Source organism: Chiloscyllium plagiosum, unplaced genomic scaffold, assembly GCF_037043375.1.
Source record: "Chiloscyllium plagiosum isolate Xiang-an unplaced genomic scaffold, Cpla_swu_hap1 HiC_scaffold_2, whole genome shotgun sequence".
Lineage (NCBI taxonomy): Eukaryota > Metazoa > Chordata > Chondrichthyes > Orectolobiformes > Hemiscylliidae > Chiloscyllium > Chiloscyllium plagiosum.
This window is the reverse complement of record NW_028270140.1, coordinates 118935138-119223495: the sequence shown is the minus strand read 5'-3', so window position 1 is coordinate 119223495 and position 288358 is coordinate 118935138. Positions and strand designations below refer to the sequence as shown.

At 41.8% G+C, this 288358-nt stretch overlaps 1 long non-coding RNA gene across 1 annotated transcript; it reads left to right on the top strand.

Annotated features, from left to right (window-relative positions):
• The first annotated feature begins 148026 nt into the window (after positions 1–148026).
• On the top strand, positions 148027–286608 carry LOC148151974 (uncharacterized). The gene is made up of 3 exons (XR_015761281.1): positions 148027–148369; positions 183596–183698; positions 286022–286608. It is a non-coding gene; the product is annotated as an uncharacterized LOC148151974 (long non-coding RNA).
• Positions 286609–288358: the final 1750 nt, after the last annotated feature.

Below are 288358 nucleotides of genomic sequence, written 5' to 3'. Positions count from 1 at the left end.
TTCGTATAAAATTCAGGGATCTCTGTCAAGCCTGCAACAAACACAGATTTGGTGATTGTCTCCCAAGGATATGAAGCCAAACCTTTATGCTAATATATGTTTCCCTGTCATTTTTAACACAGAGAAGCTTTTACATCTTAAAAGACAGTCATTTCCAGACCTAACAGTGCTGCCAGTACTCTCAAAAAAATAAAGTTAAAAATCACACAACACCAGGTTATAGTCCAACAGGTTTAATTGGAAGCACACTAGCTAGTGTGCTTCCAATTAAACCTGTTGACTATAACCTGGTGTTGTGTGATTTTTAACTTTGTACACCCCAGTCCAACACCGGCATCTCCAAATCATCTCAAAAAATAAGGTAGGGCAGGTGACTTAGGTGTCAGTGGAGGAGCACTTTGGGGCCAGCACCATAATTCTATTAGTTTTAAAATTGTTATGGAAAATGATAGACCAGATCTCAAAGTTGAAGTTCTAAATTGGAGAAAGGCCAATTTTGACAGTATTAGTCAAGAACTTTCAAAAGCTGATTGGGCAGGAATGTTCACAGGTAAAGACACGGCTGAAAAATGGGAAGCCTTCAGAAATGAGATAACAAGAGTCCAGGAATATACTGTTGGGGTGAAAGGGAAGGCTGATAGGTATAGGGAATGCTGGATGACTAAAGAAATTGAAGTTTTGGTTAAGAAAAAGAAGGATGCATATGTCAGGTTTAGATAGGACAGATCGAGTGAATCCTTAGAAGAGTGATCCTGACATCAAAGATGGGCAAGTTGTTGGAGGGAATCCTGAGGAACAGGATGTACATGTATTTGGAAAAGCAAGGACTGATTAGGGATAGTCAACATGGCTTCATGCGTGGAAAATCATGTCTCACAAACTTGAATGAGTTTTTTGAAGAAGTAACAAAGAGGATTGATGAGGGCAGAGCGGTAGATGTGATCTATATGGACTTCAGTAAGGCGTTCGACAAAGTTCCCCATGGGAGACTGGTTAGCAAGGTTAGATCTCGGAATATAGGGAGAACTAGCCATTTGGATACAGAACTGGTAGAAGACAGAGGGTGGTGGTGGAAGGTTGTTTTTCAGTCTGGAGGCCTGTGACCAGTGGAGCGCCACAAGGATCAGTACTGGGTCCACTACTTTTCATCATTTATATAAATGATTTGGATATGAGCATAAGAGGTATAGTTTGCAGATGACACCAAACGTGGAAGTGTAGTAGACAGCAAATAAGGTTACCACAGATTACAACGGGATCTTGGTCAGATGGGCCAATGGGCTGAGGAGTGGCAGATGAAGCTTAATTTAGATAAATGTGAGGTGCTGCATGTTGGGAAAGCAAATCTTAACAGGACTTATACACTTAATGGTAAGGTCCACGGGAGTGTTGCTGAACAAAGAGACCTTGGAGTGCAGGTTCATAGCTCGCTAAAAGTGGAGTTGCAAGGAGATAGGATAGTGAAGAAGGCATTTGGTATGCTTTCCTTTATTGGTCAGAGTATTGAGTACAGAAGTTAGGAGGTCATGTTGCGACTGTACATGACATTGGTTAGGCCACTGTTGGAATATTGCATGCAATTCTGGTCTTCTTCCTATCAGAAAGATATTGTGAAACTTGAAAGGGTTCATAAAAGATTTACAAGGATGTTGCCAGAGTTGGAGGATTGAGCTAGAGGGAGAGGCTAAACAGGCTGGGGCTGTTTTCCCTGAAGTGTTGAAGGGGTGACCTTATAGTAGTTTACAAAATCATGAGGGGTACGGATAGGATAAATAGGCAAAGTCTTTTCCCTGGGGTGGGGGAGTCCAGAACAAGAGGGCATAGGTTTAGGGTGAGGGGAGAAAGATATAAAAGAGACCTAAGGGGCAACATTTTCACACAGAGGGTGGTACGTGAATGGAATAACCTGCCAGAGGAAGTGGTGCGGACTGGTAAAATTGTAATATTTAAAAGGCATTTGGATGGGTATATGAATAGGAAGGGTTTGGAGGGATATGGGCCGGGTGCTAGCAGGTGGGACTAGATTGGGTTGGGATATCTAGTCTGCATGGACGGGTTGGACAGAAGGGTCTGTTCTCATGCTGTACATCTCTATGACTCTTATGATTCTAAATACTCCAGATTGTTAGGCTATACCTTTGGTTTCTTCTGATGATCTGCATTATATTGTTGGAATAAGTTACAAAGGCTTTACAAATTGTGTAAACTGCTGCTTGCACTGGTTTTCTGGTGTTTCACAGGTTATTCCATGGGGTAATTGTTAGCGCATCTTGCAGAATTTCGCCCCCGATGGCTGCAGGTTTTCGAATGAGGCTTGAAACTAGGATTTCTGATCCATTGGCAGGATGCCAGCAGTTTAATTAAATTTACAGTCACCATTAAGAATGCTAACTTTGGGCTGTGAGCCAGATTTTCCATATGTCCCATTGGGCCTCCTGCCACCTCACGACAAGGTGATATCCTTACTGAGCATTCTGTCTGGTTATTGAAACAAAACTTACTGAACAGAGGTTTGGCAGATTTGCAGTCGCCTGAATATATGAACTCACAAACTTTGGTCAGGAGTTAATTATTGTCATTTGGACTGCCAGATACATAATCAACACTTTATGTAAATAGATGCAATCACAGCCATTTTCCATGTGCTGAGGTTGATTATTTATAAACATTAGCATTAAATTATGTCCACTTTGTTCATTTTCACAGACAAGTACAATATTTTAATATGTAATGAATGATTATTAGTACATATGAAAAAGATATGATCTTGATTGCTTTGTGATTTATCTTTGTTCATTTGTGTATGATTTCCCCAAGTCAATGTTTTTTTCCCTGAAAGCTGACATGCCTTCCTATTGTGTGATAATTCAGTCGGGCAAAGAGCTTGACACAAGGCCTGACACTGCTATAAGTGATTGCCTCTCAGTCTGCAGAGCTCAGTGATGAAAGTTGTCATCTGCTTGTTAACCTCCTGCTGGCAGAATCTGTCTGTCCATTTGTTAGGGTTTTAACCCCCTCCTTAGGCTTTTTCCTGAGGAAAAATGAAGAGTTTTCATGAGAATGAAAAGATTTTCCAGCAAACAATGATCAGTATAACAATGAGTTGAACGACAGGCTTCGTCTGTCGTTAGGCCGAATAAGCAGCTGGAGAAGGGAATGCTCATGTGTCTAAATAGAAACCATTGTGGATAGTATTTGTAGAGTTGGTTATTCATTAGCTTGGCTTTCATTGCATTAACAAACTGATTGTGTTTTTGTCAGGTGAGTGAACAGACTCTGCATTAATGCAGCCTCATCTTCTTCCCCTGGAGAACATAAACTACCAAAGCAAGGTTTGTAGGGCCTGCTGCCACTATTCTAAGTGATGTTTATGCAACATGGTTGATGTTGTTTTAGTTGGCAGTGTCACACAATTGAATGTTTTCTCAAAAACAGAGAAAGGGAATGCTTGTTTTTGAATCCTGAAAACAACATAGCACATCTGTATGAGCCCTAGACCTTGACAAGTATAATTATCTGCTATCCATCCTTCAGTCAATGGAATTCTTTTCAAAATGACGAGTGGATTTTCCATGTTGTTTCACGTGGTGAATGGTGGATGTGGAGGCTAAGTTGGGAAGTTCTTGAAAATAGACATGGTGGATTATGATGTGCCATTAAGTCCTGATCATTCAATATGATATATGCAGCATCTTGCATCTTGCTCACTGAATGATTGTTCCATGTCATTGGCGTCAGCTTCTCTGTTAATGAGTAAGTGGGGGTTGGGGAGGAGCAGAGGAGAACAAAATTGTAACTCATTAGCACAATTTTAAACTAGGTTACACTGCCTAAATAAAGCCCTCCTGCACCTCTTAAAGGGAGGTGCACTATGACGAGAATAAGTTCTGGCAGTCCTTCAGGAAATGAATCTGACCCAGCAAATAGTGAAGGATGGAACAACATAAGTGAGAACAGGCTGCAAGGTTTTCAGATGTTGCACTGGGGGTCTTGGCAAGGAAAAAAAGTGATCTGATATTTTCAGGGAGGAGAAAGTGAGGACTGCAGATGCTGGAGCTCAGAGTCAAAAAGTGTGGTGCTGTAAAAGCACAGCTGGTCAGGCAGTATCCGAGGAGCAGGAGAGTCAATGTTTCAACATAAGCTTTCACCCCCTTGTCCATGAGGGTAGCATTGGGCACATCTCAGCCCCACCACCTATATCATTGTGGAATATCTCAGACTCACTTCATCATACAGTCTTCTACTTAAATGTTGCACTTTGGATTACGCCAACATCTTTCATTATATGCTCTATGTACAGGACCATTTACTCAACTCTTGGATTTGACCAGAATGCATCTCAGCGCTCCTCAATTGCCCTCTTAGTGCTCACTCAATTTGCGTCAGTTTTGATGATCACAGTATCTCCACTGTGAAATGTCCTTACCTTATATTTTGCTCTCTCAACAAGAGCTTAAAGATGCACAATCCTTCAGTGAGATATTTAGTTGAGACACAAAGGCAATAAGCTTGTCAGGATTGCCAGCTGTGATCAGTCAATGAAGCATCATGTTGCTGTTCAACACCATGCTCTTTCAATCCCACGTATCATCCGCCGTCATTTCCGTCACCTCCAAACGGACCCCACCACCAGTGATATATTTCCCTCCCCTCCCCTATCAGTGTTCCGAAAAGACCACTCCCTCCGTGACTCCCTCGTCAGGTCCACACCCTCCACCAACCCAACCTCCACTCCCGGCACCTTCCCCTGCAACCGCAAGAAATGCAAAACTTGCGCCCACACCTCCCCCCTTACTTCCCTCCAAGGCCCCAAGGGACACTTCCATATCCACCACAAATTCACCTGCACCTCCACACACATTATCTATTGCATCCGCTGCACCCGATGTGGCCTCCTCTATATTGGGGAGACAGGCCGCCTACTTGCGGAACGTTTCAGAGAACACCTCTGGGACACCCGGACCAACCAACCCAACCACCCCGTAGCCCAACACTTTAACTCCCCCTCCCACTCCACCAAGGACATGCAGGTCCTTGGACTCCTCCATTGCCAGACCATGGCAACACAATGGTTGGAGGAAGAGCGCCTCAACTTCTGCCTGGGAACCCTCCAACCACAAGGGATGAACTCAGACTTCTCCAGTTTCCTCATTTCCCCTCCCCCCACCTTGTCTCAGTCAAATCCCTCGAACTCAGCACTGCCTTCCTAACCTGCAATCATCTTCCTGACCTCTCCGCCCCCACCCCACTCCGGCCTATCACCCTCACCTTGACCTCCCTCCACCTATTGCATTACCAAAGCCCCTCCCCCAAGTCCCTCCTCCCTACCTTTTATCTTAGCCTGCTGGACACACTTTCCTCATTCCTGAAGAAGGGCTTATGCCCGAAACGTCGATTCTCCTGTTCCTTGGATGCTGCCTGACCTGCTGCACTTTTCCAGCAACACATTTTCAGCTCTTTCAATCCCAACACTGTATCATGTGTTAGCAGCTTAAATGGCAAACACACTGCATAGGCTTCAAGCAAATTGTCTGTCTCAAAGTCTCTGGCGACTGGTCCTCAGCCCAAGTCAAGGGAGACAGCTTTCAGTCAAAGGTTCCTCTGACAGTAAGTCAAGGGCAACATTCGATTCCAGTCCAGGGTCTTGGACACTAGTTTAAGGCCATAGTCTCCATATTACTGCAATCCAGCAAGCGGGCCATCGTCAGTCTTCTAGGTCTAATAAAACCAATCTGGGGATTTATGGTGAGTCAGTCAGGGAGATACACAGAGGTCGGTCAGTGTTCTGGTAACTCATCAGAGGCTGTCCTTCTAAAGTGGCCAGGGTCTGGGCTAGAGTCAACTCAATGAAAACCAAGGGCATTTATCAGAGGTTACTGTTGTGGCAGTTGGACAAATGAATTCTGGGAATTGGAGGCAGCATGCTGGGATGAAGATGGGATAACTCATGTCGCAGGGGGCAAATCTCAACATCTAACGGGGACAATGATAGTGCATTAGTGAACATAGGTTACTGGGGAGTTTGGGTGCTGTTGTCACAACCACCCTGGCTTCAACAATGGGAACAGTGATGGTTGGCATGTAGGGCCAGTTGGGCTGGGGATTGGGAGTAATTCAAAGAGGTGTGTGAAAGCTCAGTGCTGATCATGAAAGGAACATGGACATTTCGGGGCTCCCCTTGATTACCAGACTGAGGCTGCAACTCATTGTGCCAAGTGTACCCTTTTTTGCCTTCCTTACTCATATGAATTGTAAATGTGCAATAGAAATGCAAAATGGCTGTGACCAGACCGTGAATAGGTGGGGGTAAGTGTTTCTTTTTCTAACTGACTGTGCAAACTGTACTTGTGAGCAATGTGAAGCCCTTCACAGGGTAACTGCATGTATCAGGCTGAAGATTTGTATGATCATAGTACCCGCTACATGAAACACACGCAGTGTCCAACTGTGTGGGTCATAAGCAATCATGACCATGTCATTGGTTATTACAGATTGATCACAGTTATTTCTGTGAAGTAGACATCATCACAGTTGAACCTGAAAGTGGCATCTGTGGGTTACAAAACCAATCCCAGTTCTCATAGACTGCATAAAGACACAGAGCTGTGTCCTTACTTTAAACGAAGTTCTTGACAACGTGCTCTTATATGCAATGCTGTCTTTCTTGGGTAATGTAGGCGATGGGGTGGGGTTTGAGGATGATGATGGGATTTGAGGATGAGTAATCCTACCACTTATATGATTTCTTATCGTATTTACATGGTATGGCTATGTTAGAATCACTCAGTTCTGAAGAAGGGTCACTGATTCCATAACGTTAACATTGTTTTCTCTCCACAGATGCTGCCAAACCTGCTGAGGTTGTTTCTGCAATTTCTGTTTTTGTTTCAAATTTCCAGCATCCACACTTGTTTGATTGCTCCTGGTGGATATTCATGTTAATGTCTATGACTACCTGGTGACTGCCACAAATCACCCCCAAGTGTACACAGGTGCTGAAGATGTTGTTTTGGAACTTTAAATAAGTGTTAATGACCTTGATTTATTGCCAATGCAGTTTGATCATTAATGAACTGGTCTACTACTTAACCTCTAGGGCTACCAATGTGGGGTGCTCAAGTTAGAGGATTCCAAGTCTTACCAGATCCATCTCTGGAAAAATTATTTAAAAATGTGTGATTTCTGTTCAGTGGCTGGTGGGGAAGGAGGAGATGAAAGGCAGTGGATGCAGATGTGGAATACGGGTGGGCCCCATTAATTATGGTAGCAGAGCAGAGAGAGTATGTGTGGGGGTGAGTGCTGAGGTGGGCTGGTTAAGACCATGAGACATAAGTGCAAAACTAACCCATTCAGTCTACCAAGTCTGTTGTCCTGTTCAGAAATCATGGCTGATCTGCTAACTCTCAATTCCATTTCTCTACCTTTATCCTGAAACCCTTGATTCTCTTATTGATTAAAAATTTGTCTATCACAGCAATGAATATTCTTAATAACCCAGTCTCAACTGCCCCTTGTGATAAAGTATTCTACGGGTTCACTCGCCTTAGAGAAGAAAGTCTGCATGTGGAGAACGAACATCTATTCAGACCTCGCAAAGGTAGTGAATCCCATAATAGCTCCTTTAAGCTCTCAATCTGTGAACTCAGAACATCCTACTGAGATAATTGTAGCTTTTGATTCTCAGTCAAGCATTCATAATGAAAATGCTTGCCCTCTGAAATATCAACGAGCATCCTTGAAACTGCGCAATGCGATTTTTATGCTTTCTTCCAACCTAAACCTAGCAATTAAAACCATCCAAGACAATTTTATTCTTAAAATACTCTCATTGTTTGCCTGTGTGTTTTTAACACTTTAAGGACTGGTATAGTTAAAGTATTTACATTTTTGGCACGCGTATTGATCCTATCCACCCTTTAAGAGTACTTATGTTTACTCCATTAATTTACAACTTCCAATTTATGGGTAAAGCCTCTTGCAACAGCTCAGACATGGATCTGGGCCTTGAGAAGGTTAAATGTATAGGGAGAGGTGAGGCCATGAAGGGTTTTGAAAACAAGGATGGGAAGTCCCACTTCTTTTACCTTCAAATAAAAATTGAATGTATCAGAAATGATAGGGAGGGATTTCCATAGTTTGGTCCTGTCTACTACCTTTAAAGGTCTGTGAAGACTTCCCAACTCCAAGAGAAATTGGCCCTAATACATCGAACAACTGAAAAAAAAGGCATCACCTCCCAGACTCCTAAAACATCTGAACTACCAAAAATAATGAATGTGTAGATAATCACTGTCTAGGCACCCTCCTTATCACCTCCTTCAACCCTGAGTGCCTGATGGTTTCTCCTCTGCAAATATTTCCCGTGCAGCACTTAGATGAGATTAAGGATTTGTTTCCGACGGTAACTGTGAGAAATCTTTGTGATGGAACTGAAACAACTCAGTGAAATATTCTTCAGCTACAAAAGGGGAATGAATGTGAGGATTTTTTTTGACTGCAACTTTGCTTTTTGAATCACCTGCGTTGGATCTCCCTGTTATTGGAAGGCCAGCTAATATCACACTGGAGCAATTGAATACGGAAAACACTGAAACCAAAAGAGAAAATGCTGGAAAATCTCAGCAGGTCTGGCAGCATCTGTAAGGAGAGAAAAGGGCTGACGTTTCGAGTCTAACTGACCCTTTGTCAAATCTAGCATTTTCTTAAACTAATTGATAACATCACCTCATGCACAATATTTTACACACAGTCTGTTCTGATAAAGTTCAATAGTTCCATTCCTGTGCGACCCCACGTTATAAGAAAATCACATAATATCAGCACCATTTAAACCAGGGACTGGAATCGTGTTATAGCTGGTACAGGTAAGGAAAGTTCATGTTCTACAAATAATGGTTTAAATTCTTCAGTCGTATTATAGCCAATTTGTGAACGGACGGTACTAATAGCATTTGCTTCTACTGTTCTTAAATCATGAACAACTATAATTTTCTGTCCTTAATGACCTTGTTTCCATGTGAATTTAGAATTCTGAACAGACATTGCTGGAGACTTACCGCAGAACCTATAGTCTCAATAAATTTTAAATGAACAACATTGAAGCATCTGAACTGTGCAGAAATTCATTTGTAGCTAAAATGTCCTGAATACATTCAGATTTCTGCAAAAGAGAAGAATTTACTTCTTGTAAATTGTCCAAAGGATGGCAAAATGCATGCTTTTAGTGTTAAACGTCACAATTTTAATGCTATTTTAAATACTGCAAAGCCAATGTTCTAGATTCTGAAGTAAAACAGTGACTGGCTTCTGCTGGTACAGGAAATACTTTAGTGCTCACTTTCCCAGGATGAATTTCTGATGGATAAATACCAGTAGTGATGTGGATAGATTTGATTCCTTCTGTACTGCAGCTTTCTAAAGGGATTTGTTCAGACCTTCATCTTGTTCCAAATTATCCGGTGAGCAGTAATATTTTTGATCTTTGCTCTTCCGGTTGCCAGAAGCAATGGTGTGTAACTACATGCCAATATTATACAGAAACAACTGCACCTTTGAAGTTAATCATTCTAGGGAATGCTGGCATTTAAGTTATGGATAGTTTGAGGTAACAATGAAGACAGGTAATGTTATGAAGGTTGACGCAGGTCTTTGTGATGATAAGGATGCTGGAATTTTATGGCTCCCTCACCAAACTAAACTTGCAGGTTGAGTCGGTAGTTAGGAAGGCAAATACAATGTTGGCATTTATTTCGAGAGGACTAGAAGAAACAAGCAGGGATGTACTTTTAAGGTTTGTAAGGCTCTGGTCAGACCACGATTAGAGTATTATAAGCAATACCTCAGGAAAGATGGGCTGACCCTGGAGCGGGTCCAGAGGAAGTTCATGAGAATGAAAGGCTTAATGCATGAGGAATGTTTGAGGATTCTGGGTCTACACTCGATGGAGTTTAGAAGAATGAGAGGGAATCTAATTGAAACTTACAGAATACTGAATGGCCTGAACAGAGTGGACGTTGGGAAAATGTTTCCATTAGCAGGAGAGACTATGATCCGAGGGCAGAGACTTAGAGTAAAGAGAAAACCCTTTAGAACAGAGATGAGGAGAAACTTCTTCCGCCAGAGAGTGGTGAATCTATAGAATACATTGCCACAGAAAACTGTGGAGGCCAGGTCATTGAGTATATTTAAGGCAGAAATAGATACATTCTTGATTGTCAAGGCGATCAAAGGATACAGGTAGAATGTGTTTGAGAAATGTATCACTGTATTTGAATGGCGGAGCAGACTCGATGGCCTGAATGGCCTAATTTCTGATCCTAAATCTTATGTCTTATGGCAGGGAGAGGGAGGATACAGTGGCAGGGGACTTTCATATCCCTCAGGTGATCTATCCATCTTCTGGACCAGTGGTGCTGGAAGAGCACAGCAATTCAGGCAGCATCCGACGAGCAGCAAAATCGACGTTTCGGGCAAAAGCCCTTCATCAGGAATAAAGGCAGAGAGCCTGAAGCGTGGAGAGATAAGCTAGAGGAAGGTGGGGGTGGGGAGAAAGTAGCATAGAGTACAATAGGTGAGTGGGGGAGGAGATGAAGGTGATAGGTCAGCGAGGAGAGGGTGGAGTGGATAGGTGGAAAAGGAGCTGGGCAGGTCGGACAAGTCCGGACAAGTCAAGGGGACAGTGCGGAGCTAGAAGTTTGAAACTAGTATGAGGTGGGGGAAGGGGAAATGAGGAAGCTGTTGAAGTCCACATTGATGCCCTGGAGTTGATGTGTTCCGAGGCGGAAGATGAGGCGTTCTTCCTCCAGGCGTCTGGTGGTGAGGGAGCGGCAGTGAAGGAGGCCCAGGACCTCCATGTCCTCGGCAGAGTGGGAGTGGGAGTTGAAATGTTGGGCCACGGGACAGTTTGGTTGATTGGTGCGGGTGTCTCGGAGATGTTCCCTAAAGCACTCTGCTAGGAGGCGCCCAGTCTCCCCAATGTAGAGGAGACCGCATCGGGAGTAACGGATACAATAAATGATATTAGTGGATGTGCAGGTAAAACGTTGATGGATGTGGAAGGCTCCTTTAGGGCCTTGGATGGAGGTGAGGGAGGAGGTGTGGGCACAGGTTTTACAGTTCCTGCGGTGGCAGGGGAAAGTGCCAGGATGGGAGGGTGGGTCGTAGGGGGGCATGGATCTGACCAGGTAGTCACGGAGGGAATGATCTTTGCGGAAGGTGGAAAGTGGTGGGGAGGGAAATATATCCCTGGTGGTGGGGTCTTTTTGGAGGTGGCGGAAATGTCGGCGGATGATTTGGTTTATGCGGAGGTTTGTAGGGTGGAAGGTGAGAACCATGGGCGTTCTGTCCTTGTTACGGTTGGAGGGGTGGGGTCTGAGGGTGGAGGTGCGGGATGTGGACGAGATGCGTTGGAGGGCATCTTTAACCACGTGGGAAGGGAAATTGCGGTCTCTAAAGAAGGAGGCCATCTGGTGTGTTCTATGGTGGAACTGAGGCGGAGGAATTGGGAATACGGGATGGCATTTTTGCAAGAGATAGGGTGGGAAGAGGTGTAATCCAGGTAGCTGTGGGAGTCGGTGGGTTTGTAAAAAATGTCAGTGTCAAGTCGGTCGTCACTAATGGAGATGGAGAGGTTCAGGAAGGGGAGGGAGGTGTCAGAGATGGTCCAGGTAAATTTAAGGTCAGGGTGGAATGTGTTGGTGAAGTTGATTAATTGCTCAACCTCCTCGTGGGAGCACAAAGTGGCGCCAATGCAGTCATCAATGTAGTGGAGGAAGAGGTGGGGAGTGGTGCCGGTGTAATTACGGAAGATCAACTGTTCTACGTAGCCAACAAAGAGACAGGCATAGCTGGGGCCCATACGTGTGCCCATGGCTACCCCTTTGGTCTGGAGGAAGTGGGAGGATTCGAAGGAGAAATTGTTAAGGGTGAGGACCAGTTCGGGCAAACGAATGAGTGTGTCGGTGGAAGGGTACTATTGGGGACGTCTGGAGAGGAAAAAACGGAGGGCTTGGAGGCCCTGGTCCTGGCGGATGGAGGTGTAGAGGGATTAGATATCCATGGTGAAGATGAGGCGTTAGGGGCTTGGGAAACGGAAGTCTTGGAGGAGGTGGAGGGCGTGGGTGGTGTCTCGAACGTATGTGGGGAGTTCCTGGACTAGGGGGGATAGGACAGTGTCGAGGTAGGTAGAGATGAGTTCAGTGGGGCAGGAGCATGCTGAGACAATGGGTCGGCCAGGGTGGTCAGGCTTGTGGATCTTGGGAAGGAGGTAGAACCGGGCAGTGCGGGGTTCCTGGACTATGAGGTTGGAAGCTGTGGGTGGGAGATCTCCTGAGGTGATGAGGTTGTGTATGGTCTGGGAGATGATGGTTTGGTGATGGGTGGGTGGGGTCATGGTCGAGAGGACAGTAGGAAGAGGTGTCCTCGAGTTGGCGTTTGGCTTCAGCGGTGTAGAGGTCAGTGTGCCAGACTACCACTGCGCCCCCTTTATCCGCTGGCTTAATGGTGAGGTTGGGATTAGAGCAGAGGGATTGGAGGGCTGCGCGTTGTGAGGGTGAGAGGTAGGAGTGGGGGAGGGGGGTCGACAGGTTGAGGCGGTTAATGTCCCGGCAGCAGTTGGAAATGAAGAGGTCGCGGGCAGGTAATAGGCCAGCGCGGGGTGTCCAGGTGGATGCAGTGTGTTGGAGGTGGGTGAAGGGGTCCTCGGAAGGTGGGCGGGAGTTCTGATTGTGAAAGTAAGCTCGGAGGCGGAGACGACGGAAGAAATGTTCGATGTTACGGTGTGTATTAAATTCATTGATGCGTGGACAGAGGGGGATGAAGGTGAGTCCTTTGCTGAGGGCTGATCGTTCGTCCTCAGTGAGTGGGAGGTCTGGAGGGATGGTGAAAACTCGGCAGGGCTGGGAGCTGGGAGCTGGTGTGGGTGTAGAGCTGGGAGTGGGGTCGGAGCCAGTACCTGGAGTGGGTGTGATGGTGGGGGGAATGGGGGTAGAGTCATGAGCAGGGGTAGTGTTCCCCTCAGGGTTCTGGGGGGTGGGGATAGTGACAATGGGGTCTGTGGGGGGCGTGTCAGCAGAATACAGGTGAGTGGCGCTGGTGGGGGCGGAAGTGGTGGCAGACACGGCAGTAGGGGTGGCGGAAGTCACTGAGCGTGTGGCATCGGCGATGATGTGAGGGCCGGAAGTGGCTGTGGGAGTGGCCATGATGGGGGCAGAAGTGACATCATCAATCAGCGAGGGGGTGGTAGCTGCATCAGCCGCATGGCTAATGGTGTTTCCGAGGCCAGGGGAATCTTCTGGGATGTTTGAGGAGCGCTGGTTATGGAGGTGGGTAGATAAAAGTTTGTTGTACTTACAGTTTTTGATGTTTGAGATGGAGTTGAAATACTGTTTGTTGAGAGTATGAATTCTCCTGAGGATGTAGTACAGAGTGGGTCCTTTGCAATTCTGAGAGAGTGTGGCCCTCAGCTGAGGCAGGGCAGACTGTAGAGAGGTTAGGTGCCAGCGCATTGCTGCAAGCGTGGAGCGGAGGATCTTGAAGGAGAACTGTTGCTGGTGTTTTTGAATCTGTAGTCTGTACTGTTTGTCCTGTTCGGGTCCGAACTCTGCTGGTTTAAAGGTGGTCCGGAGTCCGTGTGGGATGGGACCACTCACCACCTCTTCCACCGCTACATTGATGACTGCATTGGCACCATCTCGTGCTCCTGCGAGGAGGTTGAGCAATTCATAAACTTCACCAACACATTCCACCCTGACCTTAAATTTACCTGGACCATCTCTGACACCTCCCTCCCCTTCCTGGACCTCTCCATCTCCATTAGTGACGACCGACTTGACACTGACATTTTTTACAAACCCACCGACTCCCACAGCTACCTGGATTACACCTCTTCCCACCCTATCTCTTGCAAAAATGCCATCCCGTATTCCCAATTCCTCCGCCTCAGTTCCACCATAGAACACACCAGATGGCCTCCTTCTTTAGAGACCGCAATTTCCCTTCCCACGTGGTTAAAGATGCCCTCCAACGCATCTCGTCCACATCCCGCACCTCCACCCTCAGACCCCACCCCTCCAAACATAACAAGGACAGAACGCCCATGGTTCTCACCTTCCACCCTACAAACCTCCGCATAAACCAAATCATCCGCCGACATTTCCGCCACCTCCAAAAAGACCCCACCACCAGGGATATATTTCCCTCCCCACCCCTTTCCGCCTTCCGCAAAGACCTTTCCCTCCGTGACTACCTGGTCAGGTCCACGCCTGCCCTATGACCCACCCTCCCATCCTGGCACTTTCCCCTGCCACCGCAGGAACTGTAAAACCTGCGCCCACACCTCCTCCCTCACCTCTATCCAAGGCCCTAAAGGAGCCTTCCACATCCATCAACGTTTTACCTGCACATCCACTAATATCATTTATTGTATCCGTTACTCCCGATGCGGTCTCCTCTACATTGGGGAGACTGGGCGCCTCCTAGCAGAGTGCTTTAGGGAACATCTCCGAGACACCCGCACCAATCAACCAAACTGTCCCGTGGCCCAACATTTCAACTCCCACTCCCACTCTGCCGAGGACATGGAGGTCCTGGGCCTCCTTCACTGCCGCTCCCTCACCACCAGACGCCTGGAGGAAGAACGCCTCATCTTCCGCCTCGGAACACATCAACTCCAGGGCATCAATGTGGACTTCAACAGCTTCCTCATTTCCCCTTCCCCCACCTCATACTAGTTTCAAACTTCTAGCTCCGCACTGTCCCCTTGACTTGTCCGGACTTGTCCGACCTGCCCAGCTCCTTTTCCACCTATCCACTCCACCCTCTCCTCGCTGACCTATCACCTTCATCTCCTCCCCCACTCACCTATTGTACTCTATGCTACTTTCTCCCCACCCCCACCTTCCTCTAGCTTATCTCTCCACGCTTCAGGCTCTCTGCCTTTATTCCTGATGAAGGGCTTTTGCCCGAAACGTCGATTTTGCTGCTCGTCGGATGCTGCCTGAATTGCTGTGCTCTTCCAGCACCACTGATCCACAATCTGGTTTCCAGCATCTGCAGTCATTGTTTTTACCTGATTTATCCATCTGCCTTGTGCCCACTTGCAAACAATTTTACAAGAAGGAAGCATATGTCAGGTATAGACAGGATAGATCGAGTGAATCCTTAGAAGAGTATAAAGAAAGTAGGTGTATACTTAAGAGGGAAATCAGGAATCCAAAACGGGGACATTAGATAGCTTTGGCAAATAGAATTAAGGACAATCCAAAGGGATTTTACAAAAATATTAAGGATAAAAGGGTAACTGGGGAGAGAATAGGGCCCCTCAAAGATCAGCAAGGCAGCCTTTGTGTGGAGCCACAGAAAATGGGGGAGATACTAAATGAATATTTTGCATCAGTATTTACTGTGGAAAGGATATGGAAGATATAGACTGTAGGGAAATAGATGGTGACATCTTGCAAAATGTCCAGATTACAGAAGAGGAAGTGCTGGATGTCTTGAAACGGTTAAAAGTGGATAAATCCCCAGGACCTGATCAGGTGTACCCGAGAACTCTGTGGGAAGCTAGAGAAATGATTGCTGGGCCTCTTGCTGAGATATTTGTATCATCGATAGTCACAGGTGAAGTGCCGGAAGACTGGAGGTTGGCAAACGTGGTGCCACTGTTTAAGAAGGGTGGTAAGGACAAGCCAGGGAACTATAGACCAGTGAGCCTGACCTCGGTGGTGGACAAGTTGTTGGAGGGAATCCTGAGGGACAGGATGTACATGTATTTGAAAAGGCAAGGACTGATTAGGGATAGTCAACATGGCTTTGTGCGTGGCAAATCATGTCTCACAAACTTGATTGAGTTTTTTGAAGAAATAACAAAGAAGATTGATGAGGGCAGAGCAGTAGACGTGATCTGTATGGACTTCAATAAGGCGTTCGACAAGGTTTCCCCTTGGGAGATTGATTAGCAAGCTTAGATCTCATGGAATACAAGGAGAACTAGCCATTTGGATACCGAACTGGCTCAAAGGTAGAAGACAGAGGGTGGTGGTGGAGGGTTGTTTTTCAGACTGGAGGCCTGTGACCAGTGGAGTGCCACAAGGATTGGTGCTGGGCCCTTTACTTTTTGTCATTTACAAAAATGATTTGGATGTGAGCATAAGAGGTACAAGTTAGTAGGTTTGCAGATGACACCAAAATTGGAGGTGTAGTAGACAGTGAAGAGTGTTACCTCAGATTGCAATAGGATCTGGACCAGATGGGCCAATGGGCTGAGAAGTGGCAGATGGAGTTTAATTCAGATAAATGCGCGGTGCTGCATATTGGGAAAGCAAATCTTAGCAGAACTTATACACTTAATGGTAAGGTCCTAGGGAGTGTTGCTGAACAAAGAGACCTTGGAGTGCAGGTTCATAGCTCCTTGAAAGTGGAGTTGCAGGTAGATAGGATAGTGAAGGAGGGGTTTGGTATACTTTCCTTTATTGGTCAGAGTATTGAGTACAGGAGTTGGGAGGTCATGTTGCGACTGTACATGACATTGGAATATTGCGTGCAGTTCTGGTCTCCTTCCTATCGGAAAGATGTTGTGAAACTTGGAAGGGTTCAGAAAAGATGTACAAGGATGTTGCCAGGGTTGAAGGATCTGAGCTACAGGGAGAGGCTGAACAGCCTGTGGCTGTTTTCTCTGGAGCGTCGGAGGGTGAGGGGTGACCTTATAGAGGTTTACAAAATCATGAGGGGCATGGATAGGATAAATAGACAAAGTCTTTTCCCTGGGAGTCCAGAACTAGAGGGCATAGGTTTAGGGTGAGAGGGGAAAGATATAAAACAGACCTAAGGGGCAACATTTTCATGCAGAAGGTGGTATGCATATGGAATGAGCTGCCAGAGGATGTGGTGGAGACTGATACAATTGCAACATTTAAGAGGCATTTGGATGGGTATATGAATAGGAAGGGTTTGGAGGGATATGGGCCGGGTACTGGCAGGTGGGACTAGATTGGTTTGGGATATCTGGTCGGCATGGGTGGGTTGGACCGAAGTTCATTCCTAAAAGGAAGAAAGATCCCAGGAGGAGGCATGGGCGGCCGTGGCTGACGAGGGAAGTAAAGAAACATATAAAGTTAAAAGAGAAAAAGTATAACATAGGTAAGATAAGTGGGAAAACTGAGGACTGGGAAGCTTTTAAAGAACAACAGAGGATTACTAAGAAGGAAATACGCAGAGGAAAAATGAGGTACGAAGGTAAACTGGCCAAGAATATTAAGGAGGACAGTAAAAGCTTTTTTAGGTATGTGCAAGGCAAAAAAAAAGGTTAGGACAAAAATTGGGCCCTTGAAGACAGAAACAGGGGAATATATTACTAGGAACAAAGAAATGGCAGAGGAATTAAATGGGTACTTCAGATCTGTGTTCACTTGGGAAGACACAAGCAATCTCCTTGAGGTAACAGTGGCTGAAGGACCTGAACTTAAGGGAATTTATATTTGCCAGGATTTGGTGTTGGAGAAGCTGTTAGGTCTGAAGGTTGATAAGTCTCCGGGGCCTGATGGTCTACATCCCAGGGTACTGAAGGAGGTGGCTTGGGAAATCGTGGATGCGTTGGTGATTATTTTCCAGAGTTCAATAGATTCGGGGTCGGTTCCTGAGGATTGGAGGGTGGCTAATGTTATACCACTTTTTAAGAAAGGTGGGCGAGAGAAAGCAGGTAATTATAGACCAGTTAGTCTGACCTCAGTGGTGGGAAAGATGCTGGAGTCTATTATAAAGGATGAAATTACCATACATCTGGATAGTAGTAACAGGATAGGACAGAGTCAGCATGGATTTATGAAGGGGAAATCATGCTTGACTAATCTTCTTGAATTTTTTGAGGATGTAACTATGAAGTTGGACGAGGGAAATCCAGTAGATGTAGTGTACCTGGACTTTCAGAAAGCTTTTGATAAAGTCCCACACAGGAGGTTAGTGAGTAAAATTAGGGTGCATGTATTGGGGGCAAAGTACTAGATTGGATTGAAAATTGGTTGGCTAATAGGAAACAAAGGGTAGTGATAAACGGCTCCATTTCGGAATGACCAGTGGGGTACTGCAGGGATCCGTGCTGGGACCACAGCTTTTTACAATATATGTTAATGATATAGAAGATGGTATCAGCAATAACATTAGCAAATTTGCTGATGATACAAAGCTGGGTGGCAGGGTGAAAAGTGATGAGGATGTTAGGAGATTACAGGGTGACCTGGACAAGTTAGGTGAGTGGGCAGATGCATGGCAGATGCAGTTTAATGTGGATAAATGTATGGTTATCCACTTTGGTGGCAAGAACAGGAAGGCAGACTACTACCTCAATGGAATCAATTTATGTAAAGGGGCAGTACAGAGAGATCTGGGTGTTCTTGTACACCAGTCAATGAAGGCAAGCATGCAGGTACAGCAGGTAGTGAAGAAGGCTAATAGCATGCTGGCCTTCATAACAAGAGGAATTGAGTATAGAAGCAAAGAGGTTCTTCTGCAGCTGTACAGGGCCCTGGTGAGACCACACCTGGAGTACTGTGTGCAGTTCTGGTCTCCAAATTTGAGAAAAGACATTCTGGCTATTGAGGGAGTGCAGCGTAGGTTCACGAGGTCAATTCCTGGAATGGCAGGATTACCTTACACTGAAAGACTGAAGCGACTGGGCTTGTATACCCTTGAGTTTCGAAGATTGAGAGGGGATCTGATTGAGACGTATAAGATTATGAAAGGATTGGACACTCTGGCAGTAGGAAACATATTTCCACTGATGGGTGAGTGCCGAACCAGAGGACACAGCTTAAAAATACGGGGTAGACCATTTAGGACAGAGCTCAGGAGAAACTTCTTCACCCAGAGAGTGGTGGCTGTGTGGAATGCTCTGCCACAGGGGGCAGTGGAGGCCCACTCTCTGGATTCATTTAAGAAGGAGTTGGATAGAGCTCTCAAAGATAGTGAAATCAAGGGTTATGGAGATAAGGCAGGAACAGGATACTTATTAGGAATGATCAGCCATGATTATATTGAATGGCGGTGCAGGCTCGAAGGGCTGAATAGCCTACTCCTGCACCTATTGTCTATTGTCCATGCGAAACATCTCTATGACTCTATGACATCTCTATGAAGGACTGATGAAGCCAATTAATAAAAGGTCACATCCAAGACTGGAGGGAGGGAGTTTGGTGAATGGGAAGGGAAGATGTGCAAAGCCTAGCGGATCACCCTGGTTGGGCCTTGGGTAAGACATTGGATAACACCTCCCTTAAGAGCTCTCCTTCCACTCAGACACTACCCCACCAAGTCCCTCATTCCTCCCTCTCCATCAAGACTTCATACCAATTCCACCCATACTTCAAGCTCAACGCCTCCTCTCCCCACAAAGAGACCCCTGCATTTTGCTGGTCCTGCCCTCCTCTGGTGAATATTTAGAGTTGTAGTCCTTGCTGCTGATTGGCTGTCAGCTTGGAGGTGGGACTGCTGCTTGAAAGACATGCTGTTAAATGGCTGTCAGCTGCTTGAATGCAACCCTGGGAGCCTTCAAGTGTCGGGGGCAGTGTATACTGCCATTGAAAGAATCTTGCCTCATGGTGAATATGTGATGCAGAGCTGAGTCGGATGCAGAGGTTATGAGCAATTTGATTCAGCTTGGGTGGATGCATCTGGAAGCTGGTCTCATTCCTGTGTGTCAAGCTGCTGAAGGACACAAAGGACACAAGTGACAAATATCAAGGAGCCAATAATTGGTCTTTGGGACATACTGTGTTACAGTGAGGCATGGCGAGAGAAGTAATTGCTGAAACAGCTCTGGCTACCAATAAGCAACAACAACATGATGGCGATCCCACTGTATTGGGCAAATGAGGAGGGGAGGGGTTGTGGGGCTCTTGTGGTGCAATGGTAGTGCCCACCAGTTCTGAACTAGGAGCCCTAGTCATAACATCTCTGATGAAGCTGTTTGGGAAAATATCTGTAAGTTCCCAAACAAATATTATGGACTGAATAAAGATGGGGAGAGGGGAGCTTTTGTGATGCAATGGTAGTACCTCTGACCCCAAAGGGCTGCTAAAGTCTCACCTGCTCTTGAGAAGTGTAATAAAATCCCTCACCAAGGCCCTGTACAACTGCAGCAAGAAATCCCTATTCCTGTATTCAAATCCTCTCACTATGAAGGCCAGCATGCCATTCGCTTTCCTCACTGCCTGCTGCAACTCCTTGCCAACCATCAGCGAATATTCCACTATGACACCCAGGTCCTGTTGCACCTCACCTTTTCCTAAACTGCCACCATTCTGTGACCAAAGTGGATAACCTCACATATACACACATTATATTACATTTGCTGAGTAATTGCCCACTCAGATAGCCTGTCCAATTCACCCTGCAGCCTCTTAATGTTCTCCTCACAGCACACACTGCCACCCAAAATAGTGTCCTCTGCAGATTTGGAGATACTTATCCAAATCATTAATATATATTGTGAATAGTTGAGGTCCCAGCACTGAACCCTATGGTACCCCACTCATCAGTGCCTGTCACTCTGAAAATGATCAGTTTATTCCAACTCTCTGCTTCCTGTCTGTCAACCAGTTCTCTACCCACATCAGTACATTACCTTTGATGCCATGAGCTTTAATTTTCCTTACTAATCTCTTGTGTGGGACCTTGTCAAAAGCCTTTTGAAAGTCCAGATGCATAACATCCACTGATTCATCCTTGTTGACTCTCGTGGTCGCATCCTCAAAAAGATTCCAGAAGATTGATCAAGCATAATTTCCCTTTACTGAAGCCATGTTGACTTGGACCGATCCTGTCAGCCCTTTTCAAATGCTCTTTTATTACATCCTTACTAATTGACTCCAGCATTTGCCACATCACTGATTTCAGGCTAACCGGTCGATAATTCCTTGTTTTCCCTCTCTCTTCTTTTTCAAAAAGTGTCCTACCTGCTATATCACCACATATCTGAATAGGTTGGTTAGAAAATATGAATAAAAGTAAAGAGGTAACAGGTGGGACTGACATATTGAAGGAGCTTTATGATTGATCAGTCAATAAACTCTACGTATATAGAAAGGCATCTTGCTTTCTATCTCATGGCATGGTTTGAATCAGTTCTGACATTTGGGTGTAGAGATTAATTGCCTAAGAGTGATGACTGGAAATGGAGTTCCTTTCAGACAGAAGGTTATAAGTTAATTTTCTTTTTCAGAAGATTGGTTAAAACCAAGTGCAAAGAACTGGTATACAATTCCCACTGATGGTCTGTGATCAATAGAAGGGTGAACACCGGCTTACAAAAGGAAAAAAAGGTGTGGCCTTGGGACTGACAGCTCCTACTAGGAGCAGATTCAGATATAAAGTACTCACCAAGCTAGAGGCTTAAAGGTTGGACACTGAAGAAGGCTTGGATAATCTATTAACTTTATGGGCAAAAGTTATAAAGAAAGATGAACCATTAATTGCGTGCAAGATTTGGTCAGATCTTTGATTAAATTTAGAAAGCCGGGATGGTTATTCCATGAAAAACTAATTGCACTTAACTGACTAGATTCAAAATGGGAAAGTAGTACTATTTGGAGGCTTCTGTTTGCTGTTAAATTGTCAGACTGTACAAAAGTGTCAGACGTGGTTACACTCCTAGTATTAACTGGAGGTAGATTTTCACAAAGAAGTACATTTTTTTTGGATCAGATATTCAAAGCCTTAAAAAAAAATTTTCTTCAGAAAATGTTAATTCCCAGCAGCTTTCATGGCTCAGATGGGAAGTAACACAAGACTCACGAGGAACTCTCTGCTGAGCTAAAGTTCAGTTCTTCAGTAATGTCAAAAAGAGCAATTGAAAGGACATTCAGCTGTTTATAACCACATGATTATTCACTGTGCTGCTCTATACTTCTGCAACATTCCAATTTCCTCTTGTAAATTTAACAGGAGATGGACAGGACATCAAGTGAAATGGTGTCAGTGGCCATTTTTCCATCACATGTTGGAAGGTTCCAACAATCTCCCATTAAGATAATGTCTGGAGATTGGGACAGTGAATACCTGCGAAAGTTCAGGATCAAGGCCTCCAAGTACTCAGCACCAAGCAGCATGCAAGGAATGTATAACATCCAACAAGGCAATGCTTGGACCACTAATGAATATCCTTGGCCAGGTAATGTGAATCAAGCACAATTAAGAGGAAATTTTAATCTTTTCCAGTTTTCACACTTCTATCTACATTCCTGTAACAGTAACAGTAACAAAATCTTTCTATATGTTGCTTGGCAGACCCACAGGAAGGAATCAGGAGTATCTCCTGTTTCCATCTGGTAAGTTAAATGACCATAAAGCCATCAGTCATAAATTAGCAACAAAAAGGTTTTTTTTAAAGAATAAAAGACACACTTCCACGCGCAAATAGCCATCACACTGAACACACCTTCCAAAGACTGTTAAGGTCTAGCTAATGTATTTTCATTGCATCTGCACAAAGCTGGAAGATTTTAAGTTTTTTGTTACTGTTTTTACAGGATCACAAATCTCAATCTCAGATTTAAATTTATCAGTTGACACAGTGATCATTATAATAGCAAATTTTTCTCCCTTGAGTATATACAGCCTTAATTCAGAGATTTCACATTCATTTGCAAGTAATTCATTACCTCAGTGATTTCAGGCTTTCCTGTACTACAGTGACCTGAATGTTACATTTGTTGACAAGTTCAAACTGTTCCCTCAACTTTGCAGGTTCTCCCAGGCTCCTTTCAGCCTGTCTATCTCCTTCCAGCTCTTGTTTCCTCCCCTCAACCTTATTGCACCCAAACCCAGTTCCTTTGCAGCCTCCCTGCCTCAGCCAGTCTCCTTGCTCCCTCCCACTTCTCTCTAAACTCATTCTAGTCACCCAGTCACCCCAAAGTCTCGAATCCTTGCAAACTCCTCAGCACCACTAAATTTCCTGTATCTCTCAATTCCATTGTACCTTCTTGTTCCTCCACCATCCCCTCCAGACCATTTACAACCTCTATAGATATCCTCCAGTCTCCTTGTCTACTCATAGCCCACATTCAGCATCCTTGTCTCGCCCACAACCACCTTGCAACCACTTTAGCTCCTTCAATTCTCCCTTACAGCTTCCCTTTCTCTCAGCCCTTGCAGTCATCTTCTTCTATTAAATCCCTCTTGTAATATTTTTCTCTTCCATCCAGGCCTCTTACAGCCTCCTTTTCCACTTTCCTGCCTCAATGAAGCAAACCTCTCATCACCAGCCCAGACAGAGAGAATACCAACATTGGCAAAAGAGAACTCTCTTCCAGCACCACTTTTGATGCTGAGTTTGGCAAAAAAGCTCCTGGTTATAGTTAGGTCTGGCCCCTTGGTGACTTCCTCATTCTTGACTCTTTTTTTCCTGCTTGATGTTCCTCCAATTAGAGACAAAGAAAACAGCAGATGCTGGAATCCAAGGTAGACAGGCAGGAGGCTGGAAGAACACAGCAAGCCAGGCAGCATCAGGAGGTAGAGAAGTGAAGAAGGGTTACACTTAAAACATTGACTCCTCCACCTCCTGATGCTGCCTGGCTTGCTGTGTTCTTCCAGCATCCTGTTTGTTTCTCCAATTAGACGCTGCTTCTCTCCTACAGTTACAACTGATAGGTTCACTAGTGAACCTATCAGCAGCAAGCATAGGAGAATACCAGCCTGTGATTGGTGGAGCAGTCTCTCACTGATTATTAATAGGGCTGGGAGGTGATATTTTGCCATGAGTCACCTCTGGGCTTCAGTTTTATTGGGGAGGTGATATTGCTTCTTGGTATTGCTAGTATTTTTAACAAATTGATTCAGAGACCCAGATAATGTTCTCGGTTTCCAGGTTCAAATCTCATCATGCCTGATGGTGGAATTTGAATGCAGTAAAAATCTGGAATCAAGTCTCTAATGACAACTGTGAAATTGTTGTCAATTAGCTGATCAATCCGTCTGGTTCACTTATGTCCTTGAAAGAAGGAAACTACCATCCATGGTGTACATGTGACTCCAGACCCTTAGAGATATGATTAACTCTTAACTGCTCTCTGTGCAGCAAATGCTGGTCTAATCTGTAATACTCACATCCCAAGTATAAATTAAACAAATGCTTTCTGAGATCTTGTTTTTTTGGAGAGGCATGCTTGCCTGAAAAGGAATGCAGCCAGGTCTGAGCTATGTCATCCAAATTGCATCCTGGCTGTCGAAGCCAATAGCCTCAGGGACTTGGCCTCTGGTTAGTCGGATATTGGATGCTGAGGTTTCATCCCAGAGATGACTGTCCACCATATGATTGTTTCTGAGCATGTTGAGATCATTGAGAGAGGACTGGTGCTGCCCAAAGGCATGGGCCCTAGTGATTAGTGCCATATGCATCCCTATCTCCCAGGCACTGTTGCTAGGTTGAACATTATCCCAGTATTTCACTTTTCCGTCTGTCTGATCTGGTCTTGGTTAGTTCTTAATTATAATCAAATTGTCATCAGAAATATACCATTTTGGTTGAAGGTTATAAATGAACAATGGAGGAATTGTAAGTAGCCCCAGACTACCATCAATCCAAAGCATCAGAATGAAGTGTTTCAGAGAAATGACTAAAGTCTGCACACTAGGTTCACTTTGTGCTAAATGTACAAGACAAATGGAGATGGTACAGCCTCAGAATGAATAAAGCTGGAGTCAATGTAATGTAAATGCAGTGCTAATGGTTCCAGACTGCCATTAATCGTAAAGGAAGGTACAAATAGGCACTGACCCTCTGCCATTAGACTTCTGGTAGATAGATGGATGACAGTTTATTGATGTCAGGTCTTTGAACTTCAGCTGCAGCATCGTGCAGCTGCCTATTCTGCTGCACGTGTTGTCTGTGTGACTTGGTTCTTTGTGCTGAAGTTCAGCTACAATGTAAACACAGCAGAGCCATGGCCTGAGGTAAATCCAAGTGGAGGTTCGACATCAAACACCTCCTTTGAAAGGTGATCAAAATCTCTTTGCCAAATAGGGACAAAATAGGTGTGTGATTAGACTAATGAGAAACCAGTCAAGCCTTTCATCTTTTGGGCATCTGAGATGTTGCTAATGATTTCTTGCGGCCTTTTTACCCATAGTGGGGAGAAGGCCTAAATGCTCTCTCATGTTCATGCAGGCTGAAATATTAGTAGTATGTCTTACCTTACTGCACTGCTTTAAGGGGTGCCTATTGCAAAAAAAAGCACGGTGCTAACAGTGTAGGTGCTTACATGAAAAGAGCTTCGTTTTCATGAGAAATGGAAATCAATCCATCAGAATCTAATCCTAAATCATTTGCTAATTTTAATCAGAATCGTATTGAAATAATAAGGGACTCTGCACGTGCAGTTTAATCCACCGTGTAATGCTGTAAACTACTCATTAAGAAAGGTTAGTAATAGTAGGTAGAAAGCCTCGCATGTATTGTCCCTGCTATTGTGAACTGTACTGCAAAAATGAGCTTTATCCATCTAATTACATTGCTTAACAGAGATTACTGGTCCCTGAATTTTAATTCCCTGCAGTAACCATTATTTTCATACAGATGCTAATAAAATATGAACCTCATCAGTGTTAATGCTTGCAGTCGATCTTATTTTGTTGAAGTTATAATTTTCATAATGGTGATTGCATCCTTTCTGTGCTATGCAATTCTTTGTGTTTGGTGTAAAGTGACAAGCAAAATTTGTTTAACAGGGACAAAAAATTTTAAGCCAATCCAAGTTAATGATCTTATAATTGGCTTTAATTTTTGATAAATTACCCAGTGACCCAACCTATCTAATTTAAATAAAATATGTCTCATTGATATCCAGAAAAGCTTTGGGATTAAAAGAGAATCTCATGGGACAATAAGAAGCAGATGGTCAAAGGTTCATAAAAAAGTGACATTCACAGCTGTTAGTGAACAAGAATTTTACTCAATATCAACATTTCAGTTAATTCAAGGCAGCTCCGTTACATTAACACAATGGATTTGATTTTCCTTTTGTGTTAATTACATTTACTGTTTGCCACCGATAAAACCGCCATTGACGGTTTACTGCCATCACCTGACATTCTAGCTTCATGTATCACGCCGAGGGAAAAAGAGTGAATGGGTTGCTTTCAGACCCTTCGTGTAGATTTGATTCTCTATAGTATGGAAACAGGTCCTTCAGCCCAACAAGTCCACACCAACCCTCTGAAGAGTAACCCACCCAGACCCATTCCCCTATCCTATATTTACTCCTGACTAATGCACCGAGCACTATGGGCAATTTAGTATGGCCAATTCACCTGACCTGCACATCTTTGGACTGTGGAAGGAAACCGGATCACCCAAAGGAAACCCATGCAGACACCGGGAGAATGTGCAAACTCCACACAGACAGTCATCCAAGGCTGGAATTGAACCCGGGTCCCTGGTGCTGTGAGGCCGCAGTGCTAACCACTGAGTCACCATGCCGCTTTAATATAGCAAAAGCTACAAATTTGGATATTCTCGTATGTTTTGGGCAAAGAGCCAAATGTTTTGGCCTCTGGATTGTCCGAGACCAGAAATTCAAATAAACATGTGTGTTGGTATCCTGTAGCAGTGCTCACACATGGATCCTTGAAGCCAGGAAAATCTAAATTTACGGTGGGAAATTTGGCTGCTCCTTGGGGATCTTCACAAAGTTGCCAATACTTACTGGAATAGTTACTTTGGAAACGTCATGTCAGGTCAAAACCTAGTCTAATCTTTGGTTAACTCCACAACTGATCCCAGTTGTGGAGTTAACCAAAGATTAGACTAGGTTTTGACCTGACATCACTTCTCAATCTCATCCTAATGTGACACAACTACCCTCCCCCAACAACTTCAACCACCTACTCACCTCAGCCACACACCCACCTACTCACCTCAGCCACTCACGCACCCACTCACCTCACCCATTCACCCACCCACTCATCCACCCACTCACCTCAGCCATTCACCCACCCACTCACCTCACCCACACACTCACCTCACCCACTCACCCACCCACTCACCTCACCCATTCACCCAACTCATCCATTCATCCAAGCTCCCACTCATTTATTCACCAGCTTATCCATTCTCTGATATTTCAAGAGTAGACCTTTTAACTTAGAATCATAGAATCCCTACATTGTGGAAGCATTCCATTTAGCCCTTTGAGTCCACACCAAACCTCCAAAGAAACATCCTGCCCAGACCAACACTCCAGCCCATCCCATAACCTCACATTTTCCATAGCCAATCCACCTTGCCTGCACATCTTTGGACTGTGGGAGGAAACCAGAGCGTTTGGAGGAAACCCATGATGACCCTTATCGCAATTCATGCTGTCAAAGGAGTGTGGTCTTTTCTGCACTGATCCACTTTGGTGGTCTCTGCACACATCTGGAGTAGTTGGGAATTGAATGCAGGTCTCCAGGTTCAGAGGTAGGGTCACTGCCACTGCACCACAAGAATCCTTAACCACGTTACGTGTAAAGATCAGCATTAGATGAAACAATTCTGATATGGGTTGAAAGTTCTGGCCCAGATATAAAGGAAATTTGCATTTCTAATACAACATTTCATAGAATTCCAGCATGAGATAGAAACTGACCATTCAGACCAGCATGCCTGAAACAGCTTTGAGTTATCAATACACAGCAACCACACTCCCTGCTCTTCGTACCGTTGTAAATATTATCCTTATGTTTCAATCCATTCTCTGTTGAGTGCGACAAATGAATCTGCTTCCATCACTCTTTCAGGCAGTGCGTTCCAGCTCGCAATTACTCAATGTGTGACAAAGAAATCTTCACATTGCCTTTCATTCTTCATCTTTTATTTATCACCCTCAACCTGTGCCGTCTGATTATTAACTTTTCTGTCAATGGAAATATCTTCCTGTGTGAAATAAAAACAAAAAAATGTTGGTAAGTTCAGTAGGAAGCATCTCTAGAATTTTTTATTTCAGTTTTCCAGCATCTGCAATATATTGCTTTCTTTGCCTTTGTTAAGGAACAAAATGCAATATTTACAGTCTCATTGTTGATGGCTTTTCAGGCAAAGAGTCTATAAAATTCTCCGTTTGTCCTTTCCACTGCCCTCCTGGCTGCCCGACCAGTCTTTTGAGTGGGCTTACCCAGGCCTGGGTGGTCCATCCACCAGACCCTAACAGAGGACTTGCAAGTTTTATGTAGTCTGCCTTTCCACTCAGCCTCCCATAAGGTGCCTCCTCTTCTCATTCAGGCTTTTCCTTGTCCATGGCCTCTCATCCCTTTTTTCCCCACATTTCACCTCACCTCATATCACCTCACCTCACTTCCCTGCCATAGAATCCCTACACCTGTCCCCATCTCTCTCTCACACACACACAGACAGACATACACAATCACTGACTCTCATACACATTCACTCTCACATTCCCACTCACTTTCACTCTCATTTGCTCATTTTCACACTCACACTCTTTCACACGCACACTAACTCTCACACTCACTCATCTTTCTATCACACTCAATCTCATACTGACTCCTACACACTCCCATTCACACTGTCACACCTAATCACTTTCACACTCTCACTCTTTCTCATTCTCCATAGAACCACTGGCCAGTTCAGTCAGATTGACTCCCTGAAGCCTGTGTGTCGAATGGGACTCTCTGTTCCAACCAATAACACTTCATGACCAATAAGCTGCCATGAGAATTGGGGATGCAGCTCCTGCTGACTCAGGTGGCAGGCAGGATATACTGTCATGTGAAAAATCATGACCACAGATTTCAATGTTCAGAGAAGGTGTTGAAGACTTAGATCATGATTAGGATGCATGTAACCAGACTTATCAGCATGAGCAGAGGGTGCTGATGGCTTGGGCCACCATTGTTCTGAAGAATGGCCATTGGATCTGAAATGTTAACTCTGCTTTCTCTCCACAGATGCTGCCAGACTTGCTGAGTTTTTCCAGTCATTTCTGTTTTTGTTCCATCATCTGCAGTTCTTTGTTAAAACACCATTCAATACTTCTGCCATTTTGTCATTTTCCATTATTAATTCTCCCGTCTTACTTTATTAACTCATCTTCTTTAAATATTTATTGAAACTGTTACTATGTTCCTGGCTAGCTTTTCGTCACTCTCTAATGTTTCTCTCCTTATTTACTTTCTAGTTATAGAGTCATAGAGATGTACAGCATGGAAACAGACCCTTCGGTCCAACCCGTCCATGCTGACTAGGTATCCCAACCCAATTGAGTCCCACTTGCCAGCACCCAGCCCATATCCCTCCAAACCCTTCCTATTGATTCTTTTTGTTTTTAATATATTCTATTCAACCTTCTGACTTGCCAGCTGGCTTTGCATAATTACATGTTTTTTCTTTAAAATTGATACTAACTTTAACATTTCTATTTCAGCAAGGATGCTGGGTCTGTTCCTTGGAATTTTTCTTACTCGTTGGAATGTAACTACTCTATGTATTCTGAAAGATCCTCTTAAATATTTGCCACTACATCTTTATTGTCAGATCTAACCTAATTTACCAATTCACTTTAGCCAGCTCTGCTTTTATGCCCCTTATTTAAATTTTACAACAGCCTCAAAAACATTTTGCTCACCGACAAATTGAACGTAAAATTCAATCATGTTGTGGTCGCTCCTACCTAGGGGCACTTTCATGAATTTATCCTATTCATTGCACAGTAGCTTGTTCTCTAGTCATATCAAAATACAAACAAGGGGCAAGAGTAGAATATTTGATCCCTCAAGCCTGCTCCGTCATTCAAGATCATGGCTGATCGGATGTCAATCTCAGCTCTTCATTCCTGAATAAACCTGATCATCTTTGATCATCTTGGTCCACTCTAGAATATGCTGTTTCAATAAACTATCCTGAAAACATTCTTCTCATCTGACTTTATGGTCTATAGTTACAAAAGAGATAGACACATGATTTTTTAAAATTCACTCATCAGGTGTGCTCATCACTGGCATTTTGTCCATCCCAGTTGCCCTTGTCCATATATATTTACATTGGGAGAGTGACACAGATGGCTTCTGATTTTAGAATTAAGCAAAAACCTTCTCATTACTATCCAAATGTATTTGTGCATAGATGTGGATGTTTTTGGCAGGGTCAGTATTTATTGCTCATCCCTATTGCCCATGAGTAACAAGCTGCCTGTTTGAACTGGTGTAGGCACATCTAGAGTTGTTAGGGAGGAAATGCCAAGATTTTGACCCATCAATAATTAAAAACAGCAACCACTCCCATTAGGATGGTGTGTGATGGTGGTCCCATGTGACGACCATTGTTATCCTTCTAGGTAGTGGAAGGGGGGGTTTGAAATGTGTAGTTGAAGAATCATTGATGCTTTGTTGCAGTGCATCTTGTAGATTCTTTAAAATGCAAATGTGATGCAACAGTGGAGAGAGTGGAGTCACAGGTAGATAGGATAGTGAAGAAGACGTTTAGTACAGGACATTGGTTAGGCCACTGTTGGAATATTGCGTGCAAATCTGGTCTCCTTCCTATCGGAAAGATGTTATGAAACTTGAAAGGGTTCACAAAAGATTTACAAGGATGTTGCCAGGGTTGGAGGATTTGAGCTAAAGGGAGATGCTGAACAGGCTGGGGCTGTTTTCACTGGAGTGTCGGGGGTTAAGGGGTGACCATATAGAGGTTAACAAAATCATGAGGGGCATGGATAGGATAAATAGACAAAGTATTTTCCTTGGGGTTGGGGAGTCCAGAACTCGAGGGCATAGGTTTAGGGTGAGAGGGGAAAAATATAAAAGAGACCTAAGGGGCAACTTTTTCATACAGATGGTGGTATGTGTATGGAATGAGCTGCCAGAGGATGTGGTGGAGGCTGGTACAATTGCAACATTTATAAGGCATTTGGATGGGTATATGAGTAGGAAGGGTTTGGAGGGATATGGGCTGGGTGCTGGCAGGTGGGACTAGATTGGGTTGGGATATCTGGTCGGCATGGATGGGTTGGATAGAAGGGTCTGTTTCCATGCTGTACATCTCTATGACTCTGTGACTCTGTAGTTAACCATGGATGGTATCCTTGCCTCCCTCAAACATTTCTGCAGCTGATGTTCAACAAAGATAAGCACTGACTTGTCAGTTGAGGGGCAACTTGGTATCCAGCAAGAGGTTTCCTTGACCTTGTTTGACCTGAGGCCATGGGAATTTATGGGATTAGGAGTTAATGTTAACAACTCCCAGCTGCATTCCCATTTGACTGTTTTATATTTTGTATTATTATACAAGGACAAACTGCACTGATTGAAGTAAATGCGTCTGACCATAACTGTATGTTTGCTTGCTATAAAATAAAACAGCTTAATGATTCATATTTGTCCTCACCTTGACAACTGTTTTATCTACCTTTAAAAATTTGGAGAGACATGTAAGGTTAAGTACAAAAGCCATTCCTGGCAGTTTCAGATCTCAACTAAATATTATTGTTGCAACAATAATTCTTGTGCTACAATATTCTATAGGTTGATATATCGAAAGCTCAGGACCCTTGCTGAAATTACTATGGACAGAAAGAATGAGGAAGTCAATTCTATACAGAAAGTAAAATAAAGTGTGTACGCGGCATACAAAGTGAATGACACCGAATTTCAGAAACAGAAGAAAAGGACTTACTGCGGAGATAGCGACACACAGAGAAAAGATTTGAGAACTAAAGAAATGGAATAAAACAGAGGAAGGCAAAAAGAAACAAATGTAAACTACAGTCAAAGATAGAGGTGTAGGGGAATCGAGGGAAAGTGTGTGAAACAGGGCTGAAATATGAAATGGTAAGGACCTAAACTATGTCAAGTTTGAGAGGCCACATGTGTTTACCAAAACAAAATGTTATCCTAACAGAAAGGACAATGAAAAATAGAGGTAATAAAACTTTATTTTTACATATATACATCAGCAAATGTGCAACAAAAAGCTAACCCAACTAAAACATTTATTTAGCAATAAGCCTATTTACATTATGCCATACTTTCAAATAAAATTATTTTATTGTTTCTTAATTAGCATGTACAAAAACATTTAAGTTACAGCAACACAACAGCATTGCACAAATCAACTCTTACTAAATGGAAACATCAATACAACCTGTATACAACTTAAACATTTATTTTCCAGGTGTCAAGGAGAGAAGCATGTGTTGTTTTGTGCATTATTAGGCTTGAGAAAATAAACATAGGTTTTAGAAAGAACACATTTTAATAATCAAAAGATACTTTTTTGTATGGATTATTACACTGAAAAGCCATACCAGGCAACTTTTAATAAATGAACCAAGTGTCTAAATGGATCATGTGACTGTTGGAAGTCAAAGGAAAAGGATGGCACTGTGGAGGTGGTTTTGACTGGTGTTATTGCACTGCAATTCATGGGTGTGAGGTACCAGACCCTGGGAGTCCAAGTGTAGCATTTCTTGAACAGAGACTGGGAGTATATCATGTCATTTTTATCATGTTCATTATCAAAGCAGGACCACTTTATATCATAATTGTGTAGCCATGCTAGCATGTTTCTGTCATATCAGAATGAAAATATCCATTTTGAAGAGGCTTGTCTCTCTGTTTCCTTTATTTCTCAATGTATAATATAAACCTTGAAATTTAGACATCTTTTATTCATAATTGGAGGTCCCTCATAATGGCACTGGTGCAAGAAATCTGAATGCTGAGGGGGAAGAAAGCATTAAGAAGTGCAAAACAAGAGGAAGACAGTTTTGTGGGGGTGGGGTAGTCTGGATTTGAAGAAAATCACAGGAAATGATCTAGTATAGTGACTATTAAAATGCTTTGTGTACAATATTCCTCCCCCATCTCTGCTCAGAATAGGCTTTGTTGTCTGATAAATATAATGAATGTCCCTTAGGGAAATGAAATGTGTGACATTTTAATGCAGACAAAAGATAATAAGCAAATGAAATGAAGCCAAGAATACTCCTTTATTTCACAATGATGACAGACGCTCCCTAGTAAAAACCAAACCATGATTAGTTTTTCAAATGGTGCGAAAATGGTCTCTGCAGAACTTAATTGTCCTGAAATTAATAATCAGCTGTGTAATGGAGATTATTCTGTGGGAGTGACTGATGTTTTCATTTTCCTGTGGAGTGCTAAATGACTGCACCATACTGCAGGTTTACAATCAATTGTTGGATTATATCAGTCTAAGTGCCGGTCATTTGTGTGAAATCTCTCTGTCATCTGTATTAATTCAACACTGGTTCGGACCAAAAGCCTCTCAACAGCTTTTGTTCAATGATGTATTCTGCTCTCCTTGATGAGAGAGTTCTGAAAACAGAAAATGCTAGAAACATTTAACAGGTCAGGCAGCATCTGCAGAGAGAGAGAGAGAGACGCAGCGTTAATAGGCATCATTTAAGAGGCATTTGGATGGGTATATGTATAGGAAGGTTTTGAGGGATATGGGCCGGATGCTGGCAGGTGGGACTAGATTGGGTTAGGATATCTGGGCAGCATGGACGGGTTGGACCGAAGGGTCTGTTTCCATGCGGTACATCTCTATGACTCTGTGACTCTAAGATTGATCAAGGTGAGGGGCAGGCGTGCGGTGTCTTGCCTGCCAACTGGAGACCCAGCAACTGCCCAGCATCATCTCTTTTTGGAAAGGTTTGCATATTAAATGGCACTCAGGAACTTAACCAGACAGTGATGGGACTTCCACAGGAACAAGAACCCCCAAGGTAGAAATCCCTTGTGTCAATTGAACAGAGGCATGCAGCTCTGTTGAATGACAGCGGAGTATGGGGTTAAATGTCAGTGCAACCTCCATACCAATCCTGCGTCACTCAATCAGATACTGAGTGCCTTTGAATGAGAAGGCCTCTACCCAGGATCCTGTAAGCAACTATACAAAGCAGACCCTTGCCAAATTATAGGTGAATACCAGTGGCACCACAATGAGGTCCCATTAATTATCCTCTTGAGAGCATCAATCAGTGATGGGGCTAGATGGCCAGCCATAGAATCACAGAATTATAGAATGGTTCCAGTACAGAATGATGCCATTCAACTTGTTGAGTCTCTGAAGGCTCTCCGTTGGAGCAATTAACTCTCCCTTCTTTTTCCTGTAGCCCTGTACATTCCTTGTTGCCAGATAATTGAATTCCCTCTTGAATATCTCAATTGAACCTGCCTCCACCATTTCCTCTGTTATCCAAGATCTTAAGCGTCGCTGAGTGAAAAAGTATTCCCTCATGTTTCTTCTATTGTCAATTGCCTTAAGTTAGTGCCCCCTTGTTTTCAGATTTTCCTCATCAATCCTGTCCAGACACTTCATGAATTTGAATCAAATCTATGCTCTGACTTCTTTTCGTGAAAGAAGCCACCAAATTTCTCCACTGTACCTGTAACTGAAGTTTCTCATCCATGGGACAAGTCAAATGAATCATTCCTATACTTTCTCTCCAGTTTCTACACACTGTTCCTAAAGTGTGGCACCTAGAACTGGATATAAAACTCCTTTTGAGGCTCTATCATGTTCTATACAAGTTTAACATAACCTTCTTGCTGTTATACTCTATGGTCCTAATAATGAAGTCTAGAATGCTGTGTGCCTTATCAATCATTCTGTCAACCACTCCTGTTGCCTTCAACAGTTAATGATAAAAATACACTTTAAAATTGTTCCTTTAGTTTATATTGTCTTTATTTCACTGGTCAATGGATGGGGATGTTGCCAGATAGACTTAGTTGCTCTGAGGAAGGTGTTGGTTGTGTAGGTAAACCCAAAGTGCTGTTAAGGATAAAGTTCCAGGATTTCACCCAGCACTTGTGAAGGAACAGTGATATTGTTCCAAGTTGGGATGGTGTGTGGCTTGAAAGGGAGCGTGCATGTGGCAGTACATCCGCTGCCATTGTCCATCCAGGTGGTAGCAGTTCCGGGTGCGAAACTATTGTCTTTGATTAGTTGTTGCAGTGTGTCTTTAGGAAATACACTCTGCTTATTACTCTGTGCTGGTGGTAGAGAGAGTGATTATTTGTAGATATGGTGCCAGTTACGTTGGTTAACTTGTTCTGAGTGGCCTTGAGCTTCTTGAGTATTGTTGCAGCAGCTTCTATCCAGACAAATGGAGAGTATTTTGTCGCACATCTGACTGGTGGCTTGTAGATGGTGGACCGACTTTGGCAAGTCAGGAGGTGAGTTTCATCACAGAATTCCCAACCAATGACCTGCTCTTGTAATTACATTATTTATCCACTTCAGTTTCTGGTCAATGTAAGCCCCGAAGACACTGATGGTGGGGGACTTATTGCACTTGCACAAATAAATCAAAAACTGCGCAGCTTCCTTCGAAAGCAAGAACATATCAATACAAGAAGCTGAAATTCTAAGTCAACAACTTGTTCAAAACCCAATCATCCATGGCATTCTGTCCTGTTTGAACATGATCTGAGCAGTTACCTGTGCACCCCATTGGAGCCTCACAAAACTCCTTAGATAATCAACATGGTCCTGTTCACTTTGAAGGATGAACAAAAGAAGATATTCATGAGGGAGTAGCTACAATTCTCTGGGGCAGAGAACACTAAAGATTCACAGCCCTTTGAGTGTAAGCAAGAACAGAAATTGCTGGAGAATCTCAGCAGTTCTGGCAGCATCTGTAGAGAGAAGACAAAGTTAGCGTTTTGGGTCCAGTGGCCCTTCTTCAGAACTGGTAGTGACTAGAAAAAGGTTAACAAAAATTCTAAAGCAGGAGTGGGCGTGGGGGGGTGGGTGAGAGGTGGTGAGTGGAGTAATCAATAAGAGGAGAAGGAGCCCAGAAAGACAGAGGAAGACAAGCAGAGAGAGAGAGAGAGAGAAAGAAAAACACAGAGAGATAAATAGTTGGGCAGACAAAGGAATGGGTAAAGGTAAGCCTGGGAGAACTTATAGCTGTTCATGGGGATTATTAACAGCTGACAATGGGTGGTGTGCGGTAGCAGCCCATGTGATGACAAGGCCTGGTGTGTGGTTGGGTAAGGACATGGGTGAAGGTGCTCAAACCCTAAACTTGTTGAGTCTAAAAGGCTACGGGTTTCCCAAGTGGAAAATGAGCTCCTGTCCTTCCAGCTTGTTCTGTATTTTGCTGGAGCACTGCAGTAAGCCTGAGACAGAGATGATGGCCAGGGAACAGCGTGGTGTGTTGAAGTTGCAGGCAACAGGAAACTCAGCATCATTTCTGCTGACAGAACATAGGTGTTCTGTGAAGCAGTCACCCAGTTAGTTCTTCGTCTCTCCAATCTGGAGGAGACCACATTGTGAGCAGCGAATACAGTGGACTAGATTGAGTGAAATGCAGGTAAAGCACTGGGCTTGGATTGGCTGAGGGAGGAAGTAGACACGCAGGCGTGAAACCTTCTGCTGCAGGAGAAGATGCCATGTGGGGTAGTATTGGGAGCGAAGGAAGGGTGTCCTGGAAGGAATGGTCCCTGTGAAAGGCTGACAAGGAAGGGAAGGGGAATATGTGTCTGCTAGTGGTATCCCACTGGAGGTGGTGGAAATGGCGGCTAATGATCCTTTGGAGGTGATGCTGGTGGGATGGTAAGTGAGGACAAGGCAGACCGTATTGCTGTTGCAGGAGGGAAGAGAGGGGGTGAGGGTTGAAGTGTGGGTGATGGGTCCAACATGGCTGGCATCATCTCAACAGATGTGACGGAGGTGGAGGAGCTGGGAGAATGGAATAAAGCCTTAAAAGGAAGCTGGGTGTGAGGATGTATGGCCAAGGTAATTTTGAGAGTCGGTGGTTTTGTAGTGGATATTGATGTCCAGTCTATCCCCAGAAATGGAAACAGAGATATCGAGGAAGGGAAAGGAGGGGTCAGAGATGGACCAGGTGAGGGTGAAAGGGAATGGAAATTGGAAGCAAAATTGATAAACTTTTCCAGTTCCAGATGGGAGAGGGAAGCAGCACCAATGATGTAATTAATGTACGTTGAAAAAAAGTTGTATTGGGGGGCCTGCGTAAGTACCCATGCCCCCCCCCCCACAATTGATCTGAAGAAAGTGATAGGAGTTAAAGGAGATCTTCAAAATTAGGATGAGTTCAACCAGGTGGACGAGGGTGGAGGAGGATGGGGACGGTTCAGTCCTATTTTCCCAGAAGGACTCTTCTTAATCTGTTTTTGCCTTTCAGATTTCCAGCATTTTGATTTATTTTATCCCATGAGGAAAGAAATTGCTCCTCATCTTTGTCCTAAAGTTTCTAAATTCCTCATACTCAACAGCTATATTTGAACAATTTGTAGGATGAATTACAATGGGTGGAAGGTAAAGCAGGCAATTTGTTGGTTCCTATCCACTGATATCCCAAATGGTCAATTTTGGATTTTTTTTTCCTTGAACACTGATTAAAAAATGCTTTTGATGAAAGTCAAAGGCTGAAGAGACTCAGGAGGAAAGTAGAAGCTGTGTTTGAGTTTGTAAACGAGAGATTTTTACCTCCTAAGGGAGTTGTGAATATATGGAAAGTGTATTACTCAAAGATTTATTGCTTAAATTTTAACCTTTTCCAGCTGTTGAAAATTAACACATCCACAGATATTAAGTAGCCAGATGTTTGTTCTGACATTAAAGCTGCAGAAAGCAATGGAAAACTGGAGCACTGAGAACCTTTGCTACCTCCTTATCCAGACCTGGCCTTTTTTTCTCTTTTCCCCCCAAACTCCCCCAACTCACAAGGAACATTACTGCCTGCCACAAAATGGAAATACCAGCTCATGTTTGAACATGCCCAGAAGGAAAAAAAATTATAAAACTTACAGATACTGGTCTGATTGGTCTTCTATATGTCAAAAAGAAGCTCCAGTATGTCTAGGACGCTCACTTCCAAATGCTAATGGGTCCCTCTGGATGGGTCCACAGCAAGCATTCCTTCCATCTACCCTTCTTACTGAAAGCCCTCATGACCCCTGTGAAAGTGGCCGTAACATTGAGTTACAACATAATGGTGCGGAAATCTCCAGTTGAGGTCCTTGTGGAAGCTTTTGTGCTTTGTCTCTCTGAGACTCAGCACCTAATTTTGTAGGCCTTGGACCCAGCTGTGACTGATAAAACTGGCAGTAATTTTGTTCTCTCTGCATGAAGGCTTTTGCTCTTTTAAATGGTTCTGTGGAGATCCTCCAATACTGAGCAGACAGCAGACTGGCCCCACGTGGAGGTCAGACAGCACCCAAGGAGGAGGAGAATCAACATTTCGGGCTGGAGCCCTTACTGGCCCGAAGCGTCGATTCTCCTGCTCCTCAGATGCTGTCTACCCTGCTGTGCTTTTCCAGCAACACACTCTCAACTCTGATCTCCAGCATCTGCTGACCTCACTGTCTCCTGGCCCCACATGGAGACTACCCAACAAGCGTTTAAGTGGGTGCAATTGAGGAAACTGTTTTGGGGTCACAGTTAGGTTCAGCGGGCCCAGAAAAAGTTCCAAAGGAGACTTCCCTACTGGAAAGAAGGAAATCCAGCCTGAGGTGTCAATTGTTTGTATAATTGTTTTGGCTCATAAGACAAATTATCTCAGAGTGAATCGATACGCAAAGACAAACTTTCTGCAAGATAGAAAAGCCCAAGATATTCAGCACAAATGAAATTTAGAGTTTCTGGTGAGTGGGAGCCCAGCAGGTGAAGTAAAAGTTGATTTAGTGAAATTTAGAAGGGACCAGCATTGAGAGAGATGGTAGGATTACTGGGACAAATTGTGTCTTATCTCACATATATGATGTGATACATTCAGAATCTGTATATATCCAGAAGAGTCTGCTTCCTTCAAACAGCAGAACTTTGTGACTCTCTAACACCATATTGCTGAACTTGATGTTTAAGGATGCTGGAACTTTTTGGAATGCATGGTTTGATGGGGGCTGAAGACTCATCGACTGCAATCAAGTGTTCACAGGTCTCTCCGAGCACAACATATGCAAAATCATCTCTGCTTGAATGTTTATATTTTAATTCAAGGATGACTGCAGGGGAATGTTTGCATTTAATTAACATAATGATAGATGATAGCATATACACAAGTAAGTCTCCACAATAACATTAATTCAACTTTAATGAAAGCTGTGAATGTTATCTCCACAGCTTATTTCCAAAAGGAAGGCAAAGAATTTCATTTAGAGTTTTAATATCAAATTGCCAGTATCTAGAAACTAGAAGATTTCCAAATCTATATTCATTGTGGTAGAAGCTTAAATTCTGAAAACATATTTAATATATTAGCTACCACTAATGGATCTACAAAGTAATGGGGTGTGAAGAATGTGGGCATTGGTGGGATGTGTGGCAGAATCAGGCAATAAGACTGATGAAGCCTTATCACAAACGAGCTCACCTCACTCCATCTTTCTTGCTTCTGGAGCATGGTGAGATTCTCATCTGGCAGCAGCAAGATGTCAACTGATGGTCTTATTGCTTGTCAAATGCCTTATTAGATTAGATTCCCTACAGTGTGGAAACAGGCCCTTCAGCCCAACCAGTCCACACTGACCCTCTGAAGAATAACCCAACCAGACCCATTTCACTCTGACTAATGCACATAACACTATGGGCAATTTAGCATGGCCAATTCACCTGACCTGCACATCTTTGGACTGTGGGAGGAAACCAGATCACCCGGAGGAAACCCACGCAGACACGGAGAGAACGTGCAAACTCCACACAGACAGTTATCCGGGGCTGGAATCGAACCTGGGACCCTGGTGCTGTGAGTCAGTAGTGCTAACCACTGAGCAACTGTGCCGCCCCTTAACGGCCAACTTGCCTCATTAATATTCAGACTCTTTCCAAATTTGCCAGGCAAGCTCAATATCGGGAAAACTTGAAAGGAAAACCGGAGTGTGTACTTAACGGATTCAGCTCGTTGTTTGCTCTGAACAATCTCCATGCAGAACATTGGGCTTCAGGGTGTCAGGGCATGATCTATGGCACTAACTGTACCCTTTGTCTACCAGACATTGGCATCTGACATCTGCTAAGCCATCGTGACCACCGTGACATGACTGACACAGTAGCAGGATACTAACAAGGCACAAAGTTACACTTCAGGGTGCAGCAACCAATACTGAAAATACTGCAGTAGGAACACTTTATGCACAAGGCCAGGTTCCAGCTTTAGGACTGGGTCAGGTTGCAACTCACTACTGCCATTTTAAGGGGCTATTTAGTGCAAACACACAAAGAGGCAGCCTTTTAGGATTGAATGATCTGGGGATGGTGCACAGTGGTGAACATCTTGCTGCATGGTATACCAAGACGATAATGTAATACCTACAGATGGTGCCAACACCTGTGCACATTCATCTAATCAAATTTGGGAACTGGCGGCAAACAATTTAGTAGTCCGGTAGATTTGTGGATTGTTATTAAGGGAACTGCCAACATAATGGTCAGGAGAGTGGTCAGTCATGTCCAGGGGCTTCAAAGTCAGTCAAAGATCTGGGGCAAATACAAACATTGATATCCATCTGCCAATCTTTATGGAAGGTTCAGAGGTGATGGCCTGTAGGGACATCAGGGCGATAAGTGACAGAAGGAGTCTGGGTTGGGGGGGCGGTGAAGCAGAGGCCTTTATGGTGATGGATGTAAGGACTGTGAAAGAGGGAAACTCAAATTCAATGGAAGAATTCAGAATTGCATAACAGAGTATGGTACACTGTGGGAGGGAGGTTATTTACTGTGACCACCACTGAGACATCCACAGGGTCCAGTGCCAATGTTCAGGAGACAGGGAGGAAAATGTAGATGAAGTTCAATGAGATGGGTCTCCACAGTCGGGGAAAATGGGTTGTTGGGGTAGGACAAGGTAATAGGGGACCTGCAGCCTCTGGAGGGGGTATATTGGTTTAGCAACCGTTCTGAAGAGTGGTAGCGCTAATGGTACAGCACTTGCTTCTACACTGGAGTGTCACCATAGGTTTTGTATTCAACTCCCTGGCGTCACTTGATCTGATGACATAACAGCCAATGGTATCATGTGATGTATTCATTCAGATTGTTTTGAGGCAATTTGCCAAATAATGGCCCCAGCATTCCCTGTTTCGGGGGGAGCATTTGGCAATAGTTTTTGATTTGGATTGTTTTCCAAAGACTTTTGCTGGAACTGTGTTTACCAGCATTTAATAGGAATAATATTGAGCTTCATTGAGATACTCACAGTCAAGGGTCTTATAAAAATGATCATGCATTTTGAGATAATAGTGTACACAACCTAAAAAAAATCATTGCTTCCAAAGGAGAAAAATTAGAAGAGAATGAAAACCTGTTTCCTCTAGAATAGTAATGTGCTTTTGTATCCATGGACTTCATTGTGCAATGAGTCAGTGTAGTGAGTTTGACCGCAAAAGATAAACGTTTTGGTATGTCAAAGTGTCACATGAGAGTGAAACCTCCTTATTTGATTGTTACTATGGAAATGTGAGATAGTCCTTGACAAGATAGGTTAAAAAATTGAATCTGTTGCATTGAAATCCTGCGTACAAAAGGAGGCTGTGATCAATTTGCAAATTATCTCAGTGTGTAAAAAATTGCAGACAAAAGAATTTTGACTATGGGGAGAAAATTCAGTTTGCATACATAAGGCAGAAGTATATTTTTCATAAGTGGTATCTTTGCTCTGTTTCATAGGGAAAATAAATGAGTTCAAACATATAATATTGACTGACTTTTGAATGAAATATGAAACTAGAACTTTGTCCACTTCTTTGGATGAATACAAAAGATCCTGTGGGACTAAGCAGAAAAGAGCTGGGATTTCTCCCAGCATCCTGGTTAGTTTTATTCTTTATACCTATCAATTATCAATTTGCTGTTTGAGGGACTTTTTCATATGCAGACTGGGTGTTTTCTGTCGTTATATAAGCGAACATATTTCCAGAACTAGGTCACTAGTGAAGACTTTTGACTGTGTGAAAGGGCTGTATGCATGGATGCAGATTTTTCTTCAATTGCAAATATTTCAAAAGGGAAAGTGATAGCATAGTGATATTATCACTGGACTATTAAATCAGAGATCCAGGTAATGTTCCAGCAGCCTGGGTTCAAACCTCACCATGGTAGATGTTGAAATTTGAATTCAATTAAAACAAATTTGAGTTGAAGAGCCTACTGATGGCCATCAAATATTACTGCTTATCAGAAAAGTATATTTGGTTTATTAATGTCCTCTAGGGTATGGAAATTGCTGTTTTTACCTGGTCTGGCCTACATGTGATTCTAGATTACAGACAACAATCTACCTAAATCTCACCATATTGCACTCTGGACAGTTAGGAATGGGCAATAAATCTGGTCTAATGGGTGACAGGGCAATCAGCCCACATGGACCCTCCAACGAGTATCCCATCCAGAATCCCCCACCCCACTACCCTTTAATCCACCTAGCCTGCACATCCTTGGATGCTATAAGCAATTTAGTATTGCCAATCCATCTAACCTAAGCAACTTTGGACTGTGGGAGGAAATCCATACAGACATGGGGAGAATTTGCAATCTCCATGAAGAAAGTCACCCAAGGTTGGAATTAAACCTTTGTCCCTGGTGCTGTGAGGCAGCAGTTCTAACCACTGAGTCATCATGCTGTCCCAATAGCTCCATAGCAGTATACAGTATTAACCAGCAAATACTGCAAGCTTATAAGTAAGGTATGGCAATGATTATGGGTGATTTTAATAGAAATATAGTCTTGATTAATGAAATTGGCAAATGTTAAATATATTAGAAATTGTTTATTTGAATTATGTATTGTGGAACCAACCAGGTAGCAGGGAACTCTGGATTTAGAATTGTATAATGAGATGGGATTAATTATTGATCTCAAATGATAAAAGGTCCTCTAGGCAAGAGTAATCATAGCAATTGAAAGAATTGCAATTTCAGTTTCAGGGTGAGAAACCTGAATCTCACTTTAGTATGAGGACAGATCTGGCCTGTGTGGACTGGGCAGGAAGACTAAAAGCTAAGACAGTTGATGAGCAGTCGCAGATGTTTAATGTGATATTCAATTCTTCCCAAATAAAGTATGTTCCAGAAAGGAAGAAAGGTTGTAAAAGGGTGGAAAACATACATGGCTAAGCAAAAACGTTAGGTATAACAGAAAGGCAAAAAGTTAAGGCATATCCTATTGCTAAGGCCTGTAGTAGGCTGGAAGATTTAGAAGATTTTAAAGATCAATAAAGGTTTATCAGAAAAGTCATAAAAAAAGCAAAGGTAAATTATTTAAAAAAAGGCTAGTATAAAATATAAAACAGATAGAAAAAGCTTATATAAGTATGTAAAAGGGAAGAGAGTAGCTGAAGTGAATGTTAGTCCCTTGGACAATGAGATTGGGGAGTTAATAGTAGGAAAAATAGAAATGGCAGAGACATTAGTACCATCCCCATAGTAACAGGTAATACAGATGTTATTGGAAAAGGAGGAACTTAAAACAAATGTCATTATTAGGGACAAAAGTACAGAGCAAATTATTGAGATTGAAGGCAACCGAGACCCCAAGGCCTGATAGCCAACATCCGAGTGTATTAAAGGAAGTGACAACCAAGATAGTGGACCCATTAGTTATAATATTCCAAACTTTCCTCAATGTTGGAAAGGATCCAATAGATTGGGAATGCAAATATAACACCTTATTCAAAAGGGAGGGAGGCAGACTGCGCACAACTATAGACCAGTTAGTTTAACGTCATTTTGGGAAATTATTAAAAATCTATTTTTAAGGAAGTAGTAACATTTGGGAATCCATCAGAGTCAGTATAGTTTTATAAAAGGTAAATCATGTTTGACTATTTTGCAGAGCTCTTCCAAGATGTAACTAGCAAAGTGGATAGTGGGTTCCTGTAGATGTATTTTATCTGGACTTCCAGAAGCATTTCATAAGGATCTGCACAAAAGGTTAATGCACAAGGAAGGTAACATCGGATTAGGAGTAATATATTAGCTTAGATAGAGGATGGGCTAGTCAACAAAAAGCAGAGATTTGGGATAAATGGGTCTTTTTCTGATTGTATGTATCTAATAGGGTGCCACGAAGTTTGATCCTTGGGCCCCATATTTACAATTTATATTAATGACTTGGATGCAAAGACAGAAGGAGTTACAGCCAAACTTGCAGATGACACTAAAGTAGGTGGGAAGGTAAATTGCAATGTAGAAATGAAATACTTACAAATAAATATGAATAGGTCAGGCGAATGGGCCAATTTTGATAGATGAAGGATAAGTGTGAGGGTTTCCATTTTGGTCAGAAGAAAGACATGGAAGTTATTAATTAAATGGAGAGAAATTCCAGAGTGCTTTGATGCAGAGGGATCTGGGTATCTTCGTGTATGAATTGCTGGTGTGCAAATAGATCGGGCAAGAAGGAGGGGAATAGATGGTTTTCATTTATTGCTAAAGGATTAAAGTATAATAGTTGGGGAGTGTTGTTGTAACTGTACAAGACATTAATGACACTACGAGAAAGTGAAGACTGCAGATGCTGGAGGCCAGAGTTGAAAAATGTGGTGCTGGAAAAACACAGCAGGCCGGGCAGCATCCGAGGAGTAGAAGAATCGACGTTTCGGGCATAAGCCCTTCTTCAGGCTTTTTTCACATTGTGTTTTCCTCTATTTAATCTAAACAGCCACGAGAAGAGCAGGCAGAAAGCGCAAAGAAATTGATCTTGCATCTTAACATTAAGGAACCAGAAAGCCACAATTAATGACACTACACCTGGAGTATTGTGTACAGTTCGGTGCCCATATTTGAGGAGTAAGGCAGTTCAGAGGAGGTTCATTAGATTAATACTAGAGGTGAGGGGTTTGTCTTACGAAGGTAGATTGAGCAGTTTAGGCCTTTGTCTCTACAGTTTAGAAGAATGAGAGGAAATCTGATTGAAGGAGGGGAAGTAGAAATTAAAATCAACAAAAACATTTATGAGATTTCATATGTTTCTCATTACTTTTACATCAAAATGAAAATTCTAGATTGCAAACATCTTATAATTAGTGGAGAGTTTATCCAATAAACTTTGTTTTCTTTTGCTCATTCAGTGGAATTGGCCATTTTTGGCTAGGCCAGCATTTATTACTCATCCCTAATTGCCCTTAAAAAAGTGGTGGAGAGTGATCTTCATGAAACATTCTAGTCCATTTGGTGTATGTACACTCACTATGCTGTTGGGTTGGGAGTTTCAGGATTTCTATGGTAAATGAAATGTTAGGAACAGCTTTTAAGAAGAGTTCTTCCCACAGATTTGGTCACAGCCAATAATTCAGTCAAACCAGTCCATTGATCTTACCAATTGGCTATCCTTCATAGGAGAGCCAGTGAACTGTTCAACCATGAAGGATATTGTGTCTGAACTAAATCTTTGCCTGTCTGATGTTAAAGCCTCATTTAGCACATGAAATGCAACCCTAACTGTTGCACTGACCACAAAAAAACAATCATTAATCAGTTACAAAGTGAAATAAAGTAGTTTAAGCATTAGGCAGGTAATCATCAGATCCAATATTTGTCAGACTGATTCCTGGGATGGCAGGAATGATGTATGAAGAGAGACTGGAACAGTTATCACTATATTCACTGGAGTTTAGAAGGATGAGGAATGATCTTATGAAAATCTATAAAATTCTAGCAGGACTAGAGAGGATAAATGCAGGAAAGATGTCCTTGATGACTGGGGAGTCCAGAACCAGGCGTCACACTCTAAGGATACAGTATAGGCCATTTCAGACTGAGATGAGAAATTTCTTCACATAGAAAGTAGTGTGCTTGTGAAACGTTTGACACAGAAAGCAGCTGAGGCCAAAATATTGAATTAGGGATCAGTGTGGGCCCACATTTATGCATCACATATATTAGTGGAAGTTGAATGTACTATAGACAAGTTTGTTGATGATATAAAAATAGGTGGGAAGGCAATTGGTGAGGATGACTTAGAATCTGCAGAAAGATATAGACTGGCCAAACAAGTGGGCAAAAACTTGGCAGCTGGAATATAATTGAGGTTATGGACTTTGGAAGGAAGAATAGAGGAGCAGAATAATACTTAAATGGGGAAAGACTGTAGAAAACTATGGACTACAGAGATTTGGAAATCCTGTGCATAAATCACCGAAAGGTAGTATTCAATTCAACAGTTAATAGGGAAGGAAAATGGAATGTTGGTCTTTATTTCAAAGGAACGAGAGCATAAAAATCAGAATATCTTGCTCCAACAATGCAAGGAATTAGACCACAGTTGGAATACACTGAATAGTTCTGGTCCCCTTATCAAGGACACATACACTGTCATACAAGAATGCTCACTTGGTTGATTCGAGGCATGGAAGGACTGTCTGATGAGGAGAGGTTGAGTAGATTGCAACTCATTCGACGGGAAGTCACTTTATTGAAACATACGAGACTTTTAGGGGACTTGACAGGGTGGATGAAAAAAGGTTGTTTCCCCTTGCGGCAGAATCTAGGACCAGAAAGCATAATTTCAGAAAGAAGGATCACCATTTAAGACACAGATGAGAAAGGAATTTCTTCACTCAAAGGATAATGAATCTGCGGAATCCTTTACTCCTCCTTTTGAACTCAAGCACTGCATCAGGATACCTGGGAACCCTCTTTCTCAGGAGAAAGTGAGGACTGCAGATGCTGGAGATCAGAGCTGAAAATGTGTTGCTGGAAAAGCGCAGCAGGTCAGGCAGCATCCAAGGAGCAGGAGAATCAACGTTTCGGGCATGAGCCCTTCCTCATGCTGCCTGACCTGCTGCGCTTTTCCAGCAACACATTTTCAACCCTCTCTCTCACCTAGAACAGGAGATGCTAGAAGCTGCAAAGATGAGTTTCCAAGATAAGATCCAATGTTTGCAGACCAATGTAAAGACAATTCAACACGTCGTACCAGATCTTAAAGTTCATGCAAAATTCGGAAACAACATTAATCTTGAAGCTGATGACACCTGAACTGTTTATTCTCACCAGTCACATTTTACTCGTTGAATGATTTAACATTTGCAAAAAGGAAGTCATCAGTTTGTTGAGGAGTTTTGAATGGAAATTTTGTCCTACAACTCCACTTTTTTGATGAAAACATTATTTCTAGCATTCTCATATTTAAGGACCCATTGTGGGAGTAGCTATCATAATACGGTAGGTCTTCAAATTCCGTTTGAGGGTGAGAAATTCAGGTCTCAACTCAGTATCTTCAACTTAATTAAGGCATGAAGCAATAGTTGTCTTAAGTAGGCTGTGAAAAGAGACTAAGAAGAAAGTTGATGGATGAGCTGTAACAAACATTTAAGCATATATTTTATAACACTGAAAAAATTATTCTGGTGAAAAAGGAGGATTCAATGAGAAGGATGAACCATCTGTAATTAATAAAGTGATCAAGGAGTGTATGCAATCAAACACTAAGGCATACAAAGTCATACCATTCAGTGGTGTGGGGGAGGGGGGGAGTGAGTGGAGGCGAAGAGGATTGGAATTCTTTAGGAACCAGCCACAGATGACTAAAAAGCTAATAAAGAAGGGAGAATTAGTAACATGGAAAATGGAAACTGCAAGTAATTTAAACAAGTACTTTGCATTGGTGTTCACAGTGGAGTACACTATAAACATTCCAAAGATAGTAGAGAAACAAACTGCAAATGGGAGGAAAGACCTTGTAAGTCTTTATCATGACTAATGACAGACAAGTCTCTAGGATTTGATGGCCTACATCCCGGAGATTTAAAGGAAGTGGCTGCAGAGATAATGGAGGCAAAGATTACAATATTCCAGAAATTATTTGATTCTGGGAGGATTTCAGCAGATTGGAAAACTGTTAGAGTGACACTCCTATGCAAGAAGGGAGGGAGACAGAAACCAATAAATTATAGGCTGGTTGGCATAATATTTGTCATTGGGAAAATGGTTGAATCTATCATTAAGGCAAAAATAGCAGGACATTTAGAAATTATAATGTAATCAAACAGATTAAACATGGTTTTGTGAAAGGGCAATCATGTTTGACAAATTTGATAGAGTCATTTGACAACATAACAAGCTGGGGTGATAAAGTGTTATCAGTCAATGTAGTATATTTGAATTTTCAGAAGGCTTTTTTTAATGTGTTACATCAAATTTATTATACAAGAAAGAAGGTATTGGGGATTCAATTATTTATCATCCTATATTAATGACTTGGAGGCAGAGTGTAATGTATTCAAATCTGCCAATGATACAAAAAGTAGGTGGGCGGACGTGTTATGATGAGGACATAAGGAATCTGCAAAGGGAGAAATAGTTAGGCCATTGAGTGAACAAGACTTGGCAGATAGAGTTTAATGAAGGAAAATGTGAGGTCATGCACCTTGTTGGGATGAATCAAAAGGCAAGCTAATATTTAGAAGGAGAGAGAGAGACTCCAAAGAAGTGTGGTTTAAGAGAATTTGGGTGTTCTTGTGCATGGAACACAAGAGGTTTTGATGCAGATGCAGCAAGTACTTAAGAAGACAAATAAATCTTGGCCTTTATTGTGAGGGTATTGGAGTTTAAAAGTAGGGATGGTTTTGCTACAACTGTACAGGGTGTTGGTGAGGTTGCACCAAACACATCATGTCCAAATTTGGTCACTGTATTTAAAAAAGGACATACTGGCATTGGAGGTGGTTAAAAGAGATTCACTCCACTGATTCCTAGAATGAAAGAGTTAATTTATCCAGAACGGCTAAACAGGTTAGGCCTTTAAAAGAATAAGAGGTGATCTTCAAAAAATATACAAAAGTCAGAGGGAGTGTGATAGATGTTGAGAAACTGGGCGAATCTTAAAGCAGACGACATAATGTAGGAAGAAGGGGACAAACATTTAAAACAGATGCGAGAAAAATTCTCCTCCCAGAAGGGAGTGTATGTCTGAGGTGTACATTGTGGAGGGTAGAATAGTGGAAGCTTTAAAGAGGATATAGATAGATTTTTGACTTAAATTTTGACTCGTAATTCATCTACATTGGCTTAATTGCAGCAAGTTCACATTTGTCATACATATTCTTTTGTCTGAAAAGTTAAGGAAAAAATGTAATGAAACTGTTATTGGCTTATAATGTCAACATTGTAAAAATGATTTATCTACTCTTTGTTGATTATTTTTGTGAATACTGTACAGAACAACCTCGTTTATTCAAATGAGATGGGTGGGGAGTATTTTGTTCAGTCAATTGATTGTTTGGATAATGGATAATCTTTTTTATTGGACTTGAGATCTTGTTTGGATAATTCGAAATTTGAATAATTGATGTTCGGATAACCGAGGTTGTTCTGTTATGGAAAAGTAAGTCACCAAGGCTTTTATTTAAATTATTCTTTCTTACAGGGTGAAGCAAGTTAAGCCAGTTAGAGTATCAGGAGACTAATCTCAGGAGCAAATCGCAATGGTCAAATAAAATATTTAAAGTGTGTGTGAGAGGCAAGCTTAAAAAGATTTAGGAGATTGGGGGAGTGGGATTGCATTGAAAATATGGGTAAACAGGATGGCCTATTGAAATGCAATCTGGACAATAAAAGAAAATTTGAAAATAAAAGTAAGTAAGTGAGAACATCACATTCTCTTTTGTCATGTTCGTGGTCAACATGGTATTAAAAAATAAGTAGAATCAGTTAAAATATTGTGGCATCAGAGAAAGGCTTCACTCATCATATTTGAATATTCTTCTCATCAGTATTCATAGGGAAAAACAAAGCAATGCTGCAGAGCCAATAATCAGGTTCTCGTGGGTACCCACAATGTATTTAACAGGATCAGATTAGCCAGGAAGTAGTTATTTGGAGACTGGGGACTCTGAAGGCTAATAGTGTAGCAGGTCCCAATGGATTATATTCAACAATATTAAAAGAAGGTAATAGAAGAGTACTGGGCAGAGATTTCCCAGTACATTGGAAACTGAGGAGTATCAAATGATTGAAAAATAACAAATGTTTTTGATTTTAAAAGAGAAAACATGCAGTTAACCTGAAAACTATACAACAGTTAGATGCATGGCAACTAAAGGGAGAATTCTCAAAAAACACGGGATAGATATCTTTAGGTCAAATTTCATGAACAAGGGGAGGAAATATTTTACAAAATTATTAACCTGTTCTGTTATAAAATTCTACTTCAGAAAACCATAGTCTCAGTTGTTGAGATCAATGTCATTTTGCATCTTGGAATCATACATTTGATTTCCAGAGTATGGCTCTGGAATTTAGGTTCAAATTTACATCTGTCAGACTATTGGAAGGAATAGGATTGGTACAAATGGACATTTTTCACAATGAAAAACAAAACTGATTTGAATATCAAATATTTAACTTTGTGCTTTAGTCTTTCACAATTAAGTTTGTAATTTCCCTCCAAGATAGAAATGCAAGGGATCAATGTGAATAGTATTTTGCAATATGAGGATCTACACTGGAAGCACACGAATGGCAAATTACCTCCATAATTGCTCATGCCTCAGTAAATAATAGCTAAAATTGAAAAGTTCATGTTTTCCTTTTACTAAAAGTGAATCAGCTAACATGTGTTAATGTGCAAGCCATTATAACCTTAAACAGCTCTTCAGACAAATGGAACTTGTGTTGTGTGGTATTCTCGCACTAATTAAATACTGAGCCTATAAATGCTCTTTGTGCCTAGAAGGTTTGTGGGTTATGCAATCAACACTAACCCTGACCGAGAGGCAGTTATGGACCAAATGCACCATACAACATAAGGAATGTTAGTTAATCCCAAAATAGCTCTTATAAGCTTTGAGAAAATAAGTTCTGTAGTCATTGCCCCTCAGTGATTTACTTTTAAGAAATGTACTACACCCAGTCAAACATCCAATAAGTGAGGCTACCAGTCGGGTTCTCAACTATTTATAGTAAGTATTTAATTCCCTTAGTCCTGAAGAAGTATCACCGAACTCAAAATGTTAACTCTGCATTCTCTCCACAGAGGCTGCTAGACCTGTTGAGTCTGTCCAGCAATTTCTGTGCTTGTCTTTAGTTCCCTTATGTTGTTTCAGCCATTTACTGAAGTTTCACTATGTCACACAGTATCTTCTCTATTAATTGTATGCACCATTTAACATCTGTAAGTTGTGCAAAATGAAGGCAGAGAAAATTCAACTCATAGCTAATTATTCATCCAGCCTAAGGCTGATGTTAGACCTCCTGACTTTCATATCTTGATTTATGGCTCTGAATATCAGGATGCTATAGTAAGCAGGGTGTTTACTAAGTGTCTGAAATGTACATTAAGGTCTTTTCATGTGCAAATTGGAATCTCAAAAGTATACGTTCCTAAATGCAGCGTTCAGGTGCAAATGTATAATCCTCATGCTTTGATTGCTCCATTTAGTTGTGCCAAGTATTTACTAATTATTCTTAGAGGCCCTCCTCCTGGATCCACTTAATAAAAACCTCATTGCCCTTGTTGATGTATTCAAGATCCCTTCACCTCAAGGATTACTTAATTGTCCCTCACCATCTCTCACTCCAGAATTGGGCAATCCCTGTGGAATTTCAAGTTCACCTGTATTTCACCTGCTCATTCACATTCCTGGTACATTCCTTCTTGACTGTGATTTAATCGTAAGGAAGGGTATTGGAAACTGCAACAATGTTATAGCTCAAGCTAATATTGTTGCTTTAATTACAGTCAATTGATAAACTAATGTTCATACAAATCTGAAGGATTAAATAAGAGAACCTTCCTGAATTGCATAATTCCACTGGGACATTCACTGCTTGACTTTGCTATGGAATACTCAAGGTATGCAATTGGCATACTTAACAATTAATAGTTCAAGAGCTCAAAAGGAAAACTAGGAGAGTAATTTTTTTATGAGTAGATAGTAATAAATAGTCATTGTAGTATGGAAGTAGAGTATTGCCCACAAAGACACGTACTATCAAAACATTTGTTTTGTATTCATCAGCACAATTCACAAGAAATGCTAAAGTACAAGCAAAATGCCATTGATTCTGCATGAGAGGAGAAAATTGATTATTGTTGACAAGCGCACTAATTGGAAAAGGCAACGGAAAGTACACAAGTTTATGATGACTACAGTTAACTGCTAAGCTTTGTTTACAGTTCAAACCAGACAGGTTGCCTCTGATTTGATCAAGGTATCGACCTACTAATGAACCAGAGAATGATTGTTACTTACTTTGTTGACATGAAACAAGTGCAGAGTGGGTACATGTTCTTTCTCCCTGCAAACAGCAGGGGCCTACATATTGAGATATGTAGCTCCTTTTATATACAAGTGTACCACATTGTGAGCTCAATTGATAATCTTAAATTCTTTGCCAGCATAATTCTATACATGGAATTATTTAGCAAATGCTGCCCAATTTTGAAGTTACAATGTTTTGTTTATTCACTCATTGGATATACACACCATTGGCTGAGCCAACATTTATTGCCCATTCCTAGTTGCCCTTGTGAAGATGGTGGAGAACTGCCTTTTTGAACTGCTGCAGCACATAGGCTGAAGGTAGACCCACAATGCTGCTAGGAAGAATAATCCAGGATTTTGATCCAGTGATACTGAAGGAATGGTGCAAAATTTCCAAGTCTGGATAGTGAGTGCTTGGAGGGGAACTCTCAGGTGGTAGTGTTTTCATGTATCTGTTACCCTTTTTTTTCTAGATGAAGAAGGTAGTCAGACAGCACATTATGAATATTGCAAGCGCAGACAGCTCCCTCTAATTCTCTTTCCAGCTGCATGGGTCTCCGAGGTCCTTAAGTGACAGCAATATCTGAAACTGGAAGTTAATGCACATGGTCAACACTGACTGCTATGCACGGACTGTTGGAGCAACTGTAGAGCTGAGAGGGAACATTGGTTGGATATGGTCAGAACCTCATTTGTTACAAACACCTGAAGGAACATGATGTTTGATATGATCTGTCAGTCTCTTTGACAAATAGCTTATGTACCTAGCATCACAAAGTTGATATGCTGCATTATTCATTTATTTGCTTGGGAGACTAGGCAGCATTGCCATGCCAGTTAGCATATTGGGGCTTCAGTCAGAGCTAAAGGCTATCAGTAGATGATAGACTTTTAATCAGGAAATGAATTAAAAGTTATGTGGAAAAGGCAGGAAGGTGGAGTAGTGGACTATCAGATCAGCCATGATCTCATTGAATGACAAAGCAGATTCAATGGGCTGAATGGCCTACTTCTACTCCTTTGTTCTATGGTCTTATGGTCTATGCCACCTGAGTGAAAAAAATGGTGTTACAAAAGCCAAAATGTAATGCTGTATACAGTTTCAAACTGGTTGCCGACTGGAGTTTCACTTGATTGTGTTTGAAGATTGAGATGATATTTCATAGATTTTGCCCTCTTGTAAGTTCTTTCTTCAAAGAGGATACTCAAAAGTGCCAAGGTAGGTAGGTGGACTTAGAATCTCAACGAATGGCAGAATAACTCAGGCGTTTCAATATTCCTCTGTCTCTCCTAAACATACCTCATTAGCTACCTACTCTGCCCCTCTTGGCTGGGTCGAGACCCATTCTACCACTCACCATTTCCAGAACATCTTGCCACTGTCAAGATGTCCTGGAATGGATCGCCAATCTTAACACCATCGTTAAAAGAAGGTTTTGTACCTGGATAAGCCTGCATGGTTGTTGACATTTATCCCCGACATAGCAGCAAAGGGCAAACTGGATCCTTGCTTGCCGGGCAGGGACCTGGAGGTCCGGGTGGATGGGGTGGGCCAGAGGCTTCTTCCCCTAGCACTGGCAGTGGAGGCCTTGACACCAGATCTAAGTAGCCTGGTCTGGGGCTTCCATCTGAGTTAGAACAATCTCAGCTGTCTGCTGGATGTATAGCGCTATTGGAAGAAGGTCAATGACATTCTCCACTCTGCCAGAGTGAGATCTGTTCCCATTCCTCATGAAGGGCTTTTGCTGCTCCTCAGATGCTGCCGGACCTGCTGTGCTTTTCCAGCACCACTCTAATTTTGACTGTGATTTCCAGCATCTGCAGTCCTCACTTTCACCAGAGTGAGGTCTCCCTTCTCCTCTTTGATACACTTCCCATGTGTATCAAAATTAGCAGCTGGTCAATGTACTTCCATCTCCTTTAAAAACTGCTTCTCTTGCATTCCGGGAGGAAAACAACCCACAGCAGGGCAGAAAGTCTCAAGACGGGAGATGGGCTGCCAAGATCCTCAAACAGCACCTTCCAAATCTATGACCTCTTCTATCTAGAAAGGCAAAGGCAGCAGATACACCGCCACCTTCAAGTTCAATTCCAAGCCACTCACCATCCTGACTTCGAGATATATCACCATACCTTCGCTGTCACTGGATCAAAATCCTGGAATTCTCTCACTAATAGCAATGTGGGTCAACCCACAGCAAGTGGATGACAGCCATTCAAGAAAGCAGCTCCACCTCCTTCTCAAGGGCAACTAGGCACAACTAATAAATGTTGGCCAGCCAGCAACGCCCATATCCCACAAACAAATTTTTAAAAATTAACTACATACAAGCCCCTGGACTAATATCAGAGGCTGACTTACTGTGCCAGGTGCTCCTGACAAAAATCTATCATTCTTGACTTTCCTGAAATCTGTTGACAAACAGGACAAGCTTTCTCACTTTGTGTCTGCACTAAGCAGTATAGCAATACTATTTGCACTGCACCACTGTATTGTGTTCCTGGTATCTCTAACTGAGGAGAAAGATACAAAAATACAAGGCAAGCCAAGTGTGGGCAGGGATGCTATGAGCATCTAGGTAGACTCAGAGTGAATGGATGTTTCTGCCTCAGCAGCGTTTCTGTCACAGAAGAATGTCTGCTTTGTGGCTGTCTGTTATTCTGTTTTATTCCTGATTGCTCACTGTAAGGAGGATCAAAAATCTTCCAACACATTGGTGAAAGATTAAGGAGACAGAATTGCTATTACTTGCAGTCCATTAAACAAATTCAAAGTTAACTTATGTCCAAGCCATTTCTTTGACATCCAGGCATATGCTATGTTTTTGAAACACAACATTCGAAACATAGCTTTTTTCAAATTCTGTTAAAATTTGGTCAATAAATCTGGAAGAATTAAAGAGGAATATTTTGAGGTGGACAGGTTGAATTTTGGGATAATGGTATGCAGTGATGTGGTTACCTCTTTATGGCTTATTATATAACCAAGGTAATATTCTTTGTCTCAGTTATATGTGAATCCATGTAAGGCATGGATCTGGTTGTACTGTTGTTGGCAAGCACCAGCGTAACATTTTCTTCTGGAAGAAAATGAAGAGGAAAAGCACTCACTCCATGAGCCAACAGTTTTGAATCAGTAATACCCTTTTATCTGTTTAAATGAAAGTTAAAAAACACAGCGGATGTTAGTAATCAGAAATAAAAAAAACTTTCTGTTTTTAATCCTTTCCATTTGTCATGTGGAGGCAGGAATACTCTTGCCTTCTATTAATATTCACTTTGTATGTAGCTGTTCAACAGAAAGAAAGAGCAGAATCACAGGATTCTGACTTATGCAGCTAACAAGTGTTTTTCTGGTTTTCATTGTGTAAGGATTCCTATCTTATGCTTTTCCTTTTATACTGTCCTGTTTTGGCAATTCTGAATGACTTAAAATATCCAAGATAGGGAAGAAAGTATCTTGTAACGAAGACATAAGGAGGTTGCAGATCGATACGGATAGGTTGAATGAGCACAATTCTAGCAGATAGAATAAAATATGAAAAAAATGTAAAATTGTTCACGTTGGCAGGAAGAATAAAAAAAAGACTGTTACTTAAACTAGGAATGAGTACAGTATTCCAAGGTGCAGGGCCATTTAATTGTTCTGGTACATGAATCGCAAAACGTTAATATGTAGTTAATAATCAAGAAGGCAAATGGGTTGCTATTTTGTCTTATTCTCATGCAATCATCAGAACAACAAGAATCTATTCACCTCTTCCTTAAAAATATTCAATGACCACACCTCTCTCACTTTCCAAAATTGCACAACATGACAGAAACTGGATCTAAAGGTAAGTATGTTTGTATACTGTGCAGTGTGGTCTCCTTGTTTAAGGCTGAATGTAAATGCATTGGGGGTGGTTCATAGAAGGTTTACTAGATTGATACCTGGAGTGATCAGGTTGTCTTGTGAGGATAGGTTGAACATACTGGACATGTTTCCACTAGAGTTCAGTAGAATGAGTGATGATGAGATCGAAGTGTATAAGACCCTGAATGGTCTTGACAAAGTCGGTGTGTAAAGGATGTTTCCTATCATGGCTCAATCCAGAACTATGGGGCTCTGTATTAAAATTAGAGGTTGCTCTTTTAGGGCAGAGATGAGGAGAATCTTTTTCTCTCAGTGGGTTGTGCAACTTTGGAAGGTGATGGAGGTGCAGTCATTGAATATTTTTAAGAAAGAACACAATAGATTCATGTTTGTTCTGTTGAATATATGACAAAAAGCTTTGACAAAATATGCCTTTTTTTCAGCAATACTCAAGCTCTGTACTACCAACCATCTTTTGCTGATGTAATTTGGAATAGTACCTCAGACATGTTCATTTCAGTGTAAAACACGAAATGTTAAAAATAAATTATGCAACAATCTTTGTTTTTTTTTCTAAGTGAAGGCAATGATTTTTTAGCTGATTAAATAAGCTGTAATATCTGGAGATGCCCTGAGTATAGTAATGCAGTGAATTGTGTCCAGTGAAAATTTGCTGTTCTATGCTTTGGATTTGGGTTAGTACAGGAAAATAAATTTCTAACAGCTGTGAAAGCTATAATTTTTAAAATGTCCACTTGGAATAAAAGCTAGAAACACATTTAACAACTTCATAAAATGAAAAAAAAAGCTATTATGGAGAAGGAAAGTGTGGAAAAAGCCTTTCCTTTTACACGACACCAACTTAAATGATTTGCAATACATCAAACTCCAAAGGGACATGTGCCAACTCTTCCAATTTTCACACATAAGCAAGTGGAAGCTAGTTCTTCTGCATAAATGTTGAAAGATTACTACTGGGGAATAAAAGCCATTCATTTTCAAATAATATTGCTTCCTAGTTCATAGATTAACATCAAAATTCCTTCAAAGAAATACCTTCAAAGTTCAGAACATTGGATGGACTGGATGCAGAAGGAATATTCCCATGAGCAACCAGACCTTGGGATGCAGGTGCATAGTTCCTTGAATGTGGAGTTTCAGGTAGGCAGGGTGGTGAAGAAGGCATTTGGCATGCATGCCTTCATTGGTCAGAACACTGAATATAGGAGTTGAAATGTTATGTTATGGCTGTGCAGGACATTGGTTTGGCCATTTTTAGAATGCAGTGTTTAATTCTGATCTCCCTGCTACAGAAAAGATGTCGCCAATCTTCAAAGAGTTCAGAAACAATTTACAAGGATGGTGCTAAGATTGGAAGGTTTGAACTATAGGGAAAGGCTGAATAAGCTGGGGCAGTTTTCCCTGGAGTTTCGGAGGCTGAGGGGTGACCTTATGGAGGTTTATAAAATCATGAGGGGCATAGGTAAGGTGAATACACATGGCATTTTTCCCAGGGTAGGGGAGTCCAAAAAACAGAGGGCAAAGGTTTAAGGTGAGAGGGGAAAGATTTAAAATATGGCATTGAGATCAAGGATCAGTCATAATCATATTGAATGCCAGAGCAAGATCAAAGGCTTGAATGGACTACCTCTGCACTTTGTTTCTATGTTTCACAGTAAACAAACAATGAAGAAGAATTTTTGAAAAGTGCAACATTTTCACATAGGAAGATGGTGTGTATATGGAACAAGCTTCCAGAGGAGGTGGTGGTAGCAGGTACAGCTACAACATTTAAAAGGTATGTAATAGGAAAGATTCAAAGGGATATGGGCCAAATACTGGAAAATGGGACTAAATCTGTTTCAGGTATCTTGTTGGCGTGGACAAGTTGGACTGAAGGGTCTGTTTCCGTGCTACATAACTTTGTGACAGTGCAATGTTATAGGTGGTACTTGACTAAGTGAAAATATTTGAAAATATTCTTTTCAAAAATTCTTCTTCATTGTTTGTTTACCGTGAAACATAGAAACAAAGTGCAGAAGTAGTCCATTCAATCCTTTGATCTTGCTCTGGCACTCAATATGATTATGACTGATCCTTGATCTCAATGCCATATTTCCACTTTCCCTCCATACTCCTTGATGCCTTTAATATCTAAAGAATTATCAATCTTTTTCTTGAATAGACTCAGTGACCTGGTCGCCACAACTTTCAATGCTACCTACAATTCCACAATGGTTCCTCATCCCAGTGTAAAATGGCCTACCCTGGAAGTAAGTTATAACAATGTTAGATCAAACCCCTCACTAATATTATTTGGTCTGCACTGTCTAAACCATCTAGATGAAACATAACAAAACTCTTATTTCAATGTCAAATCACATTCTGTATTTTTGGGAATCAATTTATTGGCTCGCCTGCAGAATGTTTGAAAAAAAAAATACACCACGGTCAAACTGCTGTGACATGCTGAATTTTCACCAGATGAATACTGTGCACAAGCACATGACCAGATGCCAAAGTCAATTGGATTCATGCCAAATTACACAGATCAGAGATATTTCAACATCAGAGGGTAAGGTGATTAATACGTTTCAAACTGGGAGAGCCACCAACATTCCCCGAAACCTGAAACCTTGACCTGCAACTGTTTGGATTTTAATTTACTGTTTTAAATTGTGCTTTTTTTCAAAAAGCAAAACATCAGAAGAACACGACAGAGCTATGAAGTTTGACCTGTTTTTGTTTGTAAAGGCTTTGGTTATCACTGTTGACAACCTACAGCTTTACCCATAGGTACATGGTTATTGGTACAGAAAAAGGCAGGTAGTTGCTGCATTTCTGCAGCTTGGTTCAGAGATTCCCAGGCACAGTTTCTGCAGACACGAGATAGTAAGCTAGTCCCAGAAAAGAAAATGCATCGGTACATATTGAAAGTATTGAATCACCTGCATGAATAGAATTTTGAATCTTTGTTTCTTTTGTGAAAAAAATCATGAAATTTTCAACTTTTCTTCCCCCAAGCAAGATTTTGGCCGATTTAGAAAACACAAATTTTTGCAACGTTTCATTTTATAAAATGATGGTGGAAATGCTAAAACAAAAGACTTCTGTAGAAGATGGAATGAAAATGCAAATATCAGGGAAGCCACAGCTGTGACTGGAAGGGTGCCATTTCAGATTGGATACCTGCAAGAACAGCTTCAAACTGGAGGGCAAAAATGCAGAGCAGAATGTGAAATGAACAGATGCCAAGTTTCTGCACTGTCTGAGTACAGCCAGCTGTCTACTGCAACCATAAGTCATGTGTCAAAGTCCTTTACTGGGTTCCTACAGGTATTGCCGAGTAAAACATACATCCAAGCAATAAACATGTCGAATTTCACTACGTTCCTAAACTGTCGTAAAGTGTTGTGATCCTAGCAGGTAGATGTGGAACTTAGTACTGTGGGGCCTCCAGTTTCGTTTTCTTTCCTGTTGGGAATTGGTGGCGAATGTGGCGATCCACAGGGATGGTTGGGCTGACACGCGAATCATATCATTTACATCCTAGGAAAACGACAGATGAGGAACACAACTAAGGAAGTGGGTTTACATGACGCATTTATTAACTCATGAACAAAACTGGACAAGCTGTTATAATGAAACACATAATTAATAGCTTTACAATCAATATTCAAATGATAGATTGAGAAACTTATTGAAATGTTCTTGATTTAAAATAAATTATCGGTCAGATATCCCATGTCACCTGTACTTCAGGTACAAAATGAAAGCCAAAGTATCCAGTATGACAGAACAGGACACGTGCTGCTCACTATATTGGTTGAGGCAGTAAAAAGGGCACACAGAATCCAAGTCTGAAATAGGTTTTACAATACCTGTATATGTAAACAGGTAGGTGCAATGACAGTTGGCGAGTAGCTTTGTAAAATTGTGCTGCTCTGGACACAGCAGCATTGAGAACAACATGGTCTATGTAAAGCCGAACCAACATTGTTTCAGTGAATGCTGGAAACAGTGACCAATAAAGCAAGTTTAAAAAAAAATGGACTTTTTGGGGAGATCCAAGATGGCGGCGATCTAGGAAGATTGCATTGCAGAGCTCCACATCACAGCACAGGCGGGACGAACTTTCAACCCACCCAACCCGGACCATCATGATATCCTGGGACTCCAGAAAGATTGTGGAGTCCCAAGAAACTTTTAAAAGTTAACTTACCTGCGCTTTTGCTGGCCAGAGATGCCGAAAAAGGGAGGAGCATCCAAGTCCGGGTCTGCGGCCCAGCCTGCAGGATCCGTGGAGCCGATTACTTTCCAGGTCCTGGTGAACGAGCTCGCGAAATCTCGCGAGATGTTGGAGAAACAGAAGAGAAGCTGGCTCCAGTCTCTGTCATGCTGCAGAAGCATGAGCGGCAGCTGGGAGACCCGGAAAAAAGGACGGATGAGGTTGAGCACAGGGTCACAGTGGCGGAAGCTGATGCCAGTTCATCCAAGGATAGGATCCTAGCCCTGGAGACGCAGGTCCGTAATCTGCGTGACCAAGTGGATGATCTGGAGAACAGAGGTAGGAGGAAAAACATTCGGATCATCGGTCTGCCTGAGGGTAAGGAAGGTGAGCGGCCTGCGGAATTTGTTGAGGACTGGCTGTTGAAATTCCTTAACTTGGAGGCTGGCATGAGAGGATTGAAGATAGAGAGGGCTCACCAGGTCGCAGAGCGGAGATCGGGTCTTGGTCAATGTCTTCGTCATTTCCTGGTGTGGTTCCATCACTATAGGGATAAGGAAAGAATCATGGAAGCTTCCAGATCCAGGGGAAGGATCCAAAGGCCCTAATTTATGAGGGGTCTAAGATCATGTTCTTCCAGGACCTCTCAGCGGCGGTGATGCAGAAAAGAAAATCTTATGATGGTGTCAAGAGGAGACTGAGGAAGCTTGGGATCCAGTACTCTCTGAGGTACTCGGCGGAGCTTCAGATTACGTTAGATGGATCCATATATCTCTTTAACACGTCAGAGAAGGCAAAAGACTTTGTGAACAAATTAACCTAATCTAAACAATTTAGTATGTATAAATAGTGATGTTGTTTGGGTATGTCTTTGTCATTTTGTAAAAGAAACAGAGGAAATCTGGTTAAAGCTTTCTTTTTATATTGATAATAATTTGGTTTAAACTATGTTTGGCAGTGGTAAGATGTGTATTTTCAATTTCTAAGTTAAGATATACCAAAGGATGGGTGGGGTATTTACCACTTTTCTTTTTTTGAAAGCTTTTTAGTTTATTCATATTGATATTCTATGGTGTGGCTACTTTCTTTTCTGCTTGTATTCACGGTGCAGCTCTAGCTGGGAGAAGTGAAGGTGGTTGGGATGGTTAGATGCACACTTATGGCAGTTGCCCCCTCTGGGCAGGGGGGGTGAGTTCCCCTATTCAACGCTGTTGGCGCTTTATATGTTGGTTTGTTTGTTGTTTTTGTTGTTTCTAATTTTTAATAGTTTTGTAGGTTTGTTAAATGTAGTGGTCTTAGTTTATGTAGATTTTATGTTTGGTGGATCATGTGACACTAAGACTCAGCGATTTGTGATTCGAGTTCCTCCTCTTTGGAATTTAAATGTTAGTGCAGAAGGTTATGGCTAATGACTTGATGAAATGGTTTATTTTTCGTCATTTAATACAGAAGTAGGAGAGTGGCTATATTGGTTAGGAAGAATCTCCCATTTAAGTTACTAGAGTGTGTTAAAGACACTCACGGGAGGTTTGTAATTCTTAAAGCTTTGATAAATGGGGAAGAATATGGTGTTTTAAATGTTTATTGTCCTCCAGCTCATCCCCTTAAATTTTTGGTAGATGCGTTTTCTGAACTGATAAGTCTCAAGTCCCAGCACATCATGATCGGGGGAGATTTTAACTGTCTCATGGATCCCACAGAAGACAGGTTGCGCAAATGCCCCTGATACCCTCTGTACAAACTAAACGGTTAGTGGATCTGTGTGTGGAGTTAGGGTTTCCGTCTCCACCCTACAGTCAGGGATTTAATGTTTTTTTTCCAATCCACACAGATGTCACACCAGGATTGATTTTTTTTCTGGCAACCCTGGACTTGGTGGCATCTTGTACGATTGGTAACATTACCATCTCCGATCATGCTCCAGTAAGCCTGTTGGTTAAGATTAAGGATGTTACAGTGTGTTTGAGGCACTGGTGAATGGATCCCTTTATCCTCAAAGATAATAAGTTTGTGGAGTATTCCTCTAGGGAATTTCGGGTGTTCCTCGACATTAATTCAGGTTCAGTTAGTAGCCCATCCGTCTTTTGGGAAACTGCCAAAGCTGATGCCAGGGGTTTAGTTATTTCCTACTCTGCCATTAGGAAGTGACAGGAGGGCGAGCAGCGGTGTCTCCTCGAAGCACAGTTGAAGGCAGCCGAGAAGGCTAACTTTGATCGGCCCTTGTTGGTCAAACTACAGAGGATTACAGCGCTGTGGTCTGCATTGAACTCCGTGCTTACGCAGACAGCAAAAAAGGAGCTTATTTTTGCAAAGCAAATGTTTTTTGAGCATGGTGACAGGCCAGGCAAATACTTGGCATATCTCGCGAGGAAAAGGAAGGCTGCTCAAGTCATTATAGCATTTTAGGGAAGGGTCTGGGAACCTAACATGTGACTCCAAAAAGATAAATGCAGCATTCCAGAAATTGTACTCTCAGTTATACCAATCTGAGGGTTGTGAGGAGGGGGCAGGTCAAAATGGAGTCCTTTTTTAAGGATCTGAAGCTCCCAGGTGTGACCCCCGAACAAATTTCCTTTCTCAATGCCCCATTATCAGAGTAAGAAGTGCAGGAAGCTTTAAGGCAGCTTCAGAGTGGAAAGGTGCCCGGTCCTGATGGACATCCCAGTGCATTCTATAAGGAATTTATAAACATACTGTCAGGCCCAATGCTGAATATGTTTAATGATTCATACAGTCATGATTGTCTCCCGCCATCTCTAAGAGAGGCCGATATTTTGCTTATTCTTAAAAGAGGGAAGATCCTGGAGGACTGTACTTGTACATTTTTCGTACAGTCCCACCTCACTCTTAAATGTGGGCGTTAAAATCCTCTCTAAGATTCTCACGTTAAGGCTGGAGACTGTGTTACCTTCTATTATTAAAGAGCACCAGATGGGCTTCATAAGGGGTCGAAGATCCTCCAATAATGTTAGGAGGCTGCTTAATGTAATTCAAGCATGTCAACAACAGTTAAGACAGGGATTGGTGATCTCTCTAGATACAGAGAAGGCATTTGACTGAGTTGAGTGGCCGTGCCTTTTCTTTACTCTGGAGCGGTTTGGTTTGGGCGAAGTCTTTATAAGATGGGTAAAGGTTCTCTAAAATGGCCCTCCCGCGGCAGTCATCACCAATGGGGTACGATCAAGCAATTTTAACATTTTTAGGGGCAGCTACCATCGCTTTTTACATTGGTGATTGAACCAATGGTGGAAACCATTTATGGGGATCCCAATATATCAGCTCCAGAAGCGGGGTCAAAATTACATAAGATTTCATTTATGCGGATGCTGTCCTAATTTTTTTGTCAAATCCAGCAGTTTCGGTGCCTCGCCTGATACATTGCATCTCCACATTTGGCGCTTTTTCAGGGTACAGTACTAATTTTGCAAAATTAGAGGCTATGCCTATGGGTGGTCTTACGAAGGTGCTAGGTCTTGAGGGCGAATATCGATTCCCATTTAGGTGGTCACAGGGGGGTCTTGTGTATTTGGACATATTCATTACTCCAGTTCTGGATCGGCTGTTTAAACAGCGCAGCAGGTCAGGCAGCATCCAGGGAACAGGAGAATCGACGTTTCGGGCATAAGCCCTTCTTCAGGAATGAGGAAAGTGTGTCCAGCAGGCTAAGATAAAAGGTAGGGAGGAGGGACTTGGGAGAGGGGCGTTGGAAATACGATAGGTGGAAAGAGGTCAAGGTGAGGGTGATAGGTCAGACTGGGGTGGGGGCGGAGACGTCAGGAAGAAGATTGCAGGTTAGGAAGGCGGTGTTGAGTTCGACGGATTTGACTGAGACAAGGTGGGGGGAGGGGAAATGAGGAAACTGGTGAAATCCGAGTTCATCCCCTGTGGTTGGAGGGTTCCTAGGCGGAAGATGAGGCACTCCTCCTCCAACCGTCGTGTTGTTGTGGTCTGGCGATGGAGGAGTCCAAAGACCTGCATATCCTTGGTGGAGTGGGAGGGGGAGTTGAAGTGTTGAGCCACAGGGTGGTTGGGTTGGTTGGTCCGGGTGTCCCAGAGGTGTTCCCTGAAACGCTCCGCAAGTAGGCTCCGCAACCAACCCAACCCCTCATTAAATTAGCTAAACTGCAACTGCCTCACAGACTGGGGGGAATGGATCTTCCGAACATTAAAAATTATTAACTAAGCTCGTTTTTATCTTACGTGAGTGATTGGGCTTGTGGGGACCCTCTTTCAATATAGTTAGATATTGAAGCCTCCCAGGCAAGATATCTCTTACCATCTTGATGCTTTTGGACAAAATGAGGACAGTTAGGAAATATTGCCATAACCCAATAATCATCAATACTGTTAAAGCATGGAGGGCAGTTCGGCAGAGGGAAGGCAATATTGGCACAACACCTTTTACACCTTTAGTGGGTATGCTGGGTTTTCAACCGGGTATGATAGATTCAGGCTTTAAGCATTGGGCAGCTAGGGGTGTGTCTTCCAAGGGTGATTTATTTGAGGGAGACGTAATGATGTCCTTCGATCAGTTAGTACGGAAGTACGGGTTATCTAATAGGTACCACTTTCGTTTTTTTCAAGTTAGGGATTTTATTCAAAAAAAGACCACACTTTTGACTGATCCCTACAAACCCGACTTAGAGAGGAGGGTACTCAGTGCTAAGAGTACACTTTTTGTCAATACTTTACCTCATCAGATGAGTCTGATCGACTCTGCAGGGTGTGGGAGAGAGAGCTGGGTGTTGACGTTTCCTCAGAGGCATGGGAGGATATTTGGGAGAATGCAAGGAAGATATCAATTTGCAATAGGACCCATGTTTCACAGTTGAAGATTCTCCACACGGTCCACTTGGCTCCGGACCGTTTGTCAAAATTTAAACCAGGGGTATCTTCAACATGCCCCAAGTGCAAGGTCTGTATGGGCACTCTTACCCATTGTCTCTGGTCCTGTCGTAGGCTCCAAACATATTGGAATACTGTGGTGGGTGCAATGGAGAGGATTTTGGGTGTAAGGGTGGAGAAGGACCTGATTTCTCTTCTTCTGGGCCTGCCCAGTGTGTTCCCTGCAGACGCGCAAAAGAAAAACACTTTTTAATATTCTCACTTTCTGCGCAAGCAAGAATAGCTCACTAGGTTGGGTACCTGAATACCTGCCCGGGCCTGTCGGATTGGCAGAAGATTATTATGGAGCATATTCCCTTGGATTTTCTCACAAGTATGGTACACCACAAAACTGAGAATTTCTATAAGACATGGCAGCCCTTCTTAGAATACTTGGACACAGATTTATCTGCAAGGGCTTTTATATAATCGTAACATTTGTGTTTTACGAGTCCATTATCGGGGGAGGAGAAACTGTGAATGCATGAGTGTCTTGTTTGGCTGAGCTGAGTTATTACTATTTATTAGTTTGTTGTTGGTTATTACTTATTTATTTAGTTAAATAGCTAGTTTGTTTTTTTCATTCTATATTTTTCTATATATGTTTATACATTTGCACTTGAAGGTGGGTTGGGGTTTTTTTAACTTGCATTTTTTTGTACTGTTTTGAATTGTATTGTTTTGTATTTGTTGTAATATTTAAAAATCTCTTTTTTCAACAAAAACATATTTTAAAAAAACCTGAATGTGGAGATGGGAATTGCAGGCATGTTTTTTAAAGTCCACTGCAGTGCCCAGAAATTCATTTCTGCCATCTCCCCTCTCTTTGACCCCTCTGCCTGTGCTCCAGTGCTTCAGTACTAGATTCTCTACTTAAATGCTTCAGTCTGATAGTTAAGATCAGATCTTCCTTCCTATTTGGATCATTTTACCTGCTTTTGAGGTTTGTTTTCTATTTGCCATGTTAATTTCTGTGGGCTGTCCTGGTAACACCAACAAACCTGCAATAGCAGCAGGGTCTGTACCAAGAAAGGCTTAAAAGAGAGTCTTGAATTTGAAAATAACTCCTCATTAGCATAGTAATTAGTCATGCTCATAGAGTTTAAGAACATGGAAAGTGTTCCTTCAGTCCAGTATCTCCAAAGCGGTCACAAACATCCATCTGTTCTAATCCCAGTTTCCAGCATTTGACCCATAGCTGCGTAGCTATAGCTTTTCAAGTGTTCACCTAAATAGGTCTACGATGTCTTGAGGGTTCCCACACCCACAACCCTTTTAGGCAGGGAGTTCCAGGTTTCAACAACCCTCTTGGTGAAAAAGATTTTCTCAAATCCCCTCTAAACCTTCTGCTCCTTACCTTAAAATTGTTCTTCCTGGTTATTGATCCCTCTACTAAGGGAAAATAGAATTTCTCTGTCTATCTGCTCTCTATCCTCAGAACTTTGTATACCACAACTAGATCCCCAATCTGCCTTTTCCATTCTAAGTTTCTCACTCTCTCAAATGGCAGAGTGGGGTTCAATTCCCCAGTGAGGAGATATTTCTGGTTAAATTGCTTTGGGGTCAGTTTGCTAGACTGTGATGGAGAGTGGTGCCAACAGTATGAGTACAATTCCTGTGGTAATTCCTGGAGGTATGTATTGTGCTGCCTCAGGCTTACCATGGACCATCACCCCAGCTCTGTAACCAACAGACTCTCTCTCTCTCTCTAACGGGAGTCAGGGTTTTTGCCAGAAATGTTGATTTTCCTGCTCCTCAGATGTTGCCTGACCTGCTGTGCTTTTCCAGCACCACTCTTATCTAGACTCTAATGGGAGTCATGCCTATCATCCATTAATGGACCGCAACTCATTATGAGGACACCCAAATGTGCTTTATTGAAGTACCTTTAAAATGTAGGAAATGGGGGAAACTGAGATACACATAGCAATGCAATAACACCAGATAATTTGTTTTACTGGTGCTTCCCAGTACTTCTTTTTTAATGGTTTTTTTTTCACCTGACCACAATACTGAAGTGTCTCTTATCAAAATCTTCAGTGATATATTACGTGATTCTTGAATTGTCTGTAGCCTGTGACCTGGTTGACCACATGGTTGGACAGTGGATGGGTGGGTGTGTGTGTTGAGTGGGGTGAATATGGGAGTGGGGAGTGGAGGGTTAGCAGGGTATTGCATCTATTCATTCTATCCCTATCTATGTCATAGATAGAGAACCACCAGTAATAGCTGCTTATTTACAGCTTTACGTCTGAGGGTCCTGAAGATCTATCCTTGGCCTCTTGCCATTTCTCATCGCATGTGGCCACTTAGTGATGCCATCTAAAAACAAATCAGTTGCCACACCAATGCTGACTACAAGGGGTCAGTTATCTCAGTTGGCTGGATGGTTGATTGGCAATGCAGAGTGACACCAACAACATGGTTCAATTCCTACACCAACTGAGGTTACCATGAAGAATTCTCCTTCTCAACCTCTCCTCTCCTGTACACTAAGCCATGGTGACTCCAGGTTAAACTGTGACCAGATCTCTCTCTCTCTATAATGAGGAAGCAGCCCTATGGTTGCACAAGAGGGGTGGCACGGTGGCTCAGTGGTTAGCACTGCTGCCTCACAGCACCAGGAACCCAGCTCAATTCCAGCCTCGGGCAACTGTCTGTGCGGAGTTTGCACATTGTCTGTATGGATTTCCTTTCAGTGCTCTGGTTTCCTCTCACAGTCCAAAGATGTGCAGGTCAGGTGAATTGACCATTCTAAATTGCCTGTAGTGTTAGGTGCATTAGTCAGAGGGAAATGGGTCTGGGTGGGTTACTCTTCGGTGTGGGCTTGTTGTGCCGAGGGGCCTGTTTCCACACTGTAGAGAATCTAATCTAAATTATGGTAACTTTAATTACTGCTGACTAACCCAGCTTTTCCTCTGCTTTATCTGAATCCTGAAACTGCTTGTCCAATGTCCTGTACTGATTAGGTAGACATTTCCTTCAACTAAATATTGGGAAGATTGAAACCATCATTTTCAATCCATGTCACAAACTCTACCCTAGTTGGCTACTCCAGCACTTTCACTGACAACTATATAATAGTAATTAGATTGTTTGCAACCTTATTGCTATAATTCACCTTGAGTTAAGTTGCTGACCATGCACCTGCTCCATCACTGAGACCTACGCCCATCTCCATTCCATTGTCTGACTCAGTCCTTGCCTAGCTCAGCTGCTGCCTAAACATTTGCCAATGTCTCAACTGCTGTTAAGTTTGACTATTACTATTTTAGAGGTGGCACAGTGGCTTGGTAGTTAGATTAGAGTGGTGCTGGAAAAGCACAGCAGGTCAGGCAGCATCCAAGGAGCAGGAAAATCGACATTTCGGGCAAAAGCCCTTCATCAGGAATGGAGGCAGGGAGCCTCCAGGGTGGTGGTTAGGACTACTCCCTCTCAGCGTCAGGGACTCGGGTTCAATTCCACCGTCAGGTGACTGTCTGTGTGGAGTTTGCAGATTTTCCCTGTGTCTGCATGGGTTTCCTCCAGGTGCTCTGGTTTCCTCCCACAGTCTAAAGATGTGAGGTTAGGGGGACGAACCATGATAAATTGTCCAGAGATGTGCAGGCTAGGTGGATCAGCCATGGGAAATGAGGGTACAGGGAAAGGGTAGGAGGGTAAGTCTGCTGGGAATGCTAATCGAAGGGTCAGTGTAGACTCGATCGGTCAAATGGCCTGCTTCCACTCTGCAGAGATTCTATGATTACAATGCTCTCTTTAAGGTATCCCATCTTCCATCTTCCAGAAATTTGACCTTATCACAAACCCTATAGTTTATCTGTTTATTTGCATCATTAATCTGTTACATTTCAGTATGAGGACCTACAATTGACTCCCAGTCCAGCAATCGCTCAATTTTAAAATTTTCATCCTTGTTTTCAAAACTGGCCTTGCCACCTATCATCTTTCTTTTCCTATCTCTGAAATCTCTCCACCACTCTCATGCTCCTCAATTTTGCACTTCTCTAATCCTGCCATCTTGCATAGCCCAAATGAATTGCTCGATCATTGGTAGCTGTGCCTTCAGCTGCAAGTCCTAAGCTCTGAACTTCCTCCCTGAACCTCCGACCGATCTCTTCTCCTTCAACATAGTCCATAAACCCAAGCTTTTGATCATTTCCCTTAATATCTAACATGGATAAGAGTAATACTTTGTTTACAATCATAGAGTCATTGCCGTACAGCACAGAAACAGACTCTTTGGTCCATCTTGGAATGTTTGACTGTACCAAAGGAGCTGGATAAATTCAAATCATTGTTCTTATGGTTCTCATTGTTGAAGCTGGTTGCATGGCATCCACTTATTTCTTGAACTTTTCTTCCATTCAGCCCCTTTCTCCCACTTAATGCTACCCCTCTGTTATGACTTAAGGTCTGCTGCCAGTGACTAAGTGACCAAATAGAGAGATCACCTTCAGTGGTGATCTGCCTGGGGATCCTCTGCAGTCTTCTCGTTTCTCTGGAGGCTATTTCCTGGTGTTTAGAGCGATGAATCGATACAATAAATACAGAGTGGCCCATAGCCAATATTAGGGACAGTCATGTGATCATGTATCATAAGGGGCATAGACAAAGTGAATGACAAGGGTCTTTTCCCTAAGGTGGACAAGTTCAAAACTAGGGGACTTTTGTTTAAGGTTAGAGGAGAAAGATTTAAAGAGGATGTGAGGGGCAACTCCTTTTACACAGTGAGTGGTTTGTGTGTGGGAAGAGGTGCCAGAGAAAATTGTGAATGCAAGTATAGTTACAACATTTAAAAGACATTTGGATAAGTGGGAAAGGTTTGGAGGGATATGGACCAAGTGCAGGCAGGTGGGACTGGTTTAGTTTTGGAACATGGTTGGCATAGGCTGGCTGGACCAAAGAGTCTGTTTTCATGCTGTATAACTCTGACCCTTTGACTTTATGTTGGTCAGATGATGTCTCTCCGATCAAAATTTTGAGTGACAAGATAGTAGCTACCTGTTGTAAGCAAAAATAGTTTACATATTGCCTAAAGGGAGCTTTAGTTCTTCAGTAGTACTTTTGCCTCTGGAAACGACATTAAGTAGATTTAATTAACAAGCTTTTGTTAGAATCTGTACATATATTATTTGCTTCTAGACCTGCCCTAAAACCAATAATTGTTTAATTATGTGCGAACTATCTAACAAAACTTCAAAGGAAAACTGTTCTTAAGGCAGGCTTTAAAGCAATAATTTGAAAATGTACTTTAAGGTAATGACATGCAATGTTAATTATAGTTCTGAACTAATGAATATAAGAATTAGAGTAAGGGGAGCTGATAGGGAAGTTAGGAAAAGCACCTATTTCCTTGGGTTGGAGGTCTAGGACTATGAGGTATAATGGAACTAGGGGATTCAGGAATGTACAAACAGGATGATCTTCAGTTGAACCAGAGGGGTACTAATATCCTGGGTGGGAAATTTGCTGGTGCTATTCGGGTGGGTTTAAACTAGCTCAGCAGGGGGATAGGAACCGGAGGTGTAGTTTCAGTGCACAGGAGGATGAGAATAGGAAGGACAGGGGCAGGATTTCGGGGTCACAGGAATATGCTGGCAGACAGCGAAGTGGTTTGAAGTGTGTCTACTTCAACACCAGAAGTATCTGAAATAAGGTAGGTGAGCTTACAGCATGGATAGGTACCTGGGACTTCGATGTTGTGGCCATTTCGGAGACATGGATAGAGCAGGGTGAGGAATGAATGTTGCAAGTTCCAGGGTTTAGATCTTTCATTAAAAAAAGGCAAGGTGGTAAAAGAGGGGGAGGTGTGGCCCTGTTAGTCAAAGATAGTATAATGGTGGCTGAGAGAACTTTTGATGAGGGCTCGTCTACTGAGGTAATGTGGTCTGAGGTTTGAAACAGGAGAGGAGAGGTCACACTTCTTGGACTTTTTTATAGGCCTCCGCAAAGTTCCAGGGAGGTGGAAGAGAGGATTAGCAACATTATCCTGGGTAGGAGTGAAAGGAACAGGCTAGTCATTATGGGGGACTTTAACTTCCACAACATTGATTGGAAATGTTATAGCTCTAGTACGTCGGATGGATCAGTTTTTGTCCAATGTGTACAGGAGGGTATCCTGACACAGTATGTCAGGGAGGAGGGTGGAGTGGATAGGTGGAAAGGAAGATAGACAGATAAGACAAGTCATGAGGACAGTGCTGAGCTGGAAGTTTGGAGTTGGAGTTTCCAGCTCAGCACTGTCCTCATGACTTGTCTTATCTGTCTATCTTCCTTTCCACCTATCCACTCCACCCTCCTCCCTGACCTATCACCTTCATCCCCTCCCCCACTCACCTATTGTACACTATGCTACTTTCTCCCCACCCTCACCCTCTCTCATTTATCTTTCCACCCTTCAGGCACTCTGCCTGTATTCCTGATGACGGGCTTTTGCCCGAAACATCGATTTTCCTGCTCCTTGGATGCTGCCTGAACTGCTATGCTTTTTCAGCACCACTCTAATCTAAACTCTGGCTTCTAGCATTTGCAGTCATTGTTTTTACTTCAGTTACGTTTAGTTTAGCGATGGAAAGGGATTGGTACATGCCACAGATCAAGAGTTATCGATGGTGCAAGGGCAATTATTATGCAATTAGGCAAGAATTAGGATGCATAGAATGGGGTGGCAAAATGCAGGGGATGCAGACAATGGAAATGTGGAGCTGGTTTAAGGAACAGATATTGCGTGTCCTTATATGTATGTCCCTGTCAGGCAGGGAGGAAGTGATAAGGTAAGGGAACGGTGGTTTACTAAGAAATTGCATCTCTAGTTAAGAAGAAGAAGGAGGCTTATGTGTTGATGAGACAAGATGGTACAGATGAGGCGTTGGAGAGTTACAGATCAGCTAGGAAGGATTTAAAGAGAGAGTTAAGAAGAGCAAGGACACGAGCAGTCTTTAGCAAATAGAATAAAGGAGAACCCTAAAGCTTTCTATAGGTATTTGAGGAATAAAAGGATGATTAGGGTAGGAATAGGGCCAGTCAAAGACAGAAGTGGGAAGTTGAGTGTGGACCCTGTGGAGATCAGAAAGGTGCTAAATAAACATTTCTCATCGGTTTTCACTCAGGAAAAGGAGAATATTGTAGAGGAGCAGAATGAGGTACGAGATATTAGACTAGAAAGGGTCGAGGTTAGTTACACACAGGTGTTATCAATTCCAGAAAGAGTGAAGTAGACAAGTCCCCTGGGCCGGATGGGATTTATCCGAGGATTCTCTGGGAAGCTAGGGAGGAGATAGCAGAGCCTTTGGCTTGGATATTTGAGTCGTCATTGTCTACAGGCTTAGTACCTGAGGACTAGAGGATTGCAAATGTTGTGCCCTTGTTCAAGAAGGGCAGCAGAGATGACCCAGGTAATTATAGACCAGTGAGCCTTACTTCTGTCATAGGAAAGGTTTTGGATAGGATTGTAAGAGATAAGATTTATAATCATCTAGCAAGCAACAATTTGATTTCAGACAGTCAACATGGTTTTTCAAGGGCAGGTCGTGTCTCACAAACCTCATTGAGTTTTTTGAGAAGGTGACCAAGCATGTAAATGAGGGTAGGGCAATTGGCGTGGTATACATGAACTTCAGTTAAGTCTTTGATAAGGTTCCACATGGTAGGCTGATGGAGAAAATGCAGAGGCATGGAATTGAGGGTGATTTAGCAGTTTGGATTAGAAACTGGCTTTCTGGAGTGGTGGTTGATGGAAAATATTCAGTCTGGAGTCCAGTTACTAGTGGTGTTCCACAAGGATCTGTTTTGGGGCCACTACTGTTTGTCATTTTTATAAATGATTTAGACGCAGGCATAGATGGATGGATTAGTAAATTTGCAGACGACACTAAAGTCAGTGGAGTAGTGGACAGTTTGGAAGAATGTTACAGGTTGCAGGGGGACTTGGATAAACTGCAGAATTGGGCTGAGAGGTGGCAAATGGAGTTCAATGCAGCTAAATGTGAAGTGATGCTCTTTAGGAAGGATAACAGGATGACAGAGTACTGGGTCAATGGAAAGATTCTTGGTAGTGTGGATGTGCAGAGGGATCTTGGAGTCCATGTGCATAGATCCCTGAAAGTGCCACCCAGGTGGATAGTGATGTTAAGCAGACATACTTAACATCACTATCCACCTCTGTTGACATGTAAAGTAATTTCTTTCAGCATATGATGCAGGTTAGGTTTCATTGGTAGAGGGATTGAGTTCCGGAACCGCAATATCATGCTGCAACTATACAAAACGCTGGTGTAGCCACACTTGGAATATTGTGTACAGCTCTGGTCGCCCCATTACAGGAAGAATGTGGAAGCATTGGAAAAGGCGCAGAGGAGATTTACCAGGATGTTGCCTGGTCTGGAGGGAAGGTCTTATGAGGAAAGGCTGAGAGATTTGGGTCTTTTCTCATTGGAAAGAAGAAGGCTAAGGGGTATTTGATAGAGACATACAAGATGATCAGAGGATTAGATAGGGTAGACAGAGAAATACTTTTTCCTAGGATGATGACGTCAGCTTGTACGAGAGGGCATAACTAGAAATTGAGGGGTGATAGACTTAAGACTGATGTCAGAGGCAAGTTCTTTACGCAGAGAGTGGTAAGGGTGTGGAATGTCCTACCTGCTAATGTAGTTAATTTAGCCACATTAGGAAGATTTAAACAACCCTTAGATAAACAGACGCATGATTTTGGGATAGTGTAGGGGGACAAGCTGAGAATAGTTCACAGGTCAGTGCAACATCGAGGGCTGAATGGCCTGTTCTGCGCTGTATTGTTCTATGTTCTATGAAATTCAGATGGACTTTGACAACCAAAGGATGTTAATAGTTTGTAACTCTTTTGAAGAAGGCAATTGATGCTGGATCAACTTTTAATTTTATATCTAATAATCATAGATTTCTGATAATGAAAGATTTGAATGGATATAGGGCAAAGGTAGGTTTCAGAGATTGGGTCTCAGGTCAGACATTTTTTCATTGAACACTGGGCAGGATGGAGGGACTCAGTAGCTTAATCATTGTCCTCTGTTGACATGTAAAGTAATTTCTTTCAGCATATGATGCAAGTTGGAAAGCAAATGCCTACTGATGTTAGTTTCTTGTTAAATTCATTGATTGTTTACATTTTCACATAATTGTTTGATCATTCAAAATAATACTTCAACATATTATTAATCTTTCAGAGATGAGCAGTCCAAAACACGCAAATAGCTTTTAACAGAGATTACTGGCATTCAGCACCAACAATACAAAACTTGTTTGTGGATAGATACAATCGACACATCTTTGCACATGCACAGCGTGCAACAATGTCAGTTATACATCAATGCACATGACGAGTCTTGTGCCCACCAATATAAGAACTATCTAAATTTAATGTAGACTGAACTTGTGTATATATAGTTTCTCCAGTCATGATATTACTATCATTTGCAAGAAGTGTAAAGGGGAGAATGATAATTACAGTTCAAAAGAAATAAAATGATACGACTTTACAGGATAAGGAGCTTTGACCAACAAGCATCAGAGTTATGTGAAGCCATCTGTGTCAACTTGAAACAGCTTTGATGGATTGTTGGGTAGATCATTGCAAGGAAGCAAAAAGCTCTCTCTTCAAGTGAGGCACTATGCCACATCACGATTTGCAGACTATAAGGCATTTTCATGGAGCTAGTGACACTTGGTGTGTAGGATGATGGTTGAGATCAGATTCTGGAATTACTGACACCATTCACGAGGCTTCTAATTTTTCAGAGTGCCTTTTAAGGAAGTAGACTGATTCAGGTTGTGAGCTGGCACGTTAAATTGTCAACCTACACAGTTCCATAGCAGAATCAGGTTCCGAGCGATCAATTGTAATCGGGGACTCTGTAGTCTGAGGCACAGACACATATTTCTGCAGCTGTGTGTGTTTCTGTATAGCCTCCTTGGTGCCAGGGTCAAGGATGTCTTGGAGAGAGTACAGAATATTTTGGAAAAGGAGAGTGACCTGCAGGAGGTCATTGTGCACTTTAGTACCATTGACAGATCGGGAACGGAATGAGTTTCTATGGAGAGAATATAGGAAACTAGGCAGGAGATGTCTGGACAGCTAACAGTGCCAGGTGCTAGTGGGAGTAGGAATAGAAGGATAGAGCAGATGAATGTGTGGCTGAAGAGCTGGAGTGGTAAGGATACAATTTTTGGGCCACTGATCTCTTCAGGTAGAGAAATGACCTGCTGAATTGGAAAGGGACCAATATCCTCACAGGGAAATTTGCTAGTGCTACTCGGGAAACTTTAAACTTATAAGGCGAGTGGGGAGGGTGAGTAGGAAAGAGAAAAGGCTGAGGCTGGTGTAGTAAATAAGGAAGCAAGTCTAATAGTCAACACAGGTATGAGCTGGCAGAGAATGAGGTAAGACTGATAAATTAAACTGCATTTATTTTAGTGCAAGAGGTCTGACAGGTAATGCAGATGAAGTTAGGTCTTAGTTGTGAACATGGGACTGGGATATCATAGCAATCACAGAAAAATAATTCAGCGATGGACATGACTGGCAGCTTAATATTCCAGGGTAAGATGCCAAAGGAAGGATAGAGATTGAGGGTGGGGAACAAGAGAGGAGGGAGAGTGACATTTTTGTTTAGGGAGAACATTACAGCTGTAATTAGGGTGAATATTCCTGGGAGATCATGCAATGAAGTTATTTGGGTGGAACATAAAAACAGAAAAGATCACTTTGTTGGGACTGTGTTCCAGGTCCCCCATTAGTCATCAGGAAATTGAGAAGAAAGTATGTACAGAGATCTCAGATATCTGTAAGAAAAATGGGGTTGTAATGGTAGGGATTTTAACCTTCCAAACATAGACTGGGATTGTCATAATGTTAAGGTCATAGATGGGGAGGAATTTGTTAAGTATGTACAAGAAAATGTTCTTATTCAACATATGAATGTACCTACTTGAAAAGGAGAATACTTGGCCTTCTGTTGGGAAATAAGGGAGGGAAGGTGACTGAGGTGTCACTGGGGAGCACTTTGGGGCAAGTGATCATAATTTTATTAATTTTAAAATAGTTATGGAAAAGGATTGAACTGACCAAAAAAAATACAGTTCTAAATTAGAGTAAGGCCAATACTGACAATATTAAACAGGAACTGTCAAAAGTTGATTGGGGAAGGCAATTCTCAGCTACATGGACATTGGGAAGTGGGAAGCCTTTAAGAATGAGATAATGAGAGTTCAGAGACAAAGTTTCACTTTGTGGGAAGAACAAGGCTGGTAGAATTAGAATGATCAGAATTAGAATTAGCATAGCCTTTATTTTCACGTGTATCCAAGTACAGAAGTACAGTAGAACAGTGAAAAGTTTTGCAATGTCACCTTTTATGGCGCCAGCTTAGCTACAAGTGCCTAGGTCCAAATCTTAGATACAAAAAGAGGAATAAAAAAGAAAGGCAGTTTTATTACTTTACAGAAATAAGATATAGTTAAAAGGATAGACATTATAGTCAGAGAAACAAATTACACATAAACAGTACATTGCAGTAGCTGAGCGCAGGGGCATCCACATGTGGTCTGACTACCCACGCCAGACCCCAGTCCAACAACCATCCCCGCTCTGGTCCAAGCCTCCAGTCCGCTCTGCACTGGCTTTCAGCTGCTCCAAGGTAAGTTTTCACTGGGACTGCTTCACCTCTCTGGCTTCTACCCGAGACTGCTTCTCTGCATTAGCCTCTGTCCGGGAATGTTTCCCCACGGCTCAGGATTTGCCTCAGGGGCTCACCAGCTCCTCAGGGTAAGTCGAAGTTATTGAAAAAAAGCTGCGACATTCCAACTCCTATATTCAATATCCTGATCAATGAAGGCAAGTTCACCAAATGCCTTCTTCACCACAGGAAGAAGGGAAAAAAGAGAGAGAAAAAAAGAAAAAGAATTGGCGTAGTTGGAGGGAATTCTGAATCACTAGAGAAATTGAAGCTGTGGTTAAGAAAAGGAAGGAGGTATGTGTCAGGTATGGACAGCTGAGATCAAGTGAACCCTGAGAAATGTATAAGGGCAGTAGGAGTATACTGAAGAGGAATATCATGAGGGCAAAAAGGAGACACAAGATAGCTTTGGCAAATAGCATTAAGGAGAATCCAAAGAGATTCTACAAATATATTAACGGCAAAAGAGTAACTACAGTGAGAATAGGGCACTTTGAAGATCAACGTGGCTATCTATGCATGGAATCACAAGAGATAGGTGAGATACTAAACAAATATTTTGCATCAGTATTCACTGTGGAGAAGGACATGGAAGCTCGGGAACTTGGGGAAATAAATAGTGATGTCTTAAAAAGAGTTCATATTACAGAAGAGGAAGTAATGGAGATCTTATAGTACATAAAAGTAGACAAATTCCTAGGACATGATCAAGTGTTTCCCAGACCTTTGTGGGAAGCTAGGGAAGAGATTGTTGGCCCTCATGCTGAAATATTTATATCATTGGCATCCATGGGTGAGGTATCGGAAGACTGGAGGTTAGCTAATGTGGTGCTGCTATTTAAGAAAAGCTATAAGGAAAAGCCAGGTACCTGTAGCCTAGTGAGTCTTATGTCAATGTTAGGTAAGTTGTTGGAGTGGATTCTGAGGGACAGGATTTACGGGCATTTGGAAAGGCAAGGACTGGCTTTGTGCATGGGAAATCGTGTCTCACTAACTTGATTGAAGTTTTTGAAGAGGTGACAAACAAGATTGACGAAGGCAGAGTGGTAGATGTATATATGGACTTCAGCAAAGCGTGCAACAAAGTTTCACATGATGGACTGGTTAGTAAGTTTCGATCATGTGACATCTGGGGCAGTTGGCCAATTGGATACAAAATTGGCTTGAAGGTAGGAGACAGAGGGTGGTGGAGGATGGTTGGTTTTCGAACTGGTGGCCTGTGACCAGTTGTGTATCACAAGGATCTGTGCTAGATCCACTGCTTTTTGCCATTTGTACAAATGATTCAGATGTGAATATAAGAGATATGGTTAGTAAGTTTGCAGATTATACCAAAATAATGGACAGTGAAGAAGATTAAGGGACCTTGATCAGATGAACCAGTGGGCTGAGGAGTGGCATTGGAGTTTAATTTAGATAAATTTGAGGTGTTGCATTTTGATAAGACAAACAAGGGCATGACTTATACAATTAATGATAGGGCCTGGGGACTGTTGCTGAACAAAAAGATCAAGGGGTGGAGGTGCATAGTGCCTTGAAAGTGGAGTCCCAGATTGACAGTGTAGTGAAGGTGGCATTTGGCTAACTTGCCTTCATTGGTCAGAACATTGAGTATAGGAGTTGGAATGTCGTGTTGCAGCTTTACAGGACATTGATGAGGGCACATTTGGAATACTACATACAATTCTGATTGCCCTTCTATAGGAAGGATGTTGTTAAACTTGAGAGGAAAGGATTTACAAGAATGTTGCCTTAAGAACTGGAGGGTTTGCGCTACAGGGAGAGGCTGAATAGGCAGAGACTGAGGGGTAATCTTATAAAAGTTTATAAAATCATGAGGGGCATGAATAGAATGAATAGTCAAGGTTTAGATTAGGTTCCCTACAGTATGGAAACAGGCCCTTCAGTCCACACCAACGAGTAACCCACCCAGACCCATTCCCTTTGACTAATGCCCCTAACACAATTTAGCATGGCCAATTCACCTGACCTGCACATCTTTGGACTGTGGGAGGAAACCGGAGTACCCAGAGGAAACCACACAGACACGGGGAGAATGTGTAAACTCCACACAGACAGTCACCCAAGGCTGGGATTGAACCTGGGTCCCCGACGCTGTGAGGCAGCAGTGCTAACTTCTGAGCCACCGTGCCACAAGGTATTTTACCAAAAGTAGGGGAGCCAAAACCAGAGGACATAAGTTTAAGGTGAGAAGGGAAAGATTTTAAAAAGCACCGGAGGAGTAATGTTTTCACACAGAAGGTGGTGTGGGTACAATTAAAACATTTAAAAGGCATCTGAATGGGTATATAAATAGAAAGGATTCAGAGGGATATGGGCCAAATGCTGGCAAATGGGACTAGGTCAGATTGGGATGTCTGCTAAGCATGAGTGAGTTGGATAAAAGGGTTTGTTTCTGTGCCGTATGACTCTATGACACTAGGCAGGCATGTCTCTATCAATTTTCAGAAATTTCATGGAATAGGTCCAGATTTTCAAAGTGGTTGTGGTTCACAGCTCTTCAATGGTATGAAGAAATATAGTCTGGATGAGTGACCTTCTTGAAAAGTAAGTTCGAAGATAGTAGTCATGACTTACATGCCAAGATCATGCCTCCCACTCACTGCCTGTGGCTGCTCAATACTGGTATGATACCAGTTGATGGTCATACTGGACAAACCAGATTCCAGAATGAAACTTGTCTTGACAGACCATAAAGGTTTAGTTTTGGAATTTGGTTACTGTGGGGAGCAGTCACTGAACAAGTTCACATGAAACTGTTAATGTACTTTTAACAAAATAACATTATTACACAGAAGAAAAAACAAATCAAGGTATACTAGACAATTTGGAAACATCTTATCATAAACAGCAAAAGGAAAGATTCAACAACCTCCGAGCCATATCTTTTTCACAAGCTAAAGTATTATCCTTATCTTCACTTTAAAAATTCTTACTGAACTGATGAATATTTACTTTCTACCATTTTCTGAACATTCAGCAGATCTGATTGTCTCTGTTCCTCTTGCTTCCTGTGACACATAGCTGTACAGGCTGACACACTGACTTTTCTCACTGAAGTCTAAGAAATAAAGTCACGACTTTGACTATCTCTAAGTTGCTAAGCAGCACACCTGCTAACATGCATCTATTCTTCCAAATTGCAAGCAGCTAATGTATGTCATAAATGTTCAAGTCAACAATAAGCAGCCATTATCCCTTTCAGTAGCTTGTTAAGTCACTTGATTTATATCACAAGATGCCTTCAACAGACATTTACCAAATTACTTTCTGACCACTTTCTTAAAAGAAAAATTAGTTCAGATTGTCATACCACTGAAAACAAAATAATCCATCAAACTTTATATTCGAATCCAAATTTCCAAATAATAATTTATTTATCATAATTCCCTTCAGGCCAAATCACGGCACTTCCAATCACTATGCACTGTACAGAATCAATGAATACCATGACATGAACTTTGATTACTTGGGGCAGCATGATGGCTCATTTGGTTAGGATTACTACCTCACAGTGTGAGGGAACTGGGTTGAATTCCATTTTCAGGCAACTGTTTCTGTGGAGTCTGCAGATTCTCCTCATGTCTACATGGTTTCTGTCTGTAGGCGAGGTGGATTAGCCATTGGAAATATAGGGGTGGGTGGGTGCTCTTCAGAGGGTCAGTATGGATTTGAAGGGCCAAATAGCCTGCTTCCACACTGACAAGGTAATGGGCAAAGCAAGCTTTTGTTTTTTAAAAAAACAAGTCATGTATTGATCGTGTTCCACTTTCTTTAAGAAAAAACTCTTTGCTCCAGGTCAACAAAAGTGTCAATCATCCACGAACCTTTAAAATATCAATAGCAGAAATTATAAACACTTGAAACTTTTTCCCACTTGTGTAAGTAAACTGTATGGAGTTACCAGAAAAATCCAAAATCTGAAGCTGTCAAACAAACTAAAAATGAGAGAGTCAGAGTGAACAATCAAGCAATGTTTTCCCAGATCTCAGCTGTTTTAAGTCGAATGGTATCTGGATTCTTAGCTAGGAATGCATAATAAGGATTGTGTCCAAACTCCTTACTAGGTCAGTCAGCCTGATAGAGTCTGCATTCACACTGCTACAATGAAAATCCAATCTCTGCATCACTTCCTGCCAAGGCAGATGGACTTATCTGGGAGTTTTCTTGACCTGCCTTGAGATTGAAAATCCAGCCTTAGGTGTCTGTCTTGGCTGAGTGGTAATGTTCCTGGATCTGAATCAAATAGGCATGGTTACAATATCTACTGCAGAGACTTGTGGTTATATAACTCAACTTACTACTTCTGTGCTGCAATTTTACAGGTGTTGTCTTTCAGGTGAGATTTCTGCCCATTGTTAAAATATCTCATTGCACCTTTTGAACAAAGATTAGAGTGTTATCTCAGTACATTTCTTCAGCTAGCATTTCTTTCTTCAATCAATGCCCCTAAAATGCATTACCTAATCAATTATATCATTCTTAGTTAGGGGACCATATAGTGTGCCTGCATATCAATTATTCAAAAATGCTGAGCTGACCGTGAATTACTTTGGAACAGCCTAACCTTATATATGCTGTTTAAATGCAAGCTTTTTTTTTCTATGATATGGAGGTGCCGGTGTTGGACTGGGGTGGACAAACTTTAAAATCACACAACACCAGGCTATAGTCCAACAGGCTTAAAATAAACCTTTGGACTGTAACCTGGTGTTGGGAGATTTTTAACCTTCTTTCTTTGATCAGAGTTACATTCTGTTGATCAGGTAGCAGAAAGACAAATAAATCAATGATGTAATGCTGACTTGTAGACTTTTGTTGAAGTATATCTTGTGAGCTGGCATAGACAAGAATGTCTGGGTCTGGAACTATCAATTCTTTTACACTCTTGTAGTTGACTAAGAGTTCAGCCTCATATTGTTAAAGATGAACTGTAAGTAGATACACCATAGACTGTAAGACCATAGGTATAGGAGAAGAATTAGGCCATTTGTCCCATTTAGTCTGCTCCATTACGATCACGCCTGATATCTCTCAACCCAACTGTCTTGCCTTCTCCTCAGAATCTTTGATCCCCTTACTAATCAAGAACAAGGGGCGGCACAGTGGTTAGCACTGCTGCCTCACAGCGCCAGAGACCCGGGTTCAATTCTCGCCTCAGGAGACTGACTGTGTGGAGTTTGCACATTCTCCCCATGTCTGCGTGGGTTTCCTCCGGGTGCTCCGGTTTCCTCCCACAGCCCAAAAATGTGCAGGTTAGGTGAATTGGCCATGCTAAATTGCCCGTAGTGTTAGATGAAGGGATAAATGTAGGGGAATGGGTCTGGGTGGTTTGTGCTTCGATGGGGCGGTGTGGACTTGTTGGGCCGAAGGGCCTGTTTCCAGACTGTAAGTAAATCTAAGTAATATCGATCTCTGTCTTAAATATACTTAATGGCTTGGCTTCCCCAGCGTTCTGCAGATACACAACTCTCTAGCTGAAGAAATTCTTCCTCATCTCAGTACGAAAGGATTGTCCCTTCACTCTGAGGCCCTCAGGTCCTAGTCTTTTCTATTAATGGAAACATCTTCTCCACATCTACTCTATTTAGGCCTCTTGTATTTTGTAAGTTTTAATGAGATAACTGGTCATCCTTCTAAACTTCATCTAGTACAAAGCCAGAGTCCTCAATCACTCCTCATATAACAAGTCTTTCATTCTCGGTGTCATTCTTGTTAACCTCCTCCAGAACCCCCTCCAAAGCCAGCACATCCTTCCCTTGTTAGAGGGCCCAAAACTGCTAACAACATTCCAACTGCAGTGTGAGCAGACCCTTATAAAGCCTCAACAATACATCTCTGCACATTAAGAGTCGAGAGTATGTTGCCGGGAAAGCACAGCAGGTCAGGCAGCATCCGAGGAGCAGGGGAATCGATATTTCGGGCATAAGCCCTTCGTCAGGAATGATGCTTGTGAGCCGGGACTGAGAGATAAATGGGAAGGGGTGGGGTTAGGGGGAAGCTAGCTGAGAAAGCGATAAGTGGATGAAGGTGAGGGAGAAGGAGATAAGTCAGAGGGGGGAAATGATTGACAGATCCGGAGGGTGGTGTCAAGTTGGAGGCTTGGGACTGGGATAATGTGGAGGGAGGGGAAATGAGGAAGCTGTTGAAATCCACACTTATTCCGTGGGTCCCAAGGCAGAAAATGAGGCTTTCTTCCTCCAGTTGTTGGGTGGTAACAGTTTGGGGGTGGAGGAGGCCCAGGACCTGCATGTCCTTGCTGGAGTGGGAGGGGGAGTTGAAGCGTTCAGCCACGGAGCGATGGGGTTGGTGGGTGTGGGTGTCCCAGAGATGTTCTGTGAAACGATCCGCAAAAAGTCCTGTCTCCCCAATGTAGAGGAGACCACACCTGGTACAGGTAAATTTCTGACCGATGTGGAAGGATCCCTTGGGGCCTTGGATGGAGGTGAGGGGAGTGATGTGGGCACAGGTTTTGCACTTCCTGAGGTGACAAGGAAAGGTGCTGGGAGTGGGGTGTGGGCTGGGTGAGAGGTCATTAAACTTAAACTTAACAGAACCCTGAACTAGGATTCCTAATTCCCTTTGTGCTTCAGATTTTCAAAGCCCTTCTTATTTAGAAAGTAATCAATGTCTCCAGTCTTCTTACCGAAGTGCATTACCTCAAACTTTCCCATATTGTATTCTACCTGCCACTTCTTTGCCCACTCTCCTAGACTGTTCAAATCCTTCTGCAGCCTCCCCACTTCCTCAACACTGTGTCCCTTCACCTATTTTTGTGCCAGCTGCAAACTTAGCAACAATGGTCTCAGTTACTTTAAACAGATTGTTAATGTATAACATGAATATACGGATCCCTATGGAACTCCACTAGTCAGTGGCTACCATCCTGAAAAAGACCCCTTAATCCCCAGTCTCTGCCTCCTGCCAGTCAGCCATTACTCTGTCTATGCCAGTACCTTACCTTCAAAACAATGGCTTCTTATTTTATGTAGCAGCCTCCTGTACAGCACATTGTTAAAGGCCTTCTGGAAATCCAAATAGATCATATCCACTGGCTTTCCTTCATCTAACTTGCTTGTTACCTCCTCAAAACATTCTAACAGATTTATCAGGCATGACCTCCCTTGATGAAGCTGTGCTGACTCAGCCCTATTTTACCATGCACTTCCAAGTACTCCACAATCTCATCTTTTATGATGGACTCTAAAATCTTACCAATGACCGAGTTCAGGCCAACCAGCCTATAATTTCCTAGCATTTGCCTCCCTCCTTTTTTAAACAGAGGTGTTACTTTAGCCATTTTGTAGTCCTGTGGGACCCTCCCTGACTCCAATGATTCCTGAAAGATCACCACCAATGTCTTCACAATCTCCTCAGCTATCTCTTTCAGAAATTCAGGGTGTAGTCTTTTAGTCTGAGGGATATATTCGCTTTCAGGCTTTTCAGCTGCTCCAGTACCTTCCTTTTATGATGGTCACTACACTCACCTCTGTTCCCTGACTCTTTTGTAGTTCCGGTATATTACTGTTACTTCCACTGTGAAAACTGATGCAAAGTACGTATTCAGTTCCTTCACCATTTCTTTGTTCCCTGTTACTAGTTCTTCAGTCCCATTTTCCAATGGTCCAATGTCCACTCTTGCCTCTCTCTCTTACTTTTTAGATATTTTAAAAAAACTCTTGCAATCTTCTTTAATATTAGTAGGTAGCTTGCCCTCATATTTCATCTTCTACACTCAGCCCCTTGCTTTTTCAGCTATCCTCTGCTGGTTTTTAAAGACTCCCAATCCTCTGGCTTCCCATTAATCTTCACCACATTGTATGCTTTTTCTTACACTTTTGTTCCCTGACTTCCCTTGTCAGTCCTGGCTGCTTCGTCTTCTCCTTGTATGTTCCTTGGGATGAATTTCTACTGTGCCTCCTGAATTCTCCCAGTAGCTCCTGCCATTGTTACTTCATTGTCTTCCCTGCTGGGCTCCCCTTCCAATCAACTCTGGTCAGCTCCTCCCTCATGTCTTTATAGTTAGTTTATTTAACTGTAATACTGTGACATCTGATTCCAGTTTCTTCCTCACAAACTGCAGGTGAATTCTATTCTATAATGGTCTCTGCCCCCAGGAGCTCCTTCAGCTTAACCTCCCTAACTCACTTTGTCTCATTACACATCACCAAATCCAGAATCCTATTCCCTAATAGGCTATACCACAAATTACTCCAAAAAACCAACCCGTAGACATTCCACCACTTCCTTTGCTTGAAACCGCTATCAACCTGATCTTTCCAGTCTACTTGTATATTGAAGAACCCCATGACTATTGTAACAGTGCCTTTCTTACATGCCTTTTCTATTTCCTCATATATTTTCTGCCCCACATCCTGATTATTGCTAGGAAATCTGTACATAACCTCCATCAGGGCTCTTTTTCCCTTGGCAGTTCCTCAACTTCACCCACACAGATTCCTTGCTTTCTGACTCTATATCAACTTATTGCTATCAATTTGATTTCATTTCGTACTAACAAAGCAAACCCACCCCCTTTGCCCATGTCCCTGCTCTTTCAATAGGTTGCATATCCTTGGATACTTAGTTCTCCGCCCTGATCCCATTGATCCAGAATCCTATTCCCCAATGGGTTCTATCACAAATTACTCCAAAAAAAACCAACCTGTAGACATTCCACCAGTTCCTTTGCTTGAGAACCACTATCAACCTGATCTTCCCAGTCCTCCTCCATTTTGAAGAACCCCATGATGCCTTTTCTATTTCCTCATATATTTTCTTCCTTCTTCAAAGCACCAAAGCACCCTGCATAAACATTGCATCCAGCTAAGTTAGTGCCAGTTTAGATGAAGAACAAGTTAAACTATAACTATGACTATGCTTGATGTCAAGACAATATTCTATTTGTTTGAGAAAACATTTGCTTTACTTAAGCAGTTATGTTACAAATTAAAGTATATTCAATTGGTGAACAAATCTATCTAATTTAATATGACTGAATGCATTATAAAATTAATTCAAATATTAGAATGCATAATAGAATTACTAGTGGAATTGAATGTGGCACGATGGCTCAGTGGTTAGCACTGCTGCCTCACAGTACCAGTGACCTGGGTTCAATTCCCACCTGAGGTGGGAATGTGGAGTTTGCACATTCTCCCTGTGTCTGTGAGGGTTCCCTTCCACAGATGTGCAGGTTAGGTGAATTGGTCATGCTAAATTGCCTGTAGTGCTAGGTACATTCATCAGGGGTAAAGGTAGGGGCGTGGGTTGCTCTTCGGATGGTCGGTGTGGATTTGTTGGGCCGAAGGGCCTGTTTCCACACTGTAGGGAATCTAATCCTTTGTAATACCCATGGCATCGTACCTGCTGATTTCAATCTGTGCTATAAGTTCATTTATCTTATTTCATAAACTGCGTGTATTTCAGAACTACACCCTCAGTTCTGTCTTGACTGCTCCCCTTCTTATAGTTGATCCCTCATCTGCTATGCTTGATGATAATATGTTAGAAAGAAGAATGGACTAACGAATTATCATTGCTTTTTTTCTGTAGAATGCCTACAATGCAGTTGTTGTGGGATTAAATTGTGACTTTGAAGAACCTTTGGAGAATCTCTTTAAAACTTTTGTGTATGTGTCACATGTTTATGGCATGCTAAAAAAATTTATATAACATAAAAGAATGCCATGCATTAATGAAGAACTTTTCTCAAACTCAAGATTCCTCGGACGAAATAAACATAACGTATTCAGAAGCTGAACTGCAAATGTTATTACAACATGGATTCCTTTAGTCTTTTAGAATTTATGCATGTGGTAGACTTAAATGGACAAAATAAACAATATATTTTTCAATACATCTCTCCTCTTCTTTGGCAAACAAATGCCATAGAGACACTAGTTGTTTCCAAATATGTAAAGAATAAGCTTAAACAGAACATGGCATTCAATTCCACTCGTAATACTATTATGCATTCTAATACTTGAATTAATTTTATAATGCATTCAGTCATATTAAATTAGATAGATTTGTTCACCAATTGAATATACTTTAATTTGTAACATAACTGCTTAAGTAAAGCAAATGTTTTCTCTCACAAGTAGAATATTGTCTTGACATCAAGCATAGTCATAGTTATAGTTTAACTTGTTCTTCATCTAAGATGGCACTAACTCAACTGGATGGAATGTTTATGCAGGGTGCTTTGGTGCTTTGAAGAAGGATTCATTTCATGTGATAATTTACAACCCGTGTTTATCAGTAACCATTGATTCTTTTGTCACATCAGATAGCTGAATATCACATGGGGTTGTTTACTTTCTAAAATGACCACAACATTTAACCAGCATTTGTCTCCTGGTTTTAGAGGGGGTGACTCTAAATTTAATATTTCCTTCCAATCGATCCTGCTGGTCTGCATTATATTTGCATATATGTTTATCACCAACTCTATGCAGTAGCTTAGGAATACGTGTGCATGGGGGATATGAAAGTTTGAGTAGAGCTGAAGGCTTACCAGTAGCTGAGTGAGGAATCACACTGTAATTGTGAAGAAAGCAATACAACACTTGCTTTCATGATTTGATCTCAGCTCTAGCTTCATATAAAGTGTTTTTTCACAATATTCATAAATCATTCAGACTTCTCTATTGGCTAACTTGATGCATTTTTTAATGAGTGAACTTTGCAAATCTACTAAACTCATTGCTATTGCAGTCCTCACTTTCTCCTAGCTATTTATTGAGAGCTCATTGTCACTTTTTACTATTTGTGGCCCTCCATTCAAAGCTTAGATCTGGTCTGGTTTCGGGATAACTACATTTTGATGAAGTTGACAGATCTGTTATTATGACTGGGTATCTACTGTAGTTGTCCGTGGCAGCTATTCACCAATGTGCAGGTATGCAAAATCAACCTTAACATCTATCCATAGTCCTGAGGATCACGAAGATTTAACCTTGTTACTTTAAAAGGCAAACATTGGTTGGTTTTGTGTTCTGCCATCCAGTCAATTCTTTTCCTTAATGTGTAGTTTTGCTTCAACAATTCCCTGCAACCTCCACATGCTGTATCTCCAAAACATTCTATCAATGATTGGGGAGTGACATCACAGTTACCACAAAAGACAAGCTTGGATTTGGCTGGAATGATGAGCTCATTTTGAATATGATGAAAACTTACTACTCTGAGCAATTTGTTTGTCGACATTCTCTTGTTCGTCTCTTTTCAGTTTTGTGATTAAGTTGGTGTCTTACATCATTTCAGTGTGACATCTTGTTCTGTTGTTGCTTTGATATATATTAGTTTTAATGACTATAATACCATATTTAAGTTTATGCAGTTGAGATGCAGTTTGTCCATCTTTTTTTCACAACCTAAAGGACTGATTGTTGGTAATGAACGTCACAAGAAACAGTCCACAGGGATCAGCTTGCCTTACTAATAGTTACCATGGAGCTAGTACTCCTGCAGTTTGAATGAACAAGTGGTTTGCTGTGTGCATTGTTGAACAAATGGGAACTGTGACCGGTTATTATTCTAAAATGACAGACAGAGATGAAGATGTAAGATGGTTGTACGCTACTGTCCCTCCTACTTGGTCATCATAGAGTCGTAGAGATGTACAGCATGTCTCTTGTATAAGATCACATCTAGGGTGAGGTAATGAAACAAGGTCAGGAATTATAGTACTTGATGAGTCTCAGCAGATACTTGACTTCCCACATGTTTGTAGGATGTACAGTCTTTGCGATGGCTTCAGCTTCCCATGGATCAGGTGATGCTGCTACATTGCTGAAATGACAATTTGATCCAGTTTTCATTCAATAAGTACTTGTTTTTATTCAGAATGAGGTTACTTTCTCTAAGATAGTGTAGGCATGTGGCCATGTCTTGAGGTCACTTTCAGTGCTATAGTAGATGAGAATATCACCACTCATGATTAGCATGCCTTTGTGCAGTTGAGTTCATGCAAAGGTTTGATCTCTTGAATTGAAAAAGTTCAGTTGTGAATTCCATAATATATCTTGAACTTTCTGGTACCCTGCATTAACGTCATATAACATGGACAGCAAGTCTTGGGGGAGATGGTGGCAGTTATAATGTCACTGGCATAGAAATCCAGCCAGGTCAAGTCTAATATTCTTGGGATATGGGTTCAAGTCTCAGTATTGCAAATGAGGGAAATTAACTTCAATTAATGAATCTGGAATTAAAGGCTTATTTCATTAATGGTGACTATCAAACTACAATCAATTTTTACATAAATCCATCTGGTTCAATAATGTCTGTTACAGAAGAAAATACGTCACCTTTTCCTGGTCTGGCCTACATATGACTTCAGACCTACACCAATACAGCTGACTCTAAATGCCTTCTGAAGAGTAAGCCACTCAGTTCAAGAGAAACAAATACTGGCCTTGCCAGTGACTCCCACATCCCATTGTTGGTGTCAAGTGCCTTTTTCATTGTATGGGTTAGTTTGTTGACCTCATGTCATCACAGTTTATAATCTGGTCATAGAGTCACAGAGTTTTACAGCACAGAAAGAGACCTTCAGCCCATTGTAAGCACACCAGTCATCACCGCATAGCTACTCTGGTCCTATTGTCCAGCATTTGGCCCATAGCTTTTTATGCAATGTTACTTCAAGTGATTGTCTCAATAGTTCTTCATTACTGTGGTGATTCTCTCCTTTCTCAGCTTTCCAGATGCCCACCACCTTCTGAAAGCACTCTTCCTTAAATTCCCTGTAACCCTCCTGCCATTTAATTTAAATCTATGCCCCCTAGTTATTGACCCTTCTACAAAGGGGAACTGTTTCTTCCTAACTATCCTATCAATGCCCCTAACAATTTTATATATCTCAGTGAGGTTCCACTTCAGTCTTCACTGCTCTAAGAAAAACAACCCCAGCCTATCTAGTCCCACTTCAAAACTGAAAAGCTCCAGCCCAGGTAACATCCTGGTGAATCTCCTCCATACCCTCTCTAGTGCAATCACATCCTTCCTGTAGTATGGTGACCAGAACTACACATAGTACTACATCTATGGCCTAACTAATATCTTGTACAGCCCCATCATAACTTTCCTGCTCTTGTATTCAACCTCTCAACTAATAAAGGCAAATATTCCATATACCTTCTAAACCACCTTATCTATCCTGTAACCTTCAAGGATCGCTGGACATGTGCACCAAAATGATCCATCATCTTTCCCAGGGTCCTACCATTCAGTGTATATCCTATTGCTTTGATGGCCTTCCCATAATGCATCACCTCACACTTTTCAGGATTAAGTTTCATTTACCCCTGTTCAGCTCATCTGACCAGCCTGTCTATATCATCCAGTAGAGTCAAGATTAGAGTGATGCTGGAAAAGCACAACAGGTCCAGTAGCATCTAAGGGGCAGGAATCTGACATCCTGATGAAGGGCTTTTGCCTGAAACGTTGATTTTCCTGCTCCTCAGATGCTGCCTGACCTGCTGTGCTTTTCCAGCACCATTCTAATCTCCAGCATATTCGGTACCCACTTCTGCCTATACCATCCTGTAGTCTAAGGCTTTCTCCTTGCTAGTTACTACACCATTAATTTTCACACCATCTATGAATTTACTGATCAGATCTCCTACACTCATGTCTACAGTAGCAATGAACGCTACAAGTAGTGAAAGATCCAGAACTGAATCATGCATTATGCCACTTGACATAGGCTTCGAGTCACAAAAACAACCTATGACCATCACCCTCCATTTCCTACTATTAAGCCAATTTTGGATCTGTTTTCTCACACAAAATAGTATTCATCACTATTGATGCATATTGGGTTCTACAAGCAGCTTACATGTACCACCTTTCAGTTTGTTGATGTCAGTGAAGTGGCTGTGTGTATTTGAGAATGTTGTTATTTTCCATATGAACTGTGCATGTGACTCCAATCATGTTCACACCTTTAGCTGTGTGGAAACTGATGATGGTCACATTCTTGAGAAATGACTTAGAATACAAATTGCCTCAATTGTATCCCACATTGGCCAATTGCCTCACTTGCTACTTAATTGATGTGTTGAAAGACAAACATTTCATATTTCGTAATTTCCTTAACCAAGAAATAGGTGGATAGTGCATTTTTTTGCTGAGTCATAATCACTTTGTCCAGGCATTAAGGTCGTAAACTTTTCTTTTAATCTTTCCCCTTCATAGTGAAGTATGGCCTTTTTCCTTTCATTATTGCAATTGTGAAGACTATCATTACACCTCTGAAACGTTATAGCCACTTTTATCAATTTGGAATACAGATAATGCCTCTGAATGCAGATCAATACATGGTAAATTGGCATTGACAATGCCTCATTTATTAGTAACACGGTGATAATGCAGGATCCAGGATCTAGTTCTTTTCAAAGAGAACTTCTCTGTAATGATCAGGATTATTTTGTTGCCCAGCTGCATAAAAAAAAAATTGTTTTTGCATGCTCAGGCCTTCCCGTTGCTATTCAAGTATCTCCCATGTGTATAACAACTGGTATCAGCCTCAATGTGTTCCCTAAATCACAAATTTAAGAATTAGTCTTCATGAAATATTCAAACACCTTTGTAAAGTTGTATACCTGAAAGCAACATTTTATATTATCCCCATCTTGGTCACCATTGTCAAGTTATTGGGAAGAAACAGTAAGATCGGGCAAAGCGCTTTTAAAACATGGCTCTTTTGTTCTCCTTGGAGACTTCCTCAGCTGGTACACTATATGGATATGGTAGTCTAAAGTAGGCAAATGCACAATTGTTCTGACTGAATGAGAATATGTAAATCAGCTCCTCTCTTTTGAACCTCCCTGGTTGGTCACTACGAAGACTTGAGTGCTCACTAGGATGAGGCTATGACTTCCATCAATTAGAATGTGGTTAATTGTTTCCATTGCAAGAGGATTCCATTGCAAGCAATAAGGAATGAATTACAAGGTTTTCTGGAGTGAAAGAAAAGCAAGTTAATTACTTGCCAACTCCAGAAAAAGACATGAAATCTAATATACAACATTTGGGCAGTCACAAACACTTGGGCCAAACACAAAGTTAAAAGAGGTTACGGCATGGTACAAAAGGATGATAAGAAACATCCCTGATTGTCCCTTTGTCTGGACTGTCCTTTTCTTCATAAAGTAATACCTCGCTACCAGTAAGGCTGTTTGCCATTGAAGTATCTCTCCCTGGCTTTGCTATAGTTGGCATAGACCCCCTGTTACTAGGTTTATAACAATTTCACTCTGAATGTAATCTTGCACCAATGACAGATCCATACATTTTCCTGTGAGCCCTTTTGTGAGTCGACTGAAACTCAACTTGCTTTCTGATGGAAAATCTTTCATTTTCACTACTTGCAAGGTTTGTGATCTCCCAGGGTCACAGAGAATGTCAATTTCTTTCTCTGGCTGTTTTACATCATCATTGCTCACTGCTCCATTGTGCTTCTTTGAACACAAACCGCTGACAACATTCCTGGTCGATCATTGAGCAGACACTGAAAACCTTTAATATTACAAACAGATTTCTGTGAGACACAAGAAACAATAATTGTTGATTGCATAACTTGGCTTTTTGCACAGGAACCATTTGGGGTAGTTTTCTATCTGTCTCCTGCCCCAGTCCTGTCTCCTGTTCAGCTCCTGTCTCCAGCCTTGGTCCAGTCTCCTGCCCTGGTCCATTCTCCTCTTCAGGTCCTGCCTCCTGTTCAGGTCCACTCTCCTGGCTTTGTCCAGTCTCCTGCCCCGGCCATGTCTCCTGCCCCGGTCCTGTCTCCTGCCCCAGTCCTGTCTCCTCTTCAGCTCCTGTCTCCTGCCCCAGTCCTGTCTCCTGTCTCCTGCCTCGGTCCTGTCTCCTGCCCCAGTCCTGTCTCCTGCCTCGGTCCTGTCTCCTGTTCAGCTCCTGTCTCCTGCCCCAGTCCTGTCTCCTGTCTCCTGCCTCGGTCCTGTCTCCTGCCCCAGTCCTGTCTCCTGTCTCCTGCCTCGGTCCTGTCTCCTGCCTCGGTCCTGTCTCCTGCCTCGGTCCTGTCTCCTGCCCCAGTCCTGTCTCCTGTCTCCTGCCTCGGTCCTGTCTCCTGCCTCGCTCCTGTCTCCTGTTCAGCTCCTGTCTCCTGCCCCAGTCCTGTCTCCTGCCTCGGTCCTGTCTCCTGCCTCGGTCCTGTCTACTGCCTCGGTCCTGTCTCCTGCCTCGGGCCTGTCTCCTGCCTCGGTCCTGTCTCCTGCCTCGGTCCTGTCTCCTGCCCCAGTCCTGTCTCCTACCTCGGGCCTGTCTCCTGCCTCGGTCCTGTCTCCTGCCTCGGTTCTGTCTCCTGCCCCAGTCCTGTTTCCTGCCCCAGTCCTGTCTCCTGTTCAGATCCTGTCTCCTGCTTGGTCCTGCTTTCTAAAGGTCGTTGCTCCCATTTTCTCTCCATTTTGTGTCAGGGCATTGACCTCTTTCTTCCCTTCAATAACTCAGCAGCTAATTGTACTGCCTGCTTTGATCCGAATCCAATATGACCAGGAGACAATCAATTAAATCCCTGGACAGTGCTGAATTAGCAATTTTAAGTGACCATACTCATCAGATAAAAGTGGGCTCCATAAGCTGCCAACTTGCAGATATGTCTGGCCAGGCCATTTCTTGAAGCTATGGAATCTTTGCTGGGTCAAACTGCTATGTACTTAACTTGCTGCCTCATAAATGGTTACACTCTCCTCAGATAAGATGGAGTAAACTCTGTGTACCTTCTCCATGGGCTTGCTCTGCAACAACAGTGCCCAGTGTTGGGCAAGGCATGTTAACTACTGTATAGTCATTTGAAAGAATTAAAGAAGACATCCACCTTTTCTTCATCCAACTTGGGCATTAAATGGATCAGCTAGAATACTCTATAATTTAAGTCTGAGTTAGGAATGATTCGCTCACCAGAGGTATATTCAAAGGGCACTTTGGTTTACCTCCTCAGCTTGAACTGATTCAGTTTAAACTCTCTTTCTACTTCTGTTTCCAGGAATTCTCTCCGTCTTTTTCTGTTCTTGATCCAGACTCTCTCTCTCTCGATCTTTATTTTTCTTGTCTCTCTCTTTCTCTCCTTTTCCCATTCCTGGAATTCTCTTTCCCCTTTTATCTACTGGAATTCTATCTCTCATCTCTGCTGTTCCAAATTTAATGTATCCATTTCAGTATCCTCAATGTTTAGCTGTAGATGTCTTGCTTTGGAATTTCTGCTTTCCTGGTTCTTGGCTGAAACCCATTCTCTACATATTGAGCTAAACCTTTTAATTCTTCCAAGAACTTCTCATAAGTTTGCTGCTCCAGTTCTAGGACACCATTGCAATCATGGCACTTCTGTTTTATGGACCGAAGAAAATCTTTGCATTGTTTTTTTTTAAAGAATGGCTTTTGAAAGAACAATTTATTTCCACCACACCAGTTCTTTTGTTACTCAATGGTCTATTATATTGGATGTGAATCAGCTCCCCTGTTTTCAACCTGCCCAGTTGGTCGCAACAAAGGTTTAAATACTTTTGAGGATGAAACCATCATCCATCTCTCTACTACCTCTAATCCTGACTACTTCAATGCACTTCTATCTGGCATTCCCATATTCCTGCTGCTGGAAATTTGAGGTCATCTCAGGCTCTGGTACATATTTTCTAACTTTCACCAAGTCCTGATTGCTCAACATTCCTGTGCCTGACTTAATGTCATTAGCTTGCAGTAAAATACTGTCTTAATTATAAAATTTGCACCATCGCTTTCAAATTCCTCCCTGGTCTTCACTCTTTCATATCTCCGTCATCTCCTCCAACTCCACACTCTCCAAGGGATCTGTAGTCATCCATTTTTGATTTCCAGATGTCTGATTTCAATTGAACACCTTTACCATCAGCTGCTCAGATTCTCAGCTTCCCTCATTCTGTTTCTCTATCTCTATTTCCGCCTTAAAACCTTCCCATAATCTGCCTTAAATATGGCATTATATGTTCAGAAAGGTCTCATTCCTGCTATATAGGCCATATAATGCCATAATTCTGGCCCAAAACGTCAATCCTCCTGCTCATCAGATGCTGCCTGACCTGCTGTGCTTTTCGAGCAACACACTCTCAATTATATGCTCAGTGTCCAATGTTATTTATAAAATGTCTGTCAAGTGTCTTGGGATGTTTTATTATCTTAAAGGTTCAATGTAAGTAGAAGTTGTTTCTCTTTTTCTTACTGAAGGTATATCCTCCACCCTGCAACAGTCCCAGGTTGTAGTTTTGCATTCTCTGATATAAAACTATCATTTTACTATTCCTGAGCATTTCACCATGAATTCTGCATTGGAATTCTCCTTTGATTTCCTTAAGAGGCAATTAAATCAGTACCAAGCATCAGCATTTCACACTGACAGTAGTGCTTGCTTTATTGTGGTGCTCAGTTAGCATTTGCTGTCAAAAATCAGTAGGTGATTTAAACTTTCTGCGAGGTCACCCGAAATGTTGGACTGCAAATCTTTTGAATAGTACCTGGCAGCAAGTAAGTATTTCTAACTTAGAAAACAGGACTGTTAGCAAGCAATAACGTTTCTCCTTAATTAACTCAAGAAAATCTGTGATTGGCTCCTTATTGCTTACAGTGAAGACAGAAAGAACTGCAGGTGCTGTAAATCAGAAACCTGAACAGAAGTTGCTGGACAAGCTGGCAGTATCTGTGAAGAGAGATCACCTTTCAGATCCTGTGGCCAATTCGCAGAACTTCCTACCACATTTTAATTAGCTGTGGCAGGGAGGACATTGGTTTTGGATACATACCAATTTCATCACGTCCTCATGCCCATCTCTAACCCACTTATGATTCTGCAATTCAATAATTTATTTTGGAGTGCGTCAATTTCATTGGAGAGCGCCTCCCAGAAAACTTAGCACACAGAGACAAGGACCTCTCTCACAGATTCGATCACGGCCTATTTCAGGACTCCTCACTTTCTGTCTTAATGCTCATTCACTTTACACCTACTTCCATGCTCACAGTATCGTTGCTCTGCATAGCTTTGAACTCTGCGCTTTACTAAATCAATAAAAGTTTAGAATACTTCTGCTTTGCCTTGCTGTTTAGTGTAAACACAAAGCCCTATCATGGCTATTAATCGCCATCACTCCCAGGGATGGAAGTGTTGCCGAATGGCTCGATGCTCTGTCAATCTCAGACCGAGATGTGGCAAACTCACATTTTTTTTGTAGCTTCTATCGTGGGCATTGCTGGCTGGTCAGTGTTTATTTCTTGGTCCTAGCTGACCTTGAGAAGGTGGTGGTGAACTACCTTCTTGAACAGCTGCAGTCCACCTGCTGTAGGTAGATCCACAACACCATTAGGGAGAGAGTGCCAGGATTTTGAACCAGTGACAGTGTAGGAACAGCGATTATATTTCCAAGTCAGGACGGTAAGTGGCTTGGAGGGGAAGTGCAGGTATTGGCATTCCCATGTATCTGCTGCCCTTGACCATCTAAATAGAAGTGATTATAGGTTTGAAAGGTGTTGTCTAAAGATCTTTGGTGAATTTCAGCAGTGCATCTTGTGGATAGTACACACTGCTGCTACTGAGCGTCAATGATGGAGTGAGTGAATGTTTGTGGATGTGGTGCTAGTAAGGTGGGCTGCTTTTTCCTGGATGGTGTCAAGCTTCTTGAATGTTGTTGAAGCCACACCCACTCAGATAAGTTCCATCACACTTCTAATTTGTGCCTTGCAGATGGTAGAGAGGCTTTGGGGAGTCAGAACGTGACTTACTCACTGAAATATGCATAATTTCTTAGTTTCATAGTAATAGAAGCGGGAATAGATCCTTTGGCTCATGGAGCCTGCTCCGCCACTCATTAAGATCATGGCTGATATATCCGTCGCCTCAGCTCCTCCTATCTGCATTATGTCCATAACCCTTAATTCCCTTATCCTGGAAAAACCCATCTTAAATATATTTAATGAAGCTGCCTTTACTACTTTCTTGGGCAGAGACTTCCATAGATTCACTATTCTCTGGGAAAAGCAGTTCCTCCTCATCTCTGTCCTACATCTACTCCCTCTAATCTTGAGGCCATGTCATGTTCCTAGTCTCTGAACTGCTCTTGTAGCAACTGTGTTTATATGGTGAGTGCAGTTGAGTTTCTGGTCAATTATAAGCCCTAGGATGTTGATAATGGGGAATTCAGTGGTAGTAACACCATTGAATGTCAAGGGGAAGTTCTTAGATTGTCTCTTATTGGAGATAGACATTGCCTGGCATTTATGAGGCACAAATGTTACTTGCCACTTGTTAGCCCAAGCCTGGATACTGTCTAGATAGAACATAGAACATAGAAGAGTACAGCGCAGTACAGGCCCTTCGGCCCTCGATGTTGCGCCGATCCAAGCCCACCTAACCTACACTAGCCCACTATCCTCCGTATGCCTATCCAATGCCCGCTTAAATGCCCATAATGAGGGAGAGTCCACCACTGCTACTGGCAGGGCATTCCATGAACTCACGACTCGCTGAGTAAAGAACCTACCCCTAACATCTGTCCTATACCTACCCCCCCTTAATTTAAAGCTATGCCCCCTTGTAATAGCTGACTCCATACGTGGAAAACGATTCTCACTGTCGACCCTATCTAAACCCCTAATCATCTTATACACCTCTATCAAGTCACCCCTAAACCTTCTTTTCTCCAATGAAAACAACCCCAAGTGCCTCAGCCTTTCTTCATACGATCTTTCTACCATACCAGGCAACATCCTGGTAAACCTCCTCTTCACCCGTTCCAGTGCCTCCACATCCTTCCTATAGTATGGCGACCAAAACTGCACACAATACTCCAGATGCGGCCACACCAGAGTCTTATACAACTGCAACATGACCTCAGTACTCCGGAACTCAATTCCTCTACCAATGATATGAAATTAAATTGCAGAAACTGGGACTGATGAGGAAAATCAGTTCCCACACTCGAAAAAGTCAGAAAAAGAGAACACAGGTTTGATGTCAAAGGCTAAAGAAGCAATGGAAACAAGAGAAAAAGGAAACATTTTCATACAGAAGGTAGTCAGGCTCTGTAACATACTGCCTGAGAGTGAGTTCATTGAGGCATACAAGTTGGAGGTTGTCTGAACTGGAAGAATGTCTAGGATTATGGGAAGAAGGTCGGGGAATCATGCTGGATAAATTACTCCTTTGGAGAGTATGCAGACATGATGGACAGCATGGCCTCCTTCTGTGCTATAACAATTTTGTATTTCTGTGTAACCCAATCCAGATATCCAAAATATGTCTATATCTACAAGGCTCAAGTCAGGAATACGGTGGAATACTCCCCACTGCCCGGATGTTTATCACTCCAAAAAGCTTAAGAAACTCAACACCATCAGGGATAAAGCAGTCTGCCTGATTAATGTTCCATTTATCACTTTCAACATTCATTCCTCCCATCAGTGACCACAATGGTCATGGTGTCTACTGTATCCCAAGATGCATTGCAACATCTCACTAATGCACTTTTGACAACAGTTTCCAAACTAATGACTTCCACCAAATAGAAGGGGAAAGGGAGCAGAAGTATGAGAAATCACCAGGTGAAATTTTCCTTCTAAACCACACACCATTCCAAGTTGGAACTATATCACCGTTCCTTCACTGTTTCAAGGTCAAAAGCCTGAAATTTCATCCCTACCAGAACTGTGTGTGTTCAAACACCAGACCGACTGGAGCATTTCAATGGGGTGGCTCACCACTATATTCTCAAAGGAAATTAGTGATGAGCAGTATATGTTGGTCTTGTGAGGGAACCCCAGATCCCATCAAAGAATAGCAAGAAACTTTTTAAAAATGATTTCCCCTTTGTGTTCAATGAGACCCGTGTCTAGCTGTTAAAGTCAGCATGCTGGCTTAGGTTAATAATTAGTTGCCTGTTTGCTTGTTGAATTTATATAACTAACAGTGGTGCAGACCTTCTTTACTAGTTTTCAGTCTATCTGTGTTGTAATTGGAAGTATACAGGATCATTTTGAGTTCCTGATCTGATTTCCACTTTCTTTGGTATTAAAACCCATCTGCACCTAAACCATGACAGTTTAAAATTTGTTCACAATGTTTTACAATTTCTTTATTCTAAGTGAGTTATTCTCCTTCAGAAATCATCATTTATAGGCTTTTGTGCTGCTTGCTGGAAAAGATTGTACTGATTTGCAATTTGCTAATTTGTTTGACTTTTTATATTTCTATTCCTACATTCTCAATTTTGCATTGCTGATTTGTTTATTTTTGCATGTTCAATGAAACCGCATTGCTCAGTAAGGGCATTTCAATCCGCTTTGTAATGGCATTTGGATATGGAGAGGAGAGTCAGATGGAGAGCAGGAAAAGGCAAATGTACATACACTTCAGGTGCCTGTTCAAAATTGTCCCAAGAGACAAGCTTTCAGACCCATGTACCTGATAATGTTTTAACACCATCTTTAGCATTGCTTCACAAGAGAGGCTATGACCAATTTCGGCCATTTACTGGAGCCTGGCATCAATCATTGTTACCACAGTATTGACTTCTTTATGTATGGCCTTTTCCTTTTCTGTCAACCTTGATGAAATTTGCAACATTGATCAATTTCAGCCACTAATAAAAGTAACAAAAGCTTTGCTTTTCTGGGAAGAATATTTGGACTGGTTTCTGAGACAGTTCTGAACAGATATGAAGTGATGCAGAATTGAAAAACGTTGGCCATCTGCTTGCTTTATTCACTGTCAAATCTGGCTAGAAAACTGAAAGCATGATTAGGTTTGTTCTTGTCTATTAAAACTGCTTACAGGGTCATCTTAGAATTTAAAAATACTGCACTGCTTACTTTCTGTACACAAACCACCTTATTAAGCCTCTCTTTCCTCTACTCTAAACTTCAAAAAGCAATACATGGATCTCATGGATTCTTTTGTCACAAAGATTAAAGTCTTCTGATCAGCTGCTTCCATCTCTTTTCTCTCTTCCACCAGTCCACTGGCAAAACATCTGCTAAAGTTCCTCACTGTCCCACTAGTTCTCCACTCCTGTCCTCTCTGAACCCCTCTTGTCCTTGAGGCCCTTCAAATCATTCAACTCTGTTCCAATAAACTGCTAACCACCCAACTTCCTCTCCTGGACCCCAGCTAATTTTAATGCCTCTATCTTCAAATGCTATCCCTCTTCCTTTTAAATCCATTTCATCACTTCTCCCCTCAATGAAAATCTCTTTGTATTTCTTCATTTTTGCAAATTATTGCCCCATCTCCAACCTTCCTTCATCTCTGAAGATCTTGCATCTTGATTCTGCACTCAACTTTGCCAGAGCTGCATGGACAATTCCCACCAACCAGTTTTTCACAGAATCTAAATGGTTCTTATCAAAGTCAACATTGATATCTGTGCAACTCAGAGAAAGGTAAACGGTTGCTCCTCCTTCCCAACCGGTGTGCAGCCTGTCATGCAGTTGAAACTCCTTCCTCATTCAGCCTGCTCCACTGTTAACCAGCTGGGTGCACTGCACTCATTTTGTTCCATTCTTACCAAGCCAAACTATCACTTGAAATGGTTTTGCTTCCCACTCCTAGGTATATCTATCCTATCTATCTTTCCTATTTCTACTAAAGATGCTGCGCACCAGAGTCTTATACAACTGCAACACGACCTCAGGGCTCCGGAACTCAATTCCTTTACCAATAAAAGCCAGTACGCCTTATGCCTTCTTCACCGCACTATTTACCTGGGTGGCAACTTTCAAAGATCTGTGTACATGGACACCAAGATCCCTCTGCTCATCCACACTACCAAGTATCCGACCATTAGCCCAGTACCCCATCTTTTTGTTACTCTTACCAAAGTGAATCACCTCACACTTAGCTACATTGAACTCCATTTGCCACCTTTCTGCCCAGTTCTGCAGCTTATCTATATCCCGCTGTAACCTGCCATGTCCTTCCTCACTGTCTACAACTCCTCCGACTTTCGTATCATCCGCAAACTTGCTCACCCAACCTTCTAACCCCTCCTCCAGGTCATTTATAAAAATGACAAACAGCAATGGTCCCAAAACAGATCCTTGCGGAACACCACTAGTGACGGCACTCCAAGATGAACCTTTGCCATCAACTACTACCCTCTGTCTTCTTCCGGCCAGCCAACTCTTAATCCAAACCTCCAACTCACCCTCAATGCCATACCTCCGTATTTTTTGCAGTAGTCTACCATGGGGAACCTTATCAAACGCCTTACTAAAATCCATATACACCACATCTACCGCTTTACCCTCGTCCACCTCCTTAGTCATCTTCTCAAAGAATTCAATAAGGTTTGTGAGGTACGACCTGCCCTTCACAAAACCATGCTGACTATCCTTGATCACATTATTCCTATCCAGATGTTCATAAATCCTATCCCTTACAATTCTCTCTAAGATTTTTGCCCACAACAGAAGTGAGACTCACCGGCCTATAGTTACTAGGGTTATCCCTACTCCCCTTCTTGAACAAGGGAACCACATTTGCTAGCCTCCAATCTTCTGGCACTACTCCTGTAGACAATGAGGACATAAAAATCAAGGCCAATGGCTCTGCAATCTCCTCCCTTGCTTCCCAGAGAATCCTAGGATAAATGCCATCCTTATTAAACCACGGCTCCCTCACACGACCCTTTCCTCCCTGCCTGACGGGTACATACTTATCAAGGACACTCAATAGTTGCTCCTTGAACAAGCTCCACATATCAATTACGCCCTTGCCTTGAAGCTTACTTTTCCAAGCCACACATCCTAAGTCATGCCTCACCGCATCATAATTTCCCTGCCCCCAGCTATAACTCTTGCCCTGTAGTGCACACTTATCCCTCTCCATCACTAGAGTAAAAGTCACCGAATTGTGGTCACTGTCCCCAAAGTGCTCACCTACCTCTAATTCTAACACCTGGCCTGGTTCATTACCCAGAACCAAATCCAGTATGGCCTCACCTCTTGTTGGCCTATCTACATATTGTGTCAGGAAACCCTCCTGCACACATTGGACAAACACTGACCCATCTAACGAACTTGAGCTATAGCTTTCCCAATCAATATCAGGAAAGTTAAAGTCCCCCATAACAACCACCCTATTACTTTCACTCATCTCTTGAATCATCCTTGCAATCTTTTCTTCTATGTTTCTAGGACTATTAGGAGGCCTGTAAAAAACTCCTAACAGGGTGAACTCACCTTTCCTATTCCTAACCTCAGCTCAAACTACCTCAGATGGCGAGTCTTCATCCATCATCCTTTCCACAGCTGTAATACTATCTTTGACAAGCAATGCCACACCTCCCCCTCTTTTACCCCCACCTCTGACCCTACTAAAACATTTAAACCCTGGGACCTGCAACAGCCAATCCTGTCCCTGTTCTACCCATGTCTCCGTAATAGCCACAACATGAAGTCCCAGGTACCAACCCACGCTGCAAGTTCACCTACCTTATTTCGTATACTTCTTGCATTGAAGTATACACACTTCAAGCCACTTTCCTGTTTACAGGCATCCTCCTTTGAAATTGATGCCATGTTCCTAACCTCCCTCTACTCCAGGTCCTGCACCCTAAAGCTACAGTCTGGGTTCCCATGCCTCTGCAGAGTTAGTTTAAACCCCCCCCCAAGAGCACTAGCAAACCTCCCACCAAGGATACTGGTGCCCCTCAGGTTCAGGTGCAGACCATCCTGTTTATAGAGGTCCCACCTTCCCCAGAAAGAACCCCAGTTATCCAAATACCGGAATCCCTCCCTCCTGCACCATCCCTGTAGCCACGCATTTAACTGTTCTTCTCCCTATTCCTCGACTCTCTATCACGTGGCACGGGTAACAAACCAGAGACAACAACTCTGTTCGTTCTAACTTTGAGCTTCCAACCTAGCTCCCTGAAAGCCTGCCTAACATCCTCAGTGCTCCTCCTACCTATGTCATTGGTGCCAATGTGGACCACGACTTCGGGCTGCTCCCCCTCCCCCTTAAGGACCCGGAAAACACGATCAGACATCACGTACCCTTGCATCTGGGACGCAACATACCAAATGTGAGTCTCTCTCGTTCCCACAAAACCGCCTATCTGTGCCCTGAACTATCGAGTCCCCAATTACTATTGCTCTGCTCTTCTCCACCCTTCCCTTCTGAGTAACGGGCACAGGCTCCGTGCCAGAGGCCTGAGCCCCGTTACTTACCCCTGGTAAGTCCCCCCCCCCCACAAGTATCCAAAACGGTATACTTGTTCTTGAGGGGAACGGCCGCGGGGGGTCCCTGCACTGGCTGCCTCCTCCCAGTCCCCCTCACTGTCACCCATCTATCTGCCATCTTTGGAGTTACTACTTCCCTAAAGCTCCGATCTATGATCCCCTCTGCCTCCCGAATGATCCTAAGTTCATCCAACTCCAGCTCCAGTTCCCTAACACGGTCTTGGAGGAGCTGGAGACGGGTGCACTTCCTGCAAGTGTAATCAGCAGGGACGTCCATGGCATCCCTCACCTCAAACATGTTGCAAGAGAAAGATCTTGTTGTATTTGAACACGGGTTGCTTCGGTGTCTGTGGAGTCGCATTTTGTGTAGAACATTGTGCAATCATTGGTGAACTTCCCCACTTCTGATGTTATGATGGAGAGAAAATCATTGATGAAGCAGCTGAAGATAGTTGGACTTAGAACACTATGTTGAGGAACTCTATCAAATGGCAAAGTCTAAGGGAAGTAGTTCTCAATTACGTTAATAGAGGTAACTTTCTCTCAGGGAGCATCAGTACAGTAAGTCAAGGGCAGCATCCATTATCAATCCAAGGGCTTGGACGTATTCATTGGCTGTTTGAGGCACTCTGAATTAAGGGTGACTGCAGGCAATGCCTTAAGGTCCTTCTGTCAAAGATCCATGTGGAATCACCATAACTCTCCTTGTCAGAGTCTCCCATGTCCCATTGTGTGGAGGAGTAATAAATACTGTCAAGGCAGGCTGTTTTGCAAAGATGGTTACTGGGAGACCTAGGCTAACCACAATAACCATGGCTAATGACTCCATTATGCAGTTCCCTACCTGATACAATTCGGTCCATTCTTCAAACAGGCCATCATGGAGCAGATGACAGGCCTGTGGACGATGAGATTCCAACTCCTGAATTCGTCTGGGGTGGCCCTGCGGTATATCCCAGACACAGTGTGCCTCATAATCCTTGTTTGTTGTGCTCTGCAGTCAAAGAGAGGATGTGCTAGATTTTGATGAGATGGGAGAGCAGCAGCAATCCTCCTAAAAGGGAGCTGAGAACATTGAGGAGGAGTGGTTAGCACTGCTGCCTCGCAGCGCCAGAGACCCGGGTTCAATTCCCGACTCAGGCGATTGACTGTGTGGAGTTTGCACATTCTCCCCGTGTCTGCGTGGGTTTCCTCCGGGTGCTCCGGTTTCCTCCCATAGTCCAAAGATGTGCAGGTCAGGTGAATTGGCTGTGCTAAATTGCCCGTAGTGCTAGGTAAAAAGGGGTACATGTACGGGTATGGGTGGGTTGCGCTTCGGCGGGTCGGTGTGGACTTGTTGGGCCGAAGGGCCTGTTTCCACACTGTAAGTAATCTAATCTAATCTAAGGAGGAAGGCATCTTCCAGAGTGGTGCAGCCTCAAGTGTAATAAGCCAGACAGAACTTAATATTGATACCCAATCCCAGGAGGTGAGAGCTGGATGCAGAGGTCACTCAACGACTGAAAAGTTGTTCCTGCTCAGAAGGTGAGCAGTCCCTATCTGTTCCAGAGGCGAACGCAGCTTTTGTTGGTTTATTATTCACTTCTGCTGTTGCTGAAACAAGTTAATAATTTCAGCTGGTTGAAGACTATCCTGTTTGTGATGACCGAACATTGCACATTGAACAGATGTTAAGTTAGACTAGGCATCAGGGCAAGAGTAGCACTTACATTGATAGGATCCCAGGATGGGATGATATTAAGGATAGGTAACCTGCATAGTTTGTTTCATAAATAGAATAATATTAATGAAGGTACACTTGCATTTACAATGAAGTTGTGACACAGAAATGTCCTGAGAAGCATTTCCTTTTTAAAGTTTCCTTCATACACCATGCACTGTGAAGGGCAGCTCCTGGCAGGCAGCGCATATCTGGTGCTCGACTGGGCTTTAAAATGGCACCGGGGCTGGGAACCATGGGAGATGTTGGCAGTGACAAGAACTTCTGCCTCTGGCAAGAGGGAAAACAGGACGAGTGTGGACCGTAGAGAAGCGATGCATTGCTCGTGAAGTGAGCTTTGCAAAACAGTATGAAAAGTCTCACCAGGTCTCACAGAGTGAAACCCTCCAGTAAAATTAGCACTTAGGTGATTTCTGGTGAAACTCAGTCCACGTAGGAGTTTCGAGAACATGAATATGTGATTGAAAGCTCATTTCAAAGACAAATATGACACCATAGTTTTGAATAGTCTGGCACAACCTCAGACAGTTTCCAGGGAAGAGTATGGGAGAGGAATATATGAAACACAGTTTTAGTGAGGAAAAAGAATGGCCTCAGTCTTCCCAATATTTCATTGGAGGACATTTCATCCTGTACTCAATGTTGTGCAAGAATTTTGACAATTTAACAGAATTATTTATAATCAGCACCACATTTTCTGTCCATCAGCCATCATGGTTTTTAAGGAGTCACAAGTTTACAAGTTATCATATCAAAGAAGGATATACATTTGTGTATAGCAGATTTTACAATGTCTGGATGACCCAAAGCACTTCATAATCAGTGAATGTAATGAAGAATGGTCACCACTGTAAGAAAATAAAGTAGACAATTTGCATTCAACAAAATTCCAGAAACATAAATAAGATAAATGATGTGGTAGTCTGATTTTACTGATTTTAGTCAGAGGTATAAATATCATCAGCACAGCAAACCTCTCTGAACTCTCCTTAAAATAGGGCAATATTGTCTTTTATGACCACGTGAGAGTATACATTGGCTTGTAGTGTTCTCAGCTCATCCAAATGTCACGCTTGACAGCACATAACTCTTTCAGTGCTGTCAAGATGGTGGTCTTACAGAATATGCATTCAAGTCACAGACAGTGGTTAGAGCCCAAAAGCTTCTGTCTCCGAGGGACAAGTGCACAATTGCTGAACCAAAGCTGCCACCTGGATTGCCTGCATTTCAACAAGATAGCACCTCAAAGTGTAATTTGTAGGAGATGTAAAGTTACAAATGAAATACATATCAGATCAAGCACCAAATGTTAACAGTTGTTTAAACAATACTCAGTTCTATTCAGTTAGGCAACCATTTCCTTGTTCTGATTCAGAGATGCTGGTGTTGGACTGGGGTGTACAAAGTTAAAAATCACACAATACCAGGTTATAGTCCAACAGGTTTAATTGGAAGCACACTAGCTTTCGGAGCAACGCTCCTTCATCAGGTGATTGTCACAATCACCTGATGAAGGAGCGTCGCTCCGAAAGCTAGTGTGCTTCCAATTAAACCTGTTGGACTATAACCTGGTGTTGTGTGATTTTTAATTTCCTTGTTCAGCATGGAGCTGCAAAAGTTGCAAATTAGTGTTTGTTAACACCTCTAGTCACCTTGCCAAGTGCAAACCTTGACACTTCCTTAAAGATGTAATTGGAAAGTTAACGCCTATTCTCTGTGGAAAGCTGAAAATTCTATCTGTGGTGATGTTGTGACAGTCATGGTGATTAGTGGCTGGTTGTTAACTTCTTGATCTGCCTGTTCCCACGGTCCTGCATTCTCAGCTGTTCATCGAAGTGATTGACATTGAATGGGATGAGCATATCAGAAAGAAAAACACAGAGCAAGGGACAAATATTCACCTGAGCTTTTCCAAAGTCATGAGAACATTTTCAGCTGAGAAACATTAATAGTTGTGCAACTAACCAGTTATGATGGTTATTGTAGCAATACTGGAATGAACAGATGTAGCTCAAAAATATCTAGTTCCTGAGGAAATTCTGAGTTAGATTGAACAGTGAATGATTTGATACCAATACGTTAACAGCAGAGTTGATCTGATTTCATTGGATATTTCCCTCCAGACAAGGGTAAAAAAGTCATCACCTCATTTGACTCAATGTTTACAGCTACCTTACCCAAGAACTCTTTTAATGTAGAAGTAATTTGATTCAACACACTTTATTCTTGTTCTTTAAACTGCATAATATTATTTATATCTGTAACGTCATTTTATATGCCTACTGTATTGGCTTCCATGGATTTGTAACCCAGAGGGGTATTAATGGAATTAATGTGATTTAACAATTGATAGTTTGTAATTATTAAGCCTCTAAATAGACATAATGGCACAGAATAAATAAATACACGACTTTTTTCATTTAAACAGTGGCATTGGAGAAATATCCAAGGTAATATCTAGCCCTCAACCAATATCATTAATAAAAATTATCTGGCAATTGTCTCATTGCTGTTCGTGGTGCATTGCTGCCTGTAAATTGGTTGTCTCAATTCCTTAAATGCTTTTTAAAATTACTTAATTGACTGTAAAGCACTCTAGGACATCCTAAAGCATGTTAATGTTTAAATAGTTTAGTGAAGTTTCAGGAAGTAACAACCAAGGTAGATAAAGGGAAACCTGCAGATATACAGTAGTTGGATTTCCAACAGGCATTTGATAAGGTGCCACATGAAAGGTTACTACACAAAGTAAAATCTCATGGTGTAAGGGTAACATGTTAGCATAGGTAGATGATTTGTTAGCTACCAGGAAGCAGAGAGTAGAATAAATAGGTAGTTTTTTTTAAGTCAGCAAGCTGTTTTAAGAGAATAGAGTTGGGACTTTAACTATTTACAATTGTATCGATGACTTGAATGTGATGAACAAACTTATAGTCGCTAAATTTGCTGATGACAGAAATTACTTGAAAAAGATACATTTTGTTCAAGCTTTCCATTTTGCACTCATTAGAACAATTTGCAATGATATCAGTTTAAGAGGAAAACCAACATTCATACTGTGTGAGATGAGTGTGCTGATTGCTTGGCAAGTGGACTCTGATTAGTAGTAGCATTGCTATGGAAAATGCACTGGTTAATTACGATTGACAGTTAACTGACAGGCTTTGTTTAAATCTTAAACCAAAAGATTGATCCTTGAGAAATTGACATTGACTTGAGAAATAAACTATTTCACATCCTGGTACTCATATAATAAGAATATAAGGGTAGGCATTTCAACTTATCAATCTTGTTATGTCAATTTATTAGATAAAGATTGATTTGTTGCACAACTCCATGCATTATTTTTTCCACATATCCCTTAATACTGTGGTTAATAAAATAATAAATCAGAGATTTAAAATTAATAATTTATCAAGTAACAATTGCTATTTGCCAAAGATTTCCAAACTTCTGCCATCCTTAAAATAAATAACTTTCTAAATGTTAATCCTGAAAGATTTGACTCTAATTTACAAACCATATCACCTTGTCCTAAACTCCTCAAACTGTAGAATAGTTTCTTCACGCTCTCCTACATCTTCCCTCTTAATATTTTGAATTGTCAATAAAATCATCATTTAACCTTCTAAATTCCAGGGAAAACAACTATAGATTGTATAACCATTCTAGCAATTTAACCCTGCAAATTCAGCAATCCTTCTCACAAATCTCTGGCCTAGCTCCTTCAAAAGGGCAATGTATTCTTTTGAAGTTGTGTTGTCCAAAGTTTACACATTACTCCAGGTGTAGTCTAACCAGGGTTTAGTATAGTTGAAGGGAGACTTCTTACCTCTTTGTATTTCAGACCATCAAGCCTTTTGATCAATTTCAATACATATTCATCATATTTAAACAGTTTATGAACATTGAGCCAAAATTCTATGGGGTTTCTCTGCTTTTCTGCTGTTCACCATTCAGAAAATAATCTATCCTTTTTAGGTCCAAAGGTGGTTACCTTACATTTACATGAAACCCATTGATGCAGATTAGCCAATCAATTAACTTATTAAAGCATCTTTGTTGTTTTATGCTTCTATCTACACTCTTACAATGTTATCTTTCTTCATGTCATCAGCAAACTTGGATGTGTGGCTTTCTATCCCAACAACATTACTTGTTCCTAATTTTATCTTAACTAGCAGTTACTATTAGAAGTGATTTCTGATCATAAGCCTGGTAGGGATGCTCTTGTTCACAGAATAGGAGCTTTGTTGCTAGGACCGTGTTTATGGCAAGCCTCTCTCCATAAATGGTGATCACTCAAGTGAGCTGATGGGGATTTGATTAGATTTTTTTAGATTAGATTACTTTACAGTGTGGAAACAGGCCCTTCGGCCCAACAAGTCCACACCGACCCGCCGAAGCGTAACCCACCCATACCCCTACATTTACCCCTTACCTAACACTACGGGCAATTTAGCATGGCCAATTCACCTGACCTGCACATCTTTGGACTGTGGGAGGAAACCGGATCACCCGGAGGAAACCCACGCAGACACGGGCAGAACGTGCAAACTCCACACAGTCAGTCGCCTGAGGCGGGAATTGAACCCGGGTCTCTGGTGCTGCGAGGCAGCAGTGCTAACCACTGTGCCACCGTGCCGCCCATTTGGTTCCATCATTAGATTTCCAGACCTGAGAATTAATGCTTGGAAAATCAGAATTCAGAGTTACAATGATATTCTGCATTCTGTAATAAATCAATTAATGCCAGAATAGAGTTATCGAGTCAAACCTTATGAAAACAGGCCCTTCAGCCCAACGTATCCATGCCAACCAGTCTCCTAAACTTAACTAGTCCCAATTGCGTGTGCTTGGCCCATATTCCTCTAAACCTTTTCTATCCATGTACCCTTCCATATGTCTTTTAAATGTTGTAATTGTACATGTCTCTACCACCTCCTTCAGCAGCTTGTTCCATATATGCACCACTCTCTATGTGAAAACATTGTCTTCAGGTCCCTTTTAAATCTTTCCCCTCTCACTTTAAATCTACACCCTCCAGTTTTGAACTCTCCTCACCCTAGTGAAACGGCCTTGGCAATTCACCTGATCCATGCCCCTCATGATTTCATAAACCTCTATTAATTAGGTCAACCCTCAGCTTCCAACTGATCCATGCCCCTCATGATTTCATAAACCTCTATTAATTAGGTCAACCCTCAGCTTCCAACGAAAAGATTCCCAGCCAATGCAGCCTCTCCTTATAAGATGAACCTTCCAGTTCAATAAAATTCTTGTAAATCTTTCTTGCGCCTCTTCCAGTTTAATAACAACCTTCCCATAGCAGGATGACCAGAATTGTATGCAATACTCCAAATGTGGCCTTACCAATGTTTTGTACAGCTGTAACATGACATCCCAACTCCTGCACTCAATGCATTGATCAATGAAGGCAAACATACCAAGTACCTTTTTCACCACTCTGTCTACCTGTATCGCCACATTTAAGGAAATATCTACCTACACCCCTAGTCTAACTGTTTATCAACCCTCCCCAGGGCATGAACATCAACTGTGTATGTCCTGCCCTGGTTTGTCTTATGAACTGCAATACCTTGCATTTATTTAGACAATGTTGTTAGAATATAAATGCAAACTGCACTGAAGAAATCACATTGTGTATTATGATCTTCATGTGAAATTAAGACGCAGATCAGAAAGGAAATTGATGCATTTCCTTCTGAAATAGACAAGACTAAATAGCTAAATTAAATTGTGCATTTGCTTTCTGTATTGATTTGAATTTATATGGTTTCTCAAAATGGAACTCCTAATAAATCATTTAGTTGTTTTTCTGTGCCTTTTAACAATTAATTGTTACTTAACATATTGATGTTATAACTACAGAACTAGTCCAGCTGAATGAATTATAAAGGTTGATCCGAAACAAACCATCTCTCATGTGACTTAATGTACATTTGCACTGCCAAGGGAACATATCAGTTGTGAAGTAATTTCAATAAAATTCATCTCAGTAATATGCAATTTCTGAGAAAAATAGACACACAAGACTATATCTTTATGGTTCTGAAAGGGTTCATGTTCATGTTACATTGACTCCTGTGGGTGGAGACACGGTACCAATTTCCTAAGGCTACAGTGATTATGCCTGACCAAATATAGTTGTTATTATTAATTATTGCTAGTATGCAGTAAGTCCCTTATCTATGAGCAGTGCCTCTTCTGTAGATACTGCATAGTGGTATATCCTCTACTGCTAATCATGTGTCCAAGACAAAGTAAATCTCATTGAAACTTACAGAATACTGAAAGGACTGAATAGTGTGCTTGTAGAGAAGATGTTTCCACTAGTAGGAGAAACTAGGATGTGAGAGCACAGCCTCAGAGTTAAGGGATGATCCTTTAGAGTTGAGAATGAGGAGGAATTTCTTCAGCCAGAGTGTAATAATCTGCAGAACTCCTTGCTGCAGAAAGCTGTGGAGGACAAGTGTTTGAGTGTGTGTTTAAGACATAGATAGATAGATGTATGATTACTAAGGGGCTCATGGGTTACAGGGAGAAGGCAGGAGCTTGAGGTTGAAAAACATATCAGCCATGGTTGAATGGCAGAGCAGACTTGATGGGCCAAAAAATGACCTAATCCTGTTCCAAATCTTACAGTCTTTTAGTCTTCCTAGCTCCTGCTCAAACAGAGGAAGTGTAAAATAATTTACCCTTTGAGTCCATCCCTTCTTGTTTCCTTTTGCCTGCTGGATTTCCTGACACATGGGAAACCAAGACAGCATGAATGACAAGAAAATTCAGAAACTGCCTCATGAAAGCACACAACCTTCTTAAAAAAAGTTTCTGTGATTGATCCACTTCTGGAGAATGGGTTGGTCACCTGCCCCTGGTCACCAACGTCACTTAAAGTTGGACACGGGTGAGTTCAAAGCGAGCTGTGCGCCTGTTTCAGATTCTTAACATTACAGTCTTCCTACTGACCCAAATCCACCCATTTTCAGGAGTTGTGGTTGACCAATTATGTCCTTAGGAGATAGTGAGGTCTGCATTCCAGATGAAGGGCTCCAGTCCGAAACTGATTTTCCTGCTCCTCAAATGCTGCCTGACCTACTGTGCTTTTCCAGCAACAGGCTCTCAACAATTATGTCCTTGTGCAGTTGGGATCAAAGCTGGATAGAATACTCCAAATAAAGTTGAATCCAACTGGGAAGCCTTTTTCATACCAAATAATTACATGGCTTTGAGAACATTTGAATAATACATTTTTGATAGCTAAATTTGCATGCTGGATAATGATACTTTCTGCTAATCACAAAGAAGTGCAGTCTTATTTAAACCCTTATATTGGATTTAGCAACCTGACATTATGAACACCACATTTCTATGTTTCTGTCTGCAGTGTGTAATTACTATTATCCACTTTCATATTTAGAAGCATGTTCAAAAAATAATTCAGTAAAATATTTCATATGAAAATGGACAGTGACTTTCTTAATTAAAAAATAATTAATTACATTATGTACGAGACAAGTTTAATTTAAAAATGGATGGTGATATCCCTGATTAAAAAACATTCAATTACAATATTTATGAGATAAATTTCATTGCAAAAGTAAATGATGAAGCCTTGATTAAAAAATATTAATTACATTATATTTTGCCTAACATGCAATGATTACTGAAAATGAATTGCTTAAGCACATTTAATGAATCATCTGTGGCTCTTATCAACTACTGGTATTATTCTCTCATCTTCTGTATCCTGTACCTAATATCACAATTCAAATATTTCTTTTTATACATTTCTTCAGTTATACAATGGCTGCAGTGACTAGTCACAGCTTGATGCAAACATGATGTACCCTGCAAGCAGCACATTAAGCGCTTCCTGATTCTTTGGACATTAAGCTGATATTTTCATTCTCAGGACTTGACACTGAATTCAGTAAATTTCTGTGGCAAGATTAGAATTCCTGACAGTTGAATTTCTAGCTTACAACTATAATCACTACTACATGACAATACCCTGACATTGTATCGTGAGGATACTGAAAACGCTACTTTAAAAAGGAAGACAAGGATAAAATAAATTGTTCTTGAAACTGCTAAAACCACTTGTGTTATAGACTGGAGACAATCTTTTCTATAAGGATGTGAAACAGTCAATAAAAAATTTTACTGACACCTGTAACATAAGAAATCGGAGCAGGTGTACACCATCTGCCCCTCAGACCTGCTTTGCCATTCAATAAGTTCATGGTTGATCTGATTATGGCCTTATTTCCACTTTCCAACCTCCCCTTATAACCTTTGACTCCTTTGTCAATCAAAATCTGTCTGACTTAGCTCTGAATAAATGCAATGACCCAATTTCCACTACTCAATACAGAAGGGCATTCCAAACACTAATGACTCACTGAAAACCCCTCCTCATTTCCACCTTATATAGATTAGATTCCTACAGTGTGGAAACAGACCCTTCGGCCCAACTAGTCCTCACCGACTCTCCAAAGAGTAACCCACCCAGACCCATTTCCCTCTGACTAATGTACCTAACATTATGGGCAATTTAGCATAGCCAATTCACCTGACTTGCACATCTTTGGACTGTGGGAGGAAACCAGAGCACCTGGAGGAAACCCACGCAGACACAGGGAGAATATGTAAACTCCACACAGACAGTCGCCCGAGGCTGGAATCGAACCTGGGACCCTGGTGCTGTGAGGCAGCAGTTCATAGGAAAACCTTTTAAACTGTGTCCCTTAGTTCTAGGTTCGCCCACAAGAAAAAAAATCCTCTCAGCATCGACCCATCAAGCCCCCTCAGAATCTTAAATATTTCAAGAAGATCACCACTTATTCTGGGTCGAGGCCCAAGCAGCTCAACTTTTCCTGCAAGTGAATTTGCTTTAATATTCTTTGCTGAACAATTACTCAAATGTACATGTACATCAACAGCCAGTTGATTTCAATATATTATAGAACATTGCTGACCTGGTCATTGTATAAATTGCTTTTATCACAGCCAAACCACTTTCACCTACTAACGGTCCATATTATCAGCTTTTTTTCTCCTTGGCTCACCTTTGTATGCCTAATTGCTATTCTCTCTCTCCCGGCACTCCATTTCTACCTGTCACATATTCCTCCTACCCGACTTCCTGTTTTCAGCATAAATACCACCTTTTCTTAGATACCATCAATTCTGAATACCACCTTTCCCAGGATCCCATCAAAACATTAACTCTGATTTCTTTCCACAGATATTGCTATACCTGAAGAGTTTATCTAGCAATTTCTATTTCTGTTTCAGAATTCAGCTGAGATGTTGAGTTAATAAACAAGCAGTGCCAATTCATCCCTCCCCATCTGACAGCTGGATAATATTCCATTTCTCACCATAATAACCTGAAGAATAACCTGATTGTAACACATTTTCTATCAATCACATGCACTAGAAATAAATTCTAAATGTTTCCCATTGTTCCACTGGTGGGAGATTTTACATTCATTCTAACACTATTGTGGGTGTAGGTATTTATTCCCACTTTCTCTGGTCTGTTTACTCTGGATATCAATTCAAAGGCAGATCTAATGATATAATATATCCAATGTTCTTTATGAAAGCAAACTACACTTTAAAAAAACTACAAAAATCTTACCCATATAATCTCAAGTGAGCCCTTTTCCACGGACTTGTCTGAAGATGAGTCCAGAACAGGTGATCAACCTGCACCATCTCAATTTCTAGATATTGATCACTCGAGCTTGTTCCTAAGTCAGCTGCATTTTTGCTATGAGACAAGTTGTTTTATACTCTTTCCATTCAAAGAAGCTATGCATATATTCTCTTGACACTATCTAGTCTCCAGCAAATGATCAGTTTGACCACTGGCAAACATCACAGCCATATCATGTTTTCCTCATCAGTTTGATCGATTAACTCATTAATAATTGCTCAAGTCTCCTTGGAAAAATGTTTATCACTTGCCCTTAATGAACTCTGACCTCAATTTAGCTTGCACTTGTTGTTCACAACTTTCATGATATTTTCACAGCACAATTCCATGACAATTTGGTAAGTTCCTGTAAGATGGTGGTGGAGTAGGGCTTCTGAGCCCAAGGCTTGTCCACTACAAAAGCTTTTCCTTTTGTTTTTCTTTTTTTCCTCTCTTATTTTCTTTTAAAAAGTTCAGTTGTAGCGACAGTATCGGCAGTGGGTGGGACCCGCAGCAGAGACTCGAGTAAGCCCAAGCAGCATGGATTTGATTAGGGCCCAGCAGCACAGACTTGAGTAAGCCCAAGCAGCATGGATTTGAGTAGGGCCTAGCAGCACAGACTCGAGTAAGCCCAAGCAGTGTGGATTTGAGTAGGGCCCAGCAGCACAGACTCGGGTAGGCTCCAGCAGCGCAGACTTGTGTGGGCCCCAGCAGCACAGACTCAAGTAGGCCCCTGCAGTGTGATCTCGAGTAGGCCCTATCAGTGAGGACTTGTGGTGGTGGCATTGGAGACGGATTTAGGTTCCTGGCAGCTTCTGCATCTTTGAAGCAGTCCTAGCACTGACTCATGGCTGCTGGCAGGGATACATTTGGGTTCCCGGTGGTGTCTGCATCCAACGTAGATTCACACAGGCAGTGGCGAAAATGAGTTTGGGCCCAGTATGAGTCTCAGCACGGCATCAACAGTGGCTGCACTGATGAGGTCCAGTGAGGACTCATAGCAGCTAGTGCATCGGTGGAGGTGCCAAAGAGTGGCAACTTTCATTCCAGTGGCAGCAACAGGGACTTGTGCCTGGCCATCAGGCCCACGAGGCAGCACTTCACAAGAAGGTCTGTGAAGTTGAATGCTTTTTCTTTATTTCTCAATTTTTCCTCCTTTACATTCTATGTTTTGGTTTATTTTACCGTGTTTTAAGAAACTGGTGACAAAATACAACATTTTTCACTGTATTTTTGTAACAAAATACATGTAGCAATAGAGAAACCAAATCGAATCAATCGCAAATTCTATTCATAAATAATGAGCATGATCACATTTGTTTCACTGTATCTGCTATTAACAAAACTTCAGTTTTTCCGGAGTTGCTGTGACAATTCTATCCATTTTTTTCTGAGCTGCAATACCTCAATCTAAAAACACACACAGGCACACATCCTTCAGCCAAACTACAAAACACTCACCTTTCAAATCATTTGCTCATCAGCAGGCTACCTCCACCTTCTCAGGATAATTCAGGGTGGACAATGAAAACGCAACTTTCCTCGTGACATCTTAAGAGGAGATTAAACTAAACCTTGCTATGTTCAGAGCCAACATTAAAGATTTCTGGCCTCATCTTTTCAATTACTATCTCATTCTGACACAAAAAAATAGAAATTGCTGGAGAAACTCAGCAGGTCTGGCAGCATCTGATGAAGAGTCATTGGACCCAGAACATAAACTCTGTTTTCTCCCCACAGATGCCTCAAGTCCTGCTATGTTCCTCCAGCAATTTATGTTTTTGTTCCAGATTTCCAGCATCCCCAGTTCTTTGTTTTATTACCTCATTCTGATATGGCCTTGCAGGGACAACTGAACGAGAAGGGAAAATTGTATCATAATGTCCTAATCATAAAGTTGTTCCATCAAACTCCATAAATCAGCCAAATTAGTTGGTCATCTGGAGTATTGCAGAGTGCCTGTCTTAGGTTTCAGATTCTTAACTCGGCCAGAGTATACCATCTCAACTTCAGTCTGCCAATGCCAGTCACAGAATCAAGAAAGTCCCCACTTTCTTCCTCAGGCGGAATATCGTGATAATTAATGGGTCAAAGGTTTAACAATTGATACCGGGTTGTCTAAAATAGAGTGACTTTGCTGAAGTTCTGCTTGTCTTTTTGCCATCTGTTCCTGTATATTGTTTCAAGTTATTTGAATTATTACAAAACTAGTGACCTGTTGGGAAAATGAAGTAGCCAGAGAATCCTGTTATTTAAAACAAAGTGATTGGCACCCACATGATAATTTTTATTCCCTCTTTCCCAATGTCTGTCGTGTTTCAGTAAATAGCACCTTTGCCTGTTAGTATGTGTGGTAATGTGTGTACTTGTGTCGATGAGAGATGAGTTTGTGAAGTGAGTGAGAGTGAGTGAGTGAGAGTAAGTGCATGTTTGTGTGAGGTTGAGAGTGTGAGATTAGTGTGTGTGTAAGTGTGAGAGTGTGGGTACATGTTAGATTCTGCATTTGTGCGATTATATACGTGTAAGTGTCAGAGTGAGAGTGAAAGTGTGTGTATAAGGTACATGTCGCTCTATGGCAGAAAAATCAAAACTGATACTGCAATGCCTTCCTGAGGGGCAGCTGTATGTTAGAGGTGCTGTTTTTGGATGAAAAGTATAAAGAAATGGAAGTCTTTTTGTTTTATCAAGTGTGAAGGACTGATCAATTCAGCCACAAATGAGTAACCACAAATGCAACAAACCCAAATGGAAAGTGTCATCCTTGATTCCAAAATACTGCCTCAAAAGAAGCTCATTACGGTCACATCTTAATACAATTGGATGTGAAGTTTTGGGAGACCATGCAGAATAGATTGACAAGAATGGTTCCAAGAATGAGAGAGTTAACATAAGTGACTGGAATGGAGAATCGGGGATTATTCTTAGAAAACATTATTAAAAGGAGATTTGAATGAGATATTCAAAATCCTGGAACTTTGACAATGTAGATAAAGGGAAACCATTCCCATTTACAGATGAGTTTAGCAGCAGGAGGCATTGATCTAAGGAGATTGGCAATAGAAACAATAGTGATATGAGTAAAAATGTATATTTTAATACAGTGTGTGGTTAGAATCTGGAATGCACTTTGTGAGAGTGCAGTGGAGACTGATCAATTACGGTTTTTAAAACAAAATTGCACAGTCATCTTGAGAGAAAAGGAATAGAGCAACCGGGAAAGGGTGAAGGCATATTTAGAGTTGAGTTTCTGTTGTGGAGAACTAGCACAGTCACAATGGGCCAAATAGCCTCATTCTGCACTGTGACCATTCTATGGTTCCAAACTTTTATGATTCTATCCTAAAAACATAAGAAATAGAATGCTGTAGTGAGCTGTACATCCTCTTGAACCTCTGTCATTCAATTAGATTACAGTGAAATTTTTACGTCAACTCTAATTTCCTATCATATCCCCAGATATCCTGATTCAATACCAGATAAAAATCTTGAGACCTGTCTTGAGAATCACAGACCAAGAACCCAAATCTCTCATTCCTAAAGAAGGGCTTATGCCCGAAACATCGATTCTCCTGTTCCTTGGATGCTGCCTGACCTGCTGCGCTTTTCCAGCAACACATTTTCAGCTCTGATCTCCAGCATCTGCAGTCCTCACTTTCTCCCAGATCTCTCATGCTTGTTATCTGGTTCACCAGCCTTTGAAAGACAATTGGGGCATTTCAGAGTAAACTCAATGTAAATAAAGACAGGGAGTTGGGTAGGAGTTGGCTCTGAACACTGCAGTAGTTATAGGGAAACTGTTTGGCTTGAGCCTGAGCATAATTGGGAGTTCAGGAACTGCAGCTGGGCTGTACTAGTTATGCTATAGCATGTAGGTCAACTCCTTCTGAACCTACATCAGTTTTTATGGGCCTAGCCAATAGGAAGGTTACCTATAGGGATAGGTCTCTCCCACATGCATAATATGTGGAACTAAGTATGGTGTACACTAACTTCTCTCGACATACGCCTTTCAATGCAATGAGCAGCCTCCTGAAATCTGCTTGTCTTCTGCATTTTGGTGGGTAAGTGAGAAGACCACATTTGTTAGGACTTTCAGATTGGCTATCTAGGTCTTAGGGGTTCAATGTGGACCTCATCAATAACATCTTCTAATTCATCCCTGCTTCATCCTCTAGCTCAGTGACAACTGAACAGACTTCTGTGTATTTGTTCCCCTCTTGGCGCTAGCATTACTTTGTAATGTTAGGAAGACACAGCTTTTCTCTCCCTGGTTTTTAGTTTCAATCAGATACTCCACTTTTCTGAATTTCTTTATTATTCCATGTGAGCCACTGAAGCAGGCCTTTCAGGGTTCACCTGATGTTATCAGGAGCACCAACACATAGTCTCCTGGCTGAAAGGCTGAAATTATACATTGAAAAATACCTTGATTGTTTGTTAAGTCTCTCATCTATTAGAATTACCATGTTAGTTTCACTTCTTTCATATGTAAATCGTAAAACTTTTCTTTAAGAAGTTAGATTCTCAAGTGAATTCTCACCTGCAACACAGAGGTGACAAGGAGATGATTCCTTAGTTGTTACCTTCATAGTACAGTGGTATTGAATCCAGACTGTTATATATGTTCATACCTCAGCAACGTGACTACCAGGGAGTTTTCAAAATATAAAATATATCTGCAAGAGGTGGCTTTTTGCTGAGCCCTCTCATTGTCTCTTCCTGTTATATCTCTCTTTCTCTCTTTCTTTGTCTCTCTCTCTCTCTCCCTGTTTGAAGTTTCCCTGACATCTCATAGGTGGAGAAAGTGAGGTCTGCAGATGCTGGAGATCAAAGTTGAAACTTTATTGCTGGAACAGCACAGCAGGTCAGGCAGCATCCAGGGAACAGGAGATTCGACGTTTCGGGCACAGGCCCTCATAGGTGCAGCATTCCATGGGCCCGACACAGAACGTTGCCAGACAACACTGAATTTACATCTGTTGTCTTTTTCAGTCTGTTGCAGTCTTCTTTAAAAAAAAACACATTTTGGAAACTATCAGAAACTGTGGGTGCTCCCCTCCTTCTAGCTTTGAAGAAACCTCAGCGTCCAAGATGGATGCAGCCGATGTCACAGCCTCAATACCATTATTGCCTGAAGAAGAGGAAGAATTTCTTCCAAGACCCTCCAGCTGCAAGAGATGGGCTATGGTCTGGTACTCGCTGCCCTTGACTGAGTCAGAGTCCAAGTACTGTGCACGTGTATATAATGGGTGACTTGATGACAGGATACTGATCTCAGTGGAGTTATTTCAGGAATTAAAATTTAAAATGTCATAATACATCAATTTTCTGATCTGTTATCTTCTCACAAACCTGAGTTGAAACTTTATTGCTGGAACAGCACAGCAGGTCAGGCAGCATCCAGGGAACAGGAGATTTGACGTTTCGGGCACAGGCCCTTCTTCAGGAATGAGCAGAGAGTGTTCAGCAGGAGAAGATAAAAGGTAGGGAGGAGGGACTTGGAGGAGGGGAGTTGGAAATGTGATAGGTGGAAAGAGGTCAAGGTGAGGGTGATAGGTCGGAGTAGGATGGAGGCGGAGAGGTCAAGAAGAAGACTGCAGGTCAGGAAGGCGGTGCCGGGCTGGAGGGATCCGGCTGAGACAAGGTGGGGGGAGGGGGGATGAAGAAACTGGTGAAGTCCAAGTTCATCCCCTGCGGTTGGAGGGTTCCCAGTCGGAAGATAAGACGCTCCTCCTCCGACCGTCGGGTTGTTGTGGTTTGGCGGTGGATGAGTCCAATGACCTGCATATCCTCGGTGGAGTGGGAGGGGGAGTTGAAATGCTGTGCCACAGGTTGGTTGGGTTGGTTCGTCCGGGTGGCCCAGAGGTGCTCTCTGAATCGCTCCGCAAGTAGGCGGCCTGTCTCCCCAATATAGAGGAGGCCACACCGGCTGCAGCGGATGCAGTAGATGATGTGGGTGGAGGTGCAGGTGAATCTGTGGCGGATATGGAAGTTTCCCTTGGGGCCTTGGAGAGAAGTGAGGGGGGAGGTGTGGGCGCAAGTGTTGCACCTCCTGCGGTTGCAAGGGAAGGTGCCGGGAGTGGAGGTTGGGTCGGTGGGGGGTGTGGATCTGACAAGGGAGTCGCGGAGGGAGTGGTCTCTACGGAAAGCTGATAGGGGAGGGGAGGGAAATATATCCTTGGTGCTGGGGTCTGTTTGGAGGTGGCGGAAGTGACGGCGGATGATGCGCTGTACATGGAGATTGGTGGGGTGGTAGGTGAGGACCAGTGGGGTTCTGTCCTGGTGGCGGTTGGAGGGGCGGGGCTCAAGGGCGGAGGAGCGGGAAGTGGAGGAGATGCGGTGGAGGGCACCGTCGACCACGTCGGGGGGGAAATTGCGGTCCTTGAAGAAGGAGGCCATCTGTGTTGTACGTATTTTGAACTGGTCCTCCTGGGAGCAGATGCGGCGGAGTCGAAGGAATTGGGAGAATGGGATGGCGTTTTTACAGGGGGCAGGATGGGAGGAGGTGTAGTCCAGGTAGCTGTGGGAGTCGGTTGGTTTGTATTAGATGTCCGTGTTGATTCGGTCGCCTGAGATAGAAACAGAAAGGTCTAGGAAGGGGAGGGAGGAGTCCGAGACTGTCCAGGTGAATTTGAGGTCGGGGTGGAAGGTGTTAGTGTAGTGGATGAACTGTTCAACCTCCTCGTGGGAGCACGAGGTAGCGCCGATACAGTCATCAATGTAGCGAAGAAAAAGATGGGGGGTGGGGCCAGTGTAGTTGCGGAAGATGGATTGTTCCACATACCCTACGAAGAGGCAGGCATAGCTGGGGCCCATGCGGGTGCCCATGGCTACTCCTTTTGTTTGGAGAAAGTGGGAGGATTGGAAAGAAAAGTTGTTCAGGGTGAGGACCAGTTCGGTCAGTCGAAGGAGGGTGTCGGTGGAAGGGTACTGGGTGGTACGGCGGGAAAGGAAGAAGCGGAGTGCTTTGAGTCCTTCGTGATGGGGGATGGAGGTGTACAGGGACTGGATGTCCATGGTGAAGATGAGGCGTTGGGGACCGGGGAAGCGGAAATCCTGGAGGAGGTGGAGGGCGTGGGTGGTGTCACGAACGTAGGTGGGGAGTTCTTGGACTAATGGGGACAGGACCGTGTCGAGGTATGCCGAGATGAGTTCGGTTGGGCAGGAGCAGGCTGAGACGATGGGTCGTCCGGGGCAGTCAGGTTTATGGATTTTGGGCAGGAGGTAGAAACGGGCGGTGCGGGGTTGTGGGACTATGAGGTTGGAGGCGGTGGATGGGAGGTCCCCTGAGGTGATGAGGTTATGGACGGTCTGGGAGATGATGGTTTGGTGGTGGGGGGTGGGGTCATGGTCAAGGGGACGGTAGGAGGAGGTATCTGCGAGCTGGCGTTTGGCCTCAGCGGTGTAAAGGTCAGTGCGCCAAACTACTACTGCGCCTCCCTTGTCAGCTGGTTTGATGGTGAGGTTGGGGTTGGAACGGAGGGAGTGGAGGGCTGCGCGTTCCGAGGGTGAGAGGTTGGAGTGGGTGGGAGGGGTGTGGGAGTTCAGGTAGCGGTTAATATCGCGGCGGCAGTTTGCTATGAAGAGGTCGAGGGCAGGTAGGAGGCCAGCACGGGGTGTCCAGGTGGACGGGGTGTGTTGGAGGTGGGAGAAGGGGTCGTCAGAGGGTGGGCGAGAGTCTTGATTGAAGAAGAAGGCACGGAGGCGAAGGCGGCGGAAGAATTGTTCGGTGTCACTCCGTGTATTGAATTCATTGACCCGAGAACGTGTGGGAACGAAGGTGAGACCTCTGCTGAGGACTGATCTTTCATCCTCAGAGAGGGGCAAGTCTGGAGGGATGGTGAACACACGGCAGGGCTGGGAGCTAGGACCTGGTGTGGGGCTGGAGCTGGATGTAGTGTAACAAACCACCGTCTGTTACACTATCACACACTTTGTATTCAAAAATACAATTCAAACACATTATCAAACTTCATTTAAAATTGTATTACATCATTATTAGCATTCTACAAAGGACTCTTTACTATACGATTACTAATTAGTAATGTCAATTACTACTCTAGATCTAAAAAGCTTGTTCCCTCAATAGCTCCTCAACACATTGTTCTAGTAAACTCTTGAAACATTTCATGAACTTTTTCTGTCAGATACGTTGGCTAATTTAATTTGCCCAATGTACAGTAATTCTTCATTTAACATTATATTTGCATTCTTGAAATATGCAAGTTTAAATGAAATTCCATTGTTGAGATACTCCATTACAGTCAAAATATGCAATGCTGGAAAAGCACAGCCAAGGAGCAAGAGAATCAAAGTTTTAAGCTAAAGTTCTCCATCAGGAATGAGGGAGTGGCCCAAGGGGCTGAGAGATACATGGGAGGGAGGTGGGGTTGGGGGAGGGGTGGGCAAGGTAGGTGTGAATGCGATAGGTAGATGGAGGTGGGGGTGATGTTCCATTACAGCAAAACATAAAAGCTTTGGTCAGGATCCGTTGGATATTTCCTTTCAGTAGAATATTTAAAAGAGCTTATCCTTTACATTCAATCACTACAAATAGCTAAATTACTAGATTTGTAAAAAAAAATTTTTGAAATAAAATATACTTGAAAATATAAAAGAAATATTCTATCCCCTGCTTCTAACTTCCCATTCACTGTATCTTCAGCATTCTCTGCCCTTGTGGCTTGCTGCTAATTGTGCTCTCTGACAATCTTAACACCCTTCCTCTTCTGTTCACTGCTTCCTTTTACAGAACTCTTGCTGTCCTGTGAGGAAAGACTCAGGAGGTGAGTAGAGAGAGACAGGAGCAACATAAAGAGAGGGAGGGAGAGAGAGAGAGAGCAGTCACAGAGGAAGGGCACAAACTAGACAGGTGGTGAGTGGGAGAGGCTGCTTCAAGATGGATCAATTGAATCCCATGACCTTACATCACACACAGTGTGCAGCAACACTGATTGAATCCATAAGGTTTAATATGGACACTAGCTCTATTAAAAGGACCACATTATATCAAAATATCTTATATCAGTGTAACATAAAGTGTTGACTTACTGTACATGATTAAATATTATCCATGATTATTCTATTACTCTAAAGTGCTCCTCCTTCTTTCTACTTTGTTGAATAGAATGATTATTGCTTAGGGACTATAATTTGTTCACATCAGCATTTATTGTCCTTTGTTAACTTGTTGCATTACCTATAGTGATATCACATCCTTATTTTCTGTCCAAAGATACATTTGCTCCTGTACCTCTATCTCATCCTTCACCAACAGAGCTGCTCCATCTCCTTTACTGTTGTTCCAACCTTCATGATTACTGTATTACAGATCTTTCACCACAATATTGCCTTTTCTTGACTTTGGGATTGTGCAACAAAATGTCATAATTTTGATTTAAAATATTGTTTGATATTCTGGTCTTAAAGAACATAGAACATTACAGCACAGTACAGACCCTTCAGTCCTTGATGTTGCACCGACCTATGGAACTAACCTGAAGCCCATCTAACCTACACTATTCCATTCTCATCCATAAATGATCATTAAATGCCCTTAAAGTTGGCGAGTCTACTAATGTTGCAGGCAGCGCATTCCACTCCCCTACCACTCTGAGTAAAGAAACTTTCTCTGACATCTGTCCTATATCTATCACCCCTCAATTTAAAGTCATGTCCCCTCATGCTAGCCAACACCATTGGAGGAAAAGAGCTCTCACTGTCCACCTTATCTAACCTTCAGATTATCTTATATGTCTCAAATAAGTTACCTCTCAACCTTCTTCTCTCTAACGAAAACAGCCTCAAGTCCCTCAGCCTTTACTCATAAGACCTTCCCCCCATACCAGGCAACATCCTAGTAAATCTCTTCTGAGCCTTTTCAAAGATTCCACATCCTTCCTATAATGCAGTGACAAGAACTGTACACAATACTCCAAGCATGGCCGCACCAGAGTTTTGTACAGCTGTAGCATAACCTCGTGGTTCTGAAACTCAATCCCTCTATTAATAAAAGCCAATACACCTTATGCCTTCTTAACAACTTTATCAACCTGGGTGGCAACTTTCAGGGATCTATGTACGTGGACATTGAGATCTCTCTAGCATGGGGAACCTTATCAAATGCCTCACTGAAATCCATAAAAACCACATCAGCCGCTTTACCCTCATCCAGCTGTTTGGTCATCATCTCAAAGAACTCAATAAGGTTTGTGAGGCATGACCTACCCTTCACAAAACCATGTTGACTATCCCTAAACAACTTATTCCTCTCTAGATGATTATAAATTCTATTTCTTATAACCTTTTCCAACACTTTACCCACAACCGAAGTAAGATCTATAATTGCTAAAAATGTGTTGCTGGAAAAACGCAGCAGGTCAGGCAGCATCCAAGGAACAGGAGAATCGACGTTTCAGGAATGAAGAAGGGCTTATGCCCGAAACGTCGATTCTCCTGTTCCTTGGATGCTGCCTGACCTGCTGCGCTTTTCCACCAACACATTTTCAGCTCTGATCTCCAGCATCTGCAGCCCTCACTTTCTCTCTAAGATCTATAATTACCAGGGTTGTCTCTACTCCCCTTCTTGAACAAGAGACAACATTTGCTATCCTCCAGTCTTCTGGCACTATTCCTGTTGACAATGAGGACATAAAAATCAAAGCCAAAGGCTCTGCAATCTCCTCCCTGGCTTCCAAGAGAATCCTAGGATAACTCCCATCAGGCCCAGGGACTTATCTATTTTCACACTTTCCAAAATTGTTAACACCTCTTCTTTGCGAACCTCAATCCCATCTAGCCTCGTGGCCTGTATCTCAGTATTCTCCTCGACAGCATTGTCTTTTTCTCGTGTGAATACTGAAAAAAATATTCATTTCACACTTCCCCTATCTCCTCAGGCTCCACGGACAACTTCCCACTACTATCCTTGATTGGCCCTAATCTTTGAGGAGAAAGTGAGGTCTGCAGATGCTGGAGATCAGAGCTGAAAATGTGTTGCTGGAAAAGCGCAGCAGGTCAGGCAGCATCCAGGGAACAGGAGAATCGACGTTTCGGGCATAAGCCCTTCTTCAGGAATGAGGAAAGTGTGTCCAGCAGGCTAAGATAAAAGGTAGGGAGGAGGGACTTGGGGGAGGGGCGTCAGAAATGTGATAGGTGGAAAGAGGTCAAGGTGAGGGTGATAGGTCAGACTGGGGTGGGGGCGGAGAGGTCAGGAAGAAGATTGCAGGTTAGGAAGGCGGTGCTGAGTTCGATGGATTTGACTGAGACAAGATAGGGGGAGGGGAAATGAGGAAACTGGTGAAATCCGAGTTAATCCCTTGTGGTTGGAGGGTTCCTAGGCGGAAGATGAGGCGCTCTTCCTCCAACCGTCATGTTGTTGTGGTCTGGCGATGGAGGAATCCAAAGACCTGCATATCCTTGGTGGAGTGGGAGGGGGAGTTGAAGTGTTGAGCCACAGGGTGGTTGGGTTGGTTGGTCCGGGTGTCCCAGAGGTGTTCTCTGAAACGCTCCTACTTGCGGAGCGTTTCAGAGAACACCTCTGGGATACCCGGACCAACCAACCCAACCACCCTGTGGCTCAACACTTCAACTCCCCCTCCCACTCCACCAAGGATATGCAGGTCTTTGGACTCCTCCATCGCCAGACCACAACAACATGACGGTTGGAGGAAGAGCGCCTCATCTTCCAACTAGCAACCCTCCAACCACAAGGGATTAACTCGGATTTCACCAGTTTCCTCATTTCCCCTCCCCCCACCTTGTCTCAGTCAAATCCATCGAACTCAGCACCACCTTCCTAACCTGCAATCTTCTTCCCGACCTCTCCGCCCCCACCCCAGTCTGACCTATCACCCTCACCTTGACCTCTTTCCACCTATCGCATTTCCGACGCCCCTCCCCCAAGTCCCTCCTCCCTACCTTTTATCTTAGCCTGCTGGACACACTTTCCTCATTCCTGAAGAAGGGCTTATGCCCGAAACGTCGATTCTCCTGTTCCCTGGATGCTGCCTGACCTGCTGCGCTTTACCAGCAATACATTTTGGCCCTAAGCTTTATCTAGTCATGCTTTTATTCCTCATAAACCTATAGAAAGCTTTAGGGTTTTCCTTGATCCTACCTGCCGACGACTTCTCATGTCCCATCCTGGCTCTTCTTAGCTCTCTCTTTAGGTCCTTCCTGGCTCAAGTGCCCTAACTGAGCCTTCATGTCTCATCCTAACATAAGCCTTCTTCTTCCTCTTGACAAGAGATTCAACTTCTTTAGTAAACCACAGCTCCCTCACGCAACCACTTCCTCCCTGCCTGACAGGTACATATATTATCAAGGACACACAGTAGCTGTTTCTTGAATAAGGTCCACATTTCAATTGTGCCCATCCCCTGCAGTTTTCTTCCCCATCCTATGCATCCTAAATCTTGCCTAATCACATCATAATTGCCTTTCCCTCAGCAATAACTCTTGCCCTGTGTTATTTACCTATCCCTTTCCATCGCTATATTTTCCACTGCAAGTCAATTGTCAAAGAATACATGACATTGATATGAGTTTTGTCTCTGTATTGAGTAGGTCACAAATCATGATATATAACAGGTTTGCACACTGCATGATACTCACACAGATATCTAACTACTGCTAAAAAAGTTAAAAATCACATAACACCAAGTTATAGGAAGCACTAGCTTTCAGAGCACTGCTCCTTCATCAAGTGATGAAGGAGCAGCGCTCTGAAAGCTAGTGCTTTCAATTAAACCTGTTGGACTATAACCTGGTGTTGTGTGATTTTTAACTTTGTACACCCCAGTCCAACACCGGCATCTCCAAATCATGACTGCTAAAAAAAGACATTTTATTGAAGGTTTATATCTTGCACTAATTAAGTCAATTGACAAGAATTACACCTTTCGATTTCCCTTTACAATGGTATATCTTGAGAGTAGCCCTGTTGCGAACAAACTGAAAATCTTTGATAAAATGCATTTTATTCAGCAATACTCAAGTCCTGTACTTCCAAATAACTACAGCTTATTAAGTCTAACACATCAGTACAGCATATTTATTATGCTGATGACTATCAATTGCAGTATCATAAAGGAGCAGGTCATGAGGAAGCCATGACAAGTATTATATGTTATGACATTTTTGTGGAACATACACATTAACATAATATATATTCACTTTGAAAATGCCAGTCAACACTGTAAAACTAAGAACATGTGCATTTATACAATGCATTTAATGATTCCAGGATATTCCAAATTGCTTTACATCTAGTGAAGTGTATTTGAAATGCAGCCACGATTACAGCATAGGACACATATCATTAAAAACACGGAAATAGAAAAAACACACCAGATCATCAACGCCACACTCACAGGAATCCGATTCACGAGAGAAGAAGAAAAGGATAGCCAACTCCCATTCCTAGACGTGATGGTACAGAGAACACCGAATGAAGAATTCACTACAAGGGTATACAGAAAGCCACACACACAGACCAAGTCCTAAACTATGAAAGTAACCACCCCAACACACACAAATGAAGCTGCATCAGGACACTATTCAAAAGCGCCACAACACACTGCAGTACACCAGAACTGCAAAAAGAAGAAGAGGAACACCTATACAAGGTATTCGCCAAAAACGGATACCTGCGCAACTTCATCAACAGATGCCGAAGAGAAAGACCACGGAACGAGGACATACCACAATCAAAAGGACTAGCCACACTACCATACATCAGGAGCATCTCAGAACTGACAGCCAGACTACTGCGACCCCTAGGACTCATAACGGCACACAAACCAACAGCCACGCTCAGACAACAACTCACCAGAACGAAGGACCCGATACCCAACATGAGCAAAACTAATGTAGTGTACAAAATACCATGCAAGGACTGCACAAAACACTATATAGGACAAACAGGAAGTCGGCTAACAATCCGCATACATGAACATCAACTAGCCACGAAACGACATGACCAGCTATCCTTAGTAGCCACACACGCAGACAACAAGCAACATGAATTCAACTGGGACAACACTACTATCATAGGGCAAGCCAGACAGAGAACAGCCAGGGAATTCCTAGAGGCATGGCATTCATCCACAAACTCCATCAACAAACACATCGACCTGGACCCAATATACCAACCACTACAGCAGACAGCTGAAACTGACAACCGGAAGCGGCAGGGACAGACCACTATAAACACCAGAGGAAACATCAAAGAAGCGCTTCGCAGGAGGCTCCCAAGCACTGATGATGTCGCCTAGCCAGGGGACAAACGTTTGCAACAAAAATTCCCAGCTCAGCGAACAGAACCACAGCAACGAGCACCCGAGCTACAAACCTTCGCACAAACTTTGAACACATACCGATCAGTTTGTGCAATGAAATTTGATAATGTGTACAGCAATAAGAGGTAATCTGCTTTTGTGATATTGGGTTGAGAGATAAATATTGGTGAGGACAGTAGGAGTATTTCACAGTTCTTTTTCAGAAGACTGCAATGGGATCTTCTGTGTCCACCTGGATGGCTGCTAAAGCCTTGGTTTGATGTTTTATCCAAGACTTGCCTCAGCACTGAAGTGACAACCTGGATAATCTGCTTAAATCCTACTCTCTGAGTAGAGAATGGATATGAGTGATTGCACATAGAAATGAAAACCTTGACAGCTGCAAAGTGCCTATGTTATGTAATTTTTGCTTTACATTTGATATTGACTTTAAATTTGTGATTTAGCAAGAAATAGATGATGATATCAATAGGAACAGCAGCTGAAGGATTTAAACAGGCATATTATATTGACATTAAACTCATCAAAGGCTTTGGTAGTATGGTTTATCATGCCTACATTCCAATGTATTTGAAATTCTGCTTTTCTAATTTTTTTTCAGTCACTGAGAAACAAATGCAGATTTTCAAAAGTCCTATCTTTAAAAGCAATGACTCCAAATCCCCATTCTGTGGTGAAATCGGGACTTGTGTTCTGCCACATACCTGAAGCAGTCATGCCTGTTCTATTTTTGGAATATTTTCATCCATTCAATAACCTTCCCACAGAATTCATCAGTTGACTGAATGATAGATGATAACTTGAATACATCATTGATTCCACCTGGCAGTCATTATTTTTCTTAATGTTGTTTGCTCTAATTCTACGTTACTGTAGCAACCACACTGCAACTGTTCATGCCACAGCAGGTATGGTAAGTGTTATGGCACAAGCAGCCCCTGACAGCTGCCTAAGTGCTGCTTCAGCTGTGTTTATGGAGTTGACTGATGTCGGTTGTCCTAGGAGACAATTCTGGCCTGAGACAGATTGCTCCAATGCTCCATTGCTCCAATACTTCCAGTAAGTCACATAGAATCAAATACATTTTTGGGAGGCGATTGATTGACAAATAAGGTACATAATAAGTATGATACAACAAGGTTTGTATGACTAATGGTGATAATAGATATTAAATACACTTCAAAATGACATTATGATTAAGATGAACACCTCTTGTACCGTATGAGCTGACAAAACATTCTCTGTGAGATGAAGGATATAAACTATGTGATTAAATTCAATGGAGCTCTTCAATTATGTTCACATTAGGACAAAAAACTAATGCCTACTTTAAAACTTAATTTTAAAACCTTATTTTCATGATTGGCTCAGAGAATTGGGTCTTTTGAGTTGAGAAACATGGACTTTGATAAGATTTAAGTGCATAAAATGACAGGGACAAGATTGTGTCCACTTGGACAGATTACCACAATTAAATAGGTTTGAGAAAGTATACGGACATATGTAAAAGCTAAATAGGCAAAGAACTAGGCTAGGCTTCAGAAGACTTTCTCTTCCTAATTGGTTAATGAATTACAGTTCTGTGATTGATTCCTTCATTGATTGTTTCTCATGCAAGCCAGGACTCCAAACAATGGAGAATTCTCCCTCTATTCCCATTGGCTTCAGTTTTGCTAGGGTTCCCTGATGCCATGCTGAGACACATTCATCTGTAATGCTGAAGATAATTGTCTGTCCTGGAATTCAGCTTATTTTGTCTGTGTTTGGATCATAGCTTAATAAATGGCATCTAATTATCGGAGAAAGTGAGATCTGGAGGTGCTGGAGATCAGAATTGAGAGTGTGGTGCTGGAAAAGCACAACAATTCCTGATTCCTGATGAAGGGCTTATGCCCAAAACGTCGATTCTTCTGCTCCTTGGATGCTGCCTGACCTGATGTGCTTTTCCAGCACCACACTCTCGATCCGGCATCTAATTATACAATGGCAATATTTGGGTGAACATACTCTGGACTGAATTTTACCTGAAATCGTCTCAGTGTCAATTTTAGTGAATTTCATAGAGGGTTTTTCTCTCTGAGCCATGGACAGTTTTTTCACACTGTTCTCTGCAGTTCATTCGTTTGCTATGCACCATATTTCTATCGCCCCCAATCATGCCATCCACCACAAAACAGGGGGACTATGAGCCTTTAAACTTTGGCCAAAGAGGCAATGTGTAAAAAGGCAAGGTAGGACAAAGCAAGGCAAGGCTGTTATGGGCATTCAAGGTAGGTGCAAAGTGATTGAGCACTAAGAAAGCAAGCAAAGAATCCTGAGGTGCAAGTTGTTCGAATCCCTGAACTGGTTGCCTTTCACTCTGTGTAAAGTGCCCTGGCAGCAGCATTCCAGTGAAAGGTTGTGTTCCAAAGTGCAGAACTGAAGAGGCAATCAATATTGTTAGCAGATTGGAGATGTGCCATGACAACATAAAGAGGCTGGTACATATCTGATGCCAACCTCCATGGATGGAGGGGGTGCAGGTGATCTTTACCCATGGAATATGTCTATGTTGTTTCCTTGATACTGAACATCTTATTTCTGCTTCTCTCCCCTGTTTTCCTAACTGACTTGCCATTGCTCATCTCATTCAGGGGCTGGGAAGATTCCAGCTTTTAAGATGAGTGTAATTTCTGAGAGAAACTCTTAAAATGACATTGGTGTTAAAATGGCTTTTGTTCCGCCCAAACACGCAAAAACTACTCCCAACATTGGTGTAAAAGTAAAAGAAAATCTGCCTTATTTATTTTTAAAGTACATGTTTAGCCTTGTGCAGTTGATCGCTCTGCCAGCAAATTGACAAAGTAGCTCTTTAAGATTGAACTTCCCTCCCTCTCACCACTCCTGGATTAAAGCAAAGGAACTAAGCTGTACAAAATGTGGAACTTTTGAGTTAGCTATCAATTAGCTGAAATTAGTCTGTGTTCCCAAGACTAGGGAAATGAAAACCAATTTGAAAAAATTGGATTGATGCAGTGCCTTTATTGTAGCAACAAGATATTTCACAGAAATTCTACTGAACATAATTTGATACAGAAACAGTGGCAGGAAAGATTGAAGGAGTGTACTAAAGCATTGAGAGTGGCATAAACATAGAAAGTGCTAAAAGGGGAATTCAAGAGTTTAGATGTCAGGCAGCTGAAGACACGGCCGTCAATTGTTGAATGATGAAAATCAGAGATTCCCCAAAGATGGGCATTAGAACAAATAAAAAATTGCAGATTTGTAACATGACCATTGTATCATATAACTTTACATTATAACATAAAATTGAAATGGACCTGAAATATCCAACGAGCTTTATAATAGAGAAATATAAAATTATATGGATATGGAAAAACAGAATGTTACTTTAAAATAAATTTTGGAAATAGGAAGGGGGAGGCAGAGTCTGTGTTTGTACCAGTAAAAGGTAATTTAAGGCTGATAATAGAATATTCATGTTCACATATAAAATGCCTAATGTGCAGCATAAACCCCTGCACACGGCAATGAAAGAAAAACCTCTGGAATTGTGAATGGATTATTTGGAAACTACTTTGTGTGGGGGTGGTGGACAATAGAGTAGAATTATGCTAAGCCATCTTTAACTGGATGGTTTAAGATGGAAACATGGCATTTCAAATTAGCAATTACCTTGTAATGGTGTAGAAGAAATTTGATATGACAGAGAGTGTCACTCTTTTTAAAACCTCATAGGAAGCATATGTATCTTTAGCAAATTATTCTATTTTGTCTATTTATTGGGGCAACAGTTAAAGTAATGGTAAAATTGGATGAGAAGACTTATCATTTTTGACAAACTTTGCTTACTGGCTACCTTACATCTCATTTTTCTTATAGTTAATAAGCAGAGAAAACATATCCCTAAATCTCTGAAAAGACTCATGCCTCAGACTGTCTGTGGTGAATTTGGGTTAATTTACAATCCTGGCAGTGTTCCAGCATACATGTTGTCCCAAAAAGACATTTAATTCACCAACATTTTAGCATGTATATCCGAAGCTGGTTTGGAATAGCAAATTGGGTATTAGGCTAGAGTATCAATAAATGAGAATGTTAAATTTTCAAACACTGTAACCCAAAAATATTTAAAGCTACCCTCATTTCTTAGAAGACACAATCCCCATCACTGTCTTTCCATCGCATTAGAGGAATTACATTAGAAACAAATTCATGTATTAAACCCCATTTAAGATTAATCTCAGTAGAAAACTCAGATTCCAGATAAATAAATGTTGGTGAGGCGACTTTTAGAATATTGCATTCAATTCTGGTCTCCCTGCTACAGGAAAAATGTTGTTAAACTTGAAAGGGTGTTAGAAAAGATTTACAAAGATGTTGCCAGGTTTGGAGGTTTGAGCTATAGGGAGAGACTGAATAGGCTGGGGCAATTTTCCCTGGTGTGTAGGAGGTTGAGGGGTGACCATATAGAGGTTTATAAAATCATGAGAGGCATGGACAGGGTGAACAGCCAAGTTCCTTTTCCCAGGGTAGGGGAATCCAAAACTAGAAGGTATGGGTTTAAGGTGAGCGGAGAAGGATTTCAAAGCGACATGAGGGGCAATCTTTTCACACAGAGGGTGATGCGTGTATGGAATGTAGAGGAAGTGGTGGAGACTGGTACAATTAGCAGTGAAAAACATTACGCTAAATCTCTGAAAAGACTCATGCCTTAGACTGTCTGTGGTGAATTTGGTTTAATTTACAATCCTGGCGGTGTTCCAGCATACTTACTATCCCAAAAGACATTGGATTCAGTAAAATTTTAGCATATAAATCTGAAGCTGGTTTGGAATAGTAAATGGGGTATTTAAAAGCCATCTGGATGGGTACATGAATTAGAAGAGGTTAGAAGGATATTGGCCAAATGCTGGAAAATGGGATTAGATCAGTTTAGGATATTGGGTCAGCAGGGTGACCGAAGGGTTTGATTCTGTGCTGTATAATCCCATGACTTTAAATCTCAGAATTAAAATTTTTCCACTCCAACCAACACAAGTAATTTTCAGCTTACATCCTGATCTGCAGAATGCCACAGTTGTTATGTGTGGGTGAGATATTATTTTATTTACTCATGGAACGTGGGTGCCACTGGTTAGGCCAGCATTTAATGCCCAAGCCTCATCACTCTGGAGACATTATTAGTCAGCTGTTTTCTTCAACTGCTGCAGTCTATGAGACTTAACTAAACCCTGTAAAGGAGTATCAGGATCTTGACCCAGCGACTGTTGAAGAAAATAATGATGTATTTCCAAGTAAGGATGATGTGTGCCTTAGAGAGAATCATGTAGGTGGTGGTGTCCCATGTATCTCTGCCTTGTTCCTTCTAGTCATGATTTGGAGATGCCGGTGTTGGACTGGGGTGTACAAAGTTGAAAATCACACAACACCAGGTTGTAGTCCAACAGGTTTAATTGGAAGCACACTAGCTTTCTGAGCATTGCTCCTTTATCACCTGATGAAGGAGTGACGCTCCGAAAGCTAATATGCTTCCAATTAAACCTGTTGGACTATAACCTGGTGTTGTGTGATTTTTAACTTTGTTCCTTCTAAGTAGTAGAGATTGTGAGTTTGGATGGTACTGTCAAAGGAGCCTTACTGAGTTATTGCAGTGTACCTTATCTATGGAACACACTGCTGCTACCACTGTGCATCTGTGGTGGTGGCAGTGAAAGTTGAACAAGGTAGTAATCAAGCAGTCTTTGCCAACCTTTGTAAGTATTGTTGGAATTGTAGTCATCCAGGCAAATGTAAATTATTCTATTATACTACTGATTTGTGCCTTTCAATGGTAGATAGACTGCGGGGAGACAGTTAGTGAGTTATTCGCCACAGAAACCCTAACCTCTGACCTGCTATTGTTGCCCAATGTGTAAATGGTTGATCTGGTTCAGTTTTTAGTCAATGGCAACTGCAGGATGTTGTTAGTGGCGAGTCAATGATAATAATGCCATTAAACATCAAGGCATGATGGTTATATTCTATTGTTCAAAATGATACTTAACTGGCACTTGACACTTGTGTGGCATGACTGTTACTTGACATTTATCAGTCCAAGCCTGAACGTTGTCCAGGTCTAGCTGCTTATAGCCACTTCAGCTACTTCAGTATCTGAGGAGTCATGAAAGGTACAGAACATCATGCAATCATTAGCAACCTCCTCCTTTTGACTTTATGATTGGAGGATTATCATTAACGAAGCAGTTGAACACGGTGGAGCCTAGAACACTCTGAGGAACCCCTGAGATGACTGATCTCCACCAATCATAACCATCTTCCTATGTGCCAAATATAAATCCAACCAGTGAGAGTTTTCCACATGATTCCCATTGATGTACCAGGCTTACAACCACTTGTCTGACGACAACTGGCCAGAATGCATTTAACCCAACTCACTGCTTGTGTTATGAAATATAAGAGCAGTTGTATGTATCTGTGAAGTCTGATGTTAATTCCACAGACCTGCAGATGGCACGAGCATCTGACTCATTGCTATGTTCCTGCTTTTTCTCTTGTGCTAATACAATGACATTAATGTTAACAGTTTCTGCAGGAAATAAAAGGCTTCAGTAACTCTGTTACCAATCTGCTTATATTGAAAGGTAAATCATCCTTGAACGAGGCAAACAGGGCATTTTGCAATCACATTTAAATTGCCTCTTTTGATAATTCAGTAAATGAATACATAAAGTGGTACTGAGGATTGCAGACCAGAAAATCCCAGATTTAATTCCTGGTCTGTGCTGATTATTGAGTGAGACAGCAATTATTTCATCATAATTAATCCAACAGAAGAGGAAAGCAACAAAAGCTGAACATTGGCAGGTGAGCGAAGAGAAGTTGCTGAAGCATGTCAACAATGGAGAGAGGTGTTAAAGAGGAAGTATTGTTGGATTGGCAATTGATCTAAAATGAAGGGATGAGAGACAGAATTGGAGGATCAGTTGTCCCTCAGCAGAGAGACAATGAGGAAAAGTGGTGGAGTGGGAGTGAAGAGTTTTGCCAAAATAAAAGTGGGAGCTGCTGCCATATCCCAGAGGAAAAACCAGTAAGGAATGAACATACTGGTTAGACTGGAGATCCATTTTGAGGTATACAAGATGAGTCAGATCAGTATGTGTCTTTTCAAGCTTTTGGAGCTTCAATTGCTCCATTCTGAAGAAGGGTCACTGGACCCGAAATGTTCATTCTGCTTTGTCTCCACAGTTGCTATTGAGTTTCTCCAGCAATTTATGTTTTTGCTTCTGATTTCCAGCATGTGCTGTACTTTGGGTTTTTCATTTGCAAGCTTTATTGGTTTTCCATGGAGGATTACACCACTGAAGGGTGGTATCTAGTTTGGTAAGAGGAAATGACTGAGGATGAATTTTGTGGAGGATGGTTGGTGGTGAGGCCACAGTCATGTTTTTAAACAATGCTGCAGATCTTAAAAACTAATGCATTGTCCAACTGCAAGCCAATGAGAGGCACCGTTAGGAATATATCTTAGACACACATCCCGCCTCAGGTGACTGACTGTGTGGAGTTTGCACGTTCTCTCTGTGTCTGCGTAGGTTTCCACTGGGTGCTCTGGTTTCCTCCCACTGTCCAAAAATGTGCAGGTTAGGTGAATTGGCCATGCTAAATTGCCCATAGTGTTAGGTGAAGGGGTAAATGTAGGGGAACGGGTCTGGGTGGATTCCGCTTCGGTGGGTCGGTGTGGACTTGTTGGGCCGAAGGGTCTGTTTCCACACTGTAAGTAATCTAATCTAATCTTAGTCACCTACCACAGAAATGAGTGTGAAAGATAATAATCAAGAATAGAGTGGTGCTGGAAAAGCACAGCAGGTCAGGTAGCATCTGAGGAGCAGGAAAACCGTCATTTCAGGCATAAGCCCTTCACCAGGAATCATTCCTGATGAAGGGCTTTTGCCTGAAACGTCGATTTTCCTGCTCCTCGGATGCTGCCTGATCTGCTGTGCTTTTCCAGCACCACTTTAATCTTGATTCTAATCTCCAGCATCTGCAGTCCTCACTTTCACCTGTGAAAGATAATAGTCATCCATCTCCGGTAATCTCATTGGTAATTTTCATGTATTTTCACTGATCTCAACAGTGTTTTAAAATCAATGCATTAGCAAAGGAATACATGTAAACAGGCAAGTTCTGTATTGATTAGTGGTAGCTGCTGAGTTCAACAGAACAGATCTACTTACACTGTCACTGCATTCAGTTTAAGCTGCCTTTAGCAGTTACTTGTATTGCTGGGAACACTAACTGACAGTGGAGGGAGAGAGGCATACATTTTTTTCCTGGCTGTCTCAGGGTCTGTTCTTGATCTGTTTGTTGCGTGGGGGAGATGTGAACAAATCAGCAAAAGTCCAGTCAGTGAGAGACAGCTATTCTTGCTTGTAGGTGTAATGGAGGTGAATGGCACGGAGTGGCATAAGGGTCAGATTCTACAGCTCTGGCTGCTAGGGAAAGCAGAACTATTTCATTCTGAAATATTGCCATTATTGTAACATAAGGAAACTAAAGAAACAGAATGCTAAGTTGGATAGAGGGACTCAGTGCTGAACATCACGTTTCTCTGATTAATGCGAGGACAACAAGAACTTTGAAAAGTGGATAGCCCTGTGCAAAAATACCCAATAAGAGAAATATTGAAAAGTTTTAGGCTGTTGTTCCAAAAAATCCCTTCAGAGAAGATACAGACCTTTTGGACCAACAAGTCCACACCAACCCTCCGAACAGCATCCCACCCAGAACCTTCTCCCTACTCTATCCCTATAACCCTGCATTCCCATGGTCAATCCACCTAACCCAAACATCCCTGAGCACTATGGATAATTTAACACGGCCGATCCACTTTATCTGCACATCTTTGGAGTGTGGGAGGAAACCAGAGCCCCCAGCAGAAACCCACACAGACACAGGAAGAACGTGCAAACTCAATACATAGTCATCCAAGGGTGGAATCAAACCCAGGTCCCTGTGAGGCAGCAGTGCTAACCACTGAGCCATCTTGCTGCCCACCCATTGTTGTCAAGACCAACGTGAAAGCTCATAAGCCAAGAATGTCAATGGTAACTATTTCAGGGCCAAGTGACGAGGTACTAAATCTAATTTATTTGAAATTAATTAAGACTTATGCTATAAGTCTTGTAAATCTTGAACAACAATGGGGGCAAGATTTTTAGTGCAGTGAAGAAGCTGACATTTTAACAGGTCTGGGGTCTGACTCTGCACCAGACCTGAGTCGTTCTCTCAATGTGATTTTCAAATATGAGTATCCTAATTGGCCCGGAGGCCATACTGTGTTTCTCCAGGGAGTTCCCTGCCTGGCACAAGCAGGCAGTAACCATGTTGGGGTCATTACAGTTTTATCAGCGAGAGTAAACATCTCCCTGGAAGGCCATGGAGGTGAATCAGGCAGACAGGTGAGAGGCATAGATTGTATGAGGAGCAGTAACCCCACTGGTTTGTTTCCATAACAACTACCAGTTTGGGAGATTGATTTGGGCCCATGGCTAACCAGAAAATTGTCATTTTTCTTCTGTGTTTATAAATACATCATTAATCAATGCAGTTTACTTCCTAATTTCCTGTCAGTGAGAGCTCTTCAATGTGATTGCTTAGCCTGCATGGTGATATCTTTACTGTTGGGCCCATTGACTTAGTGCCAGATTCACATGAAAATCAGGAAAATTAAAGTCCACATCACAGAGATTGCCAGATCTTTGTACACAGATTTCCTTGTGGTCAGTGAATGCCAGACCTTGATTGGAAAATTAAAGTCACAGGCTCAAATTTTATAAAAAAGGCAGGGCATTGTAGCAAGGTCACTGGGCAAGTAATCTAGAACTCAATAACAAATGATCTGGGAATGTGCGTTCAAATCCCATCATAGAGATGTACATAGCATGGAAACAGACCCTTTGGTCCAACCCGTCCATGCCGACCAGATATCTCAACCCAATCTATTGTCACCTGCCAGCAACCAGCCCATATACCTTCAAACCCTTCCTATTCATATACCCATTCTAATGCCTTTTAAATGTTGCAATTGTACCAACCTCCACCACTTCCTCTGGCAGCTCATTCCATGCACATACCATCCTCTGTGTGAAAAAGTTGCCCCTTTGTCATATCTTTATATCTTTCCCCTGTCACCCTAAACCTATGCTGTCTAGTTCTGGACTCCCCGACCCCAGGGAAAAGACTTTGTCTATTTATCCGATCCATGCCCCTCATAATTTTGTAAACCTCTATAAAGTCACCCCTCAGCCTTCGACACTCCAGGGAAAACAGCCCCAGCCTGTTCAGCCTCTCCCTGTAGCTCAAATCCTCCAATGCTGGCAACATCCTTGTAAATCTTTTCTGAACCCTTTCAAGTTTCACAACATCTTTCCGATAGGAAGAAGACCAGAATTGCATGCAGTATTCCAACAGTGGCCTAACCAATGTCCTGTACAGCTGCAACATGATCTTCCAGCTCCTGTACTCAATACCCTGACCAATAAAAGAAAGCATACCATACACCTTCTTCACTATCCTATCTACCTGCGACTCCACTTTCAAGGAGCTATGAACCTGCATTCCAATGTCTCTTTGTTCAGCAACACCCCCGAGGACCTTACCATTAAGTGTGCTTTCCCAAAATGCAGCACCTCGCATTTATCTGAATTAAACTCCATCTGCCACTTCTCAGCCCATTGGCCCATCTGGTCAAGATCTTGTTGTAATCTGAGGTAACCTTCTTTGCTGTCCACTATACCTCCAATTTGGTGTCATCTGCAAACTTACTAACTGTACCTCTTAATCTCGCATCCAAATCATTTATGTAAATGACAAAAAGTTGAGGGCTCAGCACCGATCCTTGTGGCACTCCACTGGTCACAGGCCTCCAGTCTGAAAAACAACCCTCCACCACCACCCTCTGTCTTCTACCTTTGAGCCAGTTCTGTATCCATATGGCTAGTTCTCCCTGTAATCCATGAGATATAACCTTGCTAACCAGTCTCCCGTGGGGAACCTTGTCGAATGCCTTACTGAAGTCCATATAGATCACATTTACCGCTCTGCCCTCATCAATCCTCTTTGTTACATCTTCAAAAAACTCAATCAAGTTTGTGAAACATGATTTCCCATGCACAAAGCCATGTTGACTATCCCAAATCAGTGCTTGCCTTTCCAAAAACATGTACATCCTGTCCCTCAGGATTCCCTCCAACAACTTGCCCACCAACGACATCAGGCCCACTGGTCTATAGTTTCCTGGTTTGTCCTTACCAGCCTTCTTAAACAGTGGCACCACGTTAGCTAACTTGCAGTCTTCCGGCACCTCACCTGTGACTATCGATGATACAAATATCTCAGCAAGAGGCCCAGCAATCACTTCCCTTGCTTCCCACAGAGTTCTCAGGTACACCTGATCAGCTCCTAGAGATTTATCAACCTTTATGTGTTTCAAGACATCCAGCACTTCCTCCTCTGTAATCTGGACATTTTGCAAGATGTCACCATCTATTTCCCTACATTCTATATCTTCCATATCCTTTTCTACAGTAAATACTGATGCAAAATACTCGTTTAGTATCTCCCCCATGGTCGATGTTGAAATTTGAATTCAGCAAAAAGCTATTTGCGACCGTGTAATCATTGTCAATTGTTGTGAAAACACATCTGGTTCACTTTAGGGAAGGAAATCTGCCAACCTTACCTGGTCTGGCTTACATGTGACTCTAAATCCACAGCAGTGTGGTTGACCTTTAACTGTCCTCTGGCCACTTAAAGATGGATAAGAATTGCTGGCCCAGTTGGTACTGCCCATATTCTGTGGATGAATTAAAAAAGGATTCATCCTGTCTTTTGGTTTCAGAATGAATCAGAGAGGGTGAGTGGGTGGATTAATGCAATATATTTGTTAAAAGAAAGACTTTTAATCAAAGTGATTGTTGTATGAACCAGAATAGTTCAATTATCCATTGATTCCTGTGCCTTTAACAAATGTAGGAATGGAAAGAAGTCCTAAGAATGTTGTCTCCTGGGTCTCTGTCAGTAAACTGGAGATTCTACAATATGTGGGATTGAGTGAGGTGATATTTGCCAAAGACAGGAAGAAGAGACTAGTCTCTCAGCAATCTGTGTGGATAACAGTAGCTGAGAGAGTGAGTATGAGGAGTCCAGTTCCTTGAAATGGAGACCATGTTCTGAGATGTTCAAGGACCTCAAGTATGCAAGAAAAGTGAGTCCCCATTCTTTTTAACATTTTCTTGCATATCATTCCTCAAATATCACACTTAATTACAGCTGTGCTCTTTCTTCATTATCCTCATTCCCAGCTGAAAAGGTAACGTTTACCCTTATCAGTGTGCTATGACATGTTTCACAATGCTGCCACTTCTTCATCTCCAAATTCTCACAGTCCAGTTTTCATTGTCAAAACTCTAAGTTCTCTCCTTGCAGCACCCACAATTCCTGCGAGAGGCGGGGAAACACAGTGGGATACTCCTCTAGTCAGAATCACCCCTCAATGGCCACTGGCCAAACATGTCCACCTAGTCTCTTGTAAGGCAGGTCTTGTTCCAGGAAGCTGCAGATGTCAGCAATGAGCTGACATGGAAGGCTGAGCCTCCTGTAGGTCAGGTGAATTTGCCATGAGAAATGCAGGGTTGCAGAGATCGAGTAGGGGAGTGGATCTGGTTGGGATGTTCTTCAGAGGGTCACTGTGGACTTAATGGGCTGAATGGCCTGCTTCCACACTGTAGGGATACTTTACATTTCTATGATTCTTGAGGCACTGGTGCTCACTGGTGAGAGCGTTGATTCTCTGACTGCAGGCCCTCTGTTGGGGTCTTACTAGCTTTGAGCTGGACCTTTGTGCCCAGTTCCTCGCTCTCCGTCTGTGGAGCAGCAGTGGCTGAGAGGGAGACGACTGCTTCTGTCCTGTGCTGCTCCCTCTTATTGACCTGGTTGAGATGCACAAGCTGCTCCGATACTGAAATAAAAGCTGACAGCATTTGAAAGTGAGTGCAGAGTAGGATAAAGGAAGGAGTTAGAAGTCACCTGTCAGTTAGCGCCATTCTCCGAAGCAGCGTTATAAAAACAACCTCTTGCCTGGCAATGGCTGCAGCCTGTTTCAATTCACTGTTTGAAGGTTTCCAGCCTGTCCGTTTCACTGAAATAATACTCTCAGATTTACCTTTACCTAGGTGACACAAGTGAGTTTTTTAAAAGGTAAACATCTGGGCCAATTTGTTTCCTATCCCAGTGATAGTGGCATGGCAACATTGCCAGTCAGGATGCTATTTTACTAGGATTAGAAATTACAGATCATGAAGGTGTTCCAAAGCATTTTCCCTCCTTGTCCTTCTAGGTGGCAGTTTTCATAGGTTTAGAAGATGTTGTCAAAGGAGCTGAATCATGAGTTAAATTATCAGTCCATAGCATTCTTACTTTTTTTAATGACTTACTTGACAGTTTCCACAGGTTTTTCTGTCACCTGCAACCATGTTTGGTTGCAGAACTGGGATGGATCCAACTCCCCTTAGTAGTTAAAATTCCACCATAAATTCTGTCATAATTAGGAAAATACTCTGCCATGCTCAGTTATTGTCAACAGATGTGATTGCATGATTGCTGGAATTGTGCTTAAACTCAACTGCTAAAAGGGTCTGTTTGCCAGCTTTATGCAACAATGTATTTCATTGCTGTATTTCTAACAGAATTGGTATGGGCAGGAAGTGTTGATAACAGTCAATGGTCTCTTTGTGATTGTTCATTAACAGAACAGAAATGCCATTGCCACAGATGCATGAAGTGATCATAAATGAAACATTTACTGTTACTTTGGCCTGAAGACTGAATTATGTTAACTGTGCATGTAAGGTCACACAGGACAATAAATTCAAATGCTCCCAAAATCTGGAAGACATAACAACAATGTACTTTAGTAATTAGATGGTCATAGGAAAAAAATAACTCTCAATCATCATTTCCTTATAGAAATGAATTTGTATTAAAGATGTAAATCAGGCCATTCCACGATTTTTTATTGTGCACACAGTTAATCAATGAATCCAAAACAGATAATAATGCCGAGAAGTTGGAGATAGATCGTCATGTGCAATATCACAGTGGGGCGGCATGGGGGCTCAGTGGTTAGCACTGCTGCCTCACAGTATCAGGGTTCGATTTCAGCCTTTGGCAATTGTCTGTGTGGAGTTTGCACATTCTCCCTGTGTCTGCGCCAGTTTCCGCTGGGTGCTCCGGTTTCCTCTCTCAGTCCAAAAGATGCGCAGGTTAGACGAATTGGCCATGCTGAATTGCTCATAGTGGCCAGGGATTTGTAGGCTTGGTAAATTAACCATGGGATATGCAGGATTATAGGGATGGCCTTGAATGGGATGCTCTTCAGAGGGTCAGTATGGACTTAATGGGCCAAATAGCCTGCCCCTACACTGTAGGGATTCTATGATGAATAGAAAATAATGCTCATAGGCTTTGCAAGTGCCAATCTCAATTTAATAGCAGAGTTGTTATAACAGGCGGTAACAATGTATCTGGTACCACAGAGAGTCGCTAAAGATATTTTTCATTCCCCAGTTTTATCGAACATGAACATTATTACACATGCTGCCATCACTGGATGCTTTATCTGTCCTCTCATAAAGGCAATTTTTGCAGATGCTGGAAATCTGAAACGATCACAGAGAATGCTGGAGAAACTCACCTAATAATATCCAGCAGCATGAGTGGAGAGAAAAACAAAGTTTCGAGTTTGAAAAAGCATTTGTTCAGCATTCTCTCTGTTTATTCACCCGATCTGTCAGCTCATGTCAGTCAATCTTTCACTCACCTCAATGGTTCTTCATCTGATGATAGGGAAGAACCAGAGTCAACAAATTTAAATGTGAATTACACATTTCATCAAACACACCATAATCTTCAGCATATAAGGTCACTCGGGGTAGTAAATTCTGTCAAATGCTTCCAAAGCATAACAGCAATATGACCTTCAGAAGAAATGTTCTCCTGTGGCTGTGAAAATGGGGCAGATTCCAGATAACCATTGTACTGTGCCTGTAATATAAAGAAGGTTTTAGATATTTTCTGGCTTCTGCATAAGAGGGCAAATAATTCATCAATTACTTGCACAGCCACAAATTCAACTACCTTTCTTATAGAACACAGTTAAACGTAACTCTCAGCTGAGATTTGTTTTTGTTCTTTGGTCTCTCATAAATTTACTTCATTTTAATGCATAATGTGCATCATTTAAGCATCTGCAGTTGTAACAGCTGCAAATGTAGAACAAAATTTAATTAGTGACTGCTGTCTGAATGAGATGAATCCTCATTTAAAGTAATATATCCCTCAGTGTAGATTAAGATCTCTAAAATGCAATGATATTGAACCAATTTTTACAAACCCACACATATTTTACCCACCAGCTCTCATAGAGTCATAGAGTGATACAGAACAGAAATAGACCCTTCAATCCAAACAGTCCATGCCGAAACATAATCCCAAACTAAACTAGTCCCACCTGCCTGGCTCCTGGCCCATATCCCGCCAATCCTTTCCTATCCATGTATTTATCCAAATGTCTTTTAAACGTTATAATTGTACCTGCATCAAACACTTCCTCAGGAAATTCGTTCCACATGCAAACCACCCTCTGTGTAAAAAATTTGCCTCTGATGTCTTACTTTAAAACCTCTCTCCTCTCACCTTAAAAATGTGCCCCCTAGTCTTGAAATCCCCCATCCGACGGAAAAAGACAACTACCATTTCTCTATCTATACCCCTCATGATTTTATAACCTTCTATTCTTAGGTTGCCTCTCAACTTCCTATGCTCCAGTGAGAAAACTCCCAGCCTATCCAGCCTTTCTTTATAACCTAAACCTTCCATACCGCAACAGCCTAGTAAATCTCTTCTGAGCCCTCTCCAGCTTAATAATAGCCTTCCTATAACAAGGCAGCCAGAACTAGACACGCTATTCCAGAAGAGGCCTCATCAATGTCCTGTATAACCTCAACATGACTTCCCTACTCCTATAGTCAAAGGACTGAGCAATGAAGACAAGTGCGCCAAATGCCCTTTTAACCACCCTGTCTATATGTGATGCAAACATCAAAGAATTATGTACCTGCACTTCTAGATCCCTCTATTCTACTCTCCTTTTAGGATATGACATTGTAATATTTCAGGAATAAACCACCTATAACAAAATTTCAGTACTGGTGCATTTGGGGTTAAATATATGGAAAAATAACTGCCTGTCAGCCACATTATTATGAATGACTCTCATTTGGAAAATTATCTCAGATGTTCATTCTCAGTAACAGTTGACAAATTTTGAATGAAGAGGCTAACCATTTGTTGGGCATATTGAAAACACACATTAACATGCACTTTTGCCAATTAATTAATTCAAATTCTATACTAAACCTGGATATCCTAGAAAACGTCTAGTTTCTGAGTTATTTCTGAACTTGGAAGTAAGAGGTAATGTGTATCATAAATGATGTGGAGTACAAATTAAGAAAGGTGGTACTTGTTTTTATATTGTGTCTTAACACATTCAGGGAGAAGGCAGAAGAATGGGGTTGAGAAAGATTTTAGCCATGATCAAAAGGCGGAGCAGATGCCTGCTTTCAATTCTATGGTCTTATGGTCCTATCTTCCTTCAGCAATTCTGAAAGCATTTTAGTCCAGTGAATTAATTATTACAATGCAGATCCTTTAGAGATGGCAAACATGGCAGGCAATTTGCTCACAAGACCACCCTACAATCAGCAATGTGATAAATAATAAAAACTTGCAGGAGAAAATGAGGACTGCAGATGCTTAAGATCAGAGTTGAGAGTGTGGTGCTGGAAAAGCACAGCTGGTCTGGCAGCATCAAGGAGCAGGACAATCGACATTTCGGGCAAGCATCAGGAATGAGGTTTGTGAACCAAGGCGGTAGAGAGATAAATTGGAGGGGGGTGTTAGCGCTGGGGATAGTGTAGCTGAGAGTGCGATAGGTAGATGGAGGTGGAGGTTAAGGTGATAGATCGGAGAGGAGGGTGAAGTGGATAGGTAGGAAGGAAGATGGACCTCATGACAGGTAATGAGGGTGGTGCTGAGTTGGAAGGTTGGAACTGGGATAAGGTGGGGGATTGGGGAAATGAGGAAACTAGTGAAGTCCACATTGATGCCATGTGGTTGGAGAGTCCCAAGGCGGAAGATGAAGTGTTCTTCCTCCTGGTGTCAGGTGGTTACGGTGTGGCAGTGGAGGAGGCTCAGGACCTGCATGTACTTGGCGGAATGGGAGGGTGAGTTAAAGTGTTTGGCCACAGGGCAGTGGGTTGGTTGGTGTTGGTGTCCCGGAGATGTGCTCTGAAGCGTTCTGCAAGTAGGCGTCCTGTCTCCCCAGTATAGAGGAGACTGCATCGGGAGCAACGGATACAGTAAATGACATGTGTGGAAGTGCAGGTGAAACTCTGATGGATGTGGAAGGCTCCTTTGGGGCCTTGGCAGAAGTGCAGGAGGAGGTGTGGGTGCAGGTTTTGCAATTCCTGCGGTGGCAGGGGAAGGTGCTTGGAGGGGAGGGTGGGTTGGTGGGGGGTGTGGACCTGACGAGGTAGTCGCAGAGGGAATGGTCTTTATGGAAAGCAGATAGGGGTGGGGAGGGAAATATATCTCTGGTGGGGGGTCCGTTTGTAGGTGACGGAAATGGTAGAGGATGATGCAATGTCTACAGAGGTTGGTGGGGTGGAAGGTGAGGACTGAGGGGGTTCTATCCTTGTGGTTGGAGGGGTGGGGTTTGAGGGAGGAGGTGCAGGAAGTGGATGAGATGCATTGAAGGGCATCATCAACCATGTGGGAGGGGAAATTGCGGTCTTTGAAGAAGGAGGTCATCTGGTATGTACTTAACTTGAGTCTTCAAATAACAAGATGACTGAAGTTGTTTCACAGGATCATTATTAAACTGAATTTGACACTAAAACACAGAGACATGTTAGAACAGGTAAACAGGTGCTTGCTCAAGGTAATGGATATGAAAGAGTGCATTGAAAGAGGACAGAATGGTAGAGAGGTGGAAATGTTTAGGATGGTAAAGTTTTCAGAGCCTAGATAGAAATAAGCAGGTTTGGTGGTGATGGGGTAGGGGTGGGGCAGTTTAGGAACTGGGAGACGCAATACGTGATTAGAATTGGAGGAATTCAGAGATTTCAGAGGATTGAAGAAATGGAAGAAATTACAGAGATAGGAAGGGGAGAAGTTGCAGAGAGATTTGAATATCTTAACAAGAATTTTGAATGTTAGACATTTAGCTAGATCAGTGCTTGAGCACTGGAGTGATAACTGATCAGGTATTTGATGCAAGTTAAAATACAGTAGAACTGTGTTTTACAAAGGATGGAAGGTGAACATCCAATCAAGAGAGCATTGAATTTGGATGTTACCAAGGTACAGATGATTGTATCAGCAGCAGATTTGGTAGGGAAGATATAAGTGATATAATAGAAGTGACCCTGGTGATTGAGAGGATATAATTTTGGCATTCAGAATGCCAGGCACTCAGCATGCAAACAACAGCAATAAAATTTCCCTATATAGCACCTTAAACAGGAATAATTATTCCAAGATATTTCACAGGTACATTGTAAATCAAAATGTGTCAGATGGTCGGGTATCTACTATCCATACATCAGAAAACAGTGAAAATCCAAACAAACAGACCTGTAGACAAGCTGAGTTCTGATCCTTTGGGGAACAAATACTTCACTTTTTGGTCATTTTGGGTTAAACAAATTTTATGTTTCCCTGAAAGGGCCCAAACGGATTATAGTGAACCCAAAAACTGAAAACCTGCTTTATCGAAAACGCAGCTGGTCCTGGGGTTTTCATATAAGGGACTCCCAGTCTGGGGTGAACCTCCCCCATCTTTTGTGGCTGCGCATATGTGAGCCTTAAGTATTAAAATGATTAAAATTTGCAATTGACTAAACAACCTTCATAGCGGCTGGCTCAAGTATCCAAGGTCCAAACTTAGCTGCACTTCTAGTGGTGGAACAGGAAGTGAGCAATTTTGTTTCTGATTACATTGTGAAACATTCTATCCAAATCTGGGTGGAAGGTCAACATCGAACATGAGATGTAATGATTGCTTAAGGACCCTCATTATAAAATTACAATGTTGAAAAGAAATCAGAATGTTAGAGAAGAAAGAAACATATTTTGTACAGTAATTTCCAGGAGCCCAGGACATCCCAAAATGCTTTATGGCTAATTAATTATTTTTGAACTGCAGTGGCTAGTGTTATCAAGGCCTTCCTGAAGAAGGGCTTATGCCCGAAACGTCGATTCTCCTGTTCCCTGGATGCTGCCTGACCTGCTGCGCTTTTCCAGCAACACATTTCCAGCTCTGATCTCCAGCATCTGCAGACCTCACTTTCTTATCAAGGCAACACTGCAGTTAATTTTCTGTGAGTAAGATTCTCTAAACAACAATTAAATAATTCGTTAATACTAAATGTGGTGTTTGAGGGATTAATGCTGGACAGATTACCAGGAGAAACCTCACTTGTGTTCACTTGTTTTATAATAACTGGAGAAACAATGGCTGCTTGATTTAAATCTTATCCAAAGATAGCACTTTTAATCACTCTTTCAGCTCTGCACAACACTGCTAACCTAGGTTATGTGCTCAGGTTTCCAGATTTTTAGATTTCATTCAGGTTTCTAGACTGTGAAGTATAAAACAGGAACTTTGGAGACAATACAACATTGGAAATTAAGATTTTCAGGACTGTTGCCAGCAGCTGTTAGCTTTCAATGTAAAAACAAATGTTCAGAGCTGATCTCCCCTCTCAATACCTCATTGGCCTCCTTGGAGAGGTAGCAGGAGATAATAAGGGAAGCTCAGTGAATAATAGTTGTACATCTCTAGTTGAATGTTGCTACTCTAGAACCTGGAGACTTAAAGTTGCTCCAACAATCTTCACATGTTAGTTATCAGGGGACTCAAACTGTTTGATTGCTGTCATGACTGAGTGGGGATGGTAGCAGCTATGATATGGTCAGAAGATTGATGAGTCAATCTGTTCAGCAAACTGCCCGATAATCTTGTAGTCTCTTATACAAGGACATAGTGTCAGTATACAGTTTCAAATTTATATGTATTTAGCTCTTAAACAGTCTCTCTTTCCTGAAAACAGATACATGATGTTCAAGGAGTAGCATCTAAAGTCTCATTTAGTGTTCATTTAATAATTTTCAGGTCTAACTAAGAATGTGTCTCTTTTCCAAAAAGGCCTGGAAATTAATCACATTGTCATAAAATCCTCCATCCCTTTTTCTCAGCGTGCCACTCCCCATTGCTATTTCTTTTTGTGCTTCTGCCATCCCATCCTCTTCAATGTGGCAGTAACAGTTCCTTCAGTAAGAAAGACTTGCATTTACTTAGTGCCTGTCACAACCTCAGTAGAGGAGAAGAAGGGCCTGTGCCCGAAACGTCGAATCTCCTGTTCCCTGGATGCTGCCTGACCTGCTGTGCTGTTCCAGCAATAAAGTTTCAACAACAACCTCAGTAGATTCTTGTCAATTAAATACCTGAGCCCAGGAATCTAGGCTGACTCTCCATTATACTATTGAGAGTGTGCTGCAATGTTAGAGGTAATGTCTTTCAGGTGAGGTGTTAAATTGAAACTGGTGTCTACTCCTCCGCACCTCCACCCCCCACCAAATCCCACCTCCCCTAAGTGGGAGTAAAAGATTCCAAGAAAACCAGACAGCCATACCCTGAGTGCTGGCCAACTGTTAACTGTTACAAAGATTATCTGGTTTTTCTAGGATTACAGTTTGTGGGAGTTTGTTTTCTACAAATTAGCTACCATTTTTCCCATAATACAACAGTAGTTACACTTCAAAGGTAGTTACTTGCCCTGTCAGGACTTTGGAACCTCAAGGCCATGAAAGTCACTATTTAAATGCAAGTCTTTCTTTCTTTATCACTATTTCCAGACTCACAATTAACATACACTTCATGGTTTTCACAGCCACCATCCAGGCTGAACAAACCCACGCATTGATTCCTAACTCACTCACACTTTGGCAACACTTCTGTCTGCTAATTGTGTTCCACAAAAGTCAGATTCCAACCCGCCCAAACCTAAACACACTCTGCATTCTTTCTTAAAGATACATTGACCTGCTGAAGATGTGCAACATTGAGAATCTATTCAAATTATTCAAACAGAGCAGTTTTTAAAGATTTTGCTGCTTCATTGCATTTACTGTCTACTTACTGTCAACCATCTTCTTCACCCCTTCCTCATTTTCAATGTTCCCGTTGTTCCACCTGAACCTTTCTCTTACAGTCTCTCCTCCCCTGTCCACCTCCTCATCACTAAGTCCACGTTGCATCTCATTTCTCTCCTCATCCAACCCTGTGATTGTCAATTGTTCCTCACACTTTCCTTTCTCGATCTAGACCCATCATTTAAACCCCTCTCTCCACTAGATCTTTTAAGATAACCTTGTCTCAAAAAAGGCTTTCTATTTGCCAATAAAATTGTACATAACAGTGATAGTGCAGGTTTCTATAGCAAGGGTGGGGCAGAATATGAGCAACTGCAAAGAAATTTAGAATGTTTTATATGAGATGGAATAATAGTTTTTCTAATTTTTTCCTGTAACATGTGGTATAAAAGATTGAAACTTTTTGATGCAAGTAATCAAGGTTGCGTCTTTTGGAATTAACTTTTGTTGGAAAAATAATTAAATCCACAATGTGAAAATGGAAACAATATTCAAACTGTGAAACACTACAGTAAAGATGAACAAGAGAATGGAGGCTTTTGTAAAAACTGCAAATTCAACAAAAATATCATTTAAGTGGGGTGACCCCTAGTGACATTTAATCAGTTATATCATAGATTATGGATGTAATGCTCTTATGACTGTTATGTTAATTTACTTGATCATTTTTATTTTACTTAAAATTGTAAGACCCTTAAATAGGTTTGTCAGCTTGTTGGAACAAATTAACATTAAAGTGAACTGATTATGAGGTGAAGGGTGGTAAAGGAAATTCCAGATAAATGAAAGCAGGTCATGACAGAACAGCATACATTCCTAACATAACAAAGACTCAAGCTACTCCCAGGATATTTGGATCATGTTCATGACAGATGCAATACCTTTGCACATTTTCAATGTCACCCCAGCATCAAACAATTTTCACAGTCTGCCTGTTTGACTCGTGATATAATAGCCTTCACACTTGCAGCACAGTGGTAGTGTCCCTACTTCTGTGCCATAAGACCTGTAAGCAAGTCCCACCTGCTCTAGAGGTATGTACTAACATCCCGAGACAGGTTGGTTAAAGAAAATCTATAATAGTCAGTATTTATTGAAATGTGCACAGTGCAACAAAACTCGAATACCTTTCACACTTTCCAGATCAGAATAGCTCACTAAGTCAGCACAATTGATGCTGGATTCACTATCCATTCCCTTTATTGGCTACTACCAACTGACTACATATAGAATACATTCTCAGTATACATATAGAATACTCAGTAATGTCATTTTGATGTAACCCCTACAATCTCTATCACCAAGAGCTACAAGAGCAGTACTGTTGTTGGAGCACTTCTTTGTGCAGTTTTTCCTTTAACCTGATCAAATGTATCCCAAAACATTGTGGGAAGTAAGGGAGGAAATTGCAAGACCCTTTGCAGAAATATTTGCGTCATCTATAACTGTGGGTGAGTTGCCTTATGAGTGGAGAGTGGCTAATGTTGTACCTTTGTTTAATAAAGTTTGTAAGGAGAAACCAGGGAATGGGAGACCTGTGAGTCTGACTTCAACTGTGGGTGAATTGTTGGAGGTGATTATAAAAGATAGGATTTATGGACATGCACAGAGGCAAAAATTGATTAGGGATAGTCGGCATGGTTTTGTGTGAGGAAAATCATGTCTCACAAACTTGATTGAGCTTTTTGAAGAAGTTACCAAAAGGATTGAGGATGGCAGAGCAGTGGGTATTGTTTATTTGGATTTTAGTAAAGCCTTTGACAAGGTTCTGCATAATAGACTGATTATTAGAGTTAGGTCACATGGGATTCAGGGTGAGTTTGCTAATTGGATACATAATTGGCTTAATGGCAGGAGACAGAAAATGATCGTGGCCGGTTGCTTTTCGGACTGGAGGCCTGTCACCAGCAGTGTTCTACAGGGATCGGTTCTGGGTCCTGTGTTGTTTGTTATTTATATACATGATTTGGATGAGAATATAGAAGGCATAGTTAGGAAGTTTGCAGATGACACCAAAGTTGGTGGCATAGTAGACAGTGATGAAGGTTATCTAAGATTACAAATGGATTGTGATCAAATGGGTCAATGAGGGGTATTGCATTTTGGTACAACAAACAAGGGTAGGGCTTATACAATTAATGGTAGGGCCTTGGATAGTCATACAGTCATAGTGTTGTACAGTACAGAAACTTCGGTCCAACTTGTCAGTGCCGACCAGATGTCGTAGAACAGAGGGACCTACGGGTGCAAGTGCATAATTCTTTGAAATCTGCATCACATATAGACAGGGTGTATAAAAAGATGTAAGCATGATTGCCTTCATTGTTCAGTCCTTTGACTATAGGAGTTGGAAAGTCATGTGGAGATTGCACAGGACATTGGTGAGGCCTCTGCTGGAGTATTGTATCCAGTTCTGGACACCCAGTCATGGGAAGGAATATTATTAAGCTGGAGAGAGTTCAAAAGAGATTTACCAAGATGTTGCCAGGTATGGAAGGTTTGAGTTATAAAGGAAGGCTAGATAGGCAGGGAGTTCTTTTACTGGAGCATAGGAGCATAGGCGATCTGATAGAGGTTTACAAAATATTGACGGGTATAGATAGAGTTAATTTTGGTTGTCTTTTTCCTATGATAGGGGATTTCAAGAATGGGGGCACATTTTTCAGGTAAAATGAGAGAGATTTAAAAAAGACATGAAACATTTAAGGTGGAGATTTCTGGCTTGGTTATCGAATGGGATGCCAACCGAATACAGTTCCCATGAGGCCTGAAGCACTTTCAGGTTCAGCTTCATTGCCAATTTATTGTTGAGTTGCAGACTCCAAATAGGCATACAACTGAACACATTCAACTGGAAGGTCAGATTTGTTGTAGGGAGAGGGATTAGGGTGTCATGTGACCATTCTTTCAATTCTTTGTTTTAGAATCAGACAATACAGAAGAATCACTTTGGTCTATTGACCATGCAGTGGCAAGCATTAGTCAATCTACACTAGGCCTACTTTCCAACACTGACCTGTTATGACATTTCAAGTGCTCATCCAAATACTTTCGAAAGGCTACAAGGATTTTTGCCTCAACTATTCTCCCATGCAGTGCATTCCAGATTTCAACCACCCTAGGTGAAACAATGTTTCCTCAAATGCCCCCTAAACCTCCCACCTTTCACTTTAAAATTATGCCCCATTGTTATTGACCTGTTTTAACTAAGAAGAACCATTGCTTTCTATTCACCCTGTCCATGCTCCTCATAATCTCATACACCTCTATCAAGTCCCTCCTTCTCTGTTCCAAAGAAAACAACCTGAGCCTATCCAGGTTCTCTTCATTGCTAAACTATTCCATCTTAGGCAACTCCCTGGTGAATCTCTTCTGCACCCCCTCCAGTGCAATCACAGCCTTTCTGTAGTGCAGAGACCAGAACTGCACACATTACCCCTGCTGTGACCTAAACAGAGACCTGTACAGCTCCAACATAACCTCCTTGTGCTTTTAATGTGTGCCACGACTGATTAAGGCAAGTATTTCAAATATCCTCTTAATCTAGTAACCTTTTCAGGGATCTGCAGACAAGCATCCCAAGATCCCTCTGCTCCTCTGAGCTTGCTATGTGTTCTTCTATTCATTGAGGACTCTCTTGTCTTGTTCCCTCTTCCAAAGTGTATCACGTCACACTTGTCAAGGTTAAATTCCATTTGCCCCTGATATGCCATCTGACAAATTGAAAAGATCTTCCTGTAACTTCATTCTTCCTCACCGTCAACCACCCAGCTAATCTTCATGTCATCAGCAAACTTATTTACCATCTCTCCCACATTTTTTTCTATATATTTTAAATCTATAGATCATGAACAATAAGGGATCCTAGTGGTACGTCACTGGACACCAGCCTCCAGTCTCACAAGAGTAATCCTCTGTCTCCTACTGCTAATCCAATTTTGGATCCAATTTCACACCTTTTTGAAGGCTTTGCTAAAATATATAGAAATTGCATTAACTACCTTGCTCTCATCCAATATAAATACCCGAATACCTTCTCAAAAAATTCAAATTTGTTTGACATAACATCCCTCTGACAAAGCCGTGCTGTCTATCCCTAATCAAATTTTGCCTCTCTAAATGGAGATTAATTTTCTCTTCAAAGTTTTCTTCAAATGCTTCCCAGATTCACTGGTCTGTAATTCCTACCACCTTTCTTGAAAAGTGGAACCACATTACCTGTTGAAGGGCTTTTGCCTGAAAAGTCAGTTTTCCTGCTCCTCGGATGCTGCCCGACCTGATGAGCATTTCCAGCATCACACTGTCAACCCTAATCTCGAGCATCCGCAGTCCTCACTTTTGCCACATTACTTGTTCTCCAGTCCTCTGTCCAACTTCTCCTCTCCAACTCGGAGAGGAATTAGACATTTGGTCAAAGCCCCTGTAATATCCTCCCTTGTCTCCCAAAGCAATCTAAGATACAACTCAACTGGATTTAGGGATTTGTCCATTTTTAAGGCTGCCAAAAACTCCAATTCCCTTTCACTCCCTGTACCAACCTGCTCAAGAACGCTACAGTCCCTCATCCCAAAATCAATCCCTTCATCTTCCTTCTACAAAGTGAAGACAGATGTGAAGTACTGATCTAACATTCTAGCAACGTCATCTGGCTTCACTCATAAATTGACCCCTTGGTCTCTAATAAGTCCTACCTTTTCTTTAGTTATCTTTTTCCCATTGATGCTCTTATAGATTATCTTGAAATTCACCCCAATTTTACCCTCTAGTGTTTTTTCATGCCTCCTTTTGCTCTCCTAATTGCTTCCTTAAGATTCCCCCCACCACACTTTCTATACTCCACTAAGGCCTCACTTGATTTGTTCCCTTTGTACCTGTTAATAGCCTCTCTTTTCCTTCTTATCCAGTCATGAATATTTTTAGACATCCAAGTTGTCTGGACTTGTGGCTCCTACCTGTCACCCTAAAGGGTCATGTTGGGCCTGTACTCTCCCCGAACCATTGATGAATGTGCTCCTTGTAGTTTATCCACAGTAGCTGCTACTTTGGCCAATTCTGCATTCTTTTAATAAAGTCTACCTTCCCCCAATTCAAAACTCTGTGTCAGACCATTTCTTTCCTTTTCAATAACCGACTTAGAAAGTACAGTTTTGCATTTGGAATCATTAAAGTTCTCTCCCATTGTCTCCTCAAACAACTAGTCCTGCTCCATTCTCCAGAATTAGGTCCAGTACTGCACTGTCCCTTGTTGGACCATTGACATGTTGACATACATTTCAAGAGCTCTGCCTCTTCTGAATCCTTTACACTATGATTAGGCCAATTCATATTGGGCCTGTTAAAATCCTCTAATACAATTACCCTGCTATTGTTTTTACATGCCTTAGTGAAGTATCTATATATCTGCTCCTCTATTGCTCACTGACTGGGGGTCTATCATTCACTTCTAACAGTGTGACTGACCCCTTTTTATTCCTAAGTTCCACCCACAAAACCTTATATGAACACCTTTCCAAGACATCGTGCCTCCTCACTGAATAACTGACTCCTTCATTAATAAAGCAATCTCCTCTTTTACACCCTCCCCTGTCCTGCGTGAAGATCCTTTATCCAAGAATGCTGAATTGCCAGACCTGCCCCTCCCACAACCATGTCTCTGTGATGACAACATTATAATTCCATGTGTCAATGCACATCCTTAACTTATCTGTCTTGCCTATAATACGTCTTTAAAAGTAGAGGCCATCCAGTATCACCTTTCCTTCTTGAAACTCAACTAAACTGAACACCCTCTGCTTTGATTCCTTTACTACTGAATGTTGTACTCGCATTGTACTAACAGTCCCTCCCTTTGCGAAACTAGGACTAACAAACCCACATCTAAGAATGTTAGACCCATTCTGGATAAGGTGCAGACTATCCCACTTGTAGAGGTTCAGAAATGGTTGGCAGTGATCCAGAAATTGAAAGCCCTCCCTCTTGCACCAATTCTTGAGGCAGGTATTCATCAGCCCTATTCCTATTTCTATACTTGCTAGCATATGGCACTGGGAGTAATCCAGAGATTGCAACCTTTGAGATATTGCTCTTTAGTCTACTCCCTAGATCCCTAAATTCTGGATGCAAGTTCTCATCCCTATTTTTACCTGTATTGTTGTATAACTGTGTACCACAACCTCTGTCTTGTCACCTTCTCTCTTCAGGATGTCTTGTAACCTTTCCATACCATCCCTGCCCCTGGGACCAGGGAAGCAACACATCATTCTGGAGTCCCACCTGTAGCCGCAGAAGCATCTGTTTGTCCCCATAACTAATGAGCCCACTATCACTATCACTCCTGCTTTCCTTTTTCCTTGTCTCAGAGCGCTTGTGGTGTCAGAGACTTGGCCCTGTACTGCATTCCCTTGAGGAACTAGTGCCCTCCTCAGCTTCCAAAATGGAAAACCGATTTTTAAGTGGGACCGCAGGAGACTCCTGCCTGCTCCTCTTTAACTACCTGCGGTCATCCATTTCTACTTTGCCCAGTCCCTTGAACTGCTGTGTGATTATCTCTGTAAACATGTTATCCACATAACTCTCAAACGTACCACAGAATCACCAACCACCATTGGAGCTCAGGAAAGTACAGCTCAAATTTCTGCAGGTAGGAGCACATCCTGAACCCGTGGTCAATGAGAACACAAGTAGGGTGAGTGACATCTCCCATAGGATGGGTCACACATTCCACTCTGTTGACCTCACCTGTGATGACTTAAACTTACTTAGTCTTATTTGTTCACTTTTCTAATTAGTTGATCTCAAGATGCTTCCTTTGCCTTAACTTTAGTCTCCTCTTATTCCCTGATTTCTACTTATGCCTGGTGCTTCTCAGTTAATCCCTTAATAATCTCTCAGCTCTTGGGCCTTGCTGTTCTCCTGCCCCCACTGATTGGTAAAGAAATTAGGAAAACAAGATAGCCAAAAATAAAACTGCTAGTCCCAGTTAATTGGCCAAGTGACAGCACCCCCCCCCACCCCGGGACAAATTACTTTTACTCCCCTCAGCCCTGAAAGAGAGTTACCAGCCTACCCTTTATAATTAAACCCTAGAAAATAGTTGATATTATCAAATAACTAGCAGCAATTAGTGCTGGATTCTAAAAAGGCAATTACCTCCTAAACTCCCACATTAACCAAACTGCCACAATCTACTCTGGGTGGGTTGCACTATGTTTGTCTTATTGATTAGATTCCCTGCAGTGTGGGAACAGGCCCTTCAGCTCAACAAATCCACACTGACCCTCTGAAGATTAACCCACCCAGACCCATTTCCCCTCTCACTAATGCACCTAACACTATGGGCAATTTAGCATGGCCAATTCACCTACCCTGCATATCTTTGGACTGTGGGAGGAAACCAGAGCACCCGGAGGAAATCCACACAGACACAGAGAACATGCAGTCGCCCAAGGCTGGAATTGAACCTGGGACCCTGGTGCTGTGAGACAGCAGTGCCAACCATTGAGCCATCATGCCACCCTGGTTGTGATTGGTTCCAAAGTTACACACTTGTAAAGAGGACATTCCAATAAGAGAGGGGATAAAGCTGAGGCTTAATCATTATTTGCTCCTAATGTTGGGAGACCAGGATGATGGAGGAAGTTGCAGGGTTAATCCTTCACACAGACTGTGTTTCAGCACAGTTTTAATTTTGTTTTCGGTAGGATATGTGCATGAGTCAGGTGGCTGCACTTTTGCCTGTGAGTCACAAGGCTCTTGATTAAAGATCCAGCCTAGGGCAAGAGCTGAAAAATCTCACTGAATGGGTCGGCATGGTGGCTCAGTGGTTAGCATTGCTGCCTCACAGTGCTAGGGACTTGGGTTCAATTCCAGCCTTTGGTGACTGTCTGTGTGGAGTTTGGACATTCTCCTCAAGTCTGTGTGAGTTTCCTTCCACAGTCCAAAGATGTGCAGGTTAGGTGGATTGGCTATGCTAAACTTCCCATAATGCGTAGGTTAAGTGGATTAGCCATGGGAAATGCAAGGTTAGATGGGTAGGATAAGGAGGTAAATCCAGGTGGAATGGTCTTCAGAGAGTCAGTATGGACTTGTTGGGCTGAGTGGCCTGTTTCCACACCGTAGGGGCTCTATGAACACTTTGGGGGAATACGTATTATCTTTGAGATAAGATATTAAAACCAAGACCCCATCAACCTCTATGTTGACATGTAAAGGATCGTATGTCATTATTTTATGAAAGAAGAGTTATCCCCATTGTCAATATATATTCCTCAATCCATATGATGACAAAATGTCATTGTCCAGTCAGTAATGCATTGCTGCTTTTGGGAGCTCACTGGTGCAAATTGATTGCTGTGTTTTTTAGAATAGTGGCTGTTCTCAAAAGGATTTCATTGTCTGTAAAGTACCTTGAGATGTCCAGTTGTCATGAAAATGCCATGTAAATGGAAGACATTTTTCTTTCAAGCTATGACCTGAAGGAGAGATCAAATTATAAAAGCACAAGGAAACATGAAATGACAAGCACCTTCAATAATACAGGCACCGTCACTGTAAAACATATTTTACCCAGCCCATTTATGTCATTGAATATAAACTTGCAAATGTCTTCTTTCCACTATGAACATAACTCAAACTAAACCCTGAAATACTTGATAATCTCACATTAACAATATTAACTCAAATTTGAAAAGCGTATTTAACATGATTATCTTTCATTGTACACTCTGAACTATTTTGCCAAGTAGGACATTTCTGTGACCCCTGACTTTGAGTTCAGTTCAGGCTCCACAGTGTTCAAGTATTGCTGATTGTAGTAACCTCATAATGTTCAATCAGTTAGAGGACTCCTGTGACACAGCCTTAGTGTCATTGGTGTGGGCCTACAGACCTGGTTTGAGTCCCACCTGCTCCAAAGGTGTATCATAACATCCCTGAACAGGTTGATTAAAAATACCTGTCATTATTTATTTATATGTTTTAACAGTGACATATGAAACAAATAGCTGCTAATGACATTTCAATTGGTTTAAATCTCCTCAAGTGGCTCACCAATTACTGAAAAGATTTCAGTACATGGAAAGCAACATTTTACAGTTTGATGTTTAACAAGCTACCTCAACAGCTTGGGTGTCATGGCTGTATTTCAGTAGCACCACAGGGCAGACAGATGTGCAGGTACTGGGCACATCACCTATTGCCCATAATTAAAGAAAGTTCATTCTGAAAGGAGCAGGGCACCCCTGTGGAGGAAGCCATCCATGAGTGCAACTTTGACATAATTGCTGGCATTGCTCCCATAATAAATTTCTGGACCATACAATTAGTGCAGCCTGGATGGAGTTTTCCCTGATGTCAGGGAGAGGATTATGCAGGCCAGTTGAGCTGAGCTGAAAGCACATCACTTGAGATTGAGACATCAGTTTGCCAACTGTCAGATCTAAAATGGCACTGGTGCGTTCTGTTTATCGTTGTTGCCAGTGATTGCTTCAGATTGAAGCACCAGAGTGAAAATCTAGGATGATTGTATACGTTTAAATTTATGAGTGTCGGCTTTTTAATGTTGTTTTGTGGAGAAAACTTTAGTGCTAAATATCTTACAGTGTAAAATTTCTAGCAATCTATCAAAGGTGGCAGGATCTGTTTTATAAATTGTAATCTAATAAGGGCACTAGGAACAAAAAGAGTACCAACTAAAAAAGACTGACAACATAACCCTTCCCTGTATTGGTTTCAAACTGTGAAGTATAAGTAGGGCAGTAAATTGAAAGTGGTTTAGGAAAGGATAAATTCTTCTTGAGTAGTTGTTAATTAATGAAACTACAATGTTGGAATAGTAGCTAAAGGACATCCAGTGGGGAGTAATTGATTGAAAAGATATTGTAAGGAAAGAGGTGCCCCACTGTGTAGCTGATTAATCAAGACAGTGGAGGTAAGCATTGGAGCACTAAAGATCAATCCTATTCTTTTAGATTATCCTACCTAGTGGCCTGATTGCCAAATACTTAAATGACTGCATTAGAACCTGAACCTGTGTGACACCTCATGAATATGGAAAAAATTCCTTCATTGGTTAAATTTTGGGTTGTTTCATTGGTGTTTGGTTAGAAATGTATAAGTCGAATTGTAGGTATGACCAAAGCATACTGAGAGAACAATGCTTTTTCACATATATTGGATGCATATATCTTGGATGCATTTTTCTCCATTTTTGTAATGAACCCACTGGTCTTCTTCTGACAGAGAAACTAAACCTTTTCTCTTCTCTCTCTTCCCAAACATTGCTGACATTTGTAACACAGAAACCATAGAAACTAGGAGCAGGAGCAGGCCATTCAATATGATCATTGCTGATCCCCTATCTCAACATTACATTCTTTCCATACCCCTTAAAGCCTTTAACATCTAAAAAATAATCCATCTCCTTCTTGAATATACCCAGTGATTTGGCCTTCACAGCCTGCTATGGTAATGAATTCCACAGGATGATACACTCAACAAGTGAACAAGTGTTTCCTCATCTCAGTTCTAAATAGTCCACTCGGTATCTTGAAAATGTGGCCCGTGGTTCTAGACTTCCCTAATATCTTTCCTGCATCTAGCCCTGTTATACATTTATGCTATATCAATCATATCCCCTCTCACAATTCTAAACTGGAGTGAAAACAGGCCCATTCGACCAAAACACTCATCTAGCGACAGTCCTGCCATCCCCTCTATCAGCTCAGCGAACCCTCACTGCACTCCCTCTTTGAAGGTATGTCTTCTCTTAGATAAGGTGACCTAAACTGCAAATAATACTCCAGGTATAGTCTCACCAAGGGTCATGCATAAGTGAAACAAAACGTCCATACTTCTGAACTCAAATACCCTTACAATGAATACAACATGCCATTTTCCTTCTTAATTGCTTGCTGTAATTGCCTGTTTACTTTCATTAACTTGTGTCAAGGATACCGGGATCACTTTGCATGTCCATATTCCCAATATAGCACTATTTAAATAATTTTGCTGTCCTGATTTTCACACTAAAGAGTATTCCTTTACAGTTATCCACTAATACTGCAACTGCCATGCATGTAACCACACTCAACTTGTCAAAATCACCCTGAAGCCTCCTTGCATCCTCCTCACTACTCACAACTCCCAATCCTGTCCAGATCTGTGTCATCAAAACATCTAGAAATATTGACTTTGGTTCCCTCATTTTTTATATATCATGAACATGGTGGCACGGTGGCTCAGTGGTTGGCACGGTGGCTCAGAGTTGGCACGGTGGCTCAGTGGTTAGCACTGCTGCCTCACAGCGCCAGGGGTCCAGGTTCGATTCCAGCCTTGGGTGACTGTCTGTGTTGAGTTTGCACATTCTCCCTGTGTCTGCATGGGTTTCCTCCCATAGTCCACAGATGAGCAGGTCAGGTGAATTGGCCAATCTAAATTGCCCATAGTGTTTGGTGCATTAGTCAGAGGGAAAGGAGTCTGGGTGGGTTACTCTTCAGAGGGTTGATGTGGACTTGTTAGGCCAAAGGGCCTGTTTCCACACTGTAGGGAATCTAATTTAATTATACCTGGGACCCAAATGCTGATCCCAGCTGTACACCACATGCCTGTCAGCTGATAAAAACATAATATATTCTGTCAATCAATCCAAAATACATTACCCCCAAACCTGTGTGCTTTAATTTTACCCATTAGTCTCTTATGTGTGCTTTAATTTTACCCATTAGTCTCTCATCAAAAGGCTTCCTAAAATCCAAATACACCACATCCACTGGTTCTCCATTTTCTATTCTACCAGTTACTTCCTCAAAAAAAACTCCAGTATTTTGGGTGTGGTTTCTTGATACCAAAACCCTTGAATTACTCTCTCAAGTAGCTTCACCTGTAAACTTAGAGCATAAATGCTGATATGATGCTTGACTGTGAAGAAAGATGTGCAGGTTAGGTGAATTGGCCATGCTAAATTGCCCATAGTGTTAGGTGCATTAGTCAGGGGTAAATACAGGGTAGGGGAATGGGTCTGGGTGGGTTACTCTTCGGAGGGTCAATGTTGATCTGTTGGGCCAAAGGGCCTGTTTCCATACTGTAGGGAATCTAAACATCTAAGCTCACAATGAGCATGGTTCCATTTGCTTCCAATGTTCAGAAGGCTGCAGTTTCCAGCATGATCCATTATCAGTAAACAGGAACAGGAACTGGGAGTGCTATCTTCCCTATTGTTGCTCATGACAACTAAGGGAATTCCTTGTCTGGCTGGCCTTAACAAATTTAGAAAAAGAAAGTGAGATTGTGTAGTGTGTAAGGATTGGGTAGTCATCTTTTCTCTTACTAGGCCATCGTGAAAGCTTAGCTTTCTTTGAATTAAGGAACAAAGCACACTCTGGGTGCAAATTCCCCATGCACCTTTGAAAGCAGCAATAGCTGCAAGTCAATATATTCGTTTTTATACAGTGACATTTAAATAAATCGCAAGGAACGCAAGTTTATTAGCTAAGCATAATAATAGCTATGATTAATATCTGTAATCCTCTTATGTTATGAAATATTTACTTCTCACTAATGGACCATTGATTTTATTTTAAATGACTGTCTTCAGATCAATAAGTGGTGAATGACTCTTGATGGAAGTACTAGTTTAATCCAAGGTACTGTGTAAGTTCACTGCCTTCAGCGGGAATAGAAAGTCGAGTGATTTCCTTCTCTCAGATGATCTGTGACTGGTTGAGAAATTGAACAGGGCTCAAGATGTATCTTTGCAATAAACAGGCACAGGAGACAATAGTAATGTTTAAATCAGTTTTCAAGCTATTGTGATAATCATAGCCACATACTTGATTGTATTGAATCCCTCATCTGCCTCTGTACTTTAATTTGATTCATTCTTTTTCAATGGATAATCTAAAGAACATTATTTTTATGTACTGGATTTAGAGAAATTGTATTTGGTATTTTATTTTACCAATTTTGTTATATTACTAGCTGCTTGTGCAAGCAGTCTATTTTGAGAATGTTGATTACTGCTGGTGCAGCTCAAATGGATTTTCTGAGCTGTTTAAAATGATGACAAATAAATGAGGTCCTCGAGCACAAATGTAACTCACTCAGGAATTTAAAAAATGTGCCAAGCTTCAATTAAGCACTGTTCTTCTTATATCAGGTCGTAGCAGGCATGTATCAGACACACACAAATAAAGAAGGGAGGATTTGGCAGAATGCAAAACTCCTAACTGTTCATTGTTGAAGCGAGATAATGATTTCACTGCTAACCCATGAAATTCTGAAAGAATGTTCCTTCCACAATGAAAAGCCGGATAGGTAACAAAGGTCCAACCCATAATCCAAAGGATATCTTTCCATTCTTCATTGTGCTAGCCATGTGGATTACATCCAGCTTCAACACTGGCAAAAATAAACCTTTCTTTTTATTCATCAGTTCTTTTTAATCACCTTTCCTTCATTGTTCACTACATTTCCTTTCGTTTCAATTTCTTCTTTAATCACTTCTTACATTGTTTTTAGTCCCTTTTCTCTGCTTTTTGTACTGGTTGGAGCCACATTCTCCATTGTTTAACTGTCTATCCTTTGAATCTTTTCAGTTTCATCCTATAATTAACCTATCATTCTTAACTATATGAAGAGGAGACTTCATTTTTCCAGCTAAGTTACATCCAACATTGACAGTCAGATCTCTTGCCATTGTGCTGATCTCGCATTGAGAGTACATAGAAGAAAATTATTCCTTTTGGACTTCAAAAAGCAAAACACCTAGAAATCTAAAACACAATGTCATATTTTCACCAATCCTTCTTTAAGTATAAATGTCTTTCCAGTATTTGAATATTTCTATGAATGCTTTATTCTTGTTTCTGAAACTTGGAAATGGTGTGATTAGTCGCACTGAGTCAACAGCACAGAAATAGGCTATTCAAACCAATCTATTCATCTCGGCACCTATGCAAGTTTCCTCCCACTCCTCTCCATTTAAATCTTTACTTCTTTGTCCTTCATGTTTTATCAAACTTCCCCTGAAATGCATCTATGTTATTTGCTTCAATTTCTCCTTGCAGCTGTGCATTCCACTCTGCTTAAAGCAGTGTCTCCTGAATTGCCTATTGAATATATTGGTGAGTACCTTATGTTAATAACCACGAGCTTTGGACCCCAGCAAATGAAAACATTTTCTCTAGATTAATCCAATCAAATCCTTTCAATACGTTCAAGGATTCCGTCAGCTAATCATTTAGACTTTCCCGTTTCTGAAATAGATGTACTTATCAAATATATTGATAAGTCTATCCCCTTAGTTCTGGTATTCATGCTTGGTAATCATTTTTAACCAGCATTGCTCATTAACTGATTTGTGCATTTGTACTTCAAGATCCCTTTGTTCCTCTACCTATTCAGATTCTTTTCATTAACTTGATCTCTAACAGCTAAAAGGCCAAAGGCAATTGGTGCTTCGAAACACCAGTACCTCCTAGTTTCCTTCCAAATTACCAACCATTCTGACTCAAAATTATATTAATATTCCTTCATGTGACTGAATTAATGTCTGTAACCTCCTATTAAAAGCACTGGGCATACATTCACCACACAGACTGAAATGGCTCACGAAGGCAATTCATCACCTTCTGATGGGCAGTTAGGGATAGGCAAGAAATGGTGAACTTGACAGTGGTGCCTACATCCTGCAAGTTAATCAGATAAAGTCATGTAGTCTTTGTATCCTTTTCGGTTATCTATCTCACACTTATCTATCTTGAAATTAATTTCCTAATTAAACATCCGTTTTGCCAGATTTTCCTGTTTCCTTTCATTTTGATTAAGTCTTCCTCTGATTTAACTGCACATTCCAGAGAAGGATAATACTCTGCATCTATTCAGTGGCAATTTTGGAAAACTGGTTATCCACACCTGTAATGGAATGAAGCATTGGTGGTCCCCATAAAGGAATACTTTGAAACACTTCCACTTCAGTCAAGAAGTTTATTTGGCTGAGAAGCATTTCAAGTTACAGCTGCCCTCAATCTGTTGAACTATTTGCGATACTTAGCAACTGTTTTCCAATTGACATCTGAGGTTGAATTAAAATTTCTGTATTTCTTTAGTGGAAGTATTACTTGTATTGGACGAGTTATCCAGTCAAACTTACAGTGAGCTTAACCAAATGGACAGGTACCAAATTCAACAGGATAGCAGCTCAATAGATATTAGAGAGAAAAGTTCTGTTTCTGTTCTGTTCAAGCTATGGCAAAGGAAAAACCTTCAGGGAAATTTGAACCCAATATGTTGAAAGATAGAGATCCAGTATTTGGCAATGAAGACAGATTGGTGACTGGGAATTAATGCAAGCTGAACATAAGGGCATCTAAATTAGAAGGAAAAGTAGGCCACTCAGTCCCTCTAGTCTGCTCTGCTGTTCAATAAGATCATGGCTATTCTGATTATGGCCTCAGCTCCACTTTTCTCCCCAACTTCAATTTCTCCTGAGTTCTTTTTTGGTCAAGAATCTATCTACCTCTACATTGAAGGTATTAATTGACTTCACCTCCACCACTCTCTAGAGAAGCATGTTCCAGAGACTCATGGCTTGCTGGGTGAAAGAACTCTCTCCAATTTCCAAGTTTCCCTCTAATCTGCTCAGCCATACAGTGATGAAGCCACTTTGAGGTTCCACACATAATGATTGGTGGACCAAGAATTGTCATTCATTGTGGAAGCTAGTGTCAGGCGCAGACCTCACAGTTCCATGCAGTAACGGCAAAAGTTACATGGAATGTAGCTCACGTCCATCTTAAATAAGAGAAGCTTTATTTTAAAATATGTCCCCTACTCCTATTCGCCCACTTCTCAATATCTGGCTTACTTGCTGTCACTCCCTTCTGTCCCTAATCACTGACAAAATTAGACCACTTCTGGGAATAAAATCACCTGGTAACTTTCCCCTCTCTGTGACTGTAACTCCAGCTCACTGACTCTGAGTCAAAGTTCTTTCAGTTGCACAATTTATTACAGATATATTACACTGGCATGCAAGAGCTCCTACATCCTGTGATTGCAACACATCACCTGTCCTCCCACCTTAATTATGTACAAATTAATCAGTTATTCTCAATTCAGTTTCTAAACTTTACCACCTAAAATAGACATTATTACTCCCAATGAATATGATTGAAATGAAAAACTATACAATCACTGTAAATTACCTGATTCATGAAAGAAAACTGAGCCAAATATTCACCAACCAGTCACTTAGCTATTTCTCTATGATAGAGCAACATTGGAGCGAGACTAAACAATTCAAACTGTTGGGCTTGTCTGTTATTCAATTGCTGATTCCTTGATCAACACCACTTTGCTGCACCATCTCTACATCATAGAATCCCTACAACATAAACAGGCCTTTTAGCTCAACAATTCCACACTGATCTTCTGAATAGTAACTTATACAGGCCCATTCACCTACCCTATTCCTTTACATTGATGTCACATTACCCCTTGATGTCACAGTCTCCAGTCTTCTGTCTTGGACCTTTTCAATTGTTGAGTTTCCACAGCTCTCTGGGACAGAAAATTCAAAGATTCAGTAACTCTCTCTAAGTGAAGAAATTCCTCCTCATCTCAGTTTTAAAGATACTACCCATATTTTGAGATTGTATATTCTGTTTTAAGACTCACATTCAGAGATAAAATCTACATGCACCATATCATGCCCCTATAAGAATCTTGTATGTTTCAGTAGCATCACATTTATTCTTCAAAATTTGGGGAAAACAGATTTGGTTTCCTCAATCTCGTATCTTAAAACAATTCTACCATCCCAAGGATTAAAATCTGGTGATTAATCTCACACTTCCTCAATGATAACTATATCCTTTCTTGGATAAGGATATCAAAACTATGCATAATATACTGGGTGAAGTCAGATTACGACTCTATATAACTACACAAAGACATTATATCTCCTGTACTCAAGTCCCCTTGCAATAAAGGCCAGTATACCATATTAATGTGTACTACACTGACATGCTAACTTTGAGGGACTAATTGACACAACTCTCAATGTTTAAGATATATTCTGTCTTTCTATTTTTTTATCAAAGTGAATAGCTTCACACTTTTCATATTTGATATACTATGTTCTAACCCATTTACTAAGCCCTCCCAAGTCCTCTTGAAGCCTCCTAACATCCTCCTCATAATTTATATTCCCACCTAATTTGGTGTCATCAGAATATTCAGGTATTCCAATGGTCCCCACATAGAAAACAGCTGCAGACGTAGGACTTAACTGGACGTGGCATCTAGAAACAGCCTTATATCCTGAGAGTGATTCATTTATCCTACTCTCTGCTTTCTGTTTGTCAAACATGATTTCCCTTTCATAAATCCACATTGACTCTGCCCAATTTTGCAAACTTTTCTAAATGTCCAGTTATTACATACTTCATGATAGATTCTAACACTTTCCCTACTAATGATGTCAAATAATCAGGTCTGAAGTTTTCCTTTTTCCATCCTCTTATCCTCTTAAATAGCAGATTACATTTCAAAGTTTGTGAGAAGATTTGTAGCTCGGATGTTCGTTGCTGTGGTTCTGTTCGCCGAGCTGGAAGTTTTTGTTGCAAACGTTTCGTCCCCTGTCTAGGTGACATCCTCAGTGCTTGGGAGCCTCCTGTGAAGCGCTTCTGTGATGTTTCCTCTGGCATTTATAGTGGCCTGTCCCTGCCGCTTCCGGTTGTCAGTTTCAGCTGTTCGCTGTAGTGGCCGGTATATTGGGTCCAGGTCGATGTGTTTGTTGATGGAGTTTGTGGATGAGTGCCATGCTTCTAGGAATTCCCTGGCTGTTCTTTGTTTGGCTTGCCCTATAATGGTAGTGTTGTCCCAGTCGAATTCATGTTGCTTGTCGTCTGCGTGTGAGGCTACTAGGAATAGCTGGTCATGTCGTTTCGTGGCTAGTTGGTGTTCATGGATGCGGATCGTTAGCCGATACCCAGCAGGATCAAAACTAATGTAGTGTACAAAATCCCATGCAACGACTGCACAAAACACTATATAGGACAAACAGGAAGACAGCTAACGATCCGCATCCATGAACACCAACTAGCCACGAAACGACATGACCAGCTATCCCCAGTAGCCACACACGCAGACGACAAGCAACATGAATTCGACTGGGACAACACTACCATTATAGGGCAAGCGAAACAAAGAACAGCCAGGGAATTCCTAGAAGCATGGCACTCATCCACAAACTCCATCAACAAACACATCGACCTGGACCCAATATACCGGCCACTACAGCGGACAGCTGAAACTGACAACCGGAAGCGGCAGGGACAGACCACTATAAATGCCGGAGGAAACACCACAGAAGCGCTTCACAGGAGGCTCCCAAGCACTGAGGATGTCACCTAGACAGGGGACGAAACGTTTGCAACAAAAGCTTCCAGCTCGGCGAACAGAACCACAGCAGTAGATTACATTTCTTATATTCCACTCCATAGAACCTTTCCAGAATTGGTAGAATTTTGAACAACCACCACCAAAGCAATGATTATATCTCTAGCCATCCCCTTTAGCAACCTGGGATGAAGCTCTTCTATTCCATGCGATTTAGCAACATTCAATCAGTAAACCTTTCAAGTGACAATACACTTAATTTTTTTTCCTCTCAAAGTCATCAGTCACAGACTCAGCCTGCCCCCAGCCTTAGCTTGAGCACGTTGTCTTAAGTCTCCATTAGTCTCTCTTGATATTTTAAGTCTCTGATGCTGTCTTGTGCTGTTTTAATTCTCTGTCACTCTCTCACACTGTTCAAAGTCTGTGTCACTGTCTTATGCTGTCTTAAATGTTTTACATTGTACTCTCACACTGGATGAATGGAGCTTTTGGAGTAGGGAACAAGAGAGGACTGCAGGAGTAGAATTGATAAATTGACTTAATTTATTGTAGGATGAATGAGGCAGAGACGCTGAAAGATGAACTTGTGAGGGTGTTATCAGTCAGAGGTTGGTGGTTACGGAATCGAATGTGAAACTTAGCACTGAAATAGAATGTGTAATTAGAATTGACGGACTGCAGTGGTTCAAGAGATAAATCACCACTTCCTCCTCAAGGATAATTAGGGATGGGCAATAAATGCTGGCAATGCCTACATTCCATGAGTGAATAAAAGGAATTGATGCTTTATTGAGAGGGAAAGGTCCACCTGTTTTATACAATTTCTATCAAGACCAGGATGTGGTCAGATCTGACATTTCTCTAAGACTATCGACATTTTTCAATATTTTTGGGGAATATGAGGGTCACTGGCTCGACCAATATTTATTGTCCCGTGATCTGAGTGCCTTACTAGGGCTCTTTTTAGAGGCCAGTGAAGAGCCAGCCACATTGCTGTGATTCTGGAGTCACTTGAGGCTAGAGCAGAGAAACAAACTTCTTCCCCTAAAAGAACCAAATGAGACTACAACATTCAACAATGGTTTCACAGTCACCATGTGGCTAGCTATTAATTCTAGATTTTTAAATGGAAAATATATTACACCATCTGCCATTTGAACCTATTTTTCCAGAGCATTAACCTAGGGTTCTGGGTTACTAGACAAGTGACATTGCTACACCATCACTGCATTGCTTTTTCTGAAATTCTGTGCCCGAGATATTTCTGTTAAATTGAAATTATAATTACACTTATAGGCAACATTAATATATTTTTGACAAAACTCATCCGCAGAGAAAAATAATGCATGAAATAATCCTTGTTTTGTAAATTTCCAATTCTTAGTTGTTCTTTATTCAGTTAGTAATTACATCCCCTGAAACTCACATTTAGAACATCTACTTTATAAAATTCAGATTCAGAAATCCTGAGTTTGGCATGCTGATCGGCAAAATCTAACTCTTCAATAACATTTCAGAAATCCCAGAAGTGAATAATTTTTCAGAATCGACCAGTGCTTCCAAAGCAAGCTGTGTCTCTCTTGTTGAGACCACCAGTGAGACTGAATGCCTGTTGTCTGCCTGTTGCACAGTATGACCAGGCACACAATGGAGCTGCTGAAGCAATGCTGGCACAATAATGCGAAGGTTAGTTTATTGAAAGATTTCAGTGTGGGTCCTGCTGCACAGTGAAGGACCAGGAGGTCAGGCACCAGCAGCCTTTGAAGGGTCACTGCCTGCCTTGACGCTGCTGCTTTTATTTAAATTGTAACTTTGGCTTCTTGCAGAAAATAACCACTGAAGCCAAAAATTACTTGGAGGAAAATGAAAAAGGCAGTCCTCTATACTAATTACGCATCAGTTGTTTCAGATGAAAGGTACAAATTAATGGTGAGTGTGAGTGAGGAATGTGCACAATATATTGTTTATGTAAATAAATGTTTGTAAATAAATGAAAATGAGGCTCTGGCTTTCTAACCTTCATCACACCTGATAGTCTGAGGATTAACACTATTGACTGGAATTTTACTGGGCCATTGAGAGCAATGGAGGCTATTAGATAAGGCTGATCTGTGACTGGCTGAACATCGTGGGTCCAGATTTTAGAAGGTGGGGGAGGCACCTGATATTGACTTGAATTAAGATGGTTAAATTGGCAATTAATCCAAATTTTACAGCATTTTCCTAATTTTATGAAGAGCACATGACATCTATGGGGCTTCAAAATCCTGTCTGGTTACTGGAAACAGCAAGGAGTCAAGAGTTCAGTACTGTGTCTGCTATCTTGACAAGCAGAGTGCGGTGCGAGGGAGGACTGGGAGGAATACGATTGCCAGACAATGACAAAGAGATATAAAGGTGCCAAATCTAACTGTGGCTAAATTACCAACACTGAGCGGATTTGCTGAAATGTTTCAAAGAAGGCCACTGGCACTTGCTCCCAATGGACAAGTCAGGGAATGTTGTGGGGCAAGGTGAGCTGGATAGAATTTGCAGGGCTACCATACAGCCCTCTGGCAAAGGTCTTAGTCAATGCAGTCTTTGTGGTCCTGCAGTAAGGAGGAAGAGGTGGAGAAACTCAAAGGAGAGAAGTCCAGGAATTGATGGGGAAAAAGGAGTGATTGTGTGTCAGGAATGCCAGAGGCAGCAAGAGGTTAGCCTTTAGGTGGACACTCAGGAAAAAGAGCACACATGGTCATTTTATCAGTTTCCTGTATGAAGAAAGGCTTAAATCTGGGAACTTGGAGATAGTGAGGACTGCAGATGCTGGAAAATCAGAGTCAATAAAATGTGGAACTGGAAAAAGCACAGAGGTCAAACAGCATCAGAGGAGCAGGAGAGTCAATGTTTCAGGTAGGACCCCTCATCAGGGCTTATACCTGGGAAACGGCCTACCTAGCTAGTACATAGTATACATGATGTACAGCTGAATGAATTCGAGCAGTCTTGTCAGTGCAGATTGTTCAGAGACTGTCACTGATCTCTGTACTGTGCTGCACAAATAGTTCAATCCCATAGGGTTGCGTGGCCACCCAATGCCAGTGGTGTGGCTCTCAATATCTATGCTTTTTGTATCTTTTTCCATATCCACTGGGGACATGTGTGAATCTGTAGAATAGCATCAACAACTTATTCTGTAGTAGCAGTTATTTCAAATCAAAATTCACGATGTTTTAACCTTTCTAGGTTTTGAATCTTTTTAGAATTGAAAATGCATTTTATACACATTTCATATTTTCATTTCGTCATCAGTTATAAATGTAGTTATGCCTTCCTCAGATAATGAATTCAATCATTTTATGTAGTGTCACTCTCTTAAAAAATTTGATTACTGTTTGTTTGCAGTATTTCCAGCTGCGATCTTAGAGTGCTAGTTTTGTGAGCTATCAATCAATGCTCTGATAGACTAGGTCATCATATATTTCTGAGGAGAAAGTGAGGTCTGCAGATGCTGGAGATCAAAGTTGAAACTTTATTGCTGGAACAGCACAGCAGGTCAGGCAGCATCCAGGGAACAGGAGATTCGACGTTTCGGGCACAGGCCCTTCTTCAGGAATGAGCAGAGAGTGTTCAGCAGGAGAAGATAAAAGGTAGGGAGGAGGGACTTGGAGGAGGGGAGTTGGAAATGTGATAGGTGGAAAGAGGTCAAGGTGAGGGTGATAGGTCGGAGTAGGGTGGAGGCGGAGAGGTCAAGAAGAAGACTGCAGGTCAGGAAGGCGGTGCCGGGCTGGAAGGGTCCGGCTGAGACAAGGTGGGGGGAGAGGGGATGAAGAAACTGGTGAAGTCCAAGGTGGATTGTGCTGCTAATGCATTTGCTACACAGTCAACTGAATTCAAGACATACAATTTGTAACTTGTCACAATACAATAGCATGAGAAATTTCTGAACATCTCATTATTTGTTCTTCCCATTTTTGGTTTGGAGCTGTGGTCTGCGAGCTGAGAACTGAAGGTGACCTTTGGACAGTGAGCAGCAGCTTTATTTTTAAAAAATGAGTAAACAAACTGAATTTGCTTATGAGGCCAGGTCTGGAAGTTAATTGCATGGTTGATTCAAACAGATGGCAGGTGTTGAACATTACCTGGATCTCATAGGGAGACAACCAGATCATCCAAACAATTGAACAAAACATTGTTTTTAAAATTCTCAGACTGGGTATTCAGAACAAGTCACCAGAAATTACATGAATGATTTAGAATTCATATTTACACTGAATCAGTTCTGATCTCTACGTAATTAGGTGGCAGACATATGAAACACTTTGGGCGTTCTATTGCATTAATGTACAAATGTAAACAGATGCAATAGAAAAGATCCAGACATGGTCACATGATTTCTCTGAAGTACAAAGGGAATGAATTATGTGGATTAGATCTCAAACTCTACAATCAGTGTAAAGTAGATTGGGTGATCTTTAGGCATCTGTAAGGTATGAAGTGTATTAGATATGTTAAATCCAGGTTAATAATTTAAAATAAAGTAATGAAAATAAGAGCAGAGCACATCAATATGGAACTGTTGTTTTGGAAGAACTTCTTCACTCCCAATAGTAATAAATGTTTGGATTAATTTTTATTGAGGGTAGAACACAAGGCCCACACACTGCTGACTGCAGGAATGGGAGAGATAGGGTACTAGAGGAAGAATTGTTTGCATAAGTGGCCTTTTTCACCCTTTTTCATATTCTTATTATCTGTGTTATATTCTTTGATTTGTGTAATAAAATTACAAGAATGCAGATGATGGAGATCTGAAATAAAAATAGAAATAACTGGCAAAGTTAAGCATGTCTAGCAGCAACCTTGGCAGTCCCAGCTTTCAGCCCCATATCACTGTTCAATATCAACTCTGTTTATCTGAAGCCAAGAGGCTTCAAGGTGATTTAGCCAAGTTGACTGAGTGGCTAAACATAAGGTGGTTGTTGCACAGTGTGGCTGGATATGAAGTTATACTCATTGATTTGAAAAACAGAAAGGCAGAGTGTTATTTAAATGGTGATATATTTGGAGGTCTGAATGTACAAAGGGTTCTGGGTGACTCTCTACACCAGTCAATGATGCAGCGACTAATTAGAAAGAGCAGTGGTATGTCGGCCTTCATTGCAAAAGGGTTTAAGTTCAGAAGGAGAGATGTTATACTATAATTATGCAGGGCCTCAATGAGACCACTCCTTGAGTATTGTGAGCAGTTTTGATATGATGAAGAGCTGATGAAGAGTTTATGCTCAAAACGTAGATTCTCCTGCTCCTGACTAGCTGTGCTTTTCCAGCACCACACTCTGAATCCGATCCCCAGCATCTGCAGTGTTCACTTTCTCTCTGCAGTTTTGATATCCCTACCTAAGAAAGGAAATACTTGCCATGGAGAGAGTACAGTGGAGGTTCACTAGGCTGCTACCAGACAGGCCAACTCTCTGTGATGATGAGAGATTAGTTTGATTGGGCCTGTATTCGCTTCAGTTTAGAAGGTTGAGAGGGTACTTAATTCAAACATATATAACTCGAACAGGCAAAGACAGACTAGGTACTGGGATGATGTAATCCCTGCTTGGAGAGTCTAGAACTAGAGGTCACAGTCTCAGGATATAGGCTAGATCATTTACGACTGAGGAAAGCTGTCTGCACTTAAAGGGTAATGCATCTTGGAATTGTGTACTCCATAAGCTGTGGTAGGAAGTCACTAAATATATTCAAGAAAGAGAGTTTTTTTTTAGAATTTAATGGTATCGGGGGTATGGGGAATCCTAGTTTCTATGTTTCTCTGTACACCTGCTGAGTTTCTCCAGCAATTTCTGTTTATACTACATTCATTAGCTTGTTAAAGAAGCTGATAATACATGTTTTATATTCTTAGATATGAAACTGAAGGCTAGTCCCAAGGAGACGAGAAGTCTAAGCTCAGAATTCTGACGATGGGATAAATTTTTATGATTAAGTTCTCTTACTTTAAAATGCAGATCGACTTTCTCAACTGCAGATGTCATGAAGTTAATTTGCATGTGTTTGCATCTCATTAAAAGCACAACTCACTGGAATTAAAAAAAAGGTTCATCTGGCAAACTTGGCTTTTCTTATGGCTTCAGAATAACTACTTGTTGTTTTATAATGCTACAGCTTTATATGTGTTTTCCTTTGTTCTTTCAGAGGATGTGGGCATCACAAATAAGGTCAGCATTTGTTGTATTTGATACCTTTGTAACTAAATGATTTGCTTCTCCATTTCAGAGGTCAATTAAAAGTCAACCATAATGTTCTAAGTGTGGAGTCACATTCAGGCCAGACTGGGTGAGGATGGCAGATTTCCTTGCCTAAAGAAAGCAGTCAATGTGAATGACTGAGTTGTGGTTTTGAGAGAAAGCAAAACAGGGCATGGAGGCTGGCTTTTTTTGGGGCAGTGTAGCACAAAAGTGGCACAAGGGATAATTGATTGATGGAGAAAGGATGAATACTGTCTAGGAAAGCAGGAACACTGATTGGGAAAAGAGTGGATAGGTGGACATGCTAGCATGCACCTATCTTGTCCTGTCCTGGGTTGTTTGGGCTGAAGACTGGTCATGGTGTATCATAGAGAACTGAGTGTTGAGAGCACGCTTAGTGCTGTTGAACATTTATATCTGGGATAACTTCTTAAGCGGCCCTACCTGTCCATCTTCCTTCCAACCTATCTGCTCTAAGCTCATTTCCAAACTATCACTTTCACCTCCACCTTCATCCACCTATCACATTCCCAGCTACCTTCCCCATAGCCCCACTCCTCTCCCATTTATGTCTCAGCCCCCTTGACCCACAAGCCTCATTCCTGAGGAAGAGCTTATGCCCAAAATGTCGATTCTCCTGCTCCTCGGATGCTGCCTCTCTGGCTGCTTTTCCAACACCACACTCTCGACTCTGATCTCTAGTCCTCACTTTCTCTTCATAACTGAATAGTGTACTGTATTTTAAAGGATCCTGCCACAGTCAGAAGAGGAAGTTGGATATGGTAGAGTGAGAGCTCAAGGTTCTTGGGTAAATAATTTAAGATCTCAGAGTGAGGACCTGAAAAGTGAAGATGCACGTGCTGCACAATAAGCTGAGAACCATGTGATGGTGTGAGAAAACTCCACCCTTGATCAGAAGTGACTCCCACTCTAGACTCAAGACTTAACTTCTGTAAAGGAAACTACCGCCCATCATAGTTCATTGTCTGGCAATTAAAAAAAAAACATTTTCTGTGATTGTTATAAAGAAAATCAAATTTACTGATGGCTGATATATGGATACAGTTGGTCATCATTAAAAGCAACATCAATCAAAATCTTTAATTTCATTTCACCTCACTGTAAGCTTATTATTGCAATGTGATGAAAGTCTCAAAAGTTTATTTGAAATGGTTTTCATTTTTTGCCTAATTAGATCTGAGGCAGCTTGGACGAAGGGTTTAAAGCCAGTAGTGAGAAATGATAACTTCATTAATTCTGCACATATCCCTGAGAATTCCTAAAAAAAAGCATCATTAATAAACTTACATTTGACAGTCCTGTCTTCAGATTTAATCAAGTATTGAACGTGCATACAGATGAAAAAGCTGAAAATAGTTCCAATTATACCTGAGATTGAAGACTTGGTAGCATATGGCATCAGTAATTAGGATTGTGTCCTATCATTACCAAGATGTGAGGAAGAGGATGAGAGTTAATTCTCATCAGGGCTAAATACTATCATCTCAACATAAATGCAAATCAGTATGTCAGAGTTGTCCTGACTTCACAATCATTTCAAAGATTCTTGACATTTGCTGTGTTTTGTTTTCTCTAAGTATAGACCTCATGTGAGAGTTGCCATAAAGAAGCAGGATCTCAGCACATTATTATACAGGTGTATAGGCCACCGAGCAGACCTCTTGTGTGAGCAAAAGGTCTCTTTCTTCACTGGGTTCAGGGGCTGTAATTGTATATCAGTTAATAGCTTTTAATATGCTTTGGTTTATACCTTCTTAAGCAGCACACTCGGTTTAGCACAAAGCTCTTTTTATTCCTGTTGATTCAACTTTTGGTGTGGAACACCTGCAGTGAGAAACAGAGCGGTTTCAATGCATGGAATGTGATACTGAGCCACTTAAAAGTGAAAACACATTGAATTACTTTTATGTTACGAATGCTTGGAGTATCTTGCATCAAGTAAGGCATAATTATCACTTTTCCTGAAAGGAGAATTTCATCCTTTTTATAGTTGAGTGTTGTTTCATATGTAGTATAGAATTCAATAAATGAGGTGGCAATGTTTAAATTCATTTTTTACTGTTTCCAGATTCCATGATATGTTTTTAAATTAGATTAAATTAGAAGGGTTTGAGTGCCTAAAATGATTTGGTTATAACAATTTGGTTTAAATCTGTTTTTAAAAACTTTTAGACCATTAACTGCAAATTCTAAAAGTTTGGAGGTTGAACTAATGTGAGGGTTTTCCAGATTTTCTGGTCAAAATTAAGTTATGTTCCGACCAGATTCCCAGTGAGGTTTGCTAAGTTATTATGGTCCCAGACAGGCTATACCAAGTACCAAGACCCCAGGTGGGGGATCTGTCTTTATTCACCTGCCTCCTCGACTGGTCACAACAAGATTAATTCACAAAGGATTCCCTCCCTTCTGGATGCCTTTCTCCCAGACCAAATGATTTTAGAGTTTAAAAGAATTCAATTTAACTAAGCTATTTTTAAAGATAATAAAAGAGAGAATTCATTAGTTATTATAAGTTAGAAGAAATAGAGCAAAGGACTGTGGATATTGGAGATCCAAAACAAACAAAAGGAGAAATTTCTGGAGAAACTCAGCAAGTCTCAGCAGGGTGGCAAGGTGGCACAGTGGTTAGCACTGCTGCCTCACCGCGCCAGAGACCTGGGTTCAATTCCTGCCTCAGGCAACTGACTGTGAGGAGTTTGCACATTCTCCCCGTGTCTGCGTGGGTTTCCTCCGGGTGCTCCGGTTTCCTCCCACAGTCCAAAAATGTGCAGGTTAGGTAAATTGGCTTTGCTAAATTGCCCGTAGTGTTAGATGAAGGTGTAAATGTAGGGGAATGGGTCTGGGTCGGTTGCTCTTCGGACCCTCTTCGGAGGGTCGGTGTGGACTTGTTGGGCCGAAGGGCCTGTTTCCACATTGTAAGTAATCTAATCTAGTCTGACAGCATGTGTAAGGAGAAATCAGAATTAACACTTTGAGACCATTGACCGTTCTTCAGAACTTGCATATAAGGGGGTGTTGCATTATGGTTCTGGTTCAGGTTGAAACGGAATCAGTTCTTTGCCACCACGCAGCCATTGGGCTCTCGCAGTATCTTTGTGCTGTGGTCCACAGGCAGCTCTTTTGAAGGTCGCCCAAGATTACTTGAGCTTCAGCGAGATGTCTAATGTGGTCAGAAAGAACCAACGACATGATCGAGATTTGCTTGTGACCATATTTGTACACCACGCTGTTGCACCCTGGATGCATTTCACCTACGTGATGATATGATGGTAAGTGATGTGAACTTGGACTGCAAGTGCAGCGTTGATGCAATTACCTCTTTGAAGGGCATCCTGTCTCTCAGAAATGCAGTCTATAATTTTGGAGAATAAACAGACACAGACTGCCCATTCCACAGCTAAAGGAGCTTCAAGTCAGAACAAATTATTACCCTTTTCTTTCCTTTCAAGTAAGTGAAAAAGTTTCAGTGAAGAAGCTGCTGGCTGCTGATAAATGATTCAGAACTGTTATTGCCCTTTAAATCCTGCTGAGCCTCAAAACTTGATCTCCCCCATCACCGACTTCAATCCATGTCACTTGCAAGCTGCTCACAAAATTCTGAGGGGCTTCTAAAATTGAGACTAATAGTTTCCTCAATGACCTTAATTAGCTTTTATTTACTCATTTACAGTTTTGCAAATGGTGTCCCTAATCAGTCAGCAAGCTATCCTGTTGACGTAATGACCCAGCGATTGGGTCGCGTGCCAACTCCAGTGATTTTATGCACCCTATCCAGTCTTACCTCATCCAATTTGCCGATGTTAAATTCCAGGGCTAAGAGCAGAAAGTCAAAGTTGTCGCATCAGTGCAAAACTACTGGAGTGCTGCAGCGTTAGAAGAACCATGTTTCGGGCGAGCCATTAAACTAAGGCCCTGTCTATCCTCACAAGGGGATGTAACAGATCTCATAGTACTATCCTAAAAAGAGTAGTGGCATTATCCCGCGTTCTGACCAAAATTTATCCCTCATTTAACATTGTGTATGAAACATAGAACATAGAACAGTACAGTTCAGTACAGGCCCTTTGACCCTCTACATTGTGCTGACCTTTAATCCTACTCAGCAATCAAATTAACCGAAATAGTTCTTCATTTTACTATCATCCATGTGCCTATCCAAGAGTAGCTTAAATGTCCCCTAATATATCTGACTCTACTACCACTGTTGGCAGTGCATTCCATGCACCCACCACTCACTGTGTGAAGAACCTATCTCTGACATCTCCCCTAAACCTTCCTCCAATCACCTTAAAATTAAGCCCCCTCATGATAGCCATTTCTGTCCCAGGAAAAAGTCTCTGACTATCCACTCTATGCCTCTCATCATCTTGTACACCTCTAACAAGTCACCTCTCATCCTTCTTCATGCCAATGAGAAAAGCCATAGCTCCCTCAATCTTTCTTCATAAGACATACCCTCCAATCCAGGCAGCATCCTGGTAAATCTCCTCTGCACTCTCTTTAAAGCTTCCACTTCCTTCCTATAATGCGGTGACCAGAACTGAACACAATACTCCAAGTGTGGTCTACCATGGCTTTATAGAGCTGCAGCATAATCTTGTGGCTCTTAAACTCAATTCTCCTGCTAATGAAAGTCAACACACCACATACCTCTTAACAACACTATCAGCTTGGTTGACAACTTTGAGGAATCTATGGACATGGACCCCAAAATCTCTCTGTTCCTCCACACTGCCAAGAATCCTGCCTTTACCCTGTAATCCGCGATCAAATCCAAACTTCACTTCACAATGAAGGTCACATTGTAAATCTGATTTTCTGGTCATTATTATAATGTTTTTTGTGAGAATTTGCTGTGCGCAAATTGATTGCTGTGTTTTCTACATTACAAGAGTGACAATTCTGAGAAGGTATTTTGGGACGTACAGTGGTTGTTAGAACCACTATACAATGGATTTCTTTTTCTTTTGTGTCTATGCATTAGATAAACTCAATAATCCATCAGGAAAGGAAATGTGTTGCTGGAAAAGCGCAGCAGGTCAGGCAGCATCCAGGGAACAGGGCTTATGCCCGAAACGTCAATTCTCCTGTTCCCTGGATGCTGCCTGACCTGCTGCGCTTTTCCAGCAACACATTTCCAGCTCTGATCTCCAGCATCTGCAGACCTCACTTTCTCCTCAATCCATCAGGAAAGTCAATTAAGATCAACTTTATCCAGATAACTCAATCAAACTTGTAAACATCTTCTCAATTGTCTTCCACTTCAAAATCCCAGTAAGAATTCCACAGAAGTACTTGTCACTTCTGAGTTTATAAATCATTGTCCAATTCGACTTAAACGTTTTGCCTATTATGATGTCCTTCTAAATACTACTGAATGTAAGCAGAAGTGAAGTACCAAAAAGAACTATTTGTTTAGAAATACAGATTCTGAAGATGTTGAATGCGGTACTGGCATTTAATTCTGGGATTTGGGTATCAGTCAAACCCTTATTGATCAGGCCATATCTAATACAAATTGAAACAGTCACATAAAAGCAAAATAAGATGGATGCTGGAAAACTGAATTGGAAACAGAAACTGCTGGAAAAACCCAACAGTCTCAACCCAGTTCTGATAAAATTATGCCTGAAATTGAAAGTTAATCATAATTTTGAAAATGATGTGATTTACCCAAATACATATCATTAAATCTATTATATACAATGTTGGAAGTGAATATATTTACACAAAGTTGTACTCTGCCGAGGTTAAGACATCTATGTTTAGCTGACTGGGCAGTGCTGGATGCTGTCACTGTCAACACATGCTGAGAACAAAGAGGGAAAACACATCTTTCCACTGGCTTATCATCTCTCACTAAAGCCTCAGTAATTTGTTTTATAAATACAGATGTGTTTGTTGTGAAACAGGTATAAAGAGCATCTTGAAAAGGTATTTTTTGAAGCAGCTGGATTTTTTTAAAGTCGACTTACTTTTTAATGCTTCAAAGGAATTAACTTGCAACATCAATAAATGCTTAATTTAATAATTTAAATCACTTTTTATGATGTTGTATTTTTCCTAATTCTTTTGGAGAGGCATTATTTGAGGGCTGATTCACCCATGCTCAGGAAAAGAGTTCTGGTTTTAATGCCCATCTACAAATCCATGCTGATGGAGTGAGAAGTTCACCTCACCCAAAACACAGTCCGAAATATACTCTCCATCGTTTATCTACATGTGTAGGGAGCAAGCAGTATGGACACTGCCAGGGTCACTCAAATCCTAATATCATTCCAGCTTTAGTAGACTAGAGAAATACTGTAGCTAGGTCTTTGCAGGCTGGTGATGTGGCTGTCACTTGCAACCCCATTTCCAAACCACATTAGTATTCTGAACCTATTATAAAATTTCTTATCAATTCTTTGAAGTAGCAGCCCATGCTCATGGCATGGGATTGATGCTGAAGTATAGTGTCTCGTCGACACAGTATCTTGCTGTAATGCAGGTATTCAATGTGAGACACAGGCCTGAATACTTGTGGTGAAGGAAAGGATTTCTGGCTAAGCTAAAATTGTGTTCTGATTCCAGACGTCCCATCCACATTTATATATATTTTGATATCAGTTATATTTGAATTTTTGAATTTTGAACCAATTGCTTATGGGTTTTTTTTGCTTGTCTGAAGAGGTTTAATAATTAATTGTAGTTATTTCTGTAGCCATGGTGATTCATTCTAACACACAGTGTGAAAGAAAAATTTCCTGAAGGGTAATGGTTATTTGTTTATATCGGGAGATTTAAGAGCGAACAAAGCAAACAGTGTAGTGTACTATGCTTTCAGATAGAATATTCTGGAAGGTTGTTTTGGGCTTAGGGGAAACATCCAGAACCTGGAAAACAGGTTTTTAATTTCAGTTTGGAGCCATTTGAGCTGAAACTGGACAAGTAAAGTAATTGCTCCTGAGAAAAGATGAAGATGGTTTAGAATTGCCAGAACAGTTTGCCTCAGCATAAGGAGTTTGATTAAAGGTTCTAGACCAGACGTTTTGGCTAATACCCTGAAGAGGTTATATAAAGCTGAAAAAGTCATCGCTCACTGATATAATAAATCAAAAAAGAGACTGTCAGATTGGAAATTGAAGCCACAATTAAGTCAAGCCCAATGTGAGATAGAGTTTTTGATGTTTGAGTATTGTAAAAACGTACTGTTGGGATCCATTGGGGTTGTATTTTACTGTGTATTGAAACCTTTAGATTTGGATAAATTGCAAATAGTCTGTTTTATTTTCATTTATTTTGTGTAATAAACTTCTGTTTCATTGCTGAGACCAAATCTAAAACATGGTGTACTTCTGTTTCTGTGAGAAACCATGAAGCATCAGGTCTCAGGTGGATGATCCATCTTGGCTTCATCCAGAGACCCCCAGCATCCAATCTTCAGCTAATTCTCACTCCTTATGATATCAAGAAACGGTTAAAGACATTGGATATTGCAAATGCTATGGGCCCTGACAACCTTCCTGCATTAGTACTGAAGACCTACTCCTTCCCAAACTGTTTCAGTAGAGCTACAACATTGGCATCAACCCAGCAGCGTGAAAAATTGCCCAGGTATGTCCTGTTCACAAAAGAAAGGACAAATCCAAGCCAGTCGCACTAGTCTATTCTCAGTCATCAGTAAAATGATGGAAGGCTGTTATCAGCATCTTATCAATAACCTATTCAGTGACACTAGTTTGGGTTCTACCAGGGTCAGTCAGCTCCTAATATCATTGCAGTCCTAATTCAAACATTGACAGAAAAGCTGAACACCAGAGACTAGGTGAGAATGCCTGTCCTTGAAGTCAAGGCCACACTTGACTGAGTGTGGCATCAAGGACTCCTAGGAAAGCCAGAGCCAATTGAATTAGAGGAAATGCTGTGGTTGGAACTGCTAGTTGGAGTCACACCTGGCACAATGGAAGGTGGCTGTGGTTGTTGGAGGTCAGTCAACTCAGCTCTAGGACATCAAGGTAGCTGTTATTCAGGCTAGCGTCATCTTTGGCTGCTTCATCAGTAACCTTCCCTCCATTGTAACATACGAAATAGGGATGTTTGTTGATGACTGCACAATGTTCAGCACCATTCACCCCTCCTTAAACACTAAAGTAGTCCATGTTCAAACACAGCAAGACCTGGACAACATCCAGGTTTGGGCTAACAAGTGACAAATTATATTTGCATGACAGGAGTGCCAGGTAATGACCATTTCCAGCAAGAGACTGTTGAACTATTGTCCCTTGACATTCAATAACATTATCATCACTAAATCTTCCACTATCAGCACCCTTGGGATTACCATTGACCAGAAACTGAACAAGACTTGTCATAGAAATATTGTAGCTGCAAAAATAAACCAGAGGCTAGGAATATTACAGGAGTGACTCACAAATGGAACCGCAGATTTATTTTTGATCTGAGCATGGCTTCTGATATCTACCATGTAAATTCCGAATGAGTTGGCTTGGAAAGGCAAAAAGGTGTTGGGTGAGGGCATGTTGATGTGACTTGGCATAGGTGCAATGTAAAGGATTATGAACTTGGGTAGAGGATCATATGTTGGGATACATAGTGTAAAGTGCCCTGGGGAATGGATGGAGGGGTCTGTGTTGGAATGTAAAAGCTGCGGAATTATATAGAAAGTGAGGGGGGAAGCTGTAGCAAAAAAAAATGTTTGTTTGAGGGCACTTGCTGTTTTATTCTTTCTTACAGGCTTTGGAATACAGAGGTCAGCACCCAACCCCCACCCCACAGCCTGCGGGAATGGAAGGCTCAACTGGTATATCCTGCCCTACATCCCACTGGAACACTCAGGGTAGGTTCTCCTGTGTCGTGTCTTAGGCTTTTCCCCAGCACAGAGTCATAGAGTCATGGGGTCATAGAGATGTACAGTACGGAGCCTTTGGTCCATGCCAACCAGATATCCTAACCTAATCTGGTCCCATTTGCCAGCACTTGGCCCATATCCCTTTAAACCCTTCCTGTTCATATACTCATCCAGATGCCTTTTAAATGTTGTAATTGTACCAGGCTCCATCACTTCCTCTGGCAGCTCATTCCATACATGCATCACCCTCTGCGTGGAAAAGTATAGAGGGGCTGAGTTGGAATGGAAAGTTTGGGGAATTATGTAGAAGGTAGGGGATCTAGCAAAAAAAAATTATGCCCCTCATAATTTTATAAACCTCTATAAGTTCAGCCCTCAGCCTTTGACGTTCCAGGGAAAACAGCCCCAGCCGATTCAGTCTCTCCAACCCTCCAAACCTTTTCTGAATCCTTACAAATTTCACAACATCCTTCCTATAGGAGGGAGACCAGAATTGCACTTAATATTCCAAAAGCTTCTGGCTTGAGAGCTAAATTCCAGTTCATAATGTTTGGTGCAGTGTTACAGGTATTCATATTGAGATAGGGTGATTGATTCTGTGATACAGGTATTCATGCTAAGGGACAGTGCTGTGCCATGGGTTTTCATGCTGAGATGCAGTGATTGATGCTATGATATATATATTCATACTGAGGGAGATAGTGAGGACTGCAGATGCTGGAGGGTCAGAGTCGATAAAATGTGGCACTGGAAAAAGCACAGCAGGTCAGGTAGCATCCAAGAAGCAGGAGAGTTGATGTTTCTGTCAGGACCCTTCATCAGGATGAGGTCCAGTGAGGTCTCAGCATTCATGCTGAGCTCAAGTGATAAATGCAGCGATATAGATATTCATGATGAGAAACAGTGATTGATGCTGTCAAGCAGTTTTCATGTTGAGATAGGGTGATTTATACTGTGATACAGGTATTCATGCTAAAAATTAGTAATGATGCTGCGATACATGTATTTACACTGAGAAACAGTAATTGATGCTGTGATACAGGTATTCATGCTGAGAAACAGTAATTGATGCTGTGATACAGGTTATTTACACTGAGAAACAGTAATTGATGCTGTGATACAGGTATTTACACTGAGAAACAGTCATTGCTGCTGTGATACAGGTATTCATGCTGAGAAACAGTAATTGATGCTGTGATACAGGTTATTTACACTGAGAAACAGTAATTGATGCTGTGATACAGGTATTTACACTGAGAAACAGTAATTGGTGCTGTGATACAGGTATTCATGCTGAGAAACAGGGACTGCTGCTGTGATACAGACAGTGTTCCCAATTTGGAACTATTGGGATAAAGACAGAACTTAGATATGCAGGCAATTGTCCTGCACAAACTAGCAAGGTCTCTCTGGTGAAAACAGCAAATGCTGGAGATCACAGTGGGTTAGGCATGGAGACATGGTAAGCTAACGTTTCTAGTGCACATGACTCTTCATTTGAGCTGAAGTGAAATGTGGAGGGGGCAGCATTTATGCAATAGTCAGGGGGGAGCTGTTGGCATGCTGGGTAGAAAGGGTGTTGACAGTTCAGATTAAGTGATCAGAATGTGAAAATGGCAGAACAATGGCCTGTCTAACTGCCAGACTTGAAGAAGGGTGCAGCAGAAGGGCAGATTTGGCTGCCTGTTAATTGCTCATTAAGCAATGTTTACTCAAAAAAAAAGTAGTTGAAACAAACATTGCCTTAGAGGGCTGTCAGGAAACCACTGGATCAGCTTTGCTCACTGTCCACATGATGTCCACTAAAATATCTGGAGAGCCAGTCCCTCATGACAGGTGAGGTATCACGTGTTGCTGTTGCTGTAATGGTCGCGTGGACCTTCTTCATTCGGAAGAAGTACAGTATGACGTTTTCAGCTTGTTGGGAATATAAGAGGGATTCTCATTGTTCAACACTTTAGGAAGGAAGATGTGTTGGATATTTTGAACAACTTGAGGATAGACAAGTCCCCCGGGCCTGACGGGATATATCCTAGGATTATGTGGGAAGCAAGAGAGGAAATTGCAGTACCGTTGGCAATGATCTTCTCGTCTTCACTGGCAACGGGGGTGGTACCAGGGGACTGGAGAGTAGCGAATGTTGTGCCCCTGTTCAAAAAAGGGAATAGGGATAACCCCGGGAATTACAGGCCTGTTAGTCTTACTTCTGTGGTAGGCAAAGTAATGGAAAGGGTACTGAGTGATAGGATTTATGAGTATCTGGAAAGACACTGCTTGATTAGGGACAGCCAGCACGGATTTGTGAAGGGTAGGTCTTGCCTTACAAGTCTTATTGAATTCTTCGAGGAGGTGACCAAGCATGTGGATGAGGGAAGAGCAGTGGATGTAGTGTACATGGATTTTAGTAAGGCATTTGATAAGGTTCCCCATGGTAGGCTTATGCGGAAAGTCAGGAGGCATGGGATAGAGGGAAATTTGGCCAATTGGATAGAAAACTGGCTAACCGGTCGAAGGCAGAGAGTGGTGGTAGATGGTAAATATTCAGCCTGGAGCCCAGTTACAAGTGGAGTTCTGCAGGGATCAGTTCTGGGTCCTCTGCTGTTTGTAATTTTTATTAATGACTTAGATGAGGGAGTCGAAGGGTGGGTCAGTAAATTTGCAGATGATACGAAGATAGGTGGAGTTGTGGACAGTGAGGAGGGCTGTTGTCGGCTGCAGAGGGACTTAGATATGATGCAGAGCTGGGCTGAGGAGTGGCAGATGGAGTTCAACCCTGCCAAGTGTGAGGTTGTCCATTTTGGAAGAACAAATAAGAATGCGGAATACAGGGTTAATGGTAGGGTTCTTAGTCAGGTGGAGGAACAGAGGGATCTTGGGGTCTATGTACATAGATCTTTGAAGGTTGCCACTCAGGTGGATAGAGTTTGTAAGAAGGCCTATGGAGTATTATCGTTCATTAGCAGAGGGATTGAATTCAAGAGTCGTGAAGTGATGTTGCAGCTGTACAGGACTTTGGTTAGGCCACAGTTGGAGTACTGTGTGCAGTTCTGGTCGCCTCACTTTAGGAAAGATGTGGAAGCTTTGGAGAGGGTGCAGAGAAGATTTACCAGGATGTTGCCTGGAATGGAGAGGAGGTCGTACGAGGATAGGTTGAGAGTTCTCGGCCTTTTCTCGTTGGAACGGCGAAGGATGAGGGGTGACTTGATAGAGGTTTATAAGATGATCAGAGGAATAGATAGAGTAGACAGTCAGAAACTTTTTCCCCGGGTAGAACAGAGTGTTACAAGGGGACATAAATTTAAGGTGAAGGGTGGAAGGTATAGGGGAGATGTCAGGGGTGGGTTCTTTACCCAGAGAGTGGTGGGGGCATGGAATGCGCTGCCCGTGGGAGTGGTAGAGTCGGAATCATTGGCGACCTTTAAGCGGCATTTGGATAGGTACATGGATGGGTACTTAATCTAGGTTAGAAGTTCGGCACAACATCGTGGGCCGAAGGGCCTGTTCTGTGCTGTATTGTTCTATGTTCTAACACTCTTGTAAGCAGTGAGCAAATAATTCTGAAAGCAAAACATTGAATTGATGAGGAAACTACAAATTTATGTGAGTGAATAGACATCTATTCACTTAGCAGTGATAAATATGGCTTCTCATGCACAGAATTTTGTGAAAATGTCTTAGTGCGAGATGACTGACACTTGATTTTCCCCTAGATTAAAATTTATAGTAAAACAGTTTGGTTCATCCCAAAATTGTGAATGGCACGTCTCTTCTTTTGCGTAGGCACTTGTTAGTTATTTCTAACTTGGCACTTCTGAAATGGCTGCACAAGGAACTCCAAGGGAGATCAACCTGTTATGATTTATGTTCAGTTCATCCAATGTTTATTCTCATTAATGTAAAGGAAAATAGTGTTTAGGAGGCTTTTAATGATTGAAAAAGTCACCAGTTTTAGTCCAACAGAACACACAGGCACCCTCAGGCTAATGCCAGTCTACTGAGGATGCAGCTGCAAATTTTAGCAAACAGGCAGGAACTTGCTTGTCGGCTTCTCAAAAACAATTTTTCCAAGTTGTTACAACTGTTTCTATTTTCAAGAATATAAAACAGCAACATTGCATTCCTCTCAACTGGTAGAATCAAAGGAACTAACTGCTCTTAAAGTACTAATTTAGCCAAAGAAAAGAATTGAGTTATTATTCGCTTTTAACTTTTTGTTCCAATCATCCCATTATTTAGATAATCAACAATTCAAATTACACTTTTTCTATAAACTAAAGTAAAACTTAACACATGATGGCAGAGTGAACTCCAATGCACAAAGCCTCACAGGTTGGCCACAGATTCATAAATTGTGAGCTACAGACCTTCATTAATTATTAAGTGATAGCTGAGAAAGAGTCATAGAGTCATAAAGCATGGAAACAGACCTTTCATTCCAACTTGTCCATGTCGACCATTTTTCCCATAATACGTGAATCCCAAATGCCTGTGTTGGGCCCATATTCCTTTAAATCTTTCCTATCCATGTACCTGTCCAAATGTCTTTTAAATATGGTGATTGTATTTGCCTCTATCACTTCCTCTGACAGCGTGTTCTGTGTGAAAAAGTTGCCCCTCAGGTCCCTTTTAAATCTTGCCCCTCACACCTAAAATCTAAGGACTCCAGTTTTGGACACCCTACCCTAGGGAAAAGATCTTTGCTGTTCATTTTATCTAGGCCCTCATGATTTTATATACCTCTATAAAGGTTACCTCTCTACCTCCTACACTTCAGTAAATAAAAGCCCCAGCCTAACCAGCCTCTTCTTATAACTCAAACCCTCCAGTCCTAGTAACATCCTGTTAAGTCTTTCCTGCATTGTCTCCAATTTAATAATATTCTTCCTATAGCAGGACAAGGTGTCAGGCTCAAGGATGTCTCAGAAAGGGTGCAGAATGTTCTCACGAGGGAGAGGGGCCAACAGGAGGTCACTATCCACAGTGGAAGCAACAAAATTGGAAGGGAAAAGGTTGAGACTCTGAAGGGAGATTACAGAGAGTTAGACAGAAATTTAAAAAGGAGGTCCTCAAGGATAGTAATATCTGGATTACTCCGAGTGCTACGAGCTAGTGAGGGCAGGAATAGGAGGATAGAGCAGATGAATACATGGCTGAAGAGATGGTGTATGGGAGAAGGATTCACATTTTTGGATCTTTGGAATCTCTTTTGGGGTAGAAGTGACCTGTACAAGAAGGACGGATTGCACCTAAATTGGAAGGGGACTATTATACTGGCAGGGAAATTTGCTAGAACTGCTTGGGAGGATTTAAACTAGTAAGGTGGGGGTGGGACCCAGGGAGATAGTGAGGAAAGAGATCGATCTGAGACGGGTACAGCTGAGAACAGAAGTGAGTCAAATAGTCAGGGCAGGGAGGGACAAGGTAGGACTAATAAATTAAACTGCATTTATTTCAATGCCAGGGGCCTAACATGGAAGGCAGATAAACTCAGGGCATGGTTAGGAACATGGGACTGGGATATCATAGTAATTACAGAAACATGGCTCAGGAATGGGCAGGAATGGCAGCTTAATGTTCCAAGATACAAATGCTACAGGAAGGAAAGAAAGGAAGGCAAGAGAGGAGGGAGGGTGGCATTTTTGATAAGGGACAGCATTACAGCTGTGCTGAGGGAGGATATTCCTGGAAATACATCCAGGGAAGTTATTTGGGTGGAACTGAGAAATAAGAAAGGGATGATCAACTTATTGGGATTGTATTATAGACCCCCCAATAGTCAGAGGGAAATTGAGAAACAAACTTGTAAGGAGATCTCAGCTATCTGTAAAAATAATAGGATAGTTATGGTAGGGGATTTTAACTTTCCAAACATCGACTGGGACTGCCATAGTGTTAAAGGTTTAGATGGAGAGGAATTTCTTAAGTGTGTACAAGACAATTTTCTGATTCAGTATGTGGATGTACCTACTAGAGAAGGTGCAAAACTAGACCTGCTCTTGGGAAATAAGGCAGGGCAGGTGATTGAGGTGTCAGTGGGAGAGCACTTTGGGGCCAGCGACCATAATTCTATTAGTTTTAAAATAGTGATGGAAAAGGTTAGACCAGATCTAAAAGTTGAAATTCTAAATTGGAGAAAGGCCAATTTTGATGGCATTAGGCAAGAACTTTCAAAAGCTGATTGGAGGTAGATGTTCGCAGGTAAAGGGATGGCTGGAAAATGAGAAGCCTTCAGAAATGAGATGACGCGAATCCAGAAAAAGTATATTCCTGTCAGGGTGAAAGGGAAGGCAGTAGGTATAGGGAATGCTGGATGACTAAAGAAATTGAGGGTTTGGTTAAGAAAAAGAAGGAAGCATATGTCAGGTATAGACAGGATAGATCGAGTGAACCCTTAGAAGAGTATAAAGAAAGTAGGAGTATACTTAAGAGGGAAATCAGGAGGGCAAAACGGGGACATGAGATAGCTTTGGCAAATAGAATTAAGGAGAATACAAAGAGTTTTTACAAATATATTAAGGACAAAAGGGTAACTAGGGAGAGAATAGGGCCCCTCAAAGATCAGCAAGGCGGCCTTTGTGTGGAGCCACAGAAAATAGGGGAGATACTAAATGAATATTTTGCATCAGTATTTACTGTGGAAAAGGATATGGAAGATATAGACTGTAGGAAAATAGATGGTGACATCTTGCAAAATGTCCAGATTACAGAGGAGGAAGTGCTGGATGTCTTGAAATGGTTAAAGGTGGATAAATCCCCAGGACCTGATCAGGTGTACCAGAGAACTCTGTGGGAAGCTAGAGAAGTGATTGCTGGGCCTCTTGCTGAGATATTTGTATCATCGATAGTCACAGGTGAGGTGCCGGAAGACTGGAGGTTGGCAAATGTTGTGCCACTGTGTAAGAAAGGCGGTAAAGTCAAGCCTGGGAACTATAGACCAGTGAGCCTGACCTCGGTGGTGGGCAAGTTGTTGGAGAGAATCCTGAGGGACAGGATGTACATGTATTTGGAAAGGCAAGGACTGATTAGGGATAGTCAACATGGCTTTGTGCGTGGGAAATCATGTCTCTCAAACTTGATTGAGTTTTTTGAAGAAGGAACAATGAGGATTGATGAGGGCAGAGCGGTAGAAGTGATCTATATGGACTTCAGTAAGGCGTTCGACAAGGTTCCCCATGGGAGACTGATTAACAAGGTTAGATCTCATGGAATACAGGGAGAACTAGCCATTTGGATACAGAACTGGCTCAAAGGTAGAAGACAGAGGGTGGTGGTGGAGGGTTGTTTTTCAGACCGGAGGCCTGTGACCAGTGGAGTGCCACAAGGATCGGTGCTGGGCCCTCTACTTTTTGTCATTTACATAAATGATATGGATGCGAGCATAAGAGGTACAGTTAGTAAGTTTGCAGATGATACCAAAATTGGAGATGTAGTGGACAGCAAAGAGGGTTACCTCAGATTACAGCAGGATCTGGACCAGATGGGTCAATGGACTGAGAATTGGCAGATGAGTTTAATTCAGATAAATGCGAGGTGCTGCATTTTGGGAAAGCAAGTCTTAGCAGGACTTATACACTTAATGGTCAGGTCCTAGGGAGAGTTGCTGAACAAAGAGACTTTGGAGTGCAGGTTCACAGCTCATTAAAAGTGGAGTTGCAAGTAGATAGTATAGTGAAGAAGGCATTTGGTATGCTTTCCTTTATTGGTCAGTGTATTGAGTACAGGAGTTGGGAGGTCATGTTGTGGCTGTACATGACATTGGTTAGGCCACTGTTGGAATATTAGGTGCAATTCTGGTCTCCTTCCTGTCAGAAAGATGTTGTGAAATTTGAAAGGGTTCAGAAAGTATTTACAAGGATGTTGCCAGGGTTCGAGTATCTGAGCTACAGGAAGAGGCTGAACAGACTGGGGCTGTTTTCCCTGGAGCGTCGGAGGCTGAGGGTTGACCTTATAGAGGTTTACAAAATTATGAGCGGCATGGATAGGATAAATAGACAAAGTCTTTTCCCTTGGGTCAGGGAGTCCAGAACTGGAGGGCATAGGTTTAGGGTGAGAGGGGAAAGATATAAAAGAGACCTAACGGGCAACCTTTTCACGCAGAGGGTGATATGTGTATGGAATGAGCTGCCAGAGGAAGTTGTGGAGGCTGGTACAATTGCAACATTTAAGAGGCATTTGGATGGGTATATGAATTGGAAGGGTTTGGAGGGAAATGGGCCGGGTGCTGGCAGGTGGGACTCGATTGGGTTGGAATATCTGGTCAGCATGGACAGGTTGGACCGAAGGGTCTGTTTCCATGCTGTACATCTTTATGACTCTATAACCAGAACTGCAAAAGCGGTCTCACCAATGTCCTTTAAAACCTTATCTATTTAATTTGCTTCTTTTAACTTCCAAACCAGCGTCAACCTTCTCTCTTGTCTCACTACCCTGCTTAGGGTCCCATCATTCCGCCTGATTGGTTTAAACCCTCCTGAGTAGCTCTAACAAATCTCCCCACCAGGTTACTTATCTCTCTCCAGTTCAGGTGCAACCCATCCTCCTTGTAAAGGTCACTTCTGGCCCAGGAGCAATCCCAATGATCCAAAAATCTGAATTCCTGCCCCTGCACCAACTCCTCAGCCACACATTAATCTGCCCTCTCCTCCTATTCCTACTGTCACTAGCACTTGGTACCAGAAGTAATTGAGAAATTACTACCCTCAAGGCCCTGCTTTTTAACCTCCTGCCTGACTCCCTATATTCACTCTGCAGGATCTCATCCCTTTCACTACTCTGTCATTGGTACCAATATGTGCAGCGACCTCTAGGTTTTCAATGCACCTCTTTGAGAATTTGCTGCAATCATCCTTGACCCTGACATCAGGGAGGCAACCCATCAACCTGAATTCTTGCTTATGGCTGCAGAATCATCTATCTGTGCCCCTGACTGCCAAGTCCCTGATATTATTGCTCGATTGAATCTTGACAAAACTTACTTTACAGAAGAGTCAGCTGTGATGCCCAAGACCTGGCCACTGCTAATTTCCTCTGAGAGCTACATTAAACTTTTCCACTGGGTGCATCAAGATGGCAACAGTTTGGCCACCCACATTGTGGAAGTGAAGGATAATGTGGGACTCAATGGTCACATTGGGATGCACATGTCTGAAATTGTCCCTCTCTCATCAATTAGCCAATTGCAAGAAGATTCTTGTTAGATTTCTTTTGAATGGAATACAGGGAGTTTATAGATTACAATCCCAGGTTAAAGCTTCAAATGGGTCTATCTGATTCTCCTCCCATGAATCCAGGTGGATGTGTTGTGCTGCTATCCTGAACTCTGGGAGACAGAGGGTGAGTAAATGTTTATGATATTAATTTGCCATCACCCACCTTGTGATATGCGCGTTCTAAGGATGAACAGAAAAAGTCCTCCCCAAAAGGCAGTAAAAATGATCAGTATTTGCTCTTCTAGATCTCGCCCTATCCAAACTATTATCTACCTTATGAGTATGATTGTCCACCTCAGAAATTCTAAGTCACTGGTCATGGGTTCTGTGTGCCCTTGAGTAGGTGATGAGCCTGATCCTAGAGCCACATCTTTGGCCACGCATTTAGAAAGTGTTCATGAGAGATGGAAGTGGGCCTTGGCCTTGAACTCACTGGCATTTGTTTCTCTTATCTGTACTTCTTCTTGCTGACAGGCATTCTTAAGGAATTGTGTCCCTTCCAAAACACAAGCTCCGTTGGTGCCTCCTGAACGATGTTCAATTATGCATTGACATCTAAGTTGCATTTCTTGAGGGAAACCTGCAGGGTGTCTTTGAAATGCTTTCATTGTCTTCCTCTTGTTTGATTGCTTTCCTTAAGCTGGGGCAACTAAGATTTGTGTTGGCAGAGCTCAGGCATCGTAGACGCGTGGCTTAAACGGAGCAGTTGGTTTTGGATGATCATGGCCTTGATGCTGGTGCAGTTAGCTGCTACAAGGACTCACCTGTCCTCCCAGCTGATGGGGGATTCCATCTCAAACAGCAACAATGGCATTTCTGATGGGTTGTGACATGGCATCTATACTTTGTCCACATTTCAGAGCCACGTAGGGTAACTATGTTGTACACGGTATCAGCACAGATAGCACAGTCATTAAAAACTCTTGTCCTTGGGTGTCTGAAGATTGCAGATTGGATATGATAGTGAATTGCCACATTGATGTCAGCCTTAGATGAGAGGTAGCTTCCTAGGATGGGGAGGTATTCCACATTTGGGAGGATTTCTCCATTGATCTTAATGAAAGGATGGGCTGGAACTTTACCTGGAATGAGTTGATAAAGGATTTGAGTCTTCTTGAGGTTGAAGCTGAGACTAATTCATCTGTGAAGGCATTGAGCGAAGCTTAAAGGTTCTCTTCCGAGAGCATGGAGTTAGCATTGCCACCCACACACTGAAGTTCAACAAGCAAGGTCAGTGTAATTTTCCTGGATTTCAACCTGTTGAGGTTGAAAAGTTTTCCGTTCATCCCATAGCCAATATCCACACCACTGGGAAGCTTGTTCTTGCCAAGATAATGAAGGTGGAAAAAAGGATGGGGGTGATGACACATCACTGTTTCTCCTCTGTCTTGACCTCAAAGGATTCTGTTGTATTAATGTAGTGAGGATCATTGCAGATATCTTGTCATGAAGAAGCTGGAGGATGTCAATGAATTTCACTGGGCAGCATGCCTCTGATAGGGTCTTCTGTAGTACTTCCCAAAAGAATGAATCAAAAGCCTTTACCAGATCATGGAAGGCCAAATGAGTGATTTGTGTTGTTCCTGGCATTTCTCTTTGAGTTCCCTAGCAATGAAAATCATGTCCATAATTGTATGGTTTAGTTGGAAGCCACACTATGTTTCAGAAAGGATTTGGTCAGAGACTAAGACGAAGGTACCTCGAGACAGTTCAGACATTGATCTTCCAGTGATAGAGTAGAGCAATTTCTCAGTCATTCCCACAATCCACTTTGTCTCCTTTCTTGAAGATGATAGCAATGGCAGCATCCCTGAGATCGCCAATGATTTCTTCTTTGCCCCAGATTTTCAGGAATGGTTGATGGAGATTGCGGGTAAGCCATGCTCCCCCAAGTTTGAAAATCTTTATTGTGATCCCATATGCTCCAGGAGCATTTCCACTCTTCATGTGTCAAATGTTGGCTTCAATTTCTGCCACATTAGGTGGGAGTCCAAGATCATCTTTGATGGGGAGCTGGGGATTTGAAGTGTTCTCTCCATTGGGGCTGATGTTTTCTCTGTCTCTTGAAAAGATTCCTTTCTAACCCTACACCCCTGTTTGAAGCCAGGGATGTTGTGTCCGTATATTGCCTTGGTAGCACTGAAGAAACCCTGGTTGTCATACTTGTCAGCAAGGAATTAAGCTGCTTAGCTTTCTCAGTATACCATTGTTTTTTGATTTCCTTAGTTCTGCTCTTAACTCCATCTTTGCTGTTTGCTGAGATTTCCTTTTTGATTTCCTCGTGATGTTGTTTTGCTGGGAACAGAGAGCTTTCCTTTTCTTGTCAATGAGATCTTGGATGATATTCTCATTGAACCAATCCTGGCGTTTCTTGGTCTTGTAGCTGATGGTTTCTTCACGCAAAAGATAATGGCTATCTTCAGCTCTTTGCACATTTCCTCCGTTCCATTAACATGAACTCTGGAGATTTTGATGAAGGTATTGTTTATAGTTCACTGGTCTGCTTAGCTCTTGAAACCACTGTGTTGAGTCTTTTTCAGAACTGTTTCTGCTCTGAAAAATGTGCTGCATTTTCCAGGCTAAAGGACCACCTTATAGTGTACCCGGGTCAACTTCTACAATCTTTATTGAATAAATCCTCCTCTGGCTTCCAAAAACTGGCTAGCTTTAGTGTTTCTGAGCAGCTATGTGCTATTCATCTATGCATTTTTGAAGCAAGGAATGTGAGAGTTTATCTTGAGTTATTTCAAATGTGACAAAATCTTCACTAAATGAATGTTATAGAGTCATAGAGATGTACAGCATGGAAACAGACCCTTCGGTCCAACCTGTCCATGCCTGTGTTGGCTCTCTCCAGTACTTAAAAGTCAACTGGATTATATACACCTGACCTGTATAACCAAGGCAGCTCATCCACCTGAGCCAGTTTTCTAACTTGCCCATAAATGCCAGAAACAAAGAATTTAAAGTCAAGATACAGGCTTAAAAACCAGAAATGGAAACTGTTTTTACCATTAAAATTAACTGTGTAATTTTGATGGTAGCTGTTTACAGTTCATTCATATTGTAATCCAAGCTTTACCCTTTCAAATATCAAAATTAAACATTATAGATCTTACTGCATTTTCTTTGCTTCGTTCACATTTTGCTGTCCTTGCCAAATGTACTTACTTCGGCATTTTTCACCTTTTAAATGTTTCTTGAGATCTACCTTTTTGACCAAGCTTTTACTCATCAGATCTAATGTCTCTGTATGTTGCTCGGTTTTGTTTGATAATGCACCTGCAAGTTGTTTGGGATATTTTTCTGAAAGCAGTACGTGGATACATGTTGTTGTTGGAGAAAGCCCTTCACCAAATCACTCAATGTAGCCCTTTACAAACACCCAACTGACAAGCCTGTGATCTCCATTTGCTAATGTTTTTAAAGTTATATTTCAGCTCCAGAATTGAGCTCAGTGATTCAGCCACCTCAATCCTTACTTTTCCAAGTGCACCAAATAAGTTTTCACAAGTTTCCCTGCCCTAAACTCAGATCATTCTCTGGTTTTTCACAAGGGATGTGGAAGTCAGTTTTACAATTTATCTGCTGTCTTGTCGCAAACTGCAAAATGCCAAATGTAGAAAGCACCTTTAAACAACGGCTTCCACTGGTGTTTTAACAACAGTCCTGCAGTGTAAACAGGATGGATTCAGGGGCTCCAACAGCCAAGACAAACAGAAACACTGTTCTGCACAGCTTAAAGGCAACATTTGTATTTCCTGTCAGCAGTTGGAATGCCAAAGGTAGCACATTTGTGCAATGCCTGCTTCAGTTCCATTTGAATATAAATGATGCACATGTATATATGATTTCTTTTGCATCTGAGAAGCTGAAAATAGAATGGAAGCTATGCCATGAGAGACTGTAACTCATTCCCTGTATCTAAAATCCTTTGTTCCCTTTGTTTTTATTCTTATGTGAAACCTGACACTCGAAGATCTCTGAGGATTTGGCTTTGTCTGTGCTAAATTCAGTGGCTAAACACTGGTACTTTCTGCTCATTTAGATGTGATCTGAATAAAACATGAGTGAACAGCAGGTCGTGTTGGCAGCTGTCATGAGCCACTTTTAAGCCGCTTTTGTATTGGCGTTTATTTGGTGGGTCCTGAAGTCTGGCATCCGTGAAACGTCTCCTTTGTACTATTACATCCAGCTCGCTTATTTTGGTGGTAGATTCATAGACCCAATCTTTGTTGGCTCAAACAAGCTACCATTGGAGTGGAGCTTCTAGATTAGGAAACTCTGAGAGCTGGCCTTCAACCTAAACAAAACATCTATTTACTCCAAAATTCACATCCTTTGAATTAAACCTGAGTGAACAACAGGTCTTAGCATGCTACTTGAAGACCTCATAAAGTGACAGACAAAGTGAGAATTCAAATCTTGCCAATGTCATAAACCATTTTAAATGCACATTTGCTTTAGAACTATATTGCCAGCAACGACTTTGGGTTTGGTGGTAATTTGATTAAATTAATAATTCTACCCCACCACTGTTACTGAACACTGTCGTAATGGTAACTGACCTGAATAACAGTGAAACGGCTGGCAAACTGGAGGACAGGCGCCCAGTGGAAAAGTGTAAGATGGCCTTAAAGGACATCACTAATATTTGAAATCTTCCAGGATTCATTTGGTGGAGACCAGTATCTCTCTGCTGACCTGACCTGAATACTGAAGCTTATAAAGAAAGAATGAATAAACATTTTGTGTGTAAAGAAGAGTATGTATAGTGCCTTTTGTATCCTCAGATTGTCTCATGGGCAGAAGATTTTAGGGCAAGGCAGCACAATTCATCTGGATTGCTCGAGCAGATACATTGACCCGACAGGCGCCTTGTGGACTGGAAACATCTACATTTCTTGGTTGAATGACAAGTCTGACACTTCTCATCCAGGATCAGCAAATCAGATCTTTTCTAAGTGTCCTGGACATAGGGACCACGTAAGATCCTTGCCATAGGCATTTATGACACAGTCCATAAGCACCTCTGGCAGTTTTACAAGGTTACCCCCAGGGCCATTCAGTTTCAGTCTAGCCTACGCAGTAATATTGATATTAAGATGTTTGTGAGGACTGAAATAGAAGGACAGTACTCAGTACTGCAACACATTTTGTCATGGAGTGTTAGTATGGAGAACTATACATGTGATACCATGCAACTTAAATTGCTGATCCAACTGGCCATTCATTGGTGAGATGTAAAATAGAAAATAAATGCATCTCCAGGTAAACAGCGAAGATGTCAGAGGATGGGTTTCCATGGCAGTGATTTCTCTTGTGTACATTGCAGCTGCTAGCGACAAAGTTGGATTGACAGCTGCTTGCAAACAATCACTTACCTGTTCTCCTAATTGTAACACAGAAGAATCAGAAGAGTTGGAGTGGTGTCAACAGAGCTGAAGTAAAAAAATCTCTCAAAATCAATAAATAAAACAAAGTGCAGTTTACTTCTCCATATTTTATGAAAGTATAATATTCTCAGACAATCTCAAATGATTGGAGTCATATAAGAAAGCAGAAATGTGTAATTTCAATTACCAAGTCAAAGTTGCGTGTAAAATTTGGAATGTTGCTATTCTTTCATGATTTTGTCCTGTTCAGCCCATATCCCAGGGATAATGGGATAGTGTGGGAAGAGAGATGGAGACTTTCCTTAAAGAAATGATACTAGATTCCACTGAATGATACTACCACATGACTTTGCGTCTTCATTGTTGACCTGCTCAAATTAAACTGAGCGAAAATGAATGGCACTTAGGCTTTTGCACTCAGCTCAGCCACAATCTAAATTTGTATTGAGCACCAGCCAATTAATGGCACAGTTGCAGTTTTTCCTCAGGACAGAGTCTGCATGAAAATTAAAATAATCATTTTCAGGTTGAATCATATTGTTTGTTCACCTGTCTTTGAAAACCCTGTATCGGTCCAGACGTTTGCAGAATTTATAGGAATAAATATCCTCTTCCAATAGCAATACATCTTTCTGATTGTGCCAAGTAGGTAAATATGGACAGTTGATATGCTGCTGGTAGTAACTTTTTTCTTATATCAGGCTATTTTTAAGCAAAAGCGAAGTATTGAAGTTCTTTAGGCTGATGGTATAAGGTTGGTAGAGAATTTGTCATGAGGAAACCAGGATAACTGGTTTATATTAATCCAAGTGATAAAATAATAAAAGTTTTAAGGGTATAAAGCATCCTTCTTTTGTGTATTATCTCATAGCAATCAATGTTATCAATTTCTAATCGGGGAAAAATGGAGTGTTTTTTTTATTCATCCATGGAACATGGACATCACTGGTCAGGCCAGAATTTAATTCAGATCTCTAACTGGGGGCAGTTAAGAATCAACTACATTGCTGTGGATCTGGAGTCACATGTAGGCTAGACTAGGTAAGGATGGTAGATTAGTGAACCATATGTGTTTTTCCTGACAATCGGCAATGCTTTCAAGGTTATCATTAGACTCTTAATCCCAGATTTCTTTTTTTAAAATTGAATTCAAATTCCACCTTCTGCCATTTGAACTTGAGTCCCAAGGACTTTACCTGGGTTTTGGATGAGTAGACGAGTGATATTATCACTAGGCCATTGCCTCCCTCAAGAATGCAAGAAGGTTTGGGGAGGGGATACTTCATCCTTGGATGAACAAAGATGTCTTTCCTCGTCCATGGATTCCTGTGAAACGTATACAGGACAGCTGTAACTAAAATGATTGATATACTGAAATTCTACAGAGTTTCATGTATCTTGTTGGGAGATTGGTGAAAACTCAAGGAAACAGGAAGACTTCAGATTCCTAATTCCAAAGGGTTTTCACAAATACATTAAGGACAAAAGGGTCACTAGGGAGAGAATAGGGCCCCTCAAAAATCAGCAAGGCGGCCTTTGTGTGCAGCCGCAGAAAATGGGGGAGATACTAAATGAGTATTTTGCATCAGTATGTACTGTGGAAAAGGATATGGAAGATATAGACTGTAGGAAAATAGATGGTGACATCTTGCAAAATGTCCAGATTACAGAGGAAGTGCTGGATGTCTTGAAATGGGTAAAGGTGGATAAATCCCCAGGTCCTGATTAGGTGTACCTGAGAACTCTGTGGGAAGCTAGAGAGGTGATTGCTGGGCCTCTTGCTGAGTATTTGTATCATTCATAATCACAGATGAGGTGCCGGAAGACTGGAGGTTGACAAACGTGGTGCCACTGTTTAAGAAGGGTGGTAAGGACAAGCCAGGAAACTATAGACTGGTGAGCCTGACCTCAGTGGTGGGCAAGTTGTTGGAGGGAATCCTGAGGGACAGGATGTACATGTATTTGGAAAGGCAAGGACTGATTAGGGATAGTCAACATGGCTTTGTGTGTGGGAAATCATGTCTCACAAACTTGATTGAGTTTTTTGAAGAAGTAACAAAGAGGATTGATGAGGGCAGAGCAGTAGATGTGATCTATATGGACTTCAGTAAGGCGTTCGACAAGGTTCCCCATGGGAGACTGATTAGCAAGGTTAGATCTCATGGAATACAGGGAGAACTAGCCATTTGGATACAGAACTGGCTCAAAGGTAGAAGAAAGAGGGTGGTGCTGGAGGGTTGTTTTTCAGACTGGAGGCCTGTGACCAGTGGAGTGCCACAAGGATTGGTGCTGGGCCCTCTACTTTTTGTCATTTACTTAAATGATTTGGATGCGAGCATAAGAGATACAGTTAGTAAGTTTGCAGATGACACCTAAATTGGAGGTGTAGTGGACAGCGAAGAGGGTTACCTCAGATTACAACAGGATCCAGACCAGATGGGCCAATGGGCTGAGAAGTGGCAGATGGAGTTTAATTCAGATAAATGTGAGGTGCTGCATTTTGGGAAAGAAAATCTTAGCAGGACTTATACACTTAATGGTAAGGTCCTAGGGAGTGTTGCTGAACAAAGAGACCTTGGAGTGCAGGTTCATAGCTCCTTGAAAGTGGAGTCGCAGGTAGATAGGATAGTGAAGAAGGCGTTTGGTATGCTTTCCTTTATTGGTCAGAATATTGAGTACAGGAGTTGGGAGGTCATGTTGCGGCTGTATAGGACATTGGTTAGGGCACTGTTGGAATATTGCATGCAATTCTGGTCTCCTTCCTATCAGAAAGATGTTGTGAAACTTGAAAGGGTTCAGAAATGATTTACAAGGATGTTGCCAGGGTTGGAGGATTTGAGCTACAGGGAGAGGCTGAACAGGCTGGGGCTGTTTTCCCTGGAGCGTCGGAGGCTGAGGGGTGACCTTATAGAGGTTTACAATATTATGAGGGGCATGGATAGGGTAAATAGGCAAAGTCTTTTCCCTGGGGTCGGGGAGTCCAGAACTAGAGGGCATAGGTTTAGGGTGAGAGGGGAAAGATATAAAAGATACCTAAGGGGCAACGTTTTCATCCAGTGGGTGGTACATGTATGGAATGAGCTGCCAGAGGAAGTGGTGGAGGCTGGTACAATTGCAACATTTAAGAGGCATTTGGATGGATATATGAATAGGAAGAGTTTGGAGAGATATGGGCTGGGTGCTGGTAGGTTGGACTAGATTGGTTTGGGATATCTGGTCGGCATGGACGAGTTGGACCGAAGGGTCTGTTTCCATGCTGTACATCTCTATGACTCTATGATTTTTCTGCCAAATTACTTTGAAGTATTCTGTGTGTCTATGCATGACAAATGGAGCTAGGGACTCCATACATTTGTAGTTCTCACTAGCATCCAGTGTTTCAGTGACATCTGGTAAACCAGCTCTGGCTGCCAGAGTTTTGAGCTGGACTGCTGAGAATGCAACTTTTTAAAAGCAAATTATTTTCTTGGTCAGCTTTATTACTCAAGTAATAATTGTAAACAAACGGGGCAGGGGGTCTGAACAACCCACTCAGGTTTAGTGACAACTCAAGCTTTCTACTGTGTAGGCTGTGAGAAGAGAGCCAGAGTGGAATTTATGCAGGTGCTCTGGCATTGATACCTTCAGCACTAGGGACCAGCACCAGGGGATATAATCGATGTGGAAGCATCAGAATTATCGCCTGGGGAATTTCCAGTCCTGATATTCACTCCAAATAGACTCATAGAGATATACAGCACAGAAACAGACCTTTCAGTCCAACTCATCCATGCCGACCAGATATCGTAAATTAACCTAGTCCCATTTGCCAGCATTTGGGCCATATCCACGTAAATCCTTCCTATTCATGTACCCATCCAGATGCCTTTAAAATGCTGTAATAGTACTAGCCTTCATCACTTCCTCTGGCAGCTCATTCCATACACACACCCCATCTGCATGAAAACATTGCCCCTTAGATCCCTTTCTCACCTTAAGCCTATGCCTCCTAGTCTTGGATTCCCCTACATGGGAAAAAGAACTTGGCTATTCACTGTGTCCATGCCCCTCATGATTTTATAAACCTCGATAAAGTTACCCCTCAGCCTCTGACACTCCAGGGAAAATAACCCTAGCTTAGTCAGACTTTCCTGATAGCTCAGACCCTCCAGTACTGACAAGGTCCTTGTAAATCTTTTTGGAACCCTTTCAAGTTTCACAACATCTTTCCTATAGCAGGGACATCAGAAATGAGTGATACTCCTCATGTCTGCAAACCTATTCTGTGAAGGATAAGGATTTAGTAGTGATCAATCAGCTTGAATCTTGAGTGATTTGATTTAATCTTTGTGCGGCCTAGTTCCTGAATTTGGGTCAATGTGGACTAAATGAGCTTCTGACCCAGCCTTTTGTATGAACAGTATGATGGCCAAATTACCTCAGCTGTGGCTTTGCAACCATGGGGGTGTACCAAAATATTCTTTGAATGACACATGCCATCATTATTTATGTTACTGTTGCTGATACAAATTATACCAGTTCGAATTTTAGTCAGCAATGAAATAATATTCAGCACAGATATGCTAATTCTGCTAAGGATTAGTTTAATGAATAAAACTCAAAGTTAATATTGTTATGAAGGCATACCTTTTAAGAAAGTTAAAAGCTAGCAGAACTACCTGACAGTGACAAATGTTCTGAACAAGATATAATGTAACCTTTTGGTCCAGCAGCGAGTATAGCTGGTTGCCTGGAGATAAAAACAAATTCAAATTCGGCCAGTCAGTTTAAATTATACCCCCAAAAAAAACCAAACTCCAATTAAGTTTGAACTTAGTATATTGGCAATATTAAAAACCCAACGACACAATCCGATGCTTTGAGGGTGTAAGTCCAGGAAAACGTGAACAGTTGAGGGAGAACTGCCAAAAGACCAACAGACATTGGCTGCTAATAAGAACTCTCTGAGAGGTACCTGTCTAGAGAAGAAATTTGCACAAAGAAAAACATCAACACTGACCTGGACAGTGAATCTACAGAGGAAGGTACAAAGAGAGGAATCGACAGCTGGCTGGTTTTGAAATTTGAATTTTTCGGTAAATCTTAATTGGGGTGCTTTATCGGACTAGTATTATAGAAGGGAAAGTAAAAGATAGGTTAGAGGAAGGAGTTTTAAATAGTTGTTAGTTAATACTTTAAGAAATAAAGTTGTTAATTATTACTTTAAATAGTTCATGGCCTCTCAAATTTTCACAGATTACCACATGGGTATATAATTTCTGTGTTGCTGGTTTAGATTAGCATCGGTGGTTTACCCCATGTTGTAACGATATATATTAAATGGGCATTGTCAGCAACAGATGTGCAGTACACCCTACACTGACAGTGTGAAAGTGATGAATTCTGACAGCATTCAGAATCTAGACAGCAGTCTTCAATGGCAGCATGTAAAACAGATTCCTTAATGTTAGCTTTACAAGTGGCTCACAATAGTACGGCAAATTTGGGAAAGGCTAAAACTGAGGTGCATGATAGTATTATTCATCATAGCTCACTGTCCATTCAAGCCACTTCCGCTGGTTTTCTCTGGAGTATCGGAGACTGAGGGTTGACCTTGTAGAGGTTTACAAAACAATCACCTGATGAAGGAGCAGCACTCCGAAAGCTAGTGCTTCCAAATAAACCTATTGGACTTTAACCTGGTGTTGTGTGATTTTTAACTTTGTACACCCCAGTCCAACACCGGCATCTCCAAATCATATAAAATCATGAGTCGCATGGATAGGATAAACAGACAGGGTCTTTTCCCTGGGGTGGGGGAGTCCATAACTAGAGGGCATAAGTTTAGGGTGAGAGGGGAAAGATATAAAAGGGACCTATGGGGCAAGGTTTTCACTCAGAGGGTGATGTGTGTATGAAGTGAGCTGCCAGAGGAAGTGGTGGAGACTGGTACAATTACAACATTTAAAAGGCATCTGGATGGTTATATGAACAGGAACGATTTAGAGGAATATGGGCCAAATGCTGGCAAATGGGACGAGATTAGGTTAGGATATTTGATCAGCATGGATGGATTGAACCGAAGAGTCTGTTTCCATGTTGTACATCTCTATCACTCTATGGTAGCAAATGCAGACAGCCACTTTCTTGTGCATCTATAAATCTGCCCGCAGTATAAGGGAGACACATTTACAGACATCAATCTTCCTGATTCCAGATTAAAACAATTCTAATTTACATGAAAATGCCACATGACAAAAATTACAGGTTGAAATAAACAGACCAGGTAGGTCTGATGAAATTGTTACTCCAAACTGATGACAGCACTCTCTTGTATTTATATTTAAATAATCCCTACATCAATAGTTCTCCAAATTCAATTTATCCCAGCTAATCAGCTTGTTAGTTTCATTAATTGAGCACACTTTATTTGCTCCTTCACTTTATTAGTTTCTGGCATCTAAGGGCAGATTAAGCTGGGCTCTTATTTGCTTTTGAAACATGTTTGCCAGTTTATATCGAAACAGGGCAGAGTGCACACAGTATTTCCTTTCTGCAAGATGAAATGAGCCAGCCAAGGAGGAAATAAACTAAACAGTATCAATAGCTGGTCTTGTGTAACCTCAGATATACTAAAAGGATCCAAAAATGCTTTCATCTGTACAGCCTGTCGTCTAAGTTTCCTGTCACCATGAATCCAAACAAAAAATAAGATCGGTGCTGTGGGAAAGGTAAAGCTTATCAGAGGAGATTGCAGTGCGAAAGGTGACAACAGCAAGTAGCATAAACAGAATGAAATTCACACCAAGGTGCCATCACCCGGGTGTTTAGTTATTTAGGATTTTACATTCAGTCTTTCCCAGGACTTCACACAGTGAAATTCGAACTCTCTCCTCACCTTGTAGGACCAAACTGGTCATCACTAATCACAATGAACTGAATTATTCTATCTTATATTCCCTTCAACCTCAGTGGTGTCCACAATATAAGTCATGTCCTATTATCTACATTTTTAACACACTAAACAGCCAATGTTTCCATGAATATACCTGAGGCAAGCTATGTTTCAAGTCATTCAAAGTGTCTTTTGATTTAAATATGGCTCTTCAAAGAAAGAGATACAATAAACCGTAAAAATTTGTCTACTGCAGTAGAGGTGGTATTTACCAGTTAGCGTATTCCAAGATCAAACCCTTGCTTCCATGGATTTAGTCAATGTTAATTGGAAGTAATCAAGTACTGGATGTCAAACAAGGAGGTAAGGGGTTGAGAGATGCTAGTGCTGGAAAACATATTAGAAAAATTAGGCAAAAAACACTTGTTTACGCATACTTGTTAAAGAGGTTTAGGCAATAGAAATTAGTTAAAGGATTTATTTATGATCATTAAAAAGGAAGTGTAAAGGAAAACATTATAGGTAATTATCTGAGATTAAACCGGTTTGCAGCAGTATATCAAAGGTACAAGCCCTGAAAAGTTACAATTCACCCTTCTAAATCCCCTCTCTTTTCACAGAGCTAACACTGCTTTCTTCCTGTTAATTTGATAGCAACCATTTATTATATTTGACTTTGGAAGAATGATTGCTCTCTGTTGTTTAGGAGGTGTTAAAAACATGCCTGGACAAAGTGATTCTGAGATCAAAGCCATTTGATCCAGCAGTTATACTGTAATGTATAGAGGCTTGTATTCTAAACCAGTAACTCCTAGATAGATGTTAAGAGTTATGGCTTATGGCCAATGCAAATAGAAACCAGGATGCGATTTGAGTATAATCTGCACAAAATTATGCCTAAAACTGTGTTTTGTCATGACATTTCCTCATCTATAAAAATATCCATGACAGAAGATAGTGTTAATGCAAAGCACAATACCTTTTTAAAGCATTATGTTTACATATTGAAATATTGAAGGATAGGTTGAACATTAAATCACCGGGCCACATAAAGCCACAAACTTAAAATAAATAGATTATTTTAGTGTAATCAATCTATCAGATGGAGGGTCACATAAAGTCTTGGAGATCCAAATCTGTTGTGTCTGAATGTAATCTTATAAATGCTTCTTCTGCGGTCAGCTCAGGTGATGTCCATCAAAAAACAGTTTTGTTGGCATTTCCATATATTTCAGATCAGAATCATGTTGTACATGCAGCACCTAGATACAGCATCAGCACAACTGCAGGTTGTGTGTGTTGTAAATAAGAAAATTGGGTATGTCGTGACATCAATCATTTGACACCTAGCCATTTTAGTGATACATATTACTCTGTAAAATTGCTGAAGTTTATAGGCAACAGTGTGGCAACTGATGAAGGACATCAGGATTCTGCTCAAAAACTCCCAGGATGGCTGGAGAGTGTATATGCCCCTTGGCCAACAAGGTGACAGGGAAAATGAGCAGAGGAGATATAGAGAAGGACCAAAAAGGTAGGAGGGAAGCAAGTAAACAGTACTTTCAGTAAGAGGCCACATCCATCCAAATGTTCCATCCAACTCAACTTTATTGAGGAATAGGATGTCTGATTTCTCCACGTAGTAGGTACTCAATGAGAGCTGCCAACCATTCTACTTGGAACTGCAGTCTCAGAGCAGGATGGAAAAGGTATTGCCAGTGGCAGTGAAAGTAAATGTGACTCTGAATTTGTATGTATCTGGTTCCTTGCAGACTGGAGCAGGCAATATTTGCAATGCCTCCCAGTCTGCCATTTATTTTGCATAAATTCTGTGTGCAAATAGAGCTGGAACATTTCATTCTCTCTTGCATGAGAAAAACAGGTTGAGTGAGCAAATGTCTTTATGAGAATTATAGTCTTCTTTGTAGCACAGGATTCTGTTTATTGTACAGATGCCATGTGGATACCAGTACAGAGTTGGACTACAACTAAAAAGAATTCTAATTCTTTAATGTCTAGCTGGAGTGAAACCATGTAAAACCATGTAACCATGAAACCATGTAACCATGTACCACTTGTCCGTCATTTCTTGTATCCTGACAGCAGTCATGATGCTTAGTATCTGTGGCACCCCACCTGCATTGTAGCCATTACATCAATAAGCCAGATGGTGACTGCTGAATGAGTGTGAGGTGTGGATGTGTGTGTGTATGAAAGAGAGCTTGAGTATGAGAGAGGGTCTGTGTGAGTGTGTGAGTATGTAGGAGTGTGTGTGTGTGAGAGAGAGTGTATAGTGCAGTGGGGTCACCTGTAGTGTGACAAGAACCAAGCATTTATAAGATTACATTCAGACACAACAGATTTGGATCTCCAAGACTTTATGTGACCCTCCAAGGTCCCAGCCATTCTCATGGGTACCAAACTTGGCTATTAGCCTCTCTTGGCCACTTTGCATTGTTGCTTATCCCAAAATCTGCTTTGGAGGATGGTCACCCAGATGACTGAGGCTGAATGTCCCACACCGCTGAAGTGTTCTCTGACTGGAAAGGAACAGTCCTGTCTGGTGACTGTTGTACACAACGATCAGCCTCTGACCTCCAGGTGACCATCACAATGATAGCCACATTGCAGACCCATAGGAAAGGCCTCAAGCGGGATCTTGGGTTCATGTCACACTACAGGTGACCCCACTGCACTATACACTCTCTCGCACGCACGCACACACACATGCACACACGCACACACTCCTACATACTCACACACACACACACGCAGACCCTCCCTCATGCACAAGCTCTCTCTCATACGCACACACATCCACCCCGTGCACTCACTCCCATGCATGCACCCTCTCAAAGGCTCATACCCCATCACACTCATATACATACTTGACCAAGCTTACAGACGTGCATACACATACTCTTTCACATGCACTCACACCCAGATGCACACACTCACATACACCATACTCACTTTGTCTCTCCTGCATATATGTTTATGTGGTGAATTTGTATTTGCAGAATTACATTTATTTTGCTCAAAAATTGCATGAATCAATATAAGATTCTGTGGGCCCCACTTTAGAAATAGTATTGACTCAATATTAGTCCAGACTTTACCTTCACACATTTAATGCATTGTCTAAGGTGAGATAAGCTGACACCATCTTGAGAATGTAATTCTGGGATTTAAATATTAAAGAACCTAAACCACCATATCCCATTCTAAAAGATGAAAGACTTAATCTAAATTTGTTTAAGAACTATAACCTGGTGTTGTGTGATGTTTAACTAAAGTTGTTAAATATATCATTACAACTCCATGACACTGTAACCCTTTTGCTATAAATTCTGTGTCGTATGGTCATGTTCCACAACCACCTGATGAAGAGGCAACACTCTGAAAGCTAGTGCTTCCAAATAAATCTGTTGGACTATAACCTGGTGTTGTGTGATTTTTAACTTTGCCAACACTGGAAAGTCCAAATCCTGATATAAGTTAAGAAGGTTAAAAGGTAGGATGGGAGAGAAGCCTGTTAAGGAGATATTTCATAACTCTCATAAAAGTATATTCCATTTAAAAAGAAGTACTCTCTAAGAAGGTGCACTATCTGTGACGAAGGAAGGTAACGCAGTATCAATGTACAAGAAATGCATATACTTGTCTGATTGTTATCAGATTAGAACATTTGACAAATTTTAGAAACTAACAAAAAATGACTGAAAAAAAGACCATAGAAGTTCACAAAATCATGAAGGGTATAGATAGGGTTAATGATGGTTGTCCTTTTCCTACGATAAGGGATTTCAAGACAAAGGGGCACATTTTTAAGTGTGAGGAGAGAGATTTCAAAAAGACACGAGGGGCAATTTTTTTACACAGAGGCTGGTTCATATTTGGAATTAACTTCCTGAGGAAATGGTGGATGTGAATACATATTATTACAACAATTAAAAGACATTTGGATAAGTACATGAAAAGGAAAAGTTTGGAGGGATATGGGCCAGGAGCAGGCAGGTGGGACTAGTTTAGTTTGGGATAATGTTCAGCATAGACTGGTTGGACTAAAGAGTTTGTTTCCGTGCTGTATGACTCGATGACTGTAATAAAAATTAGACAATGAGAAACAGTGAGATTAACACATGAAAACAGATAGTAACTAGGTAGATAACAGATTGTTCTGACATATACAAATGAAAGTAAAAAACAGCCATAGTTGGTTTCTTATAAAGTGAGAATCAGAAATTCACAATGGGAAACCAAGACTTGGCAGAAGCATTGAATGGATATTTTGTGTCTGTTTTAATTATAGAAGACACAAAATGAATCTCAAAAATAGTTTGAATTCAAAAGGGAAAAGAGAGGGAAACAATTACAATCAACAGGGGAAAGGTATTAAAAAAACTATTGGAATTAAAGACTGACAAGTCCCCTGGACCTGATCTCTTGAATCTTAAAGTCTTAATAGAAACTGTTGAAGAGACAGTTGATGCGTTAGTTGTAATTTTCCAAAATTCCCTAGATTCTGGAAAAGGTCCCAGTGGATTAGAAAACCACAAGTTTAACAAGAATACCCTTGTATTCAACAGAAGAAGGAGGAAAGAAAAGCAGGAAACTATAGTGCAGTTAGCCTAACATCTGTTATGGTGAAAATAACAGACACTAGACATCTCTAATGTTTAACGTGATTACAGTTAAAGGGATCCATTGTAACAGGATGTCATAGGAATAACCAAAATGCTTTGAATTCACTTTACATCCACGTCTCCTTACAATCCAGTTTTACTGAAGAGTGACATTGCTTTGGAAGGAAGAGGTGGTGGGGTTGGGGACAGTGGAGGAGGATCTTGCTCCAATTCTTGCACCATTTTCCTCAGCATCCTGCTCCTTTGTACCTTTCAGTTAAAAGTCTGTTTAATACACCAAGATTGCTTCTTCTTTGCTCCTCCCTGACTGCATCAGTGATTAAGACACAAATTGTCTGCACATGATGGCTTGGATATGCAGATATTAAAACAGGTTCTGGCTTCACTAAATGCAGGCTCTCATGTTGAACAGATATGTAACCTGCAAGATGATATTCGGAAGGATGGTGATAGAGGAGCAATATTGGATATTGACACACTGTCAATAAGCTGGCACCTTATTTATAAATGATTCAATAAAGATGTAGCACATAGATACAGAATTCAATAACTTCAGCAGCCAAGGATGAAGTTGTCTAGTATAGTTGGGGTGATCAAGCATAAACCAAAGGCATCACTGGAGAAGATGTAGTGATAATCTTAGCACGGATAGGAATGTTAAAGCAGTACCATACAGATGATGGATTACAGCAATTGCAGAGCTATCAAATGATTGCCATGGGCAAGAAGGAATAGTGTTAATGATAGTCATACTAGATAACAAATCAGATGTTATTGAGATTTTTTTAGGACCTGTCTAGTCTCTGGGTCTATGGATCTGGGCTCATGATCACCTCCTGAGTCAACCGAAGGAGCAGTGACGTCTGGACTCTATTCACTCAAGGTTTTGGAATGTGACTGATCAAAGGAAGTCTACAACTTTTCAGTTTTCCATTTATACTGCTCAATTATTTTCAAGTGGGAGATATAGAGCAGCATTAAACAATATAGAATAATTACATAGAAAGCATTGTGATAAATGCCAAAAAAAAAATGCTGGAAAGATTGGATAAATTGGAAAGGTTTTTGGTTTCTTGGTAAAGTTTAAAAGAAGATATAGTAATCATAGAGCCATTAAAAAGGTAATGGTACAGAACAAGATCTTGCTGCCCATCAAGTCCATGCTGGCTTTTTACAAAGTAATCCAGTCAATCTCATTCTCCCACTGTATCCCCAAAGTCCTGAAAGTTTATTTTCCTCAAGCAGCTAATAGATCTCCTTTTGAACTCATTGATCATTTCTCCTGCTCCCACTCTGGTGCATAGCAAGTTCCACATCTAACCACTTGTTGTGTACTCAGGTTCTCCATCACTTTTTGCCTACATCTCTTGCCCAAAACCTTGAATCAGAGTTATCTCCTGTCTTGAACAATAAGCTGAAAGGAAACATCTTTCTTTTGACTCCCTAATCTAAACCTGTAATAGACTTTTACATCTCTGTCAAACCTCCCATCAATCACTTTTGCTTCAAAAAGAATGACATCCCTGTCTCTCTAATCTAATCATATATCTAAATTCTCTTACCCCAAACCCTGGGCAAGGTCCAACCCAATTTGTCATCCCAAATCATTAAAATCCTCAGTGAGGAAGGATGAACCCATTCCTTCAGTTATTCGCAGCAAGATCAAATTAAAAAGGATCTCTCCCCTTGTGGGTACGTTTCTCCTAGACCCAAATTAATTTATGCTTCAATAAGAGCCAATTTAACTAGGCTTTTTTGAATTAACGAAAGAAAAAAGATTATTAATTCGTAATGTGCAATAAAATAGTAACGGAACATACATACACATAGAGGAGAAATGAGAAATGACTCTAAAACGTTTTAAAAAAGTAGGAATCATTCTCTGAATTGATTGTGAAGATGTTGTGACCATTATTAAATGCCATCAGTAGTATTGATGTTGACAGTGAGTATTCAGTATTGGATTTATAGAATCATTGCATCATACAGAACGGAGTAGACCCTTTGGTCCATCATGTCTGTACTGCCAAAAATATACTATGATGTACACTAATTCTGCTTTCCCACATTAGGCCCGTAGTCTTGAACGTGATAACATTTCAAGAGTTCATCCAAATACTTTTCAAAAGTTATGAAGTTTCCCACCTCAAATATCCTCTCAGGCAGTGCATTCCTGCTCCACCACCCTCTGGGTGAAAAAGGTTTTTCTCAAATCCCCTCTAAACCTCCTGTCTTTTACCCATGCATCTGATGAGCCTTTATTTTCTTTATCAGTTTCCCATCTGGGACCTTGTCCAGGGCCTTGCTGAAATCCATACAAACAACATCAACTGCCCTCCCTTCATCCAAATGTCTGGTCACTCTTTGAGAAATTCCACAGATTTGTTCGGCATGACCACTCACTGACAAAGCAATGCTGACTATCTCTGATCAAACCTTCTTTCCCTAATTTTTTCATTCACAATTTTCTCCAATAGGTTACATAACACTGATATTAGACTCTTGGGTCTGTAATTCCCTGGTTTATCTCAATTATCCATCTTGTAAAGCGGAACTACATTAGCTGTCCTCCAATCCTCTGGCACCTCCCCTGTGGCCAGAGACAATTAAAAAATTTGGAGCAGGTCTCATGTAATTTCCTCCCTCATTTCCCACAGGAGCCTGGGATACAACTCATTGGACTGGGGAATATATCCACTTTTAAATTCGCCGAAATCTCCAATACCTCCTCACTTTTTTTTAAGATTAGATTCCCTACGGTGTGGAAACAGGTCCTTCGGCCCAACAAGTCCACACTGACCCTCTGAAGAGTAACCCACCCAGACCCATTCTCCCTAAGCTAGCATTTTCTCTTTGCTCTCCTAATTACTTTCTTGAGTTCCTCCCTGCATTTCCTCCCTGTCTTCCTTGTTTTGCTCCCTTGGTGCCTGTTATATGTCCCTCTTTTCCTTTTTATTCAGTTCCGAAAATTTGTAGATATTCAGAGTTCTCTGGGCTTGATGCTCCTATTTTTCACCATGAAGGGAACATGTTGGCCTGTGATCTCCCCAGTTCCCTTTTGAATACCTCCCACTGTTCTGCTGTAGGGTTATCCTCATGTCGCTGTTTCTAGTCTATTTTGGTTTTGTAGTTTGATTGAAACTGCTTTATCCTAATGTCCTTTTGAACTGGCTGCAAGCACTTAGAGTGAGAGAGAGTCTTCCGTTTGTGTTTTGCCTGAGTGCAGCCGTGATTAATATAGCTGTGACCCTCAAAACACTGAGGTTGACATACTAGGACATCCAGTCGAGAGTGTGGTGCTGGAAAAGCACAGCCGGTCAAGCAGGAGAATTGACGTTTCAGGCAAAAGTCCTTCATCAGGAATGAGGCTTGTGAGCTGAGTGGGTGGAGAGATAAATGGGAGGGGGGTGGGGCTGGGGGAGGTAGCTGAGATTGCGATAGGTATTTGGAAGTGAGGGCAAGGGTGATAGGTTGGAGCAGAGGGTGGAGCGGATAGGTGGGAAGGAAGATGGACAGGTAGGACAGTTCATGAGGGTGGTGTTGAGTTGGGAGGTTGGAATTGGGATAACGGGGGGGGGGGAGGGGAAATGTAAAACTGGTGAAATCCACATTGTGCCATATGGTTAGAGGGTCCCAAGGCGGATGATGAGACATTCTTCCTCCAAGCATTGGGTGGTTAGGGTGTGGCGATGGAAGAGGCCCAGGACCTGCACGTCCTTGGAGGAGTAGGAGGGGGGGGTTTCTACAAACCCACCAACTCCCACAGCTACTTGGACTACACCTCCTCCCACCCTGCTTCCGGTAAAAATGCTATCCCCTATTCCCAATTCCTCCACATCCGTCATATCTGCTCCCAGGAGGGCCAGTTCCATCACAGAACACAACAGATGGCCTCCTCCTTCAAATATTGCAATTTCCCCTCCCACGTGTTCAATGATGCTCTCCAGAGCATCTCCTCCACTTCCTGCACCTTTTCCCTCAAACCCCACCCCTCCAACTGCAACAGGGACAGAACTCTCAGTCCTCACCTTCCAACCCACCAACCTCCATATGCATCGTATCATTGTCTGCCATTTCTGCCACCTACAAACGGACCCCACCACCAGAGATATATTGCCCTCTGCACACCTATCTGCTTTCTGTAAAGACCATTCCCTCTGTGACTCTCTTGTCAGGTCTACATCCCACACAAACCCACTGTCCCCTTCCGGCACCTTGTCCTGCCTGTCAGGAATTACAAAGCCTGCACCCACACCTCCCCTCTCGCCTCCATCCAAGGCCCCAAAGGATATTTCCACATCCATCAGAATTTCACCTGCAATTCCACACATGTCATTTACTGTATCCATTGCTCCCAATGCGGTATCCTCTACATTGGGGAGATAGGATGGGACTTGCAGAACACTTCAGAGAATATCTCCAGGACACCTGCACCAAACAGTCCTGTGACTGAATACTTCAACTCCCCGTCCCACTCCGTCAAGGAGGTGCAGGTCCCTGGGCCTCCTCCATCGCTACACCCTTACACCCAACACCTAGAGGAAGAATGCTTCTTCTTCCTCCTTGGGACCCTTCAACCCCATGGCATCAATGTGGACTTCACCAGTTCCCTCATTTCCCCTCCACCCACATTATCCCAGATCCAACCTCCCAATTCGACACCACCCTCTTGAATTATCCTACTTGTCTATCTTCCTTCCCACCTATCTGATCTACCCTCCGCTCCAACCTGTCACCATTACTCCCACCTCCATCTACCTATCACAATCTCAGCTACCTCCCCCAGCCCAACCATCCTCCCATTTATTTCTCCACCTCCTTGCCTCATAAAGCCTCATTCCTGATGAAGAGCTTTTGCCTGAAACGTCAATTCTCCTGCGCCTCGGATGCTGCCTGACCTGCTGTGCTTTTCCAGCAACACACTCTCGACTCTGATCTCCAGCACCTGAAGTCTTCACTTACACTAGGAAATCCAGCCAATAACACACACCGACTAGTCTTGCAGTCAGTTTTTAACTATTTTCTGGCATATTCTTGGAGGGTAAAACAGACAAGAGGTGGCTTTCTGCTGAGAGTAGTGTTAGTTAGCCCTGTCATTATCTCCTCTTGTTAAATCTCTCTTTGTTTGAAAATTTTCTGACTCTTTACAAGTGCAACATTCCATTGGCCACACACAGGACATTGTCAGGCAGTTAGTTAATTTAAATCCACTGTTTTTATTTTTCTTAAAGAGAAACACATTTCAGGATTAAAAGTAATACATGCCTACAAATACTGTGAGGCTCTGATCTATTGTCATGAAATCTTTCTGGCCTCAGTCCTCTGCACCTTCTTAATGGCCCTGACACCCACCTGAAGTGTAAGTCCCAGAATTAATGCAATGCTCTGGTAGTGGCCTGACCAGAGATTCTTAGAATTTGGACTTAGAATCCCTAAAGTGTGGAAACAGGCCCTTTGCCCCAGCAAGTCCACACCGACCCTCTGAACAGTAACCCAGCCGGAACCATTCCTCTCGGAGGAGAAAGTGAGGACTGCAGATGCTGGAGATCAGAGCTGAAAATGTGTTGCTGGAAAAGCGCAGCAGGACAGGCAGCATCCAAGGAGCAGGAGAATCGACGTTTTGGGCATGAGCCCTTCTGAAGGCTGCGCTTTTCCAGCAACACATTTTCAGAACCATTCCTCTCCGCTATATTTACCCCGATTAATCTACCTAACCTACACATCCCTGAACACTCTGGGCAATTTAGCATGGCCCATTCACCTAACTTACACATCTTTAGATTGTGGGAGGAAACCCACACAGACACTGGGAGAATGTACAAATTCCACACAGACAGTTGCCCAAGGTTGGAATTGAACCTGGGTCCCTCACGCTGTGAGGCAGCAGTGCTAACCACTGCACCACTGTACTGCCCCAACTGCACCACTGTGCTGCCCCAAGATTCCAAAAGATTAAGTCCAATTTCCCTGTTTTTGTACTCAATGCCTCTCTTTATGAAGCCCCAAGATCCCAAATGTTTTCCAGGATACTCTTTTAATATAATTCTGCCACTTTAAAAGATTGATACACATGAACCCCAAAATTCCTCTGGCCTTGTACATTCTTAAGAACTGTTATTAATTCTGTATTTCCACTACCTAACCCTTCAACTCAAACATATCACCTCTCACGTTTCTCATCTATCACTTGTCTGCTCATTTTGCTAGTCTATCAACATCCTACTACAGCCACAGAGAATGCAGCAGAAACACAGCAGGTCTGGTAGCATCTGTGGAAAGAGAAACATTTAACATTTCAATTCTAGTTTACCTCTCCTTCAGAATATAATTAGAAGAATTTGTGAGAAGGTGATGGCTTAGTGGTATTACCGCTAAACTATTAATCCAGAAAGTAACATCACATTCTGGGAAGCTGGCAGAGAGGGGAATTTGAATTAAATAAACATTTGAAATTAAGAGTCCAATGATGACCATGAAACTAGTTTCAATTGTTGGAAAAACCCATCTGGTTCATTAATGGTCTTTAAGGAAAGAAATCTACTGCCACTACTGGTCTGGTCTTCATGCCCACAGCTATATTGTTGGTTTGCAATTACTCTCTGAAATGGTCTAGCAAGCCACTCAGTTGTAACAATCATCTATAAGGTCTCAAATAAAAATGAAACCAGACAGACCACATGACATCAACCTAGGCAGTGGAAATGACAATGGCAGAAACAGCCCTGTCACTCCTGCAAAGTCGGCCTTCCTATCATCTGATGGCTAGTGCAAAGTTGGGAGAGCTGTCTCACAGACTAGTCATGCACCAGTCTGATATAGTCATACTCACGGAATCATACCTGACAGAAATGTACCAGAAATCATTATCAACATTCCTGGATAGATCCTGCCCCACTGGCAGATCAGATCCAGCAGAGGTGGCAGTGCAGGGATGTACAGTCAGACAGAAATTGGTCTGGGAGTCCGCAACATAGACTGCAGAATCCATAAGATCTCTTAGCTCCAGGACAAACATGGATAAGGAAACCTCCTGCTGAATACCTCCCTTAGCTAATGATTCATTACTCCTTCATGCTGAACAACACTTGGAAGAAGCACTGAGGATGCCAAGGACGCAAAATGTACTCTGGGTGGGGGATTTCAATGTCCACTATCATGAGTGGCTCGGCAGGAGCACTATTGATCGAGCTGATTGGATCCCAAAGGACGTAGTTGCTGGACTGGGTCTGCAGCAGGTGGTGAGGGAACCAAAAAGAGGGAAAAAAAGAACTTGACTTCATCTTTATCATTCTGCATCTGTCCATGAGGATATCAGTAAGAGTGACCACTGCACTACCTTTGTGGAGATGGCATCCCTCCTTTTGTTAACATTGTGTTGTGTGAAAATAGTCAAGAAGATTAATGGAATACTGCCCTTCATGTCTAAAAGGCTAAAGTATAAAGGTGCAGACATTATGCTGCAGTTATATAAAGTACTAGCTAGAGACAATAAATGTTGACCAGTAACTTCCATATTCCACAAGTGAATCAAAAAAAATTAGGGTCTGAAATTGAACAAACTCCTTTAGCTAGCTGTTGTGATATAGGCTGTATGATATATATATATATATATATATATATATATATATATATTCTTAAATTCATTTATTACACATCTGTATACTTGGTTTTTGAGTAAGTAACATATGGACTTTCTGTGTGTCTGCCATTAATAATTAACTCTGTGGCCATGGTGATTTATTTTAAAATGGATCTGAGACTTAGGATTAGAACTAATGCAGTTTTATGTATATTACTACAGTTTTATGACAGAACAAGATAACAAGCTCTAGTTCAGAAGATCAGGAGAGTTTTTTTTTCAGTATGTGGGAAACACCTATAGATTATAAGTATTTAAAAAAATACTTTGAGTTTGGAGCAATCCTGTGACATTCTTGGCTCCTGACCAAGAATGTATAGACCAATGCTCCTGAGAAGGGAAGGTAATGGTGAAACATGATTACTTTAAGGTGAAGAGTTAATGACCAGCGCCAAACTAGAAGTATTTAGATAAAACCCTAAAGAGGTTAGACCACTGTTGGAATGCAATTCTGGTCTCCTTCCTATCGGAAAGATGTTGTGACACTTGAACGGGTTCAGAAAAGATTTACAAGGATGTTGCTAGGGTTGGAGGATCTGAGCTATAGGGAGCAGATGAACAGGCTGGGGCTGTTTTCCCTGGAGCGTCGGGGGGTGAGGGGTGACCTTATAGAGGTTTACAAAATTATGAGGGACATATATAGGATAAATAGACAAAGCCTTTTCCCTGGGGTTGGGGAGTCTAGAATTAGAGGGCATAAGTTTAGGGTGAGAGGGGAAAGATATAAAAGAGATCTAAGGGGCAACATTTTCACGCAGAGGGTGGTGCGTCTGTGGAATGAGCTGCCAGAGGAAGTGGTGGAGGCTGGTACAATTGCAACAATTGCAATGGGTATATGAATAGGAAGGATTTGGAGAGATATGGGCCGGGTGCTGGAGGTGGGACTGGATTGGGTTGGGATATCTGGTCGGCGTGGATGGTTTGGACCAAAGGGTCTGTTTCCGTGCTGTACATCTTTATGACTCTATGACGTTACTTAAAGTTGACTGTATTTAAGCTTAGATGTATAATAGCTGCAGGAAGATGATATCTTCAGTTCTAGTCACCACTGATTTAAATCTATCGAGGTGTTAAAGACAGGGATTCAAGTGTAAGTGCTTCATAATTAGCATTTTGGGATGCTATACAAGATGTATTTTACAGCAATGTAACAAGGGTATGTTTTAGCTACTACTTATTGCAAAGTTATAGGGGAGTGCTTTGGAGGAATGATGGACATATGGTTTTACTGTGTAGTTAGAAATCTTTGAATTCATATTATAAGTAAATAATTGGTTAATTTGGTTTTATTATTGAAGTGAAATCTGCAGCATTGTGTGCTCATGTTTCAGCGAGACACCATTTTGTTAGAAGCAAAACAAATCAAAATATGATCTATCAAGCCAGGTTTCAGTCTGGGATCTGACGTATCCTGGAATAATTTGTGTGAGTATCACATTTTATTATCTTTCACTTTTTATTATCTTCCCTCATTTTATTATCTTTCACTTTTTATTGTCTTCACTCATTTTATTAGCTCGTAACTCACTCTTTCTTTTAGCCGGGAAATCCTGGTTGAATTTGCTACTTTTAAACCATAAATATATTTGGGCTGAGATAAAGTATCGATGAGGCAATGGATCCATTTCAAATTTACCTTGTTTCAACCAAGTGAGGGAGGGATTGGTAAAGAAGGGAAGCCATTGGACCATCTTGGGGTATTCCCATATGGAATTGTAATGATTTGGAGACCTTCACTGAGGGACCAGTCATAGCATCATAAAAATGCAGAGTCTAAGGAGAAAAGCTGGGGTGAAGCTGAAACAGTCCAATCATGAAGGGCTGGAGGCTTCCTTTTGGCTTACCCCTGTGAGGGGTGTGTGAGAATTGGCCTTAGAAAGAAATACTTTCTGTCGTAGTCTTGCTGATTCATTTCTGAGTGAGAAGGATAGAGAGTGCTCTTCTCTAACCTCCACAGATTAAAGCCTCCAACTGGTAAATCCATGGCAAGTGGGTGAGAAACCGGGATGAGCTGCTGTGTTGAAGAGGTAAGGAAAGGGGTAGCTCTAAATGTCACAATCTGGGATTAATGAGAGGCACAGATGAGAGTTGGGGGATTGGGTTTAAGAAACAAGGAATAGGTCTCTGAAAACCATCACCTGCCCTTTCATCCCCACCACCCCCCCCCCTCCCCCCGGCCTGGATCCCAATATCCTCACGACTCCCACCTCATGCGGAGTCTATGGAAAGTATTTAACTTAATGCTGCTGTATCCTTCGATGATTAAGCTGGGATTGGAGGACTTTAGGACACAGACCCTACTGGGTTCTGAAATGCTGGCAGTTTCTAGTGACCCAGGATGCCAGTGTCGAGGCCTGTAATTCACCAAGCAACTCGCCCACACTGGCCAGACAGCTTTTAATGAGCTGTTTGCCAGGCAGTTGGATGGACGTTTTCGGTGTTGGTGTGGAGTGGCAGACATCACCAAACACTTAAATGAAAATTTGCGAAACCCCTGCCCTAAAATCATCTGATCTGTCACGTATACATATACATGTATGTTGGTAATTGCTACAGACTCACAGATATTTTTCACAATACAGGCTGATGCCTTCTGCTATGTTTCATGCTGAAACCAGAGGTAGTCAATCATACAAGTGTAATGAGGCAACTGCTCACCTTGACTCTTCACAGAAATGTGAGATGGGGGGAAGGGGTGCACATATTGTTAAATTGTTTCTATCACATTTCAATGAATAAATTATTTTCCCATCTGTACTATCTCCCTTCAGACTGTCAGACTATCACTGAAGCATAGCAGCCATTTCAGTGTTTCCTTCTGTAAATAGCATGAAATCAATCAGCCTTGCATCCTGTCAGTGCAGGTACAGTGGCAACTAATAACCAGGACATTTTGGAAGAGCCTTCACTGTTACCAATAGCAACGGCTGTCCAATAAAGCAGCTAACACTATATCAAAACGCTTCTTTTCTTTAATGAGATTGTTTTAAAAGTGTTTTGCAATCACTTCAAAATACTGACATTAAGATTCTTCTGCGTTAGATACAACCAAGTAATCTTTCTTTCCTATTACATTTAGAATTATCCAAAAAAACCACAGGTACCCTTGAAACAACAACCTGGCTGAAATTCTCAGCACCAATGTAGAATCTGGAAATGACAGCGGAGGAGTTTGCTTCCCCTTCTGCAATGCCTGTCATTACTGCTGAACCTTCACCCCTCACACAGCATCAAATGTGATACTTATATCACTCCAGTCACCTTTGCACTCTGTTTCTCTATTAGCATAGCAACTGGACTGATGGTCAAAATCCATCTGGTTGCAATCGTTTCCTGCATGTATGTTCGTAACTCTCAAGAGATTTGACCAAGGATCACCCTCCAGTCATTCTGCTATGGAAACCTCCATCCTTTCACCTCCCCCACCAGCTCCAATGTCTGACATCAACTGCCCTCTCATTGTCCAAACTCAAAAAGCAATGTCATAATCAAGTGCCTACATCTAACGTTCGAATTGCTGTCTTCAAACTCCTCTTTTTCACAACAACCCAGGTCTTCTCCATGGGGTGGGAAATCCAGAACTAGAGGGCAAAGGTTCAGAGTGAGAGGAGAAAGATATAAAAGGGACCTAAGGGGCAACTTTTTCACGCAGAGGGTGCTGCGTGTATGGAATGAACTGCAGAGGAAGTGGTGGAGGCTAGTACAATTACAGCATTAAAAGGCATCTGAATGGGGATATGAATAGGAAGGGTTTAGAGGGATATGGGCCAAGTACTGGCAAATGGAACTAGATTAGGTTAGGATATCTGGTCGGCATGGATGAGTTGGACTGAAGGGTCTGTTTCCATGCTGTACATCCCCATGACTCTATGACTCTCAACTGCCAATGACCAAGAAGGGATGCAGCATAGTAGAGATCTATCCCTTTAAAGCAGATGGACAGCAACTGTTCTCCTTTGGGGGTTGACTTCTCTCCAGGAACACAAACACTGGGAACTCACAAATGCTACAGTCCGAGATGGGACCATTTGCCACAGCAGATTCGCCTCTGACGATTAGCCATTGCCCTTTGACCACCGAGGACACTTAGTCACCGCCCATTGCCCACTGAAGACGATTCGCCACCGCAAATAAGTTTAAAATGTTAGAGAACAAGCATATCTAAACTATATAAAATTGTCATTATATTGGTTAAGGTAGTGTTTGCGTTGTTTCAGTAACAACTTATTTTCGTTACAGGAGAGTTTTTTTTAAGCTTGTTTTTTTTCCATTTACCCTCAAGTCTTCAAAATGGAAACAGAAATTATTAGTAAATGTGGAAATAAGAAGTTTTACCACGATGATTTTATATATGTTTTTGATAAACTGTCCAAGAGTGATTCAAGTATTAAGTTTTGGCAATGTGAACATTCTTATTGTGTTCTTATAGTGTTCTTATTAACGAATATGTAGCTGATGTCCCTCAGTCAGTCCTAGCATCTTTACTGACGACAAGCAGCATGAAGAAAATAATTCAACGAGAAAGGAATGATAGGAGGCACAGGCAATAGAATACAAAAAATTGTTCTTGAATACGGTGAAAGAGATTGTTTGGAATATCTTAGAGGAATAGCGCATAACTATCAAATGAACTAAAATTTAATTGTTTAATATTAATGTGAGATTTTACTGCCATTATAAAGATTTTTAAAATATATTTCCTTTTTCTGGTTAAAGTTGTATAAGGAGAAAGTGAGGTCTGCAGGTGCTGGAGATCAGAGCTGAAAATGTATTGCTGGAACAGCGTAGCAGGTCAGGCAGCATCCAAGGAGCAGGAGAATCGATGTTTCGGGCATAAGCCCTTCTTCAGGAGGGCTGAAGAAGGGCTTATGCCCGAAACGTCGATTCTCCTGTTCCCTGGATGCTGCCTGACCTGCTGTGCTGTTCCAGCAACACATTTTCAGCTCAGTTAAAGTTGTATAAATAAAGGGGAATGAGAAGTATGAAAGAACAAGTGCGAGGGAAAACAATCAGTACACATATATATATATATATATTTCCGGTGTCAAATAGTCTCCAAAGGTCAAACGACCCCGGTGGAGAAAGGGTGATGGAGGACTGGCAGTGCTAATCATTGGCGGTGAATTTGCCATGGGGAATCATCACCAACCCGCTACAGTCATGAAAGAAATAGTCTGTTATCTAATGGTGTCAATTTCCTGGCATGTTGCTCTCACTACATTGCCTTAATAGTAATGAGGTCCAGATTGCCCTGGACCTCTCAGTCAGCACATACAAAAATGTTGGGGCTATCTGAAGGATAGAAGATGCAGAGGTGCTGACTTGCCACACTCTGTTGCTGCAATATATGGTTGGCAGCTGTTGTTTCAGAGCTAACACTGCCATTTGAGGACCAAAACAATATCTCTATCAACATCATTATGATCAAGTTTGGAGAGTGGACTGATGCCATATGGTTCCACCACTCTACTGGTTTTAACACAAACGTCAATGCTTCACCTAGTTACCAATATAATTAGTTGTACATTATATCTATATTAGGTTTAAAACAAAACATATTAAGCAGCTTCACTTAATATGCAATCAAAGTACTAATTTATTGTGAAAACAGGACTTATTGTGCAAAAATGTAAAGTTGACTAACACAGAGTTTGAAATAAGAAAGTATAAATATTTTCCCTTCTAAGTAACTCAGAACACACCAATTAAAACAAAAAAAAGACATTTCTCTGCAGAGATTAACTTTAATAAAGCGCGTAAGCAATGATTAGTTCTCAAAGGAAATGCTCAGGATGGCTTTCTGTTGGCATCCTGACACATGTAGTCAGGAGTCATGAAGCTAACTAATTGGGATCTTCAAATGTAATTCATTAAGGAGATCGCAGATGAAGTCATTTGGCAGCCTTTCAGGGCGAAAAGCTATTTCAGTTCTTCAGATACTACAAAAGAGAGGCAAAGGATGAGTTGGATAGCTTCTGTCTCAGAATGCCGTAACCCAGTTGAATTCTTAACAAATCATTAAAGCCACAGGTCTTGACCTTCATTAACCCAAACATGCCACTTCTAGCAAATCCAGCTGCATTACAGACCTCACTTTCCTGTTTAATTTCTTGATAGGTTTAGGGTATTGCTGGCTGTCTCAGCATTTATTGCCCATCCTTATTTGTCCTTGAGAAGTAGGTGAGCTGTGTTTAGATTTGATTCCCTACAGTATGGAAACAGGCCGTTCAGCCAAACAAGTCTTATTGGTAGAGGGATTGAGTTTCAGAACCATGAGATCATGCTGTAGCTGTACAAAACTCTGGTGTGGCCACATTTGGAGTATTGCGTACATTTCTGGTCACCGCATTATAGGTAGGATGTGAAAGCTCTGGAAACGGTTCAGAGGAGATTTACGAGGATGTTGCCTGGTATGGAGGGAAGGTCTTCTGAAGAATGGCTGAGGGACTTGAGGCTGTTTTCGTTAGAGAGAAGTTTGAGAGGTGACCTAATTAAGACATATAAGATAATCAGAGGGTTAGATAAGGTGGATAGTGAGAGCCATTTTCCTCGCATGGTGATAGCTAGCACAAGAGCACATAGCTTTAAATTGAGGGGTTATAGGTATAGGACAAATGTCAGAGGTAGTTTCTTTACTCAGAGAGTAGTAGGAGCATTGAACACACTGCCTGCAATAGTAGTAGACTTGCCAACTTTAAGGGCATTTAACTGGCCATTGGATAGGCATATGAATGAGAATGGAATAGTGTACGATAGATGGGCTTCAGATTGGTGCAACATCAAGGGCTGAAGGGTCTGTACTGTTCTAAGTCCACACCAACCCTCCGAACAGTAACCCATCCAGACGCATTTCTACCTGACTAATGCACCTAATACCATGGGCAATTTAGCCTGGCCAATTCATCTGACCTGCGCATCTTTGGACTGTGGGAGGAAACCAGAGTACTCAGAGGAAGCCCACACAGACATGAGGAGAATGTGCAAACACCACTCAGATAGTCACCCGAGACTGGAATCGAACCCAGGTCCCTGGCGCTGTGAGGTAGCTGTGCTAACCACTGAGCCACCGTGCCACCCTAACTCACTGCAATTCTTTAGATGTAGGACCACTCAGACTGTTGTTAGTGAGGGAATTCCAGGGTTTTGACCCAGTGACAGTGAAGGAACAGAAATATATTTCCAAGTCTGGATGGTGTGTCACTTGGAGGCGAACGTGCAGCTGATGATACTCCTATGTATCTGCTACCCTTGTCCTTCTAGGTGGTAGAGTTTGTGGGTGTGTAATATGCCATTGAAAGAGTCTTGGTGAGTTACTACAGTGCATTTTGTAGATGTTACACACTGCTGCTACTGGGTGTCAGTGCTGGGGAGAGACAGTGTTTGGTGCTAATCTAGCAAAATACTATGTTTTGAATGGTGACAAAATTCTTGAATGTTGTTGGAGCTACACTACTTCTGGCAAGAGGAGAGTATTCTATCAATCACAGTTTGGACTTATGCCCCGTAGATGGTAGATGGCATTATGGAGACAAGAGGTAAGTTACTCATTGCAAAAATTCTAGCTTTTTACCCGATTTAATAGCCACAGGATATATATGGTTAATTCTGGAACATAAGTCTTCAATATTATTGCAGAAATTTTGCCAGGGTCCAGAGCCTTTGCTGTATTCTGTTCCTTTAACTATTTCCTGATGTCAAGTGGAGTGAATTAATTTGCCTAACGATTGTTACCTATGACATTGGGAACATCAGGAGGAGGTTGGAATGGATCAATCACTCAACACTTCAAACTGAAGATTGTCGTGAATACTTCAGGTTTGTCTTTTGATCTGATGTTCAAGACTGCCCCAACATTGAGGATGGAGATATTTGTAGACCCTCCACCTTTAGTTAGTTGTTTCATTTTCATTCAACATTTATCGCTCTCCCTGCTTATTGTCAGCAATCCCTTTGTCTGCTTCTCTTCTCTCTCTCTCTCTCTCTCTCTGTCTCTCTCTCTCTCGGCACCATTTTCATTCTTTTCCACCACCATCAAATACCCTTGCCCCCACCAAACCCCAAACATCACCAACATAAATACCGTATTCCCAGTTGCTTTCAGTTCTAACAAAGAATCACAGGATTTGAAATGTTACCACTGTTTTTCTCTCCACAGATGCAGCCAGACCGGCTGGATTTTTCCAAAACTTGCAATTTTTCCTTCAAATTTCCAGCATGTGCCAGTTCTTTGTGTTATTTTAGTGTTTAATTCACTGCCACATCTCTTCCAGGTATGCCCACTTGAAGATGTTCTGCTCCTGTCTCTGATAGGATTTCTATTCTAACCTTTCTTCATGTTCACCATCATTACTTTTGGTGTTTAACGAGATATTTGCCAAAACTTGCTTCCACAGCCACATCTCATTCCTCAGTGGCTGCCTCTGGCTCAGGCTCACTCCATATGAATTCCGGCTGAGGTTTCATCCTTTGTGTTTTGCATCCACCCAGGATCACAGATATCTCTGTGATGTACAGTGCTTCTCAGAAAACTGTTCTTGCCACACCCTATGGTCCACACTTAGTGCTATGTAATGCCATATGCACACTCTGAGTCTCTCTCTCTCCATCAGCACCACCTCACGCTATCTCAGAGCTGTCTGCCACCCTCTGGCCCCACCAACAAACATCAAGCTATTGTTTCCATGACTGTCACTGACATCATCTTATCTGAATGTCTCCCAACTTCCCAACTCATAGTCCCCCAACCCATATGGTCCACTTCTACCTTTTTCCCAAAATCTATCACCAGGACTGCTCAGGTAGACCCATTGTTTTGGCCTGTTCCTGCTCTACAAATCTATTTATTCTTCCCCGAAGATTTTTCTTTGTCCAGTTATTCCCCACTTATGTCCATATTTCTTTTGATACTGTACACCTGCTTCCAGTTCACAGGTTCCAGCTGCCTCCTTTTCAGCATGAATGTCCAATCCCTTTATATATCTATTCCCATCAGGATGGTCTCAGGGCTCTCTGCTTTTTCTTGGAGAAAAAGTCCTGAACTGTTCCCGTCAATCATCACCCTCCTCTGCTTGACCGAGCTCATCCTTACTTTGAAGAACTTCTCCCATTTTCTTCAGGTCAGATGGGTGGCCATGGGTATCTGCATGGGCCTCAGTTATGCCTGTGTCTGGGTTATGTGGAAAATTCTTTATTCTAGTCCTATTTCAGACCCAACCAACAACTCATTCTCTGCTGCATGTTTCTCCATGACATGGTTGATGCTACTTCACTCTCTCATTTGGAATTGGAAAAAAAAATCATCAATTTAATTTCCAATTTCCACTTCCCTCTCACCTTCATCTGACTCCTCCCTTCCCTTCCTTGATATCTTATTTCCACTTCTGGGGATAGGCTAGCCACCAATATCCACTACAAAGTCACCAACTCCAACAGTTACCTTGACTTTACATCCTCACACCCTGTTTCCTGTAAAGACTCTATTCCATTCTCCTAATTTCTCTGTCTCCATCATGTCTGTTCTAACAATGCCATCTTCACCAGGAGGTGGGTGGGTGGGGGCAGGGCTCAGGAATGTTCACCTTTGTCCTCAACTGAGGATTCCCCAGCAACCTACCTGAGTCCGACCCATAAACTGCACTTCAATCCTCACCTCTTCTCTGCCCTCCTCACAACAGCAATAGGGTTCCTAATCCTCATTTGGCACCCCTCTAGCATCCACATCCAAATGATCATTAGCTGCCATCTCCAGCGGGATGCCACCATCAGACACATATTCCCCTCCCCTCCCTTGTCAGTCTCCCACAGGGACTGCTCCCCCTGTTACACCCTGGAGCACCCCTCCTCCACTTCCAACACACTCTCACACCCCCCTCAGTATCTTCCCATGCTAATGCAAAAGGTGTAACAGTTAACCATCTACCTCCTCCCTCCTCCCTATCCAAGATCCCAGACACACCTTGCAGGCAAAGCTTAACTTACATGCACTTCACTCAATTTATAGTCTACTATATTCATTGCTTACAACGTGGCATCCTCTACATTTCAAGGATGAAAAGTAGATTGTACAAGCTATATCTGAAAGAATGACCCCAAGTTTCCAGTTGCCTGCCACTTCGACAGCCCACCCTGTTCCCATGCCAACATTCCTGTCTCAGGCCTGCTGCAGTGCTCCAGTAAAGCTCAACACAAGCTGGAGGAACAAAACCCTATCTTCCACCTCAGCACCTTACAGCCCTCAGGAGTCAACATTGAGTTTACTAATTTCAAAACATGAACATCCTCCTCCATGTTTACTAAGTACCTCTCCACCCCAGTTCCTGATCTGCCCCAGCACAACAAATCCCTTTTCAACTATTCACACTTCCTGTTACCACCCATTTAGCATTTATCTCCTTCTTAGCTTATCATCAGCAATCCCATTGTCTGCTTCAAGATTTTATCTCTCTCTTTGGGCACTGCCTCCATTTATTTGATCCACTCCATTACCCCTGCACCAGAATACCATCCAGTAAATGCCACCATGTCCCTACTACAAAGGGATGCTGGATACAACGAATTCATTCTGTTTCTCTCTCCAGAAATGTTTCCCATGTCCAGCATTTTCAGTTTTTGTTTCAGGCATCCACAGTTCTTTGTTTTATATTTAGGTACACCTGGTGCTGTTCCTGACATGCCCTCCTGCACTCTTCATTAAAACAATGCTAATCTCCTGGCCTGATGGTAATGGGTAGAGTGAGGGTAATCTGGGCCATGAGGTTACAGATTGTGGTTGAATACAATCCTCCTGCAGCTGCTGATGGTCCACAGTGCCTTATTGATGCCGAGTTCTGAGTTGCTAGATCTCCCCACCTCCACCCTCCTCTAGCTTATCTCTCCACGCTTCAGGCTCTCTGTCTTTATTCCTGATTTTTAACCCTACTGATCAAAGGCTGTCCCATTTAACAGGGGATAGTGCTGATGTAAGGTATCTTCAATGTGAAGATGAGTAAGCATCACCTCAGTAATGTACAGGCCGTTCTGCTATAATGTGCATTTCAACAGCACAAATTGGTTATAACGCATTTGATGAATTGTGGATGTTGTTTCTATAACGTGAACTTTCTACTGAATGGGTATAGCAATTTTTCATTAGCGATCTTCTACAGAAGTTTGCCAAAGCACAATTTTCTATAGTGCAAGGTTGTAGAGGAACACAAGTGTCGGATTATAGCAGAACGACCTGTATGGTGGTCACTCTCAGTGATACAATCATGGATTGATGAGGATGAGGTCAAGTCAATTATTCCGTCCTGTTGGTTCCCTCCTCCTGCTACAGACCCAGTTGAGCAGCAATACACTTTCGGACTTGATTAATTTAGTCAGCAGTGGTATTACTAGGTGCACTTGGTGACAGACATTGACCCCGTCCAGAGTATGTTGTAGAACCTCGCCACCTCCAAGTAATTCATCCAAGTGTGTTCTCGAGTCATGCACAGAAACTGACCCTTCAATCCAACTCGTCCATACTGACCAGACTTCCTAAACTAAACAATCCCATTTGTCTGCTTTTGGCCCATATCCCTCTAAAGCTTTGCTACTCATGTACTTATCCAAATGTCTTTTAAATGTTGTATCGGTACTTGCCTCTAGACTCACTCTAGCTGCAGGTTCCATTTAGACACCACTCTTGTGTGAAAACGTTGCCCCTCAGGTCCTTTTTAAATCTTTTCCCTCTAACCCTAAGTCTTTGCCCTCTAGTTTAGGAATCCCCTACCCTGGGGAAAAGAATTTAGCTATTCACCTTATGAATGCCCCTCATGATTTAATAAACCTCTGTAAGGTCACCCTTCAGCCTCTTATGCTCTAGGTAAGAAGTCCCAGCCTATCCAGCCTCCCCTTATAACTCAAACCTTCCAGTCTTGTAACATCCTTGTAAATAAGTTTTGCACTTTTTCCTGTAATTTAATAACACCTTCCCTACAGGAGGGTAACCAGAACGGTATTAAGTTCAAAATGGAGGGAGGCAGAAAGCAGGAAACTACAGGCCAGTTAGCTTAACATCTGTCATAGCAAAAGCATCAAAAGATGTTTTAAAATCAATAAAGTAAAGTACTTGGATATGTTCAAGGTAATCAGGCAGAGGCAACATAATTCTGTCAGTGGGAAATTATGTTCAGCTGATTTATTGGAGTTCTTTGAAGAAATAACTTGTGCTATGGATAAAGGAGAACCAGTGGGTGTATTGTATTTAGATTTTCAGAAGGCACTTATTAAGGTGCCACTTCAAAACTTTTATGTGAAAAATAAAAGCTCCTGGTGTAGAGTGGAACACATTGGGATAGATAGAAGATTGGCTGGCCAACAGGAAGCAGACAGTAGGAATAAATTTTTCAGGCTGGTAGGAATGTCATGAGAGTTGTGCTTCAGGTTCTGGGACTTCAAATCTTTACAACTTATGTAAATGATTTGAATGAAGGGACTGAAAGTGTGTTGGCTAAATCTGCTGTTAACATAAAGATTGGTAGGAAAGTGCATTGTAAAGAAGATATAACGAGCCTACAAAGGGAAGTAAATAGATTAAGTGAATGGTCAAAGATCTGGCAAATTGAATATACTGTGTGAAAATGCAAAACTGTTTATTTTGGCAGAAAGATAAAATAGAAGCATATTATTTAAATGGTGAGATCTGAGATGCAGAGAGATCTGGGTGTCCCTATGCATCAATCGCTGAAGGCTAGCATGCAGGTACAGCAAGTAATCAGGAAAGCTAATAGAATGTTATGTCTTATTGCAGGGGGAATTGATTGCAAGAGTAGAGAGGTTACACTTCAGTTATACAGTGTATTAGTGAGACTGCATCTTGGGTACTGGTCAACGTACTTACAGAAGGATGATAATCTGTTGGAAGCAGTTTAGTGAAGGTTAAGTAGACTAATAGCTTGGTTGCCCTATGAGGAAAGGCTAGACAGATTAGGACTGTGATCTCTGGTTCTAGACTCCTCAACTAGGGAAAACATCTTCCCTACATCTAGCCTGTCCAGCCCTGTGAAAATTTTAACATTTCTAACAGATCCCCTCTTATCTTTTTAAATGGTACTGAATACAGGCCCAGTTGAACCAATCTCTCCCCATGCGACAGTCCTGCCATTCCTGTTATCAGTCTAGTGACCGTCTGCAGCATTCCCTCAATGGAAAATATATATTTTCTTAGTTCAGGAAACCAAAACTGAAGACAATATTCCAGGTGTAGTTTCATCAAGGACCTGTACAATTTGTATGGTCTTCTCTGGCATGTTGCTGGGAAGGTCTACCAGGCATCTAAATGTTTCTGGTCAGTTGAGGCTCAGGAAGCAATAGGACTTAGATCCTGTCTATTCCCATGCAGGTTCCAAACTAATATCTAGGCTTGTAACTTTGTAGGGGTGCTATACTGTTGTAAAATAAAAGGATTTAATCAAAGGATCGCTGCTAGTTTCAATTCCTTATCGATATTGTAGAATTGTCAGAAAATATCTGGGGGATGTTGTGCAGCATGTAAATAGTCATTACCATCTGATGAACTAAACATAGCACTCTCTCTCCCTACACAATGAATCAGGAACAGATGTAGTGTACATTACAAAGAAACATATGATGGGGCCATCTGGTTTCATTAGGAGATTAAAACATGCCAATACAGATTCAGTCATTTATACTTTACCTCATTGTCCAATGAGAAAAGCATGAAGCAAGCCACAAATATAGCAATTCATAAAAGATTGATTACACGGACTTTAACAAAGTGCAACAGCAATAATTCTCACAAAATCTTCCCACGTATACGTTGCATTGCAGCATAGGATTGTACAGCACATCAGTTAGCTATCTCTTAGAATCATACAATAGGGAAGAGGCCTTTCAGCCCATCAAGTCTGCACCAACAAAAAAAACTCGAAATCAATGAGTTCCACTTTCTAGCAGATGGCCCATAACCTTGAAATTTATGACATTTCAAATGCTCATCCAAGTTCTCTTTAAATGTTGTGAGGTTTCCCGTCTTGACCACTTTCCCAGGCAGCACATTTCAGATTCGCACCACCGTCTGGTTGAAATACATTTTCTAGACTCCCCTCAAACCTTCCACTTTTCACCTTAAAATTATTCTCTCTTGTTACTGACCCTTCAACAGAGGAAAAGTTGCTTTCTATCCAATCTGTTCTTGCCTCCCCTAATTTATATACCATAGTTAAGTCCTCCCTCAGCTTCTCTGCTCTAAAGAAATCAACCTGATCTTATCCAGCCTCTCTATCGCAAAAGTGCTCCATCCCAGACAACATCCTGTTGAATCTCGTCTGCTCCCACTCCACTGCAATCATATGTTCCAGAACTGCAGATACTGCTCCAGCTGTGGCTGAACTAAAGTTTTGTACAGCACCAACATAGTCTCTCTGTTATACAGTGTCCTGTATGCCTCCTTAACTAGCCTATTAACCTGTCCTGCTGCCTTCAAGGATCTGTGAGGAAGCACTCCAAGTTCCCTCTGTTGTTCTGAGTCTCCTAATGTCCTACAATTCATTAAGTACTCTCTTGTCTTGTAACTTTTACCAAATGCATAACTTAACAATTTTCAGGATTAAATTCCATCTGCCACTGATCTGTCCATCTGATCAATTTGTCAATATCCTCCTGTAATCTAAGACATTCTTCCTCATTATTAACCACCCAATTAATCTTCACGTTATCCACAAACTTGCTTATTATTCCTCCTACATTCTCATCTACATAGTTCTATATATCACAAGCAATAGGAGACCCAGCACTGATCCCTGTGGAACACCTCTAGACACTGGTTTCCAGTCACACAAAGATTCTTTTACCACTACCCTCTCAGCCACGAGGCCAATTTTGGATCCAACTGACCAAGTTACCCTGGATCCCATGTGCTTTTACCTCTTTTATCAGTCTGCTATATGGGATGATGTGGAAGATTTCACCTGACGAAGGGGAAACACGCCAAAAGCTTGTGATTTTGGACCATAACCTGGTGATGGCTGACTTCTGATCATATATGGGATCTTGTCGATCCACACAAATCACATCAACTGCACTACCCTCAACTACACACCTGGTTAGCTTCTCAAAAAATGCAAGCAAATTTGTTAGGCATGATCTCCCACTGACAAAGTCATGCTGACTATCCTTGATCAAACCCTGCCCCTCCAAGTGGAGATTAATTTTCTCCTTCAGAATTTGCTCCAATAGTCTCCCTACCACTGATGTGAGACTCACTGATCTGCGATTCCCTCATGTATCTTTATATCCTCTTGAAAATAGAATCACATTACCTGTCTTCCAGTCCCGTGATACTTGCCATGAGGCCAGATAGGGATTAACAATTTGGGTCAGACCCCCTGTAATTTCCTCCCTCACTTGCACAGCAACTGGAGTACAACTCAGCTGGCCCTTGGGATTTGTCTTTAAGCCTGCCAAAGCCTCTAGCATCGCTTCACTAACTATGTGAGTCGGCTGAAGAGTCTCATGGTCCCTCTTCCCAAATTTCATACATCCTCCTTCTTCCAAGTGAAGACAGATGTGAAGTACTTGTTTAACATCCTACCAATGTCCTTTGTCTGCATGCACAGATTGCCCCCTTGGTCCCTAATGGGCCCTACTCTTTCCCTGGTTATTCTCTTCCATTTAAAATGCCTATAGAATACCTTGGGTTTTTTTCCATAATTTTATCCACGAGTGTCTTTTCATGCCTCCTTTTGCTCTCCTAATTGCTTCCATAAGATTCCCCATGCACTTTCTATACTTCACTGGGGCCTCTGTTGATTTGTTCCCTTTTGTACCTGTTAAAAGCCTCTCTTTTTCTTCTTTTCCAGTCCTGAATATTTCTAGACATCCAGGTTCCCTGGACTGTTGCTCCTACATTGCACCCTAAAGGCAATATATTGGGCCTGTATTCTCCCCAGTTCCATTTTAAATACTTCCATTGTTTTTGCTGTAAGTTTACCCAGAAGTAGCTGTTTCTAGTCTACATTGGCCAAATGCTGCCTTTTTAAAATCAAATTTGCCTTCTTCCTACCCAAAACCCTTTGTGTCAGATCATCTTTATTCTTTTTGATAACAAGCTTAAAAAGAGTTGTGCCGAGGTCACTATTATTAAAATGCTCCCCTAGTGCCACCTCAAGCACAAGTCCAGTTCCATTCCCCCAAATTATGTCCAGCACTGCACTGTCCCTTATTGGACCCTCTATAAGTTGATATAAAATGTTGTCCTAAATACATTTCTGCCCCCTCTAAACCCTTTACACTGTGACTATCCCAATTAATGGAGGGGAAGTTCAAGTATCCTAATATAATTATCTGCCCCTTTTCACTCTAAAGCTCTACACAAAGCCTCGTTTGAAGAGCCTTTCAAGATATTGTCCCGCCTTACTGCAGTAACTGACTCCTTCATTAATAATGCAATCCCCTCTTTTACACCCTTCCCTGACCTGCCTGAAGATCCTATACCTGAGAATGTTGAGTTGCCAGTTCTGGTCCTTCCTCAACCATATCCCTGTGATGGCAACAAAATCACAATTCCACATGCCAATCCACACTCTGAATTCAGCTGACTTACCAATAATACTCCTGGCTTTAAAGTAAGGGCTAGTCAAGCTCACCTTACTCCCTTGAAACTCAACATGGTTGAACTCCCTCTGCCTTGGTTCCTTTACTAAAACATGTTGTGTACCTTTTGTACTGATTCTTTGTGCCCCTCCCTCTTCCAACCTAGTTTAACTCCTCCCAACAGCACTTGCAAACCCACCAACTAGGGCATACTTAAAATTATTCTTAATCAATCTGGACATATCGTAACACACCTCCAAGTAGAAGCAGTTGAAACTTTATTGCTGGAACAGCACAGCAGGTCAGGCAGCATCCAGGGAACAGGAGATTCGACGTTTCGGGCACAGGCCCCTCTTCAGGAATGTGAGGGGCCTGTGCCCGAAACGTCGAATCTCCTGTTCCCTGGATGCTGCCTGACCTGCTGTGCTGTTCCAGCAATAAAGTTTCAACTTTGATCTCCAGCATCTGCAGACCTCACTTTCTCCTCCAAGTAGAAGCAGGACTTAAACCTGGAAGCAGGAACACCACCAATGCAAATCAAGACTACCAATCCTGTTATATATTTGATGATTTCTTGAGTGGAACTATCCAAATAGTCCCACTTTATAAAGCTCTGGTTAGGTCCCATTTGGAGTACTGTGTCCAGTTTTGGTCCCCACACCTCAGGAATGAAATACTGGCACTGGAGCATGTCCAGCGGAGATTCACACGGATGATCCCTGGAATGATAGGTCTAACATATGAGGAACGGCTGAGGATCCTGGGATTGTATTCATTAGAGTTTAGAAGATTAAGGGGAGATCTAATAGAAACTTACAAAATAATACATGGCTTGGAGAGGGTGGACGCTAGGAAATTGTTTCCGTTAGGCGAGGAGACTAGGACCCGTGGACACAGCCTTAGAATTAGAGGGGGTAAGTTCAGAACAGAAATGCGGAGACATTTCTTCAGCCAGAGAGTGGCGGGCCTGTGGAATTCATTGCCGCAGAGTGCAGTGGAGACTGAGACGCTAATGTCTTCAAGGCAGAAATTGATAAATTCTTGATGTCACAAGGAATTAAGGGCTACGGGGAGAATGCGGGTAAATGGAGTTGAAATGCCCATCAGCCATGATTGAATGGCGGAGTGGACTCGATGGGCCGAATGGCCTTACTTCCGCTCCTATGTCTTATGGTCTAATGGTCTTTTTCATAACCTTTAAATATTTCTCTGTGTCATTATTATTCAATTCCCTTTCTGCAGTGTTACTTTTGAACCTGCTCCCACCCTTTAATGCCATGTACTGTACTTCCACTCTCAATGACCCTTGCCTTGAAATAATCCTCCATATTTTGCCTCTAATTCTTTGCCAATTCTCATAAACCTTTATCCTCTGGTTGCAATCCTTCCTCCCCATGGGAACAGTTTTGGCCTGAATATACTTGCTATATACCTCATAATTTAAATCACTTCTCCTTCTCTGAGTTAAGGAGAATAATCCCAGCTTCTCTATTCTCCCTGTAACATGGGTTCTTCACTCCTAGAAAATCTCCTCTGTGCACGGTTCACGTACATCCTTCTGAATGTCCAATGCCCAGGATTGGACTCAACACTCCATTCCGGTTAGGCCTGATTATTGATTTATAACAATTCAGTTTAATTCCTTATTCAAATTCTTGAAGCAGGCGTGTCCAAATTTCACTTTTGCTGACCTCTGCACTTCATCATTGAATCATGACACTGTGACTGCAGCAAATCCTGATGGAATGATGTTTTTCGCAAATCATCATGCCTGAGGTGATATCTTACTCGACTTTCATTTATCTCCAATATTTTTTAACAATTCTGCATTGAGATTTGTTTCCAGAATTGGCAAGGATATCTCCCACAGTTGCCAGGTTTAGTATAGAGCTACTTTTTGAGCTGTCAGACATATCACTGGAGCAAATCTGTTGAGGTCAAAATGGAAATCAGCTTTATAAATATCCTTTTCTTGGACAGGTATCTCACAGAACAATCAATTTGAAAAAAAGACGGTCTGGGATTTTTCACTTTGGTTGAATTCTAATTGATCATGAACTGTGCAGATCTTGTGCTACTTTCCTGTACTGCTTATGGAGTTTTTTCTTGTGCTTTTACAGGCAAAATGAAGGTTCCTATCTTCTGCATCCTAAACTGAAGTTTTCTGCCTTTTCCACAAACGGACAATTTCCTGCCTTTCATCCATTTCTCTGATTTTGCTGAATAAATTCTGCTGCCAGTGGCCTCATAGCTGAATCCTGTTTGTGGAAGTGTTATCCTGAGTGATTTACCCTCTCTGAATGCTTCTCTAAATAATCCTGTTTTCTGCAGCATTAAAAAATTCTTCCTGCCTTTACCATGGCTTCAACTGTAGATCTTGCCCTCTTACTGTGACTTCAGTAGTCCCCTTACTTTTTTCTTCTGTTAGACTGTCACTTAGATTTCTAAACTTTCCCCTTTGTCACTGTAACTCTGGCTTTGCAATCTTCCCAAGTGATGTGACCTCACTTCAAGTTATTATGATGGCCCTTGATTTTCCTCATGTAGCCTTGCCTTGTGGTGGTCATTCACTGTTGTGACAACATTCACTCTAAGATATAAGTACTTCTTTTCTACTTTTAACATTCTCTGCCTGTAACCGAAATATTTTTTATTTAAAGTTTTCCCTTTGTTCATCAGAGATTTTAACTTTACTCACAGGCTCTATTTGGCTGTTTGCTCTCTGTGACTGAATCTTTAATTGTGACTACTCCCAGAATTCATCAATACCTGATGCAATCTGGCAGTTGCTAGAAATGCCTAATATGCCAATCTCATGTAGATTCTCACTCACACTTGCTTCTACGATTCCCCTACCAGTTCTGAAGTGCTGCTTCCCTTGACTTTAGATTCTGCCTTGTAGAATCTAACACAGGTTTATCTGCTGTTGAATTCCTGTCTGAGTCACTCTTTAAGCTGTAACTAAATTTCTTCTGGATATCTGGAATCTTTTTTGTACAGCTAAATTGAATTCCAATCCATTCCATTGCTTCAAATGCCGTGTGAGCATGCAATGCAAACTATTGTCAACATCTGATCATGTAGCTATCTGCCACTATCCTCCTTTGTTAACTGTGTCTGGGGTGGTGGGGTGGGTGTCTGGAATACCGCATCTAAAGTGATAGAGGAAAACTGGGACTCTAATAAGAAGATGCTCTTGTCTTCAATAAGATGTAGTTTATTGCATGATAGTAATCAGGTATAAGCCATCTTACATTAATAAGATTAACATTGTCATTAAAACTGTGGGACACCTAAATCATAAGATTATCTTCCTTGAGATTCACAATTAAACTTTTTCAGAACAAACATCATATCATAGACCCTTCCATTCATTGCAACTTTGGGATTGAAGGAAGTTCAAGGCTTATGTTAGAAACTCCTTTAGGAACTGTTGTGTATAACCATGTCTGTTTGAGAACAGTGACTAACGCTGACTAATAAGATCTCTAGCAGTGCCTACTGTGGTTCTGCATGGGCTAAAAGAGCTGCAAGAGTAACCTAGGCTGACCCTTTCCAGAGTGAATATTCTGGAAAGGGTCATCACGCAGCAGCAAGGCCGGTTTTCAGTTTGGCCAAGTAGAAGGGCCAGTGCTTCCCTCTCCAACCACGTAGCATGACTATGAATGTCATTATGTAGCATTTCTATGCCAATGTGTATGGGGCAGCACGGTGGCTCAATGGATAACTCTACAGCCTCACAGCACCAGGACCCAGGTTCGATTCCACCCTTGGGACAATATCTGTGACAAGCTTACACATTCTCCCTGTGCTTGTGTGGTTTTTCTCTGGGTGCTTCAGTTTCCTCCCACGGTCCAAAGTCAGGTGGATTGGCCATGCTAAATTGCCCATGGTGTCCAGGGATATGCAGGGTAGATGTATTAGCTACAGTGAATGCAAGATTATAAGGTGGGAGGTGTGTCTGGGTGGGATGCTCTTTGGAGGGTCAGTGTGGACTTGATGGGCTGAATGACCTGCTTCCACACTGTAGGGATTCTATGACTTGTACAGTAGCTTGATAATTTGTTTCTCTTACTAGTAGCAGAAAAAGCATAGTCTCATCTAATTGCTGCTGATATTATGTTTGTATCGGTATTTTCTACAACCCAACCACAAAGTTTCTCTGTTCACCGACTCAGTCATCTTTGACCCAGCTACAATCTTGTTCCTGACTGTTTCTCCTCAATTAGATCGATGGTGTACTTATTCCCTTTACAGAAATTATGTGAATGCTAATGATTTTAGTGCCACCTCCCAAACAGCAAATAGGAAATGGGGTACAAAATGGTCAAAATCAGTGGAATGGAGAGTTCAAGAAGGTTATGGAGAGTGAGAAATATATTAGGAACTATTGGGATATTGTAAGGACAGAGGAATTAACAGAGGTAGGACTGATTTAAACATAAGAACCTCAAACGTCCTGGAATAGATTCAAAGTCACACGACACCAGGTTTACAGTCCAACAGGTTTACTTGAAGGCTTCACCTGACGAAGGAGCAGCTCTTTGAAAGCTTGTGATTTCTATGTCAACCATGTTGGAATATGCTGTGTGACTTCTGACTTTGTCTACTCCAGTCCAACACCACATCTCCACATCCTGGAAGAGATTGTCCTGGATTGGGATCCATAAGATATGGACATAAGGGGTATGGACAGAGGGAATGGAGAGCAGCTGTTCCCCTTGGTTGTAGGGTCAATCACGAGAGGGCATTGTCTTAGGGTAGGGGGCAGGGGATTCAGAGGGGATTTGGAAGAAGATTTGGGTGATGGGAATTTGGAATGCACTGCCTGGGAAGGTACTAGAGGCCAGAAACCTTTTAACCTTTAAAAAATATCTGGATGAGCACTTCAAATATCGTAACATTCAAGGATATGGGACAAGTGCAAGGAATTGGGATTAATGCACTTTTAGTGTTAGTTATGTCAGTGCAAATTAATTGGCCGAAGGGCCTTTTCTGTGCCATATGAATCTATGAATCAGGGCAGGTCTTAACCAAAGCTTTGATTTGATTTCTTTATTGTCACGTGTATCATGTTACAAAATACAGTGAAAAGTTTTGTATATAAAGCCACTCTCAGTGCCATCTTAAAACCCAGAAAAATAAACCAAAATATAGGATATAAAGGCAGAAAAATTAATAAATAACGAAAGTGCTCATCATTACAGTCCTTCTTATTACGTGCTCCATCATGGGCCATGGACCGGGGGGGCCAGGCATGAGTTCCCGTTGCCATGTTGCTGCTGGAATGAAAGTCCCCCACTCAGGGAGAACTAGCCATTTGGATACAGAACTGGCTCAAAGGTAGAAGACAGAGGGTGGTGGTGGAGAGTTGTTTTTCAGACTGGAGGCCTGTGACCAGTGGAGTGCCACAAGGATCGGTGCTGGGCCCTCTACTTTTTGTCATTTGCATAAATGATATGGATGCGAGCATAAGAGGTACAGTTAGTAGGTTTGTAGATGATACCAAAATTGGAGGTGCAGTGGACAGCGATGAGGGTTACCTCAGATTACAACAGGATCTGGACCAGATGGGCCAATGGGCTGAGAAGTGGCAGATGGAGTTTAATTCAGATAAATGTGAGGTGCTGCATTTTGGGAAAGCAAATCTTAGCAGGACTTTTACACTTAATGGTAAGATCCTAGGGAGTATTGCTGAACAAAAAGAACTTGGAGTGCAGGTTCATAGCTCCTTGAAAGTAGAGTTGCAGGTAGATAGGATAGTGAAGAAGGCATTTGGTATGCTTTCCTTTATTGGTCAGAGTATTGAGTACAGGAGTTGGGAGGTCATGTTGCAGCTGTACATGACATCGGTTAGGCCACTGTTGGAATATTGCATGCAATTCTGGTCTCCTTCCTATCAGAAAGATGTTGTGAAACTTGAAAGGGTTCAGAAAAGATTTACAAGGATTTAGATTACTTAGAGTGTGGAAACAGGCCCTTCGGCCCATCAAGTCCACACCGACCCTCTTAAGAGCAACCAACTCAGACCCATTCCCCTACATTGACCCCTTCACCTAACACTATGGGCAATTTAGCATGGCCAATTCACCTAACCTGCACATTTTTGGACTGTGGGAGGAAACCGGAGCACCCGGAGGAAACCCACGCAGACACGGGGAGAATGTGCAAACTCCACACAGACAGTTGCCTGAGGCAGGAATTGAACCCGGGTTTCTGGCGCTGTGAGGCAGCAGTGCTAACCACTGTGCCACCGTGATGCTAGGGTTGGAGGATCTGAGCTACAGGGAGACGCTGAACAGGCTGGGGCTGTTTTCCCTGAAGCGCGGAGGCTGAGGGGTGACCTTATAGAGGTTTACAAAATTATGAGGGGCATAGATAGGATAAATAGACAAAGTCTTTTCCCTGGAGTCAAGGAGGCCAGAACTAGAGGGCATAGGTTTAGGGTGAGAGGGGAAAGATATAAAAGAGACCTAAGGGGCAACATTTTCATGCAGGGGGTGGTACGTGTATGGAATGAGCTGCTGGAGGAAGTGGTGGAAGCTGGTACAATTGCAACATTTAAGAGGCATTTGGATGGGTATATGAATAGGAAGGGTTTGGAGGGATATGGGCTGGGTGCTGGCAGGTGGGACTAGATTGGTTTGGGATATCTGGTCGGCATGGACGGGTTGGACCGAAGGGTCTGTGTCCATGCTGTACATCTCTATGACTCTATGTCACCACCTCCGACACTCTTGCCACTCTGAGTCCTGGATGGACATGGCCGACATAGACAGCATCGATGCTGCCACTGGGTTTCGTAATGGGCCCAAGCTCGCCTCCATGATTCTGCGCTGGAGGCAGATACAGGCAGGAACCCAAATTCGACTCCACCGCAGCAGCCATGAGTCGCTGCTAGGGCTGCCTTGAAGATGCAGATGCCGCCGGGAATCCGAACCCGCTTCTGATGCCACTGCCGCGAGTCTCCGCTGCTGGGCCTTGTTGTCATCGCCGATGCCGTCACCATGACTGAGCTCTTCACCAGGAGGTAAGTAAAATAAAATAGAAGAGAAAAAAAGCTTTCGAGGAGAAGAAAAAGAAACGAAAAGGAAAGTGGACGAGGCAGACAAGCCGCAGGCTCAGATCTACCGCCGTCTTCCCAGAAATCAGTGACCCACCCAGTTTCTAAGATCAAAGTTCGATGTACGATAACTGGACTTTGAGGCTTTGAATGGGTGATTCACATGCTCCTATTAAAAGATGTGCAATCTAACGTTCGTGGCAGGAGATTGGAAAACTAATGCAGAAAATTTGTTCACTGCCTCTCAAGTGTTACTCATTCTTTAATTGCTGGCAGAACTCTTGCCCTGTTTTCCAATGGCCCTGCAGATCCTGAAGAAATTTGCAACTAGAATCTCAGAAGTCCAAAGCAGCTCTTGAAATTATATTTGCATGAAGTGACATATATGCAGAGATTCCAGCCCAGTTAGTCAGTTGTTCTTTGGATTCAGGAGCTGAGGAATAATGTGACTGAGCGTCAGCATTTAACTCAAATGCTAAAGCAGAGAATAGCAGCCCTCTTCAAACATAATTATCCTGTCAGAGAGGAGTGTTGCGGCTGACTTAAATCTATAAATCTTTTATCTGCTGGTGCAGAACTTCAAAAGCAACAAAGGTACCCCACCTAAGTTACTAGCAGCCTTAATTAACCCAGTTCTCCAGCCTTTGAGCGAGTCACGAGCCAGTGAATAGCAAATCTTGTGCTACCTGATTTTGGACAGTTTGATGTACTGTGAGTGCTGAAATTCCATTAAAAAAAAGAATTGGATCTTGAACCATATGAAAAAGCACACTGCAAGCCTGTGCTGAAATCAAATGACCATTTCAGTCATGTTATTCCTCAGATCGGTATCAGGATACTGGTATCTCTTTCTCTGAATAGCAAAACAACATTCTCTCCTCTGGACCAATTAATTATTCTGCACACTTTGAAGAGTATTTAAAAGGCTACCAGCCTGTATAATTAAGAAGGTGGAGCATACAAAAGCTTGTGTTCTTTTAGGTTTATAAGCTTTTGCAGCATGTTTCAAACTGCTGGTATTACATTTCATTCGGTGATGTGTTGTGAGACCATCTGATCTATTCTTCCTTTCCAAATGCAAGTTGCCATCTGGAGAGTGATTTGAAATCCCTATTAACTACCCTCTGGGGCCCTATTAAACCTGTAATTCACTGCTTTGGGACTGAAGGGAATTTGTGTTTAAAAAACAAGGGCAGAAATTGCTATTGTAACAAGTTGCCCATATATGCTACATCTTTGCTCTGTGACCTTGCTTAGTGTTGCTAGTTTGGTACTTAAGCTCATCACACAACATCAAGGGTTTATGCTTACGAGGCATTGCATGTAATTTTTAAGCCATTAACAGATAGTGTTCCTCCCAACACATGCTGGGAGCAACAATTCTTTCGCTGACCCTGTGCTGAAAAGGATTACCACTCAAAAGCTCCAAGCAAATTTACTAAATCTACCCATCATTGCTCTAAGTAATTTCTGGATTGAAATTTTCAAGGTAAATTGTAGCTGATACGTTATCAGAAATCTCTCAGTGTACAACATACATTCAAAACCAGAAATCACATTACAGGAGCAATTCATCACGAGATGCCCTCGATAGTTCTAGGACACAAGGAGGAAAGGAGAGAAAAGCGACCACTATAAAGAGACAACTATAATTAGTCTCTAATTGGGTATCATCCTATTTAGACCACTTCCCACAGGAAGCTCTCAAGCTCAGGCTCGATCAGGAACTAAATTTAGCAATTTCTCTAGCTTACAGGGATGGTGAAAGAGAAGGAGGCAGAAAATAAATATTTCAGATTATGACATGGTCAAGATTGTGACCTGCTGCTGCACTGCAGCTCTAAACTCAATTGAATACAAAAATGGAAAATCCCAATTGTTGTCATTTCATGTAAACAGTTGAAAAATGTAGTGCTGGAAAAACACAGCAGGCCAGGCAGCATCCGAGGAGCAGGAGAATCGACGTTTCGGGCATAAGCATAAACACACAAGCTATGCTTGAAGTCCATTTCCAGCACTGGGCAGGGGACTGCAAATTCACATACCTTTTCATTGTGATTCTGTTGAAAGTTTTAGTCTCAGTCTCCATTCTCACCCTCAGCTTTCTCATGGTTCACTACTGGTTCGCCACAGGGTTTTATGCTAATAATCGGCATTCCTTGAGACCAGTCACGAGACCACTGGATAGTTCCACATCAATGTTTCTGTCATCTAAATGTAAATTTAGTACGAAATAGACGCATGAGCAGGATTGAGTTAACTTTGCCTTTTGGGACAGGTGGAATACTGGGTTCACTACATAAAACTAGTTTGTAAGAAACAGCTTGTGACGGAGAAGACGGTGATTAGCTGAGTCATTCAGAGCTCAGATTTGATTCTCATCTGTAACACCAATAAATGCTACAATTAAATTCCAAACCCCTGACTGAATTGGGAATAATTGATCTGGGGTTCTTGTTTCTCTTGGGAGCACCTATGATTGCGGGCTGGTTGATGTCTGCCAACATGTACGTGCCATATTCACTCATGATCAACTGAATCATGGACATTGCCTGACAGCATATGACACCCAGAACAGAATTCAGTTCATTGTGGATACTATGGGGAAGTGATAATGGAATTGAGGTGGTCATTTATATTCCACCTGAAAACAATAAACAAAATCATACATTTATCAACACGTTCGTCAATATTCTTCATCTACCTCTATTACATCTGGCTTCATTCTTAATGAACTCTGAAAAGCAATAAATCCCAGGTACTAGAGATAGAAAACCAACAACTCAGTTAGCCTTATCTTTGGGGATCTGTTAGCTACATTGGCTGGTTTGTGATGCAGAGTAACACCAACAGAGTTCCCACATTAGCTGAGGTTACCATGAAGGTTACACCTTGCCAACTTCACCCCTCACCTCAGGCACAATGATCTTCAGGTTAAATGACTACCAGTCACCTCTCTTTAATGGGAGAGCAGCCCTCTGGTCTGGTGGAACAATGGTGCATTTACTAGTTCTATATTTAAAGATTTCCTGTATTCAACAGCCCAGCTGTCAGGAACTCACTCTGCTGGGAACAGTGGACCTGAAGCTCAATCCTGCTGCTCTTTACAGACAGAGTGCTGTGACGTGCTTTAAAAGTAGGTGCTTTATTTTCGAGGACGGGGTGCTGTTGGTCAGTGACTAATAATGCCATGTGATGCACTTCATGTGGTAGGGATAGTTTTAAACCCTACCTCTGTACCTGAAATCAGTGGCACAAGTAGAGGGTCTGCACAAGCAGGAAGTCTGAAGTCAGCCCAATTCAGGTCTCACTTTATTTGAATGAGTTGCTAGTACCTGTCATACCATCACATAAATGTACGTGCCACCTTTCAAGAGCAGACATACTTATATTGCATCCTGCTGAAGAACGTTTAGAAGACTAGACAGTATGCTGCCCAATTTAACAGAAGTGACTTAAAATAAATTTAAGTCACAGGAGCAGAAGAGCAGAAGACACAGGAGCAGAAGTGTGCTATTTGACCTATAGTGTCCACTCTGTCTGATGGCTGATCTAATAATCCTCAATGCTGTTTTCCTGCCCTTTCTCCCATAATCCTTGATTCTTTCAGTGCTTAAAGATCTGCCAGCCCAGCCTCGAATCTACTTATTGATCCAACCTTCTCAGCTCTCTGTGGTAAAGAATTCCAAAGATTAACCACTCTCTTAGAATGTTCTGACAAAGTGTCACACCAGACTTGGGTCACTGACTCTGTTTCCCTCTCCACAGTTGTTGCCAGACCTGCTGAGTTTCTTCAGCATACTCTGTGTTTGTTGCAGATTTCCAGCATATACAGTATTTTGTTTTTACTCTCTTCATCTCCCCTGTCAATCCCCCCAAATATCTTATATATTTCAATATGGTCACCTCTCATTCTCCTAAACTTCAATGAGTACAAGTGTAATCTACATAAGCTCTCGTCATAAGAAAATCCCTCCATAGCTGGGATCGACCTAGTGAACATTCTCTGGACTGCCTCCACTACCAATATATCTTTTGTTAGCGAAGAGGACGAGAGCAGTTCACAATATTCCACTTGTGGTCTTCCCAGTGCCTTGTATCATTTTAGAAAGTCCTCCCTACTTTTATTTTCCATTCCATTTGAAATAAAAGTCAATTTTCCATTTGCCTTTCTTATTATCCCTGAACTTAGATGCTAGCTCTCTTTGCCTAGGATTGTGCACTAAGACTCCCAAATCCCTCTGTGCTTTCCACAGTTGTTCCCCATTTAAGTAAGATTCAGCTGTTCTAGTCTTCCTGCCAAAGAGTAGGACAAACACTTGTTTTAGGTATCCATCCACCTATTTTCAGATGAATAGGAAGGGTTTAGAGGGATAAGGGCCAGGTGCTGGCAGGTGGGACTAGATTGGGTTGGGATATCTGGTCGGCATGGACAAGTTGGACTGAAGGGTCTGTTTCTGAGCTGTACATCTCTATGACTCTATGAGATGTCTTTATAGCCACCTGGCATGTGGATACTGTTCCCAAAATTGTCTGTCATTATAAAATAATCAAAATGAGATCCACTCTCTCAATAGAGGACTGGGCAATATTTCGGTGTGGATCGGTGGTGCTGGAAGAGCACAGCAATTCAGGCAGCATCCGACGAGCAGCAAAATCGATGTTTCGGGCAAAAGCCCTTCATCAGGAATAAAGGCAGAGAGCCTGAAGCGTGGAGAGATAAGCTAGAGGAGGGTGGGGGTGGGGAGAAAGTAGCATAGAGTACAATAGGTCAGTGGGGGAGGAGATGAAGGTGATAGGTCAGGGAGGAGAGGGTGGAGTGGATAGGTGGAAAAGGAGCTAGGCAGGTCAGACAAGTCCGGACAGGTCAAGGGGACAGTGTGGAGCTGGAAGTTTGAAACTAGTATGAGGTGGGGGATGGGGAAATGAGGAAGCTGTTGACGTCCACATTGATGCTCTGGGGTTGAAGTGTTCCGAGGCGGAAGATGAGGCGTTCTTCCTCCAGGCGTCTGGTGGTTAGGGAGCGGCGGTGAAGGAGGCCCAGGACCTCCATGTCCTCGGCAGACTGGGAGGGGGAGTTGAAATGTTGGGCCACGGGGCGGTTTGGTTGATTGTTGCGGGTGTCTCGGAGATGTTCCCTAAAGTGCTCTGCTAGGAGGCGCCCAGTCTCCCCAATGTAGAGGAGACCGCATCAGGAGCAACGGATACAATAAATGATATTAGTGGATGTGCAGGTAAAACTTTGATGGATGTGGAAGGCTCCTTTAGGGCCTTGGATAGAGGTGAGGGAGGAGGTGTGGGTGCAGGTTTTACAGTTCCTGCGGTGGCAGGGGAAAGTGCCAGGATGGGAGGGTGGGTCGTAGGGGGGCGTGGACCTGACCAGGTAGTCACGGAGGGAATGGTCTTTGCGGAAGGCGGAAAGGGGTGGGGAGGGAAATATATCCCTGGTGGTGGGGTCTTTTTGGAGGTGGCGGAAATGTCGGCGGATGATTTGGTTTATGCGGAGGTTTGTAGGGTGGAAGGTGAGCACCAGGGGCGTTCTGTCCTTGTTACGGTTGGAGGAGTGGGGTCTGAGGGCGGAGGTGCGGGATGTGGACGAGATGCGTTGGAGGGCATCTTTAACCACGTGGGAAGGGAAATATTTCAGTGTGCCTGAGCTAGTGAAAAACGTTAACTGGGGAGTCCTACACTTAACTATTTTCAAGGGATATCTGCAGTAAAGTTATAGGAACTAGGTGAGAACAAATTCAACCACAGTCATGCTGATTTCTGCAGTCTGATAGCCAATCCTCACTGGCCAAGCGCACACAGGAACAATAGCTACCTGGAGGTGTTACTCTACTCATTGGAATCATGATTTGGAGATTCCGGTGTTGGACTGGGATGTACAAAGTTGTGTAATTTTTAACTTTGTACTCATTGGAGTATTACCCATTCGACAATAAACTGTTACCAGGAGAAAATAAATATTTGTTTCTAAATAGTGCATTTCAGGCCCTCAGAACATCCCAATATGCCCTCCACTCAATGAAAATCATTTGGAGTCTAGTCACCAATGAAAGATAAAAGCCCAGTAGCTAATTTGTGCACAGCAAGATCCCACAACTAGCAAGGTGATAATGACCAGGTAACCTATGTAAACAGTGTTGATTATCAGATAAATATTGCGAGGACACATTTGCTCATCTTCAAAGTTGGACTCTGGGATCTTTCACATCTGCCTGATTGAGGCTTTAGTTTAATAACATCAGAAGGCAGCACCCCTGACTGTGCAGTAGTCCCTCAGAATGACACTAGATTATAAACTCAAATCACTGGAGTGAGGTTTGAATGCACAACAGTTGGAGTCAGTGGAGAGGTACTTAAACTCAAGGAAGATATGAATTACATGGATTTTGTGTCCAGTCTGCATGACTTCCATCCCCCACATTGATTTTTATTAGTGTGTTGCCAATTTCAAGTAGAATTAAAGTGTTAGGATTGTGCAGAGAACTGATAATCACTTCCTCGATGGCTTCCTCTCACATTTATCACTATGTCTGTGTCTTGGGTAACACTAATTGGATCTGTGGAGCTGGAGATTCCGTGCCTAGCTAATGCAGCCAAGAACAAAGCTTCGTCAGACATTTGAACTGTGCAGAAAGCCAGCTAAAATTCACAAAGACCAAATCGTGGAAATACAAGTGTATCTCTCTATAATTCTCTAGAAAGATATCCGACAGGAAATATTGCAAAAAGATAAGGGATTGGGGGGAAGGGGGATAGTTGCCTGGGTTCAAGATGGCTTTAAATCCACAGCCAAACTCCTCCAGTTCTAATTAACTTTTACCCTGCTGTGTGCATAATCAAAGAGTCTGTGAACCTTTTGCGGTCTTCTGGAAGAATCTTGTGAAAATTAACAGTTCCCTAATCAGGTATTTGACCAAACTAAAAGATGATAAAAATTCATTATGCCAATTAATGGGTGTGGAAATGCAATTTCATTCCCTGGTCAGAGACAATCTCATTTCTTTCAAACAACATTATTCTTACGCTTTGGCGTTAGTCAACCAATAGGTGACCTTTTACATGATTTAATTGCACGACATCCAGCCGCAAGTAAGCGGATTTCCATTCATTTGAAGTGAAAATGAGATTAAAGCCTCTGGTTTGTGTGTCACACAGTGGCTCTTCCTGTGACACTTCGGGTGCCAGCTGGTATTTGACACCTCACTCCTCGTGTCAAGAGAAGAAAGGGCCTTTTGAATGAGTTCCAAATTGACTGCTGCTGGTCATTAACAACTCCCACAGGAAGAATGATTCCCATAAAAAAAGGTAATTTCTGCTTGGCCGGTATCACTGCTATCTAATGCTGTAAATCCTCGCTGCTGCTTTGCATCAGTCTCATCTGATATCTATTGCCTCTGATTAGTGTAGTTCTTCACGACTAGAGCTTTTTAATCACCATCTGCCACTGAAGAAATCCATCCCCTAAAGCAGCTTTATTTACCATGGGAAACTATTACTTTCTCTGTGCATAGCAGAATAACCAGTATATGTGTTCAGTGTTTTCCCAGAAACTGTCTTTGGATCCATTGGTTAAAAGCAAACTTTCATCTTTCTGCTGAAGAATTATCATCAAAAATAACATAAATGTTTTGGATAGCTGTGCCAGCGAGTTCATTGCTTGATTGCTCCAAATGTTTTGAAATTCAATGGCTGTTCCGGGCAATCAAAAGGAAGTCGCTTTTCTGCATTTTGGTGAAATTATCTTTATACTTTAAACTTCTTGAAACGAGGCATTTATCCTTTTGACAGCAGTAATTTAGAACTGAAACATTAGAAATCATTCCTGTTTAATTGGGATGTGGGAACAGGAAGATTCTTGTGGGAGGGGATGGGAAGGTTCTCGGGCTGGGGAGACTTGGACTTTCCTCGTGGGCACTCAGGGCAGCAATAAACTGAGAGGCAGCTCCAGATGGGTGCCTTTGCTAGCTGCTCAAAGAACAGGTTAAAATTAGACACTGTGGGATCTAGAAGGCTTTCTGGTGAGATATTACTTGCCATTTTGCAGACCATCCCAAAATAGTCTGTTGCATCTTCTAAAATTAATGGTCCTCCCTTTCCACCAGGGGTGTTATATAAGGATGAAGATGACAGATAGTGATGCAGTAAAGCCTGACAAACATCCCACAGCATTAGTCAACTGTCTATAATCCCTTAGTCTGCCCACCCTCTTTCTTTCTTTCTCTGTCTTTCTGGGCTCCCTCTCTACCTATTTGCTCACTCTTTTCCCACCCACCCCTATCTTCAGCATAAACACCACCTTTTTCCCTAGGTGCTATCTCAAAGAAGGATCACTGAACTCAAAACATTAACTCTGCTTTCTCTTCACAAATGTTGGCAGACCTGTTGAGTTTCTCCAGCTGTTTCTGTTGCTGTTTGCTCCTCAACAGCAGTGTTTGGTGATAACTTTGTGTTGTATTGATGAGTTTTAACATGATATATGGTACTGTAAGAGAAAAGATATAAGTCCTTTCATGAGCTCAGGATGTTCCAAAGGGGTTACAACTATGAGGTATTTTTGATATGTCATCAATGTTATTAACGTAAGTGAATGGCAGCAATGCTGCAAGCATTTACAAATAGCAATATGATACCGACCAGATAATTTCAATAATATTAAGTGAAGCATAAATATTAGTCAAGACACTAAGGGAAACTTACCTGGTCTTCTTCGAAGTACAATGAAATCTTTTATATCTAGTGAGTGACCAGAAAGGACTACAGTTTAACATCCTGTGCAAAACTCAGCAATAATGCACTGAACAATTATTTAAGACCAATAGCCTGAAAGGCAATTTCTGCTGAATATCTTGGATACCCCAGGGCCTCTGAGGTGGTCGAATGAGGTAAAGAAATTGAAGCCAGCACTAGGAAAGGCTGCCCAATATCTGATTAAGTGCTTGACATTGACACTTAAGTTGTGAGCAAAAGCTCATTATAGAGGCAGCATGGGAATTTGAAGGTTAACATTTCAACAAACACCCCCTGCTAACAGTTACCAGCTGTTTGTGAGTAAATGCAGTGTTGATGTCAACTTGGAGTGCTACTTAAAGGGATACTCGTGACTTTATGTTCTGTTAGTGGTGGAGTTGAAGAGGACCTCTGAAACACACCTTTTGGAACTCTTTACGCAGGCTTCACGAAAACTCAGATAATCTATAATTTACAGATTTTCCCAAGTTCTCACTTGAACAAGTGAGTTCCGTGCTCCCCGACATCTTGGGACATGATACAGGAGGGGAACAGAGAGCTTGGTCATGTGCAGGTTACTAAGCAGTGAGTGTGAGGAGCCCCTACATGCAGATCCAAGAAAATGTATTCATCCTCCACTGGTGCGCCAAACCCTCAGAGCCATAATGTTTGCCTCCAAAGCACTGGGCGTATTCAGCACTGGTGGAAGTTAAAGAATATGGCAGAAGACGCTCTCTAGCACTTATAACATTGCTATGTTGTTGAGGGTGACAACATGTGCATTATGTGCAATTGTCTTAAGTGTGTTTGCTGCTGCTCACGGTCACCTGAAGGAAGAGAATCTCTCTCCTCCTGGTTGCCTTCTGCATCAGTGACTCTACAGCAGCATTAGAACATTGATTGCATGCCCTCTTGACTGTTGCTCTATTACTGAACGTTTTCCAATGTTTCCCAAGCATTTCCAGCTCCTGCTGCATGCAGAAAGTATCTCCCATTTCAGATTGGCTTTAATTGGAACTTTTGACCTTTAAATGGTGCTAGGAGAAAGTGAAGACTGCAGATGCTGGAGATCGGAGTTGAGAATGTGATGCTGGAAAAGCACTGCAGGTCAGGCAGCATCCGAGGAGCAGGAGAATCAACATTTCGGGCATAACCCCTTCATTCCTGATGAAGGGCTTATGCCTGAAACATCGATTCTCCTGCTCCTCGGATGCTGCATGACCTGCTGTGCTTTTCCAGCACCACACTCTTGACTTTAAATGGTGCTAGTCTTGCATCACCTTCAATTGCTTGTGGGATTGGTATTCCTAAATATTCAAATTAGCCCCCACCCCACTTGAATGGCAGGTTTCTGGTTTATCATTTCCAGACATGTTCAAAATATGATAACCAACAATCAGGGCAAAATTCTATGTCAGATCCACTCTTTTGAATGGGCAAGTCTTATTACATTGCATCAATTTCATTTCTGTTTTCACACTTTGGACAAAATCCTTTGTATTTCTGTAACCTCTATCCCAGTTTGCTGATTATAAACTTAGATATGATATATCTACTTTTGTGTAACTATGATGAGGTGACAAATGCATTTATTAAAACGGGAAATAAAACATTTCAAAATAGGAAATATATTATTCATAATTCCAGAGTGTTCTGCAAACTATATTTGGTCATTATTTCTTGCAATCTAAAGAAAAGTGTTTTCTGTGTTTTTCTTAATATAAATTTATTACCTTCAAGTGCATTTGGCAAAATGTACTTGTTGTACTTATACCAGGAACAGTTCACAGTTAAACATCTGTTTCTCTGCTTCTTAAAATTGTTTCCTTAATTCCTCACTTATCTTCTAAAGGAGCTGACTCACATTTGCCTTCAAATATGACCCAGTGCCTGGTGTCTCAACTAGCTCACCATTCTTCAGTGAGAGTCTACAACCTATTTGATCACTGATAGCATCCAGTAAATTTATTCCTGTCGTCATTCAAAATTCAGACATTGTAAACTTTCTAACAGTAGTTACTGGTAGTAATTATAAATGAGAATCAAGCTGATTCCTTGCCCTTTCAACCTAGGCACACCACAGGAAACAGTAATGCAGTCAACTTCAGAACAGAATCTGGGGCCTACATGACATGTGTGCCTCAGATTTCCATCATTTGTCCTAAAGGCCTCTGACATGACCACAGCTCATAACCCTGGATCATCTGTAGCTATATCGAATTGTGATACCAAACATATGTTTCTTTAAAGAGTACTGATACAGTAAAGATGACTGTGGATGTAAATTCAACGGTTATAGGGAGAAAAGAATCTGAAGTATCACACCTGTTAAAGGTCAGAGAAACTTCAAATAGAAAGACTAAAAAGGAAGAGATAACGAGAGACTGATTATTCAACTGCCTCTAAAAAGGAAGCTATCTGTTGCAGATATGTTTAGCTTTAGGGAAAAACAAGAAAAGACAGGATGTAAAAATAAGCCTCAACCTTGGTTTGTGTATATTAGTGGCTTGATGTCCTAATGCGTGAATGAGTGTGTTGTGAAAGTCATGGCTTTAAGAAATCCATTTAACACTCCTGCACTGCAGGTAAAGAAATAGAAAATACTTACACAATGAGTGCTGTCAGCCAGCTACTGTTGACAGGAGCCAGTTCAAAAAGAATTCAATCAATCTGCAAAGCCAAGCATCTTAAAATTGACTGTTCAATGACCTATGACAAAGCTACCAATAACAACCACAGAAATGATCATAATATTCTTTTCTTAATGAACAACTTAAAGACTGACCAATATATCTTTTAATAAATATTATCTTTTTCAGGGAGCTCACTTCTTATTCCTAATCTGTATGCATGTATATTTTGTTATTATTTCTTCTCGTGTTTAGTAACTATTAAACCCAAGCTTAAGACCACAAGACATTTGAGCAGAAATTAGGCCATTCAGCCCATCGAATCTGCTCCACCATTCAATTGTGGCTGAAAGGTTTCACAACTCCATTCTCTCACTTTCTCCCCATAACCCTCAGTCCCCTTCACAATCAAGAACTTATCTATCTCAGTCTTAAATGTACTCAATGACCTCGCTCCGCAGCCTTCTATGGCAATGAATTCCATAGATTCATCCTCTGAGTGGAGAAGTTTCTCCTAGTCTCCATTCTAAAGGGTCTTCCCTTTACTCTAAGGCTGTGCCCTCTGGTCCTAGTGTCTCCTACCAATGGAAACATCTTCCCAACATCCACTCTGTCCAGATCACTCAGTATTCTGTAAGTTTCAATTAGGTCCACTTCATCCTTCTAAACTCTATCGAGAATAGACCCAGCATCCTCAAACATACCTCAAAAAAGCCTGGTTAAATTGTCTTCCTTTTCAAACACAAATTCATTTGGTCTTGGAGAAAGGAAGGGATCCTTTTTTTAAAAAAAACCCTCTTTCACCAAGCCAATGCGGTGGGTGTATAAAGGAAAGCCAGTTCAACCCTCCTCACTCAGGGGCTTAATGAGTCGGGCTAATCTGCAACCATTCCAAATTAGGGAACCTCACCCTGCCACTGGTTGCAACTTTACAAAGATCCCACCAAGTTGGCCATTTTCAGTAATTTCACTCAATCTCTAGTCACTAGGTATTACAGTTACTTGGTCCACTGTAAAGTTCACCATAAGAAGCACCCGTGAAGATGTGCTTGATCTCCCTACCAGGAAACATCATGATTGATTGACAAAACTGATCTAAAGACACAGGGTCTAATTGATTTTAAGCACAAAGCTTTGCCATGGCTCAACAGAAAAGCAGCAGGCTAACATGCAGCTGGATACCATTGTACACCATTGAATCTGAAATTAAGACAAGAAACAATTGGTAAAAGGAGTATAGGAGATCCACCAACTTGCGGACTCCAATGACATTTGATTTCACTGTGGTCCATCATTGCAGGGTCCAGCCCACTGAGAACCACACAAGGAGAGGAACTCATCAAGGAAAGGCAGGCAGTCACTGGAGAGAACATTTTGAAGAACTCCTCAAGTAAGACTCTGCCTTCAACTTGAACGTCCTCAACCCCATCCCTCAACATGCTGTCCAGATAGATTTTGGTGATACTCCAGCCAAGAATGAGGCTGAAAGGGCCATTCAACAGTGAAAGGCCCCTGCAACCTACAGGATCGTTGCTGAAATTCTGAAGCATGCCAGAAGTACACTCCTGGCACGGCTGCACAACTTCATCTCCCATACAGGAAGAAGACCACATGTTGGGGCATCTCTTATGCTCTTATCATGACTATTCAAGAAAGGAGAAAAGTCTAATTGCAATAACTCCAGAGGAGTCTCCCTGATGTCTGCCATACGTTAGATCATCACAAGGACCCTCCTCATTCATTTTGTTCCAGTGGCTAAGGAAGTATTTCTAGTGTTATAATTTAGTTTTCTGCCATCATGATCGTTACTCTGTGGCAAGTTCAAGGAAAGCGCAACAGCATAGAATAACTACTGTACATGGATTTTTTTGTCTTCATGAAATTTTCAAATGATACATATTCTGCAGTTTTTTGAGCAAGAAAGCTCCAGATTTCAACTACACTTTTGTAACAAAGTACCCACTTACATTAAGCCTGAACAGCCCAGCACTAATTTTAACAGCATGCTACTCCTTCTGGACTCCCTCCCCTGGAAATAGTTCCTCTCTGTCTCATTCATTCATGAGATCTAGGCATTGTTGCCAAGATCAGCAATTATTGCCTGTCACTTGTTGCTGTTGAGAATGTGGTGACACATTACTTTTTTGAAATGCTGTATTCCATGTACTGTAGGCAGACCCACAATGCTATTAGGAAGGCAGTTCCAGGATCTTTTATTGAGGCTAAGGGATCAACGTTTTATTTCCAAGTCAGGATGGTGAGTGGCCTGAGGTAATCTTTCGGATGGTGTTTTCCTGATGCATCTCCTGGCCTTCTAGATGGAAGTCATCTTGGGTTTGGAAGGAGCTGTCTGTGGAGCTTTGGTGAATTTGTGCAGGGCATCTTGTAGATGGTGTACACTGTCTCTATTCAACGTTGGTGATTGAGGAAGTGGGTTTGGTGTCAATCAATCTTTATCTCAGATAGTGTCAAGCGTCTTGAGTGTTGTTCAAGGGACACTCATCCAGGCAAGTGGGAAGTATTCCATCACACTCCTGATTTGTGTACTGTAAATGATGCACAGGCTTTGGGGAGTCAGGATCTGAGTTATTTGCTGCTGTATTCCCAACCTCTGACCTTTTGTTGTAGCCCTGGTATTTAAATGGCTATTCACATTGAGTTTGTGGTCAATGGTAATCCCTAAGATGCAAGTTGTTGGAGGGAATCCTGAGGGATAGGATGTACATGTATTTGGAAAGGCAAGGACAGATTAGGGATAGTCAACATGGCTTTGTGTGTGGGAAATCATGCCTCACAAACTTGATTGAGTTTTTTGAAGAAGTAACAAAGAAGATTGATGAGGACAGAGTGGTAGATATAATTGATACGGACTTCAGTAAGGCATTCGACAAGGTTCCCCATGGGAGACTGGTTAGCAAGCTTAAATCTCATGGAATACAAGGAGAACTAGCCACTTGGATACAGAACTGGCTCAAAGATAGAAGACAGAGGGTGGTGGTGGAGGGTTGCCTTTCAGACTGGAAGTGTGTGACGAGTGGAGTGCCACAAGGATCGGTGCTGGGTCTACTAATTTTCATCATTTATATAAATGATTTGGATGTGAGCATAAGAGGCATAGTTAATAAGTTTGCAAATAACACCAAAATTTGAGGTCCAGTAAACAGTGAAGAAGGTTACCTCCGATTACAATCTTGATCAGATAGGCCAATGGGCTTAGAAGTAGCAGATGGAGATTAATTTAGATAAATATGAGATGCTGCGTTTTGGGAAAGCAAATCTTAGTAGGACTAATGCACATAATGGTAAGGTCCTAGGGAGTGTTGCTGAACAAAGTGACCTTAGAGTGCAGGTTCATAACCCTTGAAGTAGAATCACAGGTAAATAGGAAAGTGAAGAAGGCATTTGGTATGCTTTCCTGTATTGGTCAGAGTATTGAGTAGAGGAGTTGGGAAGTCATATTGCGGCTGTACAGGACATTGGTTAGGCCATTGTTGGAATATTGCGCAATATAGTGCAATTCTGGTCTCCTTCCTATCGGAAGATGTTATGAAACTTGAAAGAGTTCAGAAAAGATTTACAAGGATGTTGCCAGGGTTGGAGGATTTAAGCTACTGGGAGAGGTTGAACTGGCTAGGGCTGTTTTCCGGAGGCTGAGAGGTGGCCTTATAGACTTTTATAAAATCATGAGTGTCATGGATAGAACAAATAGACAAAGACTTTTCACTGGGTTGGGGGAGTCCAGAACTCGAGGGCATTGGTTTAGGGTGAGAGGGGAAAGATATAAAAGAGACCTGAGGAGCAACCTTTTCACACAGAGGGTGGTATGTGTATGGAATGAACTACCAGAGGAAGTGGTGGAGGCTTGTCCAACTGCAATATTTAAAAGACATCTGGATGGGTATATGAATAGGAAATGTTGGGAGGGATATGGACCAGGTGCTAGCAGGTGGGACTAGATTAGGTTGGGATATCTGGTTGGCATGGATGAGTTGGACCGAAAGGTCTGTTTCCGTGCTGTACGTCTCTATGACTCTATGTTGCTATTGGGCAATTCAGCGATGGTAATGTTATTGAGTGTCAAGAGATGATGGTTGGATTCTGTCTTATTGGAAATGGTCATTGCCTGGAACTTTGAGACGTGAATGTTACTTGCCACTTCTTACCCTGTCTGGATATTGTCCACATCTTGTTGCATTTACACATGGCTGCTTCAGTATCTGAGCAGTCATAAATAGTGCTGACTATTGTGCAGTCATCAGTGAACATCTCCACTTCTGACCTTATGGTGGAGGGAAGGTCAGTAATGAAGCATATTTGGACCATGGCCACTACCCAAAGGAACCCCTACAGAGATGTCCTGGAGTTGAGGTGACTGACCTACAACAACCACAACCACCTTCCTATGTGTCAGGTAAGATTCCAACCAACACAGAGGTTTCCCTCTGATTCCCATTGACTCCTGTTTGTTAAGATTCTTTGATGCCACACTTGGTCAAATGAAGCCTTGATGTCAAAGGCTGTCACTCTTGCCTCACCTCTGGAATTCAGCTCTTTTGTCCGTGTTTGAACCAAGGCTGAAATGAGGTCAGAATTTGGGTGGTCCTGATGAAACACAAACTGGATGTCAGTGAGAAAGTTATTGTGAAGCAACTGCTACTTGATACTTTCCATTATTTTACTGATGATCAAGAATAGACCAATGGGCACTAATTGGCCAGGATGGATTTGTCCTGCTACTTTCTACAATATCAGATAGACGCCAATGCTGTAACTGTACATGAATAGTTTGGCTAGGGGTGTGGCAAGTTCTGGAGCACAGGTCTTCATTATTTTGGCAGGATGTTGTCAGGGTCCATAGCCTTTTGAGTATGCTTGTATCTTGTATTTTCTGATATCACATGGTGTGAATCAAATTGGCTGAAGACTGGGATCAATGATGCTGTGGATCTCTGGGGAAGGCCAAGATAGATCATTCACCTGGCACTTCCAGTTGAAGCTTGTTGCAAATGCTTCAGCCTTATCATTTGCACTAATGTGCTGGGTTTTCCAATCGTTAAGGACATGGATACTTGTGGAGTTCCATCTTCCAGTGAGTTGTTTAATTGTCCACCACCATTTGCGACTGGATGTGGCAGGACTGCAGAGCTTAGGTGCTATCCATTAGTTGCAGAATCTCTTAAGTGTGTCTGTAAGGTGTGATTCCATGAGTATGATTATGTCAGGTTTGATAAGTCTATGAGACAGTTCTCCTGATTTTGTCCCTAACCCCCAGATATTAATAATGAAAACTTTGCAAGGTCAGCAGAGCTGATGTTGTCATTGTCATTTCCAATGTCTTGGTTGATGCCATGTGGTCTGGTACAATTTTATTTGCTTCTTGAGACCTTTCAGCAGTTGATACAACTGCATGGCTTGCTAGTTTCTGTATAATTAAGAACCACATCACCAGTGGGTCTGGATAGCACAATTCTTTCTTTGAAGGACATTAGTGAGCCAGAAGGGGTTTTACAACAATGGTTTCACAGCCAGTATCAGACATTTTAACCTCCAGATCAATATAACATTTAAATTCATCCCTCTGTTGTGATAAGATTTGAACTCCATTCTTCAGAACATTATCTGGGTCTCGGATTACTAGCCCAACCACAAAAGCGTCATGCAATCACCTCCCCAAATAATCTTAAACATATCAATTTGATCACTCATTAACCTTCTATAATCAAGATACTACAACAATATAAACCACTTGAACAGTGGCTCTCTGCTCTGCACCAGAGGCTCCTTATAATATTATACAGCACAAAAGGAGACCATTTAACCCACTCCACATTTGCCTTGTTAGTAGCACTTTCATTATTTGTTCCTAATTGAACTTCTGGTCTTTGATTCATCTACAACTTGATACCAGAAATGAGTCTCATTTTATTGTTTGGAATTCCACAACTTGTTACATGATGTGACCTCTGAGTATGGACAAGTTTAGTCTTGAAACTAAACGAGCAAGGGATTGAGCAAAGGTGCATGAATCCCAAGAAAGTTACAAGACCCCTCTTTTCTTTCAGCATATTTATTATAAATTTCAAAACCTCACAGGCCTCACTTCAGATATTTCTACCTTCTTACAAATGTTAAGGTGTGGCAGGTTTGGCTCGGGAGGTGTGGGGTAGGGGGTTGGGGAGTGGAAAGGATGTTAACTCCCCGTGTCTGACATCAACTACATTAGGGGGCAGTTAAAAGAGAGTGGGCCAATGATGCCAACTCAATAACCTGTAGACATGGCAGGTTTGGATTGGCAGGTTTGGATTGGCTGCTGTTATTCTCATTACTGTTGACACAATTGCATTATTGACAGGAAGTGGAGGTGTCAACACTGCACTTTCTCACTGCTTTGCTGGTAGATTGTAAACTATGAAGGACTTTCACTTGTGAACGGAGACAAATATACATCACACTTTTATTAGAAAGTCTGCTAAAATGAGAAATCCTGCTGTGCTGACTAAACTCAAGTCCTGGAAAATTCTTTTGAAGCCATTCCATTTTATTATTGCTGTCAGAATATACACCAGGATAATTCCAATGTGAAATGTAACCCCCTGCATATGGTCATGTCATCATAAAACTAAAAATGTCAAAACACAATAAAGAGCCCTAAGTAAGTAATGACTGCTAGACTATTCAATAATAAACTAATCCTGTGGTTCCCAACAGTCAAATAATCCTTTAGGCTATTCAGGTACCTGGCAGAACTTACTGCTTTAAAGGAACTAAATGTGAAATTCAAGGAATACGAATCCCCTCCTAAATTCATATTTAAAAAAAAGGGGCCACCTTGTGTGACTACTCCTGACCCAAGCAGATACTGCTCTGTACTATCACTGCAACATCGTAATGCAATCCATCGCTGACTTGTATGAGAGCCTTGCCTTTAATCGTTCCTCATCAAGGAGTTGTTTGTTACTATCTGCAGCTTCCTGGCTCCTTGGAAATGACACCCATACCTTGATTTCCCAGATTTTACTATCCAGTTGCAGGATTCCTCCCTTTGTCACCGCCAACACCCCAAGGAGTTTAGATAAATGTGAGGTGCTGTGTTTTGGAAAAGCAAATCAGGGCAGGACTTATACACTTAATGGAAAGGTGAACAAAGAGACTTTGGCGTGCAGGTTCATAGTTCCTTGAAAGTAGAATCACAGACAGGATTCTGATGGAGACGTTTGTATGCTTGCCTTTATTTATCAAGGCATTGTGTATAGGAGTAGAAACATCATGTTGCAGCTGTACAGGACATTAGTTAGGCCACTTTTGGAATACTGCAATTTTGATCTCCCTGCTATCGGAAAGATGTTATGAAACTTGAAAGGGTTCAGGAAACATTCACAAGGATGTTGCCAGGGTTGGAGGGTTTGAGCTATAGGGACAGGCTGAATAGGCTGGGGCTATTTTCTCTGGAGTGTCAGTGGCTGAGGAGTCATCTCATAAACATTTATAAAATCATGAGAGGCATGGATAGGGTAAATAGGCAAGGTGTTTTCCCCAGGATGGGCGTGTCCAAAACTAGAGGGCATAGGTTTAAGATGAAAGGGGAATGATTCAAAAGAGACCTAAGGGGCAACTTTTTCACCAGAGGATGGTGCGTGTATGGAAATGCACTGCCAGAAGAAATGGTGGAGGCTGTTCAATTACAACATTAAAAGAACATTTGGAAGGGTATATAAATTGGAAAGGTTTAGAGGGATATGGGGCAAATGCTGGCAAATGGGACTAGATTAATTTAGGAGTTGCACCAAAGGGTCTGTTTCCATACTGTACAGCTCCATGACTCCCGCTCACAAGCATGGGTGCAATTAAATGTCTAATCCTATATTGTAACTAATCTTAGACAATTCCATAGGAAAAGTGTTATGAAAGCAAGTTGAAGATGGCCCAGGAAATGAGCATGTGCAGAAGAAAGAAAAAAATAGAAAAGGAAACATCCCAGTAACTGGGGAAAGGGTAATGTCTAATTATGGTTACTGGACTGTCTACTAATATTTACTATAAATCCACCAACCCCCAACCTTGACTACACTTCCTAACACCCAGGCTCCTATAAGCTTCCAATTACATTCTCCATTTCCGTCACCATTACTCCATCTCTGTCACGTCTCATAGCATCCCTAGCAGGATGCAACCACCAAATGCATCTTCCCTGTTCTTCCAGACAGCATTCTGAGGAGATCATTCCTTCCATTATAATCTAGTCCATTTCTCAATTGCCCCCAACACTTCACTGCCTTATCTCAACATTTTCCCATGCAACTGCAGGACTTAGATTTAGATTTTATTGTCACGTGCACTCAACTACAGGGGTACACCACAGCCATTCTCTAGTGCAATCTTAGCATACAAAAGACAGGATTAAAAACAGAAGCAGAAATAAAAGAAACAGCCAAAAGAAAAGAAAATGTCTTGATCACTCTCATGAGTGCACCATGAGCCCTCGCTGCCAGAAAAACAAAGCCACAAAGTCCACCCTCACTCTGTAAAGACTCAGGTGCCTTGAGTCACCACACTCCACTGTTGTGAGAACAGCATCACCTCCATGGTCAGGTACCCAGGCCCAACCATGGTCTGGAGCCGCATCACCACTATGAGAACTGTGGCATCATTCTTCACCAGCATCATCATTGCCATGGGTCCCCTGAAGCTGCTGGGTCCTGAATTGGGCTCAGACCTGATGCTGGGCCCACCACACCAAAATAACTGCTGCCTCACGCTTGCTTATGTTGCTGCTGGCGCCTCCTGGGAACCCCTCAATGCTGAGCCCCTGAGAAGGAACCGCTCCCACCACTGCCTACACTCCAGTAATAACACCCTTCTATCACCTCTCACCTGATTGTCCAAAAATCCAAGCTCCTTCAAGGTGAAGCAGTTTCTAAGTTACACTTCTTTATGGAGGTCTTTGAGAGTAGTAATATCTGGAATACTCCAGTGCTAAGAGCTAGCAAGGATGAGAATAGGAGGATAGAGCATTTGAATGCATGGCTGAGGAGCTGGTGTATGGGAGAAGGATTCTCAATTTTGGATCATTGGAATCTCGTCTGGGGTAGATGTGACATGTACATGAAGGACAGATGTACCTGAATTGGAAGGGGACTAATATACTGGAGATTTGCTCGAGCTGCTCGGAAGGATTTAAACTATTAAGGTGGGGAGGGTGGGACCCAGGGAGATAGTGAGGAAAGAGATCAACCTGAGGCTGGTAGAGTTGGGAAAAGGAGCGAGGCCAACAGTCAGGGCTGGCAGGGACAAAGCAGAGAACAAGGTAGGACTGATATATTAATCTGCATTTATTTCAATGCAAGAGGCCTAACAGGGAAGGCAGATGAACTCAGGACATGGTTAGAAACATGGGACTGGGATATCATAGCAATTACAGAAACATGGCTCAGGGATGGGTAGGACTGGCAGCTTAATGTTCCAGGATACAAATGCTACTGGAAGGACAGAAAGGGAGGCAAGAGAGGAGGGGGAGTGGCATTTTTTGATAAGGGATAGCATTACAGCTGTACTGAGGGAGGATATTCCCAGAAATACATCCAGGGAAGTTATTTGGGTTGAATTGAGAAATAAGAAAGGGATGATCACCTTATTGGGATTGTATTATAGACTCCCTAATAGTCAGTGGGAAATTGAGAAACAGATTTGTAAGGAGATTTCAGTTATCTGATAATAGAGTGTTATGGTCATAGACTGGGACCTCCATAGTGTTAAGGGTTTAGGTGGAGAGGAATTTGTTAAGTGTGTACAAGAAAATTTTCTGATTCAGTATGTGGATGTACTTACTAGAGAAGGTGCAAAACTTGACCGACTCTTGGGAAATAAGGTAGGGCAGGTGTCAGCAGGGGAGCACTTTGAGGCCAATGACCATAATTCTATTCGTTTTAAAATAGTGATGGAAAAAGATAGACCAGATCTAAAAGTTGAAGTTCTAACTTGGAGAAAGGCTAATTTTGACAGTTTTAGGCAAGAACTTTCAAAATCTGATAGGGGGCAGATGTTCGCTGGTAAAGGGACGGCTGGAAAACGGGAAGCCTTCAGAAATGAGATAACTAGAGTCCAGAGACAGTACATTCCTGAAAGAAAAGGCTGGTAGATGTAGGGAATGCTGGATGACTAAAGAAATTGAGGGTTTGGTAAAGAAAAAGAAGGAAGCATATGTCAGGTTCAGACAGGATAGATCGAATGAATCCTTAGGAGTGTGTAAAGGCAGTAGGAGTATACCTAAGAGGGAAATCAGGAGGGCAAAAAGGGGACATGAGATAGTTTTGGCAAATAGAGTTAAGGAGAATCCAAAGAGTTTTTACAAATACTTTAAGGACAAAAGGGTAACTGGAAAGGAATAGGGCCCCTCAAAAATCAGCAAAGCAGTATTTGTGTGGAGCCACAGGAGATGGGGGAGATACTAAACAAGTATTTTGTATTAGTGTTTACTGTGGAAAAAGATGTGGAAGATATAGAATGTAGTGAAATGATGGTGACATCTAGGGCGGCATGGTGGCACAGTGGTTAGCACTGCTGCCTCACAGCGCCAGAGACCTGGGTTCAATTCCTGCCTCAGGCAACTGTCTGTGTGGAGTTTGCACATTTTCCTCGTGTCTGGGTGGGTTTCCTCCAGGTGCTCCGGTTTCCTCCCACAGTCCAAAGATTTGCAGGTTAGGTGAACTGGCCATGCTAAATTGCCCATAGTGTTAGGTGAAGGGGTAAATGTAGGGGAATGGGTCTGGGTGGATTGCTCTTCGGAGGGGTGTGGACTAGTTGGGCCGAAGGGCCTGTTTCCACACTGTAAGTAATCTAATCTTGAAAAATGTCCATATTACAGAGGAGCAAGTGCTGGATGTCTTGAAACGCATAGAAGTGGATAAATCCCCAGGACCTGATCAGGTGTACCCAAGAACTCTGTGGGAAGCTAGGGAAGTGATTATTGGGCCTCTTGCTGAGATATTTGTATCATTGATAGTCACAGGTGAGGTGCCGGAAGACTGGAGGTTGGATAACATTGTGTCACTCTTTAAGGACAAGCCAGGGAACTATAGACCAGTGAGCCTGACGTCGGTGGTGGGCAAATTGTTAGAGGGAAACCTAAGGGACAGAATTTACATGTATTTGGAAAGGCAAGGACTGATTAGGAATAGTCAACATGGCTTTATGCATTTGAAATCATGTCTCACAAATTTGATTTGAGTTTTTTAAAGAAGTAACACAAAGGAATGATGAGGGCAGAATGGTGGACATGATCTATGTGGGCTTCAGTAAGGCACTTAGCAAGGTTCCCCATTGTAGGCTGGTTAGCAAGGTTAGATCTCATGGAATACAGGAGAACTAGCCATTTGGATACAGAACTGGCTCAAAGGTAGAAGACAGAGGGTGGTGGTGGAGGGTTGTTTCTCAGACTGGAGACCTGTGACCAGTGGTGTGTCACAAGGATCGGTGCTGGGTCCTCTATTTTTTGTTATTTGTATAAATGATTTGGATGCGAGCATAAGAGGTATTGTTAGTAAGTTTGCAGATGACACCAAAATTGGAGGTGTAGTGGACAGCGAAGAGGGTGGGGGTGTCCAGAACTCGAGGGCATGGATTTAGGGTGAGAGGGGAAAGATATAAAAGAGACCTAAGGAGCAACCTTTTCACATAGAGGGTGGTACGTGTATGGAATAAGCTGCCAGAGGATGTGGTGGAGGCTGGTACAATTGCAACATTTAAAAAGCATCTGGATGGGTATATGAATAGGAAGGGTTTTGGAGGGGTAGGGGCCGGGTGCTGGCAGGTGGGACTAGATTGGGTTGGGATATCTGGTCAGCATGGATGGGTTGGACCGAAGGGTTTCTGTGCTGTACATCTCTATGACTCTATGACTAGTCTGCTGTATTCACTGCTCACAATATGGGCTCTTTTAACTGGGGAGATCAGACACTGCTCAAATGGTGACTGCTTTACAGAAGATCTCTGCGTAGTTCACAAGCATGGCTCTGAATTACAGTTGCTTGCCATTTTAGATTAGACAAGTTTGCTGACAGGCTCATATTTTTGACCTCAGCCTGCTAATATTCCTAACAATGGAGTTCAATGAATTCCAAGGAACAGAACTTCATCTTCAGATTAGGTTCTTCACAACTTTCCAAACTCAACATGGAGTTGATACTTTCAGACCATAATCCCCATTTGGATTCTGTTTTATTCTTACCTTATTCAGGTTTAAATTTTGTTTTCATCTATTACTTTTCAGATAGAGCTGATCATTTTCTCACAAATGCTTTAGTCTTTTTATGACAATCACTATCACTCATTTTTGCTTTTGCCCCATGATTTTTTTTGTCCTTTAGTATTTCTGGCTCTCTACCCTCTCCCAAACCTTCCCTTTTTTTCTTCCTCCTCACCCTTCCCCTTTTTCAATAACATAAAACCTGTTTCATTTCTATCTTCATTCAGTTGTGATGAAGAATCCTAATGAACTCAAAACGTTAACGCTGCTTCTTTCTTAACAGATGATGCCACACCTTCTGAGTTTCTCCAACATTTAATGTTTTTATTTCAGATCTAAATGGATAGCTCACTGAAGGTGCCTGCTCAAAGAAAATGTACCAAGTAGCCTCCCTTTGTAAATAGGGCACTATAATTGTATCATCAGAGCAACTCCACTCATCGCTTCCAGGCACATTGTAATTTCAGGTCATTGAGGTCCACTTTGGATGTAATTGCACAATTCTGGTTGATCATTAGTTAGATCACTATTGTTAAGAGAAGAACATGCATTTGTATAGAGCCTTTCACATCCTCAGGGCATTCACAGACAAGTGCATTCACTGTTGCAATTTAGCAAGTTATTAAATTTGAACATTAGTTTTTATATAACCTGATACTCATAAGTTATGTTACTATTGCACCTGGAAGAACAAGCAAAAATGAGGATTTATGATCTATTTTGGTATTGCAGGAGTTTGCATTAAATATCTCTCATCATATATGGGCAGTTATAGTGATACTTGATAAGGAACAAATCAGCAATAAATGTGGATGAACTAGTCGGGCTAAGGATTCATTCTGATCTTTGTGATTTTTTTAAAATGGTCTATTCTTACTAGAATTGCATTTTCTCTCCCTAAATCACTTCTTACCTGCTTTATTCAGGTTCCCTTCTCCAATCTGAATTAGCTGTTCATTTAGACATTATCTAAGGTCGCATCTGCTCATTTAACCAATACTCTAAATGGTTCAGTAATTTCTGAACAAAGTCTGTCAAAATTGAAAGCATTTTAAATTCAATTTTATTGAAACAGTCCAATCTCAGCACATGACTACCATGGGTAAGAGCTATATAAGTATATTGTGAAAACCAAGCCAAGGCGCACATTAATGTTACCCCAGATTGTCTGCTAAAGTGCAAATAAAACATTATGAGTGTAGGGTGAGCAGTCAGAGTATGGCCAGCATTTATCTTCAGTTTGTATGAGAAATCAAAGTTAAAACATCTTCCGGTGGGATGGTGAGGGACTTCAATCAGTAACTGTGAGATGTTATATATGATTAGGGGAATCACTCATGGCATTCTGTCACGAGTATTATGTTACATCATTAAGAGTTTTTAATCTATTCTAATGAAATGCTTCATCATGCTGACAAGCAGTATTTATGAAATGAAAGTACTGCGTTACATGAAATAATAGTTTCAACTTCATGACTGTGAAGTTACAGACTGGAATGCATCTGTGTTTCACCCACTCTCGACAGCCAGACACTGGCCCACCTATTCTCCTTTGAAGAAGTTTAGCATAATTACTTTAGAAAATGGAGAGGCTACCATACAGTGGTTTCCAGATTTAAAAACGAAACAAAACTCCCAGCAGTTTGTCCTATTTGATCATTTTTCTTTGAACGACACTAAACCTGTACAATGACATTTTTAAATAAAGAATATAGTCAGCTGCTTGACTTTGTAGCACCTTTTATAGGGAAAAAAAGTCACAACTTCTTTAGTTCAGTTGTCCACTCCCTGATACCAATTAACTCTGGCCTCTCAAATCCACAATTACGCTCTAACTTCCAATTTTTGTTTGGAATCAAAACTAGAGGATAACCGTGCCCTAAAGGGTGTTGAACATGTCTTTCCACACATAAAGAATTGATTGTCTGCATGATTTTGTCAAAGTGACCCACCTTTTGTTCACCTAATGAATGAGTACATACAGGAAATGATGGTACCCAAGTACTAATTAAAGCCACAGTTCACTCCTGTGAAACCCATTATTCTTAAGTTGTATTTATAGTACAGCTTTGTAAAATGTGACTCTCTTTTCTGATCAGTATTTCCTAGTGCACATATTCTGAGTTTAGGGAGCATTAACATTCAGAATTTCTGTCTCTTAAGGCAGACTTTCGATAAAACCACCTCATTACCAACACAAAGTATGATACCATAAATTTACAATACTATGTATAATATAGGAAGCCAGGTGGCATTGTGCTTACAAAATATGTTTTCACTCCTGGGACTTACATTAGAAAACAGCTCAAACTGTTACTTTCTTCTTTGTGCTGTCTGGAAGAATCCTACTTTACATGCATTTAGGCAAATTTAAAGCAGTGGAACGAGGTTTACAAACAAAACTGTATCTAACTCAGTTAAAAATCACACACTCCAGGTTATAGTCCAACAGATTTAATTGGAAGCACTAGCTTTCGGAGCAACGCTCCTTCATCAGGTGGTTCAGAGCAGCGCTCTGAAAGCTAGTGCTTCTAATTGAATCTCTTGGACGATAACCTGTTGTCGTGTGAATTTTAACTTTGTACACCCTAGTCCAACACCGGCATCTCCAAATCATATCTAATTCAGCATTTGGCAAGGCCTGAAAAAAGGAAACTACATTGTTACAGTCATGAGTGGACTTCCGAGTTTGGGTGGAGTAAAGTAAGTTTAACCTTTCAGCTAATAATGCTTCTTTTTTTCAACTGGCCCAGAAGACCTCGAGACTGATCATAAGGTTTTTTTGCATTAATTCATGAGATGAGAGCGTCAGTGGCTGGCCCTGTGTTTACTGCCCATCCTTTGCGCAAGTGGTATTGAGCTGTCTTCTTGAATCACGGCAGTCCACTTGATGTAGGATTGAGGGAATTCCAGGATTTTGACCTAGGAACGTGGAAGGAACAATAGTATATGTTCAAGTCAGGGTGGTGAGTAGCTTGGAGGGATATTTGCAAGTGTAGTCGATCCATGTATCAACTGAGCTTGTCTTTCTTGGTGGCAGAGTTCATAGATTTAGCCGGTGTTGTCTGAGGAGCCTTGATGAATTTCTGCAGTGCATGCTGTAGTTGGTACCCTCTGCTGCTACTGAGTGTCAGTTGTGGAGGGATTCGATATTTGTGGATGTGGTGCCCATCAAGTGGGCTGCTTAGCCCTGGATAGTGTCAAATTTCTTGAGTGTTGACGAAGCTGAACTCCAGGCAAGTGAGAAGTATTCCAACACATTCCTGACTTGTGCTTGTAGATGGTAGCTTTAGAGAATTGGAAGGTGAGTTATTTGTGCAGGATTCCTAGCCTCTGAACTGCTTTTGGAGATGCAGTATTTATATAGTCCAGTTCAATTTCTGTTCAGAAGTGACCCTCAGGATGTTGCTAGTGTGGAATTCGGTGACAGTAATGCCACTGAATGTCAAGGGGTGATGGTTAGATGCTCTGTGTGGCATTTGTGTGACTAAAATGTTATGTGCCACTTGTCAGCTCAAGCCTGGATAATGTATATTTTTATACATGCACCTCAGATCCCGTGGTTTGTCCAAGTTCAGCTGTCAGAAACATTTGTGACAATAATGAATAGAAATACTCCAGTCACATGACAAAAACTAGATTTCAGTTAAGGGCATTCAATAAGACACAATTTTGGAATAACAGCTCAGAAAGCCCCAGACTAGCAAAGGAAGAGGATCTTGCCTAAGAACAATAATTGACAGAGAATTCGGATTAGTCTTTACTTTTCATCTGAGGAACTGAATCAGGGTTTTGCTAGAGGGGTTCTACTACATCTCAGCTGGAGTGCAGTAAGACAAACCTACTCCTACCAACACCAAATTGCAGCAAATTCATCTTCCTAAACTTCCAGACTCTATTCTTCAGTGGACCAACGAGGAACACAGGTTTCAAGATTTGAATCCAAGCAAAGCAGGTTTGACAGAGAACGTTTGAAATGTTAAGGCCTAAGTGCATGCTCCCTTTCATAATCACAATCTTTTCCTGTATGCGTGCGTATCTGCATGAGTGGGTGTGGTTGTCAATACATTGGGGTGTTGCACAGTAAACATTTTTTTTTACTTTTTCAAAAAGACTTCCCAGAAAATCTGTTTGTTGTACTTGATAGTTACAGCACTCAGGGGATGAAAGCACTTTCGCTCTTATAAACAACTATCTTTGGGCCACTGAGAGGTCAGAAAAGAGGAAACCATCCTTATCATCTCCTTCATCCATAGCAACAAAGTCAAAAAATTACAGGAATTTAGATAAAGCCCACATGTAACTTTTGGTTGAGGCAGGTACGTTTATATGTTTTATTGAAAATAGGATTGCGACGACCAGGTGGGATATGGTAAAAGGTTCCCCTCTTATTCCTCTCCTCATTTTATAACAACAGGTTTTAGTTTATTTTGAATAAGGATATCCTTGACAGTTTGATGCATGCTAACTGTTACCTCCTGAGATCAGAAAGAACTAATCCGACCAGTTTTCTTGAGGTTAACAAGAAAGAGGTTTCTTTTATTACACTAAAACTGACCCAAGGAAAATACTAAAGTACACTGTAACTTCAGTGCACAAATGTACACTCACAGTTTGCGCACACAAAAATATAAATTACAAAGTAGGGGAGGACAAATTTAGCCAAATTAAAGTCTGTAAGAAATAGAGAAAATTCACAGTCTGTAGCTCATGTGCATGGTGACTGTAGACAGAATTCCATTGTCTTGATTTTAGTGTTGAGGCACTTTAAGATGTAGCTTTGTCCTCTGGAAGATGATAATGTAAAGTTTAATTCTTTCTTAAGAAAAATCTCTAACTTCTGTAACAATGGAGACAAAGGGGCAATAGTTTCATTCAGTCCCCACAGCCATTCAACTATACAAAGGACTTGGGCTTGTACATACTATCTCTCTAATTGTCCGTAGTTCAAACCAACTTGTACGTTCCAATTATAGCTCATCTGAAGAACTATCTTAAAATTCAAGGGCCTGAATTTGACCAGAAATTGATTGGTTTATATCCGTGAATCCGAGCAAGATCTCTCATGGTATTTTTCCAAACTCACCTCAGTACCTGTGGTACCCCCTCACTGGATCCTTCCTTTCACCACAAGTGAAAGAATTTGCCATTGCTGGGATCTCCTGGGATTTGTGATGCTCTCTCCATCATCAAACCCCAACTTTGCACCAGTTTAAGTGTTGTCAGTCACTGTATGGTTCATATGAATTGTCCCCAGCATGTTGTACTGTGGGAAATTGTCACTCTCCTTTGTCAACAGGAAGTCCGGCTAGACAGGGTGGTGTGGAGGAATGCCAAGCTCTTCTCAGGATTGGCAGAGCAGACAACATCGCTAGATGCGGAGGATCTGGGAACAAGGGCGGGTAATAGGTCAGCACAGGATGTCCAGGTGGCTGGAGTTCTGTTGGAGGTGGGAGAAGGAGTCCTTGGAGGGTGGGCAGGAGTCTTAGTGGAAAAAGTAAGCCTGGAGGCGGAGGTGGCAGAAGAAGTGTTCCATGTCGCAATACGTGTTGAATTCATTGATCCAGTAGCGGAGGGGGGGACCAAGGGCAGGTAACAACATTAGATGCAGCAGGCCTGAAGATGCCACAAAAGTCTAAAGTTTACTGGGAATTAGCTGGGTGTGTAAGCTGGGGAGATTCATAGAGGGCTTCTCACTGTAAGTCCTAAGAAGTTTTCTGCCACAATTCTCAGCTGTTCACCTCTTTCTGAATGCATTTCACATTATTATGCATAGTGTCATTCTCATGCTACTTGTTGCTTCGCAGCAGTGAAGGTACCAGACACCACTGAGACCCTTCTGGTCGGTCCCACTGTTGGTGCCATATTTAAATCCCAGCCAAGCACTACATCAAATCTTGTAAAGTATGGAGCTGTCTTTCATTGTATGTCCAAAAAGACATGGCTCAGAGAGCGGAATTGCCCTCATTAGACCAGAGTGAGCCAAGATGAATGGTGGGAAAGTGTTCATCTCTTCATATGCTATGATGAGAGAATCCTGACTTTGATGGGAGAAGACTGTATCCACTTTTGGTGATGCCCAAGGCTTCCAAGTCCTGACCACCAAGACGCATTTTCAGTGCTGTGCATCTTTCCGATTACATGGTACATGTACACCCCCGCATTCCCAAACTTCTATTCCAGTTTCATAATTTAATTCCTTCTTTTGTCTCCTGTACTGCCACTCACACAGTCTCTGATCAGAAGAAACCAGCTACCCCCCACCTCCAGGGATTGCCTTCGCCTCCATCTCTGAATCACAGATCCCTCAGTGGCAAGACCATCTCCATGTAGCCTCCATCAGCTCAGATACTGACACCTCAGAAGTTACATTTGTTAGATTTAAGTCGGTATCACTTCTTGGTGAGAACATCACTGTCACATCTCTGTAGCTGATCTTCAGAGGTTATACATATGTTCAGTTCCAGGCAGGAGAGGTCTCTATAGTGGCTGCCATTAAAACTTGATTCAAAAGTATGAAGAGATGGAGGAACAGCAAGCAGTCTTGTTGGTTTCAGGATTGAAAGTTCTAAGCAATCTCTATCATGCTGATGGTGATGGAAGTCATGGAGTCCCATGTCCAGCACCCTCAGTGTGTTCACATTCCTGATGAAGGGTTTAAGGCTGAAACATCGACAATCCTGCTCCTCAGATGCTGCCTGACCTACTGTGCTTTTCCAGGGTCACACTTTTCAACACTCAGTGTTTGTCGGTTATATGCACATTCCTGCTCAACACTAATGGCAAAGCAACAGATGAGCAAGGAGCCGTGATTTCAACCCAGGTGTCCTTTCTTCGGCAAGAGACAAGATGGTGTCAGGAGGCAGTCATATGGAGAAGAACCTCGTATAGGCTCGACAGCAGTCTCTTATCAGGACATTTCAGAGGTACCGGATCTTGACTGTGGCCCACAACCCTTAAAGCTGAGGAAGGGGAGCTCACATCTGGCCAGCATGTCTGGCCCTTGAGCCATAAACACCTCTGCGGTCATCTGCTGAAAAGTCCAGAACCAACAAACCATGCTGTATGGCAAGCTCCCTCCACACCAGCTGCAGATCCTGGAAATGGCTGAGTCTTAATGGGAGGCAAAAGAAGTTTGGGAATTTGAAGGGTTAATCTCCTTTACAAAATTTAGTCGAGTTTGATTTCTGCAGTTAACTATGATATTCTGTTGAAGTAACTCTTCTTTTAGTTTTAGGGACAAATAAGCTTCCTGGTAAAGATGCAGAGGCAGTTAGTTAGTTCAGTAGCTAGCATAAGCTGGTTTCTCTTGCCAGCAGTGCCTGACTGTAGAATTCAACTAGTGTAAATACAAATACCTTGAGCTGCACGCTTTCATAAGAAAAATTCTTCAAGCTTGCTTACTCTCAGTGTGCACAATTTTACTTTCCAGGGAAGTCATTGGAAAATACGATTTGATGGATTGTAAACTGGGTGAATCTGAACCTGTCAGCTCTCCATTGGATGTCTTGGTGAAAACTATGTTGCTGGTATTTCCAAATACTGAAGTTTTATATTTCCCTCAATAACCTTTTCAACAAGTTCTAGTTCTAGATGAGGCTGAAATAATTAACACTATCGTTGATGCTCACTCATCAAGATTGAGCACATTGATATGGTTTTGCATCTTTGCTACTACCTATGAAGTCAGAAGTGTTTGATTTACTTTCATTACAAGATGCTGGAGAAATGGGGAAAATGCCTTTGAAATTCTTCCCCATTCAGCTGCAGTTCAATAACATTACAATGCACAGAAAATGATTGTTCTTTGAGGCACTATGTAATGACTTGCAGGGTTTTCAGGTGAAAGTGAGGACTGCAGATGCTGCATTAGAGTTGACAGTGTGGTGCTGGAAAAGCACAGCAGGTCAGGCAGCATCCGAGGAGCAGGAGAATCAACATTTCGGGCAAAAATCCTATAAAGGGCTTTGCCCGAAATGTCAATTTTCCTGCTCCTTGGATGCTGCCTAATCTGCTGCGCTTTTTAAGCACCACACTCTCGACAGCAGGGTTTTTAGGCTGACCAGAGGCAAGTGAAATGTCGACATGGCCCTCCTAACAGAACAGTAAGGATGAATAGGGTTATACAGTAGAGGTACAATATTTGAATTTTCAAACGGCCTGTCATAAGCTATCACTTAGTAGACTCACAAATACGGTCAGAGAATGTGACATTAAATTGAAAAAAGTAAGTGGATGAGAAAGTTGACTGCAAAGCAAAAAGGCAAAAGTGAGGACTGAAGATGCTGGAAATCAGAGTCTAGATTAGAATGGTACTGGAAAAGCACAGCAGGCCAGGCAGCAACCAACAAGCAAGGAAATCAATATTTCGGGCAATGTCGATTTTTCCTGCTCCTCGGATGCTGCCTGGCCTGCTGTGCTTTTCCAGCACCACTCTAATTTCGACTACAAAACAAAAAGAAAATAGAGAGTCGGATTAAAGGTAGCTATTCACACTGGCAGAAGTTAGGAAGAAGTGTTCCATAAGGATTACTACTGGAGCCACTGTTGTTCACTATGTTATTATTAATCGTCTATGCTCAGGAAACAGAAATACAATGTCAAGGTTGTGGGTGATGCCAAATTGGGAGCTGTAGGTTACATAATGGAAAATACAAGGAAATACAGGAAACATTATTGAATTGAATTGAGTTGAATTTATTGTCTCATGTACCGAGCACAGTGAAAAGCTTTGTCTTGCGAGCAATACAGGCAGATCACATAGTTAAGTAGCATGGATAGTAAATAATAGGTAAATGATGGCAGAAACAAGAACACAGGTACAGGTGAATGTTAAGAGTTTGTGAGTCCATTCAATATTCTAACAATAGGAGGGTAGAAACTGTCGCGAAACCGGCTGGTGTGTGTGTTCAGGCTTCTGTACCTTCTCCATGATGGTAGAGGTTATAGAAAAACATTGCCAGGTTGGGATAGATCTTTAAGAATGCTGGCAGCCTTTCCTTGACAGCGGGCCTGGTAGATGGATTCTATAGATGGGAGATTGGCATTTGTTATTGTCCGGATTGAACTCAGATCACGGCTCAGATTCCAGCGTGAACTGCGGGACTGCATCACAGAAACCTGGCTCAACCCATCCATTCCTGACTGTATATTTCAGACTGATGGTTTTTCTATCCATTGTATGGCCATCTAGCGTCCTCGGATAAGACAAAGGGTGGAGGGGTTTGCTTTTTACTCAACAACATGTCGTGCATTGACATTGCAACCCTGGGCAGTCATTGCTCCCCAAACCTTGAACTCCTCACCATCAAATGCCATCCATTCTATCTACCACGGGAATTTACCACTGCTATACAACTGCTGTGTACTTACTGCCACAAGCAAAGGTTGAGGAAGCTCTGGATGTGCTGTACTCCACCGCTAATACCTTAGAGATGGAACACCCCGAGGCCCTGTTTATTGTAACTGGTGACTTCAATCAAGCCAACCTAAGGAAGGTGTTGCCCAAGTACCACCAGAACATTACTTGCTCCACCAGGGGCCTGAATATTTTAGACCACTGTTACACCACTGTGAAGGATGCCTACCGCTCCATCCCTTGCCCTCATTTCGGGAAATCCGACCACAATGCTTATAGAACAAATCGGAATTGATAGATGAATTTGAACATAGATAAATCTAAGCTGTTATACTTTGGTAGGAAGACATCAGCAGTCAAACTGGTTTGACTAGGAGAGCAAAATGGTGGCTCAGTGGTTAACACTGCTGCCTCGCAGTGCTAGGGACCTGGATTCAATTCCTGCCTTGGTTGACTGTGTGGAGTTTGCACATTCTCCCTGTTTCTGCATGAGTTTCCTCCCACAGTCCAAAGATGTGTAGGTCAGGTGAATTGGTCATGCTAAATTGTCCATAGTTTTAGATGCATTATTCAGGGTTAAAAATAGCATAGGGGAATAGGTCTGGGTGGGTTACTCCTCAGAAGGTCAGTTTGGACTTGTTAAGCTGAAGGGCCTGTTTCCATGCTATAGGGAATCTAATCTAAAAGTATGGATACACAAAATGGTAGCTCATCTATATAAACTTATAAAAGAGCAAACTGAGAATTGGAGTTAATTTCTAGATGAATACAACTGAGAAGCAGCAAGGTTAGCTTACGTTTGGGTGTACTTTGGTTAGATCATACTCAGATTACTGTGTACATTTTTGATCTTCATATTCTAAAAAAGAGATTAAGGCAATGCCAAGGGTTCATATATATATATATAAATTTATATGCTTTTAATTTTTTGCATTAGATGTGAACATCACTAGCTAGGTCAAAATTTGTTACTTATCTTTGGATGAGATGGAGCTGAGGTTTGTCAGAAAGTTTGACAAGTTTGTCAGAAACAACTGAATGGTCAGATGAGCCTTGGAAGGCTGAGGGATGACCTGGGAGAATATTTTATGACAATGAAAGAGTTAAGTAGGGTGCATGGGTTGTTTCTAGAGAGTTAGAGAGTCATAGCATCATGCAGCACAGAAGCAACCTGTCTCCCCACCAAGTCTACGCTGACATATCTACGCTCATCCCAATTTCCAGGACGTGGCTCATAATCTTGAATTGCATGATATTCCAAATGCTCATCAACATGCTTTTTAAAGGACGTGAGGTTTTCTGCCTCTACTGTTACCCCAGGTAGTGCTTTCCAAATTCCCAATACCTTCTGGGTGAAATCCTTTTTCTCAATTCTCATCTAAAACTCCTTGCTATTGACCCTCTAACTAAGGGGAACAGCTGCTTTCTGCCCACCCTGTTCACATCCCTCATAACTTTTTATACCTCAATCAGGTCCCCTCTCAGCCTCTCCACTCTAAAGAAAACAACCAGAGCTTATCCTGCCTCTCTTCATAGTTAAACTGCTCCACAACAGGCAACATCCTGGTGAATATCCTCCTCACCCCTTCTAATGCAATCACATCCTACCAACACTGTGGTGACCAGAACTGCACATATCACTCAAACTATGGCCTAACCAAAGTTTTGTGCAATCCAACATAACCTCCCTGCTCTTATAATCTATGCCATAACCCATAAAGGCAAGTGTCACAGATGCCTTTTAAATTACCCTATTAACCTGGCCTGGCACATTCAGGGATCTGTGGACAGGCACCCCAAGATCGCTCTGTTCCTCTGAACTTCCAATGTCTTGCCATTCATTGAGGATTCTCTTGTTACTTTTTCCAAAGTGCATCACCTCACATGTTTCAGGGCTCAAATTCCATCTACCACCATCCCATCTAACCAACCCACTTACAACTTCCTCCAACCTTCCTCCTGATTATTAACCAAGCAAACATCTTCATTACATTTGTAAACTTTACTTATCATGCCTCCCTATATTTTAAACTATATCATTTCTATACCATATATACTCAAGTAACAGTTACATTTTTTGACCACTTAAGGTTAACTTTATGGGGTTGACGATTACATGGATACTACTTTTGAGGGGCTGAAATTAATGCCCGTCAAAATTCATACCGTATCATTAGCAGAAGCCCAACTGATCTCTAAACGAATAAAGAAGAAAAATTCTGAAGGCCCAGAGTGGAAAACAATAGCCAGCGGATTGCAAAACTGGGAGTGGAGTGGAACAACTGACAGACTGGAAAGCTGAAACGGGACGTGACGTCCAGCACACTGACTCATAAACATTGATCTGTTAGCTGTGAAGAATTAGGGTCAACTTTTACACAAGATATATGGAACATTCCAGGTTAATTGGCCAAACATGGGGGGTCAACTTTTATATGAGATTGACTGTTACTCGTGTATATAGGGTATATCAAGAACAATAAGGGACTAAGCAGTGATCCCTGTGGTACATGACTAGACACCGGCATCCACTCAAACAAACAGCTTTCTAAACTCCACCCTCTGTCTCCTGCCATGAAGCTAACTTGCCAAATTACCCAGGATCCCATCTACTTTAACCTTTTTTTTTAACCAGTCTCTGATGTGCACTTTGTCAAAAGCTTTGCTGAAATCCACAAAAACTACATCAAATACATTGCCGTCATCTACACACTAGGTCACCTTCTTGAAAAATTCAATCAAATTTGTAACGCATGATCTTATTCTGATTATGCTGATTGTCGCTGATCAACTATTCCCTTTCCAAGTGCAGATTAATTCTCCCATTCTGAATTTACTTCAATAGTTTCCCTACCACTGATGTGAGACCATTAGTCTGTAACTCTCTGGTTTATCCCAATAACACTTCTTGAAAACTGGAACCACATTAGCTGTCTTTCACTCCTCTGGCACCTCTCCTGTGGTCAAAGAGGAATTAAAAATTTGGGCCAGGGTCATTGTAATTTCCACCCTCACCTCCTGCAACAACCTGGAATATAACTCATCCAGAGCTGGAGATTTGTCCACTTTTCAGCCTATCAAAATCTAAAGTACACCTTCACTCTCTGTGTCAACCTGCACAAGAACCTCGCAGTCCCTCTTCCCAAACTCTGTATCTACATCCTCTTTCTCCTGAGTGAAGACAGACAAGAAGTACTTACTTAACACTTTGCCAGTGTCTTTTGTTTCTTTACAGAGATTTCCCCCTTGCTTCCTAATGGGACCTACTCTTTCCTGGGTTATCCTCTTCCTTTTGATATACCTATAGTATATCTTGGATTTTCTATCAATTTATCCATTAGTTTTTTTCATATCCTCTTAATTGTTTCTTTAATTTTCTGCCTGCACTTTATATGCACTACGTCCTCCATTGATTTGCCCGCTTTGTATCTGTTAAAACTGTAATAAAAGTGAAGAGAGCAGGAAAGGGCAAGTTCTCATCAAATCAACTGGTGACATTGATTGACAGCTCTCTGGGGTAGGGGGTCGAGTGGGAGTCAGTCGTGCTCAGCACAGCTTGGGGCAGAGCAGAGAGTAACAAACTGCAATTTCAGGATATCTGAAATAACCGGTTCTTGCATTAAATCCTGAACTTCCTGTCAGATTCAGAGGCATGAATACTGACAGTTCACCACAAAATTGTTCTCCACCCAACATCCAGGACTATCATTTTTTTCACAATAACTTAACATACTTTGGTCTAGCTATCAAAGTGGTCATTTAAGAATTTCTAATCTATAATTCATTTATCTTATTGGTGAACCTGAATCTAATTGCAGCATGTTTGTAACAACAAAGTAACAGACATTGGTTTGTCAAAGAATAGTTTTTAGGACAGTGATATTTTGATAGAAATGATTATTATTTTTTGTTTCAAATGATGCAAACAACTGTTTAAAGAGACTGATTACAAAATATGTAAACCCAAATTTTAGGGAGCATTTTCTTTTATGATTTTCTTCAAAAGATGTAAGTCCATTGTACAAACACACTGACGTTTTGCTTTAAAGTGTAAAGTATGATGATATGTTAGTGGTATGAATGTGTTATTGGCTTTATTAATATGCTTAATAGAAATGTTAATGTGAACCTTTCAGAACATATGGAACTTTTCAAAGCTTTTATCTACATTTCAAGTACAATCCCCAAATTCTTTTGATTTGATTGGATCAGAAGAGTGTTGAAGTATACATTAATATACAAGAAGCCATTTTTAATCCCCTCCTTATTCAAAACATTAACCTTAGAAATTCTGTTGTCGTGTAGACTTTTATCTGCATAAGGCCAACAGTGCGTGCTCACATGGAGAATTCCAAGGAGCCTTGATGAATCAGTATAGTACCAATTGCTGCACAATTTTGCTGTGAGAGAAGTTTTGTTGGCAACCTCCTGCCCTTACTGCCATTCCTCTGGGGTTTCCTCTCATGTGCTTCTGAAGTGATGGCAGGCATTGCATAGTCCTGTGATTGGATGGATGAATATGATTCTAAATAAATAAGGAGGCAGAATATTTCATGCCATGGCTGCAGGGAGCAGGTTGGTACAAAAGACAAGAGAAACCCATCACTCAGGACTCCTCCAATCCTGTCGAGCTTTATACCTTATTTCTGATGTTAGTGATTAGGTTTTCAGCCAACTTGATAGACTATGTTGCCTCAACAGGTATGTCAATGCTGGACCATTTCAGAAGGCAGGTAAGAGTCAGTCACATTGCTGTGATGTAGGCCACACTTGGTAAGTTCAATTGTATCCTTCTGCTTAGGACATTGGTGAGCCAACTGGATTTTGCAACTGCCAATGTACCATTCAATTTATAATTTCAGATTATTTCTGTTAAACTGAGTTCAAATTTCCTCCATCCGCCAAAGTGGGATTCAAACCTGGGACCCCAACCATTTTCTGAGTCTCCAAATTACTAGTCCAGCAACAATGTCAGTAGGCCATTGGCTTACATAATAACTGCCTCCCCTCATAAAGCTGTTGGCTTCTCCAAAACCAGGGAAACCACCTGACAGCAATTAAAGTATAAATGTGGATTGACAATGAGACTCTTGTGAGTCAAAATAATACTTATTATAATATTCTCATTATTTAATTCTTTTAATTCATTTGTGGGATGTGGGTGACACTGGCTGGCCAGCCCGTGCCCATCCCTAACTGCCCTTGAGAAGGTGGTAGTGAGCTGTCTTCTTGAACTGTTGCAATGGTGTGGGTTGACCCACAATGCTCTTTGGAGGGAATGCCAGGATTTTGACCCAGCGTAAGTGAAGGAATGGCAACATATTTCCAAGTCAGGATGCTGGGTGGCTTGGAGGGGAATTTGAAGGTGGTGGTGTGATATTATGATACTGGAAGTTGTATGCTGTCTCCTTGGACTACGTTGGTCACTCATCTGACTTCAGTTAGAGCTGGAAATGGGTGAGGATAGAGGGGATTTGGGTTGACAGACATATTTCTGACACTTTAATTTTTTTTAATGTTAAACTCAACCCTGTTTCTAAAGCACCTACCAACTGTACAGAGATGCCTAGCATGGCCAATGTTCAAGGATGTCACACAAATTCATAAAATGAATTTTTTTCCCATCCAGTAAAGTAATGGGACATTCCATGAATATCTTTTTAATTTTTGGGGCTTTAGGGGGAGGTGAGGTCTAGTTGTGCTATTGTTAGATTGTTAATACAGAGACTCAGATAATGTTCTGGGGAACTTCAAATGGAACAAAGTTTTGACAAAGAGTCACTGAATTCAAAACACCAACCCTGCCTTCTCCCCACAGATGCTGCCAGGTCTGCTGGGTTTCCCCAGCAGTTTCTGTTTTTGCTTATGTTCTGAGGACCCAGGTTCAAATCCTGCTATGGCATATGGTGAAATATCTGGAATTAAGAGTTATAAGTACGTAGACAATTGTCAGGAAGAGTCTACCTGAGTTATTAATGTTCTTTAGGGAAGGAAACTACTATCCTCACCTGGTCTGGCCTGTATCTTACTCCAGACCTGCAGAAGCGGATTGACTCTTAACTGCCTCTAGGGCAATTATGGATGAGCAATAAATGCTGGTCTAGCCAGTGATGCCCACATCCTCTGAATGAATTTTAAAAAAAGGTTTTACCATGTTTACATTTTTCTATAATGAAATATGACTTACTGAGACCAATGGGTAGTTTTATCTTCTTTCCTAAATAAGAACATATTTACTCTGGGGCAATGACATACAGGCTCACATAGAATATTTCTTATTCACTCTTGGGACATGGCAGGCCAGCATTTAACACCCATCCATTGTTGAGAAGGTGGTGATGAGTTGCCTTTTTGAACTGAGAAATTTCTTCCTAAAAAATGTTAAGATTTTTGGACTTTTCTATCACAGAAAGCTGAAGATGCTCAGTTGTTGACTATATGGATAAATATCTTATGAGCCAAGGATCTAAAGGATGAAGGAATAGAGTGGGAAAGTAGCATTGAGTAGATCAGCTATGAGTTTTTGAATTGTGGAAAAGTTTCAATAGGCAAGAGTCTACACTTATGCAAATTTCTTATATTCTTTATATATTGTTTATTGCTACATTTAAAATTATCAGGCTGGTTTGTTTCTGTATTTTTCATTCGCACATGGGATGTGGGTTTTGCTCATTGGGCCAGTATTTAGTAGGTCACGCAGCATCAAAGGAACAGGAGAATCGACGTTTCGGGCATAAGCCCTTCTTCAGGAATCCACCGCCTCCAACCTCATAGTCCCACAACCCCACACCGCCCGTTTCTACCTCCTGCCCAAATCCACAAACCTGACTGCTCCGGCTGACCCATAGTCTCAGCCTGCTCCTGGGAGAAAGTGAGGTCTGCAGATGCTGGAGATCAGAGCTGAAAATGTGTTGCTGTTAAAGCACAGCAGGTCAGGCAGCATCCAAGGAACAGGAGAATCGACGTTTCGGGCATAAGCCCTTCATCCTGATGAAGGGCTTAAGCCCGAAACGTTGATTCTCCTGTTCCTTGGATGCTGTCTGACCTGCTGTGCTTTACCAGCAACACATTTTCAGCTCAGCCTGCTCCTGCTCCTGAGAATGTCCGCTCAACTGCTTTGATTGACATTTATATGTTATAAAAGAAACCGAACTCATTTCTGCATATCTCGACACGGTCCTGTCCCCCTTAGTCCAAGAACTCCCCACCTACGTTCGGGACACCACTCACGCCCTCCACCCCCTCCATGATTTTCGCTTCCCCGGCCCCCAACGCCTTATCTTCACCATGGACATCCAGTCCCTATACACCTCCATCCCCCGTCACGAAGGCCTCAAAGCTTTCCGCTTCTTCCTTTCCTGCTGAACCAACCAGTACCCTTCCACTGACACCCTTCTTCGACTGACTGAACTGGTCCTCACTCTGAACAACTTCTCTTTCCAATCCTCCCACTGATTCCTGAAGAAGGGCTTATGCCCAAAATGTCAATTCTCCTGTTCCTTTGATGCTGCCTGACCTGCTGAGCTTTTCCAGCAACACATTTTTAAGCTCTGATCTCCAGCATCTGCAGTCCTCACTTTCTCCCAGTATTTAGTACCCAACCTCAGTTGTCCTTGAGATGACTAGCCAGCACGTTGCTGTGTTGTTAAGCAGTTTTCCTGTTATGGCATAGTGGAGTTTCCCTATCTCTGAGACCATCTGATATCCATGTTCAAATCTCACTTCAAGTTGTGATGGCTAGGATGTGGCAAAACATATCCTTTCAAATTGAATTAAGAACAATCCCTGAAATGAAATTCTTCACTAGGAAGCGTATTATTCTTATTAGGTTTATGGTAACTTTGTAAGTACTCAGGGTTGATTTTTGTGAAGTTTGGCTGACTCTAAAAATCATACAATCAGCAGGTGGAAACTAAACGAGGAAGTTTTGTCGACATTTCAGACATACGTTTGCAGACAGGGGAAAGAGGGTGTAGTGTGAATCCACAGGGCAAAAACATAAAATCAGAAGAGCCATTTTAGATTCCATTCAAACCAACTCCATTTTCACTTTACCCAGATTGTGGGAATCTGGAATTGATGGAGTAATTTTGAAATTTCTGTTCAAGTGTCATGATTTCAGATATTTTAAACCTTCAGCTGTTCAAACTATTTAAAAAGAAATAGTATTAAAAAGAATATCCGCTCAACTGCTTTGATTGACATTTATATGTTATAAAAGAAACATGATCATCCATCCCACAGTTTCATAAGAGTTTGTTGTTAACCTTTCCCAATCACTTTTATTATAGCTAAGATTATAGTGAATGTTTGGCTGAGTTTCAAAAGCTAAAATAGTTATTTCAGGAGGGAGTTCTGAGAGTATGACTGACAATTTAAAGAGGCTATTAAAGATTTAGTTTCATTGATGTGGCTACTAAATAGAAATGTGCTAGTTTTTATAAGACACTGAACACTTGGCTGGATTTAAATGCTTTGTATAAGTTTTACAAACAGGAGTATTTCATAATCAAGAGCAGGAAACTGTGCTAGATTGTTAATAGTTCAGTTGAGTCATTGCCACTTGGTTCCTTACTGCATGGGGACTATGAAGAGCCAAAAGTTGGCATGGAAGGCATATCAGGCTGAACGTTGAGGGCTAGAGGGCCTAATAGAATCGAAAATAACTGGGATGATATTGCAGGAAATCGAAATCAGCCTTCTAATCCACCCATAGAGACACTTGCACATCCTGCAGCCAGGGTAAGCAAGCCCGGCTCTATTCCATCTGCAACAAAAACAGAAATTGCTGGGAAAACTCAACAGATCTGGCAGCATCTGTGGAGAGAAATCAGAGTTTTTATTATAGTTTCAGAGATCCTTCTGCACAACTATTTTTGTTTCTCATTTCCAGCATCCACAGTTTGTCTGTTTGTATGTTCCCTCTGTGCCTCCCTTGGTGTAACAGAGCCCTTAAAACTAAGACAGTTGATGATTCGGGTGATTACCTGACTCTAGGTACTGATCTCGAGTAAAAAACTGGTCCACAATGTTTAAGTGTGTAATTAACAAAAATCAAATTCCCTTGCTTATTTTTACTTCTGTTGACAGTTTGCAAACAACATCTTGGATGTAGGAGTTAAAATCATCTATTCATTTCCCTGTTCTAAAATTACTACATTCAGAGAGGTGTTTTCAATAACCTGTTTGTAAATGGGAAGCTTAACTCTTCCTGCTAAAATAGCACCTTGCCTGTCCTGATGACTGACCTCTTATGGAATCACCCAGCACTTGGTTCCCTCTATTACCCATTGTTGTCATGCTTGTTTGTGATTAATTGTTCCCAACTCTTCAAAACGGAATCTTCAACCAGCAGTTGTGTGTGACCTATCTTGCATCTGGAGATTACTAATTATGCCATGCTGGAATATTTACCCTGAAATTAAGGCAGGTCCTAAACTATACAAACCAAATTAGAACTGATAAAAACCTGAAGATAAAAATATTTCAAAATTTGATCCCTTAAGGAAAAAAGAGTTTTGGGTGTATTTGTCAAGGCATTTTCTTATGCATGCATAGGAGATGTATTCATCAAAGACGGTGCATAACTTCTGAATTTGCTACAAAACTATGATTTTATACTATTTTTACAGATAACAGTTTTAAAATAAAAGTTGCACATTTGTACACTCTTATCTCAAACCAACAGTGTTCATTCTATTCTACATTCCAAAGTTAGTAAGTGTGACTATATTGTCCAATCATATTAAAAAATTGGTGCACATGATCACATGGTTATAGTGTCCAATCAAATTATTGCATGGTCACATGAGGATACTATCCAATCGAATCACTACATGTTCACACCTACTGTCAGTGAGCATGTATTTTGTGATTATCAAAACTCTCCACGGTCTTTTTAACTTTTTTTACTCTTGTAAACTTCCTAGATATTTATTCTGTGTTTTCCAAAGTGAAGTACATTGATAAAAAAATCATCCTTTGTTCAGGGTATTGCGGTACTTAGAGTTAGAGAAGTACAGCACAGAAGCAGACCCTTCAGTCCAACTTGTCCATGCCGACCAGATATCCTAACCTAATCTAGTCCCATTTGCCAGCACTTGGCCCATATCCTTCTGAACCCTTCCTCTTCATAAACCCATCCAGATGCCTTTTAAATGTTGTTATTGTACCAGCCACCACCACTTCCTCTGGCAGCTCATTTCCATACACGCACCATCCTCTGGGTGAAAAAGTTGCACCTCAGGTCCATTTTAAATCTTTCCCCTCTCACCTTAAGCCTATGCCCTCTAGTTTTGGACTTCAACCAACCTGGGGAAAACACCTTGTCTGTTTACCATATCCATGCCGCACATAATTTTATAAACATGCCGCACATAATTTTATAAGTTCTCCCCTCAGCCTCCAATGCTTCAGAGATAACAGACCCAGCCTATTCAGCCTCTCCCTACAGCTCAAACCCTCCAAACCTGGAACATCCTTGTTAATCTTTTCTGAACTCTTTCAAGTTTCACAACATCTTTCTTAAAGCAGGGAGATCAGAAATAGCCTAACCAATGTCCTGTACAGCTGCAATATGTGCTTCCAACTCCTGTACTCAATACTCTGACAAATAAAGGTAAGTATACAAACACCTTCTTCACCATCCTATCTACATGTGAGTGTTCTGTATGTGCTCACTTTGACAATTATGAAGTTAAAGTCGCCTGCGAGACCCCTGTGATTCTTTTGTAAACTTTTGTGCAAGAAGTCCATGAAGTTCCATCTTAAAATATACTTTGAACAGAAGGTGAGACAAGTTGAATTCTCAGCATGACAACACAAATTTTGCACATTAATTAACAGACGCTGCACTAAATCAAATGTTTTTTTTTACAAAAAGCAATAATTATACTTGTTAAACATTAAGTGAGCAAAATGTTTTGCATGTCAACAATGATTGCAATAGCAGGGTGGAAGTTAGGTATTCAGCTCTCCTCCTGGTATCCAAATGGTTCCTTACCTATAATTGCATTGAAACATTTTCCTATGATAAAGGTGCAATAGAAATGCAAATCATTCCACGTGGCTCAAAGAGTATAATGGAATGCTTACCCCGAGATCAGTTGCAGCAACAACAGTAGGAGAGAAGATTAACAACAGCAAGTCTGCACTCAGTGCCTCCTCTCCCCATCAGCAAGCTCAGTGTGCCATCGAGATGATTCACAATACAACGTTTCTGGTACATCAGCAGCACCCTTTAATCTGTACTGCTTTAAAAAACAAGGCAGCAAAACCACAGGAACACCAGCACCTATGGTTTTCCTTCAAGAAGGCCCATCGCTACCTTCTCCCAGAATAAAGGATGGGCAATATATATGAAAGAGGCAGACTAAAGTTTCAACGCTGTGTTGAAACTGATAGCTCCAAAGATGATTCATATTGGGCTCAAAATGTTAACTCTGTTTCTTTCTCCACAGCTGGTGGCAGAGTTGGTGAGTTTCTCCAGCACTTTCTGGTTAATATCCAGCTTCCACAGTATTTTGTTGTTGCAACAATATATGTGACCTTGCTCATCCAGGCCATATTATGAGGACAAATAAGAGAACATTATAGATGTTCCTCTTTGTTGGAATTGTCCCAGCCCTTGACTTCTACCTGGTTCTGTGGAGAGAAACAGAGTTAATCTTTCAAGTCAATGATCTTTCATCAGAACAGAAGGATGATAGAAACATCAGAGATTTTAAAACAACAGGGAGGGAAGGAACAGAGGAAAACAAAAGAGAGGGTTTGCAGTAGGGTGGATTGCAAAAGAGGTTCATGAACAAGAGATTTCACAGTGCAACATTCAAAAAGAGGTTTAATGGGTTTATTAAAGAAACAAAGCATTAATTAAATAAACAAGCCAGCAAAAGAAGAGAAAAACAACCTTAGATCATAACCTCTGTCTCTGCTTTTTCCAAAGGTTGCTGAACTCCATTTTGAGCCCAGAAGCTTATGAAGTGCTCAGGGAAAGATGAGCTCCTCTGCAAGTTTGCATCAAACTTCACTAGAACCTGAAGCAGACTACGGACAGAAAACTCAGAAAGGCAGCAAGGAGGCAATTAAAACACCAAACAACAGGAATGACTTTGTCCTTCAAGCCTGTGCTCAACAGATTTTTGATTGATAATGGAGAACAGGGTCAAGGGGAGAGATAATGCAGAGTTAAAGTCACAGTAGATCAGCCATGATCTTCCCATATTGCAGAGTGGGCTCAAGGGACTGCATGAACTGCTTCTGCTGGTGTTGTTTAATGTTCTTCTGTCCTTATGTTCTTGTTTTTGTTTAAATGTATAATATAAACGTTTTATTTATGAATTACATTCTATATTTCGCTAAGAAAATGTTATTTGGGGTACCTGTGTTGTAATTGACTACAATGTAAGTACATATTCCTCAAATTCAAATTAAGCGTCTTGGATAAATATTTAGAGATCGTAATCCTGTAATTGTGTAAATGCTGCACTTGTGGAGTGAAAACAGCTAACGTTTCAGGTCCATTAACCCTTCTTCAGGTCACTGGGCTCAAAACATTAATTCTGCTTTCTCTCAACAGATGCTGCCAGTCCTGCTGAGATTCTCTAGCAATTTTTGTTTTTGTTTTAGACTTCCAGCATCTGCAGTTCTTTGTTTAATTGTTAGTTCTGAGAAGAAAATTACCCATTCAGATATAATACCTGGTATGTGCTCATTTAGTTAATTTCAATTTACACAGCATCATGCGTTAATCCAACGCATCTGAATTTACAAAATTGGCAATATTATTTTGGTTTTCCATTGTTTATTCTCCTGAGATTCCTGTTAGAGTTGTGCATATGTATGCAAAGTTTTTCAAATGCAAACTCTAAAGACAAAGGACATGCCAATCTTCAAGGAGGAAATGGAGGTCTCAGCTTCAGGCTGGAGAGCTGGTGAATCCTAGTGCTGCCCTTTTTTGTGAAAGCCTGCCACATCTTGTGCCAGTCAAGCATTTAACAGATCATTGGGATCAAGGAATCCATGGACGCAGTCCAGTCTGCAGAGTGTTTTTGGCCAATCAGAGGCTATACTCAGCAGCACCCAGGGTTGGATTGGTGGGTTGTCTGTACTCTACCTGCTTTGCCTGAGGCCTTGAATCAAGGAGACAACCACGTCCACAAGAGAGGGATGGTTGGAAAGAGATTATAGAAGCGAGGGAGATGTCAGCGGCAAAGACAGGGGAGACTCTTAACTGGGCCCTCTTCCTTGATCAGATTTTTAACACCTCCCTCCCAACTGTGGAACCTGAGAGCAAACGTACCAGAATTTGCTTGTTGTGCTTCCTGCACGGTGAGCCCCCTATCTGCCAAAGAGGTAATATCAATCAGGTCGAGTCAGGCTCCAAAGTGACTGAATTGGTGGTGGAGTTGGGAAGCTGTCCACTAGCCCTTTTGTCATGGCTTCAGTCAGAATGGAGGGGGGGAAGGGCTCTTCATGCGTGTCCCACCCAATTTAATGCTCCATGCCCCACCACCAAACTAGCCACAAATTCAGCCCCACGCATTTAAAACTTACACTCTTTTAAATAGGCAAATTTTTTTTCTGTTAAAAATTTATGTCACCATTCTGTCAACATCTCTCATGTGAAGTTATTTTCACTACAACATTCATGTCAACTTGAAGGATTCCAGTAACGCCTCTATGAATTTGAGCTTGACTCCTGTCAGTTTTATCAGATCTGGCAAGATCCACGTGTGAGAAAACATAATTTCCTCAATGCAAACAGCTCTTTGAAGTGAGGGACTAAAGCATTAGTCATTAGGCATAGCAGTAACTAGACCAAAATCCCAAATAGGACATGTAAATGGAAGCTTTACTGTGCAGATTATTATAGTAATTGACCCCTGCAGGAATATCCAAGGATTAATTTTTTTGGATTCCTTTCAGGTAATTTTATGAAGAGAAATGATGTTTGCAGACAGACAACCACAAAGTGTTTTGTATTGTGAAATAATTCATCGGATTGAAAGATGAATTAGAAGGCAGTGTAAGTTAAATAAGTGGGTGTACGGAGTTGGTACAACATCACAACACTGGTGCCAAGGGAAGTATTAGGAATGAGTACAAAAGAAAATAAATCAATAAAGAGCACAAGTCACTGTGCGCAACACAAATTTCCAAAGATAATCACCTATCCACATAGAGAACCTCACACTAAAATTGAGGTATTGACCTGGTGAAGATACAGAAAAGGACTATCTATGCATAAGGAGCAAGCAATAGACAGGGTTAAGTGATTCCA